We start from the raw sequence: 288,358 nt of genomic DNA on the forward strand, positions 1-288,358 counted from the left end.
CATTTGCAGGAGAAGAAATAATGCTATTAACCTATTTTTTCATATAATCTAAGATTTTGTTATCAATATGTGTTTGCTGTATAAAACAAATATCTGCTTTACAACTTCCTAAATAATCTAAAAATGTTGTACGTTTAACTGGATGACGTAACCCCTTGACATTTAAAGAAACTATCTTGACATTATAAACATTAGCCTTAGTAAAAATGAAACAAAAAGAAGATCAAGAAGAGGAGAAAAAAGTAAATAAGGAATGTGAAAAATAGTAGCTCCAGAAAAGGAGAAACAGTAGAGAGTAGGTAAAAGAAAATACAAACAAAACATAAAAAGACAACAACAATTAAACATTATTAATAGAAATTAAACGCACACATGCTTTACAAGCATGACCGAAACCGTTGGAGCTCTACGTCTAGATAACCTTAATTCTGTCAGAATATACGCAACAATAATATTCAAGTAGCAGAGTCATGACTATCAATTAAATGCGGTGAATGTTGATTCAGGAACAATCTTAAATCTACAGGTTGGTGGAAGAACTTAGAAAAACTATCTGTCCAAATGAGCATTATTGAAGGCTCAAAAAGACTATATTGAAATCCAAGACTTCTTAGCTGAGGACAAAAAGCAGTAATTTCCTTGCAAAACGAAACAGTATCTTTAGCAAAGTCTTGGCAAATAAGGATTTTATTTCCATTGACCATCAAGGAAGGAATTTCTAATGTTGCTTTCCTTATCAAGACCAACTGATGGTGACTTAAAACTTTAAAAATCATTTGTCGAGGTTTCGTGTGATGACGATTACGATGAGAAGGAACCCTATGTGCTTTATCAATTTCAAATTGCTCTAGAAATTTGATGTTTAGAAGGTCAGGAATCAGATTCTCTAAATATAATCTGAAATTTGAATCCTTCAACATCCTCTGGTAAGTGAAAAATGCGTAGGTTATATTGCCTGTTACGATTTTCCAAATCCAGAAGGAGAGCACACATTGGATACATTTTCGTAACAAGAGGAGTAAAAGCGTCAATATTAACTTTATTGTCTTGTATTTTAATTGACATATTAGAAATTTTCATTGACATACTAGCCATGTCTTTGTGCACATTTTTAATCTCTGCCGCAATCGTATTTGTGTTAGCACGAAGAGCCTGAATTTCATCAAGAATTAATGGCAAAGAAGGTTCACTTGACTCTACCACTTTAGATTTATATGGAGGTGGAGAGACCTGTTGCTTCCTTTTATTATGAGTTGTTTGCACATTTTTATTTAAATTGTAGAGAAATACAAAATGAAGTAAAAGGTCATTATTGCAGAGAAAAAGCTTGAAAAAACGATTGGTGCAGGAGCTAAAACAGACTGTGGGAGTGGTTAGGCCAAAGCCAGGCCCTCTCTTGAGCACTTACTCCGTCCCCCTGACAGACAAGCTGGGCAATACCTCAAGGAAGGTCTGGGACCTGGAGCAGGATGGAGAAAAACACCAGTTCCGATGGCAGAAAGTCCTGGAAAAACCTCACAGTAGCAAGTAAGGGCTTCGGAGGGCAGCTACCTCATTTAGGAAAAAATTCTGACAAAAATATAGCATTTAATAGTCGAAAAACTGGCAAATACGAACGGAGCTCACCGGGAGGCGGCCATTTTGTTTAGCGCGCTCGCGTGTCCCCACGCTGCCATATTTCTAAAGTGACAAAAGACCTTCACTGGCTCCCAGATGCACAGAGACCTATTTCCAAAGCTTTTATTAAATCTCAGATTCATAAGTACTTCCCCACTAGAGATCTTATATCCACCAATTTGCACCTGTTAGTGATCCCCCATTTTAAGAGGGGTAGGACATGTGGAGTCAGGTTTTCAGTCACTGCTCCTCATGTCTAGAACTCCCGGCCCCTGTAACTCAGGACCACCTTTTATTATGGGATGTCCAGACAGATGCTGAAGTCTTGGCTCTTTGATCAAGACTATTAATAAGTGTCCTGAGCCATGCTGGGACAGCTACCTAGCGCCAAGAGGCCGTTTGTTGTATGTACGCTTTACAAGCTGCAGTAACAAAACATCACAATATCTGCCTTGTTCCAAGTGAGTACTAACACTGCGCCAACGCATGTCGTGAGTAGCCAAGGCCTGTAAGAAGCACAGAATCTCCTCTTTCACCAGCAAAACAGCATTCCTGCAAGTCTCTGGGGTAGAAGAGCTTTGATCAGTTGAGGTGGAACCTACACATGTTGAAAGCACCATGAGAATACTACTTACACCTTACAGACCAGCTGACAATGAATAGCTTTTTGCAGTATAATATATGCACCACAATATGTTCCAAAACATAACAGCATAGGTACCAAACTTTGAAAATGAATACTCCTGGAAATATTTGCACTGATAATTCACTTTTCTCTGTGATGCTGGTGTCTAGCAGTGGGAATGGGTAAACAACAAAACCTGAAATTGTTGAGTTTCCAGCTATCAAAGATGATGACGCTTCACACCATGCAACTAAGGAGCTCTCAATGGTGGATTTGTTAAAATGCGGTGTTGATTATCTTATTCCCTGAAGACACATGTTTTGGGCCAAGCCTGGCTCTTCTTCAGGGTCTCACATGATTGCAGTCCCAATGGAGATTTGAAGAAGGGTCAGTCTTGACCCGAAACATGTCGGCAGGGAAAGTATGGAATATGATGATCAATCTTACTGCTTCATTTTGAATGGTGAATACACGCAGCAAATTATAATCAATCCTTCATTAAAAGATCCTTGGTTGTATACTGGGTTTGAAACTACAAGCATAAGCCGTACTTTCCTACTACTAAACCAAATCTGAAGCACTCCCTCACGGTGCAACCTAAAACACCAAACCTGAAACCTAATAGATGTGGCTTCTATCAACACCCTTCTCCCATCCAAGCACTGCAGATAATACCCACTGAACGTCATTGAGGTGCTGGGGGGGCCTCAACACGAGTTTGAAAAGTGCCATAGAAGTTACATAATCCAATCCAATGTAGTTGCTAAATTCATTGGTACATGGAACAGCTTAATCCCCAAAATGAGTTATCTCCTCACTGAATTTTAGATCGTTGTCATCATTTCTGTTTCCACTAGTTTTGGTGAGGATATGTTTGCTCAACCATCTGCAGCTGCGACAATTTTGTTGCTCAGAAGGTATCTCTTTCACAGGACTGGTGGGCCTTTTCATCAATCTTTTGTTTTGCTCTCCACAGTGCATTCAGAGCCCTGTAGTACATCAGAGATATTAAGGGGCCTCAAGTGTCACTCATTGGAAGTGAGTCTCACAGTTTGGAAGGCAGTTCCTAGTACGTCATAGCTGGAATCAAAGGTCTCTGAAAGGAACAGGACAGGGCTGCTTGAACCTTTTCCTGAATGCATAACACTTCACACATCTTCAGAAATGTCAGAAAATGGGTCATATAAAACTAGAGGCATACCAAAACTGAAGACAAATGAGATGTATGTACTCCTCCCCTGCTTGGTCTCAACCAATTAAATGTAGTTTGAGCCACATAAACTGTAATTTGTTTTACACTCCAGCAATTTCTCTGCAGTCTTTGGGGCATATTTACAATGAATTGGCATAGGGCAGTACTGCAACTAATTTTGCTGAACTGCTCAACGCCAATTCAAAAGGACAGGAATGTTTCGTCTTTGCAAGATACGGAGAATCCTGTCCTATCAGCAGCGCACATTTAGCAGCCGTGCGCCAACGCAGGCACCCGTGCACCGTGGTGCAAGGGTGTCTGTGTTGTTTGCCGGATTGTTTTTGTGCAGGAATCAATCACGAGAGGCTTTTTCCCCGTTCTATGTGTGCTGCAGAATGTAGAACATGTGGAAAGTGGAAAAAATGAGGAGAAATGTAAACATTTCTCCTTTTTGCACCTTCTCTAGGTAGGCGTAAGGCTTTGGCGCTCCCCAGGTTGACAAGATGTTGTAAATCTGGGGCAGTGTCAGTTTCATGGTTGTTGAGTGGGAACACCCACAGCAACGCCCATGGAACACCCACAGCAACGCCCATGGAACACCCACAGCAACGCCCATGAAACGCCCACAGCAACGCCCATGGAACGCCCACAGCAACACCCATGAAACGCCCACAGCAACGCCCATGGAACACCCACAGCAACGCCCATGGAACACCCACAGCAACGCCCAATGGAACGCCCACAGCAACGCCCATGGAACGCCCACAGCAACGCCCATGGAACGCCCACAGCAACACCCATGAAACGCCCACAGCAACGCCCATGGAACACCCACAGCAACGCCCATGGAACACCCACAGCAACGCCCATGGAACGCCCACAGCAACGCCCATGGAACGCCCACAGTAACGCTCATGGAACACCCACAGCAACGCCATTGGAATGCCCAAAGCAACGCCCATGGAACGCCCACAGCAACGCCCATGGAACGCCCACAGCAACGCCCATGGGACGACCACAGCAACGCCCATGGAACGCCCACATTAACGCCCATGGAACGCCCATGGAACGCCCCCATCAACGCCCATGGAATGCCCACAACATCGCCCATGGAACGCCCACAGCAACGCCCATGGAACGCCCACAGCAACACCCATGAAATGCCCACAGAAACGCCCACAGCAACACCCATGAAACGCCCACAGAAACGCCCATGAAACGCCCACAGCAACACCCATGGAACGCCCACAGCAACGCCCATGGAACGCCCATAGCAACGCCCATGGAACGCCCACAGCAACGCCCATGGAACGCCCAAAGCAACGCCCATGGAACGCCCACAGCAACACCCGAGAAACGCCCACAGCAACACCCATGGAACACCCACAGCAACGCCCATGGAAGGCACACAGCAACGCCCATGGAACGCCCACAGCAAAGCCCATGGAACACCCACAGCAACGCCCATGGAACGCCCACAGCAACACCCATGGAACACCCACAGCAACGCCCATGGAATGCCCACAGCAACGCCCATGGAACGCCCAAAGCAACGCCCATGGAACGCCCACAGCAACACCCATGAAACTCCTCCTTGACGTAGAGTGAGGCAAGGAAGCGACTTGCACTGCCTAACCTTACTCCATATCTAGAAGGCCATGTAAGCCACACCGGGTGGCCTAATGAGGCCTTGCAGATATGGCTAAGCCTTGTATGCCTGGGGGGACCTTAATAAAAGTGAGGTTCCGGCGGCGCACAGGGCGTATAAATATGCCCCTTTGTGTTGTTGAGTTCTGAGTGCACATTTACGGCAGGTTGTATGACAAGCTGACCGTCTGCTGTCCCACCATCAGTCGGCACCGAATTAGCCCTAGAAAACAGTAAATGTAGTGTGGCGAAGCAGACGTGCACTACCTTGGGTGCATCAGCCCTGGCAGGGAGACGGACGCCTGTGGACTTCAGCCTTGGTGTTCACTCGTCTGACATCAGCACAGCCGGAAGTCTCGTGAAGAGGGACTGGATTCGTAAGGGGCTTATTCACAAACCCCTTGTGCCTTCAGTGTGGGCTTTTCATGATGCGTTGCCGGCCCGAGTGCAGACCCATCTCGACGAGTGGCTTTGCGATGAGGCCACGCAAAGCCACTCTGTGTGGCTTTTAATGGCCTTGTAGATATGTTTAAAGGAAGCGCAGCGCAAACCGCTGCATTGCCTCACCCTGCATCACAGGGGCGTTCAATGAGCGTTGCGGTGGGCTTTCCCACGCAACGCCCATGGGTTTTGACACAGAGACAGATTTACTAGGATCTGTAAACCTGGGAATATGTCAACACTGAGGCATAACGAGGAGAAATATCTTCATGTCTCCTCTTTTTTAAATTCTTTCTCTGTGTGAAGCATTCTGCAGCACACATGGAGAGAGGAAAAAATGTCTCCCTTTTTTTTTTTAAAGTAATTTTTATTGTAGACATACAGCGCTCAGACCAGGATATACATATAATTGGCAGCATCATGATTCACAAATGTCAGCTTTTCTCTGAGTTGTATACACAGCCAATGAGCCCACAACCCGGAGGTCAGGCGGCGATGAAATATGTGTTCTGGATAGTGTGGCTAATCAGTTCCAATCGTTATTAGTTGTGTATGTCTACTTTTTCGCCCTAACTTATCTACTCTATAGAGAACCCCCCCCTACCCCCACCCCAACTCACTCCGACCTCCTCCACCTCCCCACTCCCCCCCTCCACCATCCGCCCGAGGGTCCCACGGTGTTGTGTATCAGGGTGCGCTATATGGCCTGTCAGTTATAAAGTCTGCATTCCTCCCAATTGTGTCTGAGTGCCGTTCCCGTGTGTGCTAAGGGATTCTTCCTCTTCCGTGAGCATAGTGTCCCTAAGGGCTTGTACCATCACCTCCCATGCCGTGGCTGTTTCTAATGCTCTGGGATCAGGGTTCCTGCGTGCTAGCTGGTATCTATGCGTGCTGTCGCATGCCGCCCACTTCAGGAACTCATTATACCACTTCCTGTACGTCGGGGCAGTTTTCGCCTTCCGTTGTCTAGTTATCTCCCTTTTGGCTACCATCAACCCCATATCCACGAATTTGCAGGAAAGTTTGTTTTTGGGCGTATGGGGGAACCAGTGCAGTAGGCAGACCGCCGAGTCAAAATCAATGACCCTTTCCGTCACTTCGCTCAGGGTCTCTCCTATGGCCCGCCAGTACTCCCGTAGGGCCTGACAAGACCACGGCATGTGCTCCAGTTCCGCCCCGTCCGTCTTACAACGCAGGCACTCCGATACTGCCACCCTAAAGTATGTCTTGATTCTGCCTGGGGTCATATAGGCCCTGTGCAGTATATAATAATGGATGAGTTGAAATCTCGCATTCCTTGTGCTGTTACGTGCACGCCGCACCAGCCGGGCCCAGGTCGTGTCTGGAATGTCTTTCCCCAAATCCATTTCCCACTTAGCTTTAAGCGTCGTGAAGGGCGCCAGGTTTTCACGGAGCATTCTCGAGTATAGACAGGTCACCGCCTTGATCGTCCCCGCCGCCATCATGGTATACTGACAGACCATAGATGTCTCGGGTTCTGCCAGCCCACCCCCCCATTGCGCTTGCATTGCTCTAACCACCGCTGAGTGCAAGAGATACCCTCCGCGCGGTAGGTCAAAGCGGTCTAGGAGGTCCTAGTACGGCAGGAGCGTTCCGTTCTCATAGAGATCCCCCACCACCTGCAAACCCGCCTCCTCCCAACGCTGTAGACTGGACCATTCGCCCCCATGGGGTAATGCCGTCAGCATGCCCAGGGGAATTTCCGGGGCGTATGGGTGTTTAACACACGCTCGTCGCTGAGAGCGATTCCAGGAAAGTTGGAATGTTCGCTGCTCCATCGTTAAGTCTCGGGCGGGGATTTTCTGCTGGAGGGTTATGTAAGCCAAGACATGTCTCGGCGTGCCTCTGGCCGCCTCGTGGTCAGGTCCCCTGAACACTCTCGCCACGTCTTGAGTGAATATCTGAAGTTGGGCGGCCAGATAGTATACTTCAAAGTCCGGCACCGCCAGCCCACCCTCATCTTTAGGACGGGTCAGCGTCGCCAGAGCTACCCTGCATCTGCCCGCCCCCCACAAAAATTAAGTCAGCTGGGACTTAAGTTGGCGGAAGAAAGAGCTGGGGATCCAAATCGGGAGTGTCTGGAAGTAATATAACAACCTCGGTAGAGCTACCATCTTCAACAGAGATATGCGGCCGGCGACGGATAACGGTAGCGTCGCCCAAAAGGCCATGCTGCCCCTCAGGGCTCGCATACAGCGCCCCACATTGCCTTCGAACAGGTCGTCTGCGGTATGATATATGTAGACCCCTAAATATTTATTGCAGGTCGGTTCCCAGTTCAACGCAGGGCGGTGGTCAGGTCGAGCTACATCCTTCTGTAGTGGAAATACACTCGTCTTCGCCCAATTGACCTCCAGGCCAGAGACTACTCCAAACCGCTCCAGCAATCCTTCCGCCCCCTCTAGAGCTGTCGAGTCGTTTTCCAGGAATAGGAGCAAATCGTCGGCATACAGTGAGATAAACTGCTGGCCGTCTCTACTCTCTATACCCTCGAAGTGTCTGCCTGTTCGGGCCTCAGCAGCCAGTGGTTCAATCGCCAGTGTGAACAATAAGGGGGATAAGGAGCAGCCCTGATGAGTGCCCCTCTCCACCGGGTATTGCTGTGAAACTAGAGGCCCTATCCGTACTCGTGCCACCGCCTCCGAGTATAGTACCTTTGTCCACTTAATGTAGCCTTCTCCAAGACCAAAGCGGGCCTTAACCTTATATAGGTAGTCCCACTCCAGACTGTCGAAGGCCTTTTCAATGTCCACTGATAGAACCAGGGGGCCCGAGCCATTGTCTTTGCACTCTCCAGCAGCCGTATGAGCCTCCTAATGTTGATGGTCGTATTCCGAGCTGGGATGAAACGGTTTTGATCTACGTGAACTAACCCGGGCATATGCTGCAGGAGTCTAACCGCCAAGATGGAGCTCAGGATTTTATTGTCCGCAGTGAGCATAGATAGCGGCCTGTAAGATGAAGGAGCGCCGCTGTCTCTACCCGGCTTCAGGAGTGGTATCACCAGCGCCTCCCGCATTGATTGTGGTAGGCGGCCCACCGTCATAGCTTCCTTGTATATTACCTGGAGCCTCGGTGCTAGGATGTCTACATATTTACTATAGAATTCAATGGGCAGGCCGTCTAGTCATGGCGTTTTGTTGCGAGCCATCCGTTTGATCGCCCCCCTGATCTCTCCCAGTGTGATGTCACCCCCCAGATTTTTCGCCTGTTCCTCCTCAAGCTGGGGTAGCTGAAGGCCAGACAGGAAAGCCTCAATCGCGCTCTCACGGTCCTCCTGCCCGCTTCTGTATAGGATTGTGTAGTATTTTTGAAAACCTTCCAATATCTCCTTCTGAGTGTAACAGGTGCGGCCCTCCCCGTCTTCCAGTGACAGAATAGGGGAGCAGCGCTTCGTGGGGTCAGTCAGCCACGCTAAAAGCATGCTAGCTTTGTCTCCCTCTACATGGGCTCTAAGCATATATGCACGGTGGTCGAAAGCACGTAGGCGTTCAACCTCCGTCGCCACTGTCTCCCTAGCCATGCATACCTCTTCCTGGAGCTCGGGGCGACCGGGACGCCTCGTCTCCGTGAAAAAATGTCTCCATGGATTGTTTTTGTGCAGGAAGGTGCGTTCCTGCCTGCAATTGAGGCATCCATGCACTATGGAGCAAGGGTGCCTGTGATGGCGCTGGGATGCAAACTGTACACTAGCGCAAGCAGAAGGGACAGGAATGCTCCGTATTTCATAAATATGGCGCATTCCTGCCCTTTCACTTTAGCGCAGGGCAGCGAGGCAAGAATCTAGGCCCACTGGTTGGGTTGCATATGTAGTAACAACAATAGCTCAGCAGGGGAGAGTGCAGGAGTGGCCACCACATGAAAGTACAATGTGCTCCTTCCAGGAAGTGCAGGCACCATACCTTCCAAGCAGCCGGGAAATCCCCGCTCCTAGCCTGGGGGAGTCGTGCAGAAGGAATGCAGCAGCCATGCCTGGCCCTTGCTGCTTGAGGCAGACTCGAGGCGCTGAGAAGAGTTCCTGCCTGCATGCCATCTCACCCTCAGCATGAGACTTCTAAGTTTACAATCACTTCCAGGTTGTATCAGATGCCTCGTCCTGCCACACCTGGTGTGTTCTTGTACTAACACGTTTCTGCTTCGCAGTCCAGGGACCTGTAAGATGAGTTTCAATGTCTTCTGCAACCTTCAACCTTCTGTGGTTACTGCATCTACAATGCTGTGTCCGCTTGATGAGTTTAAGTATCTTTTGCACTTATCGACTACTCTTCACTTACCTAATTGGACTCAGTCTCCTCTCACGAGTTAAAACTCATACAGGGTACATTTACAAGGGAAGTGACGTTCGCCTTCTTGGCTTAACAGCGGGCTCCGCCACTTTGAAAATGCAGGGCTGCACCGTATTTACAACAATTGCATTTTCCCACTTTGCTGGCGCTAATTGCAGCTGCCTAGCGCCACCGCAGGTGCAAGGGTGTCTGAGTTGTGGGAATGATTCTTTATGTGAAGGAAGGTGTCCCTTCCTGCACATAAACAATCTTAAATGGCGATTTGTGTCTTCTATGTGTCTGCTTTGTGCCGCACACATAGTAGTTGAATCTCCTCATTTTTAAAATGATTGGCGCTTTGCAGTTTCGATGTGCGCTGCACAAAGCAGCACACACAGAAACTGCAAAAATTAGAAGAAATAAATCATTTCTCATAGTTGTGCCAGGGCAAGACCAGGCTTTTTTGGTCTCAATTTTAGAGCTGCCCCATATTTTTGCCACCCTTGTAAATTTGGGGCAGCGTCAAAATCAATGGGTGTTGTGGCAGAAAGCCCACCACAACACCCATTGCCCTTTCCTTTCACGGTAAGTATAGCGTAAAAAGATGCCTTATGCACAAGGCAGTGTTAAGCCACATTAAGTGGCTTAACATTTTGTTGTAAATAAGGCGAACCCATATCGCCACAGGAATGTCAAAAAATTGAGGTTCTTGTGGCGATAGGGGATTGTAAATATGCCCCATATGTTCACAGTATCTATCGTACATAGTACAACTCTTACGTTCACAACATCACTTGTGAGTTAAGACCCGGGCCACTGGAATTATGTCATTTGGTGGATGCAGCAATGTTTTCATAATTATAGATTTGCTGTATTTGCTCATAATCCATCATCTGCCGCATATTCTGCAGATTTCTGTTTTTTAAAAAAATCTTTTCATTATTTTAAAAACAAGGAAAATGGAATAGACATATCCGGTGCCATACATTTATACATAATAATAGGGTGCACAGGTACAATGACAGGATAGACGTGAAGCAACAGAAGAATCGCTGAAACGCCTGCGCTAGTGAGTACGAAGCAGGATTTGTGGCATTACAATCGACAAACAATTTAAGCGTAGGCCCTCAGGGCCCGCCCACCCATAAATTCAGAATAGTAGAAAAAGCATGGCAACCAGACACTGGAATTTAAACAAAATCAGGATATTCCGCTAATATTACTAATAAGGGAGAGACAAAAGAGTAGCTTGAAAATTAGGAAAACCATAAGAACGAGAACAGAAATAAAACAATAAACCCATCCCCCCACCCTGCACCCCTGCATATGGCTATCGGCTAACCCCAACTAGCAGTGTGCCTGTCGCCCCGACTAACTAGGTTCTAAAAATAGAAAAGAGACAACATGGGGGAGGGCATTTCCGTATGGGCTCCCGGTCCCCCTTCCCCCCCGCCAGAGACAAGCATCCCCTATGATGAAAATACAATTTTATCTGTGATCACAGAAAAAGTAAATTAGGGGGAGCCGTGAAACACCGCCCAGCCTCTCGTGAGACCAACAGGTACGAATCCCACAACCATTAAGGCCATAGTACCAACCCCGGTCAATCGATCTCAACCTTGGCCCTTCCGAACCATCATGCGAACCCCTACCGGTAGGACTACTACTTCTACAGGAAAATCAAAGTGCAAAAAGAATCTGAAAAAAGTCAGTCCAGAACAAATCAAAGTCAGTAATTCCTCAAGAACTCCATCAGAACAGAAACGCTCCCTCATGGACAAATAGTCCCAATGTTGTTTTCTCCACGATCGTACGGTCACCAAAGAGGGAAAGGATGAAACAGAAGTCCAAGAACAATCACCAACAGGAGTCTCCGGGAAGGGAACGCCAATCGATTCTCCCAAAGTCAGCAATGATGGTAGGTGTAGTAATAAGTTCGAAACACCGAGTTCATGATTCTCCAGAGTACCAACCGAGGGCTTCGGCGCCTCTTGTCGCACGGGGTCCTCGTCCAGAATCAAAATGGTTATCATGTAAATCGTAGCTGGCAGCAGTTCTGGCAGTGGATCAGGGTCCGGTTCCACACACTCCTTCTCAGAAAGGCCCGTAATCATTTTGTGAATCAGGGCATCCATATGTGAATGAAATGCCCCGATGGCTGCCAATACTGTCTTCAGCGACGGGACATGCTCTGTCCGGTCCATTTCTCCTCGCTCAGTACCGATCATATTCACTTCCCCCAGAGAGCCCGGTTTCTCCGGGGGAACAGACAGGAGCGGAACGGACGGCGTCGGAGGCTGACTGATCGGTTTCTGCGGCAGCAAACTGCACTCCGCTGCCGCGAGCAAAGACTCCGACCCACCGAACCCCGGTAGCGACAATCAGGGTCCGCGGGACAGGGACCTCCACCCACAGCCACTGTCGTGCCACGTCACTCCTCCCTCGATGTTAGACAATCAGAATGATCGCCGTCAAAATCGGGCAAAAAAGACCTCCACTGCGGTAGACCGGACCCTGCTTGATTCTCACGGCCGATGTTGTTCAACTGCAACCCGGCTGGGTCAAAACTCGAGGCCCCGGCTCTCCTGCTGGACTAGGCCGCAAACTTCAACTCGACACAACTCAGTCAACCTAGCCGATTAAGTTTTCAGGATTGCACCATCGGAGTGTGCATCGGTTCATCTACACGGAGGGCCGGCGTAAAAACAGGATTATCGACAGCATCATCTGGCAGGATACGGAGGTCGGCGGAGCCGGGAGCCTAAGCAACTATCTTGTTTGCTAGCGTAGCTCCTCCCTCCTAATCTACAGATTTCAACAAAAAAAAGTTTCTATTTAAAAAAAATATATTTTTATTGTCACTCAGTTCAGAGCATAAACCGAACAAATACAATCACTTATGAAAATCAATCCATTGACTAGCATGTTTAAGAATACAGTAAGTCACAATATGAGCAAGCTTATATGTCAAAAAGGAAACCAAAAATAATTGAACAATAAATCCAGCAACTATTCTAGGCTTCCCAAATGATCAATCATAGGCTGCCAATTTGTGATCCCAAGTTGCTTTTTCCTCAAGGATTTAATACGATACAAATTAAATTCTAAATAAAACAGATTATAGGACTTTGCCCGTCACATCTCATATGAGGGTGCTTCGGGCTTCAACCACATAGAGGCAATACATAAGCGGGCAACTGACATAGCCATAAAAAACAAACCGATTTAGATAATAAAGTGGTTGAGTATCCATATCTTTACATAATCCAAACATCATCATCTCTCTTGATATCACCACTTCAAAGTTGGAAATATTTGACAGAAATTGTGCAATAGATACAAAAAAGATTTCAATAGAATGCAGTCAAAAAATATATGCAGAATGTCCGCGTTATCAGCTTGACACCTATAGCATTTCCCATTATGCATATTACCCCACTTCATCATTTTAACCGGTGTGTGGTATAAATTAAATAAAGTTTTGTAATGTTAAGAACGTAAATTGGCGTTCAACATAATTTTAGCAGCCATATTGATTGATTCTTGAACAAGTAGTTCAGATATACCAAGTCTAGTGCTCCATTTCCGCTCTTGTACCTCAATATTATTGCTCTGTGTACTCAGCAGGCTATTATATAAAGTCCCAATCCTGACAGGTTTGTTCAAATTTTCAAGAAAATCGTTCGTGCCTAAAGATACTACATTTGGATGTTTAAAGATAAAGTCCCGTAACTGTAAATATTTGAAAAAGTCATGCTGAGGAACCACATATTTTACTTTTAAATCTTCAAATGTAGCCATAGTACCAGCATGAAACATACTGCTTAAACAAACAATGCCCTTACCCGCCCATGTCCGCATCTTGCTGTCCTAAAATATGGAAGGGAGTAGTTCTATTGAATCGCAAGGAGTATAAAAATTAATGCGTTTGAGAGAAATAATTTTACGTACCTACCGCCAGCCTTTAAATGCTGCTAATTTAACCTTAAATCTGGTTCTTTTGTAATAACTTGGTTCAAGAAAACGCAGCAGCATTTGTCTAGATTGGCTACCCAATAACATTGAATAAATATTGGGACTTTCGAATGTCGGAGGTTCCTCCCCAGTCACCATAATTTTAATATTCTGGACAAAGCAAGCTAAATAATAAAAAGCAAAATTTGGAACACCCCATCCACCTCTTAAAGGCGGGAGTGTCATATATTTAGACGCCCGATGAGGAGATTTCAACCCCATAAAAATCAATCAGCAATAGATTGCAACTTCGTCAATTGTACACGTGACAACTCCAGCGGTACAGTGCGAAAATAATAAAGTATCTTAGGCAAAATAGACATCTTTAAAACATTACGTCGCCCCACTAGTGATAAATGAAAACATTCGAGCTTTTCCAATTGATGTTTTACTGATTGTAATATATCAGTCCAATTAACCGTAACTAACTCTTGGAGCGACAACCTAATTTTGATACCTAGATATTTAGCCTCCTGGGTAACACGTGGGTCGTTAAGGCATAGCCCGGCTGTACATACTACTTGGGTTTTGGTAATGTTCAATTTATACCCAGACACTCTACCAAATTCTAGTGTTATATTTTCAATTTCACATAAGGCCTGTTCAGGATCAGATGTAATGACCGCAATATCATCAGCATAAGCTAACACACGTACATAGCTATCACCCACAGCCATTGATTGTATGCGCTGAGAGGTCGCTAGCATCTGCAACAGCGGTTCGATATGAATGGCGAACAATAACGGCGAGCATGGGCAACCCTGCCGTGTACCGCGGGTGATATTAACAAATGATGACTCCTGCCCCATCACACAGATCTTAGCCCTTGGTCGTTTATACATAGTTTGTAGAGCAGATAGAAATTGGGGTCCAAACCCCATTTTACCCATAATAGCCCATAAAAATGCCCACGCCACACGATCGAATGCTTTTTCAGCGTCTAAAAACACCAAACCAACATTTTTGTGAAGCGCAGATGCATAATCCAAAACAGCAATCACACGATGTAGATGATTGACTGTGCTTCTGCCTGGAAGAAAACCATGCTGATGATGAGACACCAATGATGGTACAGCTTGAATTAAACGGCCAGCAAGAATTTTGGAATATATCTTAGCATCAACATTGATTAGAGAAATGGGTCTATAAGACCCCGGAAAATGTGGGGGCTTATCTTTCTTTTTGAAGACCACTATACTCAGATCGTCCCACGATGGAGGGGGGTTACCAGTTTGAGCAGCGATCACCATAGCCAGCATATTGTCTTTGATAATAGAAAATAATAAGCGATATACCTCGAGAGGCAGTTTTATCCGGACCTGCAACTTTCCCAAGCGCAAGGTCCTTAAGTGCCATCTCGAGCTCTAGCATCGTTATTGGTGTTTCTCTGATAGTAGACTCCACTGTAGATACATCAAATCTAGCCACAAACTGCTCAATCTGATCATGAGGAAGAAGTTCTTGAGTATACAACTCAGTATAGTACTGTTGGAAAACCTGCAGTATACCATCCATCGACTCAACCAAGTCACCCCGATGGTTCTCTAAAGCCGCTATACATTGTAGTGTCGGTCGCCCACAAAGTCTTTGGACTAAACATCTTCCAACAGCCTCCCCATACTCATATCTCTCCGCTCGATGAGCTTGATATTGACATGCTATATCACAACTCCAGGCACCATTAATCTTTGCCTTAAGACCTACAACCTTAGTCTGTGTCAAATCACTATCGCGATGTGCTCTAATATCCGAGATAAGTTGCTGTTCTGCATTTTTTAAATCAACCAACAGTTTATCCATTTCAATTTTCTGTTTCCGCTGTTGAAACCATCCATAATTACAAGTTTCACCCCGCAACCCTGCCTTGAAGCTGTCCCATACCATCGCCTGGGATGCTGTAGCTCTATTACAGTCAAGAAATTGCTGAGCCCATACTTGAACATGGCATACATATTCTTCATCAAATAGTAATTTCTTATCAAAAGAAAATGATCGCTGTACCCACTGTATCTTAAGAGGAGGCAAATCTAAAACGACAGGGCTATGATCCGATATTATTCATGGCATTACCTGCATACAAGCACCACTCATAAAAGACCTAGGTAAAAAAATATATTCTAGCTGAATCAGCTTTTTATGCGAAGAAAAAAAAAAGTATACCCGGGATCACCTGGGTTAGCCAATGGCCAACCATCCACTAAACCATGCTGGACCAGTAATTGCCGCAATGCTCTAAAAACATGCGGCTTACGGCAACCATACCTAGTAAACTGGCGATCCCAAGTAAAAGTCTCCCCATGTATGTTAAAATCTCCCAATAATAATAAGGGGGTACCCCACAATGCCAACTCAACATTCAAGAATTCAAGAGTCTCAGTTTCGTCCAAGTTCGAGCCATATACCGAACATATTGTAACAGTGACCCCCCCCCCCCCAATGATACACTCCACAATTGCCCAACGCCCTAAACTATCAACTTTGGTTTTACCCGTAGTGGCGATCGTTTGCCACCCCAGGATAGCAAACCCACGATTCATTGTAGTCTGCCGTGATGCAACAAATAATGTATAGCCCAGTTCACTTAATATCTTCCGATTCCCCCATGACACATGGGTTTCCTGAAAGCATATAATGTCAGGATTAATTAATCCCACTTCCTGCATCACACACTTACGTTTCACAGCGTTGTTCAATCCACACACATTAAACGAGCATATGCGTATACTATTACTAGCCATTTACCCCAAGCTGAACCTTAAGTTGGCAAAAGCCATTAATACATAATATAAAAAATAAGCCTGCTCCAACCATCTTACAACATATGCTTTGAACTAACATTTTTCCCTTTAGACCATTTACACCCTTACCCCAAGAACTACCCCCCTACACACTTTGACCCCTCCCCAAAAGCCCTCCCCCTTCCCACACATCCCCACCCCCCCACCCGAGAGACCCTCCCAAACAACTAAGGCAATAGGTAGGGCCTGTCGCCCTGAGATGAGTGTGAGAGATCCTCTGTATTTGGATATCCCTGTGTCTGATCAAAATAACTTCATATAACTTCTAAAGATGAGAAAAAAGAAAAAACAAGCCATAATCTTAAAGTTGCTCTATGTGCATGTTCCTAAATAAATACACATATATACTCCTCTTGTGCATCATCATGCATGGTTTCATCATCCTATCATCCTATCAACCCAGAGAATTAAGGTATTCCTTAGCTGAGGTCTTAGAGGTAAAAAAGCGATTCTGTCCCTTATACACAGTTTTTAAGGTAGCAGGCTGTAAAAGAAAAACCTGTAGACCCTTGGATTGAAATGGGGCGATAAATTGGCGTAGTCGCCACCGATTTTCTACCGCGGAGTGGCAACAGTCGGGGCGTACGAAAAATTCCACCCCCTTCCCCGATCTCTTTTTATCCGGTCTCGCCAAGTTATGCAGTGTTTGTCTTGCCAAAAAATTATTTAACAAAATCAGTATAGCACGTGGATGTTGAGGTGCTTGTCCAGCTCGAGCTGGTCGCTGACGAAATGGAAATCGGTGCACCTGTTGGATTTCCTGGGCCCAGTTCCAATCTTTAACCTCCAAAAAGGCTTCTTCAAAAAGCTCGAATATAAATTTGTGAGTATCCTGTCCCTCACTCCCTTCAGGGACCCCCAGAATGCGCAGGGTATTGCGACGCAGTCGATTCTCCATATCGGCAAGCTTACTATTGTGGTTCTGTGGTTCCGTAGATTCTGAACCTGTTCAATAAAGGTCGCCGGATATAGACGATTTTGGTGTCAGCGGACCGCAAATGACGAGTGCGGTATGTACGGGTGTTTTTGTCACAATCGATCAATGAGAACACTACGTATTCAGGGATTTCGTTTGAACCCTCGGGTTCCATTTTGTGTACGGCAGCCATTTTGTGTGGTTGCCCTCACATAGGCCGATGACTACGGCCGAACGAGTCTTTGGGACACGTACACCTTTAGTTGACTTCTGAGTGACCTGAACGAACTGACTCCCTTGCCCGAGGCTGACCTCGTTGAGCCAGTTCCTTGTTAAGCAGATGGTCATATAGAGATCAAAGAGCAGGACATTGCTGAGTTTACGGTACATTGCTACACCCTTCTATCTTGCTTCTCATCTGCTTCTGTTCCTTCCTTTATGGTTAATTATTGATATGGGTTGAGGTCTTTTATGATGGGTCCGTCCGGCCTGTTCGAGCATGAATGTTGGATTTTGCTTGGTCATTTTTGGTGGGCTGGACAACGGAAAGTGGGATTGTAGTCATGCGATATGTTTGAAATGTCACCCTCCAATTGGTCAGTTTGTATGTAATTGATGCTAGCCAGGAATGTGATTTTTAGCATAAAAGACGATGCTCCGCTCTATGAATTTGTGCAGTCTCTAGCAAACCACCCGTGTTGTGCTTCGTAGACCTCTGTTCCTGGTTGCAGCCAATAAATTTGGTCTTTGACGTCACCGAGAAGTGTCCCGTGTCTCTGTTTGCCAAGGCAGGGGAATCCGAAGACATCAGGCGTTTTCCCTGGCGCCGCTGGGTTCTAAAACCCGGTTCTTCAGTTGGCACCCAACGTCGGGCGACTTCAGCGGTACCGGTCCAAGCCTGAAGATCGTTAGGAGCTTCGTGTGAAAATTCTGGAGGAAGGCCTGCCACTTCATCGACCCCTGTATGTCGTCGTGGTCCGAAAGTCTTTGCTGCGAGGTTCCCCACTTTCCGACGGCTACGAAGGACTGCTGCCCTGACTTTCGCCCTGTCTTAGAGCCATTAGATGATTTGTAGAGCGTGACAATAGACGGGTCTTCTGGTGACGCCATCGACATTTCAGTTAAGTATGAGTGGAGCGTCTCCCAGTCCTTAGTTTTGTTTTGGGATCCCTTCGGGATTACTTTGATTTGGTACCTGCAGGCCCCAAAGCCGAGGGACTCATGTATTCACGAGAGTATCGTTTTGAGATTTCCCTTGAAGTTTGAAGCTAGACTAGTGAGCGAAGATGCCTGGTCTTAGCAGACTTGGAAAGATATTTTGTTGTGGTTGTAATAGGGATTCCCGATTGGAGGATTTGTGTCCGGTTCCTCCAATTGGAACTCCGACCTATGAGCCCTACGTAAAACATGGAGTGGGCCCCATTGCGTATAATGAAATATGGATTAAATATACCAGGAAAGACGGTGTCCTACAGTGGCCCCGTTATGGTAGTTTTGAACCAGAGATTTTAGATAATCTCGAAGTTAAACTGTTCAAGAAGAAAGTCCAGCCGGTGATGTTTGACTCTTTCCGCTTATGGCGAAAGGAAGCCAAACAGAAAGAAATTAAGTTAGCGAAACGAAATAAACGAGAACGAGGTATGTCAATGGTGCAAGCTACTATACAGTTTAGGGATAATGAAGAAGAACAAGAAAGCAAACAGATGCTTAGGCAATGTAAGTTAGCGGTAGATAAATGCTATCCAGCTTTGCCGTCTCAACAGCAAGAAGAGAAGAAAGATCTTGTGAAAGATCCTTTAATGTCGCACCTATTGAATTTGCCACCCCCTTATGTGCAGAATGCTACAGCACCTCCGCCACCTGTAGTGGTGCAACCTCCAGTTGTTTTGCCTCCAGTGGTTCCTCAACAGCCAGCTCCTCTTCCATTGGCTCCTACTGCTTTGGCGCAGCCTTCTCAAGGGCCGCCGACTTTGCTACCTTCTTTGTCTGCTACTCCTACGCCTGTATTGCCTGTTCCTTCTGCTACTGTTCCAACTTTGGTTTCTTCTCATTCTGCTTTGTCTCCTGTTCTTTTGTCAACTTCTCCTTCTGCTCGACAGAGAATGACTGATGCTGTTGCTGGTCTCTTTTCTCCTCTTCTTGGTTCATTTGGTATGTCTCCTGTTGTAGAGCGTAAGCAATTGCGTAGCCAATTGCCTGGTCCTGATGAACGGACAGTGTTAGATCACTTAGCGCGTAAATGGGTTGCGTATCCTTCGCACTATGATCTCAAGTGTGTTATGGATGTTTTCCGTCAATGGGAAGCACCGAAACAAAGATATGTCCTTGATATGATGTGTTCTTTCCTTCGCGAACAATGGGAAGATGGTGATTTAGGACAGGCTCCGCCTGAGTTGTTCCGTATACGGTCTGAGTTTGTGAAAGGGACTTTAGTGGGTCTTGAGGTTGAGAAAGCCGTTGCGACGTTGTTGTTGTTTAGGAGTGAATCTCCTTCTCAGCGATTGTTTGAGCCTGATTCTTCAGTTAGGAGAAAGGCGCGACAATATCCGATGCGAGAGGCTCCACCAGTTTGGAGACCTGGTGATGCTCAAGCTAATCCACCTGTTCAGCCACACTTCCAGCGAATCTGGGTACATGTTCTATGGAAGCGTGCTGAAGTTTTAGCCCTTAAGCAGACTTTGCCTGATCCACGTGAAAATCCTGCAGGGTACTATTAGGAATAATCCCAAACTGTGGATTCATGTATTATGAATTTAGCCGATATAGACATGTTGTTTGGGAATGTTGTTCCACAGCCTACAAGGGGATTGATTCGCCATACGGATCATGGATCATCATGCACAGGAATTAGGTGATACATGGAATAATCTTAGAGCTGCAGATAATAGACAAGTAGGTGGTGCGAAACCAGAGGACGTGATTGCTGACCTCCCTGGTAGGATTATTAATTATATGAAGACTTTGATGCCTGCTATGCGTGTTAATTGGGACAAGCTGTCTGCGTGTAAGCAGAAGAAAGACGAGACTGTGTCTGACTTTTTCACTAGATTCGAAGAGACGTTTATCGACCACAGTGGTCAGGACATGAGTACGGAAGGTGGTCAACCGTTGTTTGTTGACAAGTTTGTCCATAATTTGCTTCCCGAATTGTGCACTAAATTGAAGGATTCTGAGAGTGCTTGAGCTGTTTCTACGTCAGCGCAGATTTTGGCTACTGCCCAGTACTACGAGAATAGAAATAAGGATGAGATAGAGAAAGCGGACAGGAAGACTAAGGAATTGAAGACTAAAGTTCTTCTACAGCAAGTTTATCCGCCCCGTAATATTCAGCGCGATTATCAGCAACCTCAGCAATATCAGAGAAACTCGCAAAGGTTTGAGTCTTCTCAACAGCGTTTTCCCGTAGATCCTAATCAATGTGCGTATTGCAAAGAAGAGGGTCATTTCAAGAGTAGTTGTCTGGTTCTGTTACAGCGCACGAATGGTGCTTCTGGTGTGAGAGGTCGAGGTATTAAACAAGCTCCTAGAGGTAGAGGTTGTGGTCAGAATGCGGGCCCTTTGCCTCCACAGAATTCTATGAATAGCTTTGATCAGCAGAATGGTGCGTCTGGTAGGACGGCACAGTACTATGCGGACGACTACTATGTCGAAGGCGAGAATGTGGATGGTAATGATTGCTAGAACAGCCATGGACAAAGAGAGAGAGTTGTTTCAGTTCCAGTAGATCAGAGTGGACCTTATGTTGAAGTGATTGCATCAGGTGTGTCAGAGCCTTTTCTGTTGGATACTGGTGCTGCAAAGAGTTCTATTATGCACTCTAAACTCCCTGCCGCACCTTTGTCTGGCTTAACAAATGTTTCAGTAGGTTTTTCTGGCACCCCGGTTACGAATCCGATTTCTAGTCCTTTGTCTATTTCTGTTGGACCTTGTGAATTCGAAGCACCCCTCATTTTGACGACAGGTTGTGGTGAAAACTTGTTGGGATTGGACTTGTTGAAGAGATTGTATGCAACGCTACATTGTTCTCCTTCAGGAGTACAGCTTACATTGGGTAAGAGAGTGATCTCTCCGATGTATTTGTCTAAAGATCGACTTCCACCTAAATTGTCTTCTCTCCCTGATTCTCTTTGGGTTATTGGTCCTAATGATGTGGGTCTCTTAGAGATTCCGTCATATGTTGTGACGTTGAAAGCGAATGCTAGATTGCCACGTATTCCGCAATATCGAATTTCCAGTGATGGTGAAAGAGCACTTTTGGCGATCATCTATGATCTGATTGAGAAAGGTGTGATTGAGGAAACAAGAGGTAATGTGTGCAATAGTCCGGTTTTGCCTGTTCTGAAAAGAACTGATTCTTCACAGCCTCCTGTATATAGGTTTGTGATCGATCTTCGCGAGGTGAATAAGATCGTTGTTCCGCAATTTCCTGTTGTGCCTGATATCACCGCTTTACTGACTTTGATCCCAGCTACAGCCACGTGGTTTTCGGTGATTGACTTGAAGAATGCTTTCTTCAGCATCCTGATTGCCGTGGAGAGTAGAGATATTTTTGGCTTCTCTTTAGGAGGACGAAGTTTCCGGTTTAAGCGCGCTCCTCAAGGCTATTGTGAGAGTCCATCGATCTATAGTCAGGCTTTGAAAACACAACTTGATTTGTTTGTTTTACCTGATGGTGCTGCTCTTATTCAGTATGTTGACGATCTGTTAGTTGCTGCTGACAATGAAGAGATCTGTAGAGAGGCTACTTTGTCGTTGTTACGTCATTTATGTGATTTCCATCCTAAGGTGTCTCTTTCGAAGTTGCAATATTGTCGACTAGAAGTTACCTACTTAGGTCACCTCTTATCGAAGGATGGAAGGAAACTGACCCCAGAAAGAATTCAAGCCATTGCGAAAATGAGTGTGCCTACGACACAGAGAGAAGTACGTGCTTTTCTAGGTATTACATCCTACTGTAGACAGTGGATCCCTAATGTTTCATTGCTTGCGAAGCCTTTGATAGCTCTTACGGTTAAGGATACTCCAAATCCTATTCCATGGACTGACGAATGTCAGAAGAGCTTTTCAAAATTGCACGATGCGTTGTGTTCGGCTCCTGTGTTGGGTACTCCCGACTACAGTAAGCCTTTCACATTGCATGTCCACGAGAGAGAGGGATATGCATTGTCAGTTTTGACTCAACAGTTTGGCGATAAGCAGCGTCCATGTGCTTATTTTTTATCTGACTTTGGATCTGGTAGCTAGAGCGTCGCCGAGTTGTTTGAGAGCTACAGCGGCAGCGGCTGTTTCTATTCGACAGTCTGCTGGTTTGGTAATGGACAATACACTGATTGTGATGGTTCCACATGCAGTGGATACCTTGTTGAATCGTTCCAAGACACAGCACTTAACTAGTGCTCGGTTGCCGGGTTATGACTTGACTTTGTTAGCGAGTCATGTGCATATAAAGAGATGCAGTACGTTGAATCCAGCTACGTTGTTGCCTATTTCAGTTGAGACAGATGTTACTGAACATCATGATTGCTTCCTTAGGACAGAGGAAGAAATGAAAGCGAGGATAGACCTTAGGGATACTCCTCTTTCAGAGTTTGATGGTACTTTATGGGTTGATGGTTCGTGCTTTAAGCTTCCGAATGGTGATACGACTGCGGCATATGCTGTTACGACTTTGCATACGATTGTTGAAGCTGCACGTATCCCACATAATTCAGCACAAGCAGCAGAGTTGATTGCATTAACGAGAGCATGTGTGTTGGCGAAAGGAAAACGAGTGACTGTGTATACCGATAGCCAGTGCGCGTTTGGTGTGGCTCATAGTTTTGGACGTTTGTGGAAAGAGTGTGGGTTCCTGACTTCGCATGGAACCAAGATTCAGCATGGTCAGTTGGTGAATGAACTTCTTGAATCTCTTACTTTGCCATTGCAAGTTGGGATTGTGAAATGCAGTGCGCATAAGAAAGTTACTGATGATGTCGGTCGTGGTAATGCGTTTGTAGATGAGTCGCGAAAGAAACTGCGAGAGATGTGATGAGTCGAATGTATGTTGCGGGTCCGGCGAGATGGATTCCGGATATAAGTATGTGTGAAGATATGATTGAGAGTGTGAAGTCCATCCAAGCTGAAGCTACAGAGAAAGAGTTGAATGAATGGAGAGAAAGCAAGGGTAAATTGGATTTGAATGGTTGTTGGATTGAATTGTCAGAGCATCAGAGATGGTTGTTACCCGACGCATATGTAACTTCCAGTGGTTACAATGGCTCATGGATTGGCTCATATCAGCGTGAAAGGGATTTGTAAGTTGTTGGCTCCAGTATGGCAGAATGCTGGAATTCCTAAGTGTGCAGAGAATCTGGTTAAGAACTGTATGGTTTGTCTGATGTACAATCCTGGTAAGGGAACTCCAACTCCAGCTGGTCATTTTGCTCCTCCAATGTATCCGTTCGAGGCTTTGCAGCTAGATTTCATCCACATGGAGATGTGCAACAACCTGAAATATGTATTAGTGGTTGTTTGCTCTTTTTCTAGATGGGTGGAAGCCTACCCTTTGAAAGATAACACTGCCTTGTCCACAGCGAAAGCCCTTATTAAGGAATTTTTCCCTAGGTACGGTTTGCCGAGAATGATCTGGAGTGACAATGGGAGTGAATTTGTGGGCCAAGTGATGAAGAGAGTATGTGAGGGATTAGGTATTCGGCAGAAGTTCCACGCTGCAAATCATCCCCAATCAGCTGGTTTAGTCGAGTGCTATAATGGCACTCTTAAGCTGAAATTATCTAAGATCCAAGCGAGCTCTGGTTTACAATGGCCAGATGCCTTGCCACTAGCTCTTTTGTCCACTAGAATGACTGTGCATTCACGAATGGGTCTGAGTCCGTATGAGGTAGTGTTTGGTCTCCCGGCAAATATTTGGGGAGTGCCGCGGCCGACAAAGTTTAGCGAAATAGAGCATCCTGTGTTGCTTGACTACCTGTACGAATTCACGGCTAAATTGTGTGTTTTGCATCAACAGGTTCATGATTCACTACCACAAGCTTCTGAAGATCCAGGACATGCCATCGAACCTGGCACCTGGGTGCTGGTGAAGAACTTCCAGCGGACCAAGAACGAGCAGCCCCGCTGGAACGGCCCCTATTCAGTCTTATTGGCCACCCGTTCTGCAGTACGAGTGCACGGTAAAAAGAACTGTATCCACGGCGTACATTGTAAGAGGGCCCCTTTGCCTCTGCCGTACGACCGTTGGGTCCAGACAGGACTTCCTGATTCTGAGACTGAGACCGTGCCTCGTTTTCTGCCTTTCAGCGATGCCCGTTTGATTGGAACGAACACTGAGCAAGAAAGCGATGATCTTCTTCAAGAAGCTGTGCCTCCGGTGACCCGTTTGCACACTGCTCAACCTGAGTTACTATTCCGTGAACAGACATTGCCTAACAAAGAGCTTTATAATTTGCGACCGAGAGTCGCTGGACAAATAAAGTTAAATTCTTTCTTTTACTGATTTTTAAGGTTAGCTCTCTTCCGAGGAACTATTTTGATTTTTGTTTTTCGAACCGCCATCCGGGTGCAGCTGTAGGGTCGCGGTGTCAAGTCTTTGGAGTGCAAGCCGAAGACGTTAGGTCGACGGTTCTGGTTGATCTAAGGGAGTTGCCCTGGACTGACAGACGCTTTCCTTAGCACAGAACACCCTACCGCCGCGAGCAGCAATTAGAGAGGATGGAGTTTTTCGAGATGGAGAGACCTGTTGAAAGAATAAGCTTTAAGAGCAAAATCTGTAAATTAATGAGCAGAAATCGTTTTTTAATATTGTGTTTGCTTATGTTGTTTAGCCTAATGATATTTTTAATTGGATATGTGACATTCTCTTTCCAAGTGACGTTTGTTCCCACTATGCAACCTATGCCTCCTCCTACTGTTTCTTCACATTCTTTTCACCCTCTGCCCGTACATGAAACTGTTAGAATATTGGAATTTGCTAACAATTCCTTTGTTCAGCTCCTGCACCAACACCAGCTAGTAATGAACATGACTAATTGTTGGGTTTGTGGCCTTATGCCCCGTACTACTGATAAACGTATTCCTTACCTGGTTTTGCCTTTTAGCTACAATGGTTCTATTTGGGCATACAGAACGATGTTCCTTTATGCTCATGGAGTCTATCCCCAACGTTCTGTGAAAGATAGTCCGAAGAATAGTGCTCTGGTCAAGGGTATAGTCGACATGATTAGAGGAATTAGTTCCTATGAGACTATCCTGAGACATGAGACACAAGCATACATTGGATGGAACGTTACTGGATATGGAGCTAGTCTGAGTGTTAACCAGCGAGCGAAAAGTTCCCCTCCGATTTGGATAGTGCCCCATCAGGGTCATTATTGTCTGAAAGATAATGGCAAGAATCTGAGAGCTCAGTTAGGGAAGAGCATTTGCACTGAGACGTATGTTTTTGCGTCTCAGACTTCCCCAGCGTTTCTAGCAGCTAAGGGTACCTATTTCATCTGTTACGATAAAGCATAGACATGGTTGCCCCCTGACTTCTCGGGCACATGTTTTGTTTTGTTCCTATTGCCTCCCACATTTACAGCTGCGGCAGATTACCATAAGACGAGAGTTGCTAGAGGTGTCTTCAGTAAGGAAGATACCGCAGGATAAGAATTGGGAGATTTCTTTAAGGGTTTTCTGCCGTTTTGGGGACCTATGGCTAATAGCAGGAACGTTCGACAGTTGACGAGAGTGGTTGAGTCCACCATAGTCGAAACTGCAGGTGCCCTTAGTAACTTGACTGCTGAGCTCCAGTCGGATCGCCTTATGACTCTTCAGAACAGAGTTGCGTTAGATGTCATACTTGCATATAGAGGTGGGGTGTGTAAATTGATTCAAACGAGCTGCTGCGTTTTCATTCCAGACAACGCTTCAACAGTTTTCCAGGCCATTTCCAGACTACATAAGATCTCGAGTCTGTACATATAGACGAGGGAGATTGGTCGTTGATGGGATGGTTTTGGGGATTGGTATCCACGTGGGGATGGAAGATTCTGATGGTCATTGGGATGATCTTAGCTAACCTTTTCCTGTTCTGTCTTTGCGTACAGTGTGCTCCTGCTATATGTGGCCTTTGTGCTACTTTGTGTGCGAGGAAACCTGTCCAGAGAGAGATGCTAAGTACTAGGATGATGCTACAGCAACATCTTGATGATCTGATGAATATAGACCTGGATTCAGACTGACATGGGTTTGGGTTTGTTGCCTATGTAAGGGCAAAAGGAGGGTCTGTGGTTCCGTAGATTCTGAACCTGTTCAATAAAAGTCATCAGATATAGACGATTTTGGTGTCAGCGGACCGCAAATGACGAGTGCGGTATGTACGAGCGTTTTTGTCACAATCGATCAATGAGAACACTACGTATTCAGGGATTTCATTTGAACCCTCGGGTTCTATTTTGTGTACGGCAGCCATTTTGTGTGGTTGCCCTCACATAGGACGATGACTACGGCCGAACGAGTCTTTGGGACACGTACACCTTTAGTTGACTTCTGAGTGACCTGAACGAACTGACTCCCTTGCCCGAGGCTGACCTCGTTGAGCCAGTACATTGTTAAGCATCTGGTCAGATAGAGATCAAAGAGCAGGACATTGCTGAGTTTACGGTACATACACTCACCCTTCTATCTTGCTTCTCATCTGCTTCTGTTCCTTCCTTTATGGCTTAATTATTGATATGGGTTGAGGTCTTTTATGATGGGTCCGTCCGGCCTGTTCGAGCAGGAATGTTGGATTTTGCTTGGTCATTTTTGGTGGGCTGGACAACGGAAAGTGGGATTGTCGTCATGCGATATGTTTGAAATGTCACCCTCCAATTGGTCAGTTTGTATGTAATTGATGCTAGCGAGGAATGTGATTTTTAGCATAAAAGACGATGCTCCGCTCTATGAATTTGTGTAGTCTCTAGTGAACCACCCGTGTTGTGCTTCGTAGACCTCTGTTCCTGGTTGCAGCCAATAAATTTGGTCTGCGACATCACCGAGAAGTGTCCCGTGTCTCTGTTTGCCAAGGCAGGGGAATCCGAAGACATCGGGCGTTTTCCCTGGCGCCGCTGGGTTCTAAAACCCGGTTCTTCACTATGCACATCTTCTTTATGTGCCTTAATATCAGCAATTTAAACCTTGTAATTTGCCACTTGATCTTCTAATGTAGAAATGCGACCCTCAGCCTCTATCATTCTATCTGTAAAATCATTACAAGCTTTTGCCAGACGTCGTGTTCTGTAATTTCCGACATGCAGTATGGGTTTTTAGATGTTCAGCCCTGGCCTCTAGTCGATGTTCTGAGATGGCTTTAAGGATCTCTTCAAGCGAGATTTGACTAGTGGACCCCCGATCTCCACTAGCCTGCTCAGACAAGTCCTGGTGCTCAAACATAGGATCAGGCTCGGACATAGCCCAGTCAAGAATTGGAGCAGCCCTCTGCTGTCGAATAGTAGCATTTCCACCAGCCAACTCACTCCGATTGCTCTCACTCTGCTCACTTTGCTGGCAGACCCTCCCAGTCGGTGTAGTCTCCTCTGTAGTCTCTTCATGGATTGACAAATCTTTGGGGCAGCGTCAAAATCAATGGGTGTTGTGGCAGAAAGCCCACCACAACACCCATTGCCCTTCCCTTTCACGGTAAGTATAGCGTAAAAAGATGCCTTATACACAGGGCAGTGTTAAGCCACATTAAGTGGCTTAACATTTTGTTGTAAATAAGGCGAAGCCCATATCGCCACAGGAATGTCCAAAAATGTATGTTGCTGTGGCGATAGGGGCTTGTAAATATGCCCCATAGGTTTACAGTATCTATCGTACATAGTACAACTCTTAAGTTCACAACATCACTTGTGAGTTAAGACCCGGGCCACTGGAATTATGTGATTTGGTGGATGCAGCAATGTTTTCATAATTATAGATTTGCTGTATTTGCTCATAATCCATCATCTGCCGCATATTCTGCAGATTTCAACAAAAAAATATGTTTCTAACTCAAACTGTTCAAAAGTTACTAAAAATGCAGTAGCATGTGTTGCTGTGGACTGGTATTCTCTTTTGCAATGCTGAACTGGTCACCATTCTGTTGCTTATTGCTATATGTGGGTATTTAACTGGTAATAATGAGATACAACTAATGCCGCTCGCTTAGAGGTCTCTGTTCGTGTCCAGGACTCTGCCTGCTAACTGCTACAGGAGTAGCCCACTGCCATCTACAACTGCTTACTGTGCCCAAGGAGGAAGGAGTTTCACCAGCGCGGCCGCAGAGGAGGTGAGAGGCGCGGCCCCGGGACTGCGAGGAACAGCGTAATCACCATCAGCTGTTTCCTCTTCCCGCGTGGGCCGCGCCCCCTCCCAGTGCCCCGCCCTCACTGAAGGTGCTCATAACCTCTCGCGGCCCCCGCTTCGCGGGGGCCGCTCGCTTAGAGGTCTCTGTTCGTGTCCAGGACTCTGCCTGCTAACTGCTACAGGAGTAGCCCACTGCCATCTACAACTGCTTACTGTGCCCAAGGAGGAAGGAGTTTCACCAGCGCGGCCGCAGAGGAGGTGAGAGGCGCGGCCCCGGGACTGCGAGGAACAGCGTAATCACCATCAGCTGTTTCCTCTTCCCGCGTGGCCCGCGCCCCCTCCCAGTGCCCCGCCCTCACTGAAGGTGCTCATAACCTCTCGCGGCCCCCGCTTTGCGGGGGCCGCTCGCTTAGAGGTCTCTGTTCGTGTCCAGGACTCTGCCTGCTAACTGCTACAGGAGTAGCCCACTGCCATCTACAACTGCTTACTGTGCCCAAGGAGGAAGGAGTTTCACCAGCGCGGCCGCAGAGGAGGTGAGAGGCGCGGCCCCGGGACTGCGAGGTACAGCGTAATCACCATCAGCTGTTTCCTCTTCCCGCGTGGGCCGCGCCCCCTCCCAGTGCCCCGCCCTCACTGAAGGTGCTCATAACCTCTCGCGGCCCCCGCTTCGCGGGGGCCGCTCGCTTAGAGGTCTCTGTTCGTGTCCAGGACTCTGCCTGCTAACTGCTACAGGAGTAGCCCACTGCCATCTACAACTGCTTACTGTGCCCAAGGAGGAAGGAGTTTCACCAGCGCGGCCGCAGAGGAGGTGAGAGGCGCGGCCCCGGGACTGCAAGGAACAGCATAATCACCATCAGCTGCTTCCTCTTCCCGCGTGGGCCGCGCCCCCTCCCAGTGCCCCGCCCTCACTGAAGGTGCTCATAACCTCTCGCGGCCCCCGCTTCGCGGGGCCGCTCGCTTAGAGGTCTCTGTTCGTGTCCAGGACTCTGCCTGCTAACTGCTACAGGAGTAGCCCACTGCCATCTACAACTGCTTACTGTGCCCAAGGAGGAAGGAGTTTCACCAGCGCGGCCGCAGAGGAGGTGAGAGGCGCGGCCCCGGGACTGCGAGGAACAGCGTAATCACCATCAGCTGTTTCCTCTTCCCGCGTGGGCCGCGCCCCCTCCCAGTGCCCCGCCCTGGCTGAAGGTGCTCATAACCTCTCGCGGCCCCCGCTTCGCGGGGCCGCTCGCTTAGAGGTCTCTGTTCGTGTCCAGGACTCTGCCTGCTAACTGCTACAGGAGTAGCCCACTGCCATCTACAACTGCTTACTGTGCCCAAGGAGGAAGGAGTTTCACCAGCGCGGTCGCAGAGGAGGTGAGAGGCGCGGCCCCGGGACTGCGAGGAACAGCGTAATCACCATCAGCTGTTTCCTCTTCCCGAGTGGGCCGCGCCCCCTCCCAGTGCCCCGCCCTCACTGAAGGTGCTCATAACCTCTCGCGGCCCCCGCTTCGCGGGGGCCGCTCGCTTAGAGGTCTCTGTTCGTGTCCAGGACTCTGCCTGCTAACTGCTACAGGAGTAGCCCACTGCCATCTACAACTGCTTACTGTGCCCAAGGAGGAAGGAGTTTCACCAGCGCGGCCGCAGAGGAGGTGAGAGGCGCGGCCCCGGGACTGCGAGGAACAGCGTAATCACCATCAGCTGTTTCCTCTTCCCGCGTGGGCCGCGCCCCCTCCCAGTGCCCCGCCCTCACTGAAGGTGCTCATAACCTCTCGCGGCCCCCGCTTCGCGGGGGCCGCTCGCTTAGAGGTCTCTGTTCGTGTCCAGGACTCTGCCTGCTAACTGCTACAGGAGTAGCCCACTGCCATCTACAACTGCTTACTGTGCCCAAGGAGGAAGGAGTTTCACCAGCGCGGCCGCAGAGGAGGTGAGAGGCACGGCCCCGGGACTGCGAGGTACAGCGTAATCACCATCAGCTGTTTCCTCTTCCCGCGTGGGCCGCGCCCCCTCCCAGTGCCCCGCCCTCACTGAAGGTGCTCATAACCTCTCGCGGCCCCCGCTTCGCGGGAGCCGCTCGCTTAGAGGTCTCTGTTCGTGTCCAGGACTCTGCCTGCTAACTGCTACAGGAGTAGCCCACTGCCATCTACAACTGCTTACTGTGCCCAAGGAGGAAGGAGTTTCACCAGCGCGGCCGCAGAGGAGGTGAGAGGCGCGGCCCCGGGACTGCGAGGTACAGCGTAATCACCATCAGCTGTTTCCTCTTCCCGCGTGGGCCGCGCCCCCTCCCAGTGCCCCGCCCCCTTTTCACCTCTTACCGTCTTAAGCAAGGACGCCAACGCGCATCGCGGGACGCGCGCGGGTCGACGCCCGGGCGAAGCCCGGGCCAAGGGCGGGCCCGTTTAAGCCCGTTCAAGCCAGGGCAAGTCTGGTCTGGGCCAACTCTCTTTTATTTTCCTCTGCCCATTGATAATTACATCCTATATTGGGTGCACTTCACCATCATATCGATTACTTATCAACCGACTTGCACTACAGAGCCAATATGACTACCAGGGCCATGAGGAACAAGACGGCTCAAGGAGTGGATCAAGTAACTGGTCCAATTGATCAATTCATTACAAAAGCAAATGATGCTATCAACCAGGGGATTGTATTGCTTGAAAGACGTGTTTCCCAGGACCTTGCTGCAGCACGAAGATCCTCTATGGGCCTTCTGGCTTTAGCCAAAACACCTATCCACCAGGAAACCAACGTCCCATTACTGCAAGAAATTCGCGCAGAACTTCTGACTATCCCAATGAGTGTCGACTTATCAGTCACTCATCTCTCTCTAGGGGAAGCCTCTATGGATGATTTGGAGAAAACACCTACCCTGGTGATTAGTCCCACCCAAATCACACCGTTAACTTTGACAGAGTCGCAACCTTTGATAGTGCCGCCATCATTAGTAGTAGCTTCCCCCACAAAAACTGAGAAGGCGCCTAGGGAGGGTGCCATTCCCAAACAAGCTAGCACAAGGCCAATACCCAAGACTAAGCAGCACTGCCCATCGAAGCGTACCAGGTCTAAAAAATCCCCTCGTACCAACCTCCAAAATAACACAAGACATTCTTTGCCTGCTAACGTGGATGACTCCTTTGTTCTGGCCGCATCGTTGGATGAGGCCCATAGGGGTCATGACACTGCTAATACTAACCATCCTGAGCTTAACGCACAAGCGTTCGACTTAATCAAGGATCTCATAAAAACCCAACTACTCCCAATAGAGCGAACTTTAAATAATATTGATAAACAGATTGCTAGATTAATCAACCACACTAGCCATCTTAAACCACCTACCACCACCCCAGTTCCACTAGTCCCTACGACTGTCAATCATGTCAAGGCAGTCACTGCACAGAAATCTACACCCCAACCCACAATACTAAAAACCCCCCTACCCATAGGAAAAAACCCCAAAACCCCAACCATTACACAAGCGATTCCTACAGGCACTAAGGGCACCACTAAACAAGTACATGGAAAGCCAGTAACAACTGCTGACCCCACTAGAACGAACTCAAAGCCCCCTTCGCCAAAACCCTCGGCTATCCAACAGGCTGCTGATCCACCCAGCAAACCAGTTAGTTCAAAGAGGCCAGTCCATCTCCCCCCAGAAGCAAGCCCCTATACTGTGATTCTCACGGGGGTACCAGAACTGGAAGAACATATGAGTGAATCCACCTGGTCACTGAAAAATAACGTTATGCAGTGGCTCCAGATTAATAGACCCCTTCCTTCACACTGTAAAAGTAGACTCTCCATGGTACGAAGAGTCCCTTGGATTGGGGAAACAAGGAAAAGAATAAAGGGGGACTGTATTATTATCAACTTTGATAACCCAGAGACAGTCAGTTACCTATGTTCCTGGTCAACCTTGGAGAGAAAGGGAAGTATAGACACTAATCGATTGTCCTTCTTCTATCCACCGAGTTTTCCCAGAGAACAAGACTTCCCTCCAAGCTGGGACCAATCCCTAGGCTGGAGCTGGACTCAAGTTGAAACACGTAACAGGAGGAGGGACTGGGATCATTATCCCTGGAACCCAAGAAGAGACCAACCATATGCAGAGGAGTGGAGAGGGGCTCCAACTAGTAACTATTTTTCAACCCTAGAAATGGTTGATTGACCATTAAACAACCAACCACCTTCTAACAACAAGCTCATAACCCCCCGTCATTAGAACGCGTTGACCTCCCTCCAACCGATTTCAGCTCAAAGTCTTTTGGTCGCTTATTACAGGCCTTTAAAGTGTCCAGGAAAGAGGTAGTCAGTTCTCTCATTATAAATCTATATAACAGCGTACAGAGAGATGACCAATCAAAATTTATAGAGTTTCTTTCTAAACTCATAAAGAAGGGTATGGGAGGGTCCTGCTTAGTCAGACGCTTGATCATACTAGGTGATTTTAATTGTCATCTATGCCCATATAGTGGAACCAGGGTTTGTGATCAAAGAGCCCCAAATGGAGAACATACTACCCATTTTGAACATTCAACTATGGGATCCCAACTGAACAATCTATTACATGAATGGGATTTGGGCTTTTTCAATGATTTAACAGTGCCCCCGACTGACTTCTTACCCACATTTCATGGAAGGGGATCGCTCACGACAATAGATTTTTTCCTCTTGTCTCACAGTCATCATGGCGACGCCCTAGAATTCAACAGAGAGGAGCTGGTTCTGAGCGATCACTACCCCATCAGTGTCAAAATATATTCCCCCTCCAGTAGTACTAAGTCTAGGAGCAACATAGAAAATCTTTTCTCACATACCATTTCTCTTTCATCAAGAAACGGATACACTATAAAATGGGCAAAAATTGACACCTCGAAATTTCTTGAAAATCTGATCAAAACTGTCCCTGATCTTTTTCGGACTTGCTTAGAACACCCTCCCAACCCACAAGAAATCATTCTCGCCTTTGACCAAATTGCTTTGCAAATTAGAAAAAACTTGACTAGAACCAATAACAAAAGCAATGTTTCTAAGAGCCATGGTTGGTTTGACCATGAGTGTTCAAACACTCATAACATCTTGAAGGCCACCCTTAACAAAACTCCAAAAAACCAGGTGGAAATTAGATCCGCCCGTGCCGCTTACAAACAGGCAATTAAGAACAGAAAAAAGGAACTGAAAACTGCGGCCTGGGAAGCTCTGTTGAAAGCTAGCACCTTAAGAGACAATACGGCCTTCTGGAGGGAGGTCAACGCACCCTTTTTTAGCGACAGGCCAACAGACCGCATAGAAATTGCCATCACGGAAGAAGTTTGGATAAATCACTTTACCGAACTGTATAAACGAGATGACCGGATTGAACCACTTAACCCTGTAACTCAACCAATGGAGAGTGATGAATCGCAAATTAACAACTCGGAGCCGTTCCCACTATCCATCTACTTTAATTACTCTGATGTGGAACTGGCCATCCTTGAAAGTTCTAATGCCAAAGCGCCCGGCCCAGATGGAATCCCTATAGACTTATTTAAAGATAAGATTCAACTATGGGCACCTATTCTTACAAACGTCCTCAACTCTTATGCCCGTAAAGGATTCCCTGCAACATGGCAAGAAGCGATCATTATACCCATCTTCAAAAAAGGTGAAAGAACGGACCCAAAATGTTATAGACCTATTTCCTTATTGGACTCCATGATGAAGGTGGCCGGGAGAGTCCTGTTGAACCAATTACAAACTTGGGCACAGGAAAATAACATTTTGTCTAAATTTCAATATGGGTTCGTCTCTGGCCTCGGGACTGTGGAACAATGCTTAAATCTAGCTCTGATCATCGACAAATACGTGTTGGCAAAAAGAGGCAATATATACATGACTTTTGTGGACTTAAGCTCTGCTTTTGACTGCCTCAACCACAGCTTACTCTGGTCTACCCTTATTAATATGGGCGTTGACCTTAACATCTTAGCTTTCATAAAAGAACTCTATCGAGGAGCAGGGGCCAAGGTTCGCTATGGAAAGGATGGAGCCTGCACGAGCAAGTTCCCTATTAAAAAGGGGGTCAGGCAGGGCTGTATCCTTGCCCCCTTTCTTTTTAATTTGTACATCAACAGCGTCGCCGACTGCCTGGCCAACCTAGATGTTGACTATCCAAAAATAAATGGCCTTGCGGTTCCAATTCTTTTATATGCGGACGACGCCGTTATCATGTCCAGGACTCAATTAGGGCTTCAAAAAGCGTTGACTGCCTTTTCTACCTTTATGGGCTCGAGAGGCCTTAAGATCAATGTAAGTAAAACTTTCACAATGTGTTGCAGTAACAAAAAGAACACCTCTTGCAATACGTTCATTGATGCAACCAAGATCAGCCTTACAAAAACCTTCACGTACCTGGGTATACTTTTTAGCAGCACAGGCACATGGAAGAATGCCGTACACACCCGAAATTTGGCTTTTATTAGACAAATTGGAGCCCTGAAGAAATTTGCTACTAAATTAGGTGGGAAACCGATCAGGATTTTGCTGGACATATTTGCTGCCAAATGCGTCTCTACCGCAACATACGGTGCAGGTATCTGGGACCTGGCGGACTGTGGAGAGATCCAAACCAGCGAGAATGCATTTTTAAGATTTTTGCTGGCTGTTCCTCGATCCATTTCAACCACAGTCTGCCATAATGAGCTAGCACGTGTATACATCTCGGACACAATTAAAATCGCACAAATTCTGTTATGGCATAAAGTATGGTCCTCGGAAAAAACGGTGTTAAACCAGGATGTAATTAAGGATTGTATGGCCTTAACTAACTCAAGAAAAATACCCTGGCTCGTCTATGTAAAGAAATTTCTAACCTCACTGGATCTAGCCGAAATGTATATTAACCCCATAATGTGTCAAACGATTTCTAAAAAGGACCTCAAGGCTCGCTGTTTAGGCTTACTCTCAGACAGACGTTCTTATCTGGAAGGTAATAAATTATCGATTGCCAACCACAACCTCTTACTTTATGATGCCGGCATCCCATCTTACCTCTCTCCGTTTATTACAACTTATACGAGAATGCTGCTAACAAGGATGAGGACGGATTGTTTCTTCCGTCTACTAACATTTCCCACCGTAAATGACTGGTCGACTACCCTGGTGGTCTGTCCTTGTGACAATGTTTCCAAGCAATCTAACATTCACGTTATTTTATTCTGCAAATTTTATGACTGGGGCACAAGGAAACATCTTCTACCACTTTTTAAACTCTGGGGCTTAAGACAGTGCAGGCCAGCCTTACTCAAGCTATATATGCTCGAAGATGAACTTACAATCAATGCAGCTACTAGCTTTCTGAAATTCGCAGTAAGGTGTAGAGCGTCTATGAATTAACTGTCTTCTGTTCCCCGTCAGCCATAATTTGCACAAACTCAATTTCTAAATCTTTATTTGTATGTTGTATGTTTTTATGATTGAAATTCGTACTCATTTTTATGCTGTATCATATGTGCTTTTATGATTTTCCTCGTAAAAATCGAATAAAGCTTTATTTGAATTTGAATTTGAACTAATGCCCAGACAGTGTTACCAATTGTACAAATGACAAAATAATGAAGTAATATTATTCCATAATGTGCTGCATTATATAACATAAATTGACTTTTCTTGCTGCATAATTTAGCTCTCTCCAGCTGCATGGTTCCAGTGGCCCTAGTTAAGACTCATGTATTTGCAGGAGCCTTCAGGCTAAATATGACTTATGAGTTTAGTACATCATCTAGTGGGCTAGGACTCATGAATTTACCGTGTTTACAGAGAAGAAAAAAGTTATCACCCATGCAATAACACTCATGTTTACTGTATCATCTGAGCAGTATACATCTTATTGCTCATGCGATAACTCTCATAAGTTTACAATATTGTCTGAGCAGTATATGACTCATGAGTTTACATTACAATTTTTTGAGGTAATACCCATAAGCATACAGGGGCATATTTACGAGCCCCTTGCGCCACTTTTGCGTCACTTTTAACATGGGAAAAGTGACGCAAAAGTGGTGCAAGGGGCTTGTAAATCTGTCCCACAGTGTTTCCAGAGCAGGATAAACTATATATCACTCATAAATCTACATTGTCTTCTGAGTGGGATAAATCTTATATCAGTTATGGGATAACACTTATTCATTTACAGTATCTTCAGAGCAGTGTAAAACGTATATCACCCATGGGAAAACACTCATAAGTTTACAGTATCTTCAGAGCTGTACAAAACTTATAACACTCATGGCATAACACTCCTAAGTTTACAATATCTTCAGAGCAGTATCAAATATATTACTTATGGGACAACACTCATAAGTTTACAGTACCTTCAGAGCAGTACAAAACGTATATCACTCATGGGATAACAATCATAAGTTAGTATGTTCAGAGCAGTATAAAAATTATATCACTCATGGGATAGCACTCATACGTTTACAGTATCTTCAGAGCACCACAACAATGATATCACTCATGGGATAACACTCATAAGTTTACAGTATCTTCAGAGCACTCCAAAAATGATATCACTCATGGGATAACACTCATAAGTTTACTGTATCTTCAAAGCAGGATAAAACTTATATCGCTCAAGGGATATTACTCATACATTTACAGTACCTTCAGAGCAACAAAACGTATATCACTCATAGGATAACACTCATAAGTTAGTATGTTCAGAGCAGTTTAAAATGTATATCACTCATGGGATAGCACTCATATGTTTACAATATCTTCAGAGCTGTAAAAAACTTACATCACTCATGGAATAACACTCATAGGTTAGTATGTTCAGAGCAGTATAAAACGTATATCACTCATGGGATAACACTCATAAGTTTACAGTATATTCAAAGCACTATAAAACATATATCACTCATGGGATAACACTCATACATTTACAGTATCTTCAGAGTTGTACAAAACTTATATTACTCGTGGGATAAAACTCATAAGTTTACAGTATATTCAGAGCATTATAAAACTTATATCACTCATGGGATAACACTCATATGTTTACAGTATCTTCAGAGCACTACAAAAATTATACCACTCATAAGATAACACTCATAAGTTTACTGTATCTTCAGAGCACTAAACAAGATATATCACTTATGGGATAACTCTCATAAGTTTACCGTATCTGCAAAGCAGTATAAAACTTATATCACTCATGGGATAACACTCATATGTTTATAGTATCTTCAGAGCACTACAAAAATGATATCACTCATGAGATAACTCTCATAGGTTTACTGTATCTTCAGAGCACTAAAAAAATTATATCACTCATGGGATAATACTCATAGGCTTACCATATCTTCAGACCAGTATAAAAATGATATTACTCATGGAATAACACTCATAAGTTTACAGTACCTTCAGAGTAGTAAAAAAATGATATCACTCATGGAATAACACGGATACATCTACAGTATCGTCTCATCAGAGTAGGACTCATGAGTTTACAATATTTTCTGTATCATGAATTTATAGCACCTGCTACACAGTACACTATAATGAGTTTACAATATATATGCTACATTATGGGGCTTATGAATTCACAATATATTGAACATGTGGTCAGAATCTTAATATCTTTGTTGTACTATCCCAGGGACCATGTTGCAATACCGTCTATGTCATTATACCGATGCACTTGCAATATTTGTACAAGGTATTGAACTGAAGAGTTCACAATATCTATTGCATGGTATATCACCCATGAGTTTACACTATATTCTGCTCACTGTCAAACGTTTGTGCTTGCAGTAGCTACAATTCTGTATCAGATCCAAGAGTTTACAGCATCTTCTGCACATATTGACTCATGAGTTTAGAACCTGTGCCCCGCTGCATCAAAGTGATCATCTTGTAGGGTACAGCTCATAGGTTTACAGTATTTTCCAAACAGAATAGAACTCAAGAGTTTACAACATCACCCCAGGAATAAGACTGAAACGTTTACAATAGCTACTGATCAAAGTTAGCCTAGTGAGTTTACAATACCATAAATTGGCATTTAGACTACTACATGTACAATATCTTCAAGTAGATTACAACTTAAGGGTTTACTGCATAACTTTGTGGAGTAGTCTGATAAGTTTATAATATCTCCCAGGCAGATTAGGACTCCTGAGTTTACAGTCTCTTCCACGCGGTATGGGACTTATACATTTACAACCTCATCTCATGGGATAAGACTCATAAGTTAACGTACTCGTCCAAGTGGGAGAGGATGCCTGAGCTTACAGTCTCTCCCATCTTGTACTGGTCTTGCAAGTTTGCAACAACATCTCACGGGGTAAGACTCATATGTTCACATACTCGCCCCAGTGGGTTAGTACTCCTGAACTTACAGTCTCTTTCATGTGGTATCGGACTTATATGTTCATAACATCATCTCACGGGGCAAGACTCATAAGATTACGTACTCGTTCCAGTAGGTTAGGCCACCAGAGCTCACAGTCTCCTCCATGCGGTATTGAACTTATATGTTTACAACCTCATCTCATGAGATAAGAGTCATAAGTTTATGTACTCGTCCCAGTGGGATAGGATGCCTGAGCGTACAGTCTCTTTCATGTGGTATCAGACTTATAAGTTTACAACCTTATTTCATGGGATAAGACTCATAAGTTTACCTACTCGTCCCAGTGGGATAGGACACCTGAGCTTACAGTCTCTTTCAAGTGGTATTGGACTTATTTTTTTTATGTTTTGAAAGCTTTATTAGCAAATAAATTGAACAAATGACAAAAGGAATTGTATACAAGATCTGTAAGCAACAAAGAACTATAATATTCCTAAAGTCAAATATAAAACAGAAAGCATTTTATAAATTTTCAAAGGGTGGAAAAAGGGGGACAGGGAAGAAAAGAAAGAAAGGAGAGAGAGAAAAGATAGAGAAGCTAGAGAGAAACGAAAGATGAGAGAAGTAGGAAAAACAATTCGAACAGAACTGTATACCATATATCATATATCAAAATCAAAAAAAATGAAGCCCACATAGTAGATCTACAACTTGAAGGGGTATTAACAGATCAAGGGAGGCATAGATATTATAACTAACCAAACACGTAAAGAAGGAGAAAATATTCAAGGAGGTTTAAAGTTCTCCGAAGTATTGGATGCTGGACGGTTCTTAACAGCAGATCAATCCAGGTACACAGTGAGTGGGAGCCAATAGAGCTCCACATTGTGAGGAGATTTGCAGGAGGAAGCGAAGGAAACATCTAGTCTGTGAAAATGACACAGAGAATTCCACCAGTTTTGCATAGAAACAGATGTAAGGGATTTCCAATTAGAGGAAATGTGTTGAAAGACAAGTGCAAGCATAAGGTCAAAGAGGCCAGAAGAGTGAGAGGGAAGAGTAAGGGTATCAGACAGGCTACCTAAGATTAGAAGAGGGGGAGAAAAAGGGAGAGAGAGTGAGAAAATACGAGATATACAAGACCAGACCTGGCCCATAGAGCAGAAACCGGAGGACAGTGGAAGAACATGTGCAAAAGATCAGCTGCAGGGGCATTACATGTCCAACAAGCAGAAGAGAGAGATGGAGAGAAACGGGAAAGAGCAAGAGGAGAAAGGTAAAGCCTGTGATATAGAAAGAAGAGAGACTGTGTAAGTGAAGCAGAGCGAGAGACTTTCAAGGACTTGAGCCAAATTTTGTCCCAAAGGGAGATAGACCAAACACAGCTCAAATCAGATTCCCAGGAGAGCTCAATTTTAGATTTGGGACGTTCTGGATTAGGGGCAGAAAATTGTTTATAAATGACGGAAGCTTTGGGAACAGAAGAGAGTAACAGCAATAGAGAAGAGGAAGGAGGAGAAGAGGAAGGAAGACTAGGAGGCGACGAAGGTAACAAGTAATAATGATCAAGAATAGCCTCCAGCAAAAGACCATACTCATGCAGGAAGGAGCGAGGACAAGAGAACTGAATTTGAAACCTAGGGAAGGAGCAGGGAACTAGTCCATCAAAGAGCTGAGGAATCCAAATAATGCCCTTTTGCCGCCAAAGAGACCAGTAAATCGGTCTATTATTAATGAGAAGAAGGGAGTTATACCAAATGGGTTGTTGTAAAAACGAATCACGCGAACAAGTAGAAGGAGAACAGAGGGGACGAAGAAGAGAAGAAGAGTGTTTAAAAGGCAGAAGGGAAGAGAATGGGGATTTGGAGGAAAAACGAAGGAACTCCTCAAACGAAAAAGGAGATAGTAAAGCTTTTTCAATGGAGAGCCATAAAGGAGCGAAAGGGGAAGCTTCTGTCGACAACCAGCGAGAGGCCCGACACAGAGAAAAGGATTTATGATACAAGCGAAGATCTGGAAAATTAACTCCACCATTCGCCTTAGATTTGTGAAGAAAATAAAGAGAGATTCTAGCTTTTTTATTTTTCCACAAAAATTTGGAAAGAGAGGAATCGAGACGTTTGAAGTGTAGGGCAGGAATGTGGACGGGTAACATGGAAAAAGTGTAAATGAGAATAGGGGCAATCATCATTTTAATAGAGTCCAGTCTACCCCACCATGAGAGAAAAACTGGATTCCAAGATTACGATGGGTTCAATAGAGGAAGAGAGAATGGTTTGAGTAAGGGAAGGGGAGAGAAATATGTAATCTAATCTAGAGGAAGAGGCGTGAAGATGAGAGAAAAAAGAATAATCAAGCGTGTCTGGATGGGTGAGTCTCCAGGAATCCGATAAAGCAGCCTGAGAGAGAGTATCTAAAAATTGCTTGTGAGGCTTGTGAGGTACAAAACGCACTTTAGATTTACGGTCAAGAAACGGATCAACCACTTGGTTACAATCCCCACCTAGAAGAAAAAAGTCATCCTTATGTTGTATACATTTGCTGGTAATGGAGGGCCAAAAAAGACAATCAGGTTGAGTGGGACCATAAACATTAAAAATGGTGAGCGGAACTGAATCAAGCAACAATTTGACCAAAACCCACCTCCCCGCATCATCCTTTTCCAGTGGCGGTTCTTTTATATGGGCGGAGGGGCTACGCCCTCGTCCTTTTTCTGCCCCATAGTTGTGCTTTTTACTCTAAAATTGAGTAAATATATTCCTGCAAGTAACCTGCTTCAGCGCAGCCGGCAAATCTAGGATTGGTGGCGCATGCTCAAAGTGCATGATTTGTGCCTGCCATAAACCTGGCAGGCACAAATCATGCACTCTGAGCATGCGCCACCAATCCTAGATTTGCCGGCTGAGGAGCTCACAGCCCTGAGACGTGTGACGTCAGCACCTCGGCAAAGACATTGAAGTCCTTGCTGAAGGTCCTCCCCCGCCGATAGAGTTAGCCCTGGGCGCTGTCTGCTTCAGCTCTGCAGAGGCCAGGGCTACATGTCAATCATAGTTCTTGAAGCCTCCCGGTAATGGTAACCCCTCCCTTCCCTGCCCTGTGACCAATGAGACAAGAATTAAAGTGGAAAGAAAGAAGCTGCGTCATGATTCCTTGCACCTCCGGTGAGTGAAAATTAAAATGTACATATTTATAAAGTGTTCGGTATGAGCGAGCTTTAAAAGTTATTAGTAGTGCTGAACTGTGTTCGTGCCCTCTTGTCAGGTATTTAAGAGGCCGTAAACTGTAGCTAGCATTTACTTGCCAAATTAAAAGCACGTGTGAAATCCTTTTTGAAAGGCGCATGTTAGTAATTAATAAATTGTCATCCGAGGCCAACATTGGGTGCTGACGGCTGTGGTTCAGGGCAGAGTCAACAGATCTCATGATGATAGAGAGCTGGGAAAGGCAGGAGGCGGACTGGAGACTTTGTTGGGGTGGGTGAACTCTGTAGGCTGGGTCATTTTGGAAATGTAAAAATTCTCAGAATTTCTTTTTTGATAGTTGCAACAACAGCCTTCAACAGATTTCATTTTATAAACATTTTCCAGAAAATGTGTTAACAACTGTCACCACAAATATAATGTACTCTTTGAACTAAGGTTATAAAATTTCAAAATGTTAACAAACGGTAGAGGCGGAATAGCATGATATATGCATTTATTATTGCATGCATGTTGGTGTATGTTTGTATGTAAATTTGTATAGTACATACACAGGGCTTACAGGATGGCAAATACATGGGCGGTAGAAGGTTTCCAGCATAAAAAGGTAGGGGTGATGTAATATGTAAACTGGCACATCCTTCAACATCGATCCTAAAGGCTTGTTAGAGTCCATAATTTATTTTTATATGGTCATAAAAATACATGAATGATGGATGGATGCAGGGTGGGTGCATTAATGATTGTTCAGTGGATGGGTGGGTGGATGGGTGCATGGATGGGTGCATGCATGATGGGTGGATGGATGGATGCATGAATGAATGATGGATGCAGGATGGATGGGTGGGTGGGTGGATGGGTGGATGCATGAATGAATGATGTATGGATGCAGGGTGGGTGGGTGGATAGATGGGTGGATGCATGAATGATGTATGGATGGATGCAAGGTGGTTCGGGCTCGCTCGCTGCGCTCGATCGCTGCGGTGCAATATGCAAATTAGTTTACGCCCCACCACTTTCAAATGTCACCAGCCGCCCCTGTCCTTCTCTTCAAGTAAAACTGTACACTTCAACTTCTTATGAATCAAAATAGCAACCCCATTGTTCTTGTCCAGTGATGGTGAAAAGAAAACAGTGCCCACCCAATTCCGCTTCAATTTAAGGGATTCCACATCATTAAGGTGGGTTTCCTGTAAAAGGACGATATCCGGGTTGTAAGGAGACAAATGGGAAAGAATTCTTTGTCTCTTGACGGAGTTAACAAAACCTTTCACATTCCATGAGATAACTCTAAATTGTCAAATAAAAATACATAGTATAGCAAAAACCTGAAAACAGTAATAACACAGCAGTAATAGACCTAGGCAAAAAATATGTAAAAAACATCAGAGCAAGAGAGAGGAATAGTGACGGAAAATGAAAGAGAAAATCAGTAAAAGAGAAAAGCCAGAAGGAAAGACTTGAAGAATTCAAAAGAAGAAGATAGAGCATACAGAACTGAGTGATGAGACCTAGGAAAAGCAAAGATAGAGAAAAAGGAAAGAAGAAGAAAGGAAAGGAGGGAAAGGAAGAAGGAAAGAGTAGAAGAGACAGTACAAATCCATAAGGACGACTGAAGAAAGCGTACCTGAGGGGGGACAAACAAACAGGAGGCGGGGCGATGGCAACACCGAACAAGACGAGCCGCACGAAGGAAGGGAAACTCCACCAGATCAGGGGAAGGAGATGTATGAGAAAGATACACAACTGCACAAATGAAGAGGAGAACAACAGGACCTGTAGACGGGAAATGGGCATTAGGAAGAACATTATTAGGGGAAGGAAGTGACTACCACTACAGGGAACAAAGTGACAGGGAACACATTATGTTGATGATCACCAAAAGCACAATAGGGAAGAGGCTATAATATAGAACAGAATAACACACAAATTGATAACGCACAAGATGATAACAGAGGGCATCAGAGTGACACGAAGGAACAAGAAGTCATCCACAAACAGAAGAGAGAATTCCATCAGCCCGTTGGGGGAGAAGAGGTATCCATGCCACCAGCAGAATGCATGAGGATGAAATTCTTAAGTTCATTAGGATCCTGAAAGGTCCAAGTCTGATTTTGGTGGGTAACTTTAAAGAGACAAGGATGAAATAAGCCTTATCGGGCGCCCATAGAGCGTAGAGGAGCACGGAGATTCAGAAATTCTTTATGTCTTGCAGCAGTAGCAGTGGAGACATCTTGAGCCAGGAATACTCTGGAACCCAACCAGGAGACATTGCGCTTAGCACGGGCTGCAGAGAGGACTGAGAGAAGATCTGTGAACTTCAGAAACAAAATAATAACTCCGCGTGGTTTGGACGAAGTAGAGTCTCTGGGGCCCAGTCTATGAGCTCTCTGAATGGAGAGAGAGGTAGAAGCAGGCCTATCCAAAAGCTTTGGAAGAAAGGAAGTAAAGAACTCAACAGGGTCACCTCCTTCCAAGGATTCCGGAAGTCCGTAAATACGAAGGTTGTTCCTTCTATTCCTATTTTCCAAATCCTCAGCGTGTTGACGCAAAGCTAAGACGGACTTTTCCAGCGAAGAAATGCGCTGAGCGTGAGATGGAAGTTCTACTACCTGTTGTTCAACAGAAGAAATTCTACTGTCCATGGAAGACCACTTCTCCTTCAAAATCTGCATGTCATTGTTGGTATTCTTAATGAAAGGGCGCAAGGCGCGAATCTCCTCCAGAATAAGCTCCATAGAAATAGAAGATGTTGATTTGTCTGGAGATGGAGGATCATTTTTGGGGCGCTTCGGTGAAACAACAGTAGAGGTTGAGGATTTGGAGGACATCACCTGTGTTGAGGAAGAGCGATTGGGGGTAACGCCCGCCATCGGAAATGCAGGAGGACTCGAACTGGAAGAAGGTGAGGAGGTCGTGCGCTGTGCAGTCTTCAGGGAGGGAAAAATGAAGTTAGGTTTAACCAACCTGCCCATAGAAGTAGGAGTAGAAAATGACATCAATAGCCAGAGTCACAGTAAAAGGGAACTGGGGGAGGCGAGGTTACACAGCAGGTTCATGAAGAGGAAAGATAGCCACAAAAATTGAATTCTGAATACTGCATGGCAAATATGATGAAGGATGATGGAGCCAGCCCAGTGGCCCAGAGGAGAGGAGAGGTCAAATATGGCTCAACACTTAATGAGGTAGGCAATAAAGATATTGAAACACGGTAGCAGTATCAGCAAGTCACAGCAGGGAGGTTATAAAGCAGATGGTTCAACAACAAAAAGGTAAGCTTTGGAGATGTTGGGATGAGGCAGCAAAATCATCAAATCACAACAAGGACCTCAGAAAGCAGTTGGCGTGGCACAAGTAGAAGCAGGCATTGAGGCTATTGAGTTGAGGTAAAAGTATCACCAGGGCACAGCAGAACCTCCCTAAATCAGTTGGCTCGGTGCCTAGAAAAGCGAGCATTGAAGATAGTAAAATGAGGCATCATTATCGCCAAGGTACAGCAGAGGCTACATAGAGCATTTGGCTATACATGTATAGAAGCAGGCATTGAAGAAATGAAAATGCAGCAGCAATACCACCAAGTTCCTGAAGGGGCTTTATAGAGCACTTGAAAAATCAGCCATGTGGTGCAAATAGAGCAGACTTCACAACAGGAGGCAGGAAAGGTTGAGAATGGTAATCTCAAAATGGCGGCAGTTTGCATCATGAGGAAGAAGAGGCAGGCTCACCCTTTTGATGTCAGTACTGCAGGGAAATGTGAGGGCACATAGAGCTGTAGCAGAGAACTGCCAGGAAGGCGTCAGGAGAGGTGTGGGGCCAGCCGATATCAAACGTCGCTAAGAACACGGCTTTCCAGTCAGCCGTGGGAGGAGCTGAAATGGCGGCCGCGCAGAGCTCTCATGACGCACAGCAGCTGAAGACTAGTAATAACTCAAGGACGGCAGCGCTGAAAGCCAGACTTGTACAGGACTCACTCCGAAGGTTCCGACGTCCTCACCCCACAGCAGAAGGAAAATGCCGTGATGGAAAGTGCAGAAAGGGATAGGAAATCATCCCCCGTTTGGCGGAGCTCCGAACCTAGGCAGCCATCCTTAGTGGCGTCAAAGCCACGCCCCTCGGTATTGGACTTATAAGTTTACAACCTCATTACAGTCTCTTTCATGTGGTATCGGAGTTATATGTTGATAACATCATCTCACAGGGCAAGACTCAAGTTTACGTACTCGTCCCAATGGGATAGGACTCCAGAGATCACAGTCTCTGCCATGTGGTATTGAACTTATATGTTAACAACCTCATCTCATGTGATAAGACTCATAAGTTTACGTACTCGTCCCAGTGGGATAGGACACCAGAGCTTACAGTCTCTTTCAAGTGGTATTGGACCTATAAGTTTACAACCTCATCTCATGGGATAAGACTCATAAGTTTACCTACTCGTCCCAGTGGGAGAGGACGCCTGAGCTTACAGTCTCTGACATGTTCTTTTGGTCTTGCAAGTTTGCAACATCATCTTAAGGGATAAGACTCATAAGTTTACATACTCGCCCCAGTGGGATAGTACTCCTGAACTTACAGTCTCTTTCATGTGGTATCAGAGTTATATGTTTATAACATCATCTCACAGGGCAAGACTCATATGTTTATGTACTCGTCCCAATGGGTTAGGACTCCAGAGATCACAGTCTCTGCCATGTGGTATTGAACTTATATGTTAACAACCTCATCTCATGTGATAAGACTCATAAGTTTACGTACTCATCCCAGTGGGAGAGGACACCAGAGCTTACAGTCTCTTTCAAGTGGTATCGAATTTATAAGTGTACAACCTCATCGCATGGGATAAGACTCATAAGTTTACATACTCGTCCCAGTGGGATAGGACACCAGAGCTTACAGTCTCTTTCAAGTGGTATTGGACCTATAAGTTTACAACCTCATCTCATGGGATAAGACTCATAAGTTTACCTACTCGTCCCAGTGGGAGAGGACGCCTGAGCTTACAGTCTCTGACATGTTCTTTTGGTCTTGCAAGTTTGCAACATCATCTTAAGGGATAAGACTCATAAGTTTACATACTCGCCCCAGTGGGATAGTACTCCTGAACTTACAGTCTCTTTCATGTGGTATCAGAGTTATATGTTTATACCATCATCTCACTGGGCAAGACTCATAAGTGTACGTACTCGTCCCAGTGGGAGAGGACGCCTGAACTCACAGTCTCTCCCATGTTCTTTTGGTCTTGCAAGTTTGAAACATCATCTCACTGGGCAAGACTCATAAGTTTACATACTCGTCCCAGTGGGAGAGGATGCCTGAACTTACAGTCTCTCCCATGTTCTTTTCGTCTTGCAAGTTTGCAACATCATCTCACGGAATAAGACTCATAAGTTTACATACTCCTCCCAGTGGGATAGTTCTCCTGATATTACAGTCTCTTTCATGTGGTATCGACGTTATATGCTTATAACATCATCTCACGGGGCAAGACTCATAAGTTTACGTACTCGTCCCAATGGGTTAGGACTCCAGAGCTCACAGTCTCTTCCATGCGGTATTGAACTTATATGTTAACAACCTCATCTCATGTGATAAGACTCATAAGTTTACGTACTCATGCCAGTGGGAGAGGATGCCTGAGCATACAGTCTCTTTCAAGTGGGATCGGATCTATAAATTTACAACCTCATCTCATGGGATAAGACTCATAAGTTTACGTACTCGTCCCAGTGGGATAGGACACCTGAGCTTACAGTCTCTTTCAAGTGGTATTGGACCTATAAGTTTACAACCTGATCTCATGGGATAAGACTCATAAGTTTACGTACTCGTCCCAGTGGGATAGGACACCTGAGCTTACAGTCTCTTTCAAGTGGTATTGGACTTATAAGTTTACAACCTCATCTCATTGGATAAGACTCATAAGTTTACCTACTCGTCCCAGTGGGAGAGGACGCCTGAGCTTACAGTCTCTTTCAAGTGGTATTGGACCTATACGTTTACAACCTCATCTCATCGGATAAGACTCATAAGTTTACGAACTCATCCCAGTGGGATAGGACACCTGTGCTTACAGTCTCTTTCAAGTGGTTTGGACTTATAAGTTTACAACCTCATCTCATGGGATAAGACTCATAAGTTAACGTACTCGTCCCAGTGGGAAAGGATGCCTGAGCTTACAGTCTCTCCCATGTTGTACTGGTCTTGCAAGTTTTCATCGTCATCTCACGGGATAAGACTCATATGTTCACATACTCGCCCCAGTGGGATGGTACTCCTGAACTTACAGCCTCTTTCATGTGGCATCGGACTTATATATTTATAACATCATCTCACGGGGAAAGACTCATAAGATTACATAATCGTTCCAGTGGGTTAGGCCAACAGAGCTCACAGTCTCCTCCATGTGGTATTGAACTTATATGTTTACAACCTCATCTCATGGAATAAGAGTCATAAGTTTACGTTCTCGTCCCAGTTGGATAGGACACCTGAGCTTACAGTCTCTTTCAAGTGGTATCTGACTTATAAGTTTACAAACTCATCTCATGGCATAAGACTCATAAGTTTACGTACTCATCCAACTGGGAGAGGACGCCTGAGCTTACAGTCTCTCCCATGTTGTAGTTGTCTTGCAAGTTTCCAATATCATCTTAAGGGATAAGACTCATAAGTTTACATACTCGCCCCATTGGGATAGTACTCCTGAACTTACAGTCTCTTTCATGTGGTATCGGACTTATATGTTTATAACATCATCTCACAGGGCAAGACTCATAAGTTTACGTACTAGTCCCAGTGGGAAAGAAAGCCTGAGTGTACAGCCTCTTTCATGTGGTATCGGACTTCTAAGTTTACAACATCATCTCATAGGATAAGACTCATACGTTTACATACTCATCCCAGTGGGATAGGACACCTGAGCTTACAGTCTCTTTCAAGTGGTATTGGACTTATAAGTTTACAACCTCATCTCATGGGATAAGACTCCTAAGCATAATTACTCATCCCAGTGGGAGAGGACGTCTGAGCTTACAGTCTCTCCCATGTTGTATTGGTCTTGCAAGTTTGCAACATCATCTCACGGGATAAGACTCATAAGTTTACAGGCTTGCCCCAGTGGGATAGGAGGAATCCAGAGCTCACAGTCTCTTCCATGTGGTATCGGATTTATATGTTTACAACCTCATCTCATGGGATAGGACTCATAAGTTTACGTGCTCGTCCCAGTGGGAGAGGATGCCTGAGCGTACAGTCTCTTTCATGTGGTATCGGACTTATAAGTTTACAACCTCATTTCATGGGATAAGACTCACGTATACGTACTCATCTTAGTAGGAGAGGACACCTGGGCTTACAGTCTCTTTCAAGTGGTATTGGACTTATAAGTTTACAACCTCATCTCATTGGATAAGACTCATAAGTTTACATACTCGCCCCAGTGGGATAGTACTCCTGAACTTACAGTCTCTTTCGTGTGGTATCGACTTATATGTTCATAACATCATCTCACGGAGCAAGACTCATAAGATTACGTACTCGTTCCAGTGGCTTCGGCCACCCGAGCTCACAGTCTCCTCCATGCGGTATTGAACTTATATGTTTACAACCTCATCTCATGGGATAAGAGTCATAAGTTTACATACTCGTCCTAGTGGGAGAGGATGCCTGAGCGTACAGTCTCTTTCATGTGGTATCGGACTTATAAGTTTACAACCTCATTTCATGGGATAAGACTCATACATTTACGTACTCATCCTAGTGGAATAGGACACCTGAGCTTATAGTCTCTTTCAAGTGGTATTGGACTTATAAGCTTACAACGTCATCTCATTATATAAGACTCCTAAGTTTAAGTACTCATCCCAGTGGGAGAGGACGTGTGAGCTTACAGTCTCTCCCATGTTGTATTGGTCTTGCAAGTTTGCAACATCATCTCACGGGATAAGACTCATAAGTTTACATACTCGCCCCAGTGGGATAGGAGGAGTCCAGAGCTCACAGTCTCTTCCATATGGTATCGGACTTATATGTTTACAACCTTATCTCATGGGAAAAAGCTCATAAGTTTACGTACTCATCCCAGTGGGATAGGACACCTGAGCATACAGTCTCTTTCAAGTGGTATTGGACTTATAAGTTTACAACCTCATCTAATGGGATAAGACTCATAAGTTTACCTACTCGTCCCAGTGGGAGAGGACGCCTGAGCTTACAGTCTCTTCCATGTTCTTTTGGTCTTGCAAGTTTGCAACTTCATCTTAAGGGATAAGACTCATAAGTTTACATACTCACCCCAGTGGGATAGTACTCCTGAACTTACAGTCTCTTTCATGTTGTATCGGAGTTATATGTTTATACCATCATCTCACTGGGCAAGACTCATAAGTGTACGTACTCGTCCCAGTGGGAGAGGACGCCTGAACTCACAGTCTCTCCCATGTTCTTTTGGTCTTGCAAGTTTGAAACATCATCTTAAGGGATAAGACTCATAAGTTTACATACTCACCCCAGTGGGATAGTACTCCTGAACTTACAGTCTCTTTCATGTGGTATCGGAGTTAAATGTTTATAACATCATCTCACGGGGCAAGACTCATATGTTTATGTACTCGTCCCAATGGGTTAGGACTCCAGAGCTCACAGTCTCTTCCATGCGGTATTGAACTTATATGTTAACAACCTCATCTCATGTGATAAGACTCATAAGTTTACATACTCATCCCAGTGGGAGAGGACGATTGAGCGTACAGTCTCTTTAATGTGGGATCGGATTTATAAATTTACAACCTCATCTCATGGGATAAGACTCATAAGTTTACGTACTCGTCCCAGTGGGATAGGACACCTGAGCTTACACTCTCTTTCAAGTGGTATTGACTTATAAGTTTACAACCTCATCTCATGGGATAAGACTCATAAGTTTACCTACTCCTCCCAGTGGGAGAGGACGCCTGAGCTTACAGTCTCTTTCAAGTGGTATTGGACCTATAAGTTTACAACCTCATCTCATGGGAGAAGACTCATAAGTTTACATACTCATCCCAGTGGTATAGGACACCTGAGCTTAAAATCTCTTTCAAGTGGTATTGGACTTATAAGTTTACAACCTCATCTCATGGGATAAGACAGAGAACAGCGTTTACAACGCAACGTTTACCAGGCACTACCTTTACCACGCAACTTTTACAACGCAAGTCGTTACAACGACTTGCACTGGGGGCGCTGTAGGATAGAGAATAGTTTAATTTACTATCTAAAACCTTCCCTACTATCCAAGGGGACTGGAGTTGGAAAAGTAAATTAAACTATTCACTATCCAGCGCCCCCCAACGCAAGTCGTTGTAACGACTTGCGTTGTAAAACCTGCGTGGTAAAGGCATGCGTTGTAAAAGCATGCGCAGTAACGACATACATCCGGATAAGACTCATAAGTTAACATACTCGTCCCAGTGGGAGAGGACGCCTGAGCTCTCCCAGGTTGTACTGTTCTTGTAAGTTTGCAACATCATCTCACAGCATAAGACTCATATGTGTATATACTTGCCCCAGTGGGATATGAGGAGTCCAGAGCTCACAGTCTCTTCCATGTGGTATCGGACTGATATGTTTATAACATCATCTCATGGGATGAGGCTCATAAGTTTATGTACTCTTCCTTGTGACTTTTAGGCATGCCTTCACCAAGTACCCCATGCACTCTGCAGTTCTTCCTGGATTTGAACTGGAGCAGCCGAGCAGTGGAAGGCGAGTGCAGCGACCCACAGCAGCAGGAGCAGAGCAAGCAGGAATCAGGACTCAGCGGGCTGAGGATAATGCCAGACGGTAAGTCTCTTACACCGATCAGCACTGCAGTGCTTGCTGCACTAGTCTACTACGCGGGATGGGGAGGGGGTTTAGCGGTAGGGACGGTGGGGAAGGAGGGGGGCAGTGTGTTAGCCTGGAGAGTGCAGGGGAATGGGTAGGGCAATAAGTAAATCCTCCAGCCAAGGAACTCCGTGGAATTTCACTGAGTTTTCTAGTAACTTTGTGAAATTCCACAGAGTGCTACTACGCCAGCTCCGCCCATCGTTAATACTTACAAGCCCCTATTACCACGGGAACGTCACTTTGCGGAACATTCCCATGGCGATAGGGGCTTTGCCTTATTTACTAGACAGTGTTAATCCACTTAATGTGGTATAACGCTGCCTTGCAAATAAGGTCCCCTTTCATTTATGTTGACACTGCCCCCTATGTACGAGTACTATAAACAACAAATATCCCAACTGGTATCATTCATAGGCAAATATTAGGGATATGCAGGCAACATTATCCACAAGGAAAAACAAGGAGCCTCTATTTAGTTATAGTATGTGCTCTCGGCATCGTTTATAGAAACAATTGAAGAAAATTAGTAAGGAAGACAAGTTGGATAACACAGTTACAACAGCACTGTAGTACATAAATGAAAATAATTGGATCAACCCAAGTGGCACAAGGTGCTCGTGATTTGTGAGTGAAAACCAAGGTAGCAGCTCTGGTGACAGTGTGAGCAACGTGATCGGCGCAACGTGACTGGTGTAAAGAAACACACACTAGCCTGCCTGTTGCGTAGCTCCATTGCCATTGGTTTTACAGCGGTCTACTGTTGCATTCGGTAAGACCTTGCGCCGCCACCCCCGCTCCTTCGCCTGCCCCACTCAGTCACTTTCCGGGCCCCTCCTGCCCCTCCCCTTCCTCAGATTGTTCTCGCCACCAGCCCTCCTGTTTATTCTTAACCGGACCGGACGAGCCATAGTCCCACCGGTTCCTTCTATTGTGATCGGCTTTTCCATGCTGGCTGTACCCACGGCGACCCGCTCTTCCACGCCTCTTAGTGGCTCTATCCACAACCCCACCCGTTCACTGCGCTCCACCTCAGTCTCCCCTCACTACCCCACGCATCGCCCCTAATGGGTTGTAGATCACCAGTTACCCCCACACTATCCAACTAGTTAATTACTTGATTTCACCCTCACCCACAACCTAACCGACATTCCCCCTTCCCCCCTCTGTCTTCACCCCTGCCACCTACCCGCCTAGCTACCTTCTAGCGCCCCCCCTTGCTCCTTACCTTGTAGCAGCCAGTCCCGCCCTCCCTTGCCCCCAGCACTATCTGTGCTGCTCGCGCTTAACACCCGCGGCCTGCTCACATTTCCCCTGTTTGATTGCCCACCCTCCTTATCCTTTCCTTTTCTACCCTTCTTGCGCAGCACTGTCTTCAACCCATCCTTGTCCTGAAGATGCTCCTGATTTCTATGGATCGAAACGCCGTCGACACACCAGCGCAATCATAGGCGCTTTCTCACAAAGTGGTTCATGAACAATGAAATAGAATTGTGATATAACTGGACCTACAGAATTCATCAGAACCACACTGTGATAACTTTTCACTGTATATTTCTTTACACCAGTCACGTTGCGCCGATCACGTTGCTCACACTGTTACCAGAGCTGCTACCTTGGTTTTCACTCACAAACCACGAGCACCTTGTGCCACTTGGGTTAATCCAATTATTTTCATTTTTGTACTACAGTGCTGTTATAACTGTATTATCCAACTTGTCTTCCTTACTAATTTTCTTCAATTGTTTCTATAAACGATGCCGAGAGCACATACTATAACTAAATAGAGGCTCCATGTTTTTCCTTGTGGATCATGTTGCCTGCATATCCCTATTATTTGCCTATGAATGATACCAGTTGGGATATTTGTTGTTTATAGTACTTCTCACCCCAATCCCAATGTGGTTGATGGGTTACGCTCCTGCTTTTTTGTTACAACCCTATGTAGACGGGCAGAGTACATAGGAGGCAGCGCCAAAATTAAGAGGGCAATCCTGGTCTTAACTTGACGAAATGAGGAGAACTGCTTTATTTCTCCTCGTTTTTGCTCTTTCAATGTGTGCTGCCTTGTGCTGCACCCGTGGAAAAAGCGAAATGCCTTGGATTGTTTATGTTCAGGAAAATTCCCTTCCTGCACACAAACAATCTTTTTAAAAAAATCCCATTTTGTGACTTCCATGTGTGCCGCATTAAGCAGCACACCACTTCAGTTGTAAGATTCCCCACAGTCTTGTATCTGGCCTCTTCCAACTAGTGTTACCACTCGGATCTTCTTAGGTGGTGCAACACTGCCCGTGGTCCCTTGAGGTTAACATACCAAAAGCGGCGTGTGATCTCTATTCAGTGAGAACTCACTTCCCTCACAGCTGTCCTGAAGGAATTCTCACCCCACCGAGAATATAGTGCCTCCCTCACTATGATTAGAATAGGAGCTATGTTCCTCAATGCTCTGGAAGCAAGTGCCACAAACTTCTCACAACCGTCCTGGCTTCCACTAGGGCAGCAGTCAACCCACAATCACAGGCATCGATTACCGATCCATCCTTGTATTGATAATATGAGCTTCTTTTTTTTTCAGCAACAAAGTCAGCTGAATTTCCACACAATGAGGTACACACTGCTTAGAACTGTGGGAGCCCCGAAAACACCTGCAAATGACCCGTATTCTGCAGTTTTGCTGAATCTTTTATAATCAATGCCAAGCTTTTCATAGATTCCACCCCTTTCCTGGCACATGATGCCCCAAATAACCGAACTCACTCAACCGCAGTCTTACATTTGTTGCTTGACTGCTGACCCCCAAGGAGCAGCAAGGACCTCCCCCAAAGAGCAGCAAGGACCCCCCAAGACCAGCAAGGTCCCTCCAAAGAGCAGCAGCCCCCCCCCAGAGAGCAGCAAGGACCCCCCCCCAAAAGAGCAGCAAGGACCCCCCCAAAGAGCAGCAAGGGCCCCACCAAAGAGCAGAGAGGACCCCCTTCCCAAAGAGTAGGAAGGACCCCCCCCCAAAGAGCAGCAGGCACCCCCCCCAAAAAAAGGAGCAAGGGCCCCACCAAAGTGCAGCAAGCCCCCCCCCCAAAGAGCAGCAAGGACCCCCCCCAAGAGCAACAAGGACCCCCCAAAGAGCAGCAAGGGCCCCACCAAGAGCAGCAAGGACCCCCCAAAGAACAGCAAGGACCCCCCAAAGAATAGCAAGGACCCCCAAAGAGCAGCAAGGACCCCCCCAAAGAGCAGCAAGGACCCCCTCAAAGAGCAGCAAGGACCGCCCCAAAGAGCAGCAAGGACCCCCCCCCCACGGAGCAGCAAGGACCCCACCCAAAGAGCAGCAAGGACCCCCCCCCCCAAAGAGGAGTAAGGACTCCCCAAAGAGCAGCAAGGACCCCACCAAGAGCAGCAAGGACCCCCCCAAACAAGGACACCCCCAAAGAGCAGCAAGGACCCCCCCCAAAGAACAGCAAGGAACCCCCAAAGAGCAGCAAGGACTCCCCAAAAAGCTGCAAGGACCCCCCAAAGAGCAGCAAGGACACCCAAAGAGCAGGAAGGACTCCCCCAAAGGGCAGCAAGGACCGCCCAAAGAGCAGCAAGGACCCCCCCCCTCAGAGCAGCAAGGACTCCCCCCCCACGGAACAGCAAGGACCCCCCCAAAGAACAGCAAGGACCCCCCAAAGAGCAGCAAGGACCCCCCCCCCAAAGAGCAGCAAGGACCCCCCCCCCAACGAGCAGCAAGGACCCCCCCCAACGAGCAGCAAGGACCCCCCCAAAACAAGGACCCCCCCAAAGAACATCAAGGACCCCCCAAACAAGGACACCCCCAAAGAGCAGCAAGGACCCCCCAAAGAGCAGAAAGGACCCCCAAAAAGCAGCAAGCCCCCTTCCCCCCAAAGCACAGCAAGGACCCCCCAAAGCAGAGCAAGGTCCCCCCAAAGAGCAGCAAGGACCCCTCAAAGAGCAGGAAGGAACCCCCAAAGAGCAGCAAGGACTCCCCAAAAAGCTGCAAGGACCCCCCAAAGAGCAGCAAGGACACCCAAAGAGCAGGAAGGACTCCCCCAAAGGGCAGCAAGGACCCCCCCAAAGAGCAGCAAGGACCCCCCAAACAAGGACCCCGCCCAGAGAGCAGCAAGGACCCCCCCAACGAGCAGGAAGGACCGCCCAAAGAGCAGCAAGGACCCCCCACAGAGCAGCAAGGACCCCCCCCCACGGAGCAGCAAGGACCCCCCTAAAGAGCAGCAAGGACTCCCTCAAAGAGCAGGAAGGACCCCCCTCCAAAGAGCTGCAAGGACCCCCCCCCCCCCAAGAGCAGCAAGGACTCCCTCAAAGAGCAGCAAGGACCCCCCACAGAGCAGCAAGGACCCCCAAAGAGCAGCAAGGACCCCCCAAAGAGCAGCAAGGACCCAGAGCATCTTTATGGTTGAAAACAAAGAGAGGCAGGGAACCAGGAACAACCCCGGGGCTGTGGGATGCAGTGACAGGCCTATCGCCGACAGGAGAGATGGAACCCTGGAGGAGCCTCCCTGTCCATGGGGCATACCTGGGCAGCTGACATGGGCCAAGCAGGGGTAGGTGTGGCCCCTCTTGCACCCTCTTCATAAGCCATGATCCAGGCAGCATAGACCCGTCCTTCGTTGGAGCAGCCTCTGGTGTGGATTGGAGTCCAGGGGTGCTTATGCACCCCGTCCCTTTCAATCCTTACTGACTGGTGGCCGGTGCTGGACAGCAGATCACTGTAGGGGGCGCAGCTGGCCTCCGAGAGGACCGCCTCCTGCACAGCTCTGCAGACTAGGCCATGCTGGCAGGGGCGGGCTGCGGTGGGACGTGTAGGGCGACTGTGGTGGATGTAGGATATGGACCTCTCATGAACACCCCCTAAGCGCAGTCAGGACTCTGGGGTAGGCATGCCGGGCCACCCCCAGACGGTGGATGAGATGCAGGAGCTGTGAACGGCTAGAGAAGGCGCCTCTTGTAGACTGTAATCCTACTAATTGAACTGGGAGTGAAGGGGGCAACGGGGAACAGTCACTAACCCTGCCCCCCTTTACTCTGGTGCTCACTCTCCTCTTTCACGGATGGACGGGTGGTGAGTCTTCTACTGACTGCTGTTGTGGCACCTCTGATCATCGACATGGGAAAGACACGGGCCTCACCATGGTGCACGGTGCGGAGCAGGTACACCCAGTGCCACAGTCCACCACAACGTGCATGCGGGGCACCATGGTCACTGAGTGCGGCGGGGGGGGGGGGGCACTGCTCAGTGCTCACCCATGCTTCAGTCCATTATTCCCTACTCCGCAGCCAGACATACATACATGATGGTGGTGGCGGTGATCATCACCCCTAGCCCCTCGGCGGACAACTTCTGCATCAACAAGATCTCAGCGTTGGCGCTCCCATTCCGCAGAAACACCACAAAGCCCCACAGAGGCACAGCAGCAGCGGGAACGCCTAGCTTGACTATGGCCACTAGCCCATCGTGGTGGCCATCGCGGCTCCCGCTGCTCCAAACTTTCCGGACACCGCTGCAGCCCACGACTCCAGCCAGGCAAGTCTGCTGCCAGGGAAGTGAGCTCTTCCCACCAGGAGTCATTGGCACCCGAAGGACCATTGTAAGCCACCAGCAGGATGAGTGCAAGTGATGTCTAGGGAAATTCCATCACTAGCACAACAACACAGCCTGACCTGCAGGATGGAGCGATGTGTGCCAATTGCACAAATTCAATTCCCAATAGTGACGACTGACAGAACAAAACAAAGGCTGTAGGAGGAGCTTGGTGCGGGACAGTCAACCTAGAGACCAGGATTCAGGTAGGAATCGGACAATGGAGAAAGTGAAACCTGCCCGGGGAACTCGGTTCGCCCTCCCAGCCAGGCGCCCTTGTCTGTGTACTGCTGGCAGCACTGCTGGAGCTCCACATTCCTCTCGGTGCGTCAAATAACTCCGCTCCGCTGGTGGTTGCAGAGTTTTGCCAAAATCAATGCTCTAAGCGGAGTAGAGCCAGCAGAGCCGAGATTGCCGTCCACCCCTAACAGTGAACTTGCACAGCTCACAAAATGCTGGGACTGCAGATGTGTCCAATCAGACACAGATCACCCCTGAAAGAATACTTCAGGTTGTATGAGGCACTCGAGCAATACTTGAGGCCCAAATTGGTGGCGTGGTTGTGTGGAGGTTCTTCGCCAAGTCCTGAGGAAGGTGGCTGACAGATTTAAAGAGGCTGAGACTATAATCTCCAATAGAGAAGATTTGATTCATAGGATGAGTACAGACGTTACACGCCTGAAAGATATTATACCACGCTTAGAGCGGAGGTTGGAAGACAATGAGGGCAGATACCATAGAAACAACCTCTGATCCATGAGGGTTCTGGAGGGTGCTGAGGAGCAGAACCCAGAGTGGTCTTTTGGTGATTGGCTGAAATCCTGAATGCTGGCTGAAGTATTTTCACCATGCTTTGTGACAGAGAAGGCACAATGTGCTGTAGTGGCAAAACCACTGCAGAGGCCACTCCAAGATCTATGAAACCCACTTCCTAAACTATGCAGACAAAGATGCAATACTTCGGCAATCTAGCCGTCTACCCAAGGTCTCCTTCGACTCAACAAGAATCAGAATCTATGCAGACTGCACAGCACAATTGCAGCAACAGGGGTGATGCGTCCTTGTTGTTAAACAGAAGGGAAAAGCCATGTAGGTAATTTACATGATCATATTTCCCACAAAGCCCAGAGTTATTTCTGGCAGCAAGACACATTTCTTTGAATGGCCACAGGTTTTGTAGTACTGGCTTGCAATCCAGACTCCTGGAGAGCATGCTTTGGCGCTCCAACAAGATACAAACTCTCCAAGATGTCAAGACAATCCCAAGCCATGAGAAAGGAGCAGTTCACTGCGAGGAAATTGGTACATTTTTTAATGACAAAATCGAGAAAATCCATTCTCCATTTGACACTCAATCTTCCCTGGAGTAAATTCCCTAGGAGTCAATGGGACCTCAGCCGGACGCTGCCCGCCACCTGAGCTCTTTTCAAACCATCAAGTGAGAACAGTTAGCAAAGCTAATGAATAAAATCAAAGCTGGCTCCCCGCTTGACCCCTGCCCACACTTCATTTACTCCAGTCTTACCACTACACGAAGCCCCCATTTTACTCAAGTTTTTAATCGATCTCTACTAGAAGCAAACTATCCGGACATTGGCAGCAAGCCTTAACATTACCCCGAGCCAAAAATCAGGAATGGATGGTACCATCTTTCAAATTACCGTCCTATATCCCTGCTCCCATAGATGTCTAAGATTTTGGAAAAATTGGTTAATGGCCAATTAAATACCTTTTTTAGAAACTATTAAACTGCTTGACCCATCTCAGACGAGGTTTCGTGCAAAAATACAGTACTGAGTCTAGACCTCTGGTTCTGGACATACTGGACGATATCATGTCAGTCGTGGATCGGAGACAGGCCGCAGTCTTTACCCTACTGGAACTGCCTCTGGCTTTGATACGGTCTCACACAGCCTGCTGATCCAAAAACGTCTTGAGATCGGCCTTCACTCAAAAGCTTTTAATTGGTTTGTGTCATTTTTAGAGAACAGAACGGGACAGCTGAGAACAGGCCTGGCTTTAGCGCTGGTGGCGCCCTGAGCGACAATGTTTGATGGCGCCACAGCTGGGCTAGCCGTAGCTGGCGTTTTCCTGGTGGGCCTCTAGGGTGGGGGCCGGTTTTGGGCCACTGCGGAGCCATTTTTGTTACCGGAGGTCGGCAATATCGCCCCCTGTAACAAAATCAGCCAAAACCGGCCCTCGTAAACTGCTCTGCTGCACCCCCCCTCCGCACCCCAGGGGGTCCTGCCGAGCAGTGTTCCCGGGCCGAGCAGTTTGCCAGGGCCGGTTTCGGTTGCCAGTCCGGTCCTGCTTGGCGCCCGCATTGGCGATCCCCACAGACTCCCTCACTACTACCCTTTAACAGTGCCCCCCCCCAAGTCTCCATAAGTACTCTCTCAGATGTTCTTAATAGCGCTACCTCTCCCAGTGTAGGGTGTCAGAGCACTTTACATCACACAGAGACAATCATAGGTGTGTAAATCAGTATATAGGAAATGTTACATAATACAAAGGACTACAAGGTTTAGGGGTTGCATGTCATCCACACTGCTGGACAGTATAGTTTAAGAGTGCTTGGCCTGGAGAAGCACAGACTCAGAATTTAAAACATATCCCCATGGTTGGGGTTACATTTAATAATAAGGATTTCATTTTTTTTTTTTTTACTGAATTGAACCCTTTTTGAAACAATAGAATAATGAAAGACAGAGGAAAACCTCATAACGCTCTAATCTGTACCTTGCAGTTTGAATGCAGCTCTTTGATGACAGTTATTAGCTCACTGTTCCATGTTAGGATTTTAACACCTGCACTGCTAGTTAAAAAAGGATCTCCCTGACAAAAGCACTGCCCTATTTAAACTATATGCACTTTGCTATCTGCATGGTACATGTTCTTTGCAGCTTGCATCTTAACCTTCTGTGCTTCCATAAAACAAGTTAAAACTTCCACTAGACAAAACTCCTTCTCTCTCCAGGAAGAACATTAATCACCATGTTATCTTGATATTTTTATTTGTGTATGGAAATTGCCAGCAATGCAGCAGCAGGTGGTTCTAAGACCATAAAATACTTCCAAACTCTGCACCCCCTCGAAGAGTCAGCACCCGGTGTGGTGGCACCGGTCGCACCGCCCTAGAGCTGGGCTTGGCTGAGAACATTCAGCTCTCGCTCCCTCCTATCCAAATGTGGAGTCCCTCAGGGCTCCCCTCTGAGTCCGACTCTTTTTAATATCTATCTGTCCTTCTTGGCAAAGACTGTAAACAAACGGGGCTTTGAGATGCATTTGTACGCCGATGACACCCAACTGACTATATCTATTGGAGAGAACTATGATGAAACCAGAGATACATTCACCGAGTGTCCCTCGGACGTGGCCAGCAGGATGCCAGATCCCTCTTTGAAGCTAAACGCTGACCAAAAGAAGATCTTACTCTTTGGGGGACCCCACAAGATTTAGAACTCCTCATGGGGGGTTTATCACCCGACGTCATGCCTAAACCCAAGAAAGCAGCGACAAATCTTGGGTTTATGGCTGACGACTCCTTTTCCATGCAAGAACAAGTCGGTGTCACATGCAGCAAATGCTTCGGCATCCTCAAACTTTTGAGGAGACTGTGAAGTGGCTACCAATTGATTGGTGAGAAATGAGAGTCCAGGCTCTTGTGACCAGCAGCCTGGACTACGGCGATGGCCTGTGTGAAGGCATGCCGGATTACTTATTTACCGGACTTCAAGTGATCCAAAATGCCGCTGCCAAGCTGGTCAGCAACTCAGACACATTTAGTTCTGCCGCGGTTTGCCTGACAACTCTACAGAGGTCACCCATGAACACAAGAGCAGGCTGCTTCAGGCTTCTATGTCATACACATAAGGCCTGTATTACATCAGACCCAAAGTTCTACAAACCAAAGTGGAGTGGTATATTCCTCAATGTAATAAAGGTCAGGGAATTTGGCACTTGTCAAGGTCAAGAGGATAAAAATAGCCAGAACTGGTGGCCGATCATTTTCTCATTTGACAGCCGCCCATTGGAACGCTCTTTCTCTTGATCTCCGTCTCACTGGTAACCATCTCTGGTTCAGAAAGATACTTAAAACTTGTCTCATTAGAGGTTCTTGTACTTTTCTTAGACAATATGTTTGGTCCAGTTCTCACAGTAGAAAGATTGCCTGAAGCCTTTTAGAGAGGCGATGTCTACTTTGGGACGATTGTCGCGCTCTCTAAATATAGTAAATAAATAAGCCATGCAGGGCCAGGCGAGGTGGCCTCGCGGGGCCTGATGAATCTCACTTAGGCTCAGCGTCGTCCTTGCGTGGCGCAAGGGTGATGCAAAACCTTGATAAATATGGGCCCAGATGAGGGCCCCGGGGATGATGCTGACTGGACCGAAGAGGAGGCCCCTCCCTCCAGAATCCTGGCAGTGTCAATGTGGCTTAGTATAAAATGGGATATTGATCGATATTGGCGATCGACTCTGGGTCATGTGGTGGTACCATCACCAGGGTCTAAGTCCTCTGTAAAAATGAGGCCAGCTTAGGGGGTAGCCTTCACTGCTCTTGCAATGGGCACCGCCGTATGTTGCTGAATATCATTTAATAAAAACGGTTCTTACAAAAAAAGATTATGAACTAAATCATAAAAATAACTTGAGGTATCATAAAATATTTATGTGGAATTCTGGGGAATCGAAATTCGTACTTGGGAGCACATGTTTTTTCCTAGAATTGATTCCTTGCTAGACTTCGTAGGCCTACGTGGATCAAAACTGTACTTTAGGCAGATTCCCCCTTGAATGCATAATACAGTGAAAGCGCCATGGACTTCCCAATAAGCACTACAGACCTACAGTGTGAATGCCGACTCATTAAACGGCCTAACACAGGTGAGTACCAATTCTTGCAGAGCCCTTCCTGCGACAGGCTCCCTGTGCTTGCACATGTGTGTGCTCACGTGTTCATGTGTAACCAGTCAAGTGCACCTTACCCTAGCTACGCAGCAGCAGCTTATGTTAAAAAGCGGACACTGGAGGTTAGCACATGCAGCCCGACTACCATGACTGAGACTCAGGCAGTGAGACTTGCTCACAGTGAAAGTCCAAAAACGAGTTAGGGTTTTGGAAGGCTGCGCCAGTGAAAAGGGCAAGATGGTGAATACGAAGCAGCCGCTGTTGAGGGGCCTGACCGGGTGAGATTTGTCTGCACCTTCACTCGTGAAAGTGCCCTGTTTGGGGCACTGTTGACAGTACGGGTTCTTGGGTCACTCATAGTATCTGTGCTGAGGGGCAAGAAGTGATCAGGCCTGGAGGTAGCGATAGGGCTTGGAACACACAGGGGCAAGGCCTTCGGATAAGGAACAGCAACACGGATCCGAATGGGAAAGGGAGTATGGTGTGGCTGTCAATCAATCAATCAATCAAGCAATCAATCAATCAATCAATCAATCAGTGTTTGTATAGCACTGCTAATCACCCATGAGGGTCTCCAGGCGCTACCTGAATGTTTTCAGATTAGAGAGGGGGACCGCGGAGGAGTCCACGTTCTTGGACTTTATACCTGGGTAACTATCAACATTCTCTTAGACACACTGTCCCCTACAGTACCTGTTGCTTTCTTAATATCCCTACAGCTCCCTCGCCCTGTCTATTTCCCTACAGATTCCACTTGCTTCCCTGAAGAATCGCAGATCTTGATTATTTTGTGATCTCCTCTGCCCACCCTGTGCTCTTTTTACTAGGTAATTACAACTTTTCTCCAATTCCTCCTTATCTTCGCTCACTTGTCCCCTCAGACCACTCATGTTTTGATCCATTCTCACCTTCATTTTCCCATAGTGCACTACCCTCAAATTAATGACCATTGTCCTGATGAAGCCCTGCAATCATTCAGGTTGAAACGCCGTCGACTACCCAGCCTAGAACTCAGGCGCGACTGTGGTCAATTAAATTATCTGACTAATTTGTACATAAACACTGTATATAACCTGCATAATTTTGACTACCTTAATCTCACCTAACCTCGCTGTTCACGCTGTTTTACGCACCTTTCTGTCACTGCGCCGTCCACCTTCACCAGCACGCCCAGTGCTTACCTTGTGTGTTATGGTCATTGTATAATCATGTACCGTAGTGCTTCTTAACTACTTACGGAATTATCGTTTTACTCACCCTACCCTTATGTTGTGGTCTCCCTTCCTTTGTTCCCCTCCCCGATTGTGATTTATTTCACCGTTTGAATTATCCCTTTTTAATACTCTCCAGCTCACCCCTTCAGTGGCATTCTCAATATGCATGGAGGAGAGGATGATCACCCCCTACCTTTTACCAGGACCCCCTCCTAATTGCTTCTGCCTCTCCTTCCCCTATTCTCTTGTTTCTCCTAATCTCTTCCTGCCACACACCACAGTCAACATGGCACAAAATACTTATCATGCCGATAATCTGGCATAATCTTTTTTAAGATTATCTACCCCCACCCTATCAAGAAAGGATAAAAAACCTTTAAACACAATATCCTCAAAATGTGGCCAGAAACACTTACATCTGACACATATATTTCCAGGAAAGGCGCTATAGTCACTGACCTTAAAGGCCCTCACCTCTATCCTGCATTTCAAACAGACCAAAACTCTGCATGACTTTCGTTTAACCGCGCTTCCATCCACAGACCTTATGGCTGAGCTGACTATCTCCCTCTACAATAATGGTAATGTCCTTATTTAAACCTGAACCTCAAGCGATTTAACAAGGCCTTCCTGAGGATCAAGAACACACTGACCAACTCCAACACTTCCACTTGCAGTCAGATGAGTGCCACTCACTTGCTCTGATCCAGGGGTGATTGCCGCCCTCTCCTCCCCATTTCCTGCCCTTCTGTCTGTTAACACTCACCCCACAGCACTACCCAACTTAACAGATATTATTTATACTCCCCACTCCACAATCCCGAACGGCCCACGTTTGCCTCCTGCATGTGAGGATTCAACTGGCCTGTGTATCACACACCTTATGGCTGTCTGCACCACTGTTCCTCCTTTACCTTGCCTTCCCTCCTGTCCTCTGTCCCCTGTGTCACACTCCCCTCGCTCCAATATCAGGAGTGATGATCACCCTACCAACTCGGGTAGGATTAGGCCCGGGATCTTCCAATAGCAGGGCCCGAAACCTAGTTGCTGTCTCCTATCCACAGATCAATAACACTCACCCACACGCTCACTACGTACTTTACCACCCTCTACTCCTCCTAATTTTACTCTCCCTCTCCCTATTTCCACTCCAGGCTTTAATTCCGGTATTGAGTATGATTCTATCTCCCTCTGTAACTGTGTCAATGGCCCTGCGCAACACCCTATTACCCCTCTGACAGATGAACCAGTCCTACCTTCGCGGGATATTCCTGCGAATAAAGGCATGAACAATCCTGGCCTTGAGGAGAAGATTGTTGACCTTAAGCCTGATATCTCGGTAGCTGGCTCTTCCTGAAGGCGTTTTCGTAGGTCCTGGATTTGGTGCCGCAAGACTTCTGTGTTTCGTCTGTTTGTCCTTTTCGTCATTGTTGGCGCCTTGATGCCCTTGGGCTAAGTTGCGCCCTGTAAGACCCACCTCATTCACTCATTCATAGTCAAAGAGATGGTGCAAAGCATTCTTCAGTTCTCCTGGAAGATGGAGAAGGTCTGGGTCTCACCATCTACTCAAAGGAATGATATCTACAATCCACAGAAGCTGTCCTCATTAACTAACAACCACCCGGCCTTCTGCTCCTATCTTGGTTCTAGCTGGAGCTAGAGGCGTTTACGTCATCACCACGCTAGGCTCCACAGACCCCTAACTCAGCTATCTGAAGAAGACATTCTCGCTCTTCTTGCGTCTTGCCCTGACTCAAGTACGTTTTCCCACCCCAACTCTACTCTCAACATTCCCTCAATCATTGTGGACCCCGGCATGGAACCGAGCCTTAAGCACAGAAAGGTGAACAAAGGGAACCTACTTCACAAAACCACCTCTCTTCAAGAAGTGGTCACGTCCAACCTGCACACAAAGTCGATGCTGCTCAACTGTAGATCCACTGTGAAACATGCCGCTGATAGTTCAGAACTCATCCTTGCGCATAACCTGGACCTTCTGATCATTATTGAAACCTGGGTCAATGATACTTCCTCCTCAACCCTTGACATTTTTATCCCCCCTGACGACTCCATTCTCAGAAGTGATCGACTTGGTAAAACAGGAGGTGGTATTGCCTTCATTCATCACCTCAACCTCACAGTGAAACAATCCTCATGTGCTGTTTAATCCTCATGTGAACAGCTAATCACCGAAATCTGGAACAAAGGCAAGAAGATTTGTGTGTTGCACTTTATCTATCACCCTCCGGGTGACAATCTGGTCTTCAAGGAGCAAATCATGGAGGTCATTAGCATGAGCTCTGATCAACTCTGCCACATATTCCTCGGAGACCTCAACCTATATTGGAATGACACAAACTATCTCATTGTCTGTTCCTTCAAGACTTTCCTCTCTGACCTCAACCTCTCACAGCTTTGTTACGGTCCTACTCACAATAAAGGCGCCGGGAAACCCTTTTTGGGTAGCTGTTGCGCCCTATAAATTGATAAAATAATAATAATAAAGGCGCCACTCTTGACCTCATCATTGCTAAAGACAACATCATACAAATAGGGAACATCCTACCCTGTGATTGGCTTGATCATTTTTAAATTCCATTCCTCATCTTAGACAAGGGTTCGGGTAGACGGGATTAACCCTTTAAAGCGAAACAACTGACTCGCAAATTAAGAGATCTCAACATCAACATGATAACTTCAATCATCAAAAATAAACTATAGCCCCCCTAACTTGACCAACCTTGACGATCTTTCCTAGCAGTACATTAACACTATGTCCAACAGTCTTGACTCGATTGCTCTGAAACAACTCAAAAGGATTCCAGCCAAACTTTCTAAACCATGGTTTAATGGTTCCCTGAATGATGAACGGCGCAATCTCAGACTTTTTGAGAGACTGGAAAAATACGCCTTCTACCACAAATCTCACTCAACTGAGAAAAGTGAGAAGCGCCTACAACAAACACATCCGCTTGGCGAAAACTGACCACCCCAGAATTCAACTGGATGGAGCCAAAACTAGACCAAAAAAACTCTTTGAGATAATTATGGAACAATCTAACCAGTCTTCTAACCAGAACTCTACTCCTATATTCACGACCCCTAGTGGTGATGAATTTGCAGCTCACTGCTCTGAAAAAACAAGGAAAATTGAACTGGAGCTATTACCTACCACCATATCATTGTCATCTAAGAAACTTCCCACAGGATCAGGGGAGATGACAGAACCCTTGACAATACACTCGCCTTGGGGAGGCTCTCTCAAAAACAATGCCTCTTGAAGCTGTTTTCTCCTACCAGACGGCACTGAGATACTTCACAACATGACATCCATCAAACCCTCCAACCGTTTTGGTGATCCTTTACCCGCTAAGCCCTATAAAGATTTAATCTCAGCCATTCTCCCACTTTGGTCCAGGATCATTCATGAATCCCTCTTACAGGGAAAGATTGCGGACTGCCTAAAAGTTGGGCAAGTTACTCTCATTCCTAAGAAGCCCATTGCGGACCTATCAGATCCAAACAACTTTCGACCTATTACCAGCTGTATGACTAGCTAAATTGCTTGAAAAATGCGTTCATTCGCTGCTCCGCAAACACATTGAGAAATATTAACTCCTTGACCCTCATCAGTCAGGATTCAGATCAGGGCACAGCACTGGAATGGCACTAACGCACATTGTTGATGACGCTGTGAGAGACCTTGACCAAAGTTTTCCTTTTCTCCTGATCCTGCTGGACCTGTCCTCAGCATTCAATACCATCAAACATGAAAACCTGATTGATCTTCTTCAACATAGGATGGGAAAATTCGGGCCCAGTCCTAAACTGGTTGGCCTACACAACCGCACGCAAAGGGTCAAAGTTAACCTCATCGATGCTACAGCAATGCCCCTGCTGTGCTGAAGGGTCTACATATCCATTATACAGGACGAGCTCAGCTCGTCATTAGTGCAGCTCCACTGTGCCTCATGACCAGCTGAGCTCGTCATTAGCGTGGATGTGGTTAATCATGCCCTCGCTTCCAGTACCCCTGTCATGATTGGAGTCCCACAAGGTTCTGCACTCTCACCCACTCTCTTCAGCCTCTTTATGGAACCTCTTGTGGACCGAGCGAACATTCAATACCACATGTATGCGGATGACACACAACTATAGCTGAAGATCTCCTCGCAAGAGGACATACAAACTTTAAATGCTGCCCTTGCCCAAACTCAACAATGATTAGATCAGAACCCTCTCCTACTAAATACTCTCAAAACGGAATTTCTATTGATCACCCCACCTAATTACTCAGCTCCTGCCCTTGACTGGATTAAACACCTACTTGCTCTGAACTGCACACCTCATGTTGTGGACTCTGCCAAATCTTTAGGTATCACCTTGAATAAGCACGTAAACATGCAAGCACACATTAGTGCTACTACTAAGGGAGCCAATTTCCAACTCAGCACACTGAAGAAAATCAAACCTTTCCTCCCCCTAGAAAAATATAAGGCCGGCGGTTCAATCCCTGATTATCCCTAGATTGGAATATGGGCTGGTGACCCTCGCTGGACTTCCCAAAGCTAGCTTGGCTAAACTCGGAGCTACCTTGAATGCATCGGCTCGATTTATAGGGCTGAGATAATATGATCACATTTCCCCCGACCTTCTGCAACTAAATTGGTTATCTATTGAAGCCAGAATGCGACTCAAGATAGTTTGTCTGACTCACAAAGCCATATACTACAATACCCCGCACTACCTAGCAAATAAGCTTAAGCTATCAGGCTCCAGCCGAAACCTCAGAAGTATGTCTACTCTTCTCTTGAAACCTCGTAGATTCAAAAAGAAAAAATCTTACAGCTGTGCCTTTCCCGGTCTTGCTCAGAGAATCTGGAACTGCTTGCCATGAGATATCAGATATCAGATCCAATCCTTCCACTACTTCCTTTAAAAAACTGTTCAAGCGACAACTAATGAACGAACGTTAGCTCCCTATTCCTGTGAACATGCTCCTGTGTTTGTTAATATAGTATTACACTGATGAATCATTGTATATTTTTACCCCTCTTTGATCTAGTCCTCGATGGCTCCTTAGCTGCATTAACTGATGATCTTGCTCTTGTTTTTTTTCTTTTCTGCTAAAATGTGTCATAGAGCACTTCTTGGTTCTTACGATTGTGTGATGTTTCACACTGCGTGTTCTATGCCACTGTTGATACCCCACTACTCTTTAACTTGAACGTTTTCCAACAGGTTGTAACTTCACTTATATCATTATGTTGGTACCCTTTCTTGCACCAACTTTGTACAGCGATCTGATACCCCTGTGGGTCTAGTTCGCGCGTTATAAAACTTTTCAAATAAGTTGTGGAAGAAACTGAAAATAGCTGTGGAAGAAATGTGGAAGAAAAGGAAAACAGACTTGGCCATCTCCAGGGCTTCTCAGGAACAGCCACGTCTCTGGAACTCCTGCCTCTGAAATGAGAAGTGAGGAAGACTTTCTCACCCTCAACCCTCTTTAAAAACAGAAGCCCTGATCTGGGAACCCACCGTTTCCGGGACCTTCCTTATCAACCACCTCTTTCATGAATCGCCAACCTCCTCACTCACCCAAGCACTGCTTCCACTGCCTCTTCACCCCCACTCACCTCCCCACCTCTCTTCCTATCTCTCCCTTCAACCCCCACTTCCACTAAGCTATTTTAATAGGGCCAGGCAGGATGCTGTTACAAACCTGTTCTTGTTTGTGAAACTACCAACTCCAAAGCTTACTCCTGGACCCACAACTTGCTTCAACATGCCCAAGACCTCTGTGTTCATAGTCTAAGTGTAAAGTGCACTGACACCTCTATGAAGGGGCGCTATAATAGTCTGTTGTTGGACTTGGCCCTTTCCCCCCAGAATTTTTCGCTTTTTGCCCCCCTAATTTGGGATGTCTCCCCCATGGTAATAAACCAGTATAGGCCATGTGTGGTAAGAGTTGCTCTGTTTTAAAATGTAATGTCACGAAATGGTGTGCAGGAAATATTCCCCCCATTTTAGAAATGCACCTGAATGAAATGTTATGTATTTAAAATGGATGCCATGGCCATGGGTTTTGCCACCGGTCTGCCGTAGGTCAGCGGTCTAGATATTATTACCCAGCCACCCCTAGCTTTTGGCGGGAAGCCTGGCACTCAGGGTGCTCAACCCCTCCCCTTGAGCCAGTTTAGACCAGTTTGCCCCTAACATTCTAGAAGGTTCTGGCACTGACTGGGAGGAGGGTATAAGTAAGGGGATGCGCCACCAGACCCACACAGACAGGGCTGGGACAGGGACGTGAGGGTACCTGCTGCGAGGTGTTATCGCCACATGGGCCTATGAGCTGGGCCCTGCACCCCCCCCCTCACCTACGCAAGCACTGCGCCAAGAAGGAGGTGAGGAGTGCTATCATTAGAGGGCTAGGGAATAAGCTCAAGGGAAGAGGAGCTGAGGTCTAAGTGCTGTTTGCCCGGGAGGGTGAAGAATGGCTTCCTGGGATGTGCCTGGAAGACCTGTCTGCCCATCTGGAGTGCTAAGCCCCGAAGAGCTGTGAAGCCCTGAGCGCCATAATTTGCTAAGTGCCACCTGAAGCGCTGTGACTGGAAGCGCTGGAGCGCCGTGTGGCCTGAGGGGACTGTGTTTATTGCAAAGCGTTGCGGGTGCCTACCCCGCGTTTTGGCACCACTATGCCCGTTTAAATTGGAGCGCGTGCCTACCTCGTGCTGCGTCATCCAAATCGGAGGGAGCCTACCCCTCATTGCTACTGTCATCGCCGCTGAGGAATCACCGCTGCGGCCCGGAGTACTGACGCTGCCCCGCGCCACCTGAGGACATCTGGCCCCCCCGCGTTGCTATGAGTAACGTTGCGGCGGCCCCCGGAGTGAGGAGAGGGCCGTAGGAGTGAGGAAAGGGCCGCGATAGACCCCAAAGCCAACGCGGCCAGCATCACGTGGCTGGGGCGCCGGTGATGTCACCAGCCGCGCCCCCAGCCCTGCCGCGCATGGATTGGCTTGCTCAGCCGTGCCCCGGAAGGCCGCGCAGGGATTGGCTGCCGACCGGGCAGCCCAAAGCCTGGGGAGGGCCGCCGCACACCGATTGGCTGCCGCGTCGACGGAGGCACACCCTGATTGGCGGCTGGTGAGTGCCCCCCACGAGAGCAGCGCGTCGCCTGCAGGGCTCCATGTGGAGGGGGAGCCCTGCCATCACATGGAGTAGCCTCGGCAGAAGAGAAGCCAGCCGGAGGAAGTCTGCACTCCTGCGGGGCACCCAGCCAGTGAGGAGGGGCCCGGGGGAAGCAGGAAGGGGGCCCAGAAGGAGTCCGCAAGCCCCGTCAGTCAAGCGCCGTGCGGCAGGGGCCTCGAGGCACATTTTCGGTGCCTGCCCCCTACCCCGGAGGAGAGCCCTACAGAACCCTACAAGGACATCAGGAGCTCGGTGAGTGGGGGCTACGCTAGCCTGTGTGGAGGGTGGAGAAGGCAACGGGGCACAGGGTCGGCGCCCGCCCCCCCCCCCCCATGACTTGTAATCTTAATAGACCTCGTGATAGGGCATAATGTTTTATGTGCCTCCATTTCGGCCTGTATAGGTTGTAGTTCGGCCCTGGAATGGGCAGCCGCCTGAAGAGCGAACTGGCATTGATACCTATTGGTTGCCTGTTACCTGTTGTGCCTAGGGTACCAGACAGGTCGTGAAACTCATTTACAGGTGCTCCTGCCCCCGGAGGTAAGGTCTGACATCCAATCTACATGTTTATGCCGCGAGGAGGGATTGCCCTATATTGAGGTTCATATGCCTAGAGTCAGGCACATGTTAAATGCATACATGCGCCCAGGTTCAATGTGATTTGGGCCTAGTGTTAATGTGACTGCTACCTGCATGACCTCCATGAGTTAGGGCCAAGTTTTATGTTAATGCTGGGTTGATGCTTAGGCAGATGGTTTCGCGCCCAGTGTGCTGAGGGTCGAGTATTAATAGTCTGTAAAATAAACAAAACAGATAACTATTCTGAACACAGTCACTGGACCATTTTTAAGAATAGGTTTTAATGTACATAGTAAAGCACGTTTGACATGGGTTTATTTTAAATGATTCTCCTCTTTCACTTGGGTCACATTGTGTACAGTTTTATAAGCCTACATTGAAACTGGCTGAATCAAGTAATCCCTGAGAGAACTGGCTGCAGATATCTCAGGCCCGGTGATAACTTATGTCTTTTGTGTAATGCAAAAATATAATCCCAGATTTACACATTTTGCAAGCTGACGCAAAACCAGAATGAGATTTACCTTGCCATGCAGAGGCAGCCTGGATGGCCCTGCGGTGTTTGGCAAATCCTTTGGAACCAAGGCAGCTCAAGTAGGTGTTCTCACACATCCACCCATGTATTCTGAGGTATTTCCAGATGTAATGACACTGGTAGACCTGGGAATTTGTTGTAATGCTACGCCTTCCCAAGGGAGGTGCAACAAGGAAAAATATCTTTATTTCTCCTCGTCATTTCCTCTTTCATATTGTTCTGCATTCTGCAACACACTTTGGAGAGGAAAAATCCTCAGAGGATTGTTTTTATGCAGGAGATGTCACTTCCTACACATAAAACACACAATTGATGGATGGAATGCTGAACAAATCAAAACATTCACACCCAGTCAAATGATCTGGGTTAAATCCATCATTCTTTTGCTCACCACGCCACCCCAGTTTAGACCTGGCCATATGCAGATCAGCCTTGACCCTGTGCCTCATGGGAACAGTCCAGCCCGAACATGTATTTAGGCCCAGATCTCTGTACTGGGGTGAATGTATGACATTGTTCTGCATTCTGTCCGTCAATTGTTCTTTTTGCATTTGTCACCCCGAGTGGGACAGGTATGCCCAGACTTGGGTCCCGTGCTCACCATGCCACTGGAGTCAAGCTATCCTGGCTGAAAAGCCCAAAACCGGTCCTAGGATGCTTGATTCCAGTCCAGGGAGAATTGGCCTGCGATTTGGGCTGGACTGTTCCCATTGGGCGCAGGGTCAAGACTGATTTTCATATGGCTGGGTCCAAACTGGAATGGCACGGTGAGCAAGAAAATTATGGATTTAGGCCCAGATCTCTGTATTGAGGTGAATGTATGACCTTGTTCTGCACTCAGTCCATCAATTGTTCTTTTTGCACTTCCTGCACACAAACAATCTTACCTGTAAAACAAGGAAGCACCCTTGCTCCACGGAGCAAGGGTGCTTGCATTGGCATTAGGTAGCACATAGGGGCTTATTTACAACAGGCCTGCGCTGTCGGAGCGTCACTTGTTTTGGATGCTCCGGCCACGTAAGCCTCTCAATCCTATCTATGAGGCAACGGAAATCCAATCTGCGTGGCTTCGATGGCCTCACAGATATGGAGTAAGACAGAGCAGCGCAAGTCACTGCGTTGCCGTAATCTGCGTCATGGAGACGTTGTATGAGAAGTACTTTGGGTGTTCCCACGCAACACCCATGGATTTTGACTCTGCCCAGATTTACTTAATCACATAAACACGGGCAGCGCCATAACGTTCCGCCTCTCCAGAGCAGATGTAACCAGGACAAATATTTTTGTTTATCCTTGTTTTTTCTCTTCCATGTCTGCTGCATTCTGAGGCAGACATGGAAAGAGAAAAACACCTCAGGGGATTGTTTTTGGGCAGGAAGGTGCCCCTTCCCCTGCTCGCAACGGAGGCATCCTTACACCATAGTGCAAGGGGGTCTATGTTGACACTAGCAGCAAAGTGTGGTCATCACGGGGGGAAGCACAGCAATGCGCCATATTTCATAGCCCTTTCACATTGGCACAGGGCACAGGGCAGCGCTGCTAGAAAACCTGCGTTGCTGCTCTATGCCAATTCCTCATAAATGATGCCTCAGTGCACCAGCACGAGGTGCGGACAGGAATGTGCAATATCTTTATAGATACAGCGCAATCCTGCCCTCTCCCTTTCATGCAGGGCAGTGCAGCAAGATGTCTTCCTGCGTTGCATGAAAAACCCGTAATTCTGGGCCACAATGCCCGCGGCGTTGCTGTCTTCTACTGCGACGTGGACCTCTCCTCACACTGGACATGAGCTACTGGCAACGTGCCTCTTCCCACAGCCACAACTCACCACCGCCAGCCTGGGAGGCTGAAGCCAGACTCTCTGAAGATATGAGGTCACACAGCCCTACCAGCTCAGTGTCACTTAAACTGGTGCTAAGTTAAGCATTCTGTTTTTTTAGTTCTTTGTTTCCTCAGAGTCATGATGAGCTTCTGTTCTACATATCTTGGAGGAGACGACAGCTTTAACATCCTAACGAGGCCTTTGCGTGGTCTTCATCTGGACGCTGCACCCATTCGAATAGATTTGTGCCTAGATCTGGTATTGCCAAGAACATTTGACATTCACTATCATCAGTGTAAAAGCAATTTACAAAACTGAAAAAATAAATATACTGCTGAACTTGTGTTTCACTCTTTCATCTTCCCAACCCCCTGTCAGTCCCAGGACACCACAGCAGGAGAGAATGTCTGCACGCGTGGTGACCCCTTCTGTCCTGTGACCCTGTCTCTCTGCAGGCTGGAGGGGCTCCAGAGTGCAAGTCCTTGGTGCTGACTGGAGATGGTCTGCCTCTGCCCCCCAGTGCAAGCCCCAGACACCTGTTTAAGGTGGGATTCAAGAGGTAGATATTTTTGTAGGGCTCCAGACAAATAACTGACCGCTTGTGTTGGCTTTTTGTCGTCGTAGCGAAGGTCTACCTTCCCTTCATGTCTTGGGAGGTTCCCTTCCAAGGACCATTGTCCATTGGTTAATGGCTGCTCGCACCAAGGCTTTACTTCACTTCTTCTTTGGAGCATGTCTTCGAATAATCTGCTTTCCTGAGCAGTCCTCGGCGATGACGTATGACCCGGAAGGCTGCATTGCTCAAAATGGCCGCTGGTGTTGATAAGTCCAAGAGGAGTCAAACCAGAGCTTCTGCAGCCTCCGGTGGAAGTGGGCTGGCTTCGGCTGTTGACTCGGCATGATCCTGGGAAGCTCGTCCCGTTCTCGGACATTTCTATCGGCAAGCCTGGGGAGGTTGCAAGAGTCAATGGATGGTCTTGTTGGGTCATACTATACAGAGGTGGGTTTAACTCTGGCTTGGTGGAGGCAGCTACCAATGTACTTCCAGTCCCAGCATTAAATGAATACTTCTGTTTTACCAAGGAAGGCGAGAATACGTAGGCTACCCCCCTTGGGGCCGGGTCTGATTGGGCTTGCTGCTGGGGCTCTGATTTATGACAGGTGGGTCTTCCACCCACATGAGATGCTTTGAAGAGGCCCTCAGGCTTGGCAGCTATGGGCCTTGCATTGGAGGTAGAACTGGGCTGGGTAACTTCGATAATTCGCATTGCCGAGGCACGTGGCAGAGGCTTTGCAAGGCTGTGATGGTCGTCGTCCCAAGGGGCACTGTAGCATCCCGCCAGTCTCTCAGGAGCAAGCATCATACAAGCTCGACGACTGGTGAGGTCCAGTGACGAGTGCGTTCCAGACTTAGCATTCTCAAGACAGTCTTTTTTTAGATTCACTTGGCTATTGGAGTTGCTTAGGTACATGCACTGCGGAGCGCTTGTGATTGTTGCAGCGTTCTTGACTTCAGAAGAACGTCCACTTGTGCAGGGCTTTGTGGCATGAATCTGGTCCTTTAGAGGTCCTTCAATCTTTTGGATATGATTAGGGGGGTAAAGGGTGGAGACATGGTTCAGAAACCTTGGGGTGGTGCACAGTAAGGCATTCGAAGGATCTGGATGGACATCCTGGCGTCCAGCGGGCTCAGAGACCCTTCTTTTAGAAGATAAGTTCAGGGGAAGCTCCTGCCTGTCTCCATTGTCATCATTAGCTTGATGCCTCTTAGGCTCCACTAGTGACTGTGCCACTGGCGTTTCTACCACACGCCTCTTCAGTGTCCATCGTTGACCCTCTAAGATGTGGTTGGAGTTGTCAGAGGATATCCGGTGCACACTCCGCACTGGTAAAGGAGTCGTAAACAGGTCTCGAACACTGGAATAAGGGACTGCGCGCTCCGGGTGGTGTTGCTTCCACAATTGTTCATAGGCTGGTACATGTGGCAAGTACCCTAACGCAACTCTGTTGACATTGTGTGGACCAGAGGTGGGCATGTCCTGTGAAAGCAATAGAAATAGAAAAGTTACTGTGACAATGGCGTAAAGCAAAATCAGTAACCTGTAGGAGGCATTGATTATTGAGCAGTCATAAATGAACCTTCATAAAGGATGAAAAGTGGAAGAAAATCTACGTACTATGTTATTTTACACACACACACACACACAGATGCAACCACACACACATCAACTTATTGACACATAAACACACACACACAACCACACACATATACTTATTGACACACACACAGATTGTCAGACATCATCTGGGGGTGGTGCATGGCCAAGCAGAGCCTACCAGTCCACAACAGTGCAGTGTGAGGTAGTTTGCCTTTGATGTCCTGGGTTATTTCTTTTTGTGGCTCCGCACAGCGGGCCGAGTACAGCCCCTTCCACACATGACTCCTAGTGGTAGTGAGAGCGAGCAGTCACCGGCTTCTCAGGCAGGGAGTGCGGGCTCAGAGCCCAACAAGAACACAACTCAGTACCAGAATGTCCAGCCCAGAGCTTATCTTTACCAGAAGGTAAAGTACCTTAATACAGAGAACTAGAACTAAGGACTCCACACTACAATAACAGAATGCAAGTTAGTGTCTCTACATACTAAGCCGACAGTGCTCTGCTTACACCCACTAATTACCTTGTTCCTTCCTGATCGTTTTGTAAGAAGAGAGAGGAACCCCTTGAGTTAGTCAAAGGAAGTGGGGTGTTGGACCCAGAAATAAGACTAGTTCCCTTGAGACATATACAGGATAAGCTAAAACTTAGCTTTAAAGCAACTAACGATAAAATCATGAACTACTACAATTCTAAACATAAAGCACACATCAATTTATTAAAGTAACAGAAATAAAAACAGTTTACATTTATACATCATACAATTGCTAAAAAACAATTAAAATTTCAACTAATAATACAATCTATTGTGACCTGCACAATGCAACAGACAGACAAAAATTTGTTGTAAAACGTAAAGAATTGTAAAATACAAGTGGTACATTCAATACTACAATTTCATCACTCCCTAGTTTTATGGCCACAAATTTGTATATCAACAGGGGAGGAGAGGACTTGAATTGTACAGGAGTTTGGCGTCGACGCGTTTCGGTGGTTCTGAAGCGAATATGTTCCACCTTTATCAAGACTAAAGTTCGATGTCTGTTTTGTTTCAGGGTCTGTACAATTCCCCTACAATAGATATACATACAATTAATCTTCCATTTTCACAAAAAACAATCACAGTTATCATACTTGGTTGGTACTCCACATTTGGATGATCCTTGGTTAGCTACTCATTCCTATTACAGGGAAAGTTTTACAACTAACATAGTACATTCATTAGCTTCCATTTTACTGTCATACTATATCTCTGCAATCTCCCACATAGTTTGCTATTGCACGAATAACCAAGTCTAAATTGCTAGGGATTCAACAGATAAGAACACAGTCACTATTCCTGATCACTGCTTGGATACAGTGTTGCCTAGTCCCTGTGAGATTCTTTTGGACTAACTCGGAAACCCACGGGGCCATTTAAGTTCTATATCCCTAATTGGGTATGATGCTGCAAAGATCCTAATCAGGTGCTGTTGGAATGTTACTGATATTTTCATGACTGTAAGGACCCCCTGTTCCTATTTAATGTGGGATTGGAGTGCATATGGGAGACTTTGAGGCCGTTCCACTCGTATATTAAAGCGGAAAGGCTCCTAGTACAGCTTGCACTATTGGATAACCCTGATGCCATTGTAATACGGTTAATACAATTTCCATCTTACCGGTGTGTTTCTGTGCGATGTGATTAGCTGATGGGTCTGTTCTCTACCACGTTTTTAAGAAGTAAAATAGGATAGATTCCTGTAAATACAGATGGTTATTATTAAAGGTGTCTGCAGGGATAAGAATTGTATGTACTATGTGTGGCACAAGTATAGTGTATTGAATGGGTCTATACTCCTAGGTTGTATGATACACTGTATTATTACCATGAAAGGGTTTAAAATCCTCACACTGGTCTAGAAAGGATGAGGGTGTCTCTTTACAGAGATAGATAGAAAACCAAAAAATGATACCTGTATAATCTCTTCAGAATGTTGAATGATGTCACTTTATAGATTACGACGGTGTACAAATTACAATGGTTCCTGAAGGAGATCAATCAAGTTCCATCTACTTAGAAAAACACACAGAGCCGCTCGGTCAGGGAATTGTTTTGGTGACACTACTGGATTGTGTTTGTAAGCCCTAAATACACGTACCTCTAAAATCGAGTGGAGAATCTTCTCCAATATGGAAAGAAGAACGTTTACGTTAGCGCGGTTTTGCTGGAAAATGATGGGCGCTTGACACGTCTTTCGCTGTCAGGTAAAGCTGATTTTTAAGGTGGAGCGCTCTAGCAGTTTCCTCGAGCGGGAATACAATCTCCCCTGGTAACATTTAAAATAAGACTATTAAGTCTTTTGAGTCTTATAGCGGGGACATGAAGGATTCGCTTATAGACTAATGCTAGGGAATCTGGGCTGTAAAAGTCTTACCTCCTAAAGCGGCTCAATCACGCTGCTTCTGGGAGTTCTGGTTCGAATGATATGAGGCCCGCGAACAACCTTGCTTAAATGTAAGATGTTCTGATGTGATTGGTCTGAACCAAATTGTTTGTAGACCAATCATGGCTACTTCTTTCGAGGTTAAGTATTTGCATACTATGCTTGCAGTGCGCTCAATCCTATTGGTTGTTTATATTTCGAATGGACACTCCCCTCAATAGAATTGACAAAGAGCTCAAGCATATCTCGTATGCTGCAATTATTTCATCCTAGGAAACCACCCCATATTTAGGATAATGAAGCAGGTTTCCCTTTAAGGAATGCAGTACAATTAGCGGGTTTGTCCTTTAGGAGACAAAGGACAGCAACCCGTACATCCCGCAATAATAGCTAGGGCGGCACACATAACTATGAGTTTTTTGAGAATATAACTGATAATACGCTGTTTAACCAGCAATAATAGCGAGGGCCGTTATTCAACAAAGAGCCTTGGTTTTAAGAATAGATGTTATAAAGAGGGCACCCATTGCAAACATTACATGAGGACCTTAGTGGAAACTGCACTAAACCTCAGAGGGGAGTGTCCATTCGAAAAATAAACAACCAATAGGATTGAGCGCACTGCAAGCGTAGTATGCAAACATTACATGAGGACCTCAGTGGAAACTGCACTAAACCTCAGAGGGGAGTGTCCATTCGAAAAATAAACAACCAATAGGATTGAGCGCACTGCAAGCGTAGTATGCAAACATTACATGAGGACCTTAGTGGAAACTGCACTAAACCTCAGAGGGGAGTGTCCATTCGAAAAATAAACAACCAATAGGATTGAGCGCACTGCAAGCATAGTATGCAAATACTTAACCTCGAAAGAAGTAGCCATGATTGGTCTACAAACAATTTGGTTCAGACCAATCACATCAGAACATCTTACATTTAAGCAAGGTTGTTCGCGGGCCTCATATCATTCGAACCAGAACTCCCAGAAGCAGCGTGATTGATCCGCTTTAGGAGGTAAGACTTTTACAGCCCAGATTCCCTAGCATTAGTCTATAAGCGAATCCTTCATGTCCCCGCTATAAGACTCAAAAGACTTAATAGTCTTATTTTAAATTTTACCAGGGGAGATTGTATTCCCGCTCGAGGAAACTGCTAGAGCACTCCACCTTAAAAATCAGCTTTACCTGACAGCGAAAGACGTGTCAAGCGCCCATCATTTTCCAGCAAAACCGCGCTAACGTAAACGTTCTTCTTTCCATATTGGAGAAGATTCTCCACTCGATTTTAGAGGTACGTGTATTTAGGGCTTACAAACACAATCCAGTAGTGTCACCAAAACAATTCCCTGACCGAGCGGCTCTGTGTGTTTTTCTAAGTAGATGGAACTTGATTGATCTCCTTCAGGAACCATTGTAATTTGTACACCGTCGTAATCTATAAAGTGACATCATTCAACATTCTGAAGAGATTATACAGGTATCATTTTTTGGTTTTCTATCTATCTCTGTAAAGAGACACCCTCATCCTTTCTAGACCAGTGTGAGGATTTTAAACCCTTTCATGGTAATAATACAGTGTATCATACAACCTAGGAGTATAGACCCATTCAATACACTATACTTGTGCCACACATAGTACATACAATTCTTATCCCTGCAGACACCTTTAATAATAACCATCTGTATTTACAGGAATCTATCCTATTTTACTTCTTAAAAACGTGGTAGAGAACAGACCCATCAGCTAATCACATCGCACAGAAACACACCGGTAAGATGGAAATTGTATTAACTGTATTACAATGGCATCAGGGTTATCCAATAGTGCAAGCTGTACTAGGAGCCTTTCCGCTTTAATATACGAGTGGAACGGCCTCAAAGTCTCCCATATGCACTCCAATCCCACATTAAATAGGAACAGGGGGTCCTTACAGTCATGAAAATATCAGTAACATTCTGACAGCACCTGATTAGGATCTTTGCAGCATCATACCCAATTAGGGATATAGAACTTAAATGGCCCCGTGGGTTTCCGAGTTAGTCCAAAAGAATCTCACAGGGACTAGGCAACACTGTATCCAAGCAGTGATCAGGAATAGTGACTGTGTTCTTATCTGTTGAATCCCTAGCAATTTAGACTTGGTTATTCGTGCAATAGCAAACTATGTGGGAGATTGCAGAGATATAGTATGACAGTAAAATGGAAGCTAATGAATGTACTATGTTAGTTGTAAAACTTTCTCTGTAATAGGAATGAGTAGCTAACCAAAGATCATCCAAATGTGGAGTACCAACCAAGTATGATAACTGTGATCGTTTTTTGTGAAAATGGAAGATTAATTGTATGTATATCTATTGTAGGGGAATTGTACAGACCCTGAAACAAAACAGACATCGAACTTTAGTCTTGATAAAGGTGGAACATATTCGCTTCAGAACCACCGAAACGCGTCGACGCCAAACTCCTGTACAATTCAAGTCCTCTCCTGCCCTGTTGATATACAAATTTGCGGCCATAAAACTAGGGAGTGATGAAATTGTAGTATTGAATGTATCACTTGTATTTTACAATTCTTTACGTTTTACAACAAATTTTTGTCTGTCTGTTGCATTGTGCAGGTCACAATAGATTGTATTATTAGTTGAAATTTTAATTGTTTTTTAGTAATTGTATGATGTATAAATGTAAACTGTTTTTATTTCTGTTACTTTAATAAATTGATGTGTACTTTATGTTTAGAATTGTAGTAGTTCATGATTTTATCGTTAGTTGCTTTAAAGCTAAGTTTTAGCTTATCCTGTATATGTCTCAAGGGAACTAGTCTTATTTCCCCTTCCTAATCGTTGCCTGCTTTCCCAAGGCTCAGTTCCTTGGACTCTCTACAATACATAGTAGTAGTGTGACTATAACTGAGATGCAGCTTGTACCACTCCCGAATAGGTGCACCCAGTTGACGGTGTTACTGCAACAGTACACAGGGGTTTGGACAGAAGTAATGTCACTTTGAAGCAGGCATTAAAAAGGAGAAATGTGTTTCTTCTAACGCTTCCCATTTTGCATGTGTGCTGCAATGTACAGCACTCATCTAAAGTGGAAAAGCTTTAACGTTCGAACAGTTCAACACCAGCATATCTTCGATAGCTGTGGTACAGTGAAGGGTTCAATATCACAACTTCCCGATTGGCTGCAGTACCTTGAACGGTTCAGTACCAGCACTTCACAGCAAGGCTGCAGCATCACCAATTCTCAGGACGCCCCTCCGACAATTTCGAAGCAACTTCCAGCCATAATTGGTCTATGGTGGGCACTTCTGTGCAGAGCTCTGCAGTGTGTCTTTAATGTGCCCGGGCGACGCAAAACCTAAGTGAGATTTATCAAGCCACGCAAGGCCAGCTTGATACGCCTGGAGTAATGCAAAGAAGCGCCAAGCATTGCCGTGTGTTACTGTGCACCAGGGAGGCGTTTCTATGGGTGCAGCGAGGCTGTTCCACCAGATTTACCATTAGTGGTAGACCTGGGAATGTGTCAAAATGCTACGACTCCTCATGTGAGGCGTTACGAGGATAAATATTTCACTTTCTCCTCATTTTCCCTCTTTCTACAGCACACATAGAAAGAGGAAAATGCTGCTGAGGATTAATGTTGGACAGGAAGGTGTCTCTTCCTGCACAGAAACAATCCTGCCGACAACGCTGGCACCCTTGCAACATGACGTAAAGGTGTCTGTGTTGGTGCCTGGCAGTCAAAGGTGCGCCAGTGCTGGAAAAGGACAGGAATATGGAGTTTAATGTTAAATACAGCGCATATCTTCCCTTTCCCTTCCATGCTGTGCAGCGCAGCATGGTGGCAGCAGCGTTGCGCCGCGAGAAAGATTAACAAATCTGCCCCAGTGTCTTTGGCTTGGCTCTGCAAGGTTTGTTTTCACTCCCATGGGTGAGCGGGTGAACTTAGTTCAATGCACCAGCGCTGAATGTGAAAAACAGGTCTTTGTATCTCCCTAGAACCACACTTCTTTCATAAATGCTCCTGAGCTACTAACAGACCACCGTTCATTAATGATTTACACACTCAAGATCACTAGAAACGCAATGTGTATTTCAACATGTTTATTTTTAAAATAGTTATTTTAAAATGCCCAGACTTACACATAATATTGGTAACATCACAGAAGATAATAAAAACAGGCAAGCCTTTCAATGAAAATATAAACAGGGAAAACATCCCAATTTATAGACCTTAAGCCCTCACCGTGCTATCTCGAATAGCTATGCTAGTTCTAGCTAATAATGAAATAATTAACAAGACTAAGGGCCTGATTCATGAAAGGGTTTTGCCCATTCTGTGTCTATGGGAAAATGTGTTCATGAATATGGCCCTTAGTTTCGGAGGAGGTGCGCGTACCTAGACAACAGGGTTTGTTGTCTGTTTGGAGTCGCTTGTGAGCTATTTCGAGCACTGCGCCAAGAGCTAGTGGATTGCATCAATGCAAGACATAGTACTGGCACGGGTTTGTGACGGTGGAATGGAATGCTTCACAGAGCCTCGGGGAGTCTAGCACGAGGCTTCTTCTGTCGAGATGGAATCTGGTGCCGAGCTCATTCGGAACTTCGATCTGCGTCTGTGACATGGGTGAAGTTCGATCCACTTTAGAGGACACGTGGTGGTCCTTAAATACTAAATTATTATCAGAGATGAAAATCTCTGACATAGTTTCAGAATATTGGATACAGAATCCAGACACCAAATATGTGTTTAATTCAAATCTTTAAGAAAATGGGAGAGGAAGGGACGTCAATTTGGGCTGCCCACTTTTGATGTTTTATCTATGGATGTTCTTTTGATGGACTTGACATTATGATAAGTGAACATTTGTCCCAGATCACGTGTTGCGTCAGGTGTTATATCTAGGTCGTTATCTGAATAACTTGACACTCTCTCAGTTCTAGGAATGACACGAATGATAAGTGCAGACAACATTAGTGTTTTTAGTGTTTATAGCAGACATGAGAGTGAATGAGCAGAAAGCGGGAGAAGTATTGTCTGAGACGCAAGTGGGGCCGACTCAGAGTCAAGTTGGACCTCATGGACTTTACTGAACCCGGGTCGCAGTACAGACTGCAAAGGTATTCAGTCAAAGAAAACTTTGGTTAAACCTTTCAAATGTGGGGAGACATTGTGAATGTGGCCTAACGGCTAGGGCGGTCGACCTTGGAGCTGGGGAACCGAGGGGCATATTATCAAGGCGGGCAAAATGAAATTATTGCTGCTTTAGCGGCCGTTTTCGGCCGCTAAGCGGCAATAATTTTATCACCCTATTAGCAAGCTGTCGCTAACAGCAGTTAGCGACCGCTTTTAGGTGATAGCGAGCGGTTTGGGGCCCGCTTTGCATGTCAGTGATATTTATCGCTAATGACATGTAAAATGGGCGTACCCAGCCTGTTAGCGACCGCTTTTAGGTGATAGCGAGCGGTTTGGGGCCCGCTTTGCATGTCAGTGATATTTATCGCTAATGACATGTAGAGTGGGCGTACCCAACCTGTTAGTGACTAAAAACAGTCGCAAACATCGCTATCGCCTATTATCAACGCAGGCGTAGCGATGGAAATATTCGCGCTAAGCGCGAATATCTCCAAAACCTAACACCTGCTCAGACCAGTTCGTAGCCATTGTATCCAATGGGAGGTGGATATTATGGCTAAGACCCTATTGGCGTTAATGCATGAATATCGCTGTATTCTCAGCGATATTCACGCATTTTGCCGCTATCGTCGGAAATGTTATCGCTTCAGAGAAAAATGTTGCTAATAGCACGTTATCTCTGCGATAAATTCCGGCGATGCGCGGCGATAAAAAAATTGTTGCATAGCCTACTTAGCAATAAATATCGCTATTTGTTGATAATATGCCCCTCAGTTCGTGTCTCGGCAGGGACACTCCACATTCTCTGATTCTGGGCAAATCACTTAATCTCCCCGTGCCTAAAAAAATGAATGTGTCCGTCTGTAACATAACTGGTGCTCATGAAAAGCGCTCTGATACCTTCGGGTCAAGTTTGCACTATATAAGATTCCACAAAAAAAATTCGCTGACAGTAATACAACATGGAGCAACTTCACTTGTTCCTACGGCTAGTGGAGTGCTATACAACGTTTGGAGCAAACTGTGCTAACAAAATGTGTAACACACGGGGCCCTGCGAAAAAAAGATATCAGAAATATAGAGAGTCAAAAGTGTGATAGTGAGTCTGTGAAGTTGAAAGATAAGATGAGTCTAGCTCAATATTCACAAGCGTTTGACTCCAATTGCCGCCCGGTCATAATAACAGATACCTTTACCTATGGCTTAAGGTGTGTGGTAATGCAGGTTACTAAGAGTAAGGCTCTAGCTGGGGCTCATGCATCTAGAGTGGGGCAGAAAGGGGAGGCCAATGATTCGGTTGTAGAAAAGGAAGCGTTCGCCTGCTGTTGGGTGTCACTCATAAAGACAACACCCCACACAGCCACATGGCGGTTTCAATTTGAAGAGTTTGTCTTTAACATGGAATACATTAGAGTTTGCTTCTGGGACGAAGCGAGACACATGAGAGTGCAGATGAATGCTGGGGAGCTGCAGTGGGTGAAGTAATGCCAAGGTTTGTGTCTCATAAGGAGTGGATGAAGGAAGTCAAAAATGATGAGGTGTTATAGAATGTGGGCATTTATGTGCAAAGAATGCGGCCTAGGAAGAACGACTTTTAGAAGATAGGCCCTTTGAAGGAATAAAGTAAGAATTATTTTGGTAGTATGGGGGTTTGAGAAGAAAAGATTAGGCGTGAAATTCTGCTCCGCTCACGGAGTTTGCAGAGTTTTTCCACTCCACACTCTGTGTAGCATGCAGAGTTCTGATAAACTCTGCTACGCTACGCGTAGCAGAGTTTTTTCCTCGCTCGCACTGGCCCACACTAAGTTGGTAAGCACGAGCGAGGAAAATCTTACATCAAAGAATCTCTTGGCGAGATTCCTCAACGCAGAGGTCGCGGATGGCCGCTACAGCTTTCGTTGAGAAACCTTCTGTTCGCGTTGAGGAAGCAGTTGCTCAAATAGAAAATCTACTCAAATGACAAAAAGATGCAGCGCCCTCTTGCTCATGATGCCGTTTGCACAGATTTTCAGCACGGGACAAACACCTGGCGCTAAAAATCAGCGCAGATGGCATGACCTAAATCACTCCGCCATTCGTGGAACTCCACTTAGCACGGCAGACTTTATTTTTTCACAAACTCCGACCAGACCTAGAAAACATTTGCTGGCGGTCCCATTCATTTTGAGCTGAATGATGATGGGTGACACACAAAGGACATGTAAGAATGAATGCTGTGAAGAGGAGGTTAAGGACCAATTGTTGGTGGCCAGGAAGGTACTGAGATGTAAAGATCATAGATAGAAATTGCATAACTGGTGCATAAGCGATAAGTTGCAGAAGCAGTAATATACCGGAAACACAAATCTAGCAGAGGTGTAGGATTGTGGAGGAGGATTGCTCTAGATATGTCAGGTCTATTTCACACGTTAGGTTGAGTTTCAATATATACACTGGTCATGGTGGATTATATCTCGCATTGGTCAGAGATCAAGTTTGTCAAGCATGTAGAAACAAGGATGGGTATTCAGTTTTGGTAGTGCTTTGGTAAGAGAAGGAGTACATTTAGAGCTGGTTATTGACAATGGTGTGCAAGTTGTATGAGTGGAAATGAAGAGATTCCAGACAGATTGAGTGTACCACATGTGATAACATTAATGTATTACCCAAAAAACAATCGGCAAGTGGAGAGGTGGAATTTAGTATTAAAGGAAAGTTTCGTTTGAGAGTGTGGTTTGGAGGGATGCTGTTAGTAATTTACAATGGGTATACCACACCATGCCCAATGTTACCACTGAGGAAATCTCATACAGGTTAATGTGAGCAAGAAATTAAGCTTTTGGGCTTGTAGAAAGCTGGGTGTTTATAAGGGAGAGTGAACACAGCATTGTTGGCCATGCAGTCAAGAAAGGCAGTCCAACCACTGATCTGGGTTTTGTGGGGGGAGACGCTGGATCTAACTAAAGCTTAGACAAAGACATTGCAAATGTTCTCCTAACCACTGAAGGCTGCGAAAGCTGCCAGATGTGTGTTAGAAATAACAGATAAGAATATATGGAATAAAAAATTAGGGGAGGTGAATCTCTTACTAATTAGAGAACTCTCTTTCACATCACCTGAAAACCAATGCAACGCCTATTTTCCAGGGATTAATCAAAAGCAGGAAGTCATAAATATCAACTAAAAAACCAACACAAGGCACACACACGATTCTCTTATGATATATTCATTGTCATATACCAAACTTACACATTCATTTTCATGACTTTACTTTTTATATATCCTAACATAGAAAACAAGGCTAAAGGATAGTGTCAACTTCTGAGTTTGGACATTAGACACCAAGGGGCATATTCTCAAGCCCTTATCACCATGGCAACATTACTTTTTTTGACGTTTCCGTGGTGATAGGGCCAGTGCCTTATTCTCAAAGCAGCATTAACCCACTTAACGTGGCTTAAAGCCACGTTAAGTGGCTTAGCGCTGCCTTGAGAATAGAACCCCTTTCACGCTAAAATTCGTGTGAAAGGGGGCATGCAGTGGGTGTTGCGGTGAGCGTACCACCGCAACACCCATTGAATTTGACGCTGCCACCTATTACTAAGGGTGACGATAATAGGTGGCAGTGCCAAACTTAAGACTAGAAAAATCCTGGTCTTAAGGTGGCGAAACGAGGAAAAATGCTTAATTTCTTCGCTTTTTTGCTGTTTACATGTGTGCTGCCTTGTACAGCACACATGGAAATAGCAAAATGCCATGATTTGTTTATGTACAGGAAGGTGTTCCTTCCTGGACATAAACAAACCTTTTAAAAATGCTGTTTTGTAACTTACATGTGTGCTGCATGAAGCAGCACACATGTAAGTTACTAAACGGCATTTTAGGTTTGTTTATGCGCAGGAAGGGACATCTTCCTGTACATTAACAAACTTCCCAGCTCGCAGACACCCTTGCACTCTGGTGCAAGTGTGCCTGCGTTGGCATAAAGTCTTGAGACTTAGCGCAGTCACAGGGGAAAACGCCAGGCTGCACCACATTCTTGAGAATAGGGTGCAGCCTGGCGTTTCCGAAGTTGCGGAGAGAGGTGTTAAGCCAAGGAGGCTAATGCCTCTCACTGCCACTTCTTCGTGAATATGCCCCCAAATGTTTTCATTGTCTCATGTATTATGTGTATGTACACTGGGATCAGCAATATTCTCACTATGTAAATGTGATTTAGTATAATATAATGTTTGTGATATATATGTTATGGGCAGCTTATTATATGTATATATATATATATATATGTATATATATATAAAAAAGTAGAGTAATCAAAAAGGAAAGTCAGGAAAATTGATGTATAAGTTTGGTAGATGGCAATGAATATATCATAACAGAATTATTTTGGTGTTATGTGTTGGTCTTTTCGTTGATCTTTATGATGTCCTGTTTTTGATTCTAGGCATTGCATTTGTTTTCAGGTGATGTGAAATAAACGCCTCTAATTAGGAAGAGATTTGCCTCCCCTAAGGGATCATTTTGTGACCCATCTATACTGATGTTGATTGTTCAACATTGTGCGATTCTTCTGTGAGAATTGTTTTACTCAACAGAACTCACTGCAGTTTATATATTGTATACCCAGGTTCTGAGGGACACAGGGCAACCCCATTATCGTTAATGCTGAATTCTAGAGTGGCACTTAATGGCTGGTCCCCTCATGAGGAAGGCTGTATATTGTTACACTGGAATAAAAATTAATGCCCACTCACTTATTACACTTTCCTCTGCTCCACTCCTTCCTTGCTTCCATTTACACTCGTTTTTATAGGAATGCACAGGAGCACGTACATTCTCCTCAACGAGAACCTGGCTCTGGAATTTTCTTTCAACTTCCCTGTGCAGGGTTGTTAACCACTTGACAATCTTGGAAATGATCACATCAGGACTCTCCCATAACATGGAGCTCTCGATCTATTGCAGAAATTATTCGCTGACGAAATGTTGCCAAGGATGCATGTGAATGACTCTGCTCAAGCCCTACCGTCCTTCTGGAGTACTGCCCTGATGTTTTCTAACTTTGCCCTTGCTCTTTGCCCTTGCTCTAACTGACTCTCTGAATCACTAGGATATAGGGAGACTGAACCCCACTCAGCCCATCCGAGCCAACAAATGGAGCACTGCCTTACCTTCCAAGATGGACTCTCCACAGGCCGTGGTTCTTTCATAACTGCCACTAGATTTTCTGGTGTTGTCTCCTTATACATGCTGCGATAGCAACGCTTGAGCGTCCTTGGGGGGGACACAGGAATCTGTTCCTCACCTCGCACGTGACGTTCATAGGGGAGAAGAAGCCTGTTGGTGAGAATGGAGGAAAATGATGGTAAAATCACAGATCAGACATAATAATGACTGCATGGCTTGCAATCATTCTGTCACTAGTACCGAATTCAGCAGTCAGCATGAGACAAAATGTCATAGCCCTCTGTTTTTTAACATCTATCTTGCCCCACTGGCCGGCGTGGTGGAGTCCTACGGAGTCAGGGTGGTCTCCTATGCTGATGATACCCAGCTAGTGTTTTCCTTCAGAGACCACTCTGACTCCGCGTTCTCCAACTTCCGCCTGTGCCTCAATAACATCAGTGGTTGGATGTCTGAAAACCATCTAAGACTCAATGCAGACAAAACAGAGGTGCTGTTTTTTAACCAGAAAAACTCCATCCCCTCCTCCTGGTGGTGGCCCGCGGCACTTGATCCCGCTCCCTCTCCCGTCCACTCGGCCCGCAACCTGGGTTTCCAGTTTGACGACTCTCTCTCATGCAAGACTCAGATTAATAAAGTGACCTCTGCCTGCTTCCTGAAGTTGCGCATGATTAGAAAAATACTCCCCTATCTCCCTCTGGACTCCCGCCGCACAGTTACCCATGCCCTTATCACGTCCCACCTGGACTATGCCAATAGCCTCTATGCTGGTGCCCCCCAATACTTGATTGACCGGCTGCAGATTGTTCAGAATGCGGCGGCCAGACTGATTGGCAATATTCCCTACCGTCAATCAGTAACCGCATATCGTAAGGAACTGCACTGGCTACCTGTGGCCAGCCGTATCCAGTTCAAGATCCTCACTCTGACTTACCGAGCCATCAACGATCGCGGACCAAACTATTTGAAAAAACGTGTTTCAATTTCCCGCTCCATCAGATCTTTGAGATCCAATGACCTTCGCCTTCTGATTTCTCCCCGTTTCAGACTATCCAGAATGGGTGGCAGAGGGTTCAGTGTCATTGCGGCAAAACTGTGGAACGCGCTGCCAGTCGATCTCAGATTCTGTCCCTCCGAATCCATCTTCCGGGCCAGACTCAAAACTTGGCTCTTCTCTGGACCCTGATTTACTCCTCTACTTCCCCTTCTTACTCCTCTCCTCTCCTTTGGAGGTTCAGGTTCTAGCGCCGGGACACCCCTTCGGGGGTAGCTGTGCGCTCTACAAACTACATAAAATAAAATAAAAATAAAATAAAATAGTCTGACGCTTCCTGGAGGAGAAGAGAAGCCCGGATGTGCAGGAGGAAGAACTTGAAAGTAGAAGTGGGACAATCAATATCTGAATGCTCGGCCTGCCTGAAGGTGTTGAGTGAGAAATAGTAAGATATTTCTGCAACACGGCAATCTGTAAATAATGAACAGAGTAGTACTCGATGCAATTCAATTTCTTGTGTTCATTCAGTTGTGCACTGTGACCAGGGGCTAGTTTGGACCTGACGGGGATTGTAGGGAGGGTTTGCTGCAATTTTTAACTCAAGGCTTGGGGGACCACACTCGTCAGGCAAATGGTTGATAATGGATCCTGATCCAGTGGTACTTTACTCAAAGACTTATTTGAAGACTGTTTTTCAGGTGCTCTCTCCAGATCATCCGCTGAGGTTGTTGTTTTTTTTTCATTTCAAGAAGATTTTATTGAGCGAAATAATGATCCAAATAATATCCAAATCAAAATACAAAGATGCGATACATTCCAATATGAGCAGAAATGTGAAAACATGGGCAATACTTGATCAATGACAAGCTCAATGTAAGTAAAATTGGAGAACAGGCAACTAAAATGAGGGTAATGAATTGAGCCAAAAGAGGAATACATTGTTCAGAACGTAGAACGTATCAGTCCGTAAGGTGAGGACAGGGGCAGGGGGAGGTAAGAGGAACAACAGGAAGAAGGAAGGAGAGCAAGGAAAAAAGCAGCAGAAAGAAGGAACGGGAAGAGAGGACAGGAAAGAGGAAGAAAGAAAGAAGGAAGGAATCCCACAGGAACAACCCAATGTAATGCACCTTACCAAACAAGAAAATTAGGTAGACATAACAGCAGGAAATGGAGGGACTACACCATTCGCAGAGAGTTCCATATATTCATCCAGAGTTGCCCAAACCCCACTAGAGATGGAAGGTGACAGGTGTGCTAGATCTACTGAAGTGTGAGCACTGCGTAAGAAGGAAACCCATGCCCACCAAGTGTGATAGGAGACAGACGAGAAAGACTTCCACTCCATAAGAATAACTTTGATCGCTACAGATAAAAGAAGGTCTAACAGTTGTAATTGTAATGGCTCAAGGGGAAGAGGCGTAGGAGCCGCCCAGGGGCCTAAAATAACTAAAGGGAAAGAGAGCTGGAGCTCAATTTCAAAGATAAGAGACAAATGTCGCTGAATAAGGTCCCAGAAAGATTTAAGTAAGGAACAGTTATAGAACATATGAGGAAAATCACCTGTCTCAACGCCACAACTCCAACAAAGGTCATCCTCTTTAAGGTGGAGAGAATGAAGACGCACCGGAGTCCAGTGGAGTAGATTGATCGAGAAAAACTTGGACTGTATTAAGGAAGGAGCAATTTTGTTGCGTAACGCAAATTTGCCAATGGATTGCCAAGCTTCGGAGGAGATATGGTCCGTAATATTGTGATCAAAATGACGCGACCATTTTTGCTGTGCGACCGTCTGATCTGGAAGCGAAGAAGAGGATAGAAACCTATAAATGCGGGAAGCAACATGCCCCGCTTTGAGCCAGATAGAAAACAAAGAGATGATGGACGAGGAGGGGTGAAGACGAGTTTTCGAGATCGCAACTTTGATTTTAAGAAAAGTATAGAAGTCTAGATTTGTTAGAGAGTGTTTGAGCGCTAAGTTAGAGAAAGGTAAGGGTTCACCAGACTCATTATACAGATGGTGAACAAGAGAAACACCCTTCATTGCCCAATACGACATGAGTGCGGGGGTGATATTGATTTTAATCTTGGAATTACGCCAAATGGAAGACCATCTAGTCTTGTGTAGAGGAAATGCCATTTTCTTATCCACTTTCTTAATTGCGATAATTGTATCAATGATGATAGATCGGGAGAATAGAATATGTAGAGTGGAAGTAGTACACAAAGAGGCAAGTGGTAAGGGAGCAGCTAAATCCTGTTCTATGAGTAACCATTGAGGAATATGCCGGGTTGGGGGAGAAAACCAGAGGGCACCTTGAGAAGCCAAAAAAGCAGTCTGGTATTTTTCCCAATCCGGGAAGTTACAACCACCCATATCACAGGGTCTACGTAAATATTTATATGCCAACCGAGCACGTTTTCCGCTCCATAAAAATTTGGAGGTGATACCATCGATTTCCCGAAAAAAAGAGTCAGATAATTTAATCGGAATCATGGAAGAGACAAAATTGATGATCGGCGTGATCATCATTTTAAGGGTTTGTAAGCGCCCCCACCACGAAATATGTTTTGGAGACCAAGTATCCAGAAGACGACGAACTTTAGCCAAAGTTTGAGACTCATTATACGTAACCGTGGTATGTAGTGTCGAACAAAAATAAATGCCTAGATATTTAAGATGGGTAGCTTGCCATTTAAAGCCAGCCGAGCCCATATGCGCAGGAAAGCAATAGGCATTTAAAGGGAACATTTCTGTCTTGTCTTTATTTAGGGTATATCCTGAAACTTTAGAAAATAAAGAAATGGTGTCAGAGATCGCAGGAATGGCTAATGCGATATCGTCCGAGAAAATAAGAACATCGTCTGCGTAAGCTGCAGTTTTTAGACAATGAGGGCCAAAAGAGAACCCTTTGATATCGGGGTGTAAGTCAATCAGCCGAAGGAGAGGATCGATAGATAACAAAAACAATAGCGGGGATAAAGGACAACCTTGTCTCGTTCCTTGGCAGAGATTAAAAAAAGAGGATGTGGAACCATTAACTCTAATATTAGCTTTAGGTTGGGAATACAAAGACATTACCATGTTAATAAAGGAGTCCCCGAGATTATGTGCATGTAAAACAGCTCGAAGAAAAGGCCAAGAAACCTTATCGAAGGCCTTCTCCGCATCGAGGGCCAAGGCCGCGGCAGGTAGTTGGGATCGCTTGGCCGCCCCAATAATATGGCAGAAAGTGCGAATATTATCTCTTGCCAACCTACCCTTAACAAAACCAGTTTGGGAAGGATGGACTAAATGGGGAATAAAGGATTCTAGACGTTTCGCCAGGATTTTAGCAAAAATCTTCGCTTCCATATTGAGAAGCGAAATAGGGCGGAAATTCTTAGGGTCCGAATGGTCTTTCCCTTCTTTTGGGATCACCACTATGGTGGCTTCAGCAGCCGTACCAGAGACAGATCCATTACGAACAAAAGCGTCAAAGACAGCCTGCAACTTAGGAACAAGCAACGGGAGAAAGGTTTTATAGAATAAGATCGGGTAACCATCAGGGCCTGGAGCTTTCCCCGAACGGGTGGCCTTGATAGCAGAGACTATTTCCTCAGGAGAGATAGGTTCATTAAGAGTGGAGCGATCTTCCTCTGATACAGATTGAATCGGAATTGATTTTAAAAAATCTTGGCATTTGTCAAAAGAGGCTTGGTTGGAGGGGGTATACAATTTGTTATAAAAATCACGAAAAACTTCAAGAATTTCCTCAGTTTGGAATTTTTTAGAGCCATTATGGTCCTTAATAGAAGAGATCTGAGAGGATCTAGAGGAGGAATCTTGGAATTTCAATGTAGCCGCCAAAAGTTTGCCAGCCCGATTCTTTAAGAGTAATTTTTTGGACTTTTGTGCTTGGAAACCAATATGAGCTCTTTTAGTGACAATTGTATTATATTTGTATTTTAGAAGCTTAATTTGTTGTAGGAAAGTCGGATCTTTAGTATGTCTAAAGGAAGCCTCCAAAGACTTGATTTCAGAAGATAAATCAGTAAGTTCTTTTTTAATCGCCAAATTGCGTTTGGACATGCATGCAATAACTTGACCACGGAAAGTACATTTAAAGGAGTCCCAAAGAGTTATTGGAGAATCTACAGATTCCTCGTTTTCATGGAAAAAAGTGTTGATATCCTTGGAAAATTCTTCCACTTGGGTAGAGTCATATAACACCTCCGTATTAAGTCTCCAGGAACGACCACGTGGTTTCGGAGCAAAGGACGAAAGCGTAAAAGTAACCGCAGCATGGTCGGAGATGACGATGGGATGTATAAGTGGGGAGGAAGAGGTTGCGACAAGAGAAGAGTGAACTAGGAGATAGTCAATGCGAGAAAATGAGGAATGAGGGGAGGAAAAGAAAGAAAAGTCACTACCAGTGGGATTGTGGAGACGCCAAATATCATGCAAATTAGCAATGGAGCACATGTTAAGCATCTGTTTGTGTGCTTTAGGCGGACGAAACTGAAAAGCGGAATTCCTGTCCAATAAAGGGTCCATAGGTAAGTTAAAGTCTCCACCCACAATAAGATTACCCGCATGTGGGGTATCATGCAGTTTTTTAGAAATGGATTTCCAAAATGCAGGGTTATCAATATTTGGAGCATAGATATTCATAATAAACAGATCATGCTGACCATCTGATAATTTAGATAGGAGCCATCGACCATCAGAGTCATGTTCAGAAGATATAATCGATAAACCCGAATTCCTCGAAACCAACGTAACCACACCATTGCGTTTACCAGAAGCATCCGAACAAGACACATCCGCCACCCATTCTTTCTTCAAAAATAGCGCTTCTCTACTAGTGATCTTAGATTCTTGAAATAGGACTAAGTCCGCTGAGAGAGATTTACAATAATCCAAGATTTTAGATCGCTTGACCGGATGATTTAAGCCCTTAACATTAAGGGATAAAACATTTAAACCTGGCATCTACCTGAAGGGGATACACTCGCAGACAACAATGATAACAGAGAAGAGACGAGGTACAGGAATACGGTAGACCAACCACACATCAAAATAGATGTTACGGGAGCAACCATGTGGGAAAGCCATGAAAAAAGAAAAGCCAGAAAGAGAGAAGAAAGATTAGAAAGGAGAGAGAGACGAGGCAGAGGGGGAGGTCTAAAAGAGACCCATAACATGCAAGGGAGAACGTGGAAAAGGCGAGTCGAAGACCCGTTATAGGAGCAAAAGTTGGTAGAGAAGAATAGCCCATTATGAAGAAAACGACTGATAGTGAACAACAAAGCAATAGAAAATCCATACACAAAGAAATACAATTTATAACGAGATATTACATTGCAATTAGAAGAAAAATACCACTCAGATCAGATTAACATTACCCCATCAAGCGCAAAAGCATGGCAAAAAAAACAATATCATAACATGTAGGAAAAGCTGCATTATGTATGAAACATCGTAAATAGCATATATCATTTTGTGAATAGAAGAACAAAGAAGTGCTGCAATCGCATATGAATCAAACCAAAACACCTAATTCTAACTATACTATAACATGGAGTGACATAAGAGGAACAATAGAAGGTGTGTGAGAACAGAATGGAGACACGAGGAAGAAACCGAGAAGGAAGATGAAAACGAGCATAAAGAAAAAGGAGAAGTCTACTCCACGACACTAGAATGCTACATAGTATAATGCAAATATAATAACAATGCTATCGAAAGGAGTAATAATACTTGATTAAAAAGTTAATAAATCTGGAACTGAGAGCTCTAAAAAGTGCAGGTAACTAGTAAGTATAAACAGCATCAATATAAGTGAAACACACCATAATAAAAATAGAGAGGAGCAAGAGAAAAAAGTTGAAAGGATCTACAAGAGGTTTCTCGAAAAATAATGAAGAGAAAAAAGAAGAAGAGGACGGATATTAGAAAGAAAAGAGAGCTATCAGAGTAGTATGGAAAGAAAAACAGAGACAGGACATACGATAGCAGAGGAGAAGATCAACAAGAAAACCTGGCTGGAGAAAAAAGAGAAGATAACAATGCAGAAAAAGACATCACCAGAAGTAAAGAGAACAATAAATCAGGTCCCTGAGGCCCCAGGAGTCTGCGTCGTTGCACGTTGAATCTCCATCTCTATCTCCTCCTGGTTGTCCAAAAACGTTGACAAGTCTGCCGGTTCATCGAAGATTCTGGAACGCCCTTTATAAGTAATGCGAAACTTGGATGGACCAGAAAAGGAAAAAGAGATGCCCAAGTCTGTGAGACGTTTTCGAAGATTCAAGAAACCTTTCCGTCTTATGACCGTGTCTCTGGCAAAGTCTTGGGAAATGGATATGCGATGACCCTCCCAGTTGAGTTGTTTAATCTTGCGCATATGTGACAAAATCAGTTCAGTGTGTTGATGTCGTAAGGGCTTAAAAATGATTGCTCTTGGCTGGGTGGCTGCCTTAGAACGGAACGTTGGAACACGGTGTGCTCTTTCAATCTCAAAGTCTCTGTGAAAAGATAGTTGAAGTGTATCAGGAATCCAATGAGATAAGAATTCAATCATGGAGGAGGATGATTTCTCTGATTCCTCCGGTAGGCCAAAAATACGCAGATTAGATCTCCTATTACGGTCCTCCTGCTCCGTAAGGTCTCTGCGCATTGCCGCCATAGACCGCTCCATCTGAGAAAGCGACCTGGATTGCTTTTGCATACCATCCTCTGCGGAACTTATCCGTGTTTCTGTTGCTGATACACGTAGAGATAGGGCTTTAAAATCATTCCTGATGGCAGATACTTCCACTTGTAATAAGTCAGTGTTAGTTTTAGTTGATTGCGCAATATCGTGAACCTCATTCAGGCGCGCCAAAATGGTGTCCAATGTGGAAGTATTGTCCGCCTGAGGTGATTCAGGAGTCGGAGAGACTGACTTAAGTCGCTTTAAAGAAGTGCCTGGGTCTTTAGAGTCTTTGCCGTTCAAGGAGCGACTCATAATGACAGTGTTGTAGCAGGAGACTAGCAAAAATGTCACAGGGATAGAGTATAGCACCAAAGTTGCGCAAAATATCCAGAAATAGTGACAAAAGAGGCAATTCACGCTCCAAACACGCTATGCTAATCTAGCGGTTGAAAAACGAGCAAAAATAAGCAGGAAGACACCTCAAGATATCGACATGAACACCTCAATGAATCATGTGGAGAGGAAAAAACTGCGAGCACTTACAAACCCAGCCAAGCAGCAAAAAGTAACATTAGAAAGAAAGCAGAAATGTTACCATTGTAGTCCTCGTATGAAGAAATCCATAGATATACGCGAAATGCTGTTAGATTGTATCCGCGGCGGCGCCTCAGAGAACAGATGACAGGAACGTCATACGCGGGAAAATGGCGGCCGCTCCTCAGGAATGCGAGCGCCTGCGAGGATGAAAGCAGAACACATCATTCCGGTAGTTGCAGTCGCGGAAAAACAGCGTCGTGGAGATCAGCGCATATTCCGCCGTAGGTGTGTGGATTTTCCGCAGAAAAGGGCACGAAGAAACGGAGAAAAACGCTCAACGGGAACAACTCACCCCGGAGCTCAAGCGCAACACGCCATATCACAGCGGCGCGCAAGCCACGCCCCCCCCGCTGAGGTTGTTGTTTAAAGGGTCCAGAATACTGAGGCTGTTACAGACAAAATAACAACTCTGGGGAATATTTTACCAGCCCCTATTGCCACAGGAATGTCACTTTTTGAGATGTTCCTGTGGCGATAGTCCCTTTGCCTTATTTACAAGGCGGTGTTAAGCCACTTAACGTGACCTAACACCACCTTGTAAATGAGGCCCCCTTTCACTGTACACTTAGCGTGAATGGGGTGGCCAATGCTTGTTGCAGTGAGCGTTCAACCGCAACACCCATTTATTTTGATGATGCCCCCTATTTACAAGGGTGGCCTAAATAGAAGCCAGCGCCAAAATTAAGACCCGGGAAAACCTGGTCTTAACATGGCGAAACAAGGAAAAATGCTTTATTTCTCCTCGTGTTTGCTGGTTCTATGAGTGCTGCATCTGCAGCACACATAGAAACCGCAAATCGCCATGAATGATTGTGTATGTGCAGGAAGGTGTTCCTTCCTGCACATAAACAATCATTAAATAATGAAAAGATGCAACTTCTATGTGTGCTGCATTTGCTTAACGACATGCTCCGCCATTCTCTTGTAAATATGCCCTTCTATTTTTTGGCACAGAAGAACTAGAAATGGATGCAAATGCCAGACTCTGGATATATGACGTTCAATGGCATATTGGGCCAAACAAATTTGAATTTAAGTGACGTGGGCCAAGGCCTAGTTCAGAGAAATTGATACTCACACAACTTGCGCACTGAGGAACCTGTAAAGATGTATTTGTGAACTTTGTGTGGCTTTTAGAGTGGTAGCCCTCACATGTAACCGGGGTCTAGTAATGTCTTGTTTCTTTAGTGCTTCATTTCATACTTCGTCTGCACCCAAGTGCTGCAATTAACGGCTGTTACTGTTACCGACCTCAGGAGGCTTCTAGGGAGGGAGGAGTTTTTGCTTACCCTACCGCTGTTCCACCATACTTCAGACAACTACTTTAGAATGAGAAACAGCCTTAACTACACAAGCTGAGCCACGCATGATGTTTCCCCACAAGCAAAACCACGCTTGCCTTAACCACGCATATGCGTGATTTAGTCAGTGCACGGTCTAGCCGTCTGGCTGGGCGGGGAGACTAAGAGGAAGCATTGGAACAGGAAACTACGGATGCAAACAGGTAAGCAGGGCTGGGGCGGGTCAGTTTTAAAGGGTTGGAGGACATTTTTGGGGTTCAAGGCAGTAGAGGGGGGTCGGGGTAGTTTTTTTTTTAAAGGGGGAAGGGTTTTAGGCCTTATGTAGGGAAAGGGGTAGGGGTAGTTTTTAAGCAGCGCAGGTACGTTTTAGGCCTCCGTGGAGGGGGGGTCAGGGTAGTTTTTTTAAAAGGGGCAGGGTTTTAGGCCTCAGGCTGGAGGGGGAAGTGGTAGTTTTAAGGGCAGGACGGGGTAGGTTTTAGGTGTCATGGAGGGGGTGGAGAGGGGATGAGGTAGTGGGATAGAGCTTTAGGACTTAGGGTGGGAGGGAGGGTTGGGGTAGTAGCCAACAATCATGTCTTTACAATGAAATTGTGTGGCAAAGGCATGCGTTGTAAAGGAATATGTGGTTAAGACGCATTCATGGTTTGGGCTGCGTTGAAGAGGCACGCTTGGTTAATCCAAGCATGCCTCTGTCATACAGCCCTTTAGAACGGAACATGCCAAGAATGACCGTGATGGTAAGTGGTAACAGAGCTGCATCCAATGCATTAGGACGGTTGGCACCGCACCGCCCCCCACCCTTATAACACCATCCAGGAGCCTGTAGTAGGAGGTACTCACCTCTCGTAGTGCTTCCTGGTGCAAGTGGCAGCGCTGGTGCTGTTGGGGTTCGCACCAAGCTCATTGTACACCTGTCTCCAGAGCTGCTTCAGCGTGACCTGAGGACAAGGCACCTGGTTAGTACGCAGATATTGTTCTTCTGTAGCACTTCATGGCACACTTATGCCATTTCAAAGCACTAATAACGAAAGATGTTGTTCGTGATATAAAACATTAAAAGCACTTTCACTACCTTAAAAATAGGTTGATAAAAGGAGTCACTATTATCCATCACAGTAGTAGTCATGCTACCTTCTTAGGGAGAATGGATAGCTGGGTGCATCACTTAGGTCAGATAGACTGTGACCCACTGGTCCGTTTGCCATGGGTAAAGTGCATTTTGCCATGCACTTAAGGCGATACGCACAGAGTTCTGTCCATCATAGGGGCCTTATCTAACATTGCCTCAAAGGTAAATCTCAATATAAAGCCACCGCAAAACACATTTTCTTCGAATATTAAAAGGGCAGTCTCGAAATTGACCCAGATTGATCTGGCCTCTAGCTAGGGAGCCGGGGATCTGGCAGGATCCCACCATAAAGAGCGGTTTCTGCCCAGATGCCCCCTGCAGGCAGTTCAGGGCTGATGCAAGGGCACAGCTAGTGATAGAGGGAAGAGTTGAGGGCATGGGGTGGGTGCATCGCTCGACTGTTGAAGCTCAGTAGAGGCGCGCCTGGCTAGCAGTGACCTGACATGGGATCAGGCCGGTCCAGCACCCGAGTGGACCCGGCTCAAACAGACCGGGACAACGATTTTCATCTCTATACAGATTTCATCAGGGCAATTTGATTTATCCCACTTCCCAAAATTCTTCTTTTCCATCCATTCCCCGTTTAAATGTATGGGCTACTTCCGAGCAGCCTTTCGGCCCGTGTGTCATAGTCCTGTCTGATTGCTGTAAGGGATGAAACGCGTTGGCTGGGTCTGTTTTAAGTGTGATAGAATTGGATACCTAATAAAAGAACTTCATGGAAAAAGACCCCAATGTCTGGAAATTAATTGAAAAACGAGATATGGAAAGTAATTGGAAACAAAAAAATGATTACAGATACATGTCATTTGAATTGGAAAGTTCAATGTGAACAAGGAAATTAGGCTGCGCTCCTAATATTGTGAAAACATTTACCAAGGATTGAGTTTTGAGGGCAGGCAGAACTCCCGGAGTGGGCATAAGAGAACTATAAGATTGGGATATTTAATCTGGTGCTGTCCAGAAACACCTCTGCTGGCTGTCCTATGAAATCCTCAATAGATCATCACCCAGACTGTTAGTGCCTCATCACCCAGACTGCCAATGCCTCATCACCCAGACTGTCAATGCCTCATCACCCAGACTGTCAGTGCCTCATCACCCAGACTGTCAGTGCCTCATCACCCAGACTGTCAATGCCTCATCACCCAGACTGTCAGTGCCTCATCACCCAGACTGTCAGTGCCTCAACACCCAGGCTGTCAGTGCCTCGTCCCCCAGACTGTCAGTGCCTCATCACCCAGACTGTCAGTGCCTCAACACCCAGGCTGTCAGTGCCTCGTCCCCCAGACTGCCAGTGCCTCATCACCCGGACTGTCAGTGCCTCATCACCCAGACTGTCAGTGCCTCATCACCCAGACTGTCAATGCCTCATCACCCAGACTGTCATGCCTCATTAGCCAGACTGTTAGTGCCTCATCACCCAGACTGCCAATGCCTCATCACCCAGACTGTCAATGCCTCATCACCCAGGCTGTCAATGCCTCATCACCCAGACTGTCAGTGCCTCAACACCCAGGCTGTCAATGCCTCATCACCCAGACTGTTAGTGCCTCATCACCCAGACTGCCAATGCCTCATCACCCAGACTGTCAATGCCTCATCACCCAGGCTGTCAATGCCTCATCACCCAGACTGTCAGTGCCTCAACACCCAGGCTGTCAGTGCCTCGTCCCCCAGACTGTCAATGCCTCATCACCCAGGCTGTCAATGCCTCATCACCCAGGCTGTCAATGCCTCATCACCCAGGCTGTCAATGCCTCATCACCCAGACTGTCAGTGCCTCATCACCCAGACTGTCAGTGCCTCATCACCCAGACTGTTAGTGCCTCGTCACCCAGGCTGTCAGTGCCTCGTCACCCAGACTGTCAGTGCCTCATCACCCAGACTGTCAGTGCCTCGTCACCCAGACTGTCAGTGCCTCTTCACCCAGACTGTCAGTGCCTCTTCACCCAGACTGTCAGTGCCTCGTCACCCAGACTGTCAGTGCCTCTTCACCCAGACTGTCAGTGCCTCTTCACCCAGACTGTCAGTGCCTCATCACCCAGATTGTCAATGCCTCATCACCCAGACTGTCAGTGCCTCGTCACCCAGACTGTCAGTGCCTCATCACCCAGAATGTCAATGCCTCATCACCCAGGCTGTCAGTGCCTCATCACCCAGACTGTCAATGCCTCATCACCCAGACAGCCAATGCCTCATCACCCAGGCTGTCAATGCCTCATCACCCAGACTGTCAATGCCTCATCACCGAGGCTGTCAATGCCTCATCACCCAGACTGTCTATGCCTATTCACCCAGACTGTCAGTGCCTCATCACCCAGACTGTCAGTGCCTCATCACCCAGACTGTCAGTGCCTCATCACCCAGACTGTCAGTGCCTCATCACCCAGACTCGATTCAGAAAGGGGGTGGTGATGAACAGAGTGTCTGAATTAAGCAGACCACTCTTACCCAGTCCAAAGATCAGGGCTTGATCCATCATGGCTGAAATGCCAGAAACCGGTCCCCGGAAGCTTGTTTCCTTCCCAGTGTAAGAATTAGCTTGGTAGTTTGGTTTGCCCTGTTCCCATCATGCACTGGGACAGGAACAGACTAATTTGCATATAGCCAGGTTCTGAGCTGGGATGGTGCAGTGAGCTTAAAAACGGTGTTGGATCTAGCCCTGATCTCTTGACTGGGTGAGAGTATTCTTCCTAATTCAGAGACTCTGTCCATCACCACCCCTTGTTGTTAAATATTTTGTCCACCCTAAGTGTGGAAGGGTATACTCAGATGTGAGTTCCTTGCTCATTGCACCATCAGGATTCAAGCAAGCCGGGCCGACGACGACTGAAATGCTAGAAACCGGTCCCCGGAAGCTTGTTTCCTTCCCAGTGTAAGAATTGGCTTGGTAGTTTGGTTTGCCCTGTTCCCATCATGCACTGGGACAGGAACAGACTAATTTGCATATAGCCAGGTTCTGAGCTGGGATGGTGCAGTGAGCTAAAAAACGGTGTTGGATCTAGCCCTGATCTCTTGACTGGGTGAGAGTATTCTGCTTAATTCAGAGACTCTGTCCATCACCACCCCTTGTTGTTAAAAATTTCATCACCCAGACTGTCAGTGCCTCATCACCCAGACAGTCAATGCCTCATCACCCAGGCTGTCAATGCCTCATCACCCAGACTGTCAATGCCTCATCACCTAGACTGTCAGTGCCTCATCACCCAGACTGTCAATGCCTCATCAACCAGACTGTCAGTGCCTCATCACCCAGACTGGCAGTGCCTCATCACCCAGACTGTCAATGGCTCATCACCCAGACTGTCAGTGCCTCATCACCCAGACTGTCAATGCCTCGTCACCCAGACTGTCAATGCCTCATCACCCAGACTCTCAGTGCCTCATCACCCAGACTGTCAGTGCCTCATCACCCAGACTGTCAGTGCCTCATCACCCAGACTGTCAGTGCCTCATCACCCAGACTGTCAATGCCTCATCACCCAGACAGTCAATGCCTCATCACCCAGGCTGTCAATGCCTCATCACCCAGACTGTCAATGCCTCATCACCGAGGCTGTCAATGCCTCATCACCCAGACTGTCAATGCCTCATCACCCAGACTCTCAGTGCCTCATCACCCAGACTGTCAGTGCCTCATCACCCAGACTGTCAGTGCCTCATCACCCAGACTGTCAGTGCCTCTTCATCCAGACTGTCAGTGCCTCGTCACCCAGACTGTCAGTGCCTCTTCACCCAGACTGTCAGTGCCTCATCACCCAGACAGTCAATGCCTCATCACCCAGGCTGTCAATGCCTCATCACCCAGGCTGTCAATGCCTCATACCCCAGACTGTCAGTGCCTCATCACCCAGACTGTCAATGCCTCATCACCCAGGCTGTCAGTGCCTCATCACCCAGACTGTCAATGCCTCATCACCCAGCCAGTCAGTGCCTCATCACCCAGACTGTCAGTGCCTCGGCATCCAGGCTGTCAGTGTCCCATCACCCAGACTGTCAGTGCCTCTGCACCCAGACTGTCAGTGCCTCGGCACCCAGGCTGTCAGTGCCTCGTCACCCAGACTGTCAGTGCCTCGTCACCCAGACTGTCAGTGCCTCTTCACGCAGACTGTCAGTGCCTCTTCACCCAGACTGTCAGTGCCTCTTCACCCAGACTGTCAGTGCCTCTTCACCCAGACTGTCAGTGCCTCCTCACCCAGACTGTCAATGCCTCATCACCCAGGCTGTCAGTGCCTCATCACCCAGACTGTCAATGCCTCATCACCCAGACTGTCAGTGCCTCATCACCCAGACTGTCAATGCCTCATCACCGAGGCTGTCAATGCCTCATCACCCAGACCGTCAATGCCTCATCACCCAGACTGTCAATGCCTCATCACCGAGGCTGTCAATGCCTCATCACCCAGACTGTCAATGCCTCATCACCCAGACTCTCAGTGCCTCATCACCCAGACTGTCAGTGCCTCATCACCCAGACTGTCAGTGCCTCATCACCCAGACTGTCAGTGCCTCATCACCCAGACTGTCTGTAGGAAGGGGGAGTCTCTAGTTGGCGCAGTGCAGCACTGGCGACAAGCAGGGACTCTCTCTTCCTCGTCAGGGCTGAGGGCTACCTTCAAGACAACCTCTGCTTACCCTCTAGGTAGTGTGGCTTAAGCAGTCTCAGGCTAATCTCTGGGGCACATAGGGTTAAACATTTGCAATATTACACCATCACAACCAACCCACCACACAATGACACCAAACTGTATTTGTAAAAATATATATTCTTTATATAAATTTCAAGCAGGCTTGTAAATACAGTCTCAAACTTTCAATAGCGGTTCCAGTTTACTTAGTTTCAAGTTGCCACAGTTCTTTCTTAGCAATAAGCAATCTTTTGGGCCTTCTGCCCGGGTTCAATAAGGTTCAGTGTCTTGTAGCGCCTCAATGCGCGTTCCGCTGTCTCCGCTCGCTTCAGAGAGGAGAGCGGGCCTGGCCAGCCAAAGCTCACGCTTCCCGCGTGGGCCTCGAGGACCAGGAGCCGTGCAAGCCTCGGTTTCAGAAGCGGCTCGCGTTGGGAGCAGATAGCGCGGTGCGAGCTCGAGTTGCAGGATGCTCGCACCGTGAGGACACAGCACAGTACCTTTCAAATTCTTGTGGAGCGGGCGGCTTCCAGGGGAGCTGTCCCACGTCGCGTTGCTTCTCCGGGGTCGATGCGCGCTGCGGCTCTCAGCTGGGCAGGTCACGGGTCACCCGGGGCGGCGGTGCTTGGTGGCGGCAGGGTCCTTCCTTTGGCGTTCGCTCCGACCCTGGAGGCGGCGGCTGTGTGGTGGCAGCAAGTGGCAGTACGGTCCCCAAGTGCGGGACGTACCCAGCCAAAGTGCCGGTTGCCGCTGTGCGCTCACAGCTGAGCTGTCGGGCAGGATGCCGACCAGAGGGGGGTTATCACAGGGCGGCTGTCCGTCTTTGCAGGTGGATTGACGGCGCGAGGCACAGTCAATTCGGGCGCTTGGACCGGACGGGTCCTCCTTCACGTTGCTCTCGGGGCTCCCGGTGCAGAGGCAGTCACGGTGCTCGGGCCAGCGGCGGCTGGGCTTCACGTTGCTCTTGCTGTTGCTTTGGGCCCCGGTCACGGTGCTTGGGGGGATATCGATGCCTTGGATTACGGGGAGCGTGGCAGGGATGCCCAGCGCTCCCAGACTCCTCAGTCAGCGCTGCAGCGATAAGCAGCACACACAGTCGCTTTCTTCAGGGGGTAGCGCCCACTGGTCCTGGGGCGCTGGTCAGGGGGCAAGTTCAGCAGCAAGCCCTTGGAGATCTTTCAGCAGAGTTTGGCACAAAGTTCAATAAAAGCAAAAGTCTCTTGGTAGTCTTTTCTTTCCTCTCCTTCTGCAGCAAGGCACCAGACACAGGCCAGAGACAACACCCCTCCTTGTCCTTCCAGGTCCTTCTCTTCGGGCAGAGTTTCTTCTGTAGCACAAACAGGATCTAATTTACAAGGAGCAGGGCTCCTACTTTTATACCCAGTTTCTTTTGTTCTTACAGGCCAGGGGGGCCTTTGCATAACTGCTCTCAGCTCCTGAGCACTTGTGGTGGGTACTTCTGCTTCTGCATTTAGTGTGAGGGCAGGCACATCAGCCGCTCCCCAGGGGGGCGGAGCCGGCATTGTGAAGACAGGGGTAGCCTGAGCACTTTGTTGACAAGCTTCGGTCCTTCCTGGGCCAGGTGCAGGCTGAGTCATCAGTCGCTCCCCAGGGGGGCGGAGCCAACATTGTGGTGGCAGAGCACAGCCTGATGCATCATTCAGGGGAAACTCCCACCACCCACTAAGGTGTCATCCTGCTATTCACAACCTGTCAACTCCCAGCCCTGTCACTCACACACTCAGACAGTCAGATACACACAAGAGCAGAGGCGGGCTGAAATGGTTAGACAAGCAAATGCTAACTTTCTAAAAGTAGCATTTGCAAACCCAGGATATTAAAATAAACTTTACTAAAAGAAGTATTTTATTATTCTGAGTTCAGGCATACTAAACATTAATTTCCACCATGTTCCCTGAGCCTGCTGGGATTATAGAGTGTAATAATTCCACAGCCCATTCTGGCCTAAAGGGAGCAGGTAGCCTTACAATAGTGAAAAACGAATTTGGTTGTAATTCACTACTAGGACATGCCACACACATCAGGGCTTGTCCTACCTTACACTTACAATGCACCCTGCCCTAGGGCCTACCATAGGGGTGACTAATATGAAGTTAAGGGAAGGTTTAGGGGCTGGCAAGTGGGTGCACTTGCCCAGCTAGCATGACAGTACCAGACTGCACGCAGGTTCTGCAATGGCAGAACCTAGACACATTTTAAGGCTGCTTCTGTGGGTGGCGCAACCAGCGCTGCAGGCCCACTAGAAGTATTGGCATTTACAAGCCCTGGCACTCCTGGTGCACTTTACTAGGGACTAACAGTAAATCCAATGAACCAATCATGAACATGGACCTGGCCCGCAACAGCAGGGGCACATTCCAGTTCTACACCAATCAGAACCTATTTTAAATCCTCTGTACATACTCTCAGGGTCCACCCAGCTACTCCATGGGGCACCCTTCTCTTCCTCTGTGGACCCCACCTGTGCAGCCTCTAACCTTAACTTGCTCACAGGTGTGTCCCAACAGACAGTCATCAAATCACAGTGGCCACTGACAGTAGTCAGGGCTGAGACCCAGGCCTCATGCCTCTCAGGGCTCCCAAACCTCTGTGGCCTCAGAGAGTGGGGGGCAGTAGCCCCAGGTGCTTGGCACCCTTTGTCCACTCTCCCTCCTGTCAGGTCAGGTATGTCATCCTGGCAATGACCCACCAGCTCCAGGCCTGTACCTGGCGGCTGGACCAAACACTGGAGTGGGCTCTCCCAGTCCCGGTCCTCCTCCTTGGGGCTCTGTACCCTCCCACCTGGAGTGGTACCCCCTTCCAGAATTGTCAGGGCACCTGTGGCAGGTGACCTGCACAATTCGCCCACCAGTTCAGGGGTGCTATCCTGCAACTGGGGCACCAGGTCAGGGGGGACACACTGCACCTGGCCCTTAAACCTAGGGTCTAGACCCTCTAGTTGAACCGGGGTTAGAGGCGAGGACTTCCTCCCTCTGCACCCCCTTCCAGAGTACTGCCCACTCCCAACTGGAGTGGTACCCCTAGAAGTGAAATGGGCCAGGACACTGATTACAGTGGTCCTGCCCTCCAGGTCAGGCAACACCTGAACCTGGCTCTCCAACTCAAGGACCCAACCCTGCAGTTGAACTCTTGCCTGGCGCACCAGGACTTCCCGGGGAGCACGCATGCCCCCCCTGAGGGTGGCACATAGCTCATGTGCCGTGCGACAGTCTGCCTGGCGCAGATCTCCCAACCCCTGTCCATCTGACAGTGCGGGAAGATCCCCCAGGACAGAAGTGGTGTCCCCATGGTCATTCACTGGGGACGCAGCCCTGCTGGCTGGCCCCTGACCCACTGGTTCTTCCACTGGGGACTGTTTCCCCCTCTCGCCCCTCCTTCTGGACTTCTGCACCCTCCCAACTGGAGTGGTACTGCCAGACACCAGAACTACTGGAGCTCTGTTTACAGAGCCTCCACGTTCTCTAGCCACTGGGGGATCCCCCTCAGCGGGTGACTCATCCGGACAGCCTAGGCTCCCCACCTGGTGTTCCCTTAAAGAACCATCCAGGCTCTGAGACTGAGGTTGGGCACTACCGGGACAAAACCCATTCTCACTCCTTCCCCTCAAGGACAGGACGTGAGGCCCTACACCCCTCTCACTACTACAGGACCTAGCTGGGCTACTCTGCGCCACTCCCACCACTCTGGGCTGGAAGATACCTGAGCCACTCCCCACAGGATCACACCCCAATGCCTCTCCAGACCCTCTGGAATCCACCACAAGGTCTGCCTCCAATGTGAGCTCCCTGGGGTCAGAGAACTCACTCTCAAACAGGTGTTGGCATAGCTCTGTAAAACTGGGACTTAAAGTATGCTCTCCCACAATTGGATTACACAGCCCCCTAGCAGGGTTAACCAAACTATCCTTCACCTCACCATCCAGCGCCTCACACACATACTCCACACCATCCTTCTGAGACTGGCCAGACAGTAGCGGACTGTCTCTGTCACACAACCCACACTCTTCTGGGCGGTCTTCACACTCACCCACCAGGACCTCAACCATGGGGGAATCCCTCCCACCACTAGGACCATGAACTCCTACGCCAGTCACCCTATTCCCTTCAGGGTCGCTGCGCACTACTGGAGCTACCTCATGCCCATGAACCTCCTGGTGTAAGTTAACCCCCTCCAAGTCAGGTGCCATATCTCTAGGTGCGCGCACTATGCTGTCAGTACTAGATACTTGAATGTTGCTGCCATCATCTGAGCTGGACTCCACCTCCAACTCAGCAAAGCTCAATCTCTGAGCTACACATATTTCTTGTTGCTGGGCTGAAGCCCTCCTGGCCTCAAGCCCCTCGAGCTCCAAGTCAAGTTTCCTCATTCTTAAGTCATGCGCAAGCTCCATTTTCATTGACACAGGCATGACTTCAAAAACACATGGAGATCTCTTCTAGCAAAACATAAATCAAAAAGTCTGTGGCTAAGTTACTGGACTGTAATCACCGTGCAATGGTCAGAAGTTAAGGCAAAACACTGCAAATGTAAATTCGCGATCCTCACCGCTGCGTCCAATGTAGGAAGGGGGAGTCTCTAGTTGGCGCAGTGCAGCACTACCGACAAGCAGGGACTCTCTCTTCCTCGTCAGGGCTGAGGGCTACCTTCAAGACAACCTCTGCTTACCCTCTAGGTAGTGTGGCTTAAGCAGTCTCAGGCTAATCTCTGGGGCACATAGGGTTAAACATTTGCAATATTACACCATCACAACCAACCCACCACACAATGACACCAAACTGTATTTGTAAAAATATATATTCTTTATATAAATTTCAAGCAGGCTTGTAAATACAGTCGTCAAACTTTCAATAGCGGTTCCAGTTTACTTAGTTTCAAGTTGCCACAGTTCTTTCTTAGCAATAAGCAATCTTTTGGGCCTTCTGCCCGGGTTCAATAAGGTTCAGTGTCTTGTAGCGCCTCAATGCGCGTTCCGCTGTCTCCGCTCGCTTCAGAGAGGAGATCGGGCCTGGCCAGCTAAAGCTCACGCTTCCCGCGTGGGCCTCGAGGACCAGGAGCCGCGCGAGCCTCGGTTTCAGAGGCGGCTCGCGTTGGGAGCAGATAGCGCGGTGTGAGCTCGAGTTGCAGGACGCTCGCATTGTGAGGACACAGCACAGTACCTTTCAAATTCTTGTGGAGCGGGCGGCTTCCAAGGGAGCTGTCCCACGTCGCGTTGCTTCTCCGGGGTCGATGCGCGCTGCGGCTCTCAGCTGGGCAGGTCACGGGTCACCCGGGGCGGCGGTGCTTGGTGGCGTCAGGGTCCTTCCTTTGGCGTTCGCTCCGACCCTGGAGGCGGCGGCTGTGTGGTGGCGGCAAGTGGCAGTACGGTCCCCAAGTGCGGGACGTACCCAGCCAAAGTGCCGGTTGCCGCTGTGCGCTCACAGCTGAGCTGTCGGGCAGGATGCCGACCAGAGGGGGGTTATCACAGGGCGGCTGTCCGTCTTTGCAGGTGGATTGACGGCGCGAGGCACAGTCAATTCGGGCGCTTGGACCGGACGGGTCCTCCTTCACGTTGCTCTCGGGGCTCCCGGTGCAGAGGCAGTCACGGTGCTCGGGCCAGCGGCGGCTGGGCTTCACGTTGCTCTTGCTGTTGCTTTGGGCCCCGGTCACGGTGCTTGGGGGGATATCGATGCCTTGGATTACGGGGAGCGTGGCAGGGATGCCCAGCGCTCCCAGACTCCTCAGTCAGCGCTGCAGCGATAAGCAGCACACACAGTCGCTTTCTTCAGGGGGTAGCGCCCACTGGTCCTGGGGCGCTGGTCAGGGGGCAAGTTCAGCAGCAAGCCCTTGGAGATCTTTCAGCAGAGTTTGGCACAAAGTTCAATAAAAGCAAAAGTCTCTTGGTAGTCTTTTCTTTCCTCTCCTTCTGCAGCAAGGCACCAGACACAGGCCAGAGACAACACCCCTCCTTGTCCTTCCAGGTCCTTCTCTTCGGGCAGAGTTTCTTCTGTAGCACAAACAGGATCTAATTTACAAGGAGCAGGGCTCCTACTTTTATACCCAGTTTCTTTTGTTCTTACAGGCCAGGGGGGCCTTTGCATAACTGCTCTCAGCTCCTGAGCACTTGTGGTGGGTACTTCTGCTTCTGCATTTAGTGTGAGGGCAGGCACATCAGCCGCTCCCCAGGGGGGCGGAGCCGGCATTGTGAAGACAGGGGTAGCCTGAGCACTTTGTTGACAAGCTTCGGTCCTTCCTGGGCCAGGTGCAGGCTGAGTCATCAGTCGCTCCCCAGGGGGGCGGAGCCAGCATTGTGGTGGCAGAGCACAGCCTGATGCATCATTCAGGGGAAACTCCCACCACCCACTAAGGTGTCATCCTGCTATTCACAACCTGTCAACTCCCAGCCCTGTCACTCACACACTCAGACAGTCAGATACACACAAGAGCAGAGGCGGGCTGAAATGGTTAGACAAGCAAATGCTAACTTTCTAAAAGTAGCATTTGCAAACCCAGGATATTAAAATAAACTTTACTAAAAGAAGTATTTTATTATTCTGAGTTCAGGCATACTAAACATTAATTTCTACCATGTTCCCTGAGCCTGCTGGGATTATAGAGTGTAATAATTCCAGCAGCCCATTCTGGCCTAAAGGGAGCAGGTAGCCTTACAATAGTGAAAAACGAATTTGGTTGTAATTCACTACTAGGACATGCCACACACATCAGGGCTTGTCCTACCTTACACTTACAATGCACCCTGCCCTAGGGCCTACCATAGGGGTGACTAATATGAAGTTAAGAGAAGGTTTAGGGGCTGGCAAGTGGGTGCACTTGCCCAGCTAGCATGACAGTACCAGACTGCACGCAGGTTCTGCAATGGCAGACCCTAGACACATTTTAAGGCTGCTTCTGTGGGTGGCGCAACCAGCGCTGCAGGCCCACTAGCAGTATTGGCATTTACAAGCCCTGGCACTCCTGGTGCACTTTACTAGGGACTAACAGTAAATCCAATGAACCAATCATGGACATCAATCACATGTACACTTTACATAGGGAGAGCATATGCACTTTAGCACTGGTCAGCAGTGGTAAAGTGCCCAGAGTCATTAAACCAAACAAAATAGGTCAGAGAGAGTATTGGAGGAAGGCAAAAAGTTTAGGGATGACCCTGCCAAGAGGCCCAGGTCCAACACTGTCAATGCCTCATCACCCAGACTGTCAATGCCTCATCACCCAGGCTGTCAATGCCTCATCACCCAGGCTGTCAATGCCTCATCACCCAGACTATCAATGTCTCATCACCCAGACTGTCAATGCCTCATTACCCAGTGTAACGACCGGGTTCTCGAACCAGATGGGATCAGCTCCTTAGAGCACCTCCAACCCAGCCGGAACGTAACCACCTCCCTCCTCAGGACCCATCTATCCAGGCACCTGGGTACCTACCTGAGGATGGGGAACTCGCAATATACAAGCTCATATCATCAGAAACACCACTAAATCTATAGGGATTACTAGGAATACTCACTGATTACTAAGGACGTCCATGCCCTACACCACACTCATACCTCATAGTCTCGCGACCACATGGGTCCAGACTAATCTACCCTGGGGCAGTTCTGATTATTTACCATTACACACTGATCACCATCAGTGCTCACTCGACACGCAATCCGGCGTGCCATACACACTGAGCTGCAGCCCCAGTGCTCTCTTTTTATCCGGTCCACAATCCGGCGGACCTACACATCAGGCTTCCACCTGATGCTCTCACTAACGCCACTTTCCCTAGAGGCCTCGTCACCCAGACTGTCAGTGCCTCGTCACCCAGACTGTCAGTGCCTCGTCACCCAGACTGTCAGTGCCTCTTCACCCAGACTGTCAATGCCTCATCACCGAGGCTGTCAATGCCTCATCACCCAGCCAGTCAGTACCTCATCACCCAGACTGTCAGTGCCTCGGCACCCAGGCTCTCAGTGCCTCGGCATCCAGACTGTCAGTGCCTCGGCATCCAGGCTGTCAGTGCCTCGGCACCCAGGCTGTCAGTGCCTCGGCACCCAGGCTGTCAGTGCCTCGTCACCCAGGCTGTCAGTGCCTCGTCACCCAGACTGTCAGTGCCTCGTCACCCAGACTGTCAGTGCCTCGTCACCCAGACTGTCAGTGCCTCTTCACCCAGACTGCCAGTGCCTCATCACCGAGGCTGTCAGTGCCTCTTCACCCAGACTGTCAATGCCTCATCACCCAGACTGTCAATGCCTCATCACCCAGACTGCCAATGCCTCATCACCCAGACTGTCAATGCCTCATCACCCAGACTGTCAGTGCCTCATCACCCAGACTGTCAGTGCCTCAACACCCAGACTGTCAATGCCTCATCACCCAGACTGTCAGTGCCTCATCACCCAGACTGTCAGTGCCTCAACACCCAGGCTGTCAGTGCCTCGTCCCCCAGACTGTCAGTGCCTCATCACCCAGACTGTCAGTGCCTCAACACCCAGGCTGTCAGTGCCTCGTCCCCCAGACTGCCAGTGCCTCATCACCCGGACTGTCAGTGCCTCATCACCCAGACTGTCAATGCCTCATCACCCAGACTGTCATGCCTCATTAGCCAGACTGTTAGTGCCTCATCACCCAGACTGCCAATGCCTCATCACCCAGACTGTCAATGCCTCATCACCCAGGCTGTCAATGCCTCATCACCCAGACTGTCAGTGCCTCAACACCCAGGCTGTCAATGCCTCATCACCCAGACTGTTAGTGCCTCATCACCCAGACTGCCAATGCCTCATCACCCAGACTGTCAATGCCTCATCACCCAGGCTGTCAATGCCTCATCACCCAGACTGTCAGTGCCTCAACACCCAGGCTGTCAGTGCCTCGTCCCCCAGACTGTCAATGCCTCATCACCCAGGCTGTCAATGCCTCATCACCCAGGCTGTCAATGCCTCATCACCCAGGCTGTCAATGCCTCATCACCAAGACTGTCAGTGCCTCATCACCCAGACTGTCAGTGCCTCATCACCCAGACTGTTAGTGCCTCGTCACCCAGGCTGTCAATGCCTCATCACCCAGGCTGTCAATGCCTCGTCACCCAGACTGTCAGTGCCTCTTCACCCAGACTGTCAGTGCCTCTTCACCCAGACTGTCAGTGCCTCGTCACCCAGACTGTCAGTGCCTCTTCACCCAGACTGTCAGTGCCTCTTCACCCAGACTGTCAGTGCCTCATCACCCAGATTGTCAATGCCTCATCACCCAGACTGTCAGTGCCTCGTCACCCAGACTGTCAGTGCCTCATCACCCAGAATGTCAATGCCTCATCACCCAGGCTGTCAGTGCCTCATCACCCAGACTGTCAATGCCTCATCACCCAGACAGCCAATGCCTCATCACCCAGGCTGTCAATGCCTCATCACCCAGACTGTCAATGCCTCATCACCGAGGCTGTCAATGCCTCATCACCCAGACTGTCTATGCCTATTCACCCAGACTGTCAGTGCCTCATCACCCAGACTGTCAGTGCCTCATCACCCAGACTGTCAGTGCCTCATCACCCAGACTCGATTCAGAAAGGGGGTGGTGATGAACAGAGTGTCTGAATTAAGCAGACCACTCTTACCCAGTCCAAAGATCAGGGCTTGATCCATCATGGCTGAAATGCCAGAAACCGGTCCCCGGAAGCTTGTTTCCTTCCCAGTGTAAGAATTAGCTTGGTAGTTTGGTTTGCCCTGTTCCCATCATGCACTGGGACAGGAACAGACTAATTTGCATATAGCCAGGTTCTGAGCTGGGATGGTGCAGTGAGCTAAAAAACGGTGTTGGATCTAGCCCTGATCTCTTGACTGGGTGAGAGTATTCTTCCTAATTCAGAGACTCTGTCCATCACCACCCCTTGTTGTTAAATATTTTGTCCACCCTAAGTGTGGAAGGGTATACTCAGATGTGAGTTCCTTGCTCATTGCACCATCAGGATTCAAGCAAGCCGGGCCGACGACGACTGAAATGCTAGAAACCGGTCCCCGGAAGCTTGTTTCCTTCCCAGTGTAAGAATTGGCTTGGTAGTTTGGTTTGCCCTGTTCCCATCATGCACTGGGACAGGAACAGACTACTTTGCATATAGCCAGGTTCTGAGCTGGGATGGTGCAGTGAGCTAAAAAACGGTGTTGGATCTAGCCCTGATCTCTTGACTGGGTGAGAGTATTCTGCTTAATTCAGAGACTCTGTCCATCACCACCCCTTGTTGTTAAAAATGTCATCACCCAGACTGTCAGTGCCTCATCACCCAGACAGTCAATGCCTCATCACCCAGGCTGTCAATGCCTCATCACCCAGACTGTCAATGCCTCATCACCTAGACTGTCAGTGCCTCATCACCCAGACTGTCAATGCCTCATCACCCAGACTGTCAGTGCCTCATCACCCAGACTGGCAGTGCCTCATCACCCAGACTGTCAATGGCTCATCACCCAGACTGTCAGTGCCTCATCACCCAGACTGTCAATGCCTCGTCACCCAGACTGTCAATGCCTCATCACCCAGACTCTCAGTGCCTCATCACCCAGACTGTCAGTGCCTCATCACCCAGACTGTCAGTGCCTCATCACCCAGACTGTCAGTGCCTCATCACCCAGACTGTCAATGCCTCATCACCCAGACAGTCAATGCCTCATCACCCAGGCTGTCAATGCCTCATCACCCAGACTGTCAATGCCTCATCACCGAGGCTGTCAATGCCTCATCACCCAGACTGTCAATGCCTCATCACCCAGACTCTCAGTGCCTCATCACCCAGACTGTCAGTGCCTCATCACCCAGACTGTCAGTGCCTCTTCATCCAGACTGTCAGTGCCTCGTCACCCAGACTGTCAGTGCCTCTTCACCCAGACTGTCAGTGCCTCATCACCCAGACAGTCAATGCCTCATCACCCAGGCTGTCAATGCCTCATCACCCAGGCTGTCAATGCCTCATACCCCAGACTGTCAGTGCCTCATCACCCAGACTGTCAATGCCTCATCACCCAGGCTGTCAGTGCCTCATCACCCAGACTGTCAATGCCTCATCACCCAGCCAGTCAGTGCCTCATCACCCAGACTGTCAGTGCCTCGGCATCCAGGCTGTCAGTGTCCCATCACCCAGACTGTCAGTGCCTCTGCACCCAGACTGTCAGTGCCTCGGCACCCAGGCTGTCAGTGCCTCGTCACCCAGACTGTCAGTGCCTCGTCACCCAGACTGTCAGTGCCTCTTCACGCAGACTGTCAGTGCCTCTTCACCCAGACTGTCAGTGCCTCTTCACCCAGACTGTCAGTGCCTCTTCACCCAGACTGTCAGTGCCTCCTCACCCAGACTGTCAATGCCTCATCACCCAGGCTGTCAGTGCCTCATCACCCAGACTGTCAATGCCTCATCACCCAGACTGTCAGTGCCTCATCACCCAGACTGTCAATGCCTCATCACCGAGGCTGTCAATGCCTCATCACCCAGACCGTCAATGCCTCATCACCCAGACTGTCAATGCCTCATCACCGAGGCTGTCAATGCCTCATCACCCAGACTGTCAATGCCTCATCACCCAGACTCTCAGTGCCTCATCACCCAGACTGTCAGTGCCTCATCACCCAGACTGTCAGTGCCTCATCACCCAGACTGTCAGTGCCTCATCACCCAGACTGTCTGTAGGAAGGGGGAGTCTCTAGTTGGCGCAGTGCAGCACTGGCGACAAGCAGGGACTCTCTCTTCCTCGTCAGGGCTGAGGGCTACCTTCAAGACAACCTCTGCTTACCCTCTAGGTAGTGTGGCTTAAGCAGTCTCAGGCTAATCTCTGGGGCACATAGGGTTAAACATTTGCAATATTACACCATCACAACCAACCCACCACACAATGACACCAAACTGTATTTGTAAAAATATATATTCTTTATATAAATTTCAAGCAGGCTTGTAAATACAGTCTCAAACTTTCAATAGCGGTTCCAGTTTACTTAGTTTCAAGTTGCCACAGTTCTTTCTTAGCAATAAGCAATCTTTTGGGCCTTCTGCCCGGGTTCAATAAGGTTCAGTGTCTTGTAGCGCCTCAATGCGCGTTCCGCTGTCTCCGCTCGCTTCAGAGAGGAGAGCGGGCCTGGCCAGCCAAAGCTCACGCTTCCCGCGTGGGCCTCGAGGACCAGGAGCCGTGCAAGCCTCGGTTTCAGAAGCGGCTCGCGTTGGGAGCAGATAGCGCGGTGCGAGCTCGAGTTGCAGGATGCTCGCACCGTGAGGACACAGCACAGTACCTTTCAAATTCTTGTGGAGCGGGCGGCTTCCAGGGGAGCTGTCCCACGTCGCGTTGCTTCTCCGGGGTCGATGCGCGCTGCGGCTCTCAGCTGGGCAGGTCACGGGTCACCCGGGGCGGCGGTGCTTGGTGGCGGCAGGGTCCTTCCTTTGGCGTTCGCTCCGACCCTGGAGGCGGCGGCTGTGTGGTGGCAGCAAGTGGCAGTACGGTCCCCAAGTGCGGGACGTACCCAGCCAAAGTGCCGGTTGCCGCTGTGCGCTCACAGCTGAGCTGTCGGGCAGGATGCCGACCAGAGGGGGGTTATCACAGGGCGGCTGTCCGTCTTTGCAGGTGGATTGACGGCGCGAGGCACAGTCAATTCGGGCGCTTGGACCGGACGGGTCCTCCTTCACGTTGCTCTCGGGGCTCCCGGTGCAGAGGCAGTCACGGTGCTCGGGCCAGCGGCGGCTGGGCTTCACGTTGCTCTTGCTGTTGCTTTGGGCCCCGGTCACGGTGCTTGGGGGGATATCGATGCCTTGGATTACGGGGAGCGTGGCAGGGATGCCCAGCGCTCCCAGACTCCTCAGTCAGCGCTGCAGCGATAAGCAGCACACACAGTCGCTTTCTTCAGGGGGTAGCGCCCACTGGTCCTGGGGCGCTGGTCAGGGGGCAAGTTCAGCAGCAAGCCCTTGGAGATCTTTCAGCAGAGTTTGGCACAAAGTTCAATAAAAGCAAAAGTCTCTTGGTAGTCTTTTCTTTCCTCTCCTTCTGCAGCAAGGCACCAGACACAGGCCAGAGACAACACCCCTCCTTGTCCTTCCAGGTCCTTCTCTTCGGGCAGAGTTTCTTCTGTAGCACAAACAGGATCTAATTTACAAGGAGCAGGGCTCCTACTTTTATACCCAGTTTCTTTTGTTCTTACAGGCCAGGGGGGCCTTTGCATAACTGCTCTCAGCTCCTGAGCACTTGTGGTGGGTACTTCTGCTTCTGCATTTAGTGTGAGGGCAGGCACATCAGCCGCTCCCCAGGGGGGCGGAGCCGGCATTGTGAAGACAGGGGTAGCCTGAGCACTTTGTTGACAAGCTTCGGTCCTTCCTGGGCCAGGTGCAGGCTGAGTCATCAGTCGCTCCCCAGGGGGGCGGAGCCAACATTGTGGTGGCAGAGCACAGCCTGATGCATCATTCAGGGGAAACTCCCACCACCCACTAAGGTGTCATCCTGCTATTCACAACCTGTCAACTCCCAGCCCTGTCACTCACACACTCAGACAGTCAGATACACACAAGAGCAGAGGCGGGCTGAAATGGTTAGACAAGCAAATGCTAACTTTCTAAAAGTAGCATTTGCAAACCCAGGATATTAAAATAAACTTTACTAAAAGAAGTATTTTATTATTCTGAGTTCAGGCATACTAAACATTAATTTCCACCATGTTCCCTGAGCCTGCTGGGATTATAGAGTGTAATAATTCAACAGCCCATTCTGGCCTAAAGGGAGCAGGTAGCCTTACAATAGTGAAAAACGAATTTGGTTGTAATTCACTACTAGGACATGCCACACACATCAGGGCTTGTCCTACCTTACACTTACAATGCACCCTGCCCTAGGGCCTACCATAGGGGTGACTAATATGAAGTTAAGGGAAGGTTTAGGGGCTGGCAAGTGGGTGCACTTGCCCAGCTAGCATGACAGTACCAGACTGCACGCAGGTTCTGCAATGGCAGAACCTAGACACATTTTAAGGCTGCTTCTGTGGGTGGCGCAACCAGCGCTGCAGGCCCACTAGCAGTATTGGCATTTACAAGCCCTGGCACTCCTGGTGCACTTTACTAGGGACTAACAGTAAATCCAATGAACCAATCATGGACATCAATCACATGTACACTTTACATAGGGAGAGCATATGCACTTTAGCACTGGTCAGCAGTGGTAAAGTGCCCAGAGTCATTAAACCAAACAAAATAGGTCAGAGAGAGTATTGGAGGAAGGCAAAAAGTTTAGGGATGACCCTGCCAAGAGGCCCAGGTCCAACACAACCCCCTTCCAGCCAAAACGCAGGGTAGACCAATCACCACCGTGATGGACTTCCCTGCTTAGGGCGATAGAACATGGACCTGGCCCGCAACAGCAGGGGCACATTCCAGTTCTACACCAATCAGAACCTATTTTAAATCCTCTGTACATACTCTCAGGGTCCACCCAGCTACTCCATGGGGCACCCTTCTCTTCCTCTGTGGACCCCACCTGTGCAGCCTCTAACCTTAACTTGCTCACAGGTGTGTCCCAACAGACAGTCATCAAATCACAGTGGCCACTGACAGTAGTCAGGGCTGAGACCCAGGCCTCATGCCTCTCAGGGCTCCCAAACCTCTGTGGCCTCAGAGAGTGGGGGGCAGTAGCCCCAGGTGCTTGGCACCCTTTGTCCACTCTCCCTCCTGTCAGGTCAGGTATGTCATCCTGGCAATGACCCACCAGCTCCAGGCCTGTACCTGGCGGCTGGACCAAACACTGGAGTGGGCTCTCCCAGTCCCGGTCCTCCTCCTTGGGGCTCTGTACCCTCCCACCTGGAGTGGTACCCCCTTCCAGAATTGTCAGGGCACCTGTGGCAGGTGACCTGCACAATTTGCCCACCAGTTCAGGGGTGCTATCCTGCAACTGGGGCACCAGGTCAGGGGGGACACACTGCACCTGGCCCTTAAACCTAGGGTCTAGACCCTCTAGTTGAACCGGGGTTAGAGGCGAGGACTTCCTCCCTCTGCACCCCCTTCCAGAGTACTGCCCACTCCCAACTGGAGTGGTACCCCTAGAAGTGAAATGGGCCAGGACACTGATTACAGTGGTCCTGCCCTCCAGGTCAGACAACACCTGAACCTGGCTCTCCAACTCAAGGACCCAACCCTGCAGTTGAACTCTTGCCTGGCGCACCAGGACTTCCCGGGGAGCACGCATGCCCCCCCTGAGGGTGGCACATAGCTCATGTGCCGTGCGACAGTCTGCCTGGCGCAGATCTCCCAACCCCTGTCCATCTGACAGTGCGGGAAGATCCCCCAGGACAGAAGTGGTGTCCCCATGGTCATTCACTGGGGACGCAGCCCTGCTGGCTGGCCCCTGACCCACTGGTTCTTCCACTGGGGACTGTTTCCCCCTCTCGCCCCTCCTTCTGGACTTCTGCACCCTCCCAACTGGAGTGGTACTGCCAGACACCAGAACTACTGGAGCTCTGTTTACAGAGCCTCCACGTTCTCTAGCCACTGGGGGATCCCCCTCAGCGGGTGACTCATCCGGACAGCCTAGGCTCCCCACCTGGTGTTCCCTTAAAGAACCATCCAGGCTCTGAGACTGAGGTTGGGCACTACCGGGACAAAACCCATTCTCACTCCTTCCCCTCAAGGACAGGACGTGAGGCCCTACACCCCTCTCACTGCTACAGGACCTAGCTGGGCTACTCTGCGCCACTCCCACCACTCTGGGCTGGAAGATACCTGAGCCACTCCCCACAGGATCACACCCCAATGCCTCTCCAGACCCTCTGGAATCCACCACAAGGTCTGCCTCCAATGTGAGCTCCCTGGGGTCAGAGAACTCACTCTCAAACAGGTGTTGGCATAGCTCTGTAAAACTGGGACTTAAAGTATGCTCTCCCACAATTGGATTACACAGCCCCCTAGCAGGGTTAACCAAACTATCCTTCACCTCACCATCCAGCGCCTCACACACATACTCCACACCATCCTTCTGAGACTGGCCAGACAGTAGCGGACTGTCTCTGTCACACAACCCACACTCTTCTGGGCGGTCTTCACACTCACCCACCAGGACCTCAACCATGGGGGAATCCCTCCCACCACTAGGACCATGAACTCCTACGCCAGTCACCCTATTCCCTTCAGGGTCGCTGCGCACTACTGGAGCTACCTCATGCCCATGAACCTCCTGGTGTAAGTTAACCCCCTCCAAGTCAGGTGCCATATCTCTAGGTGCGCGCACTATGCTGTCAGTACTAGATACTTGAATGTTGCTGCCATCATCTGAGCTGGACTCCACCTCCAACTCAGCAAAGCTCAATCTCTGAGCTACACATATTTCTTGTTGCTGGGATGAAGCCCTCCTGGCCTCAAGCCCCTCGAGCTCCAAGTCAAGTTTCCTCATTCTTAAGTCATGCGCAAGCTCCATTTTCATTGACACAGGCATGACTTCAAAAACACATGGAGATCTCTTCTAGCAAAACATAAATCAAAAAGGCTGTGGCTAAGTCACTGGACTCTAATCACCGTGCAATGGTCAGAAGTTAAGGCAAAACACTGCAAATGTAAATTCGCGATCCTCACCGCTGCGTCCAATGTAGGAAGGGGGAGTCTCTAGTTGGCGCAGTGCAGCACTACCGACAAGCAGGGACTCTCTCTTCCTCGTCAGGGCTGAGGGCTACCTTCAAGACAACCTCTGCTTACCCTCTAGGTAGTGTGGCTTAAGCAGTCTCAGGCTAATCTCTGGGGCACATAGGGTTAAACATTTGCAATATTACACCATCACAACCAACCCACCACACAATGACACCAAACTGTATTTGTAAAAATATATATTCTTTATATAAATTTCAAGCAGGCTTGTAAATACAGTCGTCAAACTTTCAATAGCGGTTCCAGTTTACTTAGTTTCAAGTTGCCACAGTTCTTTCTTAGCAATAAGCAATCTTTTGGGCCTTCTGCCCGGGTTCAATAAGGTTCAGTGTCTTGTAGCGCCTCAATGCGCGTTCCGCTGTCTCCGCTCGCTTCAGAGAGGAGATCGGGCCTGGCCAGCTAAAGCTCACGCTTCCCGCGTGGGCCTCGAGGACCAGGAGCCGCGCGAGCCTCGGTTTCAGAGGCGGCTCGCGTTGGGAGCAGATAGCGCGGTGTGAGCTCGAGTTGCAGGACGCTCGCATTGTGAGGACACAGCACAGTACCTTTCAAATTCTTGTGGAGCGGGCGGCTTCCAGGGGAGCTGTCCCACGTCGCGTTGCTTCTCCGGGGTCGATGCGCGCTGCGGCTCTCAGCTGGGCAGGTCACGGGTCACCCGGGGCGGCGGTGCTTGGTGGCGTCAGGGTCCTTCCTTTGGCGTTCGCTCCGACCCTGGAGGCGGCGGCTGTGTGGTGGCGGCAAGTGGCAGTACGGTCCCCACGTGCGGGACGTACCCAGCCAAAGTGCCGGTTGCCGCTGTGCGCTCACAGCTGAGCTGTCGGGCAGGATGCCGACCAGAGGGGGGTTATCACAGGGCGGCTGTCCGTCTTTGCAGGTGGATTGACGGCGCGAGGCACAGTCAATTCGGGCGCTTGGACCGGACGGGTCCTCCTTCACGTTGCTCTCGGGGCTCCCGGTGCAGAGGCAGTCACGGTGCTCGGGCCAGCGGCGGCTGGGCTTCACGTTGCTCTTGCTGTTGCTTTGGGCCCCGGTCACGGTGCTTGGGGGGATATCGATGCCTTGGATTACGGGGAGCGTGGCAGGGATGCCCAGCGCTCCCAGACTCCTCAGTCAGCGCTGCAGCGATAAGCAGCACACACAGTCGCTTTCTTCAGGTCCTGGGGCGCTGGTCAGGGGGCAAGTTCAGCAGCAAGCCCTTGGAGATCTTTCAGCAGAGTTTGGCACAAAGTTCAATAAAAGCAAAAGTCTCTTGGTAGTCTTTTCTTTCCTCTCCTTCTGCAGCAAGGCACCAGACACAGGCCAGAGACAACACCCCTCCTTGTCCTTCCAGGTCCTTCTCTTCGGGCAGAGTTTCTTCTGTAGCACAAACAGGATCTAATTTACAAGGAGCAGGGCTCCTACTTTTATACCCAGTTTCTTTTGTTCTTACAGGCCAGGGGGGCCTTTGCATAACTGCTCTCAGCTCCTGAGCACTTGTGGTGGGTACTTCTGCTTCTGCATTTAGTGTGAGGGCAGGCACATCAGCCGCTCCCCAGGGGGGCGGAGCCGGCATTGTGAAGACAGGGGTAGCCTGAGCACTTTGTTGACAAGCTTCGGTCCTTCCTGGGCCAGGTGCAGGCTGAGTCATCAGTCGCTCCCCAGGGGGGCGGAGCCAGCATTGTGGTGGCAGAGCACAGCCTGATGCATCATTCAGGGGAAACTCCCACCACCCACTAAGGTGTCATCCTGCTATTCACAACCTGTCAACTCCCAGCCCTGTCACTCACACACTCAGACAGTCAGATACACACAAGAGCAGAGGCGGGCTGAAATGGTTAGACAAGCAAATGCTAACTTTCTAAAAGTAGCATTTGCAAACCCAGGATATTAAAATAAACTTTACTAAAAGAAGTATTTTATTATTCTGAGTTCAGGCATACTAAACATTAATTTCTACCATGTTCCCTGAGCCTGCTGGGATTATAGAGTGTAATAATTCCAGCAGCCCATTCTGGCCTAAAGGGAGCAGGTAGCCTTACAATAGTGAAAAACGAATTTGGTTGTAATTCACTACTAGGACATGCCACACACATCAGGGCTTGTCCTACCTTACACTTACAATGCACCCTGCCCTAGGGCCTACCATAGGGGTGACTAATATGAAGTTAAGGGAAGGTTTAGGGGCTGGCAAGTGGGTGCACTTGCCCAGCTAGCATGACAGTACCAGACTGCACGCAGGTTCTGCAATGGCAGACCCTAGACACATTTTAAGGCTGCTTCTGTGGGTGGCGCAACCAGCGCTGCAGGCCCACTAGCAGTATTGGCATTTACAAGCCCTGGCACTCCTGGTGCACTTTACTAGGGACTAACAGTAAATCCAATGAACCAATCATGGACATCAATCACATGTACACTTTACATAGGGAGAGCATATGCACTTTAGCACTGGTCAGCAGTGGTAAAGTGCCCAGAGTCATTAAACCAAACAAAATAGGTCAGAGAGAGTATTGGAGGAAGGCAAAAAGTTTAGGGATGACCCTGCCAAGAGGCCCAGGTCCAACACTGTCAATGCCTCATCACCCAGACTGTCAATGCCTCATCACCCAGGCTGTCAATGCCTCATCACCCAGGCTGTCAATGCCTCATCACCCAGACTATCAATGTCTCATCACCCAGACTGTCAATGCCTCATTACCCAGTGTAACGACCGGGTTCTCGAACCAGATGGGATCAGCTCCTTAGAGCACCTCCAACCCAGCCGGAACGTAACCACCTCCCTCCTCAGGACCCATCTATCCAGGCACCTGGGTACCTACCTGAGGATGGGGAACTCGCAATATACAAGCTCATATCATCAGAAACACCACTAAATCTATAGGGATTACTAGGAATACTCACTGATTACTAAGGACGTCCATGCCCTACACCACACTCATACCTCATAGTCTCGCGACCACATGGGTCCAGACTAATCTACCCTGGGGCAGTTCTGATTATTTACCATTACACACTGATCACCATCAGTGCTCACTCGACACGCAATCCGGCGTGCCATACACACTGAGCTGCAGCCCCAGTGCTCTCTTTTTATCCGGTCCACAATCCGGCGGACCTACACATCAGGCTTCCACCTGATGCTCTCACTAACGCCACTTTCCCTAGAGGCGATCTCATTACACACCGTATCCCCCGGTGCTCTCTCAAGCCACAATCTGGTGGGTATACACACTGACCACAATCAGTGCTCTCACTAACGACGATCACTTTCCTATGAATACCTTCAGCTCTCTCTCTCTATATTGGGAAGTCTCTCTCACTATTCACTAAGGGTTCGCTACTACAATAATATTATGGGATGGCCGAATCACTTAGTGTCTATCTATTTTCTTAGCCCAAGGGCTCCTCTCTCTCCCTAATTATTCAGTGGCTACTTACCGGATCATGGGCAGCATCTGTTCTGACTGTAACACCTGACTAGAAGGAAAGGTTACCTGTGCTTTAAGAACAAGAGACACACACTGTATGCAAGAGTTATTACCTGATTTAAACGCTCTCTATCATAAGGACAACACATGCACACTGGTTCACTAAGAACTGGGGTATCTTTATTACAATAACAATAGAAAAGGATTCATACACAGATCTGCGGGGTCTCTGTAACTAACAGGCACTGTAACACACTGCTGAAAGAAAAGGGATTAGACATATAATATAAGGACAAGGTTAATATTTGAAAAGTAAGCAACAATATCACCTAGGGAGTATGAAGTCTTGCTCTAGCTGTCATCTGGGCTTCTCTCTCGTCTGTGCCTTAGCTCATCTTAGATTCTCTCCTGCACTCTTGGACACACATCTGCGCTGATCACTTTGCACTGGACTCCTCTCCCCCACGAACTCTCTCCACCTTCCAACTTCAGTCTAATGGTTTCTGCCGCTCTGATAATCGTTCGCTCCACTAGCTTCTTCACTCTATCTGATTGTCTCCATGCCAATGTCCAATTCACTCCAGCTGCTCCCACAGATTAATCCACGATATAACTTCAGTCTCTTCTAAAAGGCATTACTTCAGACTCCAGCTATTCACAACTCCTCCTGATAAGTAACTGCTTCTGACTGCTTCCTTCAGTTCCAGCTCACTGACTGTCTGTCTGTCTTCTCTCTGTTCCAAGCATCTTCTGTCTCTTCTCCTTCTGCAACTCCACTCCTCTCCTCTGCTCCAATTCAACATAAACTCTTTCTGATTCTCCACTCCTTCTGCAACTCCAGCTCAACTCTCTCCGCTCCTCCAACTCAACTCTCTCCGCTCCTCCAACTCAACTGACTCTGCAGCTCCAGCTCAACTCCTTCTCGCTCGAACTCTCTCCAGCTCAAGCTCTTTCTGCAACTCCAACTCAACTAACTGACTCCGCCTCTGCACTTCACTATTATAGAATGCTCTTCCCTCATGGAAATTTCCAAAAGAGGGCTGCCTCCCACCGAATTCCTGTGCCAGGTCCAGGGCCCCTCGCGCAGCCGCAGTGACCATCTGCATGTTACGTCTGAACCCAGGAGACAAACACATTCCTCGGATAAGAACCGGCCCTGGCTGGTTTTCCCCTAGCAGACAACAGGCTTAACTATAAACATTACCTTTCCCCTTCAAGCATCTCAGCTCTGCAGGGATAGAAAGCAAAATGGAGTCTCTCTAGTTCTGGGCCTTGTAGGCCTGAGAAGGATGAAATAACCCTTAGCTCTGTCAGAGTACCTACACAAACCATACCAATGTGTAATATAAAGTCAGGACCACAGGATCCACTCTCTACTATAGGCAGGATAATGAAAGGACACATAATTATGTCAAAGCCAATAGGCAATAGATGGATTAGAGTCACGAATAAGGGATCTATCATCATATAAAGCAGCTATCCTCTTCTAGGTCTGGAAAAAGGGCTTAAAAGGGCCAACACAAGGTAAGAATACAGATCCTAGATGAGAGCAAGCTTAAAGTCTTCATCACTCCGAAATAGAGCCAAAAAACCTGTCAAGACACCCAGGCTGTCAATGCCTCATCACCCAGGCTGTCAGTGCCTCATCACCCAGACTGTCAATGCCTCATCACCCAGCCAGTCAGTACCTCATCACCCAGACTGTCAGTGCCTCGTCACCCAGGCTGTCAGTGCCTCGTCACCCAGGCTGTCAGTGCCTCGTCACCCAGGCTGTCAGTGCCTCGTCACCCAGGCTGTCAGTGCCTCGTCACCCAGACTGTCAGTGCCTCGTCACCCAGACTGTCAGTGCCTCGTCACCCAGACTGTCAGTGCCTCTTCACCCAGACTGTCAATGCCTCATCACCGAGGCTGTCAATGCCTCATCACCCAGCCAGTCAGTACCTCATCACCCAGACTGTCAGTGCCTCGGCACCCAGGCTCTCAGTGCCTCGGCATCCAGACTGTCAGTGCCTCGGCATCCAGGCTGTCAGTGCCTCGGCACCCAGGCTGTCAGTGCCTCGGCACCCAGGCTGTCAGTGCCTCGTCACCCAGGCTGTCAGTGCCTCGTCACCCAGACTGTCAGTGCCTCGTCACCCAGACTGTCAGTGCCTCGTCACCCAGACTGTCAGTGCCTCTTCACCCAGACTGTCAGTGCCTCATCACCGAGGCTGTCAGTGCCTCTTCACCCAGACTGTCAATGCCTCATCACCCAGACTGTCAATGCCTCATCACCCAGACAGTCAATGCCTCATCACTCAGGCTGTCAATGCCTCATCACCCAGACTGTCTATGCCTATTCACCCAGACTGTCAGTGCCTCATCACACAGGCTGTCAATGCCTCATCACCCAGACTGTCAGTGCCTCATCACCCAGACAGTCAATGCCTCATCACTCAGGCTGTCAATGCCTCATCACCCAGACTGTCTATGCCTATTCACCCAGACTGTCAGTGCCTCATCACCCAGACAGTCAATGCCTCATCACTCAGGCTGTCAATGCCTCATCACCCAGGCTGTCAATGCCTCATCCCCCAGACGGACAGTGCCTCAGCTGGACCCTCTACCTAAGGGATCCAGGGAGGCAGTGATTGCACCTCTGTCAGCGGCAGCCGCTGGTGTGCTTTGGTGTTAGGGTAATATAACCCCTATTTCTCGTAATTCTGCTCCAGAGCGAGGAGAGACCGTGGTGGTGTTTCCTTCACCAAACTATCGCTAGGATGGAGGACATTCCTTCCGTGAGGTCCTCTGCAGCTACAGCACTTCCTGCAGGATGCAGGGGGCTCTCTTTTACCACCGACCTGGACATCAGGCCCCTCGACTTCTGTACTGAATGAAATAAACAATCAATAAAAAATTATGATTTCCTACTTCTATGTGTGTTGCACAATCCAGCACACATGCAAACAACACATCGCCATTCTGGATTGTTTATGTGCAGGAAGGGACAACGTCCTGCACAGACACAATCATTCCCCCAGCGCAAACACCTTCGCACTACGGTGCCCGGGTGCCTGTGTTGGCGCTAGGCAGCTAAATGTAGCACCAGCGCTATTGAAAACACCATTGTAAATATGGTGCATCCCTACGTTTTCAGAATGGTGGATGGTGGCGTTAGCAATGGTTGCTCAACATCACACTTCGCCATTCCCTTGTTAATATAACCCTCAGTTCCTACACCCTCCTTTTATTCTATAGATCCTTACCCCTTGTTCTATTCTCCACCTCGTCTCCATGAACGTATCTTTCCACTGTTCTCAGTCCTCTTCTCCTTCTCCTCCCTTCCACCCCTTCCTCTCTTCTCTTCCATTTCTCCACCTCTCATCCTCTTTTTTCTCTCCCAACTATTGTCTTTCTGTCCGTCAGACCACTTTTCATTTTTTCCTCCCTCTTCCTTTACCTCTTGCCCTTTTGTCATTCCCCTCCCAATGCACCATTCTCTTCTATTCTCCTCAGCCTCCTGACTTTTTCCTCACAATCGACCCCTCCAACCTTTTGTCTCTTCCTTTCTGCTCCAGTCTCACCATCTCCCCTGTCCTTCTGTCTCCCTCTTGTCTATCAATCAACCAATCAATCAGTACATTTGTAGAGCACACTACTTACCTGTGAGGGTCTCGGGGCAATGAGAGGGGGCAGGGGTGCAGCTACTGTACGAACAGCCAGGTTTTGAGGAGTCTCCCGAAGGTCAGCAGGTCTTGTGTCAGTCGTTGGCGGATGGGGAGGGAGTTCCAGGTTTTTGCAGCAAGGTGAGATAACGATCTGCCGCAGGCGTTCGCTCGGCAGATGCGGGGGACGGTGGCGAGGGCGAGGTCAGCGGAGCACAGATGGCGGTTTGGGGTGTAGAAGGTGAGTTGTTCATTGAGGTATGCTGGTCCGGTGTTGTGGAGGGCTTTGTGAGCGTGGGTCAGGAGCTTAAAGGTGATCCTCTTGTTGACGGGGAGCTAGTGCAGGTCTTTCAGGTGGGCTGTGATGTGGCTGTGGCAGGGGATGTCGAGGATGAGGCGTGCAGAGGCGTTCTGTATGCGTTGTAGTCGTTCTGGAGTTTTGCTGATCTTCCTGCGTAGAGAGCGTTGCCGTTGTCTATCACTTTCTTCTTTCCTCCCTTCCCTTGCTTTCATCACTGACTTGTCTCTTGTTCTTTCTTCTCCTTTTCCTCCTTTTTGTCTCTCTGCCATATATGCTGCTGGTTTCTCTACCTGGCATGCAGTGGAAGCAGGTAGTGCACGTGTGAGGTGACTAGTGGGAGCGGCTTCTCAGCTCCTCGGGACAGACGCTCAACCACCACCAGGCAACAAACCACTTTAAAATGCCCAGATGTGCTGAAGTTTTGTGCTGATGCCAATCGACGTAAAAGGGAGCCTGGGGACTTATTTACAAGTCCCTTTTGCCGCCAGAGGGTCACTTTTTGACGCGTCGGCGGCGCAGTGTGCCTGCACATATTTACAAGGCCATGTAAAGCAACACTAATTAGTTTTTCATGACCTTGTAAATATGTTTCCCATTCACGTATAACTGCATGACAGGGGCGTTGCTGTGGATGTGCCCGTGCAACATCCATGAAATCGGACGCATTCCCAGATTTACAATATTTCGTACACCTGGGAATGCGTCAGAATCCTACGCCTTCCCAGGGGAGGCGTACAGAGGCACAAAGAGGAGAAATACTTGAATTTCTCCTAGTTTTTTCCTCTGTCTATGCATGCTGCACTCTGCATCTAACATAGAAAGTGCCTTCCTGCACAAAAACAATCATCACCTCAGCGCAGTCACCCTGGTTCAAGGGACAGGAATGTTCCGTATCTTGTAGATCATATTTTCAGGAAATCCTGTCCCTAAGACAATAAATAGATAATAATACTCTGGAGACAAGAATAATATCCAGGAGTAATCAAAAGGGATATCTAGTGCACTTTTAATCAAACATATCCATACTAATATAATAAAGAGAGAGCCCAAACCTTTGATGCGGGTAATCTCAGGAACCACAGCACCAATCACAACACCCAATACTGCGTTGCAAAGGGCAGTTGCAGCAGAAGGACATAGGCTATGCAGACGCCCACCATATACATTTAAAAGGTAAAAGAACCGTGCCAGCAAAGTAGTCCCTTGTGGGCGTGTCTGCGTTGTGCTGTGGGCGTGTGCTTGGGGCGTGACAAACGCTGGGGGTGTGATGTACGTTCCGCCCTTCATGCCATGTCTCATATCGTATGCTGTGGGCGTATGCTGGGGGCGTGGGCGTGTGCGGGGCGCAGGATTACGGAAAAAAAACGAGCGTTGTGCCCGATATTTCATTGTTTTTTCTTCCCAGGTTCTGTACATTCCAGCTCCGGGTGTCCACCCTGCTCCCTTTAAATACCCCTGCACCCCATAATCATAACTCACCCATACTCCTTAAAATACCCCAACACCCTTAAACACTAACCCATCTTAACCCTAAAAATACCCCTGTACCCCAAAACCCAAACCTACCCCTGAACCCTAAAATACCCCTGTACCCCAAAACCCAAACCTAGCCCTGAAACCTTGAAATACCCCTGTACCCCAAACCCCAAACCTACCCCTGAACCCTAAAATATCCCTGTACCCCAAAACCCAAACCTAGCCCTGAACCATAAAAATAACCCTGTACCCCAAAACCCAAACCTACCCCTGAACCCTAAAATACCCCTGTACCCCTAAATCCAAACCTAGCCCTGAACCCTAAAAATACCCATGTACCCAAAAACTCAAACCTAGACCTGAACCCTTAAAATACCCCTGACCCCAAAACCCAAACCTACCCCTGAACCCTAAAATTACCCCTATACCCCAAAACCCAACCTAGCCCTGAACCCTAAAAATACCCTTGTACCCCAAAACCCATACCTATCCCTAAACCCTAAAACTACCCCTGCACCCCATAACCCAAAACTATATCTGAACCCTTAAAATACCCAAACACCCCAAAACATATACCTCAGTACCCCAAAACATATACCCCTATACCCATACTTACCTTATCCAAACATTACAAAAAACATGCTTTTACCATTCATCCATTTACAACGAATTTCCTTGTAAATGTATGTGTGGTAAAAGCATATAAATTGTAATGCCATATGTTATAATGGCATTGCGGAGTCATGGTACTTTCGTAATGAAAGTATGCGGAGTGATGGTATGCGGAAAGAAAGTTGCGGAATAATGGGTGTTTACCCTCCCCCGGTAAGTACATTGGTGGCACGGCGGCCCACATCTTCAGCAACATACTCATATTTTTTCACCACTGATTTGAAAAATGCACAGGTCTCTCTCATTGATGCTGAGAAAGAGGGGTCCCAGTTAACACACACAAAATTATTTACAAAACAAAGAAATTAGTCAAATATGAAGACAAAAAAGTCAATCTGCTGACATTGTTTTCAAATACAATGAAGGTGAAGCTGAGCCAGCTATTAGGGCAACCATTCTTGATACAACACTAAAAAAATTAATATAGTGCCCTGGAAAAGGGGGGAGGGGAATTGTGCAGTGAGTGTAGGAGAGGGTAAGTGACATAAAGACAAAGCCACAAGGCCACACAATAATGGATTGACACATACACTAATTTAAATATCACCGACCATAGGTTCAAATGTAACACTACGGAGTAACATGCTTCATGAGTATAATTAATAACACAATTATTGGAATGAAGCTGAAAACACAGGAAAAAAGTCGACGTTTCGACCCCTTTATAGAGGCAGGCTTGAATTGATCCCTTGCAATGAGGTCTTCATCAGGACGGGAGACAGGGACACAAACCAGGGATGCTTGTTTTCAAGGGCGAAGAAAGAACTATCAATCCCACAGGACAGACTAGATAGAGCCTGGACTTCTGGACCAACCTCTGGTATCAGAAATTAGTGCAGTACATGAATGGGTAATTAACATAGAAGAGAGGCGTCATTAATGTGCACCATGTTGTAATGCCCAAGTGTGATCGCGCTAGGTCTGGGACACTAGAGTAGGTGTACTTCGAAATTGGACCTCCGAGTCACATGAATGTGTGAATTGGCGAAAGAAGAATCGGGCAACTGTAGGTCTCGGTTGCCAATTGAATGGAGGGGTCGCCGAGCTTACATCGTGCACACTGCAAAATCTTATTATTCAATCCGGCACCTGATGCATGGTTAGTTGATCAGAGTTCAAGCCACAACAGCGTAACGGGATGCTTTCTGGTGTCTGTTCTTGGTGCCACTTCTTCACGAGCCTCCGGCAGGCTTACTTGGATGCTTGGAGGTCAGTGGTGAACCAGCTGACTTTTCTGTTGGTGCGTCTGTTCGATGGTTTCTTGAGCGGGGCGAAGGCGTTGGCGCAGTCGTCAATCCATTGCCTGAGGTTGAGGGCGGCGGCGTTGTTGTCCGCAGTGTCTGTTGGTGGGTTTTGGGCGAGGGTGGTGACTAGCTGGTCTTCTGTGACTTTTCCCCAGCTGCGGTGGGGTGCCCGTTGTGTGCGGAGGTGCATGGTGGGTTTCTTGAAGGTGAAGTGGACGCAGCGGTGGTCGGTCCAGTGGAGTTCGGTGGTGTGGCTAAAGGTGATGTGGTTGCTTGCTGAGAAGATGGGGTCGAGCGTGTGTCCGGCGGAGTGGGCAGGATTTGTGACGAGTTGTTTGAGTCCGAGGTTGTCGAGCAGGGAGGTGGAGTTGAAGTCATTGGTGTTCTCGAGGAGTAAGTTCGGGTCTATGAGGAGGATGTAGTCCGTGGACGCAAGGGCGTGCATGCTGACAAAGTCGGCGTTGGAGTCGCTGAACTGTGGCCGGGGTGGCCTGTAGATGAGGGTGGTGTTGGGGTCGGTTTTCGGCGATGATGAGCGAGTCGTCAGTGCTGGTCGAGATTCTGAGGGTGTTTCTGTGGACGATGGCGATTCCTCCTCCTATTCCATTGGTGTGGTCCCTGCGGGTGATCTTGTAGCAGTCAGGGTTTGCTATGGCGATGTCGGGTGCCGAGGGGCATTCATCCAGGTCTCCGTCAGGAAGGCGAAGTCTGGGGAGGAGGAGTCGAGTAGGTCCCAGAGTTCAAAAGTGTTTTTGCAGGCGGAGCTGGTGTTGAGTAGAAGGCATTGGAGGCCGTTGCGGCATACCCCAGTGGGCGTGGTGGTTTGGCGCGCTGGTGTAGCTGCAGATCTGACAGGAGAAGGGTCCATGAGTCCGCTTCGGGTGGCCTGGAAGCAGGTGCGTGAGTGGCCAGCGTTGAGTGCGTGAAGGGTGTTGGCGTTGTAGGGGTGTTGGGTGTTGTGGCAGTTGCGGGGGTCAGGGGGGCAGGGGTTCTGGCGCTCGGCGCGGTCCAGGCATGGACAGACGCAGACGTGCTTGACTTTGGCGCACCAGTGGCGCGGCCTCACAGCAGCCGCCATAATAAGGGAAGGTGGGAGTGAGGTGCAGCTGGGAGGCAGGGCGCAATACACCAATGGGCGCGCGAGGGGGGAGGGCGCAGGGGACGCAGCAGCGGGAAAACGGGAGGAACGAGGACACAGAACATGAAATGCAGGAAACAAAGCCCAATACAAGAAAAATACAGGTATTCAATGCACAATATCAGAACAGCAGTGGACAGAAACACAAAACCAGTCACAAATAAACGAGTGGTAAAAAAGTGGAACAGATACCAATGAGGGGCCAAGAACTCGCGGCAATAGCGGCAGTAGTGGGGTCAGTTACACGGGTACTGGAAGGTGGAGCTGCGCGGCATGGGGAGCAACGTGCCTAGAACAGGGTCAAGGGTCACTATGAGGTCATCCAAAAAGCCACGCAGGGCAGGTAAATAAGCCCCATATTGTGTTGGAAAGATGCCCATTGCTTAGTGTGTTGAAGGAGCATCACTGGGATGTTACTTGGGTGGATCAGGAGAAGCAGCCATATATTTTGATGCAAAGCGCCACCTACACCGGGCTTTGGGTCAAAATCTAACACCTCGTTGAGGTAGGCGTTATGAAGGATAAATGTTAAGATTTCTCAATAAACTCGTCAGGTTGCATGTAGACGGAAGTGCAGAGCACACATGGGGTGAGCAGAATCCTTCTATGTTTGTCTTGGCATAAGAATCTGTACAACTCCTATAGTAGACAGTGCACACAAACCTCTGAGGGGCTGTGCCTCGTTGAAGGCAGTCTGTAAGAGCGCTAAGGTGAAGGCAGCCGCAAGCCAGTCTTAGTACAAATGGCTCTGTGCTGTTCCCCCTCGTGCAGCGCCGCGCAGAAAGTGTGGTGGATGTGCTGTATTATAAATTAGTATATCTACCCTGATGAGTTTATATGGCGTTTTAAATTGGTGTCGGTGCAGGTGAGACAGTGAGCAGTAGCGAGCCTGCAGTATCTATGTATACAGGCACTGACTGCCTCCCACTGGGGTGTATGCGCATCACGTAAAATGTGAGTACATCAACCCCATGGGGGCTGAGTGGACGCAACGAGGGGGCAGCCACAGTGTTAGATAGGAAGCCTCTATGGTCCTAGCCAATATAGTGTAGGGCCTGTTCGGCACGGTCACTATTTTACAAACATTTGAGACAAACAGCCTTCCTGACTGGGCGGCCATATTGAAAACATGGCGGCTTGGGAAGAGCAGTGCAGTATTACACGTGTTGAACCCCCATATGGTCTTGAGATCTCCACCAAGTAGGGCAGTGACGTGGCCACATGGTGGGCAGAGTTCATCTGTCCACAATGGGAGCAAGGTGCCCGGTGTTGCTACGCAGCCACTCCAGTCTGGTTTTGTCAGGGCATAATATGGACTTACAACACGCATACATGTCAACATTTTCAAACTGTAAAGAGGGAGAGTTAACATTTTTTTTTTAATGGAAATGTATTTTCCCCACTGATGACTAAGGGGCCGCTTTTACGCCGGCCGGCAAATGCCACGATTGCCGGGCGGAAAAAGTCCACAATACGGTGGCATTAGGATGGTTGCGGTGCGTATGCCTTTCCATGGAGACTCCACCATGGAAAGGCATGCGGGAAATGACTATGCGGGCCCCCGTGTGGTGGGGGTCTGCACCTATGGTACCCCCCTTCATTGCCATGCACAAGGTGGTAGGCACCCCGCGGTGCCTGTCACGTTGTGCAGGGCAATGCACAACATGCCTCTTTGGCTTTGAGGCGGGTGCTGCTTACAGCACCACCCGCCGCAATGTCAAAGATGGGCAATGCGATTTCCCGGGTGGCAATCGCATCCTAATTGGCGGTGCTGGACCGCCCCACCCCTGGCAGCTCGTCCCAGCACTGCGTCCGCCCGCCATCCTAATAGAGCCCTAATATTGTGAAAGATGCAATTTAGGTGGAAGAAGCTAAAATAAATCCGTTTTGTGTACCTGGCACCATCCTGATTCAGGTGGGAGACTACCAATTTGAAGGCTGACATCCCACTTCAGGATTCCTACAGAATCCAGATGTTTGTGAATCCCGCTCTGCTGGTGAGAGGCTCGGCAGCTTGGGCTCTTGCACCGCGTCTGTCACCCTCGCTACCTGCCGCGTCGCTGGCTGCGTGCTTCTGCCAGGTAAAGCAAAAACAAAGGAGCGTAATAATGAACAGGTGGCGCTGGGCAGCTCGAGTTGCCTCGCTGCGCTGCCCTGTGTCACAGGGAAAGGGCAGGAAGGCACAGTATTCAAGGCACACAACACATGCCAGCCCTTTTCTCGTGCACTGGAGCACAATGGGCTGCCTGCGCCAACGCAGGCACCTTCCACCATGGCGCGAGGGCTCCAGGCGTTGCTGGCAGGATTGTTTTTTGGGCAGGAAGGTGTAACTTCCTGCACAAAAACTATTCTTAGAAAAGCAATCTTTCGAGGCGTATTCCTCTTTCAATGTGCAGAATGCAGCAAACATAGGAAGAGGAAGTAACAAGGAGACATTAAGATATTTTTCCTCACTGCGCCTCTCCTAGGGAGGCGCATCTTTTTGGCGCATTCCCAGGTTTCATAAATCTGGAAATTAATCAAAAACCAGGGGAGATGTCAGGGAGCGCCCGCACAACGCCCGCGCAATGCCCACGGAAGGCCTCCCTTGCTCAGAGTAGTGTAACGCACCGATTTGCGCTGGGTTGCTTGACTCCGGACTTATGACGCAACTTTACGTGGCTTCATTAATCTGGCTTAGAGTTTGCGTCACGCATTTACCACTTTGCGTGGTGCAAGCATGATGCAAGGCCCTTGTAAATAGGCCCCAAAGTATATTTTGCCATTGATCTGACATCCAATCCTGCAGCAGCGCAGGTGCAAGGCCGGTCCCCTGCTGTGCCAGTGGGCACTGCAGGTTGAAGTCACAGGCCTCAGTTCTAAAACCTCCTTTGAATCCCAGCAAATGCTCTGGGAGAAAAACAGGTGAATCAAGCAGAGATTCAAGCTCTGTTTTTGTTTATGTTATGAAAAACGGAAAAAAATTAAATGTTGATGCCTCATACATACCAGATGACACGGTTCAGGTGAGAAACTCTCGGATTTTAAAGCCAAAAATGGAGTAACTTTAGCCGTCTCCCACCTGAAATTGCGTCTGATTCAATAGGTCAGTGGGGAAGATGCATTTCGCCGATTAATTTTCCAAAATCTCCCCCTTTGTAGCTGTGAAATGTTGGCACGTATAGGGGCAGATTTACTAGGAAGTGCTGTAGCGCAGCAACGCAAGCCCTTTGGCTGCGCCACGCTGCGGCACTTCCAAAGCACAGGATTGCAACATATTTACAATAATATGCCGCATCTCTGTGCTCTCCCCTACGCTGGTGCAGAAACAGCTGCCATGCGCCACCACAGGCATCCTTGCGCCATGGTGCAAGGATGCCTGCGTCGTGGGGAGATTGTTTTTGTGCAGGAAGGGGCCCCTTCCTGCACAAAAGCAATCCCTACAGGCATGCTCCTTTCTCAAGGTGTGCTGTAGAATGCAGCATGCATAAAAAAGAGGAAAAAACGAGGAGAAATGTAAACATTTCTCCTTGTTGAGCCTCGCTACGCCACCCCTAGGGTGGTGCAGCATTCAGACACAGCTCCAGATTTACGATTTCTCATAAATCTTGAGATGTGTCTGGTTCCATGGGTTTTGCGTAGGAACACCCACAGCAACACCTATGGAACACCCCTTCAACGCAAAGTGCTGTGTGTGAAGGGGCCGTATTTTCAAGGACAAGAAAAGCAAAGTAGGGTGGCTTTTCCTGTCCTTGTAAATATGGAGCAGTAACATGCGTCACCAATACGTCACAAAAAAGGAGGGTGGCGCAGGGGGCTGAAAATCTTCCCCCTAGTTTTTGGGACCTTAAAAATCAGAAGTCTCCCACCTGAGCCGGTCTATTGGCATAGATCCACACCAATGGCTGTCTACGCTGCTACTTTACACCAGTCAGGCGAATAGAAAACAATTTTCGTTGCATGAACGCTTTACTTTGAATGTGTCACCTATGACACGGAAGTGTATCCCAGCGCTAAGTGCTGAGGTAAAAATGGAGCAGCAGAAATGAGAGAGAATTCCCAGTGCACTGGAGCAGAGTGTCAGGGTTTGTTGAGGTTGGCACTTGGACGCTCTTACATTAATTGTTGTGGAATAGGGCGACTTCAGAGATCCACTGTCGGTCCCTTCAGAACCTCAGGTTTATCAGAGGAGCTTGAAAATATTAAACAAAATATAATAATATCTGAAAAGCAAAGGGCCACGTACCTGTTCATAGCCTCCCAGCCTTTCGACGATTCTGTAGAACGTGAAGAGGTCGACTGGAAGAAGAAAGAGTTAAAGTGGTTATTACTATTTGTGAGGGTATGCATTAGTATTTTATGAGTGGTGCGTGGTGCATGGAACTTCCAAGATGGCCGCAGAGGTGCATCGCGGTGCTTGCTGTTGTTGTATTTCTATCTAGGACCCTAATTCGATATTCCCGATTCATGCCCTTATGTGGTTATAACAAATAATATCCTTATAAAGGCATAGGAATCATATCCATATTTAGTAATAGCCCATGCAGTCCAAATACGGCAAGGCTACTCCCATATACTCCTAGAAAGAACAACGCGTTCTTTAAACAAACCAAGCCACCAGCAGCCCGGGAAAACCCCCTGCTTTTGTTTTGATTTGCACAAGAACTCCTGAAGTCCTGAAAGAACTGTTAGTTCTTAGTGACGTCTTATGTCCAACCTTACGTCAAACCCGTCACCTTTCAGGTATAAATATACCAACGTTGCCTTAAGCAAACACACGGTGGTTGGGAGCAGAGCGACGTTCTACTTGCCCGGAAGCCCAGCTGTTGCTAGAGCCAAAGGAAAACGCCCCTCCCTTCGACGCACTGAGAGAGACGTTGTCTTTTTCTCCAGCCGAGGAAATCCAGCTCCGGTGTTCCCAAGTCACCCTCGCGGGTTGCTGGGAGATCGAGTCCTGAGAAGCGAGATACAAGACCTCCTTCATTCTATAACCAAGGTACGGAGCTGATTAAAACCTTAGAGAGAATTCTTGATTCTGATTCTTGGCAAAAACCTAACTTAACTTAAAACTGCAACTTACTTACTCCTTCCCATGTATTAAGCTTAGGTCAGGTACACCGGGGTGGGCGTATCTTAGAAGCACCAGTTGAGTTCGTTAGTCAATGTTTTATGTATGTATATGTTTTATCCATTTTAACACCTTCGATGCTCATGACGAGCTCAGCTCGTCATGAGGTAGACCTCTCATACACTCATGACGAGCTGAGCTCGTCATGAACAATGGGAATAAATCAGGGTCAGCACAGGAGGGGAATACCATCAGCATTGATGGTGTTAAAGTATCATATGGCTCAGAAACCATATCAATGCTTTTACAGTATTATTTCATAATACTACTTTTACTGTACGCATTTTACTTTATAATAAGTATTGCAATTGTGGCAATTCATTTCTCTTGCATGAGAATGAAGACTGCTCAATAAAATAACACATTTTATTGAAAACGCCAGTCTCTCTATTTCTCTGCACTCTGGTGAAATTAAGCATGCATGATTGACTGAGTGAAATAGCTGTCTATTGTTTCACACGACTCTGAAGATATACTCCTTATTCTGGGGGAGCAAAGTTGTCATGTTTATGCGGTTGTCAGAAAAAAATCCCTTCTTGTCTAAATCAGGATGGGTTAACCCTTTCCTGAACATTCGAGAAAGTTTCTAGTGACCTCTGAGCTAGCTGGCAAAAACCTAATTAAGTCTAACATAGTCAGTAGAGACCTAGATGACCTCAGTCCTACGTCTACACTGCTGTTTATGTTATTCCAATGCGCAGAGCCTATTGGGAATACAGGAACTACACTACACTGTAATGCTCATGCTGCACTAATGACCACACAGACACATCGTTAGGGTAACTGGAACTGGCCCAAAGCACGTGTGCCCATCCCCCTTTATTGGCAGGGTCACCTGACCGGTGTCACCTGTGAGGGATGAGTGTAGGGTGAATGTGGAGGCCAGCCCTCGGGGAGTGGCTGGTTACATAGGGCATATGCTGGATCACTAGACTGTGTCCAGAAGACACTACACTTGCTTATGGCGCATCTCTGTTGGCTTTTGTGAACATACGCTAGGGCTGTGAGATGGGTCAGATTTCAGCTGTGGATCTCGGAGACACTGTAAGCTGCATGAGTGGGTGATGAAATGGTGGCCTGTAGGCCAGCCGGCCTCAGTGTTAGTTTAAGCATGCTACTCACCAGTGAGGGTCTCAAGGTGCTAAGGAGGGGGGGCGCAGCTCTGGTCATCCGAATAGCCACGTCTTGAGTGTCTTCCTGATGATGTGCGGGGTGGAGGCGAGTCTGATTTTCATTGGTAGCTCGTTCCAAGTCTTGGCCGCGATGAAGGAGAAGGTTCTTCCCCCCGTTCTTACTCTGCAGATGCTTGGGGGTGCGGGGGTGAGATCAGCGGACCAGAGGTTCCTCCTGGATGCGTGGAGGAGAGTCTGTCATTGAGATATTGGGGTCCGGTGTTGTGGAGGCATTTGTAGGTGTGGGTGAGTTTCTTGAAAGTCACTCTTTTCTCGATGGGGAGCCAGTGCAAGGTTACGCAGGTGCTGGGGGATGTGTTTGCGTCAAGGGATGCCGAGACGAGTCTGGCTGAGGTGTTCTGTATGGTCTGGAGTTTGTGGAGCAGAGACTTGTTGAGCCTGGCATGGAGGGCGTTCCCGTGGTCCAGTCTGTTGGCTATGAGTGCATGGATAACTGCCTTCCTTGCTTCTGGTGGGATCTATTTGAAGATCTTTCGGAGGATGCAGAGGGTTTTGAAGCAGGTAGGGGCGACTGTGTTGACCTATCGGGTAATGGAGAGGGAGGAGTCGAGTATGATGCCAAGGTTTCGTGTGTGGTCTGTGTGGGTGGGGGCCTGCCATGGACGGCGGGTGTTTTCCCATGCTGAGGGGGAGGGTCTGAGGAAGAGGACTTCTGTCTTCTATGAGTTGAGCTTCAGGCAGCTGCTGCTCATCCAGGATCCAACATCCTTCATTCCCTCCTGGAAGTTGAGTCTGGTGGTGATGGGGTCCTTGGTGAGGGAGAGGGTGAGCTGGGTGTCATCGGCGTAGGATACTATGCTGAGTCTGTGCTGTCCGATGAGGGCGGCGAAGGGGGCCATGTAGATGGTGAAGAGCGTGGGGCTGAGCGTCGATCGTTGGGCTACTCCACAGTTGATTCCCGTGGGTTCGGAGATCAAGGGTGACAGTGTGATTCTTCGGGTTCTGTTGGTAAGGAAGGAGAGGAACCAGTCTAGGGCGGTTCCCTGTATGCCGTCTTCATGGAGTCTGGTGGAGAGTGTGCGATGAGAGATGGTGTCGAAGGCTGTAGAGATGTTGAGTAGGATCAGGACTGCAGTGTGTCCTTAATCAAGGAGGGTCGAATGACATCTGTAGCGGCGAGTAGAGCGGTCTCAGTGCTGTAGTTGCTGCGGAATCCGGATTGGGACGGGTCGAGGATGGAGTTTTCTTCAATGAATTTCGTTAGTTGGATGTTGATGGTCTTCTCTGTGACTTTTGCTGTGAAGGGGAGGAGCGAGAAGGGTCGGTAGTTCTTGAGGTCCATGGCATCTGCTGAGGACTTCTTGAGTAGGGGTCTGACTTCTGCGCGTTTCCAGTCATTGGGAAAGATGCCGATTTCAAAGGTTGCGTTGATTGTGCATCGTAGTTCCGGGGCAATGGCGGCGGTGGCTCTGTGGAAGATGTGCGGGGTCCAAGGTCCATGGGGGCTCCTGAGTGGACGCCTTTCATGGTTGATGCAGTGTCTTCAGTGGTGACTGGGGTCCATGAGGAGATTGTGGGCTGGCTGACATTGCTGGAGGAGGGCATGGTTTCGGAGTCATGTGTCTGGTCGTTGAAGCTGTTGTAGAGGCCCTTGATTTTCAGATAGAAGTAGGAGCTGAGCTTGTTGCAGGGGTCCTGGGAGGGAGTGATGTCCATGGTTTTTCTGGGGTGTTTTGTGAATTCCTGGATGATGCTGAAGAGTTCTTTGGAGGTGCTGGGGAGGATTTTCTTCTGGATTAAGGTCCTTTTGGTGGTTTTGATGCATTGATGGTATTCTGTCATGACATTCTTGAAGGTGGTGTGGTCTTCCGAGGATTTGTTGTTTCTCCAGTTCTTCTCGAAGCGACTGCAGGTGCGTCTGGATTCTTGGAGGTCGGCGGTGAACCAGGTGGCCTTCCTGGGGCGGTGTCTGTCAGGTTGTGTAAAGGTGCAAGCTTGTCTGTGCAGTTAGAGATCCAGCTGTGGAGTCCTTTGACTACGAGGTTGGCATCATTCGAGGTAGCGGGGGTCTCTTGGTTGAGGGTGGAGTTGAGCGGCTCCTCAGTGATCTTGCTCCAGTTTCTTCGTGGAGGGCGGGGTGCAGGTTTGGGCGCTAAACATGCAAAAAAGAGGCACTTTTCTACACGCCCTCACCGTGTGAAGGTCAGAGTTGAGATACTACTCCTGTATCTTTTATACTCAGGCACCCTCACCGTGTGACAGTCTGTATTGAGACGCTACTCCTGTATCCTTTATACACAGCCATCCTCACTGTGTGAAGGTTTGAGTTGAGACGCTGCTCGTGTATCCTTTATACACAGCCACCCTCACTGTGTGAAGGTTTGAGTTGAGACGCTGCTCGTGTATCCTTTATACACAGCCAGCCTCACTGTGTGAAGGTTTGAGTTGAGACGCTGCTCGTGTATCCTTTATACACAGCCACCCTCACTGTGTGAAGGTTTGAGTTGAGACGCTGCTCGTGTATCCTTTATACACAGCCACCCTCACTGTGTGAAGGTTTGAGTTGAGACGCTGCTCGTGTATCCTTTATACACAGCCAGCCTCACTGTGTGAAGGTTTGAGTTGAGACGCTGCTCGTGTATCCTTTATACACAGCCACCCTCACTGTGTGAAGGTTTGAGTTGAGACGCTGCTCGTGTATCCTTTATACACAGCCAGCCTCACTGTGTGAAGGTTTGAGTTGAGACGCTGCTCGTGTATCCTTTATACACAGCCAGCCTCACTGTGTGAAGGTTTGAGTTGAGACGCTGCTCGTGTATCCTTTATACACAGCCACCCTCACTGTGTGAAGGTTTGAGTTGAGACGCTGCTCGTGTATCCTTTATACACAGCCAGCCTCACTGTGTGAAGGTTTGAGTTGAGACGCTGCTCGTGTATCCTTTATACACAGCCACCCTCACTGTGTGAAGGTTTGAGTTGAGACGCTACTCCTGTATCCTTTATACACAGCCAGCCTCACTGTGTGAAGGTTTGAGTTGAGACGCTGCTCGTGTATCCTTTATACACAGCCACCCTCACTGTGTGAAGGTTTGAGTTGAGACGCCGCTTGCGTATCCTTTATACACAGCCACCCTCACTGTGTGAAGGTTTGAGTTGAGACGCTGCTCACGTATCCTTTATACACAGCCACCCTCACTGTGTGAAGGTTTGAGTTGAGACGCTACTCCTGTATCCTTTATACACAGCCAGCCTCACTGTGTGAAGGTTTGAGTTGAGACGCTGCTCGTGTATCCTTTATACACAGCCACCCTCACTGTGTGAAGGTTTGAGTTGAGACGCCGCTTGCGTATCCTTTATACACAGCCACCCTCACTGTGTGAAGGTTTGAGTTGAGACGCTGCTCACGTATCCTTTATACACAGCCACCCTCACTGTGTGAAGGTTTGAGTTGAGACGCCGCTTGCGTATCCTTTATACACAGTCAGCCTCACTGTGTGAAGGTTTGAGTTGAGACGCTGCTCGTGTATCCTTTATACACAGCCACCCTCACTGTGTGAAGGTTTGAGTTGAGACCCTGCTCCTCTCTCACTTCTGTTAATCAGTTTGATCCCTTTCTTTAAACCTGAGTAAACTTTGCCAAAGTTTTGCCTCTCATTAGTCATTGGCGTGTGCTAACTTCTGAATGTAGTGGGACGGGTTCTGCGGTGGAGTGGTAGGCGTGCCATGGTGTATGTAGTATATGAGCGCAGTGGTGTCGGTGGATCACAGTGCAGACGGCCCCTACAGCCTGTCCACAGCCTCTGTGGCAGGACGTTGGCAGAGCCTGGCACATCAGCACCCTTCAAAGTATGGCTAAGGACTGTTTGGAAATGTAGGAAAACAGGTGGGTTTTCAAGGCCCGATTCTCAAAGGCCTTTGCAAACCTTAGTCAAACGTAGGCCCTTTTTAGAGTTTGGCCAGCAGGGGGCTCCACCGTAAACGTGGCCGGGTCAGAGACGTTTTAAAGCATGAGCAAAATGGGCATTTACCCAAGGTCCCCCACCTTCCAAGGAGGCTTCCGCCAAAGTGAATTTTATCTCTCCTTATCCTCTGCCTATCCTATTTCTTTATCTAAACTTCTGTCCCTCTGTCCATACCTTTAGCTACTCTGTGTCATTTTAACAATTTTGGGATCATATTTCAACTATTTTTGTATGACCCTATTAAAGACTAACATATCATTTAGTGATGCTTGTTGTACTGGTGGCTTAAACTGGCAGCAAATAGGTAAGATAATTCGAATTTGTAACATACATGGGCCACCCACATGTATCTTGCCCGGGACCCTCAAAATCCTTAAAAACAACACTGGGAGGGGTACCCTGTCCCACCAAACCCTTGCTCTATCCAATTAATCACAGTTGTTTCCACCGACGGAGCCTCCTGGGGCAGGCACGGCCCCTGCAGGGCGTTATACCGGGGCGGTGACGTCAGGAAGGGGAGGGTCAGGGTGGGGGGTTGTAAGGTGCGGGATATGAACCATTACTGATAAGTACCGAAAAAAAGAAATAAAATGGATTTCGTTGCACACGCTGCATCACATTTGGTGACGCAGCGTGGGCAATGAAATTCCTTTTTAGTTTTTTTAAATTACTTAAGGAATCACTATTTGCGATTTCCTAAATGCAATCGCAATTTGTGATTTTTGCATTTGAGATGATGCATCCCAAATGCAAAAATACTGGTCGCAAAGGGGCAGATTCTGAGAATCTGCCCGTTTGCGACCGGTTTTTAGTTTGATGCATGGGGCCCCAAGGTGCTTGGAGAAAACTTCCAGGGTGCCAAGGTCCTTAGATTATTTTTCTTCAAAAGCAAAAGGAATTTGTTTTAAAAAAACAATAACCTTTGCTAAAGGCTGAATTAAAAATGGCGGCTGCTAGGCAAACAGTGCTTCCGAGAACCTGCTATGAAGGGGGCGTCTTTGAAGGCAGAATGCCCTCTGCCAAGCAGGAGGAGATCTCTAAATACACCAAAGTGGCCAGCATTATGACCTCTGCCACCCTCCTGTCCTGGCATCCTGCCCGTCCTTAACTAAGGGGCTGGTTTAGATCTTGGCGGACGGGTTACTCCATCACAGCGGTGGCAGATATCTGAGGGTATATAAATCCCATAGCATGTAATGGGATTCACTTCCGTAGAGACAGAACTGGAGGCCGTTCGCTTAGGGTATTGGCTCCTACTTTATGGAACTCATTGCCTCTTGCTATTAGGAGGATTTCTGATCATTTGATGTTTAGAAAGGCAGGAAAGACTTGGCTGTTTCAGTAATTCTTTTATCTCGCTCTTTTGCTTTCGCGCTCTCCAGCGCTGGGACGTCTCTTTGCTGGGGCAGCCATGCGCTTTACAAGCTGCATAACATAACATAACATGTTTTGGTAGATGGGATACCTAAGTCCGTAAATCCGTATTCAGGGTGGGAATGGTTAGAGAACACCCTCAGAATATGTGGGGTGCTAAGGAAAGATTTTCTTTTCTGTTACATGCATTTTCACATTGTAGAGAAAAAAAAGTTACAAGTCCAAAAGAGCTATAGCAGTGAGTGCAGGCTTGCTCATGTGTCCTGTAATTCACAAGAGAATTGGACGACCGCTCCTGGTGCAACCGCATACGGAGCCCTCATAAACTCTAGCAAGCAGGTCATATCTATGGAATAGACGTATACCTATAGAAGTGATGTTCAGAGTGAGTTTTGTGAATTGGCCCCATCAATGATACGACTAATAGACCATCTTAACATAGCTTCCCGTACATGGCGGCCGCCAGTGAGTGTGGACGGCTTTCACCAGCGCTTGTCGGGCTGGACATGCCCAGCCTGGTGGGTGATGGGCTCAGATGGGGGACTTGAGTTTGGTACTGGGAAGGCTTTACCAGGGCACTCGTGGAATTCTGGAGCTGTGTGTGTGGGGTACAGCTTGTTTATCATGTGTTGCAGCTAGTGTGCTTCAGGAGTGGGATGTTGTGCTTAGAGTTGAGGGTTACATTTCAGTGCGGTGCCTTGGTGTTTCCTATATAGTGATATGTTACTACGTGGAGGAGTTGTTTGACGATACGCGAACAGTATTGTGGCACTAGCCTCTTTAGGTACAACTGAGGTGCTCTAGTTGGGGGCAGGGATGGGAATGGGGCTCTCTAGGTCTTCAAGGTACCTACTTTGTTTGAAGCCCAGGCTGGGGATCCTGTCGATTGGGGACCCCCGGTCCCTCATGAACTGGTGTAGAGCCCGGGTGAAGTCCTTCTCTTCGGCGAAGCGGTCGTCAAGGCTGAGGAGCTTCCCGTGGCCAAGCGCTATGTAGGACATTATCGGAGGGCCTGGCTATGGGATCCCGGGTCACCATTAATGAGTGTTGATCCTGCAGGTATTCACAAAAGTGTCGCTCCTGCAGCAGATGTCCACAAGAGAGTGGATCCTGCAGGACACCAGATGTTCATGAGAGAGTTGATTCTGCAGGACACCAGATGTTCATGAGAGTGGATCCTGCAGCAGATGTTATCGAGAGAGTGGATCCTGCAGGATACCAAATGTTCACAAGCATGTGGTCCTGCAGCAGATGTTTACAAGAGAGTGGATCTTACAACAGATGTTCTCAAGAGCGTGGATCCTGCAGCAGATTTTATCAAGAGAGTAGTTCCTGCAGGATACCAGATGTTCACAAGATTGTGCCTCCTGCAGCAGATTTTCACAAGAGAGTGGATCCTGCAGGACACCAGATGGTCACGAGAGAGTGGATCCTGTAGGACACCAGATATTCACTAGAGAGTGGATCCTGCAGGGCACCAGATGTTCACGAGAGGGTGGATCCTGCAGGGCACCAGATGTTCACGAGAGAGTGGATCCTGCAGGACACCAGATGTTCACGAGGATCTGGTCCTGTAGCAGATGTTCCAAAGACAGTAGCTCCTTCTGCAGATGTTCACAAGAGCGTGGATACTGCAGGACAGCAGATATTGATGAGCGGTGGATCAGAGTGTGATTGGCTTCAAGCAGGTTTCACATCCTCTGTTGGTGCCCCGCCCCGTCCAGACCTAGAATGTAAATAGGGTACATTAGCATCATCAGTAGCAAGTGGGGATCTAAAAACATGACTTTGCTAAACACAGGTTGTAAGATCTGCCATCCGTATGGGGTGCTTAGAAGACAAAGAATGCATTCATATTTATTTCAGTAATGAGTGTGATACATGAACTTTCTTTTGACATTCAAGAATTTGACACCTTTGTGAAGTTGGACAAGTTAAAAAACAATTACACAAAAGTGTAAACAGACACATTTACAAATGTTCCACCCCCATAGCAATGACTGTCTTCACAGCGCACCCACGAGTCCTCGGTGTTACCCTCCGAATATTTCCTGGTCACCTTCGATTAAGGCCGGATGTATGTTTTTATTCACTATTTTAAATCATTGCCAGGGATAGTGGTCAAATGCGAGTTTTCTCCAAAGGTTTGAGATTCCCTTCCCCTTCTTGGACACTCCGAGGGCTTTGAAAGATCAGAGATATTAGTTACATCAGGTTTCAGACTCCTTTTCCGCATGACTGAGACACACACGCACAAAAAGTGAAAAACGATGGGGATTATTTACAATCCTCTTTCGTCACAGGAACGTCACTTTTTCTGACCTTCCTGTGGTGATAGGGGCTTCGCCTTATTCACAAGGCAGCATCAAGCCACACTGCCACCTTGTGAATACGTCACCCGTTCACACTACACTTATCGTGAAAGAGGTTGGAAATGCGGTGGGCGTTCCTCCACAACACCCATTGATTTTGACGCTGCCCCTATGTACAAGGGTGGCGTAAATATAGGGCAGTTCCAAAACTAAGACCAGGGAAAACCTGGTCTTAAACAGGCGAAGCTAGGAGAAATGTTTTATTTCTCCTCGTTTGTGCTGTTTTTGGGTGCGCTGCAAAACACTGTGAATGATTGTTTAAGTGCCGGAAGAGACACCTTCCTGCACATACACAACGCAGGCACCCTTGCACAATGGTGAAAGAGTTCCTGCATTCACGCCTGGCAGCTACATTTAGCGCCAGCGCTATGGGAAAGTCAGGGTTGTGCTGTGTTCTTTTGAATACGGCGCACCCCTGCGCTAGGAAACTGCCTCCTTGGCTAACACTGTGTTTCCTAGTAAAAATGCCTCTATGAATTCAAAAACCGTTTGCAACTACTCAAATGGGCATTCTACCGCTTATAAATTAGTACTCATGTTGTTCTCTTTCACCTACTCTTACAAACCTTTGAGAATTGGCCCCAAAAATCGAAAATAAAATTGGAATATTCAGGGAATATTGATATGCTATTAGTGCAAGTAGAAAGGAATGTGCTCGCTTTGCACTTTTCGTAATCGGGACTTGGACGTTTCAGGGCTGATTCACCAATGTATGCACAGTACGTAAAAGAGTGCTCAGGCTGTACTACTTCCCGTACTCATAAACACTTTTGTAACTGGGGCTCGGATTGGTGCGTGTGTTTTTGCTTTCTTTCCCAGAGAGAGAGTGAGAGGGTGGGGAATCTACTTGTGCCCTTCCTAGTACAGCTTTCTACACAAATGGGCAACTGGGCTGGATTGGTAGAGAGAGGTCCTGAGGAAGAACATCCAAAGATGTCGGAGTAGACGTCTCACCCCCTGGATAGCGACATGCTTCTCCGTCGGTGCCTATCCACACCCTGGTAGGATGCGACCGCCATTCCGGACTCAAGCAGAGTTAGGAGGTCTTGTATAAATGGATTATAAAGCAGGGATCCAGAAAGAAATTGATAAAAATATCTCAGGGTATACCCAAGGAGATTCCCTTTATTTAATGGGTGTCCTAGACAATGATAAAAAGAAGTGTGGGGTCTATGTGAGTAGCAAGGCCTCAATCGCCCCTGCTATCCACCGACATGTTTCGGCCCACAGTGCACTCCTACCATGAAACCCTGGACATGAGGCTGAACTGACAGACAGCACTTGTAGTTAGTGGACAGGCGGTCACCTGTCTGAGGAGTACATTCAAGGGGGGCAGACTCTTCTGGCAGCCAGTAAAATAAGTCATATTTGTGGCCCTATGAAGTCTGTGGTAGTCTCTCACTTCCTCTTTGATTATCTGAGTTTGTTTAAACATTTTTCTGGCCTGCACATGCTGAGAGGGTCCTAGCTAAAGTCTACCTTCGTATCTGATGCACTGAGAAGTCTGATCGGCTGAGTGCGGGACTCCTCCACACCGAAGGGCAGAGTCTATATGGCTTGTGTGCCACTGGGCAAACAACCCCATGATGATAATGATGTAGCAGCATAGTATTACCTGACCACTGACTCGGACTGTACCAAGAGAAGCCTGGAGAGCGCCACGGTGAGTGTCTGGAGCCTCCTTTACCTCTAGTATTTCTCACAGACTTTTCTGGTATCTGCATGGGAAGCAACAGCTTCTTTATATCAAATTCCACTGCAGAACGATGTGCCTGCCAAGATAGATTGATCCGTCCATCCTCCCTCCCACACATCCATCCACCCATCCATCTAGCCACCTATTCATCCATTCATCCATCCACCCATCTATCCATCCATCCAACCATGCATCCATCCATCCAACGTTTGCTCTCACTTCCATCTATTCATTTAGCTATCCACCATCCAGCTTTTACACTCCCATCTATCCATTCATCTACCCATACATCGTTCCTTCCATCCTCCCATTCATTCACCCATCCACCCATCCATCCAGCTTTTACTCTGCCATCCATCCATCCATCCATCCATCCATCCATTCATCCATCCATCTATCGATCCTTCCATTTACACCCACCCACATACTTTTCATCCACCCATGCACCCATTAAACTATGTACACATTGCTTGCTCATCCCTTCGCACTCTTTGTTCATCCACACACTCTTCATTCATCCAGACCCTGCAACCGTCCACCATCTACGAATCATTCAACAGTACACTCTGCACTCATTTATGTACACCCCCTTATTTCATCCCAAGCACGATCACTCATCCACCATCTACACCCTCTTCATTCATCTCTGCACACCATCATTCATTCATCCATCCATCCATCTTCCCAAATAATGCAGCCATTCATTCACCATCCACTCATCAATATAGTATTTGTCTCTATTAAATGACTTAATCTTTTCAAACACTCACCCCCTATCATTATTAGATCTGGGTTGAATCCATCATCGTTCTTTTCCTCATTACGCCACCCCAGTTCAGACCCAGCTATATGTAAATCGGTCTTGACCCTGTGCCTCCTGGGAACAGTCCAGCCCGAACTGCCAAGCCAGGCCCTTCCTGGACCAGAAATAAGCTTCCTATGACCGGATTCAGGGCATCACCCTTCATCAGCCAGGATAGCTTGACTGTAGTGGAAAATGAGCTTCTTTCCAGTCCAGGGAAGACCTGGCTTGGCAGTTCGGTCTGGATTTGATGTACAATAGTACTCTCAAAGGAGAGTAGTACTCTTGAAGCTCAGCAGTATGCTAGATACAGGCACAGTAGTACTCTTGATTCACAGTAGTACTCTCGATGTACAGTGGTACTCTCGATACACAGTTGTACTACTCTCGATGTCCAGGGCAACCCTCCATTCAAAGTGGTAATCTTGATGCACTGTAGTACTATTTGATGCACAGGGGAACTCTCGATGCACAGCAGTACTCTGATGCACAGTAGTTATCCTGAACAACAATAGTACTCTCGATGCACAGTAGTAGTACTCTCAATGCAGAGTAGTACTCTCGAACAATAGTAGTAGTACTCTTGATGCTTCAAAGTGCTAGGTATCACATGGCCCCCCTCGCCACCATCGTCAGACAGCATGGACTCAGCATAGAATCCTACGCCGACGACACCCAGCGCATCCTCTCCCTCACTAAGGACCCCAAAACCACCAGACTCCGCTTCCAGGAAGGAATGAAGGACGTTGTATCCTGGATGAGCAGCAGCTGTCTGAAGCGCAACTCAGACAAGACAGAAGTCCTTGTCCTCAGAGCCTCCCCCTCTGCATAGGACAACATCTGGCAGCCCACTACCCACCGCAGCCAGACTCTTCCTTGGCATCCCTTGACATAAACACATCACCCAACTCCTGCGAGCCCTCCACTGACTTCCTGTCTAGAAGAGAGTAACCTTCAAGATACTCACCCATGCCTACACATGCCTCCACAACATCGGACCCCAATATCTCAAAGAAAGAGTCTCCTTCCACGCACTTAAGAGAAATCTCTGATTCACCAACTTTGTTCTCCCCGAAACCCCGCTCATTTGCAGAGCCAGAACGGGTGGAGGAGCCTTCTCCTACATCTCGGCAAAGGCCTGGAGCGAGCTCCCTGTGAACATCAGATGCGCCCCCACTCTGCACATCTTTAGGAAGACCCATATGGGTGAGTAGCGCGATTCACAATTCCCTGATTGATTGATAGATGTGGAAACCACGGATGAAGTGGACCACACGAGTTAGGTGAGGGTTCTTCAACCAATATGAGTTCATGAATGTTTGGTAATTCCATAAGAGGTCTTGCTGTTTCTTCCAGGAGTCCTGTATTTCTTGTAGGATGTATGATGATACATCACTAACCGCCACAACGCCAGCAATGACCACGCCGTTTTTACATCGCAAAAGGCACCACATCGCACGAATTCAGTGCGGATGTTGTCTTCACGCAATTGTAGTGTCTCTGCTGCTTTCGGCAACACATCGAAGTTCATCACATCGCATGCTATAAAATCGTTTTTCCGAAAGTGTTTATTTTAGTATCTGGGGCGATTTGTATTATAATCCTTTAGTGTTCAGTTTAGTGCAAATCCTCCTCCAGTGGACTTGTTTGGATTGATTGGGTTCCAACTTCTAAATCATCTCACTATCCGGAGGATCAAAATGTGCCTGTGTGAAGGGGAAGAAAAATCAGGGTGCTTTACACACTCACTGCGCAAAGGGTAAAATTGTGAACATTTCCAACCTTCACGGGCAAAAGGCTTGCTTTGCTCACTTCCTGCTTGTATAGGCTGAACCTCCCTCCAGCAGAGTCCTGTGTCAGACCAGTACTTTGTGGCCCAGTGGAGCTTCGGGCCGTCCTAATACAGAGGTATGACAGGAATGAGATCTGAGGACTGTGGAGCATCAATGTTTAACATTTTACTCCTATATTAATAAGTGCATTAAGGTACACCCCCTGTGGGTGTAAACCCGCTCAAAATGTGTCTAGAATGTGGTTTGGCAGGTGGCTCCATGGTCACTACTCCTTAATTAAATACCACCATGAAATGGTGATTTTCTTAACAACCGCCATTCACCTACAAGGAAACGGATGTATTCTTGCTACAGAAATATCAGAAAACATACCAAGTTGTATTAGTTTGCATCAACAGCAATAATCATCGGAGCAATATTAATTTCATTTGCCATATTTTTTTCTCTCACAAACTGTACATTTTCTGGCAGAAATATTGAAAGATTGTATTTAAGATGGGATAATATATTAGCAGGATTTCGCTTGTTTGAAATAAAGGAAACAATGGGCCATATTATCAAGCAAGGGCGATACATTATCTACACTTTATTGGCAGAAAACTGCAGATAAAGCAGCGATAATGGGCTCGATAATATGCTCCATGGAATTCCAATCGAAGCCCATGTTAAATGTGAAGACATCTAACATGGGCTTCGATTGGAATTCCATGGAGCATATAATCAAGCCCATTATCGCCGTTTTAGCGGCAGTTTTCTGCCGATAAAGTGGCGATCATTTTATCTTCTGTTCTTGATAATATGCCCCCATGTTTCCTGTGGAGAAAACCTCTCACTACACCCACTTCAAATGTGACGTAATCTGTTAATTCTGTTTATCCAGTAATTTGAGTAATGTCCTTCAATGCGGGTAATGATTTTAAGTAAATCAATCAAAGTAGCATTCGGTTATTTAGTAAGTGTTAGACCTGGCACCTTGGCGTGAGTCTCCCTTCCACTTTTTGCTGATGTGCCTCCGATGTTTTGCTGGTTTTCCGATACTCAGGGCACTGCGCCACGGCTGATCCGTGCCGCAGTGCAAGTGCTCCCTACTGTAAATTGTATATACGATTGGTATTCCTGATTGGTGCATTGGATTTGCTGTCAGTCCCTAGTAAAGGGCACGAGGGAGTGCCGGGGCTTGTAAATGCCAATACTGCTGGTGGGCCTGCAGCGCTGGTTGCGCCACCCACCGAAGCAGCCGTAAAGATGTGTCTGGGAACTGCGACCGCAGAACCCGCGTGCGGTCTCGTACTGTCACGCTAGCTGGGCAAGTGTCCCCACTTGCCCGCACCGACCCTTCCCTTGACTGCATATTAGTCACCCCTATGGTAGGCCTGCGGGCAGGGTGCGTTGTAGGTGTAAGGTAGGACAAGCCCTGATGTGCGTGGCCTGTCCTGGTAGTGACTTACAACGAAGACCGTATTTCACTGCTGAAGGCTACCTGCTCCATTAGGCCAGACTGAGCTGCGAGGATTATTACACCCTATAATCCCCGCAGGCTCAAGGAGCATGGTAGTGAGTCAAGTTTAGTATGCCTGAACTCAGGATGATGAGATATTTCTTGTAGGCAAGTTTATTTCCATATCCTGGGTTTGCAAATGCTACTTTTAGAAAGTTAGCATTTGCTTGCCTAACCATTTCAGTTGCCTCTGCCAGTATGTGTATCCGACTGTCTGGGATGTGTGAGTGACAGGGCTGGAGGGATGACAGGTGGTGAATGCGCAGATTACACCTTAGTGGGAGGTAGGAGTGCCTCTTGACTCGAACTGTCACTGTGCTCGGCCACCACAATGCTGGCTCCACCCTCCTGGGGAGCGGCGGATGACTCTGCCGGCACCTGGCCCAGGAAGGGCGAAGCCCCCATCAACAAGGTACTCTGGCCACCCCTGTCAGGACAATGCTGGCTCCACCTCCTGTGGGGCGTCTGATGCGCCTGCCCCTCACACTGAAAGCAGGAGCCGGAGTACACCCGCCGGGGTACTCCAGAACTGAGAGTGGCTATGCAAAGGCCCCCCTGGCCTGCGAGAACAAAGGAATTGGCCTATAAAAGACGGAGCCCTGCTCCTTGAAAATTAGATCCAGTTTGGGCCACAGAACGACTCTGCCCTACGAGAAGGACCGTGAGAAGACAAGGAAGGGTGCTGACTCTTGCCTGTGTCTGGTGCCTTGCTGCTGAAGGAGAGGAAGACAAAACGACTACGAAAAGACTTTTGTGCTACTTGTGCCAAACTCTGCAAAGAGATCTCCAAGGGCTTGGAATTGAACTTGCCCCCTGACCAGCGTCCCAGGACCAGTGGACGCTAACCCCCTTGGAAGAAAGCGACTGCGGGTACTGACCATCGCCGCAGCACCGACAAAGAGGAATCTCCTCTAAGGCATCCACACCCTCCCGACCACCGTGACCGGGGCCCAAAGCAACAGCGGAAGCACAGTGAGGACCAGCCGCCGCTGGCCCGAACATCGTGACCACACCTGCGCTGGGAGCCCGAGAGCAAAGCAAAGGAGGACCCGTCCGGTCCGAGCTACCGAGGCGACTGCATAGCGAGCCGTCCCTCACCTGCAAGGACAGACCATTGCCCTATGGGAATCCACAAGGTCGGTAGCCTGCCCGACAGCCCAGCTGTGAGCCCACAGCTGCATCGACATTTGGCTGAGTACGTCCTGCACTTGGGGACCGTACTGCCACTTGTCACCGCCGCACAGCCACCGTCTCCAAGGTCGGAGCGGACGACAAAGAGAGGACCGTGCCGCCACAGAGCACCGCTGCCCCGGACGACCAGTGACCTGCTCGGCAGAAGAGCCGCAACGATCAGCGACACCGGGAAGGCAACGCGACGTGGGACAGATCCCCTGGAAGCCGCTGGCTCCACAAAGAACTTCGTTTAACGCCGGCCTACGGGCCTCACAAGAACTACGATAAGAACTGTGGTACCCTAAAGCTAATATCCTGCAAACCGTATCCGTACAGTTATTGACTGTATTCACAAGCCTGCGTAAAGTCTATATAAAGAGATATATTTTTACAAGAATACAGTCTGGTCTCGTTGTGTGGTGGGTTGGTTGTGAAGGTGTACTGTTGCAAGTGTTTAACCCTATGTGCCCCAAGGATTAGCCTACGACTGCTTAAGCCACACTACCTAGAGGGTAAGCAGAGGTTGTCTGGAAGGTAACCCTCAGCCCTGACGAGGAAGAGAGAGTCCCTGCTTGTCGCTAGTGTTGCACTGCGCCAACTAGAGCCTCCCCCTTCCTACATTGGACGCAGCGGTGAGGATTTCGAATTTACACTTGCGATAGTTATACCTGAGCTTCTGACCGCTACACAAGGATTACGGTACAGTTACTAAACCACAGACTTTGCCTTTTGAAAGAAGATTCCGAGTGCCGAAACCATGCCGGGCACAAAGAGCCTGGATGGAGCGGAGTCCACGACCTCCGAGGTCTTGGAGATAGAATGGGACGCCGCGAAGCTGGACAAATACTCAAAGATGGAGCTGAAGTTTTTTTGTAGGAAACTAAAGGTTCCGCACGCTGGTTGCAAAAACAAGCCGGAGCTCTACAAGGCCCTGAAAGCCTGGGTGGAGTCCAGAAAGACCCCGGAAGAGCAAGACGTCCTCGCCGAGCAGAATGCAACAGAGGAGCAGAATGCAACGGAGGAGCAGAATGCACTTGGGGATCTGATCGATCTCGAGCGACAAGACAGCGAGCACAGCTTGGGTAAAGGCCTGTCGCCAGAGGAGCTGGCGGACAGGAAGGAAACCCGGAATCACGAAAGGAAATTGGCAGAATTGAAAATCCAGCTGGAGCTGGAAACAAAAAGAATGGCGCTGGAAGAACGAAAGCACCAAATGAATTACGAAATCAAGATGAGGGAGATGAGTCTCAAGGAGAGAGACTTGGATCGTCCTCCCTCTGGTGGCAGCACATCGCCAGTGCAGGTAGAGTCAAGAGTGCATATCCCGAAGGACGTAGTCAAGGAGTTCTTTAAGGGGGATGACATAGGACAATGGTTTAGGGCATATGAGGTAGCCATGTCCTCCCACCGGGTCCCTGAAAAGGATTGGGGAGCGGGGTTGTGGGGAAGGTTCCTTAGCGAAGGGAGAGATACCTTGCTAGATTTGCCCGTTGAGAATCAGAGGTCCTATATCCACATGAAAGAAGCTTTGTTGAACAGGTACGGGCTTACCCCTGAAATGTATAGACAGAAGTTTAGGGGATGTACTAAGCGGCCTGGGAATACGTATGTGGAGTATGTGACTTACTTTTGCAGAGCACTGGATGGTTGGGTGAAAGGTAACAAAGTGAATGATTTTCAAGGTCTCTTTGATTTAATTGCATGGGAGCACTTGTCTGATCACTGTTTTCCTGAGTTACGCCAACACCTGATCGATAGCAAGCTGTCCAACCCGAGGAAGCTTGCTGAGGAGGCGGACCGCTGGCTGAGCACCAGGGTCCACAAGGGTCCCGTGGGAGATTCCGCCAAGAGTGGGCAGGGTCCCCAGCAGAAGAGTGGGGGGGACAAGGGGGGAAAACAGAAAGGGTTCCAAAAAGGCCCCCAAAGTAGTTCCCAAGGGAATCCGCAGCAGGGTTCTCAGCCTCCCCCACCCCCGAAGCAGAATGGGGCCCCGACAGGTAAACCTGTTCCAAAGGGGCCCTTCAATTGTTTCAAATGTGGCGAGCCTGGGCACATATCCAGTGACCCCAAGTGTCGCCTATTTGGAAAACCCGCACCCACTGGTGCTCCGCCCCGACAAGTGACTAGCGTTCACCTGGGAGAAGAAATGATGGTCCCGGGGGGTGGAGATCCCGTTCACATGACCCTGGTCTCGTTAGGAGACAGCGAGATGATCCCTACGAACTACCTGCCCTCTAACACTAAAAAATATGGGCAGGTGGTGATCATCAATGGTAAGGAAGCCGAGGCTCTTAGAGACACAGGAGCCAGTGTGACTGCAGTGAGGCAGCACCTGGTGTCTCAAGAGCAGGTTGTCCCCCATGCCTACTGTAGGGTTATCAATGCTGATAATTCCGAGAGCCAGTGTCCGATGGCTCAAGTTCCCTTCGAGTGGGGGGGGGTCTCTGGTACTCTGCAGGTCTGTGTGAGAAAAACCATGCCTGTTGACTGTTTGCTAGGGAACGACTTGGAGCACTCCCCTTGGGAAAAGGTGGAGAAAACGACTCACCTGCGGATGGTGGGTCTGCCTGACTGGGCGTGCGTGACCACCCGGTCTATGGCAGCCAGTAAGGGTGATCGAGAGGTCCTGGGGCCTGATGGAGAGGCCCAGGAACCGGCCTTAGGGAGAAGGCGCAGGGGGCGCGGGAAACCGGCCCCTGAAGTTCCTACGGTCCAGGAGGAGGCAGACCTTGAGGGGGATGCCCTGGAGCCTACAGGGGAACAGATCGCCGAACTGGGGGACCTGCCTGAGCTGACCCATTGGCAGCAAGAAGGAGGACCTTCCAGGGAGGAATTCTGCAGGGAGCAGAAAGAATGCCCTTCTCTCGTAGGTATGCGGCAGCAGGCTGCAGACCAGGCCAATGGTGTTCAGGCCAAAACACATTACGTGTACTGGGAGAACGACCTCCTGTATTCGGAGCCTAAGGCTGCTGAACCTGGGTCAGCCCGTGTGCTGGTGGTACCCCAGAAGTTCAGAGCCTTCCTACTGGGTCTGGCTCATGATGTGCCTTTAGCAGGACATTTGGGGATGGACAAGACCTATGACAGGCTTGTCACCCACTTTTACTGGCCCCAAATGCATAAGAGTTCAGATGCCTATTGCAGAACCTGTCCGACTTGCCAGGCAAGTGGGAAGACGGGAGGGAAGAACAAGGCTCCCCTCCAACCCTTCCCTGTGGTCGGTACGCCATTCCAGCGAGTGGGTATTGACATCGTTGGGCCTCTGGACCCCAAGACGGCCATGGGCAACAGGTTCATCCTGGTCTTGGTGGACCATGCCACCCGGTACCCTGAAGCCATACCTCTGAGGACAGTGACGGCTCCCGTGGTGGGGCGTGCACTGATGGGAATTTTCTCACGAGTAGGATTCCCTCTAGAGGTAGTGAGCGACAGGGGGACCAATTTCATATCGAAATATATGAAATCCCTTTGGCAGGAGTGTGGCGTAACGTACAAGTTCACCACACCCTACCATCCCCAAGGTAACGGGTTGGTTGAAAGATTCAACCGAACCCTTAAAGGCATGATCATGGGCTTGGACGGCCCGATGAGGCGTAAGTGGGACGTCCTCTTACCATGCCTGCTGTTTGCATATCGCGAGGTACCACAGAGGTCCCTAGGGTTCAGCCCCTTTGAACTGCTGTACGGTCACCCCGTGAGAGGACCACTGAGTTTGGTAAAGGAAGGCTGGGAGCAATCTCCCAGGAAACCTCCCCAGAATGTATATAGCTACATGCTGGCCTTCAGAAACCAAACCAGGCGCTTCAGACAACTTGCCGAGGCAAATCTGGAAGCGAGCCAGGAGGAAATGAAGCGGTGGTACGATCAGAATGCCACTCTGGTCGAGCTTCAGCCTGGACAAGAGGTGTATGTCTTAGCCCCGGTGGAGCCCTGTGCCCTTCAAGATAAGTGGACAGGACCATTCGAGGTTGTGGAGCGGAAGAGCCCCGTGACATACTTGGTGGACATGAAGACGCCCAGGAACCCTTTGCGGGTCCTACATGTCAACCGCCTCAAGCCCCACTTGCGAAGGTCCGAAGTGGGCATGTTGTTGGCAACCGATGACGGAATGGAGGAGGAGTCAGAGCCTCTACCGGACCTCTTGGTGGCCTGTGAGAAGGATGGGTCAGTGGATGGAGTTAACCTCTCACCCTCCCTGACTGCTGAACAACAGGAGGATTGCCGCCAGTTGCTGGGGCAGTTTCCAGACCTGTTTTCCCTGGTTCCGAGTGTCACAGATTGGTGCGTCCATGATGTGGACACTGGAGACAGCTTACCGGTGAAGCATAAGGCTTACCGGGTGACTGACAGGGTACGGGCCTGCATCAAGGAGGAGGTCTCCAAGATGCTTGCCCTCGGGGTGGTTGAGTCTTCCAGCAGTCCTTGGTCCAGCCCCGTGGTCTTGGTTCCGAAGGCTGCTGCGCCGGGAGCCACACCCGAACTCCGGTTCTGTGTGGACTACAGAGGACTCAATTCAGTCACGAAGACTGACGCGCACCCCATCCCCAGAGCTGACGAGCTCATTGATCGGCTGGGGGCTGCCCGGTTTCTCAGCACGTTTGATTTGACGTCGGGGTACTGGCAGATCGCCTTGACCGATGGGGCAAAGGAGAGGTCGGCATTCTCTACACCAGATGGGCATTTCCAGTTCCGGGTTATGCCATTTGGAATGAAGAATGCCCCTGCCACCTTTCAGAGACTGGTCAACCAGGTGTTGGCTGGACTGGACGAGTTCAGTGCCGCCTACCTGGATGACATTGCGGTGTTCAGCGGCACCTGGCCCGAACACCTGCGACACCTCTGGGAAGTGTTGATGGCCCTGCGCAGAGCAGGCCTCACAATCAAGGCAAGCAAGTGCCAGATTGGGCAGGGTTCAGTGGTGTACTTGGGACACCAAGTTGGGAGTGGCAAGGTAGCCCCCTTGCAGCCCAAAATCGAAACCATCCTGGCTTGGGAACCCCCCAAGACCCAGACTGCAGTGAGAGCCTTCCTGGGGCTCACTGGGTATTACAGGAGGTTTGTCAAGGGCTATGGCACGATCGTGACCCCCTTGACAGAGCTGACTTCGAAAAAGCAGCCCAGGAATGTGATTTGGACTGACACCTGTCAGAAAGCTTTCGACACCCTGAAGACTGCCATGTGCACGGCACCCGTGCTCCTGGCCCCAGATTTCTCCAAGGAGTTCATTGTGCAAACAGACGCTTCAGAGCATGGTGTAGGGGCTGTTCTTTCACAGATGACTGAGGAGGGCTTTGACCAACCCGTAGCCTTCATAAGTCGGAGGTTACTTCCACGGGAAAGTAGGTGGAGTGCAATAGAGCGTGAAGCATTTGCTGTGGTCTGGGCGCTGAAGAAGCTAAGACCCTACTTGTTTGGGTCTCACTTCCGAGTTCAGACGGACCACAGGCCCCTCAGATGGTTGATGCAAATGAGGGGTGAGAACCCGAAACTGTTGAGGTGGTCCATTTCTCTACAGAGTATGGACTTTACGGTGGAACACCGCCCTGGCACCGATCACGCCAACGCTGACGGTCTGTCCAGATTTTTCCGCCTTAGTGATGTGGAACTCCCTGGGGAAGGGTAGTTCCCCCCACATTTCAGCTGGAGGGGACACATGTTAGACCTGGCACCTTGGCGTGAGTCTCCCTTCCACTTTTTGCTGATGTGCCTCCGATGTTTTGCTGGTTTTCCGATACTCAGGGCACTGCGCCACGGCTGATCCGTGCCGCAGTGCAAGTGCTCCCTACTGTAAATTGTATATACGATTGGTATTCCTGATTGGTGCATTGGATTTGCTGTCAGTCCCTAGTAAAGGGCACGAGGGAGTGCCGGGGCTTGTAAATGCCAATACTGCTGGTGGGCCTGCAGCGCTGGTTGCGCCACCCACCGAAGCAGCCGTAAAGATGTGTCTGGGAACTGCGACCGCAGAACCCGCGTGCGGTCTCGTACTGTCACGCTAGCTGGGCAAGTGTCCCCACTTGCCCGCACCGACCCTTCCCTTGACTGCATATTAGTCACCCCTATGGTAGGCCTGCGGGCAGGGTGCGTTGTAGGTGTAAGGTAGGACAAGCCCTGATGTGCGTGGCCTGTCCTGGTAGTGACTTACAACGAAGACCGTATTTCACTGCTGAAGGCTACCTGCTCCATTAGGCCAGACTGAGCTGCGAGGATTATTACACCCTATAATCCCCGCAGGCTCAAGGAGCATGGTAGTGAGTCAAGTTTAGTATGCCTGAACTCAGGATGATGAGATATTTCTTGTAGGCAAGTTTATTTCCATATCCTGGGTTTGCAAATGCTACTTTTAGAAAGTTAGCATTTGCTTGCCTAACCATTTCAGTTGCCTCTGCCAGTATGTGTATCCGACTGTCTGGGATGTGTGAGTGACAGGGCTGGAGGGATGACAGGTGGTGAATGCGCAGATTACACCTTAGTGGGAGGTAGGAGTGCCTCTTGACTCGAACTGTCACTGTGCTCGGCCACCACAATGCTGGCTCCACCCTCCTGGGGAGCGGCGGATGACTCTGCCGGCACCTGGCCCAGGAAGGGCGAAGCCCCCATCAACAAGGTACTCTGGCCACCCCTGTCAGGACAATGCTGGCTCCACCTCCTGTGGGGCGTCTGATGCGCCTGCCCCTCACACTGAAAGCAGGAGCCGGAGTACACCCGCCGGGGTACTCCAGAACTGAGAGTGGCTATGCAAAGGCCCCCCTGGCCTGCGAGAACAAAGGAATTGGCCTATAAAAGACGGAGCCCTGCTCCTTGAAAATTAGATCCAGTTTGGGCCACAGAACGACTCTGCCCTACGAGAAGGACCGTGAGAAGACAAGGAAGGGTGCTGACTCTTGCCTGTGTCTGGTGCCTTGCTGCTGAAGGAGAGGAAGACAAAACGACTACGAAAAGACTTTTGTGCTACTTGTGCCAAACTCTGCAAAGAGATCTCCAAGGGCTTGGAATTGAACTTGCCCCCTGACCAGCGTCCCAGGACCAGTGGACGCTAACCCCCTTGGAAGAAAGCGACTGCGGGTACTGACCATCGCCGCAGCACCGACAAAGAGGAATCTCCTCTAAGGCATCCACACCCTCCCGACCACCGTGACCGGGGCCCAAAGCAACAGCGGAAGCACAGTGAGGACCAGCCGCCGCTGGCCCGAACATCGTGACCACACCTGCGCTGGGAGCCCGAGAGCAAAGCAAAGGAGGACCCGTCCGGTCCGAGCTACCGAGGCGACTGCATAGCGAGCCGTCCCTCACCTGCAAGGACAGACCATTGCCCTACGGGAATCCACAAGGTCGGTAGCCTGCCCGACAGCCCAGCTGTGAGCCCACAGCTGCATCGACATTTGGCTGAGTACGTCCTGCACTTGGGGACCGTACTGCCACTTGTCACCGCCGCACAGCCACCGTCTCCAAGGTCGGAGCGGACGACAAAGAGAGGACCGTGCCGCCACAGAGCACCGCTGCCCCGGACGACCAGTGACCTGCTCGGCAGAAGAGCCGCAACGATCAGCGACACCGGGAAGGCAACGCGACGTGGGACAGATCCCCTGGAAGCCGCTGGCTCCACAAAGAACTTCGTTTAACGCCGGCCTACGGGCCTCACAAGAACTACGATAAGAACTGTGGTACCCTAAAGCTAATATCCTGCAAACCGTATCCGTAAAGTTATTGACTGTATTCACAAGCCTGCGTAAAGTCTATATAAAGAGATATATTTTTACAAGAATACAGTCTGGTCTCGTTGTGTGGTGGGTTGGTTGTGAAGGTGTACTGTTGCAAGTGTTTAACCCTATGTGCCCCAAGGATTAGCCTACGACTGCTTAAGCCACACTACCTAGAGGGTAAGCAGAGGTTGTCTGGAAGGTAACCCTCAGCCCTGACGAGGAAGAGAGAGTCCCTGCTTGTCGCTAGTGTTGCACTGCGCCAACTAGAGCCTCCCCCTTCCTACAGTAAGTAAATACAAGTGATCGGTGCCTACAACATCAGTCATCTCCACATCAGTCACCTCCGGTGTACCATCTCCCATGTCATGGCAGAACCCCCGTGGCTATCGCTATGACGAAACTGGCACAGTCATGTTAGTGGCGTTTTATACATACATACATACTCTGCGAGCCATTACATGTCACGGCTAGCGATGTGAGTGTGAACGCGCATTAGTAGCATGCGTTCTAAAACCATGCGATGGAATGCATCCTGCGATGTGAAAGCCGCGTTGCGATGGCAGCGCCTGAAAAAAACGTAGTTGTAATAGGTGTTTCCCTTTCTTGTATGTTTATGTCTGTTTACAGAGAGTGCAAAACAACCCTTTAGCTCCCCTCATTCCCTCCTTCGTGTGTTAGCTATATTTGATGTACCTTGTTATGTATATGGGAGAGATTTGTGTGAATTTCTTTCTGCTAGTGTCTTCAATTCAGGGAAGTTGGCATTTCTGTATCTATGTAGTACTTTTGTTGTGTTGTGACGCTCGGTATAAAACGTTCTACAACAGAAAGGGCAACATTATTTGCGTTACCAATGCCTGTTTTAATATGTAATGTAAATTAAAGAGCAAACCCTCACAAACTAGGGGCCTCATTTATGAAAAATGACGCATCGCTGCGTGAAAGCAGCGATGCGTCACATCTTAGTGCGCACTCCTCGTGACATTCCTGATGCGTCATATTTACCGTATGACGCATCATGTCGCAAGGAGTTACAGATACGTCAGTATTTCTGACGTATCTGTAAGCGCAAAAGTGACGCATTGCTTGAGTGTGTCACAAAAGTGACGCAACTCCAGCAATGCGTCCTTTCACATGGGGAAAGCCCCATGTGAAAGGGCCTGCGTCAGTCTTACGCCTGCTGTGAGGCAATGGCGTCCTAAAAGTGATGCAGTGAAATCTCATAGATTTCACTGCGTCACTTCTACGACCCTTCCTTGCGTCAAAACGCCCATCCTGCAATCATTATACCTGGCGCAGGTATAATGTGGCGCAGGGGTTTACAAAGTGACGCATCTACCTAGACGCGTCACGGCGTAAAAGTGACGCACAGCCTCATAAATGAGGCACTTGGAGAGCAGAGTTTCACAAGTAGAACGTTTGGTTGTGCGCGTGAAAAGAGCAGTTTTAAATGGACTGGACACACTTGTCAAATTATAAGGCAACTGATCAATGGCTCCTTGACAAGCATAACACCCTCAGCTAGATCTGACACTTTAGCCAGAAGCACTCGGTCGTCTGGGCTTTTGAATCCATCATAAAGGTGTTAAAAACGAAACTAAAAGCCTCCCGGAGCAGCCGGCTGTTGGCCGAAGGGCCAGGGATGGCTGACCCCAGCACACTTCACAGTCCGGCGACTGGAATGATTTCGGTCTATGGCCTCAGGGTTTGTTGCTTGATCCTGAATTTGCCGCATTTGCCACATACTCCATCATCTGCTGCATAATTTGCATTTTAAACAACAACAACAACAACAAAAATTCTAGCTCAAACAGATCAAACATTACTAAAAAAACAGTGACACATGGAGCTGGCAGAGGAAGGCTCTTTGGAAAGGTTGACTGCCACCTGTTTGTAGCTTATTACTGTATTCGGGGGTTACAGAAGCACTAATGAGGTGAAACGTTTGCTAAGGCAGTGTCAGCACAGCTTAAAATGGAAAAAGAATGAATTAATATTATCACAAAATCTGCCACATTATGCCTCATAATTTTCCTTTTTTGCTGGGTTTGAGTCAACTCTGCCACATAACCTGGTCCTCTCCTGACGCAGACCTCCAGTGGCCCTGGACATTGGGCCATTTTGTAGACTTGTGAAAAGCAAATAACATGTAGTTCCTTTACCTTCTATCTTTTTTCTTGTGGGCAGTCTAAACTGAAAGAGCCCAGTGGGTGATGTAAATGTAATCATCTCGCTGCTGACGAGCTAACAACACTCCCTGGAAAAACAACCCAGAACAATGCAAGCAGCTGACCCTGTCCTAAGAGACACTGTGAAAAGAAAAACAATGCTCAGCTCCATCCTATGGACCATCATCAAAGATGGACCCTTTAGGAAGACCGCCTGAAGCAGAGTTACAGACAAAAGGCATCCATAACGGCCCCCCCTGCCTTCATGGACAAGAGCCACACATTCAGGACAGTCTGTGTAAAATGCAAGCCGGCTGAGGAAGCGGCGAGGGAGGTGCTGAGAAGATGTAAGCCGCTGGCCTCCTCCCGGGGTAGAGAGTTCTTTGTCGCAGCCTGCGAGCCGCCCTCATCTCCTCTGGACATGGATGGAGAGAACCACATCCATGCTAAGATCTAAGACCTCTTGGGATGAGTGATTTACTATTTACTTCGGTGGTGTCTGATTGCTCAGACATTGGAAGCCTGAAGAGCTGTGGAGGTGCCCGGCCCCAGGTGGGGGCAGGCCGGGCGCGGCTTCCATTGGCGCAGCAGGTGCAGCGGCACAGGGGCCCAGACCCTGAGGGACCCATTGAACCTGATCATTTCTGTGTTTACTACCCCGGCAGCAGTAGGCTATGGCTATTAGGCTTTTTTTAAATTCCCTACCTCCATTATTTTATATGGGACGGTGTTGCAGCAGCACTGCTTGGGCACGCGTAGTGCTGGACGTACACAAAAGTGCTGTTTGTGAATACAGATAACTAGGAAACTTACACAGAAGTGTAATCTTACGGAGAAATGCAAACTTCCTGAGAAGTGAAAATTTACTCAAAAGTGCTGTTTGTGAATACAGAAAACTAGGAAATTTACTGAAACGTGCAAACGTGCTCAAAAGTGGAGTTATTGACTCAGAGCCTCCGCGTTCATCTCTGGCTCATCAAGCCTGTGGTCTTTGGCAAGGACAACACATCATGTGACTCGGATTAGAATAGGAAAGTGTTACAAAGTAGAAATCTTCAGGAAGTCAGGTTGAAGGTTCCAAGTTTATCTTTATTTGTAGTTCAGTTCAGGTAGCTTAAGGTAGTGCCAAGATGGTAAATAAGCTATAATGTCCGCCCCAGCAGGAGCAGTATATCCTTACTGCTCAGCCTGCTGACACCAACTGCCTAAACCCCTGCACCCAACACTCTATGCAGTCATCACATTCTATAGGCTGAACAGGAGGAAAGAGCAAAGGAAGAAGAAGAGCGTGAATTAACCTCACAACAGAAAGCATACGTCATAAACGTCTGTTTTAGGTCCATATCATGGTACAGTCGCCGCAGAAGGCTGTTTGTGGTTGTGGTGTTGACCCTGCCTTACTGATATCTAAACATATTAATAGTAAATACATGGTGTCTGAATCAACCTTCTGTGCAAGTCACGCCACAAGTTACATTGTCTTTCAAAGAATGAATAATAGGTGTTTGGACAGTATTCAGTGGTACTCGTTTTACCCATGTTGGCTGGATGAAAGGCTGAGTCAGTATGGCTGGGATTTGAGCCTGTGAGTAGTGACTTATACACAGCTGTCTTATGTGATCTAAGGTTCCACTTTGTAGTAATCAGTTCCAATGTTTGGGGGTTTAGGGGCATATGTATGAACACATTTTCCCATAGACACATAATGGGTAAAACCCTTTGATACATCTGCCCTTTAGTCACAGAAATAGGAGTAACTCTATGACCCCTTGAAGCATGTACATTTTTGAGGTTCCAAAACCTCCATAGACTGTGCACTTAAATCTAGTTCAAAGGGACAATGGTAGCCCAAAGTGACAATAGCGAACCTCGTGGAAGCATAGTAAATACAAGTCACTGGTTCAAAAAGAGCGAATTTCAGAGAATTCTTAAAATGTTTACAGGGAAAGAACTTTCCCTGATCTCACTGAATGTAAATAAGCAGCTGAGCTCACTGAATGTAAACAAGCAGCTAAGCTCACTGAATTTAAACAAGCAGCTGAGCTCACTGAATTTAAACAAGCAGCTGAGCTTACTGAATATAAACAAGCAGCTAAACTCACTGAATTTAAACAAGCAGCTGAGCTCACTGAATGTAAACAAGCAGCTAAGCTCAATGAATTTAACATGTTTACCTCGGCCGTTATTTCGGCGCAGTGCGGGCGTTCTGAAGTGTGGGCGGGGCTGCGACGGCCAATGGTCGTTCGCAGCACCTGGGAGCATGGAACGGGTTAAAGAAGCAGCTAAGCTCACTAAATGTAAACAAGCAGATAAGCTCACTGAATGTAAAAAAACAGCTACGCTCACTGAATGTAAACAAGCAGCTGAGCTCACTGAATGTAAACAAACAGCCAATCTCACTGAATTTAAACAAGCAGTTGAGCTCACTGAATGTAAACAAGCAGCTCAGCTCACTGAATGTAAATAAACAGCTAAGCTCACTGAATGTAAAGAAGCAGCTAAGCGCACTGAGTGTAAACAAACAGCTAAGCTCACTGAATGTTAACAAGCAGCTTAGCTCACTGAATGTAAAGAAGCAGCTAAACTCATGAAATGTAAACATGCAGATAAGCTCACTGAATGTAAAGCAGCAACTAAGCTCACTGAATGTAAACAAGCAGCTAGGTTCATAAAATGTAATCAGGCAGATAAGCTTACTGAATATAAAGAAGCAGCTAAGCTCACTGAACATAAACAAGCAGCTAGCATGTCTCTTGATAATTGTAAGTAAGTATATAAAATGTATTTATTGTCTGATTAATAAAAATCATTATGTTTCAGGTTGAGCCAGATATTTCAAAGCGTTAATATCTCACATTGGTCAAGTATTGCAAAAAGGCGCTAAAGTGCATACATAGTAATATCCTCATTAAAAAAACTATCATTGTTCCATTGGTGTAAAGTATCTCTAAAGTGTACCAATAATCACATCGCTGCTAAAATTGTGAACAGTCAAGATCGGTAAAAGCATTGGCATTTCATTTCATTCAGTCAGTACAGAGTATCGCTAAAAATGCGCCAATAATACCTTCCCTGTTAAAACAGACATTGCTCAGTAGAGCGAGATATTACCAAAGTGCATCAATACTTCCATCGCTAGTAAAGCATTGGCCTTTCAAGGTGCGTACAGATTAGGTAGGGGCACAGTGTAAGCAGTAGCAGGTATCACTGAAGGGCGTCAATGGTGTAATGATGTCATGCCACTGTGATGTTGTAAAGATTAGCCTCTCAGGAAACTACTTCTTAAGCTGATGAGTTGAAAGTAGAGACTTTATTAGGAAGAACGTACAGTAGAGACCCCATCCAGCAGCAAGACCAGGGCAACCGTCTTCAAGTTCCAACATTGTCCTGGCAACCTTCCCCACATTCCAGAACCTGGAATCTGTGGCTGACAAGAAGGAAGCCAGAGGACACCACATCACCTTCCCCTCCATGAATTAACAAATTAAATAAAAGAAATAGATAACTTGCTAGTGGGTACAACATTACAAATTAAGCAACAAAATCATGTTAGTAAAGAGGAGCACGCTTCAAACGTTCCGGTCTATTTGAGCTCCCAAATGCTTCAACATTTTTATTACTTTGTCTCTGTAACAATTGAGAAGAATCACATGTGGAGTTAGAATATGCACATTTTGCCACCCTATTCAAATTCCATATTCTGTGGTCACTTGCTTGTATGGCATTCTGTAAGAACTGGGGTCACCAGTTCCCCGGGGGTAGCCTGGCACGAGCAGGTAGGCACCCGAAAGCTTAGGTGTTAATTGACTACACAGCACACGCATCCACTGAGACAATAAACACACACGCAATGACGGAGACCACACCAGTGAGTTTGATTACATCAATCAAATAACTTTATCTAGAGCAGAGTCAGGGTAATCAAAAATCGCAGTATCTCTGTGTCATCAAAGCATTTCATCAGAGGGGAGTAAAGGGAGCAGTTCAAAAATCAAGGTAGCATATTGCAATAACCATTTCATAAAGGGATTAGCATTTCATAACTTAGCACTAAACATTTCAGTAGGTAACTGTAGGCTTTCAGGAAAGCGTTTCATTCAGGAAATAAGCCTTTCCTCACTCAGTGATAACTAGTGCCTCATGTAACTATAAGCAGCCAGGAGATGCCGCACTAAGTAGGAGTAAACATTTCATTGGAGGTGTAACGTCTCATTAAGCCAGACAAAACATTTCATTCAGAATAAACATGTCATCAATAATCAAGGCATTAGGCAGGGATAAACAACCCTGTCATAGAACAAGGTCATCAGACTGGGATAAGCCTGTCATCGGGTAAAGGTGGACACTTCCTTACGTAAGAATAAACCTTTTAATATGCACTCAGGAATACCCAAGACCTTAGAGGTCAGGCAACATCACATTAGGTAAAGCAACCCTGTCATTATAAACCTGTAGGCAGTTAGGTAACATTTCCTTAGTCGGGAATAACTATTTCAATGAATAGGAATAACCATTTCAGCAGGTAAGACCCAACATCTCATTCCTCAGCACTAAACATGCATTAGGCGCTCATGACCATTTCATTATGGAAGGTAACCTCTCCTTTATGCCAGAGAACAAGCCTCTCATTTGGTAAATATAGCCATCTCATTTAGAAATGCTGCAAAACTTTTCCTAGATGACTCCATGCAATTCTATTCCCTTAGAGTGCATTTAACATTTCATAAGGCAAGAGGGATCTTGTCATTGACCAGGGTAGTATTAGCCCTCTCCAACTGGATTTCCTTAGTCAAAAATTCACCACTCATCAGGCATAAACATTTCATCAGGGCAGAACAAACTTGTAATCGATCAGGGCCTAGCAATAACTGTTAATAACCATTGCCCCAGGTGGGGGTTAACTTTCGTGGCCCAGCAGCCCCTCGAGGGCTAGAATGAGCACCTTATTAGGTAGGAATAACCTTTCATTCAATTTAGAACAGTTAATTAGCCAGGTTACACAGGTGTGGGCCTAAATGAGCCTGGACCCTTATCCCGCGGGGGCTCCGGTGCACTTCCAGAGCCCCCGCGGGTGTTTCTCTCCTGGTCCTGGGCCTTCCTCCGTGTTTGCCGGGCCTGGGGACCAATCAGGAGCAAGGGCGCCCCTGCAGCCACCAATAGCAGCCCGGCCTGCGGGGCCCGGTGCAGGGAACCAATGAGCGCACGGCGGGGGTGGAGTCTTCGCTGACGCCCCCATCACGTAACGCTGGTTTCAGGCCTAGGACGGCCTTGAGGAATGTTGCAGCGGCCCTCTCCTGGTACCGGGGGCCACCGAGGGGGTGATGAATGCGGCACCGGTGCCACCGAGAGAGCCCCGGGCCGCAGCGGCAGGCACAAGGCCCGGCGAGCCCCCGGGCTGCGGCAGTGATCTTGTCTCTCAGCGATGCGGCGGCGGCCCTCTCCTGCTACCGGGGGCCGTCGTGGGGGGGGGCTACAACAGTGCTTCGGGCCCCGCGCTCCACAATGGGGTTGAGGTGAGTGGGGGCTGGTCAGCACCTCAAGGGAGGTCGCGCTGCGGGCCACAGGCACAGCGCTAGAAGCGGGGACAGCAGGTTTAGCAGCCACAGTCTTTAGGCAGTTACAGCGCTCGGTGGAAAAAGGACAACGCTTCTCAGGGCACACAGTCTCCAGAGCCCCAGTAGGTCGGAGGATCACAGCCCTCCTCACAGGCAGCGCTTCACGGGGGACAACGCTTTGGGGGCAATTAAGGCAGTTCAGGCAGTGCCAGAAGTAGGCAGTTCAGATGATGCAGGACAGGCCACACGACAGTGGCAGGATAGCGCAGGGACCCGGGTCAGGACAAAGGGGGCCGAAGAAGCACAGCCCTGTACCTGGTTGATCCCAAGTAGTCCTGTGGTAGTTAGGTTCCTTCTTGACGCTTGATGGTTTGGGCGCCCTTTGTAAATAGCAGTTTCTTGGTTTCTGAAGGGGGGGTTGAGTTGAGGGCTGCTGACAGGATTCCTCAGCAGGTCACTTCATGTGGTCCCGGGGTTCCCCTGCCACCGGGCCAGATCAGTGGGATAGTTCAGGGTTCCTCACTCAACTTGGAAGGCAGCACCTAAGCCCTGTCACTCCCAGTGGCATAGGTCCCTGACTAGGCCCTACTGCCTAAGTCTACTGCGTAGGGTCCCCCAGGTCAGTGATGCCCCAACTGACTGGAAAGTTTCCCTCCCTTTTTTTATATAGGCCCTGGTCAGGTGACCACCCTCTAAGGCGGCAAAAATAGGCTCCACCCCTATTCTAGAAGGTTCCAGGTGCTTCCCTACTCTAACTGTGGGCAGGCAAGGCAGGCTGGAATAGTTACAATGTTTAGGGGTTCCAGCCAGCTCTTGGCTACTAGAATGCGCCTGACAAGACCACGCTGCAGTAGCAGGGGTCAGTGGCAGCCATGTTGGGGGAAGAGGGCACCTGCACCTTAGCATGGATTTTAATATTACACAGGACATCCCAACCTCACAGGGTCTATACAACTTTATTACGAGGGGGGGACATCCAGAATTAGGGGAGCGAAAAGCGAAACATTTCAGGAAAAAGGGCCAAGTCCAACATATTCTTGAAAAGTTTTATCACTCAAATGGGTTTACGGAACTTAGACATACCTGACCCCTTCCTTGGTAATATAATTTTGATCCACTCACCAACTTTGATAACTGTGTTCTTCACAGCTTTTCTTATATTGTAACTAATTTTTTCTCATTCATTTTGTTTCTTTCTTTATCCTTCCAACCATCAATGCTATCAACATTCTCATCAAACAAAACCCTTTTGGTTGAGATCCAGGAAGGATTCATCTCAATATTGGCTACTCTCCCTTTAAACAGGCGAAAAGGAGCTACCCCTGATGAAGAATGAGGGGTGAAACGATATTCTCCCACTTTTTTTGTAAAGCAGTTTCCCAACAAGCACCACAAGACCTAGCTTGTTGCAGAGTTTCTTTCAGAACCTCTATAAACCTTTCCACAACACCATTACTTTGTGGATGATATGAGGAAGATTCCTTGTGAATAATTCCTCTTGAGATCCAGAAGTCTTCCATAGCATGAAATGTAAATTGGACCCCGTTATCTGACAGGATGGTGCAAGGAAAACCCTCACGTTCAAAGAGTTCATCTAAAAAATTCACCACAACAGAGGACTCAACTGAATTAACCACTTTGATCTCTGACCATCGTGAATATAAATCAAGACAGACTATGACACAGCGATCTTGAGAATGTAACCTTATAGGTCCAGAAATATCAATACAAATGTCCGACCAATGAGCTGTAGCTTGGTCTCTAATCACCATGGGTGGAGTTCGGCACTTCAACGACTTATCACAATTCATACAATCCACACATTCTTGAACAAGTCTTTCTACATAGACATCCATCCCGGGCCACCAATATACTGCTCTTATCCGCTCTTTGGTTTTTGCTATACCCATATGAGAGGCATGAGCATTCTTAACTATTTTTTCTCTTAAGACATGTGGCAGAACCAGTTTACTGCCACGTAACAATACACCATCTACAACCGACAAGTCATCTTTAACTTGCCAGAAACCCTTGAAGGCATCATTACAATCATTCTTCTCACGCCAAGTTCCTTTAATCATGGTAATGACACTTTGTAAAATGGTATCAGCCACCAGACCATTCTTCCATTCATCTTCAGTAATAATACCTTCAGTTAAAATGCACACACTGACTTCTTCTTCTAGATCTTCTAGTTCTTCTCCACCAAACCATTCAAAATCAGCACACTCATCCTCACTCTTACTTCCTAGTCTAGAGAGACAATCAGCCAAAACACTGATAGCTCCAGGAAGATATGTGAGATCAAAATCAAATTCCTGAAGGGCTACTACCCATTTACATATCCGATGACTGACAAAATCAATCCCCTTTTTTGAAAATATCTCCTTAAGAGGTTTGTGGTCAGGCAAGACTTTACATTTCTTACCCCACAAAAATTTTCGTAATTTGCGAACAGCCCAGAACACACCAAGAGCATTCTTTTCCATAACCGAGTAATTACTTTCTGCGCCTCTTAAAGGCCTGGAGATAACCAAGATTGTTTTTTCAACTCCATCTATTTTCTGCAACAATGCAGCTCCCACTCCAGTTGAGCTGGCATCTGTCATTAGATAAGAAGGCTTAGAAGGATTAAAGCTACTCAGAGAAGGAGCATCGTTAAGTAAATTTTTATATCTGTGAATTCCCTTTCACAAACTTCAGACCACTCAAACTCACACCCCTTTTTTAACAATGATCTAAGAGCCAAAGTCCTCCCAGCAAAGTTTGGAACAAATTGATGGTAAAATCCCGCCACACCTAAGAATTTAATGAGTTCATCTTAGTAGAAGGTGAACTTAATTTAATAATAGAGTTAACCAGACTCGACTTTGGTCTAATGCCTTCTGCCAAAATGTAATGACCAAGATACTCAATTTCCTTTACATTAAATTTACATTTATCAGCTCGAAGGGTGAGACCAACATCTTGCAGTTTACTTAGCTCCTGCCTGAGGCTTATGTCATGGTCTTGTTCATTTGACGCAAAAATGAGTACATTGTCTTGATATACTTTTACTCCTTTCAGATCCCTAAAAATGTCTTCCATCACTCTCTGAAAGATGGAAGCAGCTGAGATTAAGCCGAAAGGCATTCTCAGATATCTAAATGTGCCAAAGGGCGTCACAAATGCCGTTAAGTCTTGTGATGAGGGATGTATGTATGTATAGGCATTTATATAGCGCACTACTTACCCGGAGGGTCCCAAGGCGCTTCGACCGCTGCGAAACCCTTCCTGGCTTCCCTGAGAGATGGTCCCTTAATGGGTATCTCCAGGGTGAGACCAGGCATCCCCGGCGGTCTGATGGGGCCGTTAGTGAAGATGAGGCAAGCTAATGCCCAGAGTTGCCGAGTGTGATCGCTGATCAGAGTGGGCACCGAGGCGAGAGAATTATCGAGTCCGCTGACCCTGGTCCAGAAACCTGCCGCGCCGGGAATCGAACCCTGGTCCCGGGCCGTCCTCTGCTCTCGGGTCTGCCGCCTCTAACCAGTGAGCCACACTACTTAACCTGGTGATAAGCTGAGATTAAGTCTAACGATGAAAAATGTTTCGCACCGTCCAGACGGCACAACATTTTAGAAATATTTGGTAGTGGATAGTGGTCAACTATTACTGCTTTATTCAGCTCTCTCAAGTAAACACAGAGCCGGGCCTCTCCATTGGCCTTACGTGCCATAACGACCAGAGAGACCCATTCTGTAGCTTCAACTGGTTGAATAATTCCTTTCTCTTTGAGTTTCTCCAATTCTGATCTCATACTATCCCTCACCAAGAGAGGAACATTCCTAACTTTGGCAACCCTGGGAATGTAGTTGTCTTTCAATTTTATGCAATGTACATAGTTTTTGCAACAACCAAGTTCTTTGGCAAAAACCTTTGGAAACTCACTTACAAGTACGTGAGCAGGTTCATCAACCACACTGATCACTGGTAAATCTTTCAGACGAACTTGTGGATCTTCGTTAGGATCAAGGAAAACATGTAGTTCCTTCTGGTGTAACCAACTAATAAGTGAGTCCCCTTTCACCAAAACATATATCTTCCCAGATACAACCTTTCCCTTGAAGTTGATAGATCCACAAAAATAGCCACTCAACTCAATGGGAACACCCCCATAACCTTTTGGCTTAACATCAGGTTTTAACAGGGACACTTTACAATGCAAATTGTTGTCATAAAATACCTTGGGGATAAGTGTAATTTTTGCTCCAGAGTCGAATAAGATTTTGACCGAAGCTCCATTGATAAGAACTTCCTCATAAGGCCCATCAGATCGATCAGCCAAAATTTGATGAACTATGACTTCCTCACATTCATCATCAAAAGGTCAATCTCTTTAACCGATTTTTGGTAGGAGGTTGATCTACAACATTTTGTAACATGCCCTTTTTTCCCACAGTTTTACAAAAAGCTTTCCACCCTGGACAACTTTTAAAATCAGCCATATGACCAGAGTCTCCACATCTAAATCATTTCCCTTGAAAAACTTTTTGATTGACAGGTTTTCTAAGTGGAACAGTTTTCAACTTTGAAGATCTGTCAACAACTGTTTTAACTTTAGGACTGCCTTTATTCTCTGTGATGGTTTCTTTTTTTATGATCTCAACACAAGCTTTTGAGAGTTCATAGGTTTTAGCTGTGGTAATCACTTCTTGCAGCAAGGGATTATTTCTTTGCCAAAGTGCGTCTCTTGTTTTGTCAAGAACACATCCCAATATGAACTGGTCTCTAAGGCATTCATCCAACGTTGGGCCAAAATAACACGTGGAAGCCAACTTGCGTAGAACTGAAACATAGTCCTCAACCGATTCCTCTGATCTTTGCATCCTTCTACCAAAGTGATAACGCTCGAGCTCTGTGCTGATTTTAGGCTGAAAATTTTTGTAAACAAATCTCATATTCATTAAGTGAAGCAGATTCACTATCAAAAAGTTCGGGAAGATGTTTAAACATTTCTTGACCCTCAGCACCTAGACAGTGCATGAGAAGTGAAGTTTTCGTCTCTGCACCTAATGATGTTCCGCAAACACGAGCATAATGAGAGAAAACCTTTTTGAACTTTTTCTAAGGGATGGGAGGAGAACCAGGAGAAGATAGAAAAAATTGTGGAGCTGTGACGTTCTGCATAATGTACAGCAACAAAATATATATAAGAGAAAACATAAATCAAGTTATTATTGTGACAAGGATTAAATACATTTTGTAATAAGTTTAAAGGTGAGTTAACCAGTGTAAACGGAATACGATAATGTAAATTGTGTGTAATAGCATTAAGTCTTTCGAACAAATAGTGAGAATTCACTGACACACAGTAATGTTTTAAATAGCTGGATGCTGAAAAAGCTGTGTGTATCATCGTTGTCTTTATTAAGCCTTGATGATCCAGTGACACACTAAGAATACTGTGTGTATCAGCGTAATAAAATGTGATTCAATGTTGTTGACACACAGTAAATTTTAAACAGGAAAATGCTGTGCTTGTAAGCTTATTTTTGGTCTTAACAAGAATTTACTGGAACGCTGAGATTGTTGTGCGTGTCAGTGACTTTTTTTTTTAGAAATGTCCCTGAGTGCGAGCAAGCACAAGCGCTTGAAAACTACTAACATGCTGAAAGTGCTGTGCGTGTCAGCGTCTTGTAAATAAATGTTGACTATCTTCAAATCAACGAAGCCGTAAATATTCTTGTCACCAGGGAAACTAACAAGTTTGTATGACTGACGTATCACGCAGTGCGCTACCCTGACGTCACAAAGGCCAATCGAAAAGCCACCCCGTACACACGTAGTGACGTCTATAGATCGTCCTCTACGAGTAGGCCCGAGGAGTCAGGCAGTAACGTGTAGGACAGGCAAAGACAAGCGGCTAAGAAGCAACGTCTGAAGAAGTCCCAAAAATGCAAGAGACGTACCTCGAAGTACTCGTACCGTACTTTAGACGAGGAGCACCTCACTGTGGATTAAGCGGAATCAGCGCAGCAGACCCAGGAAACAACCAACATCAATCGGTCCTAAAAACTGGCTGAACACTCCAAAATCTCCCTCTTTGAAAGCTTGGAGAACGGCAGGTTACTCAGCAGCTCCGGAGACTCCACGGAATGGCCTGATACAGAAGTTGAAGGTAGAGGTAGGATAAAGCTTATTTTCCGATGTTTCTCTTTAAATCTACTGTTGGGGTCTCATTAGTAAGCGTAGGTCATCGTCGCCAAAAATTTAAAGATTAGCCTCTCAAGAAACAACTTCTTAGGCTGATGAGTTGAAAGTAGAGACTTTATTAGGAAGAACGTACATTAGAGACCCCATCCAGCAGTAAGACCAGGGAACTGTCTTCAAGTTCAAACATTGTCCTGGCAACCTTCACCACATTCCAGAACCTGGAATCTGTGGCTGACAAGAAGGAAGCCAGAGGACACCACAGATGTCTTTTAGAATGATAAGGGCAGAAGTTCTAGGAAAGAAGGTTAAGGGTTTTTCAAAGTATATTAGTTCAGGTGAGAGTAGAGGCTAGGAGCTAATGTAACAGAGATACTGAGCTCCAATAAAAGTTATAGATATATATAGATTCACTTAAAAAACCATAGGTTTCAGGCCTTATTTAGTTAGGAATTAGCATTTAAAAAAACATTGAAATTGCTCCTATATAGTTAGTTGTAACTAACTATATTTCGCGCACCCGCAATCCACTGCTGATGATGTCACATATTACATCATTCCTGACATGGTCAGTGACATCACTGATGACATCACTGATGACATCTCAAATGACATCACTGATGACATTACTGATGACATCTCATTTGACATCACTTATGACATCATCCTGTGACTGTGTGTTTCTGTAAAGTTTAAATATGTTTTACATATTGAAGAATGAGTGGATGTTTAAGTGTCTGGATGAAGGATTTAGTAGGTGCGTGACTGACTGTATGAGTGATTGATTAAATGTGTCCTACTAAATGCGTGGGTTAGTGACTAAACTGTCTGAATGTGTGCATCAGTATGTCTGTTGTTGTGTAAGCTGCTGCATGTGTTGATCAGTAGCTATAGGAGTGGCTATATGGGTTATTGATTGGTTGCCCAAGTATTTGAATGGGAGACTGGGTGTGTGTGTGGGTGTCTGGGAGGTGTGTTACTCTGTGCATAGATGTGTGAGCAGTTGATTCACTAGGTGTATGAGTTCAAGAGTGCATGTGGAAACAGCTATATGGGCAGTTGACTGTGTGCATGGGTGTGTTGGTGAGTGAATGGATATCTCAGTGCTACATGTCCAGTAAGTACATATGTAAAACACAGTGCATGTGAGAGTTGGCATATATAAATGACTATACATGAGAGCCAGTGAATGTGCGAGTGGCTGTATGGATCATTATGTACTTGTATCAGTGATTGTATAAGAGAGTAAGTATGTGTTAGTATATGTTTGGTTAAGTAAGGTGTTGTGTGTATAACTGTATAGTTGAGGAAATGGAGGTGTGATTGATTCTTTGCATGACTGACTAGGTGCGTGAGTAACTCCATGGATGAGTGGCAGTGTGTGAGTGTCTGTATAGGTGTATGAGTGCATATGATAGTGTTGTATTGATGAGTGACTGTATGTATGAGTGAATCTATGGGTGAATACGTGAATGTGTGTGTAGACCTAGGAATCGTGAGTGCGTATGTAGGAACTGGTATTGTTGTGTCAATGGTTTAAAGAATGGTAGTTTGTATTTAACACTGGGTGTATCAAAGGTTATATTAGAGTGTGAGGAGGTGCATCGTATTATCACATGAATGATGTCATCAGTGATGTGATCAGTGATGTCAAATGAGATGTCATCAGTGATCTATAAAGCAAATCCTGTTAGGGTTTGTCCCCCTTTGCACAGCGTATATTGAACCCAATGAGGGTAATAGAAAAAGTAAACCAATTCAACTTTCAGTTCATTGTGTTCTTTACTTCATTTTGTTTCTTATGTCCAATTCATCAATCATTTGTACATTCCAATTCAGTTATTAATTCCATTAGTCTGGATATCCCAAAGCATTTAGACATAGATCCCTATTCACTTCGTGCTATCCATAAGCACTTCATCAGGGGAAATCTCTGTAACAAATTAACAGGGCTGATTATGAGGAACAATCCTCTGTATACTATTACAATTAGCATTTATCAGTATTCCAACATTAAATCTAGAATAAACAGCAGTGATGATGGGTAAAAAAACTGGTTGAGGGTCTAGTTGATCATATTCTATCTTGCAAACAGATTACCAATATTCCGTTAACAGTCTTTTCAAAACATGCTCAATTAACCATATTCTTGAGTGGAAGAACAAGTAATAATCAGTGTTCAAGAGTGTTAAAGCATTCTTACCAAAAGTAAAACATTGTTAATCTAGCTGAAGCATGCAACATATTTTCTAATCATATTACACATCCAAATCATCTTCATGTGTAAAGTTACCGTTCACGGTTACATTTAAAGGCGTGTGCAGGTGTTTTAAAGCTTGCGTGTCAGTTACGCAGTGTTCCCAACAGATAAAAAACAGTCTGAATATCCTATCGTTGTGTGCGGATAAACGGTGGCAAAATTAATGATGTAAAGCCCCAGCTTCATCTTCTATAGGTCTTAAAATAGACGCCATAGCGGTCACAGTTCGAGAAATGTACTTACTAGGTCTGTTAGAGTGTATGTCAGTCGATCCGCAACTTCGCCCGATATGGTTACCGTGAGGTTGTGTGTAGTTCTGTTAATAAAGTTGGAAATCCGCGTTCAACGGCGGAGTATTGAGAATAAATGACAGACTTGTTTCTATCAGATTCACACATAACGCAGACAGGAAACAAGTAGAATACTTAGATGTTTTGATCAAACACAGAGATGGGTGCCTTGCTGTGGACCTATTTGTAAAGCCTACAGCAAGGAATACATTATTACACTATGACAGCTATCACCCCACCATTCAGAAGAATAGTGTCACCTTTGGGGAATTCTTGTGTCTAAGACAAAATTGTACTAGTATTGTGGACTATGATGAGAACTCAGTTATGATGAAAGCAAAATTTTTAGCTCGAGGTTATCCCAAGAAAATAATACGGGACTCATATAAGCGGGCTCGCTTTTATGACCGCCAACACCTCCGAGAGCAAAAGCAAGAGAACAAATCCCCCAATCTAGTATTCATCACTAAACATTCAGAACTTAACAACAGAATCAGACAAACAATATGTGCAAATTGGCACATATTGAATATTAATGTTCCCAAAGAAAATCGTCTTGCAAAACCTATATTTGCATATAAAAGAAACAAATCCCTGAAAGATCATATTGTCAGGTCACGGATGACACTGCATAGATCAACTGGTCAAGAATCTCTGGTAGATCTGCAACCAGTCACAGGCACATACAGCTGCTCAAACTGCAAATCATGCAAAACAGCCATACAAGGTCCTACTCTGAATTTTAAAAAACAACTAATCAGACCCATTGATCTTAATAACTGCAAAAGCACAAATGTCATTTATTTAATAATTTGCCCCTGTCAGAAAGGATATGTAGGACAGACAGGATGGGCACTGAATGTCAGGTTGACAGAACATAGATCAGCGATTCGAACCAAGAAGCAGACAGCACCTTTGGTTGCTCACTATCTACAAAACAACCATACACCAGACAATATGTTGTGGTATATTCTGGAAAGAGTACACCACAAGACAGGGTTAGATCCAGATAAAATCAAAAAACTAAGAGAGGTCTACTGGATATTTACTCTGGGGACAGCCACTGATGGACTGAATTTAGACATACCCTGGGAACAAGCTTTACTGTAACACATATAAGAACTGTGTATAAAATAAAAGGAACTGTCTAGAAAGTCAAATTTGTCAACATAGTCATTTCGATTTACTGATTAGAACTTGTTGTAATCGTTTGATAAAGTGTTGAACAAATGAACTGTAAATAATATTCACATGTACATACAGATATCTCATCTCAATTACTCTTCAGAAAGCATGCACAAAAATGGCTCTTTTTATAATTTTCCATTTCTACTTCTTATCACCCCATTATATTCATGCCAGTACCATTCATCTGTTTAGTAGTCATTAGTTTCAAATCATTCCAGTTACAGACACATCATACAATATATGTTATTCATAGTTTTTCTGGAAACAGCAACTCCTTAGGATAACACAGTAAACATCCTACTTGTCACACCATCTGAGTCCCTCCAGCTAATAATAAAGGTCTGTAGAACATGCACGGTTAGCAACCCATTAGAAAGGCTATTGCTTTGTTTCTTATATAATTTGTTTTTTAAACAACATTGCATCAATGGTTTTCTCTGTGAGCCTCAGAGAGGACAGTTTATGCAGATGTACGCACATACCCACCTTTATCCGCTGATGGGTTCTTGAGATGAGATTCCAGATGTAAAAGTTCTTATCTCAAGATACACTATGTTTTGTAAATATTGTATATTATGTAAATATGTATAGTAATGCTCAGTGAGATGTAAATTTAGATTGTGAATAGTGGTACAGTACAGTCATATATATGCGTGTATTAGTATTAAAATCAGCTGGTTTGATTAGACACATGACCCTTTGGTGTTAGAGAAGCTCCCTATGTAAATATCAGTCCCTTAGATAATCAAAGTGAATATAAATAATGCAATCAGTGAGACGCTGTGAATTGAAATCAAATTTGTAAGATGGATAAACTAAAATCAAGTTTTTCTTCCATCATAGTATCAATCTGTCACATATAGTACATACAGAATTCCTGAGGAAGGCTAACCGCCGAAACGCGTTGAAGAGGAATTGGTTCTGTATTTCAACAAAAGACTGATCAACTTATTGTGATTAATCTGTGTTTGTAACTCATTAATTTTTGCACATGGTCACTTGTAACAGGATACTATCTGTACAGTCACAAAATATGTATAGTTTTAAAAAAATATATATACATATAAAAATGTAAACAAACTTTTTGATACAACTAATAAAATTAAACTGAATCTTCTTTCAGCGTCTTAACTGTGTGATTTAAATCCTTGCACATAACCCGGTGCAAATTCCTAGTTTTCCTAAAAGTGATGTTTATAAGTGACATAAAAATTCCATCCTGTCATTCAAACCAGTGGGTTGCATCGTGCACAGGAAACGAATCCAAAAGTTATCCCTCTGTAGTAGTTTGTTCTTCATGCTCATTCCTTCTGTGTTCACCACGTTTTCCTATAGCATAAATTGTAGCTGTGCTATATTGTGGCGCACGTACGCGTACGGTATGCGTACCGTACGCTTACGGTGCGCGTACGGTGAGTGCATATAGATATATAATTTGCTCAAATTCAATTTTCTCAACAACTATTGGAGGGATTTTCACTAAATATAGAAAAGGCACTACTGCATACCTGTCCCTACCATTTTGCCAAGTTTGGTTTAATTCCGTTCAGCCGTTCGGGTTGTAGCCGTGTCTAAAGGTCCCATAGAAAATGCCATTTGAACAATTTCAAATTCAGTTTTCTCAAGAACTACTGGAGGGATTTTCACCAAACATAGAAAATGCACATCTGCATACCAGGCCCTACCATTCTGTCAAGTTTGGTGTAATTGCATTCAGCCGTTCGGGCTGTAGCCGTGTCTAAAAGTCACTATGGAAATTAACATGGGGAAACACGTTTTGGGACCCCCTTTTGGCCCCCGCTTGACGAATCCCCCCGAAACTTTCAGGGAAGGAGCGGAGCGGAGCTGGCCAAAATTCTGGAAAATTACACACAGATTCCTCAATTGGCGCCAAATTTATTCCCAATAGAATGTTGAGCGCATATAGATATAATTTGCTCAAATTCAATTTTCTCAACAACTACTGAAGGGATTTTCCCCAAATATAGAAAAGGCACTACTGCATACCTGTCCCTACCATTTTGCCAAGTTTGGTGTAATTCCGTTCAGCCGTTCAGGCTGTAGCCGTGTCTAAAGGTTCCTATGGAAATTAACATGGGGAAAACACGTTTTGGGACCCCCTTTTTTCTCGGCCCCCGCTTCACGAATCCCCCTGAAACTTTCAGGGAAGGAGCGGAGCGAAACTATTTTAAGGAAAATTACTGATTCCTCAATCAGCGCCAAAGTTATTCCCAATAGAATGTTGGGGATTTCCTATGGTAACTAGGTCCTAACTATATATACCTACTGGCGACCGCCAGTAGGTAATATCGCTTTGAGGCTATTCTTTACAGATGTCTTTGTTAAGAGTGTCATTGTGCAAGTAGTGTCTGGTTTCACCACAGCGCATCAGTGATCACAACACAATTAAAACAGTCAACACTGGAGTGACTGTGATAATTCTACTCAGGGAGATTGCTGAGTCGATTTCAACATATTTTCCGGTACAGAGCAGGAATATCGTCGTAAAAATATCGACTAACCTAAATATCGCTGCAAAAATATCTACAGGAAGAAATATCGATGACAAAAATATCGTCTGACCAGAAATTCGACAGACAGGTAAGTAATATCGTTAACATTAATATAGTTGTAATAAATATCGTTTACAAAAACATAGTTTACAATAATATCGTTTTTAAAATAATTATAAGTAATGTAGTGTTTTTAATGAATATTTGTAGTCAAAGTAGTATTTTTAGTAGTATATTATTATTTAATAATGTATTTTCAGTTGAATTTAGTATTAATAGTTCCGTAGCGGGTTGTGGGTATATAGGGGAGTAGGGTGGGAAGTAATTTAAATATAATGAAATAATACATTAATTAATATTTTTAATGAATATAAATAGTGTAATAAATAATAGTGAATTAATTTCAATTAGTTAATTGAATAATAATTATGTAATTAATTATGTTAATTTTTTTATTAATTTTAGGTGTGTGTACAGGATTTTTTTAGTGAAAATGTTTTTGGGTAAAGGGGTATTTTTAGGGTTCAGGGTCAGTTTTCAGTTTTTGGGTAAAGGGGTATTTTTAGGGTTCAGGGTCAGTTTTCAGTTTTTGGGTAAAGGGGTATTTTTAGGGTTCAGGGTCAGTTTTCAGTTTTTGGGTAAAGGGGTATTTTTAGGGTTCAGGGCCAGTTTTCAGTTTTTGGGTAAAGGGGCATTTTTAGGGTTCAGGGTCAGTTTTCAGTTTTTGGGTAAAGGGGTATTTTTAGGGTTCAGGGTCAGTTTTCAGTTCTTGGGTAAAGGGGTATTTTTGGGGTTCAGGGTCAGTTTTCAGTTTTTGGGTAAAGGGGTATTTAAATATAATGAAATAATAGATTAATTAATGTTTTAAATAAATATAAATAGTGTCATACATAATAGTTAATTAATTTCAATTAGTTAATTGAATAATAATTATGTAATTAATTATGTTAATTTTTTTATTAATTTTTGTTGTGTGTACAGGATTTTTTTAGTGAAAATGTTTTTGGGTAAAGGGGTATTTTTAGGGTTCAGGGTCAGTTTTCAGTTTTTGGGTAAAGGGGTATTTTTAGGGTTCAGGGTCAGTTTTGGGTTTTGGGGTAAAGGGGTATTTTAATTATATGTATGTATTATTGTTGTTATATAAAGTAATGTGTAAAATCAATTTATATGTCCACATTTATTAAGTTTATAATTAAAAAGTGTAGTAGATTTTTTTGAAATAGTTCAAAAATAAAAGGAATGTAATGTATTTTGTTAATAGTACTTATATTTATTTATTATTTAATGTAATTTTAATTATTTTAAAAAAGTCGATATTTTTTACATCTATATTAATTACAACGATATTTTGGAGTCGATATTTATGTACTTACCTGTTTAAGTATAGGGTGTCGATATTTTTGTAAACGATATTTTTACAACGATATTTAAGTCAGCTATATTTTTGTAATCGATATTTTAACACCCTACCATATTTTCCACCAGACATGAATACTTGAAAAGGCGGCGAGTCAGGGGGTTGATTTTCCAGATAAACAGAGAATCCGGGCTTGTGGCTGTTCTCCCACCGAGGACAAACCATGTCGTGCGTGCAGGAGATGCGGGCAGACACAAACTACGTGCATAAAAGATTCTTTTCCATATCCGCAGAGCCTGCAACAGTGTGTTTGCCATTGTTGCCCCCACCCGGGTGCGCCTTCCTTGGTTGGACACCTGCCAAGTCTTAGCTTGAGAAATGCTTTCCTCGTGTGACCTGGTAAGTGTGATTGTAAAGAAGGCTGAGGCTCAAGTTTATCAAATGAATTAATATCAGCCCAGGCATGCCCATTCGCCGTTAAGGCCTCTTTGTCTTTTGTAAAAGATAAAGCATTGTCGCTGTTGGATTTAAAATGATCTTGGAGGTGTCTTTGTTTCTTGTCTTGAGCCCAAGTGACGGCAGATAAAGGTGGCAGGCACTCGGACAAGTGTGGTCTCTGGACCCGCGCAAACTCCTGATTCATAAGTTCTTGCCAACACACATTGGATAAGAAAGCAGGTTCAGATAAAAACACACAAAAAAAATGTAAGTTCAGAAAAAGTTTATTAGGCTAAAGGAACACAATGATGTATATAATATAAAAACAATGAAATCTGTCAAATTATAATATACACAATGCATCAGTTGAATTGGAAGAAAGTCTCGGGTATAAAACAAAACAATCAGAGATTCTAAATATAGTCTAAAGAATCAAATCCTATGTTATGCTACATATAAGAAATTACAACTAGAACTATAGATTAACATAAAGGAAGTCATCGAGGTTTAGTGACTTCTTGCTGCGGGTGGGTGGGGGGGGGGGGGTGAAGACGACAGAGTGGTTAGCACTAGCATCAGTAAATATACAACTGGTTCCCACAAGTTAAAACTTTTTAAGAAGGCTTTGATGTAGAACACCCTATTCTTATTATTATTTTAGTTTTCTTTATAATTATCTTTATTTGTTTTTCTGTTATATATTTATCAAAGGACTCAACTCACCGTTGAGGGCCTATTGGAGTCTGGCTTTGTAGGATGGTGTCGGCGTATTGTAAATATTTTATATTACTTCCTGCACGGTTAGGCGAGTGTGACTTCACTTTATGCAAATGGAGCGTTGGGTCACCCATGTGGAGAGTGAAAAGACACAGTGCGAGCACACAGCCTTGCCTCAGGCCGCTGAAGGTGCCAAATCACGGAGTCACCTGTTACCATCTCCCATCTTCACCTGGACCCAGGTGTTGGTGTATAAGTATCATTATATTAAGGAGTGTGCACGGCACACGCTGGGCCGCCAACTTGGACCATGGCAACTTGGGAGGACCGTATCAAAGGCGGCTTCAAGTCAACAAAGCAGATGAATAAATGTTGTGTTTCTGCCATTAAAGTAAGAGATAGTAAGTTTGTAGAAGTTGATTGGCCTTTTCGGACACCTGTTTGATAGATTGGGATTATATTGGCCAATGCAGCCCACGCCTCGAGGTCCTTGAGTACACACGGTGCGAAAACCTTTGCCTCGACATGGGTTATGGCACATACAGCCTGATTCATCAAGCCGAAATCGGCTCGCAAAGGGCCAGATTCTCAGAATCTGGCCCTTTGTGAGAGGGATTTTTGCATTTGGGATTCATCATCCCAAATGCAAAAATCGCTATGTAGAAACTCGCAAATTTGCGAGGAATAGCATTTAAGGAATCTCTATTAGAGATTCCTTACATGCTATTCTTGAAACATTTTAAAATTGCGAAATCGCAAATTTCGGCCGCTATTTACCGCGAGGTCAAACTTCGTGGTAAATAGCGAAAACTTAGAAAAATGCTTTTAAAAGCATTTTTCTAAGTTGCGTGTTACACACACACATGTCCTCTGGACATGTGTGTGCGCAACACCTATTGAAATGTGCATTTAAGGGGTGCTACAGGGTGTCCTTTGGACACCCCTGGCACCCTTCAAATCGCTATCTTATTTGCGATTAGCAAATTGCTAATCGCAAATAAGGAATACTCCCCATTCATTCCTATGGGCCTTTTGGGGGAGTTATTTCTTATTTGCGATTAGCAATTTGCTAATCGCAAATAAGGAATCTGTAGGAATCGCATTTAATTTAGCGATTCCTACATGAATCCCGTTTTGCGAGTCTGTAATAGCGATTCCTTATGAATCGCTATTTCAGACTCGCAAAACGGGTCTTTCATGAATCTGGCCGATAGTCGGTAATTTGCAGGGTTTTCTGGGGGTCCATGTTTATAGATAGGTTGCAAAATACTCCCTTGCCATGATTCCAGGATAAGGCTTGTAAATAAGAAGTCATTTCATAATGGCGTCAGTATCAACGCCCACTGCTCCGCGTTGACTTAAAAGCGGCGCTGAGGCCATTGGGGCCTGGAGCTCCGTTTGATCTGATACTGCGTCATGAACTGATAATCGATTCCTCTGATGTTTAATTGAGTCATGAGGACTCGTCTGTATGTGAACACACGAACGCCTTGAGGGATTGATTTGGGGCACTTGGCGCAGTTCAAGTTGGTATTAGGAATGTTGAATGTTTCACCTGTACTTGCACCAATGTTTGCTAAACTGCAATGGACCATTAGACTGGGCTTAGGAATAAGGCAGCTTTCAAGAGAGGCCTTAAGGCTGCATATGTCACTTTTAAATGGAACAAACTCTACATTTATATCAAATATTACGGATTAAAATCATTTTGTATAGGAAATAAAGAAGAACTTTCACCAAGTATCATCACATGAAAATAACATGATAAAAATAGTCCACTTACACAAATTTCTCAAATTTCACATCAGTATAACATTTTCTAAGTTAATGTAACAAAAATAGTTTACTTTTATAACCGAAAGAATCTCTAGTGTCATCAGTTTAAATTTCAAGTTCATAACTAGTATTTTCACAGTTTTGCTGTTTTGCACCAACTTTTCTACATGATGCTTTCTAATAGAAGCAAAAGAAACAGTTGGCACTTTATTATTAGCACATTATTTCATCAGTAAATGCCAATAAACAACATTTTCATAAGTGTTCTCATGAGTGAAACGTGTGCTAAGTGCCCTTCCAGCTTTTGGCGTCTTCCATCAGTAGGCGTCTCGTGAATTGTGATTGTTGAAATCTTGCGTCATCAATAGTGTGTTTTCAACATTGCACCCAGCAGCAGCATCAGCAGCTCGCTCGTACGGGTGCGCGTGACCTCTGTCACTCCAGATGCGTGACACCAACGGAGCCCGGAGAGGGCGAGAGCCGGGGCTCATTTCAGAAACAAGGGGCCCGGCCCTGAAGGCCGGGGACGGGCCGAGGGCCCCAGGAATGGAGCGAATCTGAAGGAACTGACCCTCAGTGGGAAGGAGGCGCGTCCATGGATGGGGGCGGCCCTCGACCCCTGGGACACTGAGGAGGGCGCTGAGGGGTGCGTGCAGCTGCTAGGTGCGTGAGGGGGCGCGGAGTGAAGGACTCCTGCCAGTCCCTGGTGGCCCGTCTGCAGGCTTCAGAGCGGATGAAAAGAGAGGACAGCCTGGAGAAGATGCGGAGCCCGTCAGTGGTGCTGCAGGGCCGGGGTCGGAGGTTACACAGGCCAGCAGTGGGTTGAAAACAGTGGTGTAATGAACCTTGAGCCCCCCCCCCTGCAATGTACAGTGAGGGGACCCCGCACCCAGCCCATCACCTACCACTTTTACTGAGAGGGCCCCTGGAGCTTGGGGCCCCCTCGCACCACGGGGGCTGCCAGGGTTTGTGTTATACCACTGATTGAGAAGCTGCAAGTCCTGATGGGAGGGGCCTGGTACTGGCGATCTATCTCCACACTGGCTGGGAAGGCCCCTTCTAGGAATGGAGCTGCAGGGGCTCGTAGAAGGGGCGAAACAACAACAAAGCCTCATTAACATGGAAATGGTCTTTAAAAGCAAATCAGGGAGCACTTGTGCAGCCTCGCCTGGTTGCTTTTCACATTTTTATGGCTTCGGAATTGTTGGGCTCGCCGTGGGTATCTGGCTCTCAAATTCATTGCTATTTTAACTGTTTGTGGTGTCAATCTGCTGAACGACCTTGAGGCTGCAGTCTGCCCAAAGTCGGATGTAACTCAGATTCACACCATGACGTCACGCCAACGCAACGTACCCGATCCCACGCCTTCTCTCTTGCTGTTTTCACCATGAGAGAAGCGTCAGGATTGGATGGAGCAGCTCACCCAGCGCTCTTTTTGGGACTGGGGGTCTGTACAATCCCCTGGCTGCTTCACACAGCTGCTGGATAGGTGCGGGCAGAAGGGTTGGTCGTTTCAACACAGCTGACCAATTTGGCATGCGCACTCTGCACTTTACGATGTCATCCCTGCTGCCAGCAATGCTTATTAATCAAAGAATCGCCCAGCCCCGCCTTCACAGTCAAAGCGGCACGCACATCATAATATAATGGAAATGACACCATTTTAATATTTACGTTGGTAAACTGCTGTGTTCCTAGAAGGCGGGGCGATGCTCCTCCGCCCTATAGAAGTAACCGCCGCTGCATTGCATGGCCATGTAGAGAGGGACAAATACCATGATCCTCAAGTGGGAAATGTGTTTAGAAAATGGACAAGATTAAAACATAACCTCATCAGGAGAAATCTAACCCTTTAATTTAGCTGCAACGGAGATACGCCTCCATTTTCAGCCTCCATTCATTCCTGTTCTGTGTTTCCTTTTCTTCTCTCTCTGACGCTGTTGTTTTTCTATGATGAGAAGGGTTTCTACGTTTGGTTTCCTTTCTTCTCTGTTTCTTGATTTCCCTCCTGTTGCTCCTCTTTCGATGGTTGTTCCCTCATTGTTGTTTTTACATTAAGAAGAAAGGGGGATATGTTGTATCAAGACTCCCATGTTATGCCTGCCCTCTCTGTGGAATCTTGATGTGATGCCACCTTACAGAATGTTGGGCGTCAAATAGCCTCAGTTTGCTGGGCAGAGCAGCATGCTGGCTGCTCCTGGTGGGGTCTCGTTGTGATCTTGTAACTATCTTGAGAGAAACCTCTCTGAACTACACCCACCTGCGTGGACATGATTACTACAGTAAAGTTAAGCACTTTTCTGACCTCTTTATCAGAGATTGTGAATTTCCTGCATTTGTAGAATCTGGGGCTTCATTTCATAATAAATGATTTGGAAAGATTGGTCTCCAGGCCCAGGTCAACCACAAAGTAGTTATGGAGAACAAGGGGACCCCATTAGTAAAACCAGGGGTTGAAGTAATGATAAGAAAAACAATGGTTTTGGGTGGCCTCAAAAGGTCCTCGTAAGGTGGAGTATAACTATAGTACTAGAATTAATCCTGGGAGAAAGTTTTGTAAGGTAGCATACATATAGAAAACTTTATTTATGTTTACAATTATGTTTTTCAGGTGCTCACACATGTGACAAGGTGCTTAAAGTGACTGAGTGATTTAAAAAAAAAAAAAAAAAAACTATATACAAAGTGTCACAAACAAGGGTATTCCCCCCAAAAATGTTATACAGTAAGGTAGGGGAGTTTCCTCGAATGGGTCGACAGCGTTTCGATCTAAACAATTTTAGATCAACATCAGGACGTGAGCTTTCCTGAAAAAATGATGAAGTAAAGCAGATTTAATACTATGGCCTTACAAAGACTTTCTAAACAAAGTGGTGTGGTGCTCCCAATAGCCGGTCATTCGAGTCATCTCAGTGATTGAATAGTAGGGCTGTCCTGCAGGCTTCCTCTCGGGTGTTGTAACCCCACAGACCTCGCCATTAGGAGCTAATATGGAAATGGTCGGTGACGCAAGAACAGCGCGTGAGGAGGTGTAGCAAAGGTGACATTAAAGTTTCTGTATCGTGCACTTACGCCATGTCTTTACTTCAGAGGGAAAAATAATTAAACCCAACTCAAGTACAACAGTCTGTTACCGAGAATACGTTGAAAGAAATGTATTTCCGTTTTTATGTATCACTGGGCTGCTGTGTCTGAACATTTCCCACAAAACGCAGCGCCGCTTGCAGTGATACGCCACACCCTTTCAAAGCGCCTCTCTTCTTGTCTACCAGAGAGGGGACGGGCGGGCACTTCGGAGGGTCAGGAGAAGACAAGCAGCTGGTCGAATTGAAAATCTGTTTTACCTGTGAATATCTCACCAATGTTAGACCCTGGATACAGGGCCCACTGCAATTTAAAGCCACCTTGCAGCTATTGGCTCGCGCATCGCACATAATGCCTGCTATCAGGAAGTTTCAAGTGACTCCATCCATTCAAGGCAATACCGGCTCCACAGCAGCCTTAAGATTTGCCAACCGCCACATTTGCATTTCTTTGGCTACAAGACTCCTTTCTTAGTGTGCGCCATCGTGACACTTTCTCTCCCCACAACAGCACTTCATGTCACCCGTCACCGATCGACCCTCTGATGCCCTATATAATACCAAGCCCAAGGAATCAGCAAACCATTTATTGGTGTCCGAGGCGTAGAATTTATTCACATAAAAATCCACAATTCTCCACCATCTACAAGGGGAGGTCTATTATCCCACTTGGATATAGGTATATATTTATTTCTATGATTCTACATATCATCAAGTTCTGTACCCTACGTAGATATACATCTGATCATACATTGCATCGCACTCTCTCGTCAGTATCATGGTGAGGCAGTAATGAATTAAGAATCACTTTACAGTTAATCATTCTATCAAGTTGACCATACACTCGAACGCTCAGTTGCGCACATTGCGCCGTCAGGCCCCAAGGTGTTACAGCAACAATTACAAACGTTTACATTCCATAAGAAATCCAGGGCACCGCATAGCGCAACGTCCCTCCGGGGTACCTGGACACAGCCAGCCTTCCCAAGATTCACCTCAGTGCATAAGTGGCAGGTAAGGGCAGCAGAGTCGAGGACCACCGTCAGGCCAGTCCCTCCTCCCCACCAACCTCAGGCACATTTTACCCCCTACGCGTCAGGCCCAGTGCACTGTCGACACGCTGTGGTCCCAGGAGACAAAGAGGGGGAGACCCGGGACTTGGCTGCTTAAATAGCCCATTAGGATTCAGTTTCACTTTTGTCACCGGGTCCATGCCTGTCTCCCAACGTCACTGCCCGATCCTGCACCTAACCAGTCTCCAGGGACGTAACTAAGGGCGCCTCACCCCTAGCCGTCGGTCCCTCCCTCCTTTGATGGGGCTGTAAAACTTACCTTTTATCCTGAATTTTGATCCTCTGTCCTGAATTTTTACACCCCCTGTCCTGAATTTGCACCCATGCCGGTTGGTCACCCAAGTGACACCCCTGCAGATGACCCCAGAGGCAGGAGCGGCGGCCGGGAGGATGCCGTGTGCACCGGGTCACGCGGAACGCTGCAGTGAAGCACAGAGGTGATTTTGAATTGTCACCCGGTGTTTGGCACTTGGAAAGTCTGGAGGGGGCGGGGTGAGGGGGAGAAGGAGGGAGGGGGTGGTACGCAAAGGAGAAAAAGTAAACAAAAAATCCCAATCTGAGATTTAATCTTCTTCCTTTAGCGTCACCAACCGTAGACACAGCGGAGGCGCTGGAGTGCTGTTTAGGAATGCGCAGGGGGTGCGGGCCCGTCGGTGGGGTGTGTCATGAGTGTGACAGGTGCACCAGGCACCTGGGTGTGAGGGATTTTGGTACTTTCCTGGAGGTGTATTTCTGTGTGCTCGCCCTCACACGGTCATGGAGCCCAGACTCCTCTGGGGTGGGGTAATTGTTTAGTGGGGCCTGTGCACTTAGTTTACTGGCCAGCAGGGGGAGAAAAGTTTTATTCAATCAGTATTGTTAAATTTCAAGTTAGTGAGGCCCTTACCTGCTGAAGTCCAAAGTGTGGATTGAACCTGTCTGTCTCCTAGGAGATTCTGAACAGGAAAGGCAGCTTCCCAGCCCCCACCCCCAGGCCAGCAGACCATTGGCTATTCAGCTACCAGGCAAGTCTGAGCCCTCCTCTCACACCTGCCCAGGCCCATTAAGGCTTTGCTAGGTGATCCCCAAATCATTCTCCTCCATCTTGTGAGTTGCAGCCTACAAGTGCCCCAGATTGCTTTGAGCAGAGTCCAGGAAGTGGTAAGGAGACAGACTAGTGCTGTCTCTTCCCAAGACAAAAGTTGTTTAAAAAACTATTTTTCCTTTCTGTGATTACTGTCTTTGCATGTGGTTGTTACAGTTAAAAATTGCAGTTTTGACCTGCCTGTGATTGCATATTTTATCACCTGTTTTGTGCTTTAAACTTGTGGTTTTCCCTGGCCATGATTGCTTGCATTTAACATGTTGAATTGTGGCATTTGCAGTCCAACCTCTGTAGTTTGTCCCTCTCATTCCTTGGTGACAAATCTGTTTTCCCTCCAAATTTCTCCTTTGCTCTGTGCTAAGACCTGTGTGTTAAAACAGTACACCCCCAGCCACCATTTTGTGTTCACAAGCCAGTGAGTCCAGCCCCCCCGGCCCCCCCCCCCCCCACCCACAGGGATTTTCTACATCAGAGGGTGCTTCTGTGAGCTATTTAAACTGTGTCTAATGGGGCCTGTGCACTTCGTTTTTTGGCCAGCAGGGGGAGTGAAGTTTTCTTCAAACAGTATTGTTAGATTTCGAGTTAGTGAAGCCTTTACCTGCAGAAGTCCAAAGTGTGGATTGAGCCTGTCTGTCTCCTAGGAGATTTTGAACAGGAAAAGCAGCTTCCAACTCCCTGGCCAGCAAACCTTGTCTGAGGTTGCTAGGACCTTATATGATGTGCTGGTGGTTAGCATATGTGTACACTGATTGGTGGTTGTATCTGGTGTTTCTATTGGAGTAGGGTTAATGTCCTCATTGGTTGGGTATTTGAGGGTTCTTATTGGTTTCTGGGTCTGTGATTCAATCATTGTAGGGTTGGGACTAGGGCTAGGTTTCGGATTTCTATTGGAACTAGGGACTAGGGCTTCCTATGTTATTGGTTGTTGATAGTAGGGTGGGACTAGGGCTAGGGTTAGACCTTTAATTGAAAGTAGCTATTTTGGGCTTCTTGTGTGATTGGTTGCTGGACTAGTTGTGGGACTAGGAGTAGGGTTAGGCTTTCAATTGGAAGTAGGGACTAGGGCTACCTGTACCATGGGCTACTTGGCTTGGGACTACTGGTAGGGCTAAGGCCTTTATTGGGCGTAGAGATCAGGGTTTTTGAAACTGATTGGGTGCTTGGACTAGGGCTAAGATTGGTTGTAAGGTCCTGGTCTCCTATTAGTTCTATATTTTAGGGCTAGTGTTGTGATTAGATAATGTTAGGGCTAGGGTTCCCATTAGCTGGAAGGGTCACCTGATTACTAGGGCTATAAAAGGCCAGGCTTAGGGCGTCTCAGACCGGGCAACGAGGCTAAGAGCGGAGAGGACAAGGGCAGTTGCCTGTTTGAGCCTGTTCGAGACTGACCAGGACCAGGGCCAGAAATGCTTCCCTTTGTGTGGCATGTTGCTTATATTTTTTGCGTGTGTTTAAGGCAGAAGGTGTATGAGTCAGGGGAGTTGGTGCAGCATGTGGGTCATGTAGTAACGTTCTAAATTGTCCAATGGATGGGAGATGGTTAGAAGAGAGGTACTGTATTGCTGTATCTGTGTTAGGTGTGGTGGAACAGTGAAGGCTTGGCATTGGATTTGTTCCTTTTTATGGTTTGAAAGGTGGGTGTATGTTTGTATTTTGTGATGGTAAGCATTATGAGGTGTTGTGCTCTGAAGATCTTGTTGTGCTGGTGTGTGCGATTTGTTTTGCTTTTGAGGTGTGGTGAAAAGGGGTGCTGATGTATACATTTCATGCAATGAATTTGGTTGTGTAGTATTGTTTGTGAGAGGAGGTTGTGACGTAGAGGGGGTGGTGTGTGTTTATGAGTAGAGTGTATGTTGTGTGTAGGTGGGAATGAAGTAGAGGTAAGAGTGTTTGTCTCAGGTTGGTTTGCTGCAAGAGTTACAAAGTGTGGTGGTGTGCAGTGTGTGTAATGTGTGTTAATGTTATTATGGTAGAAGGGAGACGAGGGTGTTTGATGGACAACTGATGGAAGGATCATTATATGTTTGTTAGTGATAAAAGGTGGACTGTTAGGTGTAATTACAGCAGGGAGAGTGTGTCTGAGTGGGATGTAGTTATGAATGGTGTTGATTGGCGTTGTGTTAGTAATGAGTGTGTTGGTTGGTGGTATAGGATAGAGTTGTGTACTGTTTGTAGGTGATGGTGGATATGTGTGGTAGTTGGGATAGTAGGGTGTGTAGATGTGGTTTGGTTGGGTTTGTGGTGCATGCTGGTACAATAATCTGTGCTTAGTGTTGTGCGTGGTGTACATTTGGTGTGAGGGTGTTGCTCTGTTTGTGGATGTGGATGGTGTGGGCTGGGTATTGCTAAATGAGAAACTTTTCTAAACTCTCCCCTCTGATTCTTCCCCTCCAAAACTCCTTTTTACTCATCCAAAAGCCTCTTCCTACTGCTAAGACCTAAGAAAAATTAAAAAAATTCCTTTACTCTTTTATCCCTCCACTATCCTTTTCAATCAAAATTAACAGGCTAACATGTTCACTTCTCAAATTCCATATTCAACCATACTAATATACTGCTCAAATAAATTAATAACATATCTACTACTCAAATTACTTCATATTTATACTATACTAATTTTCAACACTAATCCTTTATGGGTTCCGGAGTGGCGTGCTACTTGCCAGAAAAGCGCTTCAACACCCATCAGGGGTAACAAGTGCTATATGAATGTAAATCTTTCTTCCCCTTTTATCCCTACGCTATCCTTCTCACTCCAAGTAACAGACTAATATCCACCAATGAAATTACCTCATATTTCACCATATTAATTCACCACTAATCCTTTATAGGCTTCCTGAATAGCATGCGTCAACAAACGCTATATAAATACAAACCTTTGTCCTCCTCTATCCTTCTGCTATCATTCCAAATCCAATTAACTGACTAACCTATCCACCACTTAAAATGTACTTGCATGTTTCACTATACTAACTCAACACTAATCCTCTATGGGTCCTGGAGTAGCGTGCCACTCAACGAAAAAGCGCTTTGACGCCTCTTCAGGGGTAGTAAGCGCTATATAAATGCAATTACAATACAATACAATTAAGTACACAAAAGTGACGAACACCTGTGTGGGCTTATAACATGGCCAGCATGGCACAGTGAGGGGTGCGTTAAACAAGCATTGGTACCCCGTGAGGATGGATGCGGGAGTCAGGGGGAGGAGACCACAGGTCTCCTCCAGGATGGCGCCATCAACGAGGGGCATGTGAGGAAAGTGACGACAAACCAGAGGCTAAAACCGCAGGATGGCTTCACCAAATATAATACACGTAAGGCTCGTGTCCATGGCATGAACACAACAGAGTGGTAAAAGCCCTAATGAAGGCAGCCCTGGGCTGAGAGATGAAAGTGTAATGGACGTGTGTTCTTCCCCGTCCCAACCTGTGTGGGCAGTGCCATATCAGCAGCACATGAAAGAATCCAACTCCTGTCCTCCTGTGCGACGATGACGCGACACCAGTATCACGAACCCCCAAAGGTTCACAGTTTGATTGAAAGTTTGATAACATTTATGAAGGGAAAGATATGAGATTGAAATGAACTAACACATTTGTTGTGGCACGTGGCGCAGGTAAAAGAAAGAAAACACATTTTGTCAAAGGGCCGGCTTAGCTGAAACTGAAAGTTTCATTTACCTGGCTTACATTTTTCCAATATTGGTTCTTGGGTCCCCACAAAAAAATGTAAAATTGAAAGTTTTGAAAACCTCTGAAGCAATTTTCAGATTTGCGGCCACAATTGGAAGTTAGTATATCAAAGAGACTTTGAAACTATATAAAAGTAAAGTGTTGGACGTGGCCCTCTTGGCAGAGTCATCCCTGAACTTTTTGCCTTCCTCCAATACTCTCTCTGACCTGTTTTTGTTGGTTTAATTACTCTGGGCACTTTACCACTGCTGACCAGTGCTAAAGTGCATATGCTCTCCCAATGTAAAGTGTAACTGTGATTGATTTTCCTGATTGGTTCATTGGATTTACTGTCAGTCCCCGGTAAAGTGCACCAGGAGTGCCAGGGCTTGTAAATGCCAATGCTGCTAGTGGGCCTGCAGCGCTGGTTGCTCCACCCACAGAAGCAGCCTTTTAAAATATGTCTAGGGTCTGCCATTGCAGAACCTGCGTGCAGTCTGGTACTGTCATGCTGGTTGGGCAAGTGCACACACTTGCCAGCCCCTAAAACCTTCCCTTAACTTCATATTAGTCACCCCTATGGTAGGCCCAAGGGCAGGGTGCATTGTAAGCGAAAGGTAGGACATGCTCTGGTGAGTGTGGCATGTCCTAATAGTGAATTACTGCCAAATTCGTTTTTCACTATTGTAAGGCTACCTGTTGTCTTAGGCCAGAATGAGCTGCTGGAATTATTACACTCTATAATCCCAGCAGGCTCAGGGAACATGGTAGAAAATAAAGCTTAGTATGCCTGAACTCATAATAATAAAATACTTCTTTTAGTAAAGTTTATTTTAATATCCTGTGTTTGCAAATGCTACTTTTAGAAAGTTAGCATTTGCTTGCCTAACCATTTCAGCCCGCCTCTGCTAGTATGTGTATCTGACTGTCTGGGATGTGTGAGTGACAGGGCTGGGGGATGACAGGTGGTGAATGCCAGGATTACACCTTAGTGGGAGGTAGGAGTGCCCCTGGACTCTAAATCGGGCAGTGCTCTGCCACCACAATGCTGGCTCCGCCCCCTTGGAGCGACTGATGACTCAGCCGGCACCTGGCCCAGGAAGGGCAAAGCACTGTCATCAAGGTACTCCTGGCTGCCCCTGTCCACACAATGCTGGCTCCACCTCCTGTGGAGCGTCTGGTGTGCCTGCCCCTCACACTGAAAGCAGAAGCCAGAAGTACACCCAACAAGTGCTCAGAGACTGAATGAAGTTATGCAGAGGCCCCCCTGGCCTAAAAAGACAAAGAAACTGGTGTATAAAAGTAGGAGCCCTGCTCCTTGTAAATTAGAATCCTATTTCCCACAAAGAACCTCTGCCCGACTAGAAGGAGAAGAAGAGGCTGGAAGGACTGGCCTGCTGCTTGCCTTGCTGAGGAAGGAGAGTAAAAGACTTTGTTATGTTATGTTATGTTAGGAGGTTTTTGTAAAGCGCACTATCACCGTAGGTTTCCTGGCGCTGATTGGGATACTGAGAGAGGCAGATTAGAGTTTATCCAGATTGGGGGAAGAGCCAGGTTTTAAGGGACTTACGGAAAAGGATAAGTGATGTGACAGATTTGAGAGAAAAGGGAAGAGAATTCCAGAATGGAAAGACTTTGCAGACTTGTGCTTTGAAACATTCTCCAAGGGCTTGATTGAGCTTGCCCCCTGAACTGAACACCAGGACCAGTGGGTTCTCCTGTGCTATGTCTCGTCCCCTGCCTGAGGCCGAGTATTTCCTCCCGCTGGAGGTGAAGTCTGCCCCCTCTCGCCCCCTCCTAATGCCGTGGTACCCGGGAGCCAGCCTGCCCTCTTGCCCTTGAGAGCCTCGCTCCACTAGGAGTCGCTCTCTGCCCCAGGGCTAAGGCCGGCTGCTCCTCTACCCCCGCCTGCTTCACGGAGCACTTGAGTGAGACTTCAGCCCCTCCCACCGGAATCCCGGGGACGCGAGCAGTCTGCAGCCTGGACGGCCGCCTGTGCATGTGATTGCACCTGGCCGCCCCGCCTTGGTCTGCCCCCCTAGGAGAGGCCGCACCGCACTGTGAAGGGAGCCTCCCCTCTGTACCGCCGGTACTGAGGTCTCCCGTGCTGTGCCTTGCCTCCCGGAGATCCTCCACTTTGAGAAGGGACCCCTCTGCACTGATCGAACCGAGTCGCACTGCTCGTGCCCAACTCGGCTCAAATTCCCAAAAGAAAGAAGCATTCCTGAAGACATCGGGCTAGGGGCCCACAACGTTTTATTTCCCAGTCAGCCTTCCCGGTGCCTTGGCCCAAGAGGCTCCTCTCCCTGCTCCTCACTGCAGCCAGGAGCCCCCATCTCTGGAAAAGGCCCAGGGTTCCTCCAGGCTCCTCTCATTGCCTGCTTGCTGCTCCACAGCTCAGCCCCCACCTCCGGAAAATGCCCAGGGTTTGTCAGGCCCCTCTCTGGTCTCCATTCAAAGCGCACCGCGAGATGCGTGAGCATTGGTAGGGCCCGGGCTTTTCTTCTGTGTGGAGCACAGAGGAGCGCTGTGAAGCCCACAGAGGCACTTGGGAGCGCCATACCTTCCAGGATCAGGGCAAGAGGCCCCATTATTGCATAACTGGAACTAAGAGAACTGTAAAAGAAGTGATTTAACAAGGAAATCCACATTTGAACTTGGAACTAAAAGAGAAGCTTGCCTATTTACAATCTGTGGTTATACAAAAACGTTATTGGTCTTGTGAATAAGCCTGATCTGAGATATATATATTTTTACATAAAAGAATCGTATTTTTATATACCTACAGCCTGGTGTCCATTTGTGGGGGATTGGTACATTGTTAATGTGTGTGGTATTACAAATGCTTAACTAACTAACGCCTGAAGAATAGCCTTGGCTGCTCACGCCACGCACCTAGAGGGTGAGCAAGGGTCATTCCAAGGGGTCATCCTTCGCCCTGACTTTGAGGAGAGGGTCCCTGCTTGTCACAAGTGAAAACTTGCGCCAACCAGAGACTCCCAATTCTAACATAAAGCATGTTAGCAGTGTTGTGTTTGGCGGCGCTTGTGGGGTACGTCGAATAACAAGCCGTAATGATATGTTCTAGTCTTTTTAAAATGTTCTGTCTGTGTTCCGATTCCTGGTTCTAGGAATCTACCCAAATGCTCTTATTTAAACTGCGTAAATCAACACAGACGCGTAGCTTGCCATTTTTCTTCTTAGCGACAACTAGGGGAGAAAGCCAAAGTGAAGATTCGATAGGTTCTAATATCCCTTTCTTACAAAGGTCATTTAATTCTGTTTCCAGCTGTTCCCTAACACTAAATGGAACATTCCTCAACCTGTGCTTAACAGGAATGGCATTTTCTTTTACTCTAATGGTGTGCTTAAACCCCTTCACCTCCCCTAGTCCATTTCCAAGAACAGTGGGAAAACACTCAACTAACTTGTCAACAAAATCATCATTTTGCACAACTGAAATAGGGTGTTTTGTCCCTGGTCTGAGAACCATTTTAAACAACCCCTGATGAAACCATCCGAGGATGTTTAAACCTTTGATGGATACATAAATTTTACCAAAGATCTTCCTCCCTCTAAATTCAAGAGTATCCTCAAAGTACCCTTTAAGCTCTATCAAAGTTCTGTAGCTTTGATGAAGTGTTAGCTGCTGCGCATCACCTGTATAACATTAAAGCCTATGTTCAACTTCATCTTGTGTACGAGTGCTGATACTACAGAAAAACGTGGCGACGATCTTCAGGTGTATGCTACCCACGCAAGTTTCTACGTTTAAAAAGAGTAATAGGGAAAAAACGGAAGAGGCAGTCAAGAACAGAAAATTAACTGAAGAAAAACACACCAAAGGTACCTCGAGAGTGTTCCTGTTTGTTTCTACGAACGATTGAAGAGACTCCGGATTGCGATGTTCGATATTTGAAGGTACTGTGTTTTTGACAACATTTCTGGCAGCAGCTAAAGCACTTGGGTAATCTGTTACCAGTTGAGGTGACGTACATCCTACGTTTGCGGGTGACGTACTAGTTGTTAGACGGGGCCATCTTGGATGTCGAAAATTGTTGGCACAAGTGACGTAACAGCGAATGGTGGAACGCAACGTACTTGCCTGCAACTCAACGTAGGTTGAGGAACGTGGATGCCATTTTAGTTGATGTGGAACGCATAAAGTTGTCATTTTGAAGCGCACAGAAGTGCAACGTTACGTGAGGATTCATCTCATATTTACGGAAAAAAAGCATATCTTCACGCAAGAGTTGTGACACACTTTACTGACGTGAACGCTTACTTTTTCAACAACTGCTTAAGACGTTCACGGTGATACGCACACCTGCTTTGTGTGTAGTGCGTACTTCATGAATTTCTCACTTAAAAGGACTACTTCACAGAGGTAAAGAGCGTGAAGAATTAGGAAAAATAAAGTTGTTCGTTATTATTATTTTTGAGACACTTTATTTGTTCATTATTTTATTTTTTCTTTGAGAGATACTATTTTTAATCTTTAAAAACAGAAGATACTTTGTTCAGACTTTCTTAGCACAAGGGTTGTGGCTTGTTTATGGAACAGCACCAGGAAGAAAAATGTACTTATTAATTTTCAGGTTATGAATAGAAAAGGGGTTATGAGAAATTGTATGCTACTATAAGTGGAATTAAAAAAAATATATAACAACAAAAACTATATTTAAGTAAGATTTCTCTGGAGTGTAAGCATGCAAGTGGTTTCACCACCACCTCCCTTTCTTGACCTTCCTGGTGAACCACCTATTGTTTGGAAAAAATGGTTTGATGCGTTTACCACTTATCTAGGGACTATAGGATCTTCTAGGTACAGAGCAGAAAGAAAGAAATATCTTTTGCTAAATAGTCTTGGATTCGGGGGTCGATCAATCTTTAAACACTTCCCTCCCTTGGTGCGCCTTCCTGAAGAAGACCTTGATGATTACGTGGAAACAGTCAAGATGTTAGAGTTACGTTTTGATATTCAACCTAGTTTGGTTGTAGTCAGACATAAATTTTATAAACGTGAGCAAAAACAGGGGGAAAAGGTCGAGGATTTTATTTCTGCCCTGAGAATACTTAGTGCAGAATGTCAATTTGAAAATTTTAGAGATCAAATGATCAGAGATCAGTATATTTGTAAATGTGCAGACAAAAGTATCCAGCAGAAATTACTCTCTCTGGGTAATCCGTCACTTGAAGAAACTGTACGTGTTGCAAAAAGTATTGAATTTTCCAAACTATCTGTAAAAGAACTTGATGAAAAAGTTTCACCTTCTATAACTAAGGAAGAAAGTATTAATGTTGTGAAAGTTCATGAGAGTAAAGTTGAATCAGGGGGACGTACTGAAAATAAGATTTTTGAACAAAGTAATATTTGTATTAAATGAGGAAATTTTCCACATTTTAAGTCTGGACGCCCGTGCCCAGCTAAAAATGTCACGTGTAGATTATGTGGAAGATTGGGACATTTCGCTAAAGTGTGTCAGAATGTTAAGCGTAATTCATCTCAAGTACAGTATAACAAACAATGGAATAATCCGGGTAGTACACCTTCTGTAGCTAATGTTTCTGAATACAACCAAGATGACACTAATAACATTCAGGATGATCTTAGGGATATGGTTGTGGTTGTGGTTGATTTGTGCAATGAGACGGATTCAGAAATGGAATGCGTTGATCCTTACACTGATATTGGTATTGGTGACAAGGTTGTCTGCTTGTTAGTAGACTCAGGAGCGAGGATAACCATGTTGACTCAAGAACTTTTTAAGGAGGTGTGGGTTGATTGTAAACTATTTCCTCCTGACAGATCCCCTGTCTCTTATGAAGGTAGGAGGATAGAGCTTAAAGGGTACTTTGAGGACACTCTTGAATTTAGAGGGAGGAAGATCTTTGGTAAAATGTATGTATCCATCAAAGGTTTAAACATCCTCGGATGGTTTCATCAGGGGTTGTTTAAAATTGTTCTCAGACCAGGGACAAAAGACCCTATTTCAGTTGTGCAAAATGATGATTTTGTTGACAAGTTGGTTGAGTGTTTTCCCGCTGTTTTTGACAGCGGACTAGGGGAGGTGAAGGGGTTTAAGCACACCATTAGAGTAAAAGAAAATGCCATTCCTGTTAAGCACAGGTTGAGGAATGTTCCATTTAGTGTTAGGGAACAGCTGGAAACAGAATTAAATGACCTTTGTAAGAAAGGTATAATAGAGCATATCATTACACAAGGCTTTACAGGCGTTGGAGAACAACTTTGTATGCAGACTCCTGGCTGCACCACGCCCGCTTCTGCTTGTATTGAACGCAGTGAATTTGCATGCTCTCCTTTAGAAGTTACCACTAACAGTGGCTGGCACAGTGCCTGGGGCAGGTCTGGAACCAAGTTTACCGAAGAGATAATTAAAGGCTGCTCGGCCCTTGACTGCAGAGAAAGCATATCCTAGCTGGGACACAAAAAAAACCTCTTAAATGAAACCGATATAAATATCCCCTTGGGTGTCCGGCTCATATCTTATAATATCGCAAAAAGATCTGAAGACACTTCTAGGCCCTAGAAAGGCGTGAACCTGGCGAGAACATCAAACCGACAGTTCAGAGATATTTTTGTGTCCCGGGGCAAAATGGTATCCAAAGTTATTTATTACTTGTAACTAATACTCAGGACAAATTCTACCTTAAAATGTTTTGGGACGGAACCTTACATTTTCTGACAGAATTTTCAAGAATAAGTGAAATCCCCCTGTATTTACTCTAAGGGAGTCATTAGGATGGCGGGCGGACTTTGCCCGCCCGCCATCCTGGTGGTAACAGGGACCGCCCGCCAACAGGGCGGGGGTCCCGGGGTGGTATTAGGATGTGCCCGCCACAGTGGCGGGCACATCCTGTATTTTTAGCATTGTGGCGGGCGGTGATCTCTGCACCGCCCGCCACACTGCTAAAAATGCTGTACATCATTTGCATTTACAAAGCGGAAGGCACCGCGCGGTGCCTGCCGCTTTCTGAATGCAAATGAAGGGGGGTACTACAGGTACCCCCCATGTTCCCCCCCCCCCCTACTCACCTTCACTCTGGAGGCCTGCATGGGGTCCCCAGAGTGAAGTCCGCCGGCCTTTCCGTGGCGGCATTGCCGCCACGGAAATGCATTGCCTATTGCCCATTTTAATATGGCTGGCGGTGTCGGATAGACACCGCCACCATATTATTCCTTTTCCGCCCTGGTCGCAAGGTGACTGGGGCGAAAAGCGGTGGACGGTCTTTCCGTCCGACGAGGTTCCCCCCCGCCAAACTAATATGGCGGAGGGAAAACAAAAGATGATGGCGGGCGGATTGTCCCCGCTAGCCTAGCGGGGGCAATCCGCCCGCCATCATAATGGGCCCCTAAGTGCCTTACATATTTGTATTAATTATTTTTCTTCTAGGTAGGCCAACTTCATTTTTACATCCAATTATTTTACCTCTAAGTTCAATATTTGATTCATGTGACTATGTATTGTTATAGTATATTTGGTATTGTGACATATTTTCCTTAATAAACTTACTTCTGAACTTAAAAAAAGAATGAGTGAATGGAATGAGGATTCACCCAAATGCCCCTGCGAGGGCAGATCTGTATAATCTACTCAGCACTTTACCCTGCTCTGTAAATTCTTTCAGGATATTAGGAATAACAATTTAAAACTGTTATTCATAACAAATACATTGTTTTACTTGGAGGATGCTTTTAATCATCTACGTATATTAGACACAGTGGACTGTGCTTTGGTTCCTTCATTTATATCTTCCTCAATAAAAGGAAGGAAAACATAAAGTTACTTCGAAAACGTACTTTATGAGACTGACTGAAGGCCCATATCCTACATTATGAGAGGATATTACAGCGATTACTGATCTTGGATTCTTCTGTGACCTCCGTTTGCATTTTAGTAATTTAGTAATTTTAGTAATTTAATAATTTTGGATTTAACAACATGTATTTTGCTTTTAATGGCCTTTTTAACATACATTATTAATTTTGACCACTATACCGCATTATATATATTGTTTAATGTGTATCTCTTATGGATTTCTAATCCAAAGAAATATTTGGAATTGAATTCATTGAGACCTGCAACTCCTCAGGGCAATTAGGAATAATGACGGTAACTATCTGATAGCCAGCCACTTTCAAGAGTTTAATGAAGGAGGCCACAGGAGGCGTGAATATAGTGCGATGGATTGTGCACCGCGCACAACGGGCGGCGGAGAAAAACAACGTAGAAGGCTGCAGTGTGGGTATATTTTAGAAATGGACTCAAATAACCCCACGGTGTAAATACTGACGAGGTAATGTACATTCATTTATAATAATGCTTCTTTTGACTGGGGATTTTAATGTGCTAGATTATCGAATTTCAATAAGGTTTTTAAGTGTTTTCGTTTCAATTTTTTAGGAACACAGACATGGTTGAAGAAAAGGCAGGATGTACCCAAATGAGGACTCGTAAATAGTTTACCGGATGGCCGCAATGGTGTCAGGCTAAGTTTTGAATATATTTCAGTTACGGTATGAGCCCACGTGGGCTCTATAACTGTGGTATGACTTAATAAAATGAAAAAAACGAAAAAGTGAAAAGTACAAGGTTAATAACACTTGCAAATAAATTTATACTAAGTAATAAAATTATGCTTTTAGCATGCCATCTTTTCAGTGATGTAGAAATATGAACATTTATAATTTGCTATAATAATTTCACAGTGCCCGCTGTTGGAGTTTTTTTAGTTGAGTTGTAGAAAAAGTTTAAAAAATAGAATATATGTACAAAAGGTTTAGTTTTAATATGCGTTGAATATGAGTGTGGAATTTCATGAAAAATGCTACTGTTAAATGACAATGTTGAATAGTCAATAAAAAGTAGAAACCTAGGTTACTCCGTTGTTGCCACTTAGTGTTGTACATAGAGGAGTACATATGGAGAGTAAACTTGGCGTTCAGGGTCGTGCCCAAAGACGCGGAAAACCCCAAAGCATGCATTCTGATGAGTGTGGTCCACAGGACTCCGAAACATGTTGTTGTCATAGCAACAGGAGGGAAAATGATGCAGCAACCCTTACAGGACTCGGGACTCAGTACTGAAAACATATAACTCGGGCACGGGGGAGACACCCCCGGCTCAGGGCCCAAAGATCATATTTGTTTGCAATGTTGAACGGAGCTCAGCTGGGCCCCTGTGGCCCTTTGGCCCGGCGGGACCTGCCAGTTCTACGCAGCTGACATACGTGTACCATGCACCGCGCGATGCCCTGCTCATGACCTCACATGTTACATCACTGATGACATCTGAAATCTATCGCCTTGCACGGGATGTGAGTTCCATGTGCAAGTTACTGCAAAAGTGTAAGTTGCATGTGTGAGGTACTGCAGAGTGCAACATGTGAATCACACTATGTAGTAAGTTTTGTAGTACTCCTGCCTGTGGTATGTGGTACTACGAAGTACGTTTTATGAATCCAGCCCGTGATGTCATAGACGAGTTCTGACCTCAGTTCCGTCAGCTCAGAAGGATGACATTCTCAGAATCAAATCATGCCCAGGGTCACACAGAGCGCTCTCAGCAAGCGCCCAACCCACGGAGCTATCAAGGCAGCCCCCCCACTCACCTGGAAAGTTAGGAGCAGCCGCCCGTGTTCACGCCGGCTCCTGCCACGGATCCTGGGTGCCCTCGGGTGGTACAGCGCCTTGAAGCCTCGCTCTACTCAGAAGCTCCGCTTGGAAGGAGTGAGGCGCACCTGTGAACACACAGCCACGAGCGTACACACCTGTGCGCCGCATGCAAATCACTTCCTGCTCCGGTGCCCGTGGGCTGCCTCACTCACACCGGCGCACAACCCACACACTATCCGAGCACGAGGCACGTCCAGAGATCGGAGATGAAGAGCTCGTCATCAGCTGCAAGGACGAGGGCTGGCTCCTCCTTTCACCCCACGACATCAGGGCACTAATCTAATGGCCGTGTCTAGCGCCACCAAAATCACTTCGCAGCGCGCCAGAATAATATTTGAATTTTATCCGTTGTAGAGCAGTCAGAACCAGCCGTGTGTGCTGGAGTGTGTGTGTGTGGACTGTGGAAGGGGGGCAGGGAGCCTGTGGTAACGGGTGTCATTTAACACACATGTGAGGGGCTTAAACCCCTCCTCAGCCCAGCCCACAGGTAGTGTTGGCTTCAGTAAACCAGGCGCTGCAGAACCGGAAGGAGGGCGAGGGTCAAGGAGCAGGGTCCCTGCAGACAGAAGTAGTGTTAGTGTTAGTGACAGAGAACAGGCACTGCACACTACTGACAGAAGTAGTGTTAGTGACAGAGAACAGGCACTGCACCCTACTGACAGAAGTAGTGCTAGTGACAGAGAACAGGCACTGCACCCTACTGACAGAAGTAGTGCTAGTGACAGAGAACAGGCACTGCACACTACTGACAGAAGTAGTGCTAGTGACAGAGAACAGGCACCTCACCCTACTGACAGAAGTAGTGCTAGTGACAGAGAACAGGCACTGCACCCTACTGACAGAAGTAGTGCTAGTGACAGAGAACAGGCACTGCACCCTACTGACAGAAGTAGTGCTAGTGACAGAGAACAGGCACTTCACCCTACTGACAGAAGTAGTGCTAGTGACAGAGTACAGGCACTGCACCCTACTGACAGAAGTAGTGCTAGTGACAGAGAACAGGCACTTCACCCTACTGACAGAAGTAGTGCTAGTGACAGAGTACAGGCACTTCACCCTACTGACAGAAGTAGTGCTAGTGACAGAGAACAGGCACTGCACCCTATTTGCAGAAGTGGTGTTAGCTTCAGAGAACAGTGCTGCAGTGGCAGAAGTAGTGTTAGTGACAGACAAAAGGCACTGCACCCTACTGACAGAAGTAGTGTTAGTGACAGAGAACAGTTATAGAAAGAGGGGTCCCCAACTGGTATGGAGTAGGTAAGAAAACATAGAAATTCAAGGAATTTTTTACAGAGAATCAAAAAAGAAAATCAGAAATGTTTTAGAAATGCAGTGTTTTATTCACAGTGCATTCATATCATCATAGTTGAGTTTTTTAAAAACACTAAAATATATAGGTATTTATCATTTGTTCATGTGCCCAAAGAAAGAAGAAAGGAAAAAAGGGGCGAGGTAAAGTTAATAAAAAGGTTGTGACTGACTTTACATTCAATTGTGACACAAAGCATACATTTAAATTCATGTATAAATTATTCTTCAATGATCCCCATCAATCGGGGTCGCATACAGTATACATACGTTTAGAACATTGTTGTATATTCAAGCTCCTATTAAGCTGTATAAATCACGCTGATGGTAGGAGTTGACAAAGGTAGATAGCAGTCTACGTTTCGACCCAAGGTTTTGTAGGATGGTTGATCCTTACAGCGCGGGTCTTCATCAGGACATGTGGGGGGAAAGGGGGATGGGCAAACCTCCTAGGGTTAGAAAAAGTAAAAACTAATTATTCATCAAGGGCTACAAGTCCCTATCTAGCCGTAGCGGAAGATACCGCTCGGGAAAAACGTTAAAAACACTGAGGACTAAACAGGGGAACCGTGTTATCAGAAAAGGTGCAACATATTTACCTGCCGTAAAATACAGGTCAGAGAGTAACAGGGGTGGTCAGAAATGGCTCCGGAATAATCTGAAGGGATCGAAAGATCGAAAAGAGAAGGTCAGGATCGTTACGATTATACAGTTCAATGACCAACAGTGGGTTGGGAGATAGTTGCGGGCTTTACCTTATTTTCTGAAAGACGGCTGGGATAATTCAACAGTCCGTATCTAAGAAAAGAAATGAAATAGCGGGACCAATGAATTGTCCGTTCACCATTAAATAAGGGATCAACAGAGATTTGGTAAAGAGTTCGCAGACCAGCTTACCCGTAGGCACAAGTTTTGCCGGGTCCACAAGGGGGTCTCGAGGTCGATGGCGTCTCCCGTAACCAGGAAGTAAGGCGGGAGGGGGCGTGGTAACCTTAAGTATGTTACAATGGAGTTGGAAAAAAGACTACTTCACGGCGGTTGCTAGGTGACCATCCCGGAGTGGGAAAGCATCGGGTTGTTTTTCTTGTCAGCATTAGCCTTCCTACATGGCGGTTTGCATGCATGTCATAACATATTCCAAATTTAGGAACAAAAATTAATTACATGAACATGTTTTCGCTAGATCGCTTGTCCGCATGAACCTACCGACATGGTGGTTGAATGCATACCAGCTCACAGAGTACGATCAAAAATGGAAGACAGATTTTTAAGGATGGAGTGAGATTTTTTGATTCACCAGAGAGCCCCTCCGGGTGGTGTATTACGTTGCACTGAATTACTTTGCTGCATGAACCTGCCAGACATGGCGGTTTAGATGCATAACACATTCCGAATTGGAACAGCCAAGGATTCAGCTAGATCGCTTATCAGCATTAACCTACCGACATGGCGGTTTAAATGCACGTCATAGCACATTCCAAATTTGAGAGCAAAAGATTAAAATAAAGACAAAATGATTTTGCTAGACCGCTTGTCCGCATGAACCTACCGACATGGTGGTTGAATGCATGCCAACTCACAGAGTAAGATCAAAATGGAAGACAGATTTGTAATGATAGAGTGAGATTTAGAGATTAGTCAGTTGAGCAAAAGTGTTTTCAGATTCATTTAGCCCATTTTTTACAGAGTCAAAAAAATTAATCCATTTCAGTTCCCTGACATTAAGAATGGGGGCTATGTTGCCACCCCTAGGGCCCAGTTTCACCTGCTCTAGTATGACCCACCTCAGGCTTTCAGGTAAGTGGGTTTCTTTATTGCAGTGTTCTACCAGGGGGGCTCCTTGCACCTTGCACTTGACACGGCTGCAGTGTTGAAGAAACCGCACTTTTGCACGTTGCTGTGTCTGTCCAACATAGGGTAAGTCACACAGACAAATAATGCAGTATACCACATTGGTGGTGTTGCAGTTGGTATGTGACTTAAGTGTTACTCGTAGCTGTTTATGAACAAATTCCTTTGTCTGTATGGTCACAGGGCAGGCCTTACAACAACCACATCTAAAGTGACCCACAATGGGTGGAAGGTTCCACATTGAAGTGATAGTGGGTTCATTCACGGTTTCAAGGAATGAACATACTACGTGATCGCGAATGTTCTTAGCCTTTTTAAAGGAGTGTAGTAGTAGGTCTTCACTGTCGAGGTCCTCTGAAATTAAGCTCCAATGTTTGTTAATGGCTTTCTTGATTGAGTTGCTTTGGGTCGAGAAAGTTGTTACACAGATAAGGCGCTTTTCATTATTTCGTTTTTGCTCATTAGGTTGTAGCAAGACTTCCCGGGGATTGAACCATGCTCTCTTCCTGGCTTTTTTGATCAGGCGCTTGGGATAGCCGCGTTCTATCAGTCGTTCCATGAGGTTTTCAGATTGCTCCATATAATCCTCTTTCTTGCTGCAATTGCGATGGATTCGCAAGAATTGCCCAAAAGGCAAATTGTCCCTCAGGCCTCGTGGATGATGGCTGGAATATTGGAGTAATGAATTTCTCTCTGCCGGCTTCCTGAATAGAGTTGTGTGTAGTACATCCTCCTCGGCAATGATGGAGATATCCAAAAAATTGATAGCTTTTTTATCGAATTGAATGGTAAATTGGATATCTTGTGACCTCATGTTGAGCCAGATGAAAAAATCATTGATTTCAGTTTCTGTTCCAGTCCAGATTAAAAGAATATCATCTATATATCTCATCCACATACGTATGTTGGATCTAAAGGGATTGATATCATTCAGTACGAATGTTTCTTCGTATGTTGACATGAAGATTATGGCTAGATTCTTTTAATCTGGACTGGAACAGAAACTGAAATCACCTGTGCACACCCCCAGCATCCATCGCAGCCGCGCCAGGGGCCACTACTTTTCCTACATCACTGCCAAGACCTGAAACGGTACAAAAGAGGGTGGTGATGGACGAAGCATCTGAATCAATCAAACACTCACACCCAGTCAAAAGATCTGGGTTTAATCCATCACCGTTCTTTAGCCCACTCTGCCACCCCAGTTCAGACATGGCTATATGACTGGAGCAGTGCTAGATACGGAGAACAGACGCTGCACTGACTGGAGCAGTGCTGGATGCGGAGAAAAGGCGCTGCACTGACTGGAGGAGTGCTATAAATCACTATGTGCTAGCCTGCCAGGACTGCTGCAGAAAAGCCATGCTTCTAAGCGGTGAACCATACTGTGAAAGTGCCACCGGCAGCCACATTGCCATGCCAGTCTACATTATTCCATTTAAGCACACACTGGAATGGCAAGAAGACTGCAACCCCAGTTTTCAACATGCCAATTTTAAGCACCTGTAGGAATGAATCTTGGTATTGGCTGCCAGTACGAACTTCACATTGGCCCAGTTGGAAGTGGGCACATTAGAAGGATCATAAAAGGGTGTGTGACTGACATACCGATGCCTGCATGCCAGATACTGCCACCACATAACTCTCTTATCACCAGGCCTGGGCATAGTTTTACTTACTCTGGTGGAATTGGAGTAATTAGGTAATTCTGCATTACTCTTTTGACACGGAGTTACTGATTTTACTGCCATAACCCCACACTGCGCAACCGATTCTGCAGTTTAGGGAAAATGAGACCACAAGAAGCTCTTAAAAAACACAATATCACAGACATTCATGTTTGTCTTCTTGTGACAAGCTTGATCAGATGTTCAACAGTCTTTTTTGAATATGACAGCAGTTCTTTAAAGCTGGCGGTCTCCGGGCACCATTTTAGGTCAATTTGTTTCTCCAATGGCTGGAATATCATTTGAAAATGCCTTTTTGAGTTGATGTTTTGCCCAAACTGAGAGTTTGGGTGTGTTTTTTTGCACAAAATGCACGTTTTATTTGACTTTTCTACACAGAAAGGAAGCTTCATAGAGACTTGAAGGATACTGTGCATCAGGGGGGAGCGGTAAACTCCGCTCCGCGGGTGGAGTTCGTTGAGTTTTGCGCCTCCGCTCTCCACTCAGAGTGCGGAGTTTGGTATAAACTCTGCCAACCGCCGCTTGGCAGTGTTTACCGGTGCACGCCCCCTGTGCTGTTAGCTTTCAGTGCTACATTCCAGTTTAGGAACATTTGCGGAAAGGGGGCTGCAACGCACCATAACATATTGAAAATACAGATCGGCATTCATGTGCTTTCGACTCAGATTGGTCAACCATTACGCAACAGGTGAGCTCAGTGGGCAGTGATATGGTTTTTATCTATAAGGTCGCTTTATAAAAGTGAGCCCAGTGTCTCCTTGTGACACATGTTCTTCTTCTCATACATTTCAAAGATATGCCGAGTGATTTGGCATTTGAGAGAGTCACTGGGGCTCCTGTGAAGTTAAAGCAGGATGGCGCATTGTGTTGTGAGAGTAATACACAAGGGAAATCTATCTATAGCAGCTTCAGTAATCATTACAGACGCCTGAAGGGCTGTAATTCAGAATTTAAAGTCTGCAAATGTACCCCACCATTCTCTTTAAAAAGCCACATTGTCTTTTTATTCACACATGCTGATCCACAATCCTTTTTTTATACAGTTTTGCTGGAAATTTGAATTTTGAATCCAGACTCTGCTAAAATATTTAGTCCATTTATGTCGTATTGAGGGTGGCATTGTGTATGATACGTAGTGTTGCCTCATCTGTTTCGGTGCCAACACATCTTCACAAAGAAGAAGCTCTACATTATTGAGTTTCCCTGACATCATTTTTCAGTAACTAAATTACTTTAAAATGTAAGAATTTTTTGCAGTTGAGGGTCTGGTTTTGTTTCTGCCCAAATAGCATCTTTTGTGCTGTGCTCAAGTGTCAATAACCACTAGGGCTGTATCTGATTAGTTGATGTGTCACCTTCTGCCTGTTAACGTCACTAGTAGCTGTTCCCTGGGCCCAGCCTTGCCACCGGTGCTGCGGTTTCTCATGTGTTTGCAGCGCTTGAGTTGATTTCAGGAGTTTTGCCTTGCTGGGCACCAACTGCTCCTGTGCTCTCCTCCTCGTGGCTGTTAAGGGTGCAGTGAGGGCTCTCTGTTGCTGAGAACTACACCAAGGTGGTTGAGTTAAGTTCTTGTGGAAATTTCTGAGCACAGAAATAACCCACCCCAAAATAAAATTGTTAGACCTGGCATCCTTGGCGTGGGTCTCCCTGCCACCTCTTCCTTAGGCCTCCTACGTGTATGACCTATTTTCATGATGGACTCGTTTTGCGCTCAAAACAGTGGCCCCGTGCGAGGGTTCCTAATAATAAACTGACCTATGACCTTGTATATTTATATATGACCCCGGGAAGATAGTAGAAACTGCAGAGTAGCGCCCCTGACCTCCAGGGTCCATAAGATATCCTTGTAGAGGAAGATTGTGGAAATACCAAGCTTAGAAATAGCCTCTTTTGAAGATAACTGAATCCTTACCCCCAAACCTTGCTGAGTGCCATGAAAAACGTATAGTCCGATGTCTAAAAACGATACCAGGTTGTCTCTCCTGCCTGGTGTTAGCTCGCGGCCTTTAAGTGAGAGGGGTGGAGTAGTTTCAGTTGAGCGTCCTGCCTCCCACCAGGTCGGCCCCACACCCCGCTGGTCGTCTGATGACCCTGCTGCCGACTTTCAAAAGAGCGAGGTGCCATCTGGCAGGAACCCCCCCCCCAACCAGGGCTTAGGCACCAGGGAACCCCCTGCCGGATCAAAGAACTTCAAAGACCCCTGGCACTATAACTAGGAGACCCTTTTTGCTACGAGGGAGGTTTACTTTTGGAGCTGAAGAGCGCTGCTGACTTTGTCGCGGCTCGCACTCTTCGTACATCCTGTACGCGCTGCAGCACCCTGGAAAGAGCCCTGCTGACTTCGTCGAGGCTCGCCCTCTCCGTACCTCCTGTACACACCACAACATCCTGGAAAGAGCCCTGCTGACTTCGTCGAGGCTCGCCCTCTCCGTACCTCCTGTACACACCACAACATCCTGGAAAGAGCCCTACTGACTTCGTCGAGGCTCGCCCTCTCCGTACCTCCTGTACACACCACAACATCCTGGAAAGAGCCCTGCTGACTTCGTCGAGGCTCGCCCTCTCCGTACCTCCTGTACACACCACAACATCCTGGAAAGAGCCCTGCTGACTTCGTCATGGCTCGCACCCTACGGACGCCAGGTACGCCTCATACTTTCAACAGCCCAGCAGTATTTCAATGCGGCTCGTGACCTACGAGCCGGACGCCAAGTACTCCTCGTACCTTCAACAGCCCAGCAGTATTTTAACGCGGTTCGTGACCTACAAGCTGGACGCTAGGCACCCCTCGTACCTTCAACAGCCCAGCACTATTTCAACACGGCTCGTGACCTACCAGCCGGATGCCAAGTGCACCTTGTACCTTCAACAGCCCAGCAGTATTTCAACTCGGGTTGTGACCTACGAGCCGGACGCCAACTATGCCTCTTACCTTCAACAGCCCAGCAGTAGTTCAACGCGGCTCGTGACCTACGAGCCGGGCACCAGGTACGCCTTGTACCTTCACCAGCCCAGCAGTATTTCAACGTGGCTCGTGACCTACGAGCAGGACGCCAGGTACACCTCGTACCTTCAACAGCCCAGCAGTATTTCAATGCAGCTCGTGACCTACGAGCCGGACGCCAAGTACGCCTTGTACCTTCAACAGCCCAGCAGTATTTCAACGCAGCTCATGACCTACGAGCCGTACGCCAGGTACGCTTTGTACCTTCAACATTCCAGCAGTATTTCTACGCGGCTTATGACCTACTAGCCGGACGCCAAGTACGCCTTGTATCTTCAACAGCCCAGTAGTATTTCAACGCGGCTCGTGACCTACGAGCCGGACGCCAGGTACGCCTCATACCTTCAACAGCCCAGCAGTATTTCAACGTGGCTCGTGACCTACGAGCCGGGCACCAGGTACGCCTTGTACCTTCACCAGCCCAGCAGTATTTCAACGTGGCTCGTGACCTACGAGCCGGGCACCAGGTACGCCTTGTACCTTCAACAGCCCAGCAGTATTTCAACGTGGCTCGTGACCTACGAGCCGGGCACCAGGTACGCCTTGTACCTTCAACAGCCCAGCAGTATTTCAACACGGCTCGTGACCTACGGGCCGGACACCAAGTACGCCTCGTACCCACCCCCCGCAGACCAGCCTCTCCTCATCACGGTTTCCCAGAACCGACCCGGACTCCCGTACTCCTCGTACCAGTGGACTTCACCACGCCCCCGGTGTCCTGTGAGTATCCGAGTCGCCCCCACGGCTCAAAAGCAAACGTAACTGCTCCTCGTGACAATGTAAGTGGAGTCGCCTGTGTCCCCAGACTTATTGTAGAGTTTTTGTACCATTATTGGCCTTGGGATAACTATTATATAAAGAACACTCTATTTTCATATACAACTGGTGTGGAGTCCGTCTGTAGTGTGATCTCACTGTACATGGTCATAAATGCGTGACACTCTTCTTCGAGCATCAGCATTAATGCTCGGCAACACTACTGAGGGGGGTAACCATCTACCTTCCCTAGAGGAGGGGGGTCCTTGTTTGGTTAGAAGTACCTACCTCTGCCAACCAGAGACCGCCAAATCTAACACTGGTAACAATGGAAGGATTTTGAACTTGCATTTATGGCTGATGTACAGTGATTTACTGACCTACTACCTAGCGAGTGCAGGCCATAACATAGCCCCCTAGTTTTGTGATTTTTAAGTTTTTGCCGACTATTTCGAAAACTAATTGAGGAATAATCCCATCCCCACAGTACCCATGAGTCTTACCGGGCTCGACGTAAGCCCAGCCTTTCAGGAAGAACAACTGGAAAGTTACGCCCATAGGGAACTGAAACAATTTCGTAAGGAATTCAAAATTTCCACGACTGGCCTGAACACCATGGACTCAGGTGGAGCGGAAGGCTCACCTGGAGATGTTAGTATTGCCCGAGTGGGTGTGCGTCAACACTTGGTCCATGGCTGCCAAGATGGGTGCTCAAAAGGACCTGGAGCCTGAAAGAATGGTCCAGATCCCCGCCTTAGTGAGAGAAGAGGGGGGAAAGGGCAGCCGGACACCCCGATCCCCGCGGCCCATGAGGAGGCAAACCCTGAGGGCGATGCCCTGGGACCTACAGGAGAACAGATCATGGAACTGGGGGATCTACCTGAACTGGCCCAGTGGCGGCAAGAGGGTGAGCCCTCCAGGGAAGCGTTCTGCCAAGAACAGAACACCTACCACAACAGGCGGCAGGCGATCAGTCAGGGTCCCATTTGATCTACTGGGAGAATGGTCTCTTGTATAGTGAGCCTAAGTCTGCTGAGCTAGGTTCAGCCCGTGTGCTGGTGGTACCCCTATGCTTCAGAGACTTCCAGGCTCATGATGTACCTTTAGCTGGGCATCTGGGACAAGACAAGACCTTTTACAGGATTGTCACCCATTTCTATTGGCCCCGGATGCGCCAAAATGTAGGAACCCACTGCAAATCCTGTCAGACTTGCCAGGCAAGTGGAAAGATTGGGGGGAAGCGCAAGGCTCCCCTGCAGCCCTTCCCGGTGGTCAGTACCCCCTTTAAGCAAGTACGGATTGACATTGTGAGGCCTCTGGATCCCAAGACAGCCATGGGCAACAGGTTCATCCTGGTCTTGGTGGACCATGCCACCCGGTACCCTGAAGCCATCTCTCTCCGAACGATGATGACCCCCGTGGTGGGCCCTGATGGGGATATTCTCCCGTATGGGATTCCCCAGTGAGGTAGAGAGTGACAGGGGTACCAACTTCATCTCTAAATACATGAAGTCCCTGTGGCAGGAGTGTGGTGTCACTTACAAGTTCACCACCCCGTACCACCCCCAAGGCAAGGGGCTAGTTGAAAGATTTAACCGGACCCTCAAGGGCATGATTAAGGGCCTGGAGGAGCCCCTGAGGCGTAAGTGGGACGTCCTCTTACCATGCCTACTGTTTGCCTACCGGAAAGTGCTCCAGAAGTCCTTAGGGTTCAGCCCCTTTGAGCTGCTCTATGGCCACCCCATCCGAGGACCTCTAAGTCTGGTCAAAGAAGGCTGGGAGACAGCCCCCAGGAACCCTCCCAGGATGTATTTAGATACATACTGGCCTTAAGGAATCAGACTCGGCAATTCCGGGAACTCGCTGAGGTGAACCTAGAAGCCAGCCAGGAGGAGATGAAACGCTGGTACGACCAGAATGCCACTTTGGTAGAGTTTCAGCCTGGACAACAAGTATGGGTAATGGCCCCGGTAGAGCCCTGTGCTCTCCGGGACAGGTGGACCGGTCCCTTCAAGGTGGTGGAACACAGGAGCCAGGTCACCTAACTGGTGGACGTGCAGTCTCCAAGGAACCCTTTAAGAGTCCTCCATGTGAAAAGCCTCAAGCCCCACTTTGAGAGGTCTGAAGTAGACATGCTTCTAGCCACCGATGATGGAGTGGAAGAGGAGACCAAACCTTTACCAGATCTCCTGTGTGCTAAGGAGAAAGATGGATCAGTGGAAGGTGTTATTCTCTCCACCTCCCTGACCCCTGAACAGCATGAAGACTGTCGCCAGTTATTGAGACAGTTCTCTGATTTATTCTCTCTGGTCCCCAGTGTCACAGATTGGTGTATACACAATGTAGACACTGGGGATAGCACCCCAGTGCGACACAAAGCCTACTGAGTCCCAGACAGAGTCCGAGCCTGCATTAAGGAGGAAGTCTCCAAAATGTTTGCTCTAGGGGTAGTTGAGTCTTCTGACAGTCCTTGGGCCAGCCCAGTGGTACTGGTTCCAAAGGCGGCCGCGCCTGGTACCACCCCCGAACTAAGGTTCTGCGTGGACTACTGTGGACTCAATGCCGTCACCCGGATGGACACACACCCCATCCCCCGAGCAGATGACCTCATTGACCGCCTGGGATCTGCCCACTACCTCAGCACCATCAACCTGACCTCAGGGTATTGGCAGATCGCCCTCACAGAGAGGGCAAAGGAGAGATCAGCTTTTCCCACCCCAGATGGGCACTACCAATTCCGGGTGATGGCCTTTGGGATGAAGAATGCCCCTGCCACCTTCCAGAGACTGGTTAACGGGTACTGGCGGGGCTGGAGAAATTCAGCGCCACCTATCTGGATGACATTGCAGTGTTCAGCATCACTTGGGGAGAACACCTGCAATACCTCTGGGAAGTGCTGCTGGCCCTGCGCCGAGCAGGCCTCACCATCAAGGCCAGTAAGTGCCAGATTGGGCAGGGTTCCGTGGTATACCTAGGGCACCAGGTAGGAAGCCGGCCATGTGGCGCCCTTCCAACCCAAGATCGACACCATCCCAGCTTGGGAACACCCCAGGACCCAGACAGGGGTAAGGGCCTTCCTAGGCCTTACCGGCTATTATAGGAGATTCATCAAAGGGTATGGCAGCATGGTGGAGCCTCTAACAGAATTGACCTCCAAGAAACAATCCAAGAGAGTGAATTGGACTCCCACCTGTCAGAAAGCTTTTGACACCTTGAAGACGGCCATGTGCACGGCCCCGGTACTTCGGGTACCTGATTTCTCCAGGGAATTTGTTGTCCAGACAGACTCCTCAGAGCATGGCATAGGGGCAGTTCTCTCACAGCTGAATGAGGAGGGCCTAGACCAACCTGTAACCTTTATTAGCAGGAGGTTACTACCCAGGTAACAAAGGTGGAGTACCATTGTTGGACTTGGCCCTTCTGGCAGGTTCACCCCTGAACTTTTTGCTTTGTGTTTTGACCCAGTGATAGTGATTTCTGGTCTTTGCACACTTTGACACTGTGGCGCAGTGTAAAGTGGGTGCGCTCCCTGAGTGCGTGTGTGAGATTGGCCTGCCCTCCCATAGTATTGCATGGGGAATGTCTGTGTCCCTGGTAGTTCCTGATGCGTGAGGTGTGCATGGTCGAGTTTGGTATGTGCACACTCGTGTGATTGAATGCTTCGCAACGATGTCTGTGGCATGACTGTGGCTTGTGCGGAAGTGCCACTTCTAGGAGTTGGCATATTAGTGTAAAATATGCCTGGCGTGTGATTGGCTGGAGCTGGCTGGGATGCCAGGCTCCAGGAGTGTGTGTGGGTCTGCCCCGGTAGTGAATGGAGAGATTAGCATGCTGATGTGAGGGAGGGGCTGCACCTGTATCCGGAATGGGGCTGGGCTTTCCCCCACACAATGCTGGCTCCGCCCCCTGGTGTGCGACTGATGACCCTAGCCTGCCTGGTGAATGAAAGGGGAGGTTGAGCCCATCAACAGTGCTCACAGACCAGCTGCGACTGGTTCTGCCCCCACCCTGCCCAAAGACAAAAGATTTGTCTGTATAAAAAGAGGCTGTGACCTCTTGAAAAATGTTCTTGTTCCCAACTTGAATCTTACCAGGGGCATGCTGCTGCTGGGGGCTGGGGGAAGGCTTGCCTCCCTGGGCCCTGCCCAGCCCCTGGACTGCTGGTTTCCTGGATGGCTAAAAACCTTTTAGTTGGGTCTGGACCCCCCTAGCACTGGGAGCGCTTTACTTTCCCCTCTAGCGCTGTACTTGGACTTTTGCTGGACTTGTGTTCCCCTGAAGCGCTTGGAAGCGGTTTATCCTGTCTGGTAGCGCTGGGAGCGCTTGACTGGTAGCTTCTAGCGCCTGGAAGCGCTTGTGTGCTGTACCTAGCGCTTTAGAGCGCTTCATGTCCCGCTAGCGCTGAGAGCGCTTTGTTTTCCATAGCTGGTTCCCTCCCGACATTTGCCCCGTTCTGTGAAGGATTCCTGGACCCCCCCAGCGAGTGCCTACCTCGCTTTATTTCTTATTTACTTCACGGAGGGAGCCTACCCCTACTTTTGCCAAGACGAGATCACCGCCGCGGCCCCGAGCTCTCCCTGACCCCGGAGAAAGGCAGCCGCCAGCATCCCCACCCGGCCGCGCTGGGATTGGCCCAGCTGGCCGAGCCTTCCACTACGTCATAGGGGGAGGAGCCGAGGAATCAGGAAGCGGCGGGAGCCTACTCCGCGCTCCTGCCTTTCTGCAGATGACCGTCGCCGTTCCCCCCCTCACCCCCCCCGGCTCCCGAGAGCGAGGGAGAGCCCCGGAAAGTGAGAGGAGACCGGCGCGTCCCCAGACCCGGTGAGTGAATGGTAGGAGAGGCGGGGCGTCGGGGCACATTGCCGGTGCCGGGCCCTCCCCTCCAGAGCGAGCGCCTGGGTGCTCAGAGGCCCGTGGGGCCTCCCCTGATGACCGAGTCCCCCAAGAGGGACTCCGCCTATGTGAAACCGAGCCCGAGAGGCCCAGGGGGCAGTTCACGATCGCGAGTCCCCCGAGAGGGACTCCACCAACCCCCCGCTTATTCATGAGCCTGAGAGGCTCCAAGGCGGCCCAGTTGTTTCTCGAGACCCGAGAGGCTCCGCCGTGGCCTTTGTTCCCCTGAGCCTGCGAGGCTCAGCCCAGTATCCTTGTGCTCGAGCCAGAAAGGCTCCACCATTTTGCGTTTGGTCTTGTTATGTTATGTTATGGGGACTTAAATCGCGCACAGCTGCTCCAGCGAAGGAGCGTCCTGGCGCTTGACAAGGTAGACAACACAACACAACTAAGGCAGCAGACTAAAAAGAGCAACAAGCTTAAGGAAATAGAAAGGTCTTGATGGCCCTACGAAATGAGAGAAGATCATCCAGCGCACGGATCTTTAGAGGAAGGGAATTCCACAAGAACGCAGCCCGCACACGAAATGAGAGAAGATCATCCAGCGCACGGATCTTTAAAGGAAGGGAATTCCACAAGAACGCAGCCCGCACTCGAAATGAGAGAAGATCATCCAGCGCACGGATCTTTAAAGGAAGGGAGTTCCTCAAGAACGCAGCCCGCACTCGAAATGAGCGAAGATCATCCAGCGCACGGATCTTTAAAGGAAGGGAATTCCACAAGAACGCAGCCCGCACTCGAAATGAGAGAAGATCATCCAGCGCACGGATCTTTAAAGGAAGGGAGTTCCACAAGAACGCAGCCCGCACTCGAAATGAGCGAAGATCATCCAGCGCACGGATCTTTAGAGGAAGGGAGTTCCACAAGAACGCAGCCCGCACTCGAAATGAGCGAAGATCATCCAGCGCACGGATCTTTAAAGGAAGGGAATTCCACAAGACCGCAGCCCGCACTCGAAATGAGCGGCCTCCAGCTCAGGTAAGCTTAAACCGAGGATCCACTACAAGTTCATGGCCCAAAGATCTTAAAGAACGGACAGGAACGTACGGGGACAAAAGGATAGTGAGAATCTGGGCAGAGGAGCCCTTGCGGATTTTGTAAGACAGGCAAAGCACTTTAAATTGAATCCTCTGCTTAACCGGCAGCCAATGAAGGGAACGCAAGGTGTTAGCAACGGAACAGAACCTGGGCAGACCCACCACTGCTCTGGCTGCCGCGTTCTGAACATGTTGCAGGCGTATAATTTCAGCCTGGTTAACCCCTACCAGGAGGGAGCTGGCGTAGTCAAGCCGAGAAACCACCATCGCCTGCACCACAAGCTGCCTGGTCGAGGCGTCAAAAAATTTCAAGACTGGTCTTAGACCTCGCAAAATGCCAAAACAGCATGCAGCAGTTCTCTTGGTGTGACAAACGAAGCTAAGGGCAGGTATCTAACCACACCCCAAGATTTTTTATCTCCGTAACCGGAGTCGGGGTGGTCCCAAGTTCAGGAGGTCACCATATGTCGCCCCAGAGGTCCGCCTGCTTGCCGATGAACATGATCTCTGTTTTTTTTGCGTTCAGCTGGAGACAGTTGGAATTCATCCAGCTGGCAACCGCCCGCAGTCCGTTCTGGAACCTTTGGGCATCCAAGCGAGAGTCCCCGCTGAGCGTGACCGCCAACTGAGCGTCATCAGCATTTGAGACCATAGACATGCCCCACTGCTTGACAACATCAGCCAACGGCCTCACGTATAGATTGAACAACGTGGGGCTCAGCGAGGATCCCTGGGGAACCCCAAGGCCCAGAGGGTGGAATTTACTCTGGTGGGGCGGAATAGCCACGCAAAAAGATCGATCGGCAAGAAAAGAGCGGAACCACTGGAGGGCAGTCCCTATGATGCCAGCTTCCTCCAGACGCTGAAGAAGAATCCTGTGGGAGACGGTGTCAAAGGCGGCGCTAAGATCTAATAAAACATGCGCCGCCGTTTGACCCGAATCTAGCACCGTGCGCAGGTGTTCCACCATGGAGAGTAGGGCTGTCTCCGTGCTGTGACCAGCACGGAAACCATTCTGCGTAGGGTCCAAGATATTGGCCCGCGAGAGATGGTCTGAAAGGGCCATATTCACATGGGCCTGCGCTACTTTCGCAGGCCACGGAAGAAGCGATATCGGATGGTAGTTCTCGGGTTTGAGAGGATCTAAAGAAGGCTTCTTCAGGATGGGCGTGACCACCGCCTGCTTCCACTTGGCGGGGACCATACCTGAAGCAAGCGAAAGATTGATCAGAGAACACACCGGTAAAAGACCAAAAGAAGACGGGTCCCTGAACAAAGCCGGTCTTAGCGGATCAGCCGGAGAACGAGACTTGATTTGCTGAGCCAGTTTATTAAAACTCTCAGGCAACAGGCAGGGAAGAGTATGCAGAACACTGTGCTCTTGGGGACTAGGAGAAAGTCCAGCATACAGTGTAGCAGTAGGGAAGGCTCGATGGATGGCTTGGACCTTCTCAACAAAGAAGGTCGCCAGGGCCTCACAATGTGTGATAGAGCAAATTTCACTAATAGAGGCCTTTTTTGCCATCAGATCTTTAAGAGCCTTAAAAATGGATTTAGAGGGATTCGAGCTATTGCAGAATTCAAGAGAATAGAACGCCGCGCGAGCTCTGCAGACAGCGCGGTGATAAGATTTAATAGTGGCGAAATACCAGGCTTTTTTACTGATATCGTATGATTTCCGCCATTCTCTTTCTGCACGTCTGCACTTACTTTTTAGTGCGCGTAAGGATCCGTCATACCAAGGGCTAGGGTCCCTTGAGCCACATTTGCTCAGAGTCACCGGAATGAGGGAATCAAGAGCCCGAGTGACCCACTCGCAGAAGAGGTTATAGCCCGTTTCCACATTGTCTAACGGGCCCAACGGGTCCTCAGACAAAATGTGGTAGAAATCCTCTAATCTGAGTTTATTCCAGTGTGGTCTAGGGACGACTCTGGCCATAGGTTTAGGGGGGTGCTCATACAATGGGCACTGAATCGTCACTAAAAAATGATCAGTCCAGGCCAGGGGGGGTAGAAGTTGCAACCCTGGCCTCTGCAAGATTCATAAAAAAAGGGTCCAGAGTATGTCCTCCCACATGAGTGGGATAAGTGACCAGTTGAGACAGTTGAAAGGCCTCTAAATCAGCCAGAGTACTACTGACAGCAGGGGTGGTCAAATTACCAAGGTGGAGATTCAGATCCCCCAGGATGGAAAAATTAGCGCATCCTACAGCCAGCGTACTAATAGCGTCAGGGAGTGCCTCCCTGAACGCCACGTCACTACCCGGAGGGCGATAAATCGAAATGCCAGAGAAAGAAAAATGGGGGCTGATTGAGATCTTAAAAGAAGCACTTTCACAGCCAGCGATTTTTAAACCTCTCCAATCGCAGGGGTAGCAGGACCTGACAGCAAGCGCTATTCCCCCACCTCTAGTGGAGAGATTCAGCGTGTAAACCGAATACTCAGAGGGGAAAGCCAAGTTGAGAATAGCTGTGTCAGCCTCCTGCAACCAAGTCTCACTAATACAAAAGATATCGGGTGACTTATCCTTGATAAGGTCGTGGATTTCTAGGTAGTGTTTCACCAACGACCTAACATTCAGGTTCCAGATGCTTAGCTCACGCGAGGGGCATTTACTCCTAGGTACTGACGCCTTACCCATAGAACGGGGGTACGAAGCGACCACCTACCGCAAACACACTGGTAGGGGCCACACAAGGGACTAACCGGAGCCACATCACACCTGAAGACTTGCTGTCTGATGGACAGTAAATCGTCTCTCGAGTAGCTGATCATCGCAACCACCAATGTGCCGAAAGATAGAGGTCCTGCCCGGTCCAGCGCGTCCGGAACGCGGACGGGCGCAGACGGGCAGGACTCTGGCACGACTCAGGCTAAGAGAAGGCACGCCCACTGCGCGATCCCGCTGCGCTTAGTAGGGAGCATTAAATAGGCGTCCCTCTAATCATCCGGCGCACTAGACCGCTTGCAGGTGATGCCCCCTAATCAGTCCACACCACTCTAAGATGGCGCCTGAAAGATTTCCCCACCCCAGGAACCGGACCCGCTCAAAACAGTGGTGAGTACCGATTACAGTGCGAGTGAGGGGAGAAATGATGCCCTAGTTAAAATCAGGGGGAAACAACATAGGAAACACAAATATTAAACAGGTTATCTTCAGAGCCCACGAGAGGCTCAAGGCGTCCTATTTGTTTCTGGAGCCCCGAGAGGCTCAGAAGCGCTGCATTTGGGTTAAAGAGCCCAGAGAGGCTCGTGGGGCCATTAATTTACTCAGAGCCCAGCGAGGCTCCAAAAAGGGGACAAATACATGTTCAGAGCCTGCGAGGCTCCCAAGTTGGCCCCCCCATCATCTACAGCTGCCCAGCACTTTGTGGGCAGCTTCCACGTTTAGGTCTTGGCACAGTGGCGCAACCTGGACCCTGGACATGTGATGGAAGTTCTGTGCTAATGTGATTTATGCAAAGTGTTCTCTGAATGTGTTGTAGATGCATCATGTGCCTTGTTCCTTACACCTCTGAATGTGTGTTTATGCATCATGTGTTTCTCTTACACCTCTGAATGCTTTTAGGCATCATGTGTTCTCCTGTGCTGCACCTCTGAATGTGTTTTTATGCGTCATGTGCCTTGTCCTTACACCGCTGAATGTAGGTTCTGCATCATGTGTTTTCCTCCCCTACACTGCTGAATGTATAATGATGCATCATGTGTAATGTGCCTATGCCCCTACTTGTATTGTGATACTTAGGTGGTTGTTCTTTCTAGTACAGGTGGTGCTAGTGAGGTCCTGGTCCCCTGCGTGACCTGTTCCTAAGGTGGTTAGGATTGCGTAGGTGGTACTTACCTGATTACCAGTAGTTACTGGTTGTGTGCTATTTTGTGCTACAGTGATTTTCTGTTATGTTCTAAGTGATATTCCAAGGGCTTGATACTGAGCTCGCCCCCTGACCAGAGTCCCAGAACCAGTGGCCTCTATTGTGCCTTCCCTGACAAATTGCTGGGACTTGTCTGATCTCTCTTGGGCTCCTGGAGCCTAGGCATGGGCGGAAAATCCGTTCCGCTCGCGGATTTTGCGGATTTTCGGGAAATCCGCAATCCGCGAGATTTGCGAATCTCCCGCAAAATCCGCAAATCCGCGAGCAGCGGATTTTGCTCGCACTGCTCGCACTGTTCGCGTGAGTTCGCGTGAGTTCGCGCCCCGCGAATAAGTGCAAAATTGCAGAAATACGATTTTAGCAAAACTGAAAGTAACTACTTACCAGGTTCAAAAGTTCAGGCTCATCATTAGTAGCCATTTCCTGTAGTGCTTCCTGAGGGTCCCCTCCAGAGTTCAGTTGCCAGTTGAAACTATTATGTGACCCTGCTCTGAACCTCAGAATAGTTACACATATGCCACAAAGGTCCTGAATTACAGCTAAGGGAGACAAGCAGGAGCCAGGCTGGAAGTTAAAATCCATTAATCAGCCCCTAATTCATTATTGTCAGTTGGGGCAGGGCAGGTGTTGTAACTAATTTTGCAACAATGAAAGCACTTAGCAAGTGCAAAAGATCACTAATCAGGGCGCACTAAGGAAGCAGGTGCCAGCTAAAAAAATATTCTGTGACACATTAATCAGCCCCAAATTAATTCAGGTCACTTGAGGCAGGGAAGGTGTGCTTTGCTTTGCCGAAAATAATGTACACTGGACAACCAGAGGGTGTGGTGATGAAACAGAGGGTGGCATGGGTGGGCCAGAGGGTGGCATGAGTAGTCAGAGAGTGGCGTAGTCAGAGAGTGGCAGTGGTGACAGAGAGTGGCAGTGATGAAGAAGAGTGTCCCAAACCGGCTGGACACGTAGAAACAACAAGTTCGCGAAACTTGCGACCCGACAGGTAAGTTCGCAATTTGCGAAAGTGTACAAAACCCTCGCGAACTGGCAGAAACACGGGCGAACACAAAAAAAAAAATCCGCAAATTCGCGGGAATTCGCGGATTTTGCGGATTGCGAATCCGCAAATCCGCAAAATTCGCGAACGCGAGATCCACAAAATTCGCTCATGCTTACTGGAGCCTCGCTGAAGTGTGCCTCGCTCATTCCCCTCGGCAGCTCGTGCACGGCAGCCCGTCCAAGCCTCGAGCAGTGCCGCTCTCCCCTGAGCCGCGCCGCTTCACTGGGTCGCCCGCATCCTGCCTTCCCCTCCTCTTCTGAGCCGCACACATTGGTTGCCCCAGAGAAACGCTTGTAGCTAGCCGGCCGCCCGCTCAAGTTTACTAAGGAGATCACTCGCATTATCCCGCAACCAGGACGGGAGGTACTGTCCGATAGGCTCTATGTTCTAAGTTCTAGGCCTACAAGTATTGCATTCTAAGTTCTAAAAGTGCTGATTCCTGACAGTGGTCCAGGTGGCCCTGTCTTGTACATATCCCCTGTAAATTCTGCCCGTGCCTGTTGGCACATTGTAAAGTGTGTGTGTTTATCTAATGTGTTTTGGTGTAATACAAAGGCTATTTTTATATATAATCTTGAGTGGAGTTTCCTTTGTGGTGGGCCTTGGGTGTTGTTGCTGGGGTGCGTGTGCAAATACTTAACTCACAATGCCTCCAAGTTTAGCCTTGCTGCTCACGCCACGTTACCTAGAGGGTGAGCGGGGGTTATCTTGGCGTGTAACTCCCTTGCCCTGACTTAGGAGTGGTGGTCTCTGACTGACTTTGTCGCAAGCCCTGGCCAGCCAGGGATCCCATTTCTAACATTGGACACAGCGGTGAGGACAAGGATTTGTGTTTGCGTTGTACCACAGTGGCAACTGGCCGCACTACAAAACTCTGCATTTTAGATAAATCACATTGTGGGGATTATTGTATGGTGCTTTTGCTAAAAATGTAATTTCTGTGGAAATGTGTTTCTTGTGCACTGTGAGTTAGGTGTCCCTAGCTCGGGAGGGTAGATCATCCCCCTAAGTGCAGTGTGTTTTCTGGATTCACCAGAAGGGTGGGATCCAGTGGTGGCAGTATAAATGTATTCAGTGTATGTGTCCCCCGTCCCTGTCCTGGAGTAATGGTACCTGTGTCACGTGGTGGTCAGGTTGAGAAATCAGGGGCGGTAGAAACTGTCTTACCAGTCTGGGGAGGGGTGTGTGTGGATGAATCGTGTTTTGCACTGGACAAATGGTGTGAGTTCTCTGAGATGGGGAGCTTGCTGAATGCTTGTGTACTCCTGTTTTGCTCAGATACCTAAGTTCCGTGTGTTAAACTTTTCCCAAGAACGTCTGCAGACAGTGGAGCCTGCTTTTGATTTCTGTGGTCTATTTAGAGACAGATGTTTGGAGTTGGTAATGTTCTGGGAGGAGAGAGGCATAGGGGATGGAGTGATTCCAAAAGGAGTGGCTGAGGTGTCTTCCAGCCCAGTGTGGTGGAAGAGGTTCAGTGTAGCCCAGCTAGGTCTCGGTGTAGGGGCTCACGTCCTGTCTCAGAGGAGAAGGAGTGGGTGAAACTGCGTGTCTCCAGGTGCCAGAAACCCAGTGTCAGGGCCTGGAATGTTTCTGAAGGGAACGTCAGGTCGGGGGCCTAGGCTGTACCAATAGATCATTTGAGGAGGATCTTCCAGAGTGTCTGGAGAACGTGGAACCTCTGTAATCAGGGTTCCAGTAGTTCTGGTGTCTGGCAGTACCGCTGCAGTGGGGAGGGTGCAGAAGTCCAGATGGAGGGGTGCGAGGGGGATAGGTTCCCCAGTGGAAGAGCCAGTGGGTCAGGGGCCAGCCAGAAGGGTTGTGTCGCCGGGGAGTGACCATGGTGATGCCACTTCTGTCCTGAGTGTCAGGCAGACTTGTACATGACACATTAGTTGTGTCACCCTCAAGGAAGTCCTGGTGCGCCAGGCATCTGACCAAAGGGGTACATCCCTCGGTTGGGGAGCCAGTAGCCGGTGTGTCCGGATCTGGACGTAAGGGCAACTGTACTTAGTGTCCTGAAGTTACAAGGAGGAACTCCTGCCTGAAGAGAAGGAACCGGGTAAGCTGAATGGGGGATTGACCTGCAGTGGTTGCCTTGCTGCTAAAGGAGGAGAGAATTTGAATCCCAGGTGGTAGACCAGTTAAGGGAGCAGTGACCTATCTGTCATGACCAGCCTGGTGTCCTGTAGGCACTGCACTGAGCCGCGTCTGCCTTCGGCCGCACAGCCTATGCCGCTCGCCGTCCCCGTCCGCGAGCTGCCGCCTGCGCCGCATCTGGCAACCCGCAAAGTGCAACGCCTCACTACACCGTTCTTGTGCTGGTCTGACCGTGGTCACTGCTGCTGAGGGAGTAAAGGTCCCAAACTGGTGGGAGAGTTTTGTTCTGGAGGGTGCTTCAGAAGTAGAGGTAGGATGGGGCATTCGTGCCCGTGACCTCTGGTCAGCCTGAGGGTGCGGACCCTAGGTTGAAGGATCAGTGGTAGTTTGGAACTACACTGAGAAAGGGAGTGGAGAATGGCTATTGTAGGCCAGGGGTTACTACCCCCCACTCTGTGGATTGGCAGGGACCAGTGGTATCTAGGTGGCCTAGGGCCTGGTCCTAGCCGTGGACAACTAAGGAGTACCAGTGTGGTAGCCTAGTTGGGCCTGTTTTTTTTAAAGTATGAGCTTGTCTTATGGATCAACTTGGCGTAGAACTGGAGGGTGTCCCTGCAGTGCGGGCCCGCGTCCGTGTTCTATCGCCCCAAGCAGGGAAGTCCATCACGGTGGTGATTGTTCTCTCCTGCGTTTTGGCTGGAAGGGGGTTGTGTTGGACTTGGCTCTTCTGGCAGGTTCACCCCTGAACTTTTTGCTTTGTGTTTGTGACCCAGTGATAGTGATTTCTGGTCTTTGCGCACTTTGACACTGTGGTGCAGTGTAAAGTGCGTGCGCTCCCTGAGTGCGTGTGTGAGATTGGCCTGCCCTCCCATAGGAATGCATGGGGAATGTCTGTGTCCCTGGTAGTTCCTGATGCGTGAGGTGTGCATGGTCAAGTTTGGTATGTGCGAACTCGTGTGATTGAATGCTTCGCAATGATGTCTGTGGCATGACTGTGTTTTGTGCGGAAGTGCCACTTCTAGGAGTTGGCATATTAGTGTAAAATATGCCTGGCGTGTGCTTGGCTGGAGCTGGCTGGGATGCCAGGCTCCAGGAGTCTGTGTGGGTCTGCCCCGGTGGTGAATGGAGAGATTAGCATGCTGATGTGAGGGAGGGGCTGCACCTGTATCCTGAATGGGGCTGGGCTTTCCCCCACACAATGCTGGCTCCGCCCCCTGTGGTGCGACTGATGACCCTAGCCTGCCTGGTGAATGAAAGGGTAGGTTGAGCCCATCAACAGTGCTCACAGACCAGCTGCGACTGGTTCTGCCCCCACCCTGCCCGAAGACAAAGGATTTGTCTGTGTAAAAAGAGGCTGTGACCTCTTAAAAAATGTTCCCTTTTCCCAACTTGAATCTTACCAGGGGCATGCTGATGCTGGGGCTCGGGGGAAGGCTTGCCTCCCTGGGCCCTGCCCAGCCCCTGGACTGCTGGTTTCCTGGATGGCTGAAGACCTTTGTTGGGTCTGGACCCCCGTAGCACTGGGAGAGCTTTACTTTCCCCTCTAGCGCTGTACTTGCACTTTTGCTGGACTTGTGTTCCCCATAAGCGCTTGGAAGCGCTTTATCCTGTCTGGTAGCGCTGGGAGCGCTTGACTGGTAGCTTCTAGCGCCTGAAAGCGCTTGTGTGCTGTCTCTAGCGCTTTGGAGCGCTTCATGTCCCACTAGCGCTGAGAGCGCTTTGTTTTCCAAAGCCGGTGCCCACCCGGCATTCGCCCCATTCTGTGAAGGATTCCTGGACCCCCAGAGAGTGCCTGCCTCGCTTTATTTCTTATTTACTTCACAGAGGGAGCCTACCCCTCCTTTTACCAAGACGAGATCACCGCCCCGGCCCCGAGCTCTCCCTGACCCCGGAGAAAGGCAGCCGCCAGCATCCCCACCCGGCCGCACTGGGATTGGCCCAGCCGGCCGAGCCTTCCACTACGTCATAGGGGGAGGAGCCGAGGAATCAGGAAGCGGCGGGAGCCTACTCCGCGCTCCTGCCTTGCCGCAGATGACCATCGCCGTTTCACCCCCCCGGGGCTCCCTAGAGCGAGGGAGAGCCCCGGAGAGCGAGAGGAGACCGGTGCGTCCACAGACCCGGTGAGTGAATGGCAGGAGAGGCGGGGCGTCGGGGCACATTGCCGGTGCCCGCCTCTCCCCTCCAGAGCGAGCGCCTGGGTGCTCAGAGGCCCGTGGGGCCTCCCCTTATGACCGAGTCCCCCGAGAGGGACTCCGCCTAAGTGAAACCGAGCCCGAGAGGCCCAGGGGGCAGTTCACGATCGCGAGTCCCCCGAGAGGGACTCCACCAACCCCCCGCTTATTTATGAGCCTGAGAGGCTCCAAGGCGGCCCAGTTGTTTCTCGAGCCCCGAGAGTCTCCACCGTGGCCTTTGTTCCCCCGAGCCTGCGAGGCTCAGCCCAGTATCCTTGTGCTCGAGCCAGAAAGGCTCCACCATTTTGCGTTTGGTCTTCAGAGCCCACAAGAGGCTCAAGGCGTCCTATTTGTTTAATTTAATTTAATTTAATAACGATTTCTAAAGCGCCTGGTGACCCAAGGGCATCCCCTCGCTATAAAATTTGTGATCCTGTTGAGGGGGAGGGAGGGAGGAGAGATACCTATAGAGGGACTCTATTTAGGGAATAGGTGTGTCTTTAATTTCTTGCGAAAAGTCAGGTAGTTAGGTTCAAGTCTGAGGGAGCGTGGAAGAGCGTTCCATCCGGCCGCTGCTTGAACGGAGAATTGTCGTCCTCCTGTGCGAGTCCTTTTAAATCTAGGTATGTTGGCCAGGTTCTCATTCTGGGATCGGAGGGATCTGGTTGCTGCGTAGGGGGTGATCATTTTGCTGAGGATCGGCGGGCCAGATCCGTTGATCAGCTTATGTGTCGTGCACATCGCTTTGAATTGCACCCTTTGGCGCACCGGGAGCCAGTGCAGAGTTTTGAGGGCCGGCTTGGCGGACATTCTGGAGGGGAGGTTGGTGAGAAGGCGTGCCGCCGCGTTCTGTGTCCGCTGGAGCTTTGTCAGGGTGGCCTCAGGGGCTCCTAGGTAGACCAAATTACTGTAGTCCAGGCGAGACAGTACCAGTCCCTGGATGAGCAGTTTCCTTGAGGTAGGAGGCAGTAGGGGAAGGATCTTCCGGGTTGTTCGAAGAAGTCCGAAGCAGGTGCCCGAAGTTTTAGCTGCTTGTGTCTTCATAGACAGCTCTGGTTCGAGCCACACACCGAGTGTCTTAATTTCACGCTTCGGGGGAGGGATTTCCCCGAATACGTCGGGCCAGAGTGCTGGAGGGATGGTCGTCCATTGTTTCCCTAGGAGCATCACCTCCGTTTTTGCCCCATTAAGTTTTAATGATGAATTGTTCATCCAGTTGTGAATTTGTATAAGACAATTGGTCAGGTTTTCTGGGTGGTCGATCAGTTGGGCCAGGGAGACGACCAGCTGAGTGTCGTCAGCATAAGTTACCATTTTTATATTAAATGGTGTCACCACGTCTTCAAGGGGGGCCATATATGCGTTAAAGAGCGTCGGGCTCAGGGAGGAGCTGAGGTTCCGTGACGGTTCCGTGACAATTTGAACCCGTGTTTTCAAGTTTGTCGGAAATACATAATATTGGTATCAGCGAACCGCAAATGATCCATTTAGTATATCCTGGTGTTTTCGCTACACTACAAGCAAGAGCACTCCTTCTATTGACATATTTCTAATCTACCCACGGCATCCATCTTAGATCATGGCCGCCATTTTGTGTTTCCTTGCCCTCACATATGCAATAGCCTCTGATCACTCCACTTTGATTAAGGACACGTAGCCTTAGCCGGAGATTCACCTCTTACATGACACGTGCACCTTAAACCAGATCACGCTGTAGCTGCATGACTCGACAAAGGCTGCCTCCTCTGCCCGAGGCCAGCCCTGCCAAACTGGTCTTCGTGTCCATTGTACCTGATCATGATTAGGCGGCCAAAGCCGGTAGCCTTGCCCATTTACAACCCATAAGCATCCCTTATCCCGCTTTCCTATCTTCCACACCTGGCTCTGTTTCTTTCTTTCTGAATCTTTATTAGGGGGAGGTAACGAACTTTACGATGAGGCGGTCCGGGTCCTGAATGCAATATTGACAGGGAATTGTGACAAACTAGTGGGAACCCCTCTTTTCGCAATGTTTGGCCTCAGATATTATCGACGGTTCCTGTGTAACGCCAAATATTTATTGTTTCAGACACAAAGGTTTTGGGAATGTATTACATGTAAAGAATTTGCCCCTAGCATAAAAAACAGTATATAAGGAGCAACCCTCTTTGTACAAATCGAACAGGCTCCTGGTTACTGCCCGTGTGTAGTATCTATGACTTCTGTGTCCCTGCAGTAATAAACCTTTGGTCTTTGACGCCACCATCGAGAAGCCCGTGTTTCTGTTCATTTGTGCACCAAGGCAGGTGGAACTCCGGGGTCTTTGGGTGTTGTACCCTGACACCTCTGGACGGAACCAAAAAGTCCAGAACTCCAATTGGCGCCCAACGTGGGGCGACGTCATTCGGTACCGGTCCAAAAGCCTGAAGAGTTCGAGAAGCTTCGTGTGAAGATTCCTGAGGGAGGCGCCCCACTTCATCGATCCCGGCATATCGCAAAAGTGGCCCGAAGTTCTCTTCCACGAGGGTTTCCCGTTCAGGACGGCTGCAGTGGGCCGTTGCCTTGACCGTCGCCCTGTCTTGGACTCGAAGAGGTGCAGTCCTTAGTACGGCGAAACGTGACGGGTTTCTCCTTGGTGACGTCTTCAGTGACTCAGTTAAGTATTTAGTGATAGCTAGCTGGTTACGTTTGTGAGGATTGTTAAAAATCCTTGATCGGTTCTTGGTTTGGTTTGGTTTTGTCAGATTATCATTGGTTGTTCTAATTACGATAATCTATTTGGTTTAGTTTTGGGTATCGATACATCAGTTCGTTTTGGTAGGCCTAAGTTCTTGGTTCTAGTGCACATATTTGTTCCGTGTTTGTTTGTTTTGTGTTCCGGACTGAAAATGGTAAGTCGGAAAATGTTGTCTTGTTTTAATTGCAACAGTGACTCACGATTGGAGGACTCTTGTCTGGTTCCTCCGATTGGGACTCCCCTATATGATTTATATTGCAAGTATGGCGTGGGTCCTATATCTTATAATGAGATATGGGTCCGTTATTGTAAGAAGGATGGTGTCCTTAGTTGGCCACTGCATGGTAGTTTTGAACCAGAGATTCTCGACAACTTAGAAGCGAAATTGTTTAAGAAGAAAGCCCGGCCGGCAATGTTTGATTCTTTCCGTTATTGGCGAAAAGAATCCAAACAGAGAGAAATGAGAAGGTTGAAGAAAGAACAGAAAGAACAAGAAGAGTTAACTCTAGAGCAAGCGACTAAACAGTTGCAGGCTAACGAGTGTGAGAAGGCTATAGATGTAGCCATTAGAGAGCATAATCTAGCGATTGACAAGTGCTATCCTGCCTTGCCATCGAAAATGGCTAAGATATTGGAGGATTCCGAAAACGATCCTCTGTTATCTTATCTGTTACGGTCACCTCCACCGTATGCACAAGGTGCTGCGGCTCCACTCGTCCCGAATGTTCAATTGCCGGTTGCTGGACAACCTGGTGCTCCTGTCCCTCCGAATCAAGTTCCTGTACTTCCTGTGGTGAATGTAAATGTCCCTACAGCTCCTCCTCTTCCTACACTGCCAGCCTCTACACCTACTTCTGTACCCACTGTTCCTCAAACTATTTTTCTCGATACTCCTACTGTTCCGTTATCTATTCCTACCTCTACTGCATTTTCTACGTCTGCGAGTGTACTAACTCCACTTTCTGTTCGTCGAAGAATCACTGATTCTGTTACTAATATGCTGTCTCCTATATATAAAACTTTGATTAAGACTCCTACTCCTGATTCTGTACAGAGACGGAGTCAGCTTCCAAGTGCTGAGGAACGGGGAGTTTTAGATTCCACGGCTCTCAGATGGATTTCGAAGGGTAGAAGATATAGTACGAGAGATGTGCTAGACACATTTATGCAGTGGGGGGAACCAACACAACGGTACGTCTTTGATGAGATGTGTTCATTGTTACGTGAAGAGATAGAAGAAGACGATGTTGAATCAGATTTGGAAGATTTAATTAGGGTTCAAAAGGAGTTTGCTGCTGGAATGATAGTGGGCGAGAAAATAAAGGAAGCGATGGAACTCATTTTAAGTTTTAGGAATGATCCATCTCTTCGTTCACCGAGAGATTTAGAAAAAGGTAAAATGAAGCTAAGTCGCCAATATCCTATGAGGGAGGTTCCTCCAATTTGGCGCGAAGCAATACAACGTGATGATAATGCAGGAATTGCAGCTGCTCCAGCACAGTTCCAACGAGTGTGGATACACATTCCATGGAAGCGAGCAGAAGTGTTAGCGGTGAAACAGGCCTTGCCAGATCCACGTAAGAATCCAGCCGGATATTACAAGGAATTAACACAGACAGTTGAGGCTTGTATAATGAACCTAGCCGACATCGATATGTTGTTTGGTAACGTAGTCCCGCAACCAGTGTGGGCTAAAATTCGTAGAGAGGATCATCAAGCTGCTTTAGGTGGTGATTGGGCAGCTATCACTGCAGCAGATGGTCAACAAATAGGTGGTGCGAAACCCGAACCTTTAATTGCTAATCTGCCAGGTAGAATAATTGATCTAATGAAGACTCTGATGCCAGCACTACGTGTAAATTGGGACAAGTTGTCAGCATGCAGACAGAAGAAAGACGAAAGTGTCTCCGACTTCTTCACGAGGTTCGAAGAGACTTTTGTGGATCATAGTGGTCAGGACATGAGTACAGAAGGAGGACAGAGATTGTTTGTCGATAAATTTGTGCATAATTTGTTACCTGAATTATGCAATAAATTAACAGACTCAGAAAGTGCGTGGGCTGTATCTACGACAGCGCAAATACTTGCAACTGCGCAGTACTATGAAAATAGAGATAAAGAAGAAAAGGAAAAATCCGAGAAGAAAACGAAAGATTTAAAAACTAAAGTTCTTTTGCAGCAGGCGTATCCGCCTCGCACGAATCAAACTAATACGCAGCAAAGCTCATACCAAAGGACAGATTATGGTTCATCAAGACCTCAATATCAATGGAATCAGTGTGCATACTGTAAGAAAGAGGGTCACTATAAAAATGAATGTCCGATCTTAGCGCAAAATAATGCAGCAGCAGCACAGAGAGGTCGTGGTGGTTTTGTGCAGAATTCTAGAGGTCGAGGACGAGGCGCTATGCCTCCACAAACGAATGATCGTCCCTCCAATCACTTTGATCAACGAAATGGACAATCTGCTCAGCAAAATAGATCTCAACAATATCTTGTTGAGGACTATAATGAAGTAGATGAGGGTTATCAACAAAATGGGTACTAGGACAGCCATGGACAGAGAGAGGGAGTAGTATCAGTTCCAGTGGATCAGAGTGGGCCTTATGTCGCAGTAGCAACATCAGGTGTAGTCGAACCGTTTCTGTTGGATACTGGTGCCGCAAAAAGTTCTATCATTCATGCGAAACTCCCTGGCGCACCTTTGTCTGGCTCAACAAATGTTTCCGTAGGTTTTTCAGGCGCCCCTGTTTACAACCCAATATCTGGTCCTTTGTCTATTTCTGTTGGACCGTGTCAATTGAAAGCACCCCTGATTTTGACGACAGGTTGTAATGAAAACCTGCTTGGTTTAGATTTGTTAAAAAGACTATATGCGACATTGTACTGTTCTCCGGAAGGAGTACAGCTTACGTTGGGTAAAAATATCACCTCTCCGATGTATTTGTCAATGGACGCACTCCCGCCGGAGCTACGTTCACTCCCTGATTCTCTTTGGGCGACTGGTCCTAATGATGTAGGTCTCCTAGAAATTCCACCGTATGTAGTAACTTTAAAAGCGAATGTGAAATTTCCAAGAATTCCCCAGTATAAAATATCGAGTGAAGGTGAGCGTGCACTTTTATTGATTGTGCAAGATTTGATTAAGAAGGGTGTAGTTGAAGAAACTAGAGGAAATGTCTGTAACAGTCCTGTATTACCGATTCTGAAACGAACTGACCCTACAAAACCTCCAGTATATAGGTTTGTCATAGACCTTAGAGAAGTTAATAAGATTGTAATCCCGCAGTTTCCTGTAGTGCCAGACATTACTGCCTTGTTAACATTGATTCCTGCCACAGCCACATGGTTCTCAGTTATTGACCTAAAGAATGCCTTTTTCAGCATTCCGATAGCCGAAGAAAGTAGGGATATTTTCGGCTTCTGCCTAGGAGGTCGCAGTTTCAGATTTAAACGCGCTCCACAAGGCTATTGTGAAAGTCCATCAATTTACAGTCAAGCTTTAAAAAGTCAGTTAGATTCTTTTGTCCTTCCTCCAGGTTCTGCCTTAGTACAGTACGTAGACGATCTTTTAGTGGCTGCCGATGACAAGGAGACTTGCAAAACAGCTACAATTTTACTATTGCATCATTTGTCTAACTTGAATCATAAAGTGTCTCCTTCGAAAATGCAATACTGCTGCCAAGAAGTGACCTACCTAGGTCATCTCTTGTCAAAGGAGGGAAGGAAGTTGACCCCAGAAAGAATAAAAGCGATTACGCAGATGAGTGTTCCACGCACACAGAGAGAAGTACGTGCCTTCCTAGGTATTACCTCTTACTGTAGGCAGTGGATTCCAAATTTTTCTCTGTTAGCGAAACCGTTGGTAGCTTTGACTGGGAAAAATGTTCCGAGTCCGGTGCCATGGTCTGATGAATGTCAAGAGAGTTTTACTGAATTACGAAAAGCCTTGTGTTCAGCTCCTGTATTGGGTACACCTGATTACAGTAAGCCATTCACGCTCTACGTTCACGAAAGAGAAGGTTGCGTGTTGAGTGTTCTGACACAGAAGTTTGGTGATAAACAACGCCCTTGTGCGTATTTTTCATCAACATTAGATCCGGTAGCCAGAGCGTTACCTAGTTGTTTGAGAGCTACAGCGGCAGCTGCAGCTTCCATTCGACAATCTGCTGGTTTGGTGATGAACAATATGCTAGTGGTCATGGTTCCTCATGCAGTGGATACACTCATGAACCGAACGAAGACACAACACCTTACTAGTGCGAGATTATCTGGTTACGAGTTAACATTACTAGCGAGTCATATTCAGATCAAAAGATGCAATGTATTGAATCCAGCAACATTGTTGCTGACTGATCAAGAGTCGAGTGATTCCGAGCCACATGACTGCTATTTCAAAACGGAGGAAGAGACAAAAGGACGCATCGATTTGAAAGATACTCCCCTATCCGACCCAGATGGTACGCTGTATGTGGACGGATCATGTTTTAAATTGGAGAATGGTGATGTGACTGCTGCTTACGCGGTAACGACTTTGAAGACGATTGTGGAGACTGCAAGAGTGAGTCAGAATTCTGCCCAAGCTGCAGAATTAATAGCTCTAACAAGAGCGTGTGTTTTAGCTGAGGGAAAGAGAGTGAATGTGTTTACAGATAGTCAGTACGCTTTTGGCGTAGCCCATAGTTTTGGCCGGTTGTGGAGAGAAAGGGGTTTCATTACGTCCCATGGGACTAAGATCCAACATGGTCAGCTAGTTAACGACTTGTTGGAATCTCTAACCTTGCCGACTGAAGTTGCGATTGTGAAGTGCAGTGCTCATAAAGCAATCACGGATGATGTTGGTCGTGGGAATGCCTTTGCTGATGAAATTGCTAAACAGACAGCTAGAGACACGATGAGTAGAATGTATGTTGCTACGTCTGCAAGATGGATTGCTGAGTCTGGAATGTGTGAAGACACTATGGAAAGTGTGAAAGAGATTCAGAAAGAAGCGACTGAGGAAGAAAAACGTGTATGGAGAGAAAGTACGGGCAAATTGGACTCGAATGGATGTTGGATTGATTTGACAGAACAGCAGCGTTGGATGTTGCCCGATGCGTATGTGCTTGCAGTAGTGACGATGGCGCATGGAGTAGCGCATATAAGTTCTAAAGGGATATGTAAGATGTTGGCTCCGGTCTGGAAGAATGAGGGAATCAGTAAGTGTGCAGAAAGAGTGGTGAAAAATTGTATGGTGTGCTTGATGCATAATCCTGGCAAGGGAACTCCAACTCCAGCTGGTCATTTCGCTCCTCCTTCCTGTCCCTTTGAGGTAATTCAGTTAGACTTCATTCACATGGAACGCTGCAACAATTTAAAGTACGTCCTGGTGGTAGTTTGTGCTTTTTCCAGGTGGATAGAAGCATACCCACTAAAGGATAACACTGCCCTATCGACTGCCAAAATTCTTCTCAAGGAATTTTTCCCTAGGTATGGAATGCCACGGATTGTATGGTCAGATAACGGAAGTGAGTTTATAGGGAAAGTTATGCAGAGTGTGTGTGCCGGTCTGGGCATCAAACAGAAGTTCCACAGTGCAAACCATCCCCAGTCTGCTGGTTTAGTCGAGGGTTACAATGGCACCCTCAAGCTAAAAATAGCCAAAATACAAGCATCCACAGGTTTGGCCTGGCCAGACGCACTTCCTTTGGCCCTGTTATCAACGAGAGCAACAGTACATTCTAGAATAGGGCTTAGTCCATACGAGATTGTGTTTGGCCGCCCGGCAAATATCTGGGGTGTGCCAAGGCCTAAGCAATTTTGCTCCATTGAATATCCTATGTTGATAGACTACCTTTACGACTTGACTGCTAAATTGAGTCTTATTCATCAACAGGTTTTTGATGCCTTGCCAAAACCTCCGGAGAGTCCAGGGCACCAGCTGAAACCGGGTGACTTCATCGTAATAAAGAACTTCGCGAGGACGAAGAACCTTCAACCAAGATTTGTGGGGCCTTATCAGATCTTACTGGCAACGAGGACAGCCGTACGTGTCGCTGGCCGTAAACACTGGATTCACGCTTCTCACGTAAAGCGTGTTCCGTTGCCGCTCCCTTACGACGACTGGGTGAAGAAGGGAATTGGTGCCTCCGAATCTGAAATCACACCGAAGTTCATCTCTTTCAGCGATGCCGAATTGATTACTGATACTTTGAAACCTGACTCTCCTCCTGAAAAAACTCCTTTGAACATTGAACATTTGTCTCCAGCATCAGAAGAAACTCTGCTATCTGCGAACTTAAACTCTGCAACAGCTGCTAGTGATACACTATTTTCCGATCAGACAGTACCAGCGAAGAAGAGATACAACCTAAGAAGCCATAAAATGGACAAATAAAGCAGGCAACTGCATATTGTGATTTTTATATATTGAACTTTTGCCTTCAGCCAGGAAGTTTGCTATTGTTTATTGTTTTTAAAATTGCCTTGCCGTCTGGGTAGCCGTAGGGTCGTGGCTGTGTGCCTAGTTTGAATTTGCAGGGGTCTGACACAAGGTCGATCTTTCTGTTGGTTCTGGGAACTCCCAGGGCTGATAGAGGCATTTTCATCTACGTACACATCATCAGTGGTCGCGAGCGGATTGTAGAAGATGGAGCTTCCTGCGCTGCAACGAGAAAATGTGATTTATGTTCGCAGAAACAGACTTAATAGAATTCTTCATAGCAAATGTTTTCTGATGCAATGTGCCGTTACATTTTTGATTGTTTTAGCAACATTGGTGGGTGGAATCGTCTTTAGCATAAATTTGATTTTTGTGCCAGTTTCTACAGTACCTCCCCTTGATCCTGCTATTTCTACTGTTTCCTCTATACACTCTTTTCACTCGTTTCCAGAACATGAGCAAGCCCGACGCTCAGAATTTACCAACAACACTTTTGTACAGCTCTTACACCAACACCAACTGGTAGTTAACACAACAGACTGTTGAGTGTGTGGCTTGATACCTCACACCATGGATAAAGGTATTCCATATCTGGTTTTGCCTTACAGCTATAATGGATCATTTCAGGCCTTCCAAACCATCTTTGCTTATGCCCTTGAGACCTACCCTCCACGTCCACCGCGTTCCACTAAATATAACTCTGCCAACAAAGCTTTAGTCCAGGGAATTATTGACATGGTCAAGGACGTCAATAATACTCCATCTTACCCTAGAGACGAATTGCGAGTATATTTAAGTTGGAATACTTCAGAGTATCGCCTTAGTTTAGGAGAAAGCAAGCGCAAAAGCTCAACTCCAATCTGGGTCGTACCTCACCGAGGTCAGGTCTGTTTGCAAGGTAATGGGAGAAATCCGAGAGCTCAGCTGGGGAGGAGTGAGTGCGTAGAGACTTATGTGTTTCCGGCTAACTCTTCCCCTGCCTTTCTCACTGCTAGGGGTACTTATTTCATTTGTCGAGACAGAGCTTATACATGGTTGCCTGCCGACTTCTCAGGATCATGTTATATTGCTCGACTATTGCCTCCGACATACACTGCCTCACCTGATTACCACAGAACAAGAGTAGCGAGAGGTGTCTTCAGCAAGGAAGATACCGCTGGTCAGGAAGCTGGAGACTTCTTCAAAGGCTTCCTTCCGTTCTGGGGGCCTATGGCAAATAGTAGAAACATACGTCAGCTAACACGGGTAGTTGAATCTACTATTACCGAAACTGCTGGTGCCCTTAGCAATCTAACAGCTGAGCTTCAGGCGGATAGGCTCATGACGTTGCAGAACCGTATGGTTCTAGACGTTATACTTGCAGATCGAGGTGGGGTATGCAGAATGATCCAATCGAGCTGCTGTGTCTTTATTCCTAATAATGCTCCAACAGTCTATGAGGCGATCTCTAAGTTGCACAAAATTTCAGACTCCATACATGTAGACAAGGGAAACTGGTCCTTCATGGAGTGGTTTTGGACTCTGATCTCAGCGTGGGGATGGAAGGTTCTAATGGTCATTGGTGTCATCCTAGTATTCCTATTCTCATGTTGTCTGATTATCCAGTGTGGTCCTGCTCTGTGTAGTCTTTGTGCTGCGACTTGTCTCAGAAAACCACCTGCGTTTGGAGAAAAGACACGAGAAAGAATGATGGTACAACAGCATGTCACTGACCTGATGAGCATAGAACTAGATTCTGACATAGACTGAGTAATTGCCTATGTAACGGCAAAAGGAGGGTCTGAGGCTCCGTGACGGTTCCGTGACAATTTGAACCCGTGTTTTCAAGTTTGTCGGAAATACATAATATTGGTATCAGCGAACCGCAAATGATCCATTTAGTATATCCTGGTGTTTTCGCTACACTACAAGCAAGAGCACTCCTTCTATTGACATATTTCTAATCTACCCACGGCATCCATCTTAGATCATGGCCGCCATTTTGTGTTTCCTTGCCCTCACATATGCAATAGCCTCTGATCACTCCACTTTGATTAAGGACACGTAGCCTTAGCCGGAGATTCACCTCTTACATGACACGTGCACCTTAAACCAGATCACGCTGTAGCTGCATGACTCGACAAAGGCTGCCTCCTCTGCCCGAGGCCAGCCCTGCCAAACTGGTCTTCGTGTCCATTGTACCTGATCATGATTAGGCGGCCAAAGCCGGTAGCCTTGCCCATTTACAACCCATAAGCATCCCTTATCCCGCTTTCCTATCTTCCACACCTGGCTCTGTTTCTTTCTTTCTGAATCTTTATTAGGGGGAGGTAACGAACTTTACGATGAGGCGGTCCGGGTCCTGAATGCAATATTGACAGGGAATTGTGACAAACTAGTGGGAACCCCTCTTTTCGCAATGTTTGGCCTCAGATATTATCGACGGTTCCTGTGTAACGCCAAATATTTATTGTTTCAGACACAAAGGTTTTGGGAATGTATTACATGTAAAGAATTTGCCCCTAGCATAAAAAACAGTATATAAGGAGCAACCCTCTTTGTACAAATCGAACAGGCTCCTGGTTACTGCCCGTGTGTAGTATCTATGACTTCTGTGTCCCTGCAGTAATAAACCTTTGGTCTTTGACGCCACCATCGAGAAGCCCGTGTTTCTGTTCATTTGTGCACCAAGGCAGGTGGAACTCCGGGGTCTTTGGGTGTTGTACCCTGACACCTCTGGACGGAACCAAAAAGTCCAGAACTCCAGAGCCCTGAGGGACCCCGCTTGTGAGTGGAAGGGTGGATGAGTGGTGATTGTTGTCCCACACTTGGAACGTGCGCCCTTTAAGAAAGGATTCAATCCAACTGAGTGCCGTCCCGGTGAGTCCTGCATCAGCCAGTCTATGAAGAAGGACACGATGGTTGACTGTGTCAAAGGCTGCGCTTAGATCCAGGAGGATCACTGCCACTGATCCTCCTGAATCTCGTATGCGCCTTGCTTCTTCAATGACGGCAAGGAGTGCGGTGTCTGTGCCATGGCCCGGACGAAATCCAGTTTGGGATTGCCTAAGTATTTTGTTGGTTTCAAAGAACTGAGATAATTGTACATTTACCAGTTTCTCTGCTATTTTGCTGATACCTGGGAGGAGTGATATCGGTCGGTAATTAGACATGTCTGCTGGGTCTAGCTGGGTTTTTTTTTGAAGTGCCTTAACCACGGCACTCTTCCAGCTATCGGGGACAGATCCGTGGGCGAGAGAACTGTTGATAAGTTCCGTGACAGTGGGCACGATGACTGAGGCTACGGTTTTGAGGAACCTGATCGGTGCTGGGTCCCGAGGTGATCCGCTTTTTAATTTCATCAAGGTTCTTTCTACCTCTATGGACGTTACTGGTCGAAATGTCGGCAGTGTGGGGCGCTGGTTGCTTTCGGCTTGGTCGAGGGATAAACGGCTTTCCATGTGACTATGGGGGCCAGGGGGTGGGAGGGAAGCCAAGATGCAAGTGATTTTGTTGTTAAAGTAATTAGCCAGTTCATTACTTCGGTCAACTTTGGGTGTGGTGAAGGTGGTGGCATTGGGGACTTTGAGCAGTTCCTTGACAATTAAGAAGGATTCCTTGGCTGAGTTGGATGATTCTTGTATCCTTGTGTCATAGTGTGAGGTTTTGGCTTGTCTGATGGCCTGTTTGTAAAGTCTGACTGAGATCTGGTAAGCTTCTTTATTGGCATGCTGCCAGTTTCTCCTCCAGAGCCGTTCGGCTTTTTTGCAGTTTTTGCGAAGTAGTCGGAGGTCCGTGGTATACCACGGGGCTGATCCAGGTTTGCCGTTTTTGTCTTCCCTAGTTCTAGGAGCCCCGAGAGGCTCAGAAGCGCCACATTTGGGTTAAAGAGCCCAGAGAGGCCCGTGGGGCCATTACTTTACTCAGAGCCCAGCGAGGCTCCAAAAAGGGGACAAGTATATGTTCAGAGCCTAATAGGTTCCAAAGTTGGCCCCCCCCATCATCTACAGCTGCCCAGCACTTTGTGGGCAGCTGCCACGTTTAGGTCTTGGCGCAGTGGCGCAACCTGGACCCTGGACTTTTGATGGAAGTTCTGTGCTAATGTGATTTATGCGAAGTGTTCTTTGCTGCACCTCTGAATGTGTTGTAGATGCATCATGTGCCTTGTTCCTTACACCTCTGAATGTGTGTTTATGCATCATGTGTTTATCTTACACCTCTGAATGTTTTTAGGCATCATGTGTTCTCCTGTGCTGCACCTCTGAATGTGTTTTTATGCGTCATGTGCCTTGTCCTTACATCGCTGACTGTAGGTTCTGCATCATGTGTTTTCCTCCCCTACACTGCTGAATGTATAATGATGATTCATGTGTAATGTGCCTATGCCCCTACTTGTATTGTGATACTTAGGTGGTTGTTCTTGCTAGTACAGGTGGTGCTAGTGAGGTCCTGGTCCCCTGCGTGACCTGTTCCTAAGGTGGTTAGGATTGCGTAGGTGGTACTTACCTGATTACCAGTAGTTACTGGTTGTGGGCTATTTTGTGCTACAGTGATTTTCTGTTATGTTCTAAGTGATATTTCAGGGGCTTGATACTGAGCTCGCCCCCTGACCAGAGTCCCAGGACCAGTGGACTCTATTGTGCCTTCCCTGGCAAATTGCTGGGACTTGTCTGATCTCTCTTGGGCTCCTGGAGCCTCGCTGAAGTGTGCCTCGCTCATTCCCCTCGGCAGCCCGTGCTCGGCCGCCCGTCCAAGCCTCGAGCAGTGCTGCTCTCCCCTGAGCCGCGCCGCTTCGCTGGGTCGCCCGCATCCTGCCTTCCCCTCCTCTTCTGAGCTGCACACATTGGTCGCCCCAGAGAAACGCTTGTAGCTAGCCGGCCGCCCGCTCAAGTTTACTAAGGAGATCACTCGCATTATCCCGCAACCAGGACGGGAGGTACTGTCTGATAGGCTCTATGTTCTAAGTTCTAGGCCTACAAGTATTGCATTCTAAGTTCTAAAAGTGCTGATTCCTGACAGTGGTCCAGGTGGCCCTGTCTTGTACATATCCCCTGTAAATTCTGCCTGTGCCTGTTGGCACATTGTAAAGTGTGTGTGTTTAGCTAATGTGTTTTGGTGTAATACAAAGGCTATTTTTATATATAACCTTGTGTGGAGTTTCCTTTGTGGTGGGCCTTGGGTGTTGTTGCTGGGGTGCGTGCGCAAATACTTAACTCACATCGCCTCCAAGTTTAGCCTTGCTGCTTGCGCCACGTTACCTAGAGGGTGAGCGGGGTTATCTTGGCGTGTTACTCCCTTGCCCTGACTTAGGAGTGGTGGTCTCTGACTGACTTTGGCGCAAGCCCTGGCCAGCCAGGTATCCCATTTCTAACAACCATTGAGCGTGAATCTTTTGCAGTGGTCTGGGCACTAAAGAAGCATAGGCCATACCTGTTCAGGACTCAATTCCGGGTGCAAACAGACTACAGGCCCCTCAGATGGTTAATGCAGATGAGGGGGGAGAATCCAAAACTATTGAGATGGTCCATTTCCCTACAGGGGAAGGACTTCATGGTAGAACAAAGCCCTGGTACCGACCACATTTTCACAAACAAGGGGGACCCAAATAAGTACCTGAGGACCTTGGGCAATCATTTATTACAAAAAACAGAGGTCCGTAGGATTAGGTTATCAAAAGGACAGATGCAAATATAGACTCCAATCAGCTCTATATTTTGTTTTTCAGTACCCAGCCAGGCCTGATGTTTTATTTAAGAATATAAGCAAATTTAAAAGACCATCAGAGAGGTCTAATGCGAACATTGATAGGGTACAAGCCTGTACCTATCCAAAAGTACACTTCAAGAGGATTGAAAGAAAATAGACAAGAAAGCAAGGAAAAGAGGGTAAAGAATATCAGGCAAAGAGAACATGGGAGCCAATTGTCCCTTGCATCAGTGGCATATTTGCATGGCAAGTTCAGACAACAAATTCATGTAACAATTTCAACAGGATGGTAAGGTTACAGAATTTGACAAGGTGTCGACGACGTTTCGATCCCTGGCTCCTTAACTCACTGAAGGTTTCCGCTGGAAATGGCCCGTATATTAAATTAGACCGCTTGGTTCTGCGTATGATTAAGTTTCTTTACGTGTAGACAGTGCTACTTCACTCGCGATCCGAGCGAAGAACGGGCGGTGTGCTCAATGGCAATCCGCCGGCTTCCCGAAGTTGTGGAAACCTTCAGTGAGTTAAGGAACTCATGGCCATCATGTTATACTCAGTATAACAGGACTTCGAGGCACCAACCTCCACCCCACAGTCTCTCCAGTATCATAGGAGACTCTTGAGGATCGTCTGCAGAGAAAAAGCACATACAGGCAAAACATTGTTTATGTCCTGATGATGATCCCAGTTTACTAGGAGCCAGGGATCGAAACGTCGTCGACACCTTGTCAAATTCTGTAACCTTACCATCCTGTTGAAATTGTTACATGAATTTGTTGTCTGAACTTGCCATGCAAATATGCCACTGATGCAAGGGACAATTGGCTCCCATGTTCTCTTTCCCTGATATTCTTTACCCTCTTTTCCTTGCTTTCTTGTCTATTTTCTTTCAATCCTCTTGAAGTGTACTTTTGGATAGGTACAGGCTTGTACCCTATCAATGTTCGCATTAGACCTCTCTGATGGTCTTTTAAATTTGCTTATATTCTTAAATAAAACATCAGGCCCGGCTGGGTACTGAAAAACAAAATATAGAGCTGATTGGAGTCTATATTTGCATCTGTCCTTTTGATAACCTAATCCTACGGACCTCTGTTTTTTGTAATAACTGGTACCGACCACGCCAACGCTGATGGTCTGTCCAGATTTTTCCGCCTTAGTGAAGAGAACTCCCAAGGGGATGGGTTGTTCTCCCCATCTTTCAGCTGGAGGGGGGGGCGCGTGTTAGACCTGGCATCCTTGGCGTGGGTTTCCCTGCCATCTCTTCCTTAGGCCTCCTATGTGTATGACCTATTTTTGTGCTGGACTTGTTTTTCGCTCAAAACAGTTGCCCGTGCGAGGGTTCCTAATAATAAACTGACCTATGACCTTGTATATTCATAAATGACCCCGGGAAGATAGTAGAGACTGCAGAGTAGCACCCCTGACCTCCAGGGTTCATAAGATATCCTTATAGAGGAAGATTGTGGAAATAGCAAGCTTAGAAATAGCCCCCTTTGAAGATAACTGAATCCTTACCCCCAAACCTTGCTGCGTGCCATGAAAAGTGTATAGTCCGATGTATAAAAACGATGCCAGGTTGTCTCCCCAGTCTGGTGTTAGCTGGCGGCCTCTAAGTGAGAGGGGTGGAGTAGTTTCAGTTGAACGTCCTGCCTCCCACCAGGCCAGCCCCACACCCCGCTGGTTGTCTGATGACCCTGCTGCAACTTTCAAAGGAGCGAGGTGCCATCTGGCAGGAAACCCCCACAACCATGGCCTGAGCACCAGAGAACCCCCTGCCAGATCAAAGAACTTCAAAGACCCCTGGCACTATAACTAGGGGACACTTTTTGCTACGAGGGAGGTTGACTTTTGGAACTGAAGAGCCCTGCTGACTTTGTCGCGGCTCACACTCTCCGTTCCTCCTGTATGCACCGCAGCACCCTGGAAAGAGCCCTGCTGACTTCGTCGCGGCTCGCCCTCTCTGTACCTCCTGTACGCACCGCAACATCCTGGAAAAAGCCCTGCTGACTTCGTCGTGGCTCGCCCTCTCCGTACCGCCTGTACGCACTGCAATATCCTGGAAAGAGCCCTGCTGACTTTGTCGCGGCTCGCACCATACGGACGCCAGGTACGCCTCGTACCTTCAAAAGCCCAGCAGTATTTTAATGTGGCTCGTGACCTACGAGCCGGACGCCAGGTACGCCTCGTACCTTCAACAGCCCAGCAGTATTTCAACACAGCTCCTGACCTACGAGCCGTACGCCAGATACCCTTTGTACCTTCAACAGCCCAGCAGTATTTCAATGCGGCTCGTGACGTACGAGCCGGACGCTAAGTACGCCTCATACCTTCAACAGCCCAGCAGTATTTCAACGCGGCTCGTGACCTAGGGGCCGGACACCAAGTACGCCTGGTACCCACCCCTGCAGACTAGCCTCTCCTCATCGCGGTTCCCCAGAACCGACCCGGACTCCCGTACTCATCGTACCAGTGGATTACACAATGCCCCCGGTGGACTGTGAGTATCTGAGTCGACCCCACGGCTCAAAAGCAAACGTAACTGCTCCTCGTGAGAACGTACGCAGGGTCGCCTGTGTCCCCAGACTTATTGTAGAGTTTTTGTACCGTTATTGGACTTGTGATAAATATTATATAAAAGACACTCTATTTTCATATGCAACTGGTGTGGTGTCCATCTATAGTGTGATCAGATCTCACTGTACATGGTCATAAATGCGTGAAACTCTTCTTCAAGCATCAGCCTAAGTGCTCGGCAACACTACTGAGGGAGGGTAACCATCTACCCTCCCTAGAGGAGGCGGGTCCCTGTTTGGTCAGAAGTACCTACCTCTGCCAACTAGAGACCGCCAAATCTAAGAAAAATTAAACAAGTTTACGTGTTCGTAGATTGCATTGTTGTAGAGGTGGGCGGAACTCTGCTGAATCTCACAGAGTTTTTCTGTAACTCCGCAGATTTACGCTGAGTAAAATTCTTCCCACCCCTACAGTACCTACGAAGCAACTTCTTCTTCATGTCCTGTAGACACCTCCCTCTGCTTTGTCCCGCCTTTGGACACTTTCGATTTGGATCTTGAGGGGAAAGCAACCCTCTCTCTCATTGTCTGCAATCTCTGCTTTATCCACACTATTGGAATCTCAAATGTTTGGGGAAAATCAAGTAAGCTCAATTTAGCACTTAGGAAAAAGTTTGTAGTTTGAGGGAGGGTATGCCCCAGTATTGTTTGCTCATTTTTATTTTTTTTATCTTTGTTGGTTGGTGGCCTGGAGTTTAGACTGAATTGGTAGTGGGAATGTGTGATTAACATTTGTTAAGGGGAAATGTTTGCACTTTTTTGATAGTGCAGGCCTATGGTTACATATTGTATTTGTGACATGGTTGATATTGTAGTTGAGGAATTTCTAATCTTAATTTAATGTTCGTTTTTGGCATTGCTGATTCAATGTTGGTAATTGAAGGGCAGTTGCATGTGTGGGTCCCAGATGTATTGGGTAACTAATATTTTCACAATACTTTCCCTGAACTGCTATGAAATATTTTGTTTCTGGGAGGGGGGAGGGGGGTTTCCAGGCAAGACAGAGCAGCTATCTTCTTTGTTCATTATGCATCCTTCTTTGCTGGCACCTGCAGCGGTGGCCATGTTGTGTAGTGTGAGTTGGCAATTTTTTCTTTGTTCTCTATACCTCCTTCTTTGCTCGCCATGAGGCGACCACCATTTAGTGGAGCCAGTTAGTGTGTGTTTGGAGGCCATTTTGTCTTTATTTTCTGTGCCTCCTTGTTCTTTTGCATGACCAGTTGCCAAGCAACAGATTACGTGTGCATCACTGCACACTGGGTCTCTTTCTAGGGAGTTAGGCAAAGGCTAGTTTCTGGCCTCACTGCGGGTGATGCTTTCCAGTGAATTTGACAGCATGCACAAGTTTTGATGCTACGTCATGGAGAAATCTCCTGAGGCTTCCAACATCTTGAAAGAGTTTAAAACTAAGGTCTAGGAATGGCTTTAACCCAAATGTCCCACAACTGGATATGTTGCCGCTGACAATGCCAGTAACATAGTGATAGCCATGGCTGATGGTAGATATATCGCCGTGATTACTACACTGTGATATATGTGTGTTTAGTGCACGGTATCAATCTAATTGTGTAAGACATTCTCAAAAATGAGGATGTAGTCAGCATGATACTGTTCACCTGCCGAAGAATATGCACTCATTTCAGTCATTAATTCAAAGCCCGGAAGCAGCTGAAGATCCATTAGTGGCTAACAAACTACCTGTAACAGCCCTCGTGCAGGAAGGGCCAACACTTTGGAACTCGAACTACTACCTGCTGGAAGGCCTGTTCACGTTAAGGAGAAGGGTTCACCCAAATAAAGTCACTGGGACCAGGGTATTCTAAGTACTAAGAAGAGGGGTCCCAGCCATCACATGGGAAAATTTAAAAATAGTAAGCAATCAAATACGAAAAAACATCATGAGCCTGCATTGTTATTTATTCACAATGTAGGTATAAACTGATTATCTTTCATTTTCAATACAAAATCACACAATAATTCATAGTGCCCCTGATAGGGAGGGAAGTGATAGTGCAGGGTGGTGTAGGTAGGAATAGTGACAATAAAAAACCGCCACGAACGGCCTCAGTGTACTATGCATCCACGTTTAGACGTAGACAAAACAAAAGACCACTGGTTCAATACATCATACTATGGTAATCATGCTCCACATGTCACATTAAATGAGCAATTTTTGGGAGTGAAGCTGACTAAATACAAAAAGCTGTCGACGTTTCGACCCTCTAGAAATGGCAGGCATTACTTATATCCTTGCATCGGGGTCTTCATCAGGACGGGGGCGGGGCAGGCAACCTATTTGGTAAATAATGTACATGCATTTAGCATACATTTGCATAAGTCAAAAGGCAGTTAATTAATTAATACATGGTAGACAAGACATACCAGGGGTTGCTTGTCTCTAGGAAGGATGACGAGGAGGGCGCTCTCGGGGAAGATGGTTTTCAGATTTTACAATGAGGGGATCATGATTAGCAACCTAACCTTTAAAAATATGTCCATATTAATAAATGGGAGAGAACCCCACTTACATATAGTGACGATGTCAGGCAGCCGTCCGGTCTGCAGAGAGAATGAAAGGTGAAGATACCTTAAATAATGGGCTATCACCAATCATAAAATTAATTGTGGGTTTAATGGGCCTGTGGGCGTTACAGAATAGAGAACTTACAGAAATTGGAGCATGCATCTGTCTCTCAATTGTAAAGCTGGTCCGAAGATCCCATCATGGTCGTTCAATAGTCGGGAAATCACGCAATACGTTATCCAATGTCAGGAAATACACTCGCCGTCTAGAATTTAAAGACGGGGTTTAGAAATGGAGTTCCGAAAAACTACGGTGTAAACTCAACAAGGTATTGGCCTCAACGAGGTTTAAACTAAGTGGCCTGAACATACCGATATCTGGACTGAATCCGCATCCAAGATGCCTCGCGCTGGTACTGTTTCAATAGTCGGGGAACCCGCAATGCATTTCTCGATGTCAGGAAATACACTCGCCATCTAGAATTTAAAGACGGGGTTAGAGATGCGGCTCTTAAAATGGCGTTGGGAACTCAATAAGGTTAAAACTAAATTGGCCTGCACATACCGTTATGTGGACTGAATCTGCATCCAAGACGCCTCGCGTTGTTTAATGGCGATCGGCTGTCTGGCTTAGGAGAAGTAACCATGGTAACCCGGGCAAGTGACCAGTGACGGTCCGTGTTGACATAGAAAAAGAACTAGTGAACAAGCTTCAACATAGTTTAGGATTCATGAAGGATAAAAGATATATACATAATCACATAATCTTAGAGGATATATACAAGGTCATAAATATCGTTACGAAAGCAAGCTGAATTTGGATTTGACTTTGAAGGATATTGTGGGGATCTTATTACAAAGCGATTGTGACGGGACTGGATATGTCGCAAATATCATATGGTCTATTCTGATGGGTACCGAAAAGTGCTCGTTATGATGTTGGGACAGGAGGAGGTAGTTAATTATATTGGATAAAAATGCATTAGCCATGGATATTGCAGATCGGTCATCACTCACCGATGGGTCTTATAACACGTTATGGCATACCTTTCATATTACGATAGAGGCCATATCTTTCATATCACGATAAGGGCAATAGGCCATATGGGAACAATTTGGCAAAGTACAGATATTTGAATTGGCCAGATTATAAGAAATCTCATTGGTGAAAAAATGACATATAACCGCACATAGTGTTGAATTTAACACATATTACAGTATACCTTGATACAAATGCACAGCCCGTTGTGGCGTACCTGTCGTAGGATGGTAAAGGCCACATAAATGAACACCTTGTTATAAGTACACAACCCATTATGGCGTACCTATCGTAAGATGGTAAAAAGCCACTGCATATTTGATTATACACCTTGAGATATGTGTGCACAATACTTGTCGTAAAATTGGAAGGCCGCATGTTCGAGCAGGCCGAATCTATCAATAATTATGTAACTCAAAAAAGAGGGCACCGTATTGATACCAACCAGCAAGATATTCAGTTAGACTGACCAAGGTCAGGAGATGACGCTTCATCGCATGGTCTGGGGTCATTCGCTGGGGGCACACGGGTGACTCTGGGGTCCACAGAGCCCCCACCAACGAGGACCCCGAGAACAACATTCTTTGAAGATCTTCGGATCCCTGAGGTGGACTTTCTGTATTCTGAATATGATTTGTTGCTGCACCAAGGCTTGTTGTAAAGACCTCTCTTCTATGCTGCACAGTCTGAGGCCAGGGAATATCGCTTTGACCGCAATGACCGGCTTACCCTGGCGTGGACCGGTTACGATTCGGTAACGCGGTACCTGCCGTCCAAATCGGGGCTGCCGGATCGAATTAATTGAGCATTGTGTCTTATATAATGACCTGCCGCGCACTGCCTCGGCAATTTGAGGTTTAATGAAAAAGGCAATATAACTGTCTGTCCTGATGATGGTTCCCATGACCCTTTAGGGGAACCGAAACGCCGTCGACTTGCTCATGCACCCTATACAGATGTTTGATTGTATAGATTGATGTAACGGTGCTTATTGATATTTTCTGTACAATGTATATGTAAGCAGAAAAACGTTTGTTTTGCCTCTAAACCTTTCCTATTTTCACCAACGGTAATCACCCCGCGAGTGTTGGGCACAGGCTTGTGTACCACACAGGGGCTTTGTGGAAGGTATCCTTGTTCTACTTTTGAAATTTCTGTTTATTCAGTAAACTTGAAGGACCCCTGTCCGGCTGGGCAAGTCTTTCTAAAATATAGATTTGATTTCGTCTATATTTATTGGATGTTTACTGCTTCATGCACGGGACCACTGTTGTTTCACAAAATTACTCCCTGAGGTCCCTGGCTGACTCTATTGGGGTCCCTTGTTGTTATAAAAGAGCACAGTCTGAGGTCAGCCTCCTATTGGGTTAAGGTGACCTGAGACTTTGGTGAACAGTGAGGAGAAGATTCAGACAGAAGTCCAGGTCAGCCGGATCCATGCCAGAATTAACAGATATCAAAGTTGTGTCCTGATGCAGCCCCTCCCTAGCAGGGACGGACTGGCCGTAGCGGGCATCGGGCATTTTCCTGGAAGGCTGGAAGGGTGGGATCAGGGCTTTAAGTGGGCCGGGTTTCACGGGGTCTGAGCACCGGCAGTTTTTCTAAGGGGGCCTCGAACCTGGTCTTTGTGTTGTGCCCTGGCACAGGCGGTCGATTTTTTCCTGGACTGCAGTGACCGCAGGCACCTTGATGTGTGCAGCTCACACTGTTCACTTCTCACTAATGGAGAAGTTACGGCATGACGTCATGCCAGGTGAGCGTTGTAGCGGGAGGGAAATCCTGTAAAGAGAGTCATTTTCTCTCTGGATTTCCCTTCTCTTTATGAAATTCAGGAGCAGCAACATTGTGGTGGTGTCACCAGGACTTTAAGTGGAAGCTTCTGCAATATTATATACAAGCCATAGTTCCTGCTTATTTATCTTATGCAACTAACAACCATTGGCAAAGCCAATAGTCCTGACTTGTAGGTATGATGTGACTTGCTGTATCATATATCTGGATGCAATGACAGAAACAGCAAAATACAAGTCGGGCAGCACACTATGCTTAAGCACAGATTTTTAGCTTATGTGTTTTAAGCCACGCGCTTAATTACATTGACCACACCCCTTTAATAGACCTCCCCCCCCCAGTTTTTTCATCCAACTTAAAGCCCTGGTTGGGGGCTGGTTATACAATTGTGGTGTCCCGTTTTGTTACTGGAGGCCATATCGGCCCTCAGTAACAGGGTCCAGCAACATTGGCAGGGCTGCTTTGGGTTCGAGTCCGGTCCTGCTCCCAAGATAAGTCCTAACACCGACCCCACATCTGTCCCACGCAGGCTTCACCAGCAAGGTGACTCTGCTAATAAATGGGACCGGGCGCACGTGCACCCACCAGATACTGCGTCCGTGACGCTCATTACTTTCTCTGGTAACTGTAAACTGAGCCGCTGTACGTGGTCAGCGTCTGTCCTGCAAGACTCGGACCGCTCATCCAGGTGGACTCACCTGCGCTCCACAGCTGTCATAACCAGACGCACGCACAGCGCCTGGTGCTCGCAGGCCCGCCTCCAGGCGCACAGGGACGTGCGCAACGCACGCTTTAGGACCTGGCTACTATTCTGGGCCCCAGGCCTTGTTCCACCCACGGGAGGCATGTGTCGGATTTAAACCTCAGGTACAACCGTCAGACGAGTTCGGGGAATTTCCAAATTCCGAGCTGCATTTCAATGTTGCGCTGAGAGGCTTGTCATTATATTTAACATATTTATACAGGTATGGTACATTCCAGGCGCCTGCACGTCAGCGCGAGAGGCCTCTGGTGCTCAATGGAGAAGAAAGCGGGAGATTCTCTAGCGCTCCGAGGAATGCTTCCTCTAGCGCTTTCTGTCAGGGTGGACCAGCTTCAGGGTGTTATTACATTCTGTATCTTAAATTTGTGCCTGATGACAAAGAAAAGGGTCCTCTGAAAATTTATAGATGCACCGACTGGCACAGTCTATACAAGAACAACTCGTTTCGAAAGTGCAGACAGGTGTGAAGACCTACCACCAAGGAACTGCCCTAAATATGAAAGAACCAGCGTTTGACTGTCACTCGGCCACGCCCCGAAATAGATGGGAAGTGAATTTGTCCAAGTTTAGGTTTTAAAAACAAGTAAACGGGAATTAACAATATTGAGTTAGTTACCAGAGTTTATATTTTGGTACTCCAGTCTCATCTCCTGTTTTGACACAAAATGTAATTTAATTACAGTTAAATGGCAAATAGGCTTCTGAAGGTTCCTTTGGAAAGATTCCCTTGGCTGGTTCAACTGGTGGCCGCGCAGGGGCGCGTACGCGGAAGCGGACGCGGGTGGATGTGGATGGAAACATTGGTACGTCCCTGTGGGGCAGGTGATGAACGGGCGTAGGGGGCGGGTTGCGAAGCGCCCCGAATACTGATGCACTCAACAGGACTTTAGAGGTTTCAGTTTCTAAAAATCCATTTATCTAAAGATTGATCTAATTTGTCAGGCAAGAAAAGTAGATTTGATTTCCAGTTTTCAAAAAAGACCCCAGAAAACGGTCTGTGATGTGGAATGTGGTGAGCGTGGGCCTATGGACTGGGAAAGGTGCAAGTTAACCTGAAGCTATCTGACAAACATGCATTGACAAAGCCAGCACGTCGGGCTAGATTTCAGCCATTTATCTTTGTCAATGCTTGTTTTGACTTGTGTGGCTAAAAACAAAAAAATGTTTTTTTGTCTCAAAAAGCATACATAGTAGTTCCTGTCACTGAAAGTAACGATTTTGTTTTTGGATGTGCTCTTTGAGAAGAGCAGAAGGCTGTCACTCACAGGGAAGCTAGCCAATGGCTGCAGGGGGCTGACCCACTGCCCCATGCTGTAGTGAGTGAGCAGAATTAAAATGACAGAGCATCCGACCAACGGGTGAAGAGGGACAGTTGAAAGCCCCCATATGTCTATGATACATTCAGTTTTAGTACAGTTAAAAAGTCTTGGCTTATGCCAGACTTAAAATTAAAATGCGAGTCAGCCTTTGAGAAGGATCCTATTCTCTCCAAAAAGTAACCACCGTCCAATCCAAGAATGGCTCAAGAATCTGGTTGCCCTAAACTGCCCCCTCGTTCTATCCGACTCAGTTAAGTCTCTAGGCATCGCCCTAGACAAGAACCTATCAATGGAGGCCCACATCAAAAACTCTGCAAAAAGTGCTCTTTTCTCTCTAAAACACCTCAAGAAATTGAAACCTTTTCTACCCCACGAGGACCTCAAGACAGTAGTCCAATCCCTGGTTCTCTCTAAAATCGACTATGGGAACGTCATCCTTACAGGGACTCCAAAAGCTCACCTAGCCCCTCTAAGGGCAGTGCTGAACATGTCCGCTCGACTCGTATGTGGAGTTAAAAGATTTGAACACATCACTCCAGCCCTCAACTGCCTCAATTGGCTGCCCATGGAAGGGAGATGTATCTATAAACTGGCCTGCATCACACACTAAACCCTTCACTCTCCTGCCCCAACTACCAAAATAACAAACTGATGAGAGCAGGTCAATCCAGAACGAAGAGAAGCTCCAACTCTCTACTTCTTATTCCAACACCCAATACCGATCGTTTTCTGGCAACGCTCCCAGGATATGGAACACTCTCCCTGGAGTCCTCAGATGCAACGCCTCCTTCTCCTGTTTCAAAAGGGACCTGAAACTCCATCTCCTAATCAAATACTTTCCTGACCAACATCAACTAACCTAGTCTTCCTTATCCGAGCTGTCTCCTTTCTCTCTGGACTTTCATGGATAGTGGGTGACCGGACTATGTCATTCTCGCCATTTCTTTTATTGCTCTCTCCCCCTCCGCTGCATATTTATCTCCTGTGCTGTATTTTTTCTGTCATTTGCTTCCTTACTGCCAACCTACTATGTAATGTAATGTCCTTCTGCTGTTTACGGTGTGTATGTAAAGATAATTACGGGTCAAGCTAGCGCTATATAAAACTTATAAAATAAATAAAATAAAATAAAGACAGGGCTGGATATAAAGCAGCCTGGACCCACAGCCTCCAGCAGTGTGCTGGGAACAAAGCGTGTATAAGGTGGTTCTTGCGTCAAATGGAGACATTTCTAAAGTTCGGGTCCAGTTCACATTTGATGAGTGACTGATACCAGGGCTAAGGCAGGACCCAAGCGGCACCCCACGGACTGACATCTGGACCCGGCACCCCACGGACTGACATCTGGACACAGCACCCCACGGACTGACATCTGGACACGGCACCCCACGGACTGGCATCTGGACACGGCACCCCACGGACTGACATCTGGACACGGCACCCCACGGACTGACATCTGGACACGACACCCCACGGACTGACATCTGGACACGGCACCCCACGGACTGGCATCTGGACACGGCACCCCACGGACTGACATCTGGACTTACAGACATTGCAGACACAAGCATAGGCAGTGCGAGTCTAACGGGATTGTGTCGATAGATGGTCACTTACGGCTCTCGGGGTCTCTTAGGCACTGGAAGTAGGGAGGCAGCGGGGGGGCAGAAGGGGTGCTGCAGCGCCCCCCAAAATAACAATGCTGGAGAACGGAAGGTGAATGAGCAACAAAGAGGCCTTTGCGTTGTGTTCTTATCTTGTCACATCTGCTGTGTGTTCAAAGACAGAGGTCAAATGTCAGCTCTGACAAACTGCTGCTTATTGTTTCTGTTCCGTGCGTCGGGCGGCCCGACCACTCATTAATTCTCCAGCACCACGGTGGAATTTGACCACGTTCAAGGGGTTAATGTGGAGATTGGTGTTTTCTTTCTCTGACTACAAGGTTGGATTTTGTAAATTGAACTATGTGACAATCTAGCTGTGTGAAAGGAAAGGATGTAGGGTGATGCTTTTTTCTAATACACAAGAAGATTTATATACAGGTAAATGAACCGTACAAATATTAAAAAAAACATATCAGCAGTTACGAAATCATAATGAAGTGCTTTTTTGTAATTCTGAAGTGTGATGGAAACAAAGATTTTAATGGGATCCAAACAAATCAAGACACTTTATCAGTGACACACAAATTACTATTCACCGAAATCCAATTGGCAAATTTGATTCTTTTAGCAGTAAAGTCAGTGTCCATTACGATGCACTGTCTGTAAATGACCACGCAAAGTATCTGTGACAGTGTGCTCAGAAACACACACTAGCTGCATACAACACCCTGCCAGGTGGGCGTGGCTCTTTACTACACTTATTCTTTGCCTCTCCTTTGAGTTGTTCACAGTCCCTCTGAGCTGAGTGAGGTGAGATTCTTAGCAGCCCCCTCCCCCACTCTGAACATTGTTCCTCCATCACTGGGAGCAGTCAGAAACTAGTTTGGGGCAGGTGTGTGTGAAGGACGCCCCTGGTAATGCAGGAGCCATGCAGGATCTGAATGGAACCGTCTCCTACAGTGTGGGTGCCGGGCCATCAGAATTATGTGGCAAAGAAGGGCAAACCTATGTGGCAAGGTTGACTGAGGCACGTTTGTTGATACTATTGTAGTAATCAGGGTTCCCAAGGCCTACATGCTCCAAAGGTAACCCACTTACACTCAAGAACTGTTGGCACGGAAACTGTAAAAGTCAAAGAACAAGTTTATTAAGACCCCATGGGGTGGTGGTACACTCATACAGCACCCTTCGGTAATGCAAGAGGTATCACACCGAACACCGGTGTGACCCCGATTTATATACAGTTTTGGGGCAATAAAAGATAGGCGGCACAAGTTAGGACACATTCATGTACATATATGGTCATGTTTTGGAACACAGCCAGCTCATTGGAGGGGGCACAACTCCGCTGGTCAGTTTGGCGCACATTCCTGAAGGGTAACTGGTCAGTGGGGACTGCGCATGTGCGAGCTGACCAGTACTAAAAATAGCCTGTTGCTGGGCAGACTGAAGTGGTCAGTGGTACGGACAAAGGACTAAAGGGCACGCCGGCCACGAGGCCGATCATGGTCTAAGATGGCCGCCGCAACATTCAAAATGGCGTTTCTATATATAGCCAAGTTAAGGAGGACAACGTGTAGTTTCAGCTAATCGCTAACGCGGTCATGCCAATTACGACAGACGACCCTTTTAGCGTTTAGCTGAATCTACCTCATAGTGAACATAATCAGGATGTTCGTCCTCGATGTCTATTAACATTATTTGTGTTACTTCTTTATTAAGCATCATTTTGTCATGGGCAAGTGCTCGTCTTGATGGTATGCAAGCTGATAAACACATGGAGCATAAAGCAGGGCCACATTGGATACATAGGCAAACAAAAAACAGTGCCCCCACAATTATACATAGAATCATTAACAGTTTCCAGCCCCAAGTAGTAAGCATTGACCAGAAGCATCCTGAAAGTGTCCAAGTTCCATTGTCCGGATGTATCTCAGCTGCTATTTTATGGAGCTTTGATATGGCATCATAAACAGATGGGGAATTGTCAGGTATGTATACACAGCAGCTACTTCCGATAATTCTGCATGCCCCCCCACGGTCGGCCAAAACTACGTCTAACACCATCCTATTTTGGAGCGTAACTATTCTAGAAATCTGAAGTTCCTCAGTGATATTTCCTAGGGCAATGGCAGTGTCATTCGCTACAGCCTCGACAACACGTGTCAATCGTCTTATTTTCCGGCTGTTCAAAGCGGCCCCCACGAAGGAAAATAGTCCCAAATTGAAATCCACATACTGTTGTAAGGCAGTATCAGTCTGGTCTATGTCATCCAGAACAACGGTCCGCTTGACTCTATTCAGAACAAAGTCGTGGTACAAGATATAGTCATTGTGATACATTGGTGGGGCAATGAATACAGGAGGCAGTACAAACGATACATAGCACGTGCCCAACCATCCCAATGGAAGCTGATGATAACCCTTCGTTCCACAGATAAAATACGTGTTCCGAGATGCTACAAATGAAATGCCATTCGGGCTATCAAAAGTGAGTGTAGTGTTGCATTCATTTTTCCCTACCACAATCGAACCTTTATTTCTAATACACAAGTCGGCTTTAGTAGCAATAACATTAATAACATGTGAGCTGGATACGTTGACATTTCTTTGATTGTTGTACACACGCGGGGCAGATACGTTGTCGGGCCTGTACTCTTCCCATTCGAATCGAGTACCCTCAGCCCGCGGAAACCCATCCTTGTCATGGGAGCATACTTTATTCAAACGGAAAAGCTCCCCCCCTTTGGTTGGCCATCTTAAAGTAAAGAGGAGGGTGTACCAGGCGTTGCAGGATCCATTATGAGAGAACGGGAGTGGAATGAGTGGGGTGCCCCCTCTCTTCTGATGCCCCGGTAACATCCCACACACCCAGCAATTTGAAGTATTAGTCATATTGTGCGTGTGATGTAGAATCTGAATAAAACTGTTGTTCAAATAAGTTTGCCGATGTCGTTCTTCATGGTAGGGTAAGGTAAAGTGAAAATGTTCAGATGGAGCCGGGGTAGTTGGCAGCAAATGTTCACGTGCAGGTACCACAAGTTCAACTACCCAGGCTATTACAGCTATCACCACAATAGTCAAAACAAAGAGAATGGCACCCAAGATTCGCTTATCTCGTGATGCTGGTGATGCCATAGTTCGAAAAAAAGTTCTTACAGAGTCTCAAATTGTTCAAATTGTTCACAAAGTCTCAAATACACGTGTGTGTATACCTAAAAAAAAAAGAAAAATACGGTGCTGAACTCCGAGGTAGCCGTTGTTTTCTTCTCTGGGCCAAGACGGGTGTCGCTACACTGGCAGAACTGATCCCCCCCCCCTTGGAATTCCTGGTTTCCGTTTCACAAACCTGGAGCGGTAACCAACCAGTCATAAGAACAAAAATCTTCTTATCGGGGACGCAGGTTGTAGTGCTCTCGTCCGGCAACAGTGTGGTCCGGGAAGGCTCCCTCAACTTCGGCCGATGTCACAGCTGGGCTCTTTTCTTTCTCCAGAATCTCTTTGTAATCAGTCAACACAGCAGGAGTCACCAGATCCGGAGAGACACGGCGGCAATGTGTCGAGTGCACCCACCGCTTCCTGTTGGTCACTCGTACAGCGGTCCGGGTCGCAAGGAGGACCTGTTCGGGGCCCTTCCACCTTGGCTCCAAACTGCTCGCTCTCTCAAACGACCGGATCATCACATGGTCGCCGGGGCGAAGATCATGGCCTTCTCCAGTAGAGTTGTCAGGGAGCGCTTCTCGAACCTGTTGATGAATAGAAAGCAAATCATTTGTTAATCGTGCCAAATAGTCGTTCATCATAACACAAGGCACATCATGTATCAATCGCGGCTTGGGCACCCCCCAGATATTCATGGGGCGCCCAAACACCACCTCATATGGTGTAAGGCCAGTTCGTGAATGGGGTACTGATCTAAGAGAGAGCAGTGCTAACGGCAAAGCATCAGGCCACTTCAACGACGTGGATGCCACAATCTTGGCCAATTTAAGCTTTAACGTAGCATTATACCGTTCAACCAGACCTGCCGACTGAGGGTGGAACACAGCGTGGAACTTCTGCTGAATCCCTAACCCCTTCAGTACATACTCCACAATCTTCCCAACAAAATGAGGCCCATTATCGCTCCACAGAAATTTGCAAACTCCAAAGCGAGGAAAGAATTCCTTAAGCAACACCTTAGCCGTTGTCAGGGCTGTGTTGTCTTTCGTGGGGAAGGCCTCAACCCATTTGCTAAAGGCACATACCACCACTAGGACGTACTTCAGGTTGTTGCAGCGCTCGAGTTGAATGTAATCCATTTGGAGTACCTCAAATGGTGCAGATGGTGGAACGAACCCTCCTTTCGGAGTATGGGTCCCCTTTCCAGGATTGTGTTGCAAACATACCAGGCAGGTCTGCACTACTCTCTTGGCTGTATTAGCAATCTCGGGATGTTCCCAAACTCGTGTTAGTAGTCGAGTGATTGCAAGGGCTCCGACATGTGCCAATCCATGTGTCATCTGGACCATCGCCTGCAAGTAAGCCGCAGGCAATTTCCATTTCTCCATATCTTTGCTTCTCCAACAACCCTCATCATCTAGTACCCCATCTGTTGCCCATGCCGCAAGTTCTGATTCAGTAGCCGATTTTTGAATATCCAATATTTCTGCTCTAGCGTCACTCCATCGCTCAGCCTGCGATTGTGTCACATACATAGGGGAGCTAGTCCGGGACATAGCCGTTTGTCTCGCTATGCTGTCTGCGAAGGCATTTCCTTGGCCCACTTTATCCGTGATCTTTTTGTGAGCACTGCATTTTACTATCGCTACTTTCTTTGGGCCAAGCAACGCGTTTAGGAGATCACGCACTAGCTCTCCGTGCATAATGTGTTCTCCGTGAGATGTCAGAAACCCACGCTCTCTCCAGAGTAGCCCGAAGTCATGTGCTACTCCGAAGGCGTACCGGCTGTCTGTGTATATGTTCACACATAGGCCAGCACTCAATTCGCAGGCTCTTGTTAAGGCTATCAGCTCTGCTGCCTGAGCCGATTTCTGTGGTATCCTAGCTGTTTCTACCACTGTCTTAAGTGTCGTGATCGCATAAGCTGCGGAAGTCGTACCATCTGGCAGCCTTAAACACGATCCATCAACCCACAGTTCCCCATCCACATCTGGAAGTGGCACATCCTGTAAGTCAACACGACCCTTTGTCTGTTCCTCGGTCAGGAAAACACAATCGTGATGTTTTTCTTCCTGACCCTCCTCGACCGGATAGGGCAATAAAGTGGCGGGGTTCAGAGTAGCACATCTTTTCAGTGTAATGTGTGGCGCCAAAAGTGTCAGCTCATATCCCGTTAGTCGCGCACTCGTAAGGTATTGGGTCTTTGTTTGATTTAGTAGACCATCTACTGCGTGAGGAACTAACACCAGCAGTTTATGTGATAACACTATTCCCTCACTCTGCCGTATGGCTACTGCTGTTGCTGCTACCGCTCGAAAACACCCAGGCAACCCTCGTGCTACAGGATCAAGAATGGCAGAGAAGTATGCACATGGTCTCTGCTTGTCCCCGTGTACTTGTACTAACACTGACAACGCGCACCCATCATTCTCGTGCACGTACAATGTGAAAAGCTTCGTGTAGTCTGGTGTGCCTAACACGGGTGCAGAACAAAGGGCCTGTCTCAACTGTTCAAAGGCCTTCTGACATTCATCTGTCCATTCAAGGGGCATTGGTGTAGCTTTGGACAGTAATGCTAGCAAAGGTTTTATGATGTGTGAAAAACCCATGATCCACTGTCTACAAAAAGACGTCAACCCTATAAAGGCACGTACATCTCTCTGCGTGCGGGGGACTGGTGTATCTAAAATTGCTTGAATTCGATCGGACGTTAATGCACGCCCCTCCTTAGACAACAGATGACCGAGGTAGGTCACCTGGGGTCTACAGTATTGGAGCTTCTTTTTCGAAACCTTATGATTGTTCTGTGCCAAAAAGGAAAGCAACGCAATTGTACTTTCTTCACATTGTGCATAAGAGTCTGCAGCAAGCAAAAGGTCATCCACATACTGGATGAGAACAACGCCAGTCTGCAACTCAAAGGAATCTAGCTGTCTTTTCAAAGCCTGGCTGTAGATGCTAGGGCTTTCAGTATAACCTTGGGGAACACGACAAAATCTATACGATTTATTATTTAACGTGAAGCCAAACAAATATCTGCTATCAGGATGGACAGGGATAGAAAAGAACGCGTTTTTCAAATCAATGACACTAAATGTTGTGGCCGTTGGCGGCACCAATGTAAGCAATGTTGTAATATCGGACACCACCGGGTATTGGGGAATGACAATTTTGTTAACCTCTCTCAAGTCAATAATAAAGCGATAGATTTTGTCGTCAGTATCTCTTTTAAGGATCGGAAGAATAGGACTGTTGCAAACATTATAAGGGACCTCCTCCACTACCCCTGCAGAGATTAAATCCTGAACAATATGTGTCAATGCAATTTCACCTTCTCTCGAAATCTTATACTGGGGTACTCGTGGTAGAGGGACCCCCTCCTTAACAGTAATGTGTATTGGTGGGATACGCATCTCTCCCACATCCGTATCTGAGGTCGCCCATAACGTGTGCGGTAGAGAGGCCAAAGCTGGAATGTCTGAGATAGTGTAAAACTTATCTGGGTCAGGATAATTGTCATTCAGGATAACCCGCACTCCCTCAGGAGCGCACCGTATCGTTGCTCTAAAATATTTAAGCAAATCAATGCCCAAGATATTATCTGGTGTATGGGGCGACAACAAAAATTGACCAAAACTAAAAAATTTGTCAAGACATAGTGCAAGGGGCTTTGACAATGGGCTAGGGGAGGGTGTGCCATCGAACCCTACACATGTAATCATTTCGCCAGACAGGGGAGCCCTCGGAACCAAGTTTTTCGACAAAGCGCTACGAGTAGCTCCTGTGTCGACTAGGAATTTATCAGTAGAACCCAGAATACCCGCTGTTACATACGGACCCTGCTGATCTACCGGCACTTCAATTGATTCCTTACCCCATCCTACCCAGTCCTATGCATGCACATAATCCTGGTGCTCCACATTCTCACCCTCCGATATCTGATATTGATTTCGTCTATCAAACGTGTTACGTTCATCCTGGCCACGGCCCCTTTCCTCAACCCTTCCACGATCACTTCCGCCACCTCTCGCTCCCGTATAACCTCCTCTCGACCTACCACCTCCTCGACCACGTTGGCTACGCTGCTCACGAAGTACCGGACAATCTTCAGCCCAATGCCCAAACTCCTTACAGTAGGCACATTGATCCTCCGCTATATCCGTACGACCATACGACGTATTCCCTCCACCTCGTCTACCTCTATCATTCCCTCTACCCTGTGTTCCCCGAACCTGTGCCAACATCACCTTCGTTTTTAATTCTTTTGCCTTCTTATCAACACTTTCTTTAGCCTCCAACTCCTGCCGCTCATAATACTGAGCCATAGTTAACAAAGACGCAGGGGTCGCCGTGGCCCAGGAACTTTCACTCGATTTCAATCGCCTTGCAATCTCCGGTAGGAGATTAGCCACATACTTATCTACAAACAAATGCCGGCCCGTATCGTCTGTTAAAGATTGACCACTGTAATCATGGAATGCCTCCTCGAAGCGTGTAAAGAAATCTGAAACTGTTTCATCGGGCTTTTGTTTGCACGAAGTTAACATAGTCCAATCGATCTTTTTAGAAGGAACAAGCGTTTTTAATTTAATCAAGATAGCCGCTGGAAGATCTAAAATCAACTGACAAGGCTTACATGCCGGTTCCCTATCTAAATCGGCAGCATTTATTTCTTTCCATGTCCCCCCCAGTATTGTTTCATCATTATTTTTACGAATTTGCCTCCACATATCGGGTGGAAGAATTAGCCCAAAAAACAAATCTATGTCAACAAGAGTCATCACACAAGACGAAATAGCCCCTTCCACCCCTTCATAAAATGCCGCCGGATTTTTTCGAAGATCAGGTAGAGAATTTTTCAATGCCATAACATCTGCTCTATTCCAAGGCGTGTATACCCAGTTATATACAAAATACCCTTTCGCATCCTTTGACGATTTATCATCATCTGTACCTTCCCCTTTAGGTGGAACATACAAGGGCGCGGCTTCACGCATAGGCATAACATGCAATGCAGAACTCTTATCTGAACCCCGGAGAGAACACTCCTTAATCTGCCCGCTATTCTCCGATTCGGACTCCTTTTGCCTCCTTTTCCGCTCCTCCCGCAATCTGGTTGTCTCATCTCGCAGCTGGATCAGTTGCTTGAATAGGCCGTCAACATCTGCAAGATCAAATAAACCTTTATCCAAGTTCTCACGATGCACTGACAAAGCTTTAGGTTCTAACGTATCTGAAAGGTCACGATACGCGGCAACAACTTCATCCGCCAAACTAGACTAAAAGTACATTAATTCAATATCCGACCATTTACCCCTCTCCGCAATCACCTCATCCTGAGAAACACATTTCCTATTCACTTTACGAGCCCAACTACGTAAATGTGCGGACCTCTCCGTAGTAAACCTGAGAGCGGATATACCCTTCTTTTACGACTTATCCTGCCCATCATCTCCCGAATCTTCAGCTGGAGCCGTTGGCGAAACGTACGGAGGCGGTGACCGATCTAGCAATGAAAAATCATCAATTTCATTATTAAGGACAGGATAAAGCGGTCGACGAATAGGAAATTGACCAGTCGTTTGCAATTTACGTTCCCATTCCTCCCTCTCTCTTTTCTCCTGAGCCTCTTTCTCCTCAAGCTGTAAAGCCTTATCCCGAGCAGCCTTGCGCTGCTCTTTGTCCGCCAAGGCAACTTCACGCTTCATTCGCTCGCGCACCGCTTTCTCCCACATTCGCACACAATCAAACATGTTTTGTCTAGACCTGCGTTGAAACAAACATTGCTCCACAAACTGTACTTTACGTAAATCGAACGACCCATGTAGAGGCCATTGCAATTCACGGTCAGTTCTTGTATACTTATGCCATAATTTGCTGTACATAATAGGAGGAAGGCCAAATTTAATGTACATCTCCCTGTTCGGTGTTCCCTCTGGGGGAGCCGGCTGTGCTTCCGCTAACCTAATTGTGGTACCATTTCCAAGACAGCACATTCCTCGGAGTGTGCTGAAAACAGGCATGTTCAAAAGTATCACGAAAGCGTGACACCGAAAAAATGGCACTTACAGTACTTCACACAAATGTGCCGCTCAGAGGGAAAAAGCAAAGTTAGAGAAACATCTCTACATGCCTGCCTATGTGAAGTGCACTACACATATAAGTTCAAAAGATCACAAATTCACAAACGTTAGCTAACTCAAGTCAAATCATAGATCGTAGGACTTCGGCAAGCGTCCGAGGACTACCTTACCGATCACAAATCATAGAACTTCAGTAAGCGTCCGAAGACTACCTTACCGAACACAAATCTTACCCAAATTCTCAAATGTCCAGATTCCAACTGCCAAGGTCTTGTAATCAAATCAGCCAAACGGCACTTTCCCAGCAACACAGACACTCGAAAACTCAGTCGGAGACCGGCGCCACCTGGAAGGTCAGACCGGAAGGAAAGGAAGAAACACCGTGGGAGCCAAGACTCGGGTCACTCAGTGGCAGCGCGCGTCCATGGCGAGTTTCCAAGCCTTCGTCACGACCTCTCCTTCGGGCATCCGAGTCGCCGATGAGTCCCTTCGTGGTCGCCAATTTGTAGTAATCAGGGTTCCCAAGGCATACATGGCTTACACTCAAGAACTGTTGGCACGGAAACTGTAAAAGTCAAAGAACAAGTTTATTAAGACCCCATGGGGTGGTGGTACACTCATACAGCACCCTTCGGTAATGCAAGAGGTATCACACCGAACACCGGTGTGACCCCGATTTATATACAGTTTTGGGGCAATAAAAGATAGGCGGCACAAGTTAGGACACATTCATGTACATATATGGTCATGTTTTGGAACTCAGCCAGCTCATTGGAGGGGGCACAACTCCGCTGGTCAGTTTGGCGCACATTCCTGAAGGGTAACTGGTCAGTGGGGACTGCGCATGTGCGAGCTGACCAGTACTAAAAATAGCCTGTTGCTGGGCAGACTGAAGTGGTCAGTGGTACGGACAAAGGACTAAAGGGCACGCCGGCCACGAGGCCGCTTATGGTCTAAGATGGCCGCCGCAACATTCAAAATGGCGTTTCTATATATAGCCAAGTTAAGGAGGACAACGTGTAGTTTCAGCTAATCGCTAACGCGGTCATGCCAATTACGACACTATTACTTCATTATTTTGTCATTTTTACACATGATAATAGTGTTTGAGAAAAGATTTGATCACCCAAATACATCAATTAGAAACTGGAAGATGACCTGATGAACTTTGCAAAAAGCCTTCATAACTTTTGATTTGTTAGAGCTAAAAACAAACTTTTTGTGTTAAAATCTGCAAATTACGTGGCTGATGATAAATTATATGGCAAGTGTGGGAAAGCCATTATGCAAAAATCAATCCGGCAGCAGAACAGCGTAATTCCAATGGCCTGTGTATATGTAGCAGATAACTAATTGATGACGTCAAGAATAAATATGTCAGTTGCCCTACTCTGGTGCCACGGGGTCTCTGTGGCCAGTGGCCGGCTCCACACAGCAGTGTGAGCGAGAAGACTTCCTATGCCAGGGCACAGATCGTTGATTGTCTAAAGGCCTGATTTAGAACTCCGCGGAATAAATACTCCATCACAACGTGACAGAGTAACCTGTCTGCTGGAATATAAATCCCATTATATTTTACGGGAATTATATTTCAGCAGACCAGATATCCATCACCGCTGTATGGAGTAACCCGTCCGCCGAGATCTAAATCAGGCCCTAGGATACAATAGCATTTATATTGCAGAGGACGGGATATCCGTCACCGCTGTATGGAGTAGCCCGTCCGCCGAGATCTAAATCCGGCCCAAGGATGCAATAGAATTCATATTTCAGAGGACGGGATATCCGTCACCGCTGTATGGAGTAACCCGTCCGCCGAGATCTAAATCCGGCCCAAGGATACAATAGAATTCATATTTCAGAGGACGGGATATCCGTCACCGCTGTATGGAGTAACCCGTCCGCCGAGATCTAAATCAGGCCCTAGGATGACATAGCATTTATATTTCAGAGGAAGGAATATCCCTAGGATGACATAGCATTTATATTTCAGAGGAAGGAATATCCGTCACCGTTGTGCCGGAGTAACCCGTCCACCGGGATCTAAATCAGGCCTTAGGATACAATAGCATTTATATTTCAGAGGACGGGATATCCATCACCGCTGTATGGAGTAACCCATCCGCCAAGATCTAAATCCGGCCCTAGGATACAATAGAATTTATATTTCAGAGGACGGGATATCCGTCACCGTTGTGATGGAGTAACCCGTCCCCCGAGATCTAAATCCGGCCCAAGGATACAATAGAATTTATATTTCAGAGGACGGGATATCCGTACCGTTGTGAGGGAGTAACCCGTCCGCCAAGATCTAAATCAGGCCCAAGGATACAATAGCATTTATATTTCAGAGGACGGGATATCCGTCACCGTTGCGACGGAGTAACCCGTCCGCCGAGATCTAAATCAGGCCCTAGGATACAATAAAATTTATATTTCAGAGGACGGGATATCCGTCACCGTTGCGACGGAGTAACCCGTCCGCCGAGATCTAAATCAGGCCCTAGGATACAATAGAATTTATATTTCAGAGGACGGGATATCCGTCTCCGTTGTGCCAGAGTAACCCCTCCGCCGAGATCTATATCAGGCCCTAGATTACAATAGCATTTATATTTCAGAGGACGGGATATCCGTCACCGTTGCGACGGAGTAACCCGTCCGCCGAGATCTAAATCAGGCCCTAGGATACAATAGAATTTATATTTCAGAGGACGGGATATCCGTCACCGTTGCGACGGAGTAACCCCTCCGCCGAGATCTATATCAGGCCCTATATTACAATAGCATTTATATTTCAGAGGACGGGATATCCGTCACCGTTGTGCCAGAGTAACCCCTCCGCCGAGATCTATATCAGGCCCTAGATTACAATAGCATTTATATTTCAGAGGACGGGATATCCGTCACCGTTGCGACGGAGTAACCCGTCCGCCGAGATCTAAATCAAGCCCTAGGATACAATAGAATTTATATTTCAGAGGACGGGATATCCGTCACCGTTGTGATGGAGTAACCCGTCCGCCAAGATCTAAATCAGGCCCAAGGATACAATAGAATTTATATTTCAGAGGACGGGATATCCGTCACCGTTGCGACGGAGTAACCCCTCCGCCGAGATCTCAATCAGGCCCTAGGATACAATAGCATTTATATTTCAGAGGACGGGATATCCGTCACCGTTGTGCCAGAGTAACCCCTCCGCCGAGATCTATATCAGGCCCTAGGATACAATAGCATTTATATTTCAGAGGACGGGATATCCGTCACTGTTGTGATGGAGTAACTCGTCTGCCAAGATCTAAATCAGGCCCTAGATTACAACAGAATTTATATTTCAGAGGACGGGATATCCGTCACCGTTGTGATGGAGTAACCCGTCTGCCGAGATCTATATCAGGCCCTAAGTCTCCTTTTCAGGCTAGGAACACATTTGAAGCGCTGATGACCACCTGGAAGGAGGAACTGATTACTGGATGCAATGGATTGCTGGACGGCACCCCAAGAAGAGCCCCTGCTTCGGAGAGTCATCAGGCAGCTACACGATGACCAGGAGCTGTGCGCGGGATTACGGGTCTTGTACTCTACTAGAAGCGCCGTATGACTCGGCCTTGAATGAGGACGAAACCAACTACTGTGTGAAAAGGTACCAGGACTGTCCCCCAGAGGAGGAAAACCAAGGCCCCATCTCTACACCGTCACTGCGAGGGCTTGTGGGACAACCATTCCAGTTAATGCACAATGATGCAAGGGTGTCTGCTTTGTCGCTTGGCAGCCCATTGTGCGCCAGCAAAGTGGAAAAAGACAGGAGTGCGATGTGTCTCATAGATATGGTGCATTCCTGCCCTTTTGTTTTCACGTACATCAGCGCAGTAAGATTCCTCATGGCGCTGCCCTACGTCAAAAACCCTATAAATGAGGCCGTGACTCTTTAGGTGTCTGTTGTGAAAACTCCGAGGGGGTGGGTGTTTGATGGAGAGCACTTGTTACTTATTCTGATTCACCTGCTATCTGATTAAGTAATTTTAATCAGGATTGTGTAATCCCCCCGCGCCTTCAGGCCCTCACGGGTGAGTAGCTCATCTTCCCTCTTAATTCCCCCTCTGCTATTTCTAACTTTCAGTCAGTCATGTCCCATATTCTCCAGTGGATGGGCCACAACCAGCTAAAGCTGAACCCCGGTAAGACGGAGCTCCTCCTCCCTGGTAAGAGCCCCACCTTCTGGGGGCCTCAATTCTGGCCGGCGGAATTGGGCCCCTCTCCCATCCCTGTGGCTTCGGTGAAGAGCTTAGGGGTCACTATCGACTCCGCTCTATCCCTAGGGCCGCAGGTGGGGACCGTGGTCTCGTCCTGCATTTACCAACTGCGCAGGATCAGGAAAGTGGCATATCTCTTTACACCTGATGCCCTCCTGCAGGTCATCATGGCCCTCGTCCTCTCCCGCCTAGATTTCTCCAACTCGATCTACCATGGTCTGCCTAAAACATCGATGGGCAGACTACAGGTGGTCCAAAATCAGGCGGCGAGATTGGCCTTAGGGATCCCGAAGTGGCAATCTGCCAGGCCCCTCCTGGTCAAACTTCTCTGGCTTCCTGTCGCCTCTAGGGCAGCCTTCAAGATTGGCTGCCTTATCTTCAAATCTTTGGCGGGGTCTTGTCCCATCTTTGTAAAATCTCTCATCCGTCCCTACTGCCCGTCCCGTAACTTGAGATCCTCCCATCTTCACCTCTTGACTGTCCCCTCTTACAAACTCTGCAGATCTGGAGGCCGGAGATTTGCATACCTGGCCCCCAAGTTCTGGAATTCTCTCCCCCTCTCTCTTAAAATTTCCAATTCTCTTATCCTCTTTCGTAAATCTTTAAAGACTTGGCTTTTCCCCCAAACTGGTTAGTCCCTCTGCCTCCTCTATGTCCATCCAGCGCCAGGAAACCCACGGTGTCAGTGCGCTATATAAGCACCCCTTACGATACGATACGATACGTAGCGCGCTCTATAAACCCCTGATTGATTGATTGATTGATTGATTGATTGATTGATTGTATTATTTCTTTACACTGTTTATGTGCCCAGAGAACGCAACTGATTTGCTGTTTTGCACCGTTCACTGAATAAATCTAAAGATAAAAGGACCAAGTGAGAGCCTTCTCGTCATTTTTTTTTTACAGAAGGAAATAAGCAGAAATATTCGACTTAGAACAAGTTCATAAGACATCGTGACGCTTTCAGATTCCATTGAGTGATATTTAGAGCTGGAAGGGTGTTAACTATGTCAACTATGTGAAAGATTTGAACCTTATAAGAGACAGAACGAGGTGATGGTGGAAAGATGTGTTTGAGCGGTCTGAAGGGCAGGTTTCGGGCAGGGTGTAGGATTTACGCACGTCTGTGCAGGAACAGGGGAGGGGCTTGCACCAGTTGTAGCCTCTTACCCTGAGAACGAATCATTCTTTGCTTCATGTTCATCACTGGCGGGAACCGAAGAAAATGTTGATAAATCCCTATGAGCAAATAAATGACATATCCCAAACTAACCCGGGACCATTCAGGTGTCATTTTACAACCGGGTAACCATTTTTGGGTAGCAGTTGCACCATACAAATTAAAATTAACATAACATAACATAACATAACATAACATAACATAACATAACCAGTTGAGGCCATTGAGGGTGGCTAACCTGTTGGTCTGATCTTAGTATATTTGGGGTTCCACCTCTAACAGAGTGAATTGCGGTTGCTGTTGGGTGAAATGGACCCCTTACAATTGCTCTGTGTCACTAACAGTCAGGGCTACGTCACTTCCACCTTTGGAGACAAGTGTCTAGACAGGCCGAGGGCTGGAGAGCGGTCAGAAGATATTCCTGCCCCGGTAGGGGTGTTGGCATCAGGACATGTGGTACCCTAAGAGCCAGGTTTATGTTTTTTGATTGAATGATTAGATTGGGGCAATGTGTCAAGGGAGTGGTACGAACAAAGAGAGTTTTGTACCCTACACCCCCAATCGTTAGCACAAGACTGGTGAGTGGGTCAGGACACAAGGCAGGATTCTGAATTAAATGTTGTTCTGAAGTAGGCGCATATGATTTATGTGTGGAGCAGAACCCGGACAGAGTATTGCCCCACATATCTCTCCTCCCATTCTGACTCATCCTTTCATGCTTCTGATGCAAGCCGTTCACCTGCTTGTAGATCGTGGCATGCAACTGGGGGTACAAAGGTGGTGGCAAGCTGCACCTGGCAAGAGGTAAAACAGTGTCAGCCATATGTTTGCAATAATTCAGCATCAACTTATCAGTAATACTGAGCAGGATTGATGACGGAGTACCAGAAATCCTAATAGATCTGCCTATCAATCCTATGAAGGCTTAGACCCAATATTTTGGTTGGAGTACACCTCATACTCAGCAGTACCAGAGGGAGTGCATCTCGCCAGTTCAAAGCGATAGATGCTCACACGTTCACCAACCTGTTCTTTATAACCCCATTCATTCTTTCAGAGCATCTGATGATTGTGGGTGGTAACTACAGTGAAATATTTGATCATTCCCCAATGTATTCCCTGTGTCTAACAAAAACAAGCATTGGCATAGCCAATAGGTCTCGCCTTTGGGACCTTATAAGTGTTTAGTTATCCAGCACAATATCCTTGGTGCAACAACATCAAGTAGCTTGTCAGATGCATGGGGGTTGGTCTTTACGACCGCCACACGTCCGCACTCCATCATAACATAGCGGGCGGTAACATTACTTACAATGTCAGGGAGACCGCCACCGACAACCTGTCGGTGACGGTCTCCCCGCCATTGTAATCAGCCTCTTAGTTCTGTGAGCCATGAACTACTAACAGTGTATGGTGCCAAAGCCAGGGACACTTGTCCAGCACATATTTTACTAGGATGTAATTTACAAGTGCAAAGTAAGTAGTAATTTCTGATTTTCAGATGGCCTTGTGGGCTCTCCATCAATTCACTTCTATATTTGAGAAGTTTATGAGAAGTTGACACCAAAATACAAAAAGACAGTTTATTAATTACATTTTTACATCACGTGCACTGGTAAGATTTTGTCACAGGTGTAATTTTAGACCATATGGCGTAGTTAATGAGAAAATCTGCATCGTATAACAGATGTTGAAATATTTAAAAAACATTTATATCATTTGTCACTAATATTTTGCGACTGAGACATTAACAATATATTTTGCATATTAGTGAAGTGAATATTATTGGTGTTGTCATGAGTATGTTTCTTATGTTTATGATTTATTTGCAGGTGAGCACTTTACTGAAAACAAGATTGCTCTCATTTCTGTGAACAAGATTGAGGACACAACCTGAACGCGTCACAGAAGCAGCGTCTGTAAAAAATAAAAATAATAGAGTCTAATGCAACTTGAGGTGTTGGAACTTTCTTGAGAAAAGTCAGGGAAGATTTAAATATGCAAACAGGAGCAGGCTGACTCTGACCCTTCCGACATACCCCTCTGATCAGGACATCAACGGTGGTTTGGCAGCTATCTTGTAGCAGGGATTCCGTTCTCTTACAGAACTGTGCATAGAGATCAGGAACCTCAGTGAATTAGGGTGACCCAAAACTCACCTCAGTATCCAAAATCCCCTTACCGAGCTAGCTACAGTGTCTCATTGGTCATAACAAACTACCAATGTCTTAGACAAACCAGAACATGAACTTAGATTACCTCAGGTATCGTGGAACACATGAACACTCTTTCGCTCTATAATCATTTCAAACCAGAACGGGGAGTAAAAGAAGACACATGTAATTTTGAAATATTTATTATTCAATGCAAGGTTCTCAAACGCAGTATCTTATATAATACCAGAATACATATTATAAAAATCAGAGTTATCAGCATAGTCACTAATCCATAGTAAGCAAACGGTGATAGCATATTATAATGCAAAAATGAATAGAAATCTGTATCACCTACATTTCGCGCACCCTATTTAGCATACTATATTATATCTAAGAAGGTTTCATTTGGGTTTTAGCAGGGCGGGCCCATACCTCTAAATGTCAGTAGGAGAAGATCACATCATCAGCTACCAGCTCTCTGCACCATCAAGTGTGTTTTTGCATTCTCAGTAACTCTATCTTAAACCCGCGTAGAGCCCAATGTTGGCAGCAACTGTATTTGTGTTATGTCTAGTGGTGCGAGGATCAGAGCTCCCAGCAACCTTGTGTTAGGTTATTCTTAGAGGATTCCGCACTCACTGTTCAGAGAGTATACCAAGCACGACTGATATCAGAGCAATAACATATTATTCTCAAATAAATCACATCTTTCGTCTAGGTTGAAAGCTACAATAACAATTATGTGTTGTGTGCAAACTGAAGCCAAAGGAAAATATGTTGTTTAAACACTTAATAAACTCATGCAAACTTAACACAGTATATAGAAAAGCAGCATCTATATGACAACCCCCCAATGATCCGAGGACGGTCAAAATTCACAAGCCAATATTAGAATAAAGGCATAACATGAAAGCAGAGTTCAACAATATTGAGCCAAGCTAAAAAATGTATATAAAATGTATATAAAAACATGTATGAATGCCTAAAGTGGCCAAACAAAAATGTAATAAAAAGTTTTGAACTTGAGGCCAAATATAAAATCATAGGCCTAGATCATATAAATTTGAATGTTCGTAAGAAAAAGGCACCATTCAGAATTACTAAAAAGTCAGGTGCCATTATAATGAAAGTCTCCAAAGCAACTCATGGGTGGATAGAATATGCAAAATAGGTAGCAACAGCTTCCAACATGAAATCACTGTCATCATCCGAAAACAGTTCAGCCATCCAATTAAGCAATGGGAAAGAACATACGTGCTCCTCCAGCACCGGACCCTCTAGCAACATCAGAGGACAACTCAGTGGGTTCTCAAGAACGCTCATGCACCGCTGCGGGTATGTCCCACTGACCCATTAGTCCATAAATCGCTGCCAAGGCCATAATCCTTTCGCCAGAACAAACCAACTCGTAAGCAACTACGGGGCCCATCAGGTGATTAAAATCGACGTCAGGAGAGATCGGCAAGCAGAGACACAAATCAATGGCCCAGTCAAAATCGCAGCTCAGGCAATGAAACACAGGCTGGACACATGTGAAGTAGGAAAATCGAAATGATAATCCAAATGCCGTGCTTAAAGTCGCAAGCGGCAGGGTGCCATAGTAATCAAGCATCCGGTTGCGAAACAGTGTCAGAAGGGACCGAGCGGCTTCTTGCGCAGGATGGGCATCCATGTTTTAGGAAGCAGAAGAATATCAAAACGCCTGCAGCTAAAGCCAGCAAAACAGGGAATCCTCCAAACAAACTCGAAAATATAGAATGGAAGAAAGCGGGGATGACACCAAAAATCTTTTCAAATGTAGTCACGAGACCACTGCTAACTAATTTAAAAAAATGAGCTAAGCCAGACGTGGAGGAGGCATTAAAGATTTGATGAACTAATTCGCAGAAATGAAAAGGCAAGTCAGTATTTAAAAGTGCCTGCACCTCTGTGCGTTTGTTAGCTATGTGAAGGACATAGGTTTCACGGGCCAAGCTCAGGGCCACTTCCTTTTGAGACAAAAGAGCCCTTATTCTGCTCATACCATTGAACTCCGCTTTCAAGGTTGGGATGCGCGGCCAGATGGAAACATCTGAATTCCCATGCGTGGATGGATATAACACGTTCTTGCAACACACCACACGTTCTGATACAGTAACCACATAGGCGATACCGACCATTAACCCACAACACTCCTCGTCATTCAAAAGTAAATAACTACTGTTTGTCAATAAAGTGAATGTGGGAACTATTGCTGGAACTGGCGTGCCTTTTAAAACACAGGCTAAATTAGGCCGGTCCTGATTACAAGAACCATGCAACTGGATGTGTCTGCATATCAGTGAACGGTCAGGCGACTGTGTGCATTCTTCACCATTTAGATTCACTTCCTTTCCATCTTTCAGACATCTCTACGTGTATGGTAAAGACCATGCCTCATGGAGGAAAGCACTGCCTAGTGGTCCATATCACCCTATTGCAATATATCGCATACAATTAGTAAATTTGTACAAAGCAAATGGTAACGTAATAACTCCATGGATAAGCCATGTTGCAGCAGCAGCCTCAGCTACAGAAAAGGGCAAAGATTCTAACTTTTCAATGTGTAACATAGAAAATTATGCATCTCGCATGGAAAGCATGCACTGCTTGTCAGTCAAATTAAATGGGGCAAATAGGGAGGACACGTTCATGTAACTCCAGGGCACGCGGCCCGCCTTAAGAGTCTGTAGCGTCCATGCAAACTGCATTACAGAACGCAATTGATTTTGACCATGGTACAATACAGACACCTCATCATTCACAATGTCAACTACAGAAGAGACAATATTGTTCAACGTGTAAATTCGGGAAGAAAGCATGTTAATACTGTTATCGACAACTGCAAGCACTTTTTCCAAATTTGCTTGGTCAATCGCCCTTAGGTGCTTAGCAGCCTCAATTTGTGAACATTTCCAAATTTCATTGTAAACCGCATAAATCCACCGTTTAGACCTACCATTAGCCGGGCCTTTTATAAAATCATTTAAATCCACATTATCATTTAACTGAGACAGATGTAGTTTAACTGCAGCTAACGTGGAATGTTGTAACCAATTCTGACACAGTTTCCCCACAGAGTAAGTAGTGACAGTATAATCATTTTCAAAACGGGGATCAGGTCTGACTTGTGTGAACCCTTCAGACAAACCCAAAAAACGACGTTTGCAAGAATCAGCACTTCTATGCCACATCAGCCAACCCTTCGGATCCAAACTGGATACATTAAAGAATGAATTGTGCAATAGAGTTTGTAACTCACGAATGGACAATTCAGTATAATTACCCCATCCTGAATATTCTTCCAATTCGGGGATAATTGGTGTATTTAATTTTTTAGAAGTCGCCAATCCAAAGCATGTTGTTTGGGAAATAGTAGAATTTAGAAACAACATGTGATTCGGGATGAGACATGCACAGTGCAAAGCCTCAGTGCCTTGTACCTGCCAATCTTTGGTACCCCAAACCGATTTAAGGTCAATTGTTCCTTCCCATAACTCGTAGCCATCTACAGCTAACTTGTCAAGAAAGGACTTCGAATACAGCAATTTTGTATCGGTAAGTCTAACTTTGGACATGGACTTTTGTGTCATTTTGAAATAAAATGACTCAGGATTTGATTGATTAAAGTCTGTAAAATAAGTGTATTTTTTCAGAAATGTATTTGAGCTGTCTCCCAATGGAGCTGGGCAATGTTCCCACTGTGTGTAATTTACAGCAACCCTCCTGGAATTTGTCTTATGCAGAAAATGATTACCATAATGCTGGAAGCAAAACAAATCACCATAATTAACACAATCTAAGTATAAATCCTCAGCATCAAAGGCAGCATAGTATTTCAAATCAGAGAATAATGCTTCTAAGGCCTGAATATCCCAATCATAAGAACGTATGTTTTGTTTAATCACATCCCCCATGTTTACTCTAAGCACATTCGGAACATTAACCACTTCAGTGGGGCCATGTATTTGAAATCTAACCACATCCCACACAATCCCATCAAGGACAGGCCAAGCAGTAATGTTGACTGTATTCAAGTCTCGTTTCAGTCTGTGTGCTGAATGTGAAGAGGAAAGAGGGGCCAATGGTCCATTAAGGTACCGAATTCCTGTTCTTTCTTTGACATAGTGGCCATCGATCAGGCGGAAAAAATAAAACACAAAACCAATTGACATAAAAAGATAAAGTGAAAATAGAATCAACCAAATGTATGTCCAAAGGGGAATTAAGAAATGTTTTTTAAATAAAGTGGCATATTTTGCAATAGTTGAGGCTTTCTTTGAATGTTCCGAAACAGAGTCAAAAGAGAATCTGGACTGGTCGGCCAAACGAGTCTGCAAATCTGGCATTGATAAATCAGTTGGATAGGTGTAGTTCAGCTCATCAATGTTAGTAACAGGAATAGTATTTAATAAAGGACTGGAAATAGCAGGCATCTCGAGGGACACCTCCGGTTCTGCACCAGAAGTAATAGCCAGCACAGAGTGCCTCACCATGGAAGGACAGGATACAGCCGGTGTCATGCTATGAAGAATCGGCCACCCTGTGTGTCTTGACATTGTCAATTGAGATAAATCTGTTTTCCTTACGATCTGGAAGTGGTGGTAATATGACTGTTCTCGTGCCCTTCACTTCAAGAACTCGAACCGGTGCACGATATGAGGGACCAAACTCTTTCTTGTTATCGATCTTCTCTAATCAGTTCTCCAACTTGGGGTAGCCAGCCAACTACCGGGATCTGCAACGCATCATCCGATGTGGAGGGCAAATGTTCCTTTGCTAGACTGTCTCTGGGCTTTTGTAGATCCTGTAAAACATTGCAATGTTCATCTACGTCAAAGGCCGCGGCCTGGGCCTTGCAGTCTAGACCGTCGAGGTCAGGGACATACATCTTGATACCAAAGAGCATTTTGTATGGGGTCCGCCCACCCAGAGACCTTCTAGGGAGATTATTAAGCGCACGCTGCACGCCATTGAGGTGGGCCAACCAGTTTCTGCCAGTGCCTATAACTCGAGCTGTCAAAGATTGCTTTAAGTCACGGTTCATTCGTTCCACTACACTGTTACCCTCAGGTCTGTACGGAGACGAAAACTTGACTTGGACCCCCAACGAAACCATAGCATCCTTATACGCCTTAGAGGCGAAAGCCGGACCCTGATCCGAATGGAAGGTACCACAGGCAAAAATCCCTACAAAGACTCGCAAATCCTTAATGACAGTCCGTGAATCAGCGCTCCGATGGGGCCATACCCACACAAAGCGTGTGCATGAATCAACTGCTACTAAGATGTATTTATACGCAGTATCAGAAGAAAAAGGACCGCAGTGATCTAAATAAACGCACCCCAGTGGTTTATCAGAAATGTACAACTGTGTCTGAGGCGGACGCGCAGCAGTTGAAGGATTAATCTACTGGCAAATGTCACATTGAAGGACATAATCGCGCGTCTGTTTGTACAGTCCCCGCCACCAGAACCTCTGTTGTAGCTGTGTTACAGTGGCTGAGACGCCCGCATGCGCAGACGCCACACCTTCATGAGCCGCTGTAATCAAAGTAGCTCTCCGATCCGAGTTGGGAATTAAACGTTCGCCAACATCAGGAATTTTCACATAAGGAACCTTATCGGGACTTAAGTGGTATGTGTACTTCAAAGGGAACCCCGCAGGATATTTACCTCCCCTCTCAGTGGCAGCAACAGCTGCCAAGATGTCATCATCTATCTTACATTTGGACCGCGTGACTGCTGCAACTAAGTATTTTGATACTGCTGACTTCGCTGCTTCATAAGCAAGCGAATTACCGACAGCGTGGACTCCCACGCGCTGATGGCCAAGAGTATGAATCACAAACACGAGTGGCAACTTTTCTTTAAGTTCCGCCACTCGGACCCAGATCATTTTATGTTTTATTGTGCTACCTTTGGAATCACGAGATTCATTCTGAATCCAAAAGAACAAGTTTTCATTGTAAGACTGGACACAGTAGTAAGAGTCACTTACGATCAAAGTCGTCACACTAGGATCTGCGTACTCCAATGCAAGCATCAGAGCACGAAGCTCTGCTAATTGTGCGGTGCAGTCCCCAAGCGTCTGCGTGTGCACGACACTGGACTTGAACTCATCGTTCACCATGGCACCGACCACAATGGCGCATGCGGAAACGTAGGCATGTTTAGAGCCATGCGCAACCTGCGCTGAACCATCAGTGTAAATGATGCAATGGAAATCCTCCAACAGTCGCATTGCTAAAGGAGCAGGATGAACAAATTCATACTGTAAATACTCCTGCGACTGTAAAGTGGCATAAAAAATAAACGTGACATCAAGGATGCAGCCTATTGAATCCACCTAGGGTGCAAAGCTTTGGAATTTGGTACACTGGCTTTCGTAACTGCCTCCAAGGCAGGACACGGGGTAACAACCAACATGCGTTTTCCCTGTGACAGGGCACGTTCCTTGAGAATTGCCATCTGCACAGACGTCAAAACTTTCTCCACAGTGGAAAAGCGCATTTCAGCCGAAGTGTACAAGTGTGACTTGTAAGCTATAGGTACTGTATCTACTTCATTAAAAGTTAGGTACATGAAACCTACCGTCCCAGGGACAATTCTTATCACCAGGTTGGTTTGGTTATCACAAGTCTGTAAATATTCAGAAGCGAGCAAATCAGCTTGCAAAGACTGCAGAATAGCTGAATGCTCAGGCAGCCAGCATGATTTGGAAAAAGATGGTTGTATCAAAGCATACAAAGGCTTGATACGCTGGGCATATTCCGGAATGTATGTCCTTCCGAAATTCAAAAAGCCCAGTAAAGATTGTAATTTTTTCAGTGTTGTCGGAGAGCGCAGCTGTGCGCATTTCTCCAGGAAGTGAGGAGCCAAGCCTTTTCCTTCATTGTTGAGTTCATAGCCTAGAAACAACACTGTGTACTCTGCAATGTGCGATTTTGCAAAGTTAAACGTGTAACACATGTCTGCAAAGTTACAAATAATACTGTTCACTCGACACAGATGCTCCCAAAGTTCGTCGTCTGTGAGATAGATGTCATCCACATAGGAACAAGCATCCGGGTCGACCCTCTCCAACAGAGAGACAATGCGGGCGGAAAATACTCCAGGACTATTCTTATAGCCCATTGGGAGTCGCCGAAAGATTTTTTGGACACCGCCGCATGTGAAAGAAGTCCATTGGGAACTTAGACCGTCCAATGAATGGGCATAAAATCCATTGGAAATGTCAAGCGTGGTTTTGAACCGCTTACGCACAAGACTATTTACAAGGGCAGAGCCGGGATTATTCTGCACTGCACAGTTACGGCAATGCGAGTTTAAATGACGGTAATCCAAAACCAAATGATAAGAGCCGTCCGGTTTGTTTACAGTAAAAAGGGGGTTATTCATCGGTGACACACATGTTTCAATTACACCTTGATATTCCAATTGTTCAAGGATCGCTGCGACCAAAGCTTTGGCTTCACGTCGTATGGGATATTGTGGTTGAGGCTGCGGCTGAGACCGTAAAGGAATCTCGTGGCTTGGGGACAATTTATCCCAGCCACACTGATTGCGGTACACAGCCGGTGCAAGCGCCAGAGCCCACTCTTCTGCAAAGTGCAGCGCTTCCACTCTCGAAACAGTGTTCGCGAAACTGGGGAGGATTACCTCCTCCCCTCTCGGAGCAGCGAGCACAAAAGGTGGGGGCCAGTCAGCCTCCGAAAGCAAAATGTCATACGTAGATGAAAGATTTTCCCAAAATACCCGTTTTATGTTACGCTGTATGTCACCTTCAATTAACAGGACAATTTCAAAAAGTCTATCAGGGGGAGCTACTCTTGTATCAGCTGTTTCGATCACAACATAAGTGCCAGTCGCTGTCACCTTCAGTAGTGGACGGAGGGCCTCTCTCACTATGGTAATCTGCGCCGCGCTGTCCAGCAAGGTCATAGCCCACGTCAGATCCCGAAGCCGCGTTCTCACAATCTGGGGCATATCGATGCGCCGTTAAGGCTGCGACTTTTTTCTTGGCAAACTGCGGTCTCTGAGGCGTAGAGCCCTCCAGCTTGTCTGCACCATTGCGCGGGCGGGGCTGACCACGTCCTTGCTGGCCACCCCTGCCCCAGCCGCCCTCTCCACCACCGGTTGACAGAGCCGATGAGTCCTGAAAGGAACGAGGAGAGCGTTGGTCAGAAGCCTGAAACCGATCAGGAGATTTAATCATCGCGCGGTCGCGCAAATCATAAACACGTTCCGACTGCGCAGGCAAGGGAGACGCAGGGCGAGATGTCTGAGCCGGTTGTTGCTGTTGCTTACCCTGATTCTGTTTTTTAGGCCAATTTTGTTTTTTATTGGTATTGGGTTGAACCGCCGCTGACGAAGTCTGTCCCTGGGGCTGCTTCTTCTCTTTATCAGAAAAAGGCTTAAGACCCTTGGCATTGCGGCCAACCGTTTTATAAGCCGCCACAATTATCCTCGCTAACTGACGGGGTTTTTCGGGATCGGGAACCGCCTTTAACGCGTTAGCACCTGAAAGTTCGCTGCATCTCCCTTGACATTTGCAAGGATCAGATCGTAAACCACATCAAAGGTGCCACACAGCCGCATACCCAATTGAACCGCAGACTCCGGTCCGTGGTCATCTTGAACACGTTTAAGGACCGTAGACAGATTGGACATAGACGGGGTGCCATAGCACCTCGAATAGACCGCTGCAAAAGTCTTACCCCAAGACTCACAGTCACAAAGCTCAGGGGCTAAATCTTTCGGCAAGCTAAGCGTTAGAATCCGGTGTTTTTCACCAAGAGTCGTATTCGGAAATACCGCTTCCAGCTGGTCAAATTTCTCGGCAAGCCAGAAAGGAAAATCATTCTTATCTTGGGGCTTTCTGCCCATTACGGAATTTACCATGACAGGACTGATTTTCAAACCAGCCTGCCCTGCCGGAAGGGCTGCACCTCTAGGGGCTGCACCTTGAACATTACGACTCGTGTAATGTACAAGGGCTCTAATCACGGCAATAGCGACTACATGAAGTCGCCTAAGTTCACCTAAGTTACAAGTGCCGTGATTAGGGTGAGGAGTAAATCCAGCCAAAGCGGGCCAATTTGCGCCTGGAATGGACAAAGGACCTAATCTCGGAGCGGTTAAAGAGTGGGGTAGGGCGCCACCAAACCAAACTCCATGCTGCCAAACATCAATAGGTACTTCCTGTGCTCTGTACGAAGCATATTCAGCAGGTACAGGTGACGCAGTGTACGAGTGGAACACACCAGAATTAGCGTCCACTGCCGGAAACGTCACCCACGAATAAAACAGTTCGTATGGGTAAGCATGTTCCGCACTCACCACCAGAACCACAGCCAAGCCATCCAAAGGGGCATCATAAGCCCGCAAATGATCACGCACCGCAATGCGACTATGCTGCGGGATGTCCACGGCTTGTGCCATGACTGCACAGGAACATGAAAAAACAAAGATTACTTTGTAGCACAACTTGGTAGTAATTCAAGGAAACCGTTTTAGATAGATTCAAGCTTGAAAAGACCTATTTCAAAAATAGGTAGGTTTTTACGACACCACCGTTTTCCGGAAACGGGAATGAAGGGGTTAAAGTTTGAATGATATACTACTCGAGTGTCATGATATAAGGCCAACAACGTATGGGCGCCATGTAGCAGGGATTCCGTTCTCCTACAGAACTGTGCATAGAGATCAGGAACCTCAGTGAATTAGGCTGACCCAAAACTTACCTCAGTATCCAAAATCCCCTTACCGAGCTAGCTACAGTGTCTCATTGGTCATAACAAACTAGCAATGTCTTAGACAAACCAGAACATGAACTTAGATTACCTCAGGTATCGTGGAACACATGAACACTCTTTCGCTCTATAATCATTTCAAACCAGAACGGGGAGTAAAAGAAGACACGTGCAATTTTGAAATATTTATTATTCAATGCAAGGTTCTCAAACACAGTATCTTATATAATACCAGAATACATATTATAAAAATCAGAGTTATCAGCATAGTCACTAATCCATAGTAAGCAAACGGTGATAGCATATTATAATGCAAAAATCAATAGAAATCTGTATCACCTATATTTTGCGCACCCTATTTAGCATACTATATTATATCTAAGAAGGTCTCATTTGGGTTTTAGCAGGGCGGGCCCATACCTCTAAATGTCAGTAGGAGAAGATCACATCATCAGCTACCAGCTCTCTGCATGCGATGCACCATCAAGTGTGTTTTTGTATTCTCAGTAACTCTATCTTAAACCCACTTAGAGCCCAATGTTGGCAGCAACTGTATTTGTGTTATGTCTAGTGGTGCGAGGATCAGAGCTCCCAGCAACCTTGTGTTAGGTTATTCTTAGAGGGTTCCGCACTCACTGTTCAGACAGTGTACCAAGCACGACTGATATCAGACAAATAACATATTATTCTCAAATAAATCACATCTTTCGTCTAGGTTGAAAGCTACAATAACAATTATGTGTCGTGTGCAAACGGAAGCCGAAGGAAAATATGGTGTTTAAACATTTAATAAACTCATGCTAACTTAACACAGTATATAGAAAAGCAGCATCTATATGACAATCTGAAACGAGGATTTGTTTGCAGCTTCCCCCCCATGAGAAACATCTGGACGGTGAAGGTTTGAAGGTCGCCGGGTCGGAAGATTCACCACGTTCTAACGAGTTCCACCAGGTCAGAAGAATTTTTGTTTCCCAAGAATGGGAGGAGGGGGTTGAGCCTTACAACTTCTCTGCACAAGTTTTGGAGAGAGACAAAGGCAAGCAAGTTGCAGAAAGGACAAAAGTAACAGATTTGAAAACGTTACATGTGAAAGGTACATTCTCGTATGCAGCCTTTCATTACAGTTGTATTGTTTGGTTTTGATAGTTTGTTTAATAAACTTGCTGGTAAGGATTCTGTGGGGCGTCTCCAGGATATGACTTAGAACAGTTTATGGGTATTGAATGTGTGCCTTGGCAGGACATGCATACTCTGTAAGACCATTGCTTTCCTTTGCACACCCACATGCAAGTAGAGAGTGGGAGAAAGCTTACAGTATAGGAAGGGCCACTTATTGGTTTATTATCCAACTCAATAGAAACAAGCAGAAGCGCGCACCTCGGACAGCGGGAGGGGAGAGAGGAGGGGGCCTGCACCGGATTCCCTTGAGGAAGCGAGCAGCAGTACATGATAATTGGTGACATATGGCGCCGCTGCTCGCTCCTGCAAGGGAATTGCCAAACGTGCACGCGTTGCCATTGAAGACAATGCAACACGTGCACGTTTTAGGCTCAAAAGGGGAATCAATGGGTAAAGGTCACCTTCCTATGTAGAGCATGCGCGCAGCATAGGCGAGACTTAATGAATGTGTCCTCATGTAACGCAACTGGTGCTATGTAAAGCGCTCTGATATCCGATACCACCGACCAACCCCACCGACCCCGAGGAGGGGGCCCGCGCCCTCATACATTGGATGGAAGACTGCGCCAACACCTTAGCCCCATTGAGACAGAACACCAGTAGGGACACCAGCCAGAGAGTCAGCTGGTTCACCCCGGAGCTCCTAGCCTCCAAGCACGCCTGTCGGAGACTGGAAAACACCTGGCACAATGACAAAACGCCTGATAGCAGTGCAGCCCTCAAGGACGCCATCCGCAACCACCACCACCTCATCAGAACCACCAAGAAAGCCTCCTTCAAAGACTGCCTCGACAACAACACACACAACAGCAAGGAGCTCTTCAACATCGTGAAGGAACTCTCAAACCCGGGCTCCTGCACCAATGACATCCCGCCATCGCAAGCCCTCTGCGACGACCTCGCGGCCTTCTTCCACCGCAAGATCACCGACATCCATGACAGCCTCAACCCCCAGACGCACCACACCAACCCCATGGCACCGCTACCACAATCACCCACCGACCACGACCACCTCACCGCATGGACCAGCATAACCACCGAAGATACCATCACAACCATGAGCACCATCCACTCCGGCGCACCATCCGACCCTCTTCCCCACCACATCGCCATCAAGGCCGCCAGCTCCATCTCATCCCACCTGCGGAACATCATCAACCTCTCATTCCAGACCGCAACCTTCCCTGCGTGCTGGAAACACGCCGATATCAACGCCCTACTGAAGAAACCCAAGGCAGACCCGAGCAACTTCAAGAACTTCCGTCCCATCTCCCTGCTCCCGTACCCAGTGAAGGTCATCGAAAGGATTGTCAACACCCAGGTCACCCAGTACCTGGAAGAGAACAAGATCCTCGACCCTTCCCAGTCAGGCTTCCACAAGAACCACATCACCAACACCGCCCTCATCGCCACCACAGACGACATCAGAGTCCTACTCGACAACGGCGAGACAGCAGCCCTCATCCTCCTGGACCTCTCTGCTGCCTTCGACACCGTCTGTCATCGCACACTATGCACACGGAGGGATCCGTGACAAGGTCCTGGAATGGATCACCTCCTTCCTCTCCGACAGAACCCAAAGATTCCGCCTCCCCCGTTCCACTCGGGAATCACCAAGACCATCTGCGGCATCCCGCAAGGATCATCCCTCAGCCTGACACTCTTCCACATCTACATGGCTCCACTCGCAAGCATCACCAGACTCCACTACCTCAACTTGATCTCATATGCCAGCGACACCCATCTGATCCTCTCCCTCACCAAAACCCCCCCACCGCCTAAGCCAACCTCCACCGGGGTATGAGGGCCATCGCCAACTGGATGGAAGACAGCCGGCTCAAACTGAACACAGACAAGACAGAGATCCTCCTCCTCGGACCCACACCCTCTGCCTGGGACGACTCCTGGTGGCCCACCTCCCTGAGCGCCACCCCAACACCAACCAACCACGCACGCAACCTGGGAGTCATCCTTGACTCGAAACTCACCATGGCCAACCAAATCAACGCAGTCTCCTCAACCTGCTTCTACACCCTCCACATGCTCTGAAAGATCTTCAGATGGATCCCTACAGGCACATGGAAAACCGTCACCCACGCCCTCATCAGCAGCAGACTCGACTACGGCAATGCCCTCTACGCCGGAGCCCCGGCCAAGCTCATCAGCAGACTTCAAAGAATCCAGAACGCCTCGGCACACCTGGTCCTCGACGTCCCCCGCCGAGACCACATCACCTCCCACCTGAGAGACCTGCACTGGCTCCCCGTCGACAAAAGAATCACCTTCAAACTCCTGACCCACGCACACAAAGCACTCCACAACACCGGCCCTGAATACCTCAACAGCCGACTGTCATTCTACGTGCCCAAGAGAGAACTTCGCTCAGCCGACCTCTCACTGGCTACCGTCCCACACATCCACAGAACTTCCTCCGGGGGAAGATCCTTCTCCCACCTAGCCGCCAAGACCTGGAACGCCCTCCCTCTACACCTACGGCAGACAGACGACCCAGAGACCTTCAGGAGACTACTCAAGACCTGGCTCTTCGACTGCTAGCTGCAGCCACCCTCCCCAGCGCCTTGAGACCCTCACAGGTATGTAGTGCGCTCTATAAATCCTTGATTGATTGATTGATTGATTGATTGGATAATGTTCGCGCTATATAAAACTGTAAAAAATATATATCACAGATGACCTTCAAAGTCCTCCTTGCAGTGTCCACCCTTTTCCAACTCAGTTATAAATTGCATCTGTTATCTAGGGATTAAATCCCAGAGCAGTTCTTTTGCAACTGCCAGTACCTCACAACTCACCTTGAAAACATGTCCACCACCCTCAGGATGTCCCTTAGATTATTACCTGGTGGCATTTCCACAAAATCAACACGTAACATAGTAAAAGAGCCATGTGCCTTTTCCAGATGTCTCACGACTACATGCTTTCTCTTTCCAACATTATTTTGCTAATACACTGTATACCTCTGATACTGGATTTTTGAATTATTCCTAAAGTGAGGCTCGAAGCAGTGGGAATCCAATGTATTCAATATCTCATCTGTTCCCACACGCGTGGGACCATGAAATAATAACCTGACCATCGATGGTAAAAGTGAATTTGGCAAGATAAATCTTCCATTGTTAGTTTTCCAGAAACCAGGCAGTCCTATTTAACATCCTGCCTTTTCACACTCTCTCTTTTCTCATCTGACGTTGCATCTTGTACTTCCCTCTACTCATCCAAGATTTGTCTTGACACAAAGTAAGACCAGGTGTCAGGTGATTATCAACCTGAGCTGATCTTGCGGTGCCCAGTTCCGCATTGGCATAGGTATTTCCATTAGTAACATCCTCACTCCCAGGCCCATGTGATGAACATTTCACAACTACAACTTTAGAAGGCAATCTTAAAAAATGCACTAAGCCAAAAGTAATTGATCCACTCCAAAGTAGTGTCTCAGCAGAGGTCATGACTACACTGTGACCACAACTGGCCAAAATCATGCACAGCTCTAAAGGAGCACTGACCATAAGTGTAAATTGTAATGTTTAGTTTACTAGCAACACAACAGGCTCTAGTGGGGGCAATCAGCTTGGCAACCTGTGCAGAAAACCCATTGCACAAATATGATGCTTCACCAATATATGGTAATGTACAAACAGAGTATGCTGCAGGCAAATTTCCTTTGATGGCTCTTAAACAAGAGCCATCGGCGAATTGAACCAAATCAGCTGAATCGATGGCTCATCCTATATGTCAGGTCTTGGCTTTGTGCACATTTCTGTTACTCCCAAACTATCATGTTCTTCATCATCAATGTCAAACTCATTCTTCACTTCTAGTGGTGGAAAAAGAGTGCCACATCTTTTGATTGAGGCATTTGGGGCTTCCAGAATGATTAGCTCATATTTAGTTTGTCTTGCACTTGTTAGATGTCGGGTCCAGCTTCGGGTTAGATGTGTGTCTACTGAGTGTGGAACACATCCACTTTGAGCCATGGCTGCAGCAGTATCTGCAACCGTTCTCAAACATCAAGGAAAAGCAATCGCAACTCGTTCCAGGGTTCCAGAACTGTATGTGACAGATCTTTTTCATCTGCAGGGCCCTCTTCTCTTTCATGACAATATAAAAAGAGCTCACTCTCATAATATGGCATTCCCATAACAGACGCGGCACACAATGCATGTCTCAGCTCCAGAAGGCTTTAATGCATTCCCCATCCCAGGGCACTGGATTCAATATGTTACTATGGGCCAGTCTCCGCAAAGGCTTAGCAGCCAAAGAAAAACTGTGAATCCACTGATGACAGTAGCCCACCATTTAGTAAGTAAGTAAGTAAGTAACGTCTTATAAAGTGCATGAATGCCGAGGTGCCTTGGCACTGTGGAGAGCAGGGCGGAGGCAAAGTCAGGAGGGGCTTGATCACTGTTGCGGAGGGAAAATGCCAGATTTTAACCTGACTCATAAACTGCGATCTGGACGATAAGAGCCTAATAATGAGTGGAAGTTCATTCCAGAGCTTAGATGCCAAGAAAGATGGCTATCTGCCTCCCCATCTGGTTCTCTTCACTCTGAGGACGTGAACCAGGGCTTTGTTGGCAGATCATAACATCCTGCGGGGGGAATGGCATACCAGTTTATGGTAGTCGTAGCCCTCTGCCCCCCATAAAGGGCTTTATGAACCAAGCACAGTGCCTTAAACTGAATTCTCTGCTTGACTGGAAGCCAATGCAGGTCTCTGATTGTGCCTGAGATAGGACTATATTTAGGAATATTCAGCAGGGCGCATGCTGCCGCATTCCGTAGGGATTGAAGTTTCATCAGCTGGTGTTTCTCAACACCTAGGTATAAGGCATTACAATAGTCGAGGGGGGAAAGTATAAGAGCCATCACAACCGTTTTTCTCAAATCCTCAGCTAGAAAAGGTAGAATTTTCCGAAGCATTTTTAGAAGAAAGTAACAAGCTGATGTCAGCTGATTGATCTGCCCTGAGAGATTGAGCTGGACTTCACATAGAAAGTCAAGGTTTTTCACCTTGGTGACAGGGACAGGACAGGCCCCAGCCGCTGCAGGCCACTATGCTTGGGTCCAGATAGGAGGATCATTTCCAAATTCCATGACCTTGGTCTTATCCGTGTTTAGTTTTAAGTAAATCTTAGGCAGCCATTTCATGATGTGGCCAAGACAGCTATGACATCTGTCCAAGAACTCTCTCACATCTCTCTGGTAAGAGGTGAACTAATTCTCAGAATTACAGAGAAGAGCTCTTTTGACACCTTCCTCGCTCCTTTCCGAACCTGATGTCCCAAATAAGTACCTTCTGTCTGACACTACTGTAATTGTGTAGGTGATACTTTGTGTCTCTCATGATAAAATAATTTAACAATGCAAAGTAGTCTAATTTACAAGCCTCTCTTGTTTTTATAGTGACCAAGAAATCTGAGATTCTGAAATTGCAGAGCATCCAGAATGCAGCAGCCAGAACTCTTCTTGGTCTGCCTAGAACTAATGCTATCCATCGGCTACATTGGCTGCCGGTGGCTAGAGGCTTTGATTTTAAGGCCCTCTGCATCACTTTTAAAATTCTGACTCTCTCTTCCCCTGGTGTACTGGCCAATCTGGTGTCACCTTATCTTCCAACTCGCCAGCTCCGCTCGTCTGGTCATCATCTGGCAGTTGGTTCCCGGGTAAGTAGGAAGCGGGCTGGTGGGCATTCCTTTTGTGTTCCGGCATCTAAGCTCTGGAATTCACTGCCTCTTTTCGTTCGCAGCATTAACATCTACCTTGCTTTTCGTAATGCCATCAAGACCCATCTTTTCCCTTCGCCGTAGGTCTTCCTCTTTCTGCAGTTTCTCCTTTTGTTGTGTAGCGCCGGGACACCCCTTCGCTAGGGCAGCTGTGCACTCTACAAAACGTTATAACTTAACATAGTGTCATCAAGA

The 288,358-nt window shown here is 47.2% G+C and overlaps 1 protein-coding gene across 1 annotated transcript; it reads right to left on the reverse strand.

Annotated features, from left to right (window-relative positions):
• Window positions 1–71,968: 71,968 nt before the first annotated feature.
• On the reverse strand, window positions 71,969–204,657 carry LOC147725690 (uncharacterized). The gene is made up of 6 exons (XM_086964353.1): window positions 204,392–204,657; window positions 145,210–146,082; window positions 137,006–137,058; window positions 99,352–99,449; window positions 88,933–89,098; window positions 71,969–76,100 (listed from the first exon to the last, which is right to left on the reverse strand). The coding sequence occupies exons 2-6, from the start codon at window positions 145,355–145,357 to the stop codon at window positions 74,436–74,438; spliced, it is 2,130 nt and encodes a 709-aa protein (XP_086820479.1). The 5' UTR covers window positions 145,358–146,082; window positions 204,392–204,657; the 3' UTR covers window positions 71,969–74,435.
• Between the last annotated feature and the right edge of the window lie 83,701 nt (window positions 204,658–288,358).

The sequence above is a fragment of the Lissotriton vulgaris genome, chromosome 3_2 (assembly GCF_964263255.1).
Source record: "Lissotriton vulgaris chromosome 3_2, aLisVul1.2, whole genome shotgun sequence".
Lineage (NCBI taxonomy): Eukaryota > Metazoa > Chordata > Amphibia > Caudata > Salamandridae > Lissotriton > Lissotriton vulgaris.

Bases quoted from the DNA above. Each gene is read 5' to 3' on its own strand.
- LOC147725690 (XM_086964353.1), bottom strand. From the start codon at position 145,357: ATGTCCTACATAGCGCTTGGCCACGGGAAGCTCCTCAGCCTTGACGAC. The intron at 99,450-137,005 runs GTACGTGGCCCT...CCTTGTCCTCAG, and splicing joins GGCTGGGAGGCTATGAACAG to GTCACGCTGAAGCAGCTCTG. The intron at 76,101-88,932 runs GTAAGGCAGTGC...TTGCTTTCACAG, and splicing joins TGGAGAGTCCATCTTGGAAG to GACATGCCCACCTCTGGTCC.